Below are 259,472 nucleotides of genomic sequence, written 5' to 3' on the forward strand. Positions count from 1 at the left end.
TGGTGCTTTCAGCAGGAACCGCTTTTCGCGAAGTGTTAGCTGGTGGATGTGCCCCACACCAATCTCGATTGAGAGAGGGAAAGTATTTTATTTCTTTGAGGAAAGGGATATTGAGACGAAATTTCCTTTCATGATTAGTGACATAACTGAAAACGCGCTACTTTTAAAATGGGGCAAAGTACGTACAATGCAAACGTCGTGTTCTCATTTAGCATTTCATCATTTTCTAAATCATATAATTTTTTTTAAAAAAAAGTCGCCTGTTGAAGAAGAATTATATGCATAAAAATGTTAAAAAGAAATAATTGATTGATAGATTTAGTTTATTTTACTTGGCTCTCTGCCATTTTTGGCTAATTGGGAAGATGAGAATGAGCGATAATATGATGACATTGACGAAGGGACACTCACGAAGAACACCTATGCCCAGGTGGGAATTCGAACCTGAGGCCCTTGTCGTAGCACGCTGTTATAACCAATCTGCCGCGGAGGTTAGCATTAAAAAGATATAAACGCTAAGTGACGATCAAGTGAACCAACCATTTCTGTAATGCGAGAAACATTTACAATACTGTTATTGAAGTAGCAAATAATTTTTACGAGCAGCTTTAATCTAACAAATGTAAGATGGCTAGGGCCTGACGGAACGGCTTTTTCATTGGGTGACGCGTGGCCAGAACATCGAGTCCCATCGTCACTGTTTTCTGACCTTCGAGACAGAAGCGCCTTTATTCTCAGATATCTAATCCAGACTAGATTATAGTAGAATCTGAACCAATGCCTCCAGGAGGAATCGAACCTTCTACTTCTTGATTATAAGGCGAGAGCGTTAATCACTACATTATCCTTTACAATCACTATCCCGACTTAAGTAGACGAGATTCAGGAAATATGTTATATTTTATTTTCTAGGGGCTATATTTTAACATACTACTGTTAAAAAAAATCACATCTTCCCTTCCCCCCAAACCCTGCTCCGTCCTGTGCCTACCCTTCCAGAGACAGCACGCTTCGCCACTGACCTGGATTATTGTTCTAAACCTAGAATAATTTGAACTTCGCAGGCATCCGGCACCCTGTGTTTGGCAAAGTGCTCTAAACGCGCGTCTTTGAGAAACAGATAAATTTATTTATTTTATTTATTTATTGCAATTTCCAGTACAGCAGAAGCCATTTTAAACCGGAAAGACACAACAGTAAAACAGTACCCTAGTGTTAAAAAGAACACACGAAACAAGATAAAATAAAATAAACAAAATATGAACATAAATATAAACATAAACAAGCCAAGACAGTACCAAAGTAAACAGATTACTTTCACAATGCATTACTTATGTACAATTTTTTCTAAGTTGGTGATAAAAGACGAACATGAACTGAAAATATCTACTTGGTTTGAGATGATATTGAATTGGTTCGGTAGCCTATGGAATAATGAACGTTGTATGAGTGATAGTCTGGGAGTTGCAGTGTGGAAAGTCTCCTTGCTCCGTGTTTTATGTCTGGGCACTCTGAGGGAGAGTTCGTGGAGTGGGATGCTACATCTTAGGATTCCATTAATGATCTTATGTAGTAATTTCATATCTGCAACGTATCTACGTGATTCTGAAGTATTTATGTTTACATTTACAAGCAGATCTCTCTTAGGTAGGTGTCTCAGGGCCGACACTCTATATCGAACGATGGAGAGGAAAAAGCTGAGAACACGCTCGATCTTGGAGGTGTGAGAAGGTGCAGCCATGTTCTAAATAGGTGAACAGTATTCTAGAATGGGGGACACAAAAGTTTTGAAGTAAATGGAAAGTGCTTTAGGGTTATGGATTTCGGTGAATCTGTAAAGTAAGCCTAGCATTCGCATTGCCTTTTTTGTGATGGTTGATATGTGATTATCGAAAGTTAGTTTAGAATCTATTAGGATACCTAGATCTCGGTGCTGTGCTTCTTTTGCTAGAGGGATGTTGGTGAGTGTATAATTACCTCCAGGAATGTTTTGCTTCAATGAAATTGTTATGTAAGAGCATTTCGAAGAGTTTATGGACAGTTTCCATCCCTTACACCATTCAGAAAATTTGTTTATGTCATTTTGGAGAAGTCGCATGTCTGATGGCTGTTTTATTTCTCTCATAATCTTGCAATCATCGGCGAACATTAGAATTGTGCTTGAGATGGGGTAATTAAAGAAAGAGGTCTGTGAGATCATCCAGATATAATACAAATTACAGAGGGCCAAGAACGCTTCCTTGCGGCACACCAGATATAACAGGAAGCCAGTTAGAATTAGTTCCGGGAAGTATAACACGTTGTTGTCTATTACTTAGATAGTCTTTCAAAAGAAGATACTTTGAGGAAAGATATTTTATATCTCATTTGTACTTCTCTAGCGGGCTTGTTCCAAACAAGAGAAAGTATGTCGACTAAAGGACAAGGTTTTACAATCACATCCCGGTCCATCCTATTGTTTTAATCTTTTCTTTATACTTCCCGATTAGGAAATGAATATTTTATGAAAGAAAATCGGTAGAAAGTTGAAGGTCACAAATAAAACATACGGTCCGCCGTTCCCAATCGTCGAATTTTCTCCAACTTTTTCAAGCACACTATGCAGTGTAATTGATTTGACGGGCGAAATTCTCAATGTTGCTTAACTGTAGTAAATAATGGATAACTCAAGTTCCACAACTCTAAAATAGCTGCATAAATTGAACTTTAAACTAGTACATAATTAGTTGCATTTAGCATAATTTAAGAGTTGAAGCAACAAATTCTTCTTACACACGACAACAGGCAGGGAGGACCCCACGAAAGTCGAACCACAGATATACGTATATACATAATATCTGTGGTCGAACCAGCTTGGTTCACTCAAAAGTTCGAGGTTGTTATCGAAACAAGTGGCGCGGTGTGTGAATTTTTCCAAGCTAACTAGTCCCATACTCAGGATCTTTTTATTCCTTTAGTGGGGGAAGATTCGAAATACTGGTGGAGTATTAGATGCGACAACGACGCTATGGTAGTATTGCAGCTGGACACACAATTTCAGAGTTGGGAAAAAATTAAAACTCCCCATAGATAAACAACTCCCAACCAGACAAACAAGCAGCAACGCAATCACTTACAGACCAAGGCTGTCACACAGAGTACAGTTTGATGCTTTTTGTTTACACTCAATTCTCAGAAGTATTAGAATAGTACTGTATTCCGCAAATTGTCATATTTTCAAATTCCCTTTAATTTTCTTTTACCAGTATCATTGAACAGCCACGATAATTCTGTATTTAGAAAATAATATATTTATAAATTAAATGATGTAGGCCTACGTATTAGCAATGATTCTTGTACTGAATTTAAATCGGGTATCGGGACGTCTGTTAGCCTCCCATCAATTATTAAAAAATTAAAAAGACCAAATATTGCAGACTGTAGACTTCTTGAGCTTGCCTATCTCCACAAACAACCCATTCGTGTACGCAAGAGATAAATCTAAATTCTTTCATAATCTGAAAAATGGTCAATGTTATATTTTCGTATGTATTTTTAGGATCGCATGTAAATATTTTATTGTTGGAGGGGCATGGCCCCCTTGGGTACAGGGTTGCAGCTAACATTCTAAATGCAGTGGACAGTACAAGTGATACGTGTGCCTGTTTAATTGAACACATTTCAAAGTTATTTCTTTGTTCTCTCTTTTGGTCTGTGGATCATAACTTCCTACACCTAAGAAAAGCCACAAGTCGCCCCTGCAGTTGTTCAAAGTGACGTCCCCTGCCTTGATACAGGCATGACAGCGTCGCAATAAGCTCTGTCGCATCCGCTCTAATATCCTAGGAGTCGTTCGGACCAGATCACAGGCTGCAAGGATTCTTGCCAGGAGTTCCTCTACATTACTCACAGGTGTCTCGTAGACAACACTTTTGACATGACCCTAAAAAAAAATCATGTGGGGTCAGATCAGGTAAACGGGCAGGCCAACAACAGGTCCACCTCTCCCTATTCACCGCTGTGGGAAGGTCTGCGTTTGAATATCACGAGCACCAGCTATGAAGTGGGCTGGGGACCCATCATGCTGAAACCACATGCGTTGACGAACGAGAAGTGGGACATGTTCCAATAACTCGGGGAGGATGTCTCTAAGAAACACAGTATACACTGGTCCAGTTAATCGCGGCGTTAAAAGATACGGACTGACTCCAGGGCATGCGTGGTGGATTCTTTCCCCTTTATTTTATGGTTCCCCTCCGCGTTGTGCGTCGTTGCCTGCCCTTCGAAGGTTCTGGCTTGTAACTTTTTACTGGGGCATTTCCGGACCAGGGTTACCTATCTCATTTTGTTGCGTTTCTTCCCTTCCATCATCCTTGTAAGTCTGTAACACGGTCAAAGAAACATCCTGTATATATAAAAAAGAAAAGTGGTTGGCACAGTGCGCTAGGACGCCAGGGTCCACGGTTCGAATCTCGATTCGGACATGGATGGTTGTGCTGTCTGTCTTGAAAGAAATTATGTAGAGAATTTATTAAAAAGTGATATGAGGGAAAGAAAGTGACGGAGGAAGCTGTCACTTAGAGGTTTTCCTTAAAAAATATTTTAAAAAATAAAAAAAATAAAATAAAAAGTGGTTAGCACATCGCGCTAGGACGCCAGGGGTCCCGGGTTCGAATCTCGGCCTAGGCATGGATATTTGTGAGTATTCCATTCATCACTTTCATCATATCATCACTGATCCCCATCTTCGCAATTAACCGAAAGTTATACAAAAGCGAAGTAAAATAAAGCAAATCAATCAATCAATCAATTCGACCTCAGGTTAAGAACAGCTGCTCTAGTGGGTCATCAATTTCGATTTGGGAAGGGGTAGAAATTTTTCCAGTGTATAAGAGCATTGGGAGCAAAATATCCCTACTTATAAAGCTCCGAAACCGATGTCCATTTCATAACCCACGCACTAGATCATTACTTGAAGACATGCCAAGAAATTAATGTATAATTCATTGTCGTTCTTCTTATGTGAACAATCAGTCGAAGAGAGTTGGTGCATTCCTAATTACTAATTGAGAAACTCAACTGTACGAAATTATTCTGCCCGATACATTTTTTAACATGGTGGGAAATCCTGCAAAACAACATGGTTGTTTGTTCCCTAGTCTATTATCCCTTGCATGACGAAAAGCTCTGCTCAAGGCCTGTTTGTGAGGTCTTAGTAATCTTGAAACCTTTTGGAAGTTAAGTTATAATCATATTTTATTATGGAGAGCTGGTGTCCACAAGCAATTCTGTCTATATTTCTTCTCCAGAAACATGTTATATACTGTGACGGGCCTTGTAATGTTAGCAGGTCAGTACGTAAAGTCCATGAACACAAATGTTCTTGCAAGTGCTGGATTCAGTTTCAGTTTTATTTTGTATTTTCCTACTTTAAGCCACTTTCCTGCATCTTAAGTATATTTTGAAGGCGTAGATAAATTACAATTAGATAAATCTGATAATAGGACAACACGGCCGTGTACATAGATTTAGAATGAGAGTGGTGTTATTTCTAGTAGTTAATGTTATTATTATTATTTTCATTGCTGATATTATTATAATCAGGGTACATTGGTAAAGGTAGGTAAAGTTCCCCGTGCATATAGCACCGTGCCATGAAGGCACGTTTAGGGGTTGTGGGGCACACCCATTCTTGATGTAGGCCATTTTGGAGGTGATGTGATCAGCACCACGCTCCGGCCGCCTTTACCCTCAGGGTTGCCCCCAGCTATCCATTCATTTGAGACTGGGTGGGCTCCAGAGCCGCTTGATGAGGGGACAACAAGGCCGGGACAATTCCGACCTTAGATCACCCATTCGAGAATCGAACTCGGGTCTCCCGCTTGGCAGTCAGACGCCCTACCGACTAGACCACCGCGTCAAAGATTATTATTATTATTATTATTATTATTGATATTAAAATCAGGTTACATTGGAGCAATTTATATTTATTTCAAAAACATTTTAACGTAAACATTGGCTTGATACGTACAGATTATTTCTATTGTCTACGACAATACTATTTTTATTCAATATTATGTTACAGTTAGACTTCTTTTTATTTGTAGGCAATCGAATTTTATTTTTAATTGTATGGCTAATTATTACAGATATACTGACATACATGTTTGCATTTAATCAGTTCCCTGCTAATTTATTATAAATACTTGAAATTCATACGAAAATAAATCCTGACATACACAATATTTAATCATGAAGCACCCATTGCATAAATTATGAATACATTTTGAAGAAACTGGAGAATTTTACGCTAAATATAGAATTTTATCGCATGAATTTAAATTTAGAACTAACAAGTATTACAAATGAAATCTACGAACATTCTACAGAAAATATCGGAGCGAACAATTTAAGGGCTCGAGTGTAAAACATGTTAAGTGACATTTTGGTAATTTTGAGTTACAAAGTAAAATGTGCCATCCTTCAATTTTCGAGTATAATTGCCATGTCATACAATTTGCATTGGACTCAGTAAAGCCTTGTGAAATTATTAAACACAACATGAAAATAGAAATATCTACAGTATAGCTTCTAATAACCTTTTTTCTTAATGAACTCAGAAATGACCGAAATGTCAGTTACCATGTTTTACACCCGAGCCCTTCAATTGATCGATTGATTTAGTTTATTTTACTTCGCTTTTCTTCCACTTTTGGCTAATCGCGAAGATGAGCATGCATGGTGCTAAGATGAGATGGGTGAAGGCAGAATCACAAACATATAGGGAAGACACAGCACGAGCTCCACAGAGGATTATATTGGCTGTGAGTCCAGACGCCAGAGCATTACTAGTCTGCAAAATGCAGTCCAGAGTTTACTACGTGGAAGGAAAGTTGATATTTTGGTGTCTTCGGAAAGAGTCACCTCGTACTCCCCAGGGAGCGGACAATGATAAATCGCTGGAAAAGAGTATAACATTTTCAAAATCATTTAAAAAATCATAGCGATCAGTTCTGCGGTCTTACTCTTTTTTAATAATTATTTAATAATATATAATTAATGCAAAATGTTTACTAACCCTATGGGAGAAATGTGGACCCTTAAACCTTACCCTTCCTCAGTATACGGCTGGGGCTGATACAAAGGAACATGTATTACATCGTCGGAATCGAACCCTGAACGATCACGACCCGACTACTTAAAATGCTCGGTCATAAGAGCAGACAATGTTGTTTCTGCATCTGCATTTCTCATTTATTTTTTTTAATGTACCTGTCTGTAACTGCATGCTCTACTTCTCATTTGTACAGCGTCGAAGAATTGGAGGCTGCTGGGTTGCTAATTACCACTCATCCAAGGCTCCCAATGTCTGACGAATTCCTTCCCAACGATTATAACAAATTAGAAGCTCCGAGCGTAAATGGTAAGTAAGGTGCTATACGATTGTGAATTTAAATTTTCGTTAAAAACAATTACGAGTTCTCTTTTTTAAAAAAAGCTTAATACGTTCAAATTTTTAAAGAAAATGAACGCCCTAATCATGTATATGTGCACTAGCGTACGCAGGATTTTATCAAGGGAGGGGTTATTTCTAAAACTTTCTCCAAATTCACATTACCATTGTTTTATTATACTTTAATTAAATAATAATACTCATAATTAATTAATAATACTTATAATTAATTAATTAGCTGAATTACTACTAATAATACTAAATACCACTACTACTACTAAGTAGTAGAGATCTACATAAATATGGTATTTATGAAAGCAATAGAACGAAATTACTTTCTAGTCATTCAATTTTTAATAAATTCTGGGACCATGTTTTTATTTCTTAGTTACGAAATAATTGTATGGTCAACGAGGTGAGACATTTTAAGTGTGAAGAAAATACATAAAAACAAGCAAATATATTAAAATGAATTGAAATAATCAAAGTATGGAACTCATCCAACAAGCTGTGGTGGTCTGGTCGGTAGAGCATCTGACAACCACGCGGGAGATCCGGGTTCGATAATCGATTCCCGGAATTGGTTGGAATTTTTCCTGCTTCTTCCTCGCATAAATGTCCCTGATAATTCACATCTGGATTGTCTAGCTGTTCTTACCAACAAAACATTTTACAATAGTTAAGCTTATTGTCGTTTGAATAATTGTCTAGTCAACAAGGTGAGACATTCAAACGTGCTGCGGTAAACAATGGGAAGGCGTACTGGTGACTGTATTCTTATCCGCCTAGCCTTTGTCTATACATTAGCCGCTTACAACGAACCAAGAACTTTCTTTAGTTAATTCTCATTGTTCACACAAAAAATACATGTTCATTGAACACTGGCGTACGTAGAGGGGTGGCTGATGGGGTTACAGCCCCTAACGAAATTTTGAGAAAATCAAATTTCAAATAAAAATACGTTAATAAACTTTAAAAAATCAAAATGCGTAAATGCTAAATCTCTTTTAAAGTGAGTCCCGATTACCTTTTTGTCTTTGAATATAATTTTAATCAACTGAAAAGCTCCAAAAATACGAAATATTTTATTATCCATCCTGCCATCCAAAACGAAGTCTCGAACTATCCACATTTACTGTTCAAGCCCCTCCCGAAAAAAAATCCTGTGTACGCCAGTGTATTGAACATTGTTGCAACTGAGATACAAAACAACTTTTCTCTCTTTTAAATCATAGTTGCCCTCATATTTTATTTTCACGAATTCGTATACTTTTCTATAGTAGCCAGCCCTCATTTTGCCATTTTTTCCTGTCTTTGACGTTATATTTTTTTTAGGAATACAGAGCCAAATGGGGAGTTATAAGGAAAGCTTTACTTCTGTTTTACATTTATGTTCTTCAGAAAATTGTTCACAAAATAGTTATTAATTATTATTTTTTTTCCTTGGTAGTCTTCCTTTGTACGTATATTGCCCCTAGCAATAATGTTGATTCTGATAATTCTAGTACATTCAGTCATTCATCGTTCTCTACTTTAATAGGCAGATTTTTCACTGCAACCTCCTCGCTTTCCGATCTTGCGGTTCATGTCAGCATAGGATCCACTTAATACTTCTTCTTCCCGAGACCTTTTCCCAGTTAACCATTCCTTCCAGTGAGGCTTTCACCAGGCATTCCTTTTTAGTTAGTGTTCTTGATCACTTCTAGCATTGCTCTTCTTTCACCAACTATTTCCAACACAGTTTTATTTCTTACCTTGTCTGTCCATTTCACACGCTCCATTCTTCATATTCCAAAGTCACATTTCTAAAACTTCTAGTTGCTTTTTCTAATTTCTTCGTAGTGTCCGGGTTTCTGCCGTATACAACTTCATTACTCATTAGTCTATTTCTTATATGTTTGTTAAAAGGTCCACAAAACACACTTCTATTTCAAATTTATTTTGCTATTGCTATTCTCACTTTGATTTCCAGACTACACGTAATAATAATTTTAATTTAACCACAGTGTCTGACTTATATAAGTAACGTGTGAATTTCCTGCGAGCGTTGTCTTCCACAGAATTAGAATTAGAATTAGAAATTCTTTATTCATGGGTGAAGTTCAGCCTGTGGCTGCTCTACCACTTCGGTAGGGCAATTGGGCCCTTCCGCCAGACCTGTAATTCTAATTTTGCCTTTCAGGTGCCCCAGCCGTTTTGGAAATAGGAATCTCTTTCATGGCTGTATCAGAAGTTAGAGAAGAGAAAATGGTAAGTAGTCTAGTGAGAGCATTGGTAGGAATGTTCGCCACAGCAAGGTATTGGTTGTTCTAGTAACGCCTTCTTCTATATCTTCTAGGACATAAGCGTAATTTTTTACCTCACGCTTGGATGGTTCGACTGTAGAATCCAATACAACAGAGCGGAACCTTACCTGTTTTATCCAAATTCCGAGGCCAAACTACTCTGGAAACCTGACGTAAGTAAAGTTGATTATGGTTTTCATGTTGTGATTGATTGATTGAATTGCTTTATTTTACTTCGCTTCTTGTGATGGCTAATTGCGAAGATGGAGATGAGTGATGATATGAAGAAATTGATGAATGGACACTCACAAACATCCATGCCCAGGCCGGGATTCGAACCCGGGACCCCTGGCGTCGTAGCACAATGTTCTAACCACTCCGCTACGGGGCGTTTGCATGTCGTGGCAGCAGTGCATACTAACTTGACTCATTCTTCCTGATGTTGCTCAATGCTTGCCTTTAGGAGTACTTAGCGACTGTCACCTACCGAAAATATTCCCCCACCCTTCTGTCTCTCCACATGATTATTATTTTCTTTCTGTAATTAATCTCTATCCCCTCCAATTCACAAATTTCTAGTTCACAAACGGAAGGAAAATACTTGACGTATCCAAAACCACACTTAGAGATTTATCATGCTCTCTTCACTTTCAGATCCACTTTCGGAATGTGAAGCACTGGGAGTTGTACGAACACATTGACGATGGCTTCCTTTATGTTCTCACAAGGGACAAGTACTTCTTTGTTGTTGACAGGTAATGCACTAAATGTTTATCTAGATATAAATAGCTTCCTCTGTTTCAGTGGAGCAATCAGGTGTCTTTCTTGGGGAGGCTTCATGGGTAGTCAAGTCAGTCCTATGGTTTGATCTTCTCCTGCCTTTGACGTTCCTTTAAGACAATCCTAGATTAAAGGAAGGTTATGCCCCCCCAACATCAAGCCCTGCCTTCTTGGACACGCAACTGAACTATACATTGTACAGTGCGTTCAGTTTGGCTCGGGGCCGAGAGAGCGCGTGATCTCAGAGGCGAAGCATGGCGCTGATCTGTAACGTCCCGCTTATTTTTACGCACATATTTTCAGTATGTAGACAATTATATTTATATTGCATAACGAGTATTAACCTGTGTTATATAAGAGTTGTTCCAACTGCATTCACACATCTCTGGCATCTTTTGATGAAATTTTGATTGACATGTATAATTCTTGTAAGTTCTGTTTCTCTTAATCTCAGTACAACTTGCCTAACTGTTTCTCTACCTTGAGCTGCAACGCCAGGGAATTTCTGTGAAAAATTGCTCACAAACATCTGGAAATGATTCTGTTTTTTACTTTAACTATGCAATAGCAGTGACAAATTGCTACTGCAAGATGAATCAAATACTCATGGACGTCCAGAAAGGGGGGAAAGGGGGGCCATATTCTGCCGGAAAATGAGAGTGTACCAAATATTACACATTTCACACACATGTGTTTTTCAGTCACAGTTATGTATGTTAATTATTGCAAGGGCGTTGAAGGATGATGATAACTTTTAACTGAAGCATTTTTTTAGGAGACAATACACGTATGGAAGGGGGGAATGTGCCTCATTGTCCCTCCCCCATAAAATACGCTTGCACCTCCCTGGAAAAATATCCTGCGGACGTCCATGCGAACACTTGAGTAGCTGAACAGAAAAGTAATTTACATACTAACTGAGATACCTTGAACGCTGTTGTAATATTACGCTTGTAGAACAATAATCTGTTTCTTTTCAGATATCTCGCGACTCCAAACTGTAATTTTGACTTCCAGAATTACCCCTTTGATGAACAAGAGTGTCAAGTGGAAATTGAAAGCAGTAAGTTTTCTCCAAAGCAGCATTTTCCTGTCCAGCATCCATCTTTCTTAATGTATGGTGTCCAGGATTAAACGTGGAGACAAACACACACACAGTTGGTAGATGTACTTTGTGACTCAGTTGTAGGAAGAATTTTGCAGTTAGCGGTGTGGGTAACTTCTCTTTTTGAAGTTTGTACTTCCGACAATTTACAATTACCCAGAAAATAATTTCGAACTTTTAAAATATTTTTCATAATGTTCTTCTAAGTTTTGATTTTGTTCAAGAGGTTTTTAGAATCGATACATTTTTAGAACGGATAAAGTTTGAAACTTTGTTTTGGGGCCGAGTCTGCTGCCACGCGCGTGTCACCAGTGAGAATAAGGGTCAAATTTGCTCCTGCCACGTAATTCGTCTGCTAAGAGAATGTTACAAATCTTAAGAACAGATGAAGACGAAAAAAATACAAGTTTAGGACTAGTGGGAATGAATGTACAGGTAATTTAGAACCTTTTTTTTTTTTTGGAAAGCATTTAGCGATATTATTTTAATGCTAACAGAACCTAACCTAACTACGAGAGCATTTAGGTTTATTATTAGAAGAATGCTAAGGAACCTAATCTTAAAACATTTTTGTGTAAGTAATCGCTAAAACTTCACAGTATGTGTTACAGACGTAACACATGATGAAATGACGATAAAACAAAGACAGAGTCTGCTGGCACACGCATGTCTCCTTTGAGGTTACAGCAGAAAAGAACGTGGCTGCAGACACTACCTTGTTTTGGACTCATTTGAACTGAAAAAAAAAATAGAGAAGTCAAAATATTGATTTTGATGAAGTGATACAAGATGTGGACTGCATAACTTGAGCAGCATCATAACAAATGCAAATACTTAAACATCTTTAGAATAGTACATGTTTGTAATTGACAATACATATCAATATATTCGTATGTTTATGTTGGAGTCATGGGCGTCGGGAGAGGGGGTCGAACTTTCCGTAACCCCCCCCCCCCCTTTGAAATTGATATAGTTTGTTTCAGGTTATAAAAGATCAGAAAGTTTGTTATTTTTATGGTTAATAAAAGTTCAATTAGTTAGTAAAAACCTGATTCGATCGAAAAAATTGGAACACAGGAACAAGGCTATGTTTTAATAGTCTACTGATTAAAACAAAGAATAAATACTTCCACAGTTTTAAAAATTCCACATATTAGAGTTTTTATTAAAAAAAAAGGTCATACAATGAAAACTTTCTCCTAACTTTTAAACATTTTCCTTGAACGAGAAGTGTAAAAGTTAATAACAAAGTAGAATTACTGTGCATTTCAGTACACTAACTGTATGAAATATAAAAATACAATGAAAAACAGATGTGCTGAAAATTCATACGTCTGGTGGATTGAAATGAAAAGTCTCTTCAAGGATATAATAATAATAATAGTTTTTTTTATTTGATCTTGTAGTTGTTATTGTATAATATTCATGAACACGATAATAATAATTTTTATTGTTTCTATTCAAGTTTTGTCAATGGCTAAACCCCCTCTTCCCTTTACAAAAATTTCTGGCGACGCTCATGGTTCGCGTAGAGTGAGTAGTTGGCGCAAGCAGATGTGAAAATCCGTCAAGTAAGCGAAACTTTCTCCTTGCGTTTTGCTCTGATAAGTTTTAGTCATATGCGTTGCTAATCAGTTGTTTTGGCAATAAGCCCTTGTTTTCCGTTCTCGTTTTTCAGTGATTCAAGATACTACCAAAGTGACTTTCCAGGACATGGGTGTGCAGTTCGACCCCAGCGCAATGAGGCTTCCGCAGTATGATATAGAGGATGTCGTAGGGATTGACTGCTCGGTGTACTGGGAACTTGGAGTGGTTGCAGGTACTACTCTTCCTTCTCCCTTACCTATATATACACAGTATGTTGTCTACTCGTTGAAAGTTCCGAAATTCAATCCAAAGATTAGTGAACATCGCGACTTTAAGAAAATTAATCTTGCTGTTCTAAACAACGATGCTATAAGAATCCCCTGGAATATGATTAACAACGTCAAGCTCGACAAACATTCCCACACACACACACACACACACGTTCGGCATATTATCATCAAATGTGTCGATTTTACTTTCCTCAGACAAGCTATTAATCTTATCAACTGTTTATCATGCGTGTTGGGAGATGGTGACAGAGTTTTAACAGATATTTTTAGCTTTTTGTGAAGAGCGCACCTTTTACATCATTTCTGAGGAAATTTTAGTCTCTCCTTACCGTTCTAACTTGTTACATACGTTCTGTCCAGGTCTCTTTAGAACTTTGCACTTTTAACCTCTCCCAATGGGCTCTTTACACCCCTCTTTTAACTTCAAGGTAAGGGTTTTATGTAGGATTTTTTACTCGTATACTTTGAAGGGTTCAAAATGACCATATGTGCCGACGCACCCAATAATTTTAACGCATTCACACACACACACACACACATACACAATATATACAGGGTCTCATTTTAATGGCGCCCACGGACCACAGAAACGTATAGAGAACATCAAGACAAACAACTTTTCTCAGTAACATTTTTCTCGTTGGTGCGTAGTTTCGGCGTTCAAAAAGGACCGGTTTGCCGCCTGAATGCTGGCAACCACACACAACATTTGGTTGCATCTGAACGTCATTTCCTGTCGTGAAGCGATGCGTTGCAGGGTTGCCAGGAACACACTATATTCTGTGAAAATTGACATAGCTACAATCAGCCAAATTATGTACCGTAAAACAAGGCGAGAAAACACGTTCGGTAAATTTCTCGTATCGGACAAACAGCTGAAATTTCCTTCTTCTTTTCATTTCAATGAAATTGAATGAACGATGCGAGAAAACACTTCCCCGAACTTCCACAACTATAAAGAAACTGCATTCGGTAAGTAATTTCTCCTGTAAATTTGACGAAATCCGTTTGTCCGATACGAGAAATTTACCACACGTTCTGTAACCCAACAGGAAAATGGTAGGAAAAAAAGGAATTCAAATGGAAGTGGCAATATCGAATTTTCTCTCAGCTTAAGTATCACATATTTGCAAATCTCGTTGCCAAGTTGGATCTACAATTTAGTCTATCCACTTCGTCCTTTTGATACTCGTTGTCTGTGACACACTGAACAGTTGACAAAATAGACACGAAAGAACTCAAAATTCCAAAGGTAAGTAACACGTAATGTAATTGTATATTCATGGCATTATGTGGCAAAGGGCAAAAATGGTTGAAAATAAAGTGATATAAGTAGTAGTAAATTAAGCTCTCCGTCCGACGACTGTGTTTATCTACGTACCGGATACACATGTAATAGTTTGCAACACTGCTGTGAATATGTAGTATATTTCCTGATGATTGATTATGTTGTAACAACCTAACAACCCGCGGTTGTGAGTGTTTTAGCCATAATGTAACGTGAACCTCGGATACTTCCGCTATCAGCACCACAATACCTCAACGCATGTATCAGGACAAATGGATTTCAACTTTGCAACGAGATTTGCAATATTTGACATCTAGCTGGGTATAAATAGCCACAAGTAGCCATAAAGATGTAAACTTTAAGTCCAATATAATTTATTGTTGATGATGCTTATATTTGACATGTAGGCTGAGACAAAATCCGATATTGCCACTTCATTTTAGATACGTTGTTTCTCTACCATATTTCGTACCGTTGGTTCACTTCCCCCTTCCCCCGGGATGACTGCTGGTTTTCTGGCTGGTAGGCTGTGCTTCCCTAGATGTTCGGTTTACTGGACGCGTTCCTATCTTCGTTTTACAGCTCCTAATGTGGTTGGTAGTCTGTCATTTCCCCCAAAAATTTGCGTGTTCCTAGCAACACTGCCGTGCACTGTTTCGCCGTAGGAACTGACGTCACAGATGCAATCAAATGTTGTGTGTGGTTGCCAGCATTCAGGCGGCAAAAAGGTTTTTTTTTTTAACGACGGTAGCGCCGAAAGTACGCACCGACGAGAAAAATGTTACTGAGAAAAGTTGCTTGTTTTGATGCCCTCTGTACGTTTCTGTGGTCCGTGGGCGCCATTGAAATGACACCTTGTGTGTGTGTGTATATATATAGCCTATATAAACTTTCAAACACAAATTATGATTGTCAGTCATTTGTTCACACACACAGACACATCTTCAACACGGCCTAACACCTGCTATATTTTCCACAACATCCCTTAATTCTTCACAAAGACCTAGTTAATGATCATTTTGGCACTGAACTTACCTTTACACCCCTTAGACAGGCCGCACCATCCCCCGATGGCAAGTTCTGTACAAATCTCCTGATGATTTTCCTCATTTACAGGTAACTTCTCTTGCTTGGGCTTTAATGTAAAGCTTCGCCGCCGCTTTGAGTTCTACATGTGGCAGGCCTTCGTCCCAACTATCCTTCTGGTGCTCATCTCATGGGTGTCCATCTTCATAGACCCAAAGGACATCTCCGGAAGGGCCACGTTGGTGATTACAACTCTCCTCACCCTTGAGACCATGTTCACTTCCATCCAGAGCTCTCTTCCGCCAGTCTCCTACCTCAAGGCCATCGACATATGGATGTTCACCTGCATGGTAAGTTTCCAACAGACTTTCGAAAGTTATTAGCTCGTTTTTCAAGAGAGTCTTACAAACAACACAACCTTTTTGGGCAACACAAGACCAACACTCTCCAATAACAACGTACAATTAACAACCTGTTATTTATGACCATATGAAACAAAAATTAGGTTTCTTAAACCTTAACTAATTAATATTAATGTGGCTGTTTAGGCGATGATGCAGTAAAGATGGGGATTAGTGATGATATGTTGAAATTGATGAAGGGAGACTCACAAAGAACATCCATGCCCAGTCCGGGATTTGAACCCGGAACCCCTGCCGACGTAGCACGCTGTGCTGTACACTCTGGCACGGAGGTTGATCCAATAGATCCAGTAGAAAATGACCTGGGAGTCAGGTGGACATATTTTCGGGTGAGCAGTCATAAATACAATACAAATATGTATATTCCGGCATAAAGAACATTTATTTATCTACTTTATCTTGTTGGCTGGGTGGGCGAAGGGGTTGATTGTTCGACTGAGGGGGAAATCACTACCGCAATTCTCAACAACAAATATTACAGGATCTGACTTGAAATAACCTGGGATACGGCCAAAAAGTTTATTTTATTATTATTTTTTTTTCTTTGCACGAAAAACAAGTTGGTGTTAGGTGCACAAGAGACGCAAGGATCAACGCAATGACCATAAACAGAATTTTTCCAACATTATACACAGATATATCTGAGACAACGCTCTTCATTTATTGCAGATGTTCGTATTTCTCACCATTGTTGAGATCATGCTCTCCACCCTTCTCGATCTTGGTTATTTCACCAAATGGGCTCCATGGTGGAAAAATGTTCTCGAGAAGTTCCAAGAAGAATTCCATGTAAGTATTTGATTATATATGTTTTATATAATCTCTTCTACTAGTCCCCCGAAGGAAATTTTAATTAGGAAGTTAATGACAAAGCTAACTGAGTAAGAAAGGCTCTACTTCCGTCTGACAAAAGATGATTGGGTACGTAAGCAGTGATTTAGGGATGGGCGTTAATGTCACAATTAAAAAGTAAAGATCGAGACGAGACCGAAAACAAGACAGGCATCTATATAATCGAGACAAGCTAGAGATTTACTCTCCGATACTTCCGGCTCGAGCATCATGCGTGTTAATAAGTAGCTGTTTAAATTGTTTTAAGATCTTTGGTGAGAAATTTCAAGAAAATGTCGGAAGGAGTTGAACAGGTAACCTATTTCAAAGTTAGTACTGTATAATAAATAAACAAACATGGTAATGTAGAAATATAATAAATGTTAAATCATTTAATTTGTTGTTGAAAATAGTAAAAAAAAATGTTCTCCTATTAGTAGTGGTATTGACTGTATTATAAACCCGAGAAAGTATGAACCCCCCTCAAGCAGATTTACCTACACTTAAAACAAGCTCAACATGAGCATATGAGCTTTTTGTTCTAGTGTGGAACCCCCTCTAATCCAAGAGTTTTGTAAAAAATGCCCTCGGGAATTTCTCAGAAAGTATGAACCCCCTCAGATTGATGTGCCTACACTTATAAAAGGCACTTCTGTGAGATTGTTGTCCATAAACTTGTCAATTTTTTGGCTACACCAGAAATTAAGCCAAAAAGCTACATACACACACACACACATATTTACTTCCAGTTTAAGTTTAATTGGACCCCAGCTTCAATTTGTTTATCTAAAATATTAAAATATTATATGCAGAGACCCTCTAGAATTGCTCTGTGACCCTCTCATTTCTTACATCATAAACATATGATTTTTCCCCTATGAGAATAACACTACATATGGTGTCATCAGGTAATGCCTCATGGAATTCACAGATAATTTTAATGTTTGTCCTGTCATTCACCACAACTTGTTTCCTTTTTGAAGTGTTAATTACAAACATGGGTCTCTGTGCTTTGAATTCATCTGGTGTGTAATACATGTCAGTATTGCCTGTAGTGACCCTCTTGAAAGCCGAAAATGCCTCATATAATTTGAGGAAATCATCCTTGGACATGTCTAAATTGTAATTTTCTCTAGGAAAGACCTCATTTCTGCCATTTTTAAGATATATGTTCTTGATGTTGCAGTTATCAAATTTACTTGAATTTTTTTCCTGATTATTGTGCCTTCCAGTCTGAAACAACACCACTACAAAATCAGGCATGTCGTATTGTATGCTGGAGAATGAATTTGTAGCATCAAACTCATAATATGTACCAGATGCGGGCTTCTGTACACATTGATATGTATAAAATTGCAGAGGAACCTGTGGATTTTTTATTATATCAGCTTTGTATTTAAGAGCATAACTGGCTTCATACTCAACAACAGGGATTCTTAACTCCATAGTCTGAATAATGCATTTGCCTGCATCTGGTAGGGTATTAGGCAGAGCTTCTCCTGTAGGGTTTATTGTACTGTACCTCATCAAAGCATTATTATCATTGGCAGCTCTTCTAAATGTGATTCTTAACCCACCCTTCCACATAATATCTTTGTAATCTGAGAAGAATCCTGGCAATAGGCGCATAGGGAACAGCACTGTGTGGTTCTTAGATAATATCTTATCACCAGCCTCAAATCCACCGATTTTGTAGTAAGAAGCCTCGGTTTTGGATAATTTTAATGTGGCCAAAGCTGTGGAGGTAATGCCGGGATAATCCACTCTGTTTATGACAACGCCATGCTTTCTGACCTCAATTTCAGAGAATAGATGTGGCACAAAATTATCTACAAGTCTTATATTTGAATTTGCCGGATAATCTGTTCCATCGAGCTTTACAACATCAAACTTGATGTATAGATCTGCTCTGTGGGGGTGTATAAAGCCATCCCCTACATCAAGATCAACCTCAATCTCTGTGTTGGGTTGATTTAAATTTGCAAATGTCCTCCTGTTTGGGGGGAATGATTGTAGCTCATAACTCTCAATATTTTCCATTTTCTTCTTGTATGTATTTTTATTTAAATATTAATCTCTATGATAGCAGTTGTTGTGGCTCCAGCAAAATCAACTAATTCCTCTTTTTCATTAGTGACCATCAATTCAATATAATCTATTCTATTATGGCACACAGGAAAATATAATGTTGGGGATGGATTGTAGATGATTGGCTCCATGAATTCTGAATTAGGTTTGAATGTTGCAATGATGCCTGTTTGTTTGTGAGTGCCTATGCTATTTGATTTGGTGATCATACCCTCAGCCACATTACAGTGAATATTTAGAGTCTCTATGGCTAAGAATTTGGGTATATTCATAGCAGTGTGTTTGATGCCTGCTTCAAGTTTTGTGTTGTTCTCAAATCCTAACAGCTCTCCTATAGTACCCAGATCCACTGTTTCTGTAGCAGATACAATTTCTACTCTGTGAGTGACAGAATTTTGACTTAACACTATACCTCTGGGTAATTGAGCATTTAGAGTAGATAGATTATACTGTCCTGGAGTAATAACAATTTTTTCATCCCCAACTGCAATTGTGTTGTTGTGGTGTGTAATATTGGGGATTAGGTACATGCCATAAAATGCTCTGAGAGCTATTGTTTTGGGATACACTATGTCATCATGCAATTTAAGTTTCAATATTGAATTTTGGCTGGTGAGATGGAATACCCCCATGATGTTTCAGATACCACAAGGCCTTTTGAAAATTTTCAATTGATGGTTTATTTATTTGAGACATATATCTAAGAACAGATAAACACAAATGTCCGCAATTAACATCTTTGAAGTTTTGAACACGGGCATTATTGTAATAAAGATTGGGTGAATTTAGATATTTTACTAAATTTTCAGGTGGAACACCTCCAAATGAATCAAACACAAATGCCTCATTTTTTAAATATTTAAGATAACAAATCCAGTGAGTGCCCTGATTTTTGTACTCATCCAAATTAACAATGCCACACTCTTTGTTGAGTGGTTGCTCCGGCAAAGAATCAGACATGTACACACCTCTAAAATGTTTGATGCCCAGTGGCTTGATTAAAGCTTCAATATCTTGGTTTGTAAGCGGCTCTTGTTTTTTTTAAACTTATTCATGGCTCTCTTAACACCTTTGCCCTGTTTCTCAATGGCCAGATTATGGCGCCTCTGCTCATCTAATTCTGCCCTATTTTTCTTGGCATCTATTACTGTTTTTGCTATGGCGGCTGATCCCCCAGCCAAGCTCCCAACAGCCCCGAGAGCAGCTAAGATGGCAGGGATGGTAAATATGAATCCCCCCACATGTGATTTTTTTCTTGATTGCTGTAATTTTTTTAATTGGGGGGTACTAAGCAACAATTTCATACCATGCCCCTTGGCAATACAAGAATTTTTTTTCTTGCGCTGCTTTTTGGTTAAAAGACTATCAATAGTTTTAAGAGATTTGAGACCTGCATAAGGTATCTGATACATAACACCCTTGGCCTTCATTGTAGGTTTATTATATACATATTCACAACCCCCACCCCAGTTTTTGTTTGGTGCTCATAGCTATGGTGGTTCCCAATGCTGCTATTTTTTCACTCAAAGAAGCATCTTTGCTTACAAATCTGCCAAATGCAGCCTCTTCTAATTTCTTGTCTGCAACATGTATTTTGTCAAGATCAGAATGTGTGTTGTATGCTATGTCATGGTCTCTGCAAGCAGCATCTAAAGGATTAACACCAGGATCACCTCTGTTTAATCTATGGTCCAATTTTGTACCTGGACCACAATACTGATAACCTGGAATGTGTAGTTCAAATGGCAGCTTGTTTATAATGTCATTAACAAGGCCCCGACCCTCAGAAATATTCCAAAATTTAGGTGGTAGAGTATTAATAATTTTTATGAGATATCCAATCCCCTTAGTGTCATTTACTATAAAATTAGACAATTTTGTGCTTATCATGTCCATAATTCCAACTTTTTCATTGTAAAAATTGTGGTTGCCAGCATTTTCCTCCCCAGCTATCACCAATAACCTATCTACAAGTTTCCTGACATCATCAACCCACACAAATTCTTTAGGCAGGGTGTTGTATTGTTTGATCCCACTGCCTGTCTTAATTTGTGACCATATGGGCTTGATTAAATTATTGTATTTTGCTCCACTGCTCGACTTGACTCTTTTTTGTGTGGGATCATTGTTCTGGTATAGAGCATCTGATTTTATTAATATTTCTTTGTAATCCTCATAATCTTGATCTGTATAGCTGCCAGGTCTTTTCCTAGTCATCAATTCCCACAATCCAGGTGTTCCAGGATACTTAACAAAAGCACCTTTTTCTCCGAGACGAGATTCTGAATATACAATTATATCATCTCCCATAAATGTCACTCTGAAATTGCCAATTCTATGTATGATGCTACCATCACGCTCTGTGTCAGCATATAAGCCAAACACCTCATCTTTGTTGTCTTTAGGTGTGGTTAAATATTTTTGAGCAAGAAGACCCAATTCAATAGGATCCTGAGTAGCTTCAATTCTTCTAGGAGCAATAGGACTAGGTGTATGAATACTGGAAAGTGGGGTGAATGGATAATCTAATATGTTCCTTGCAGCTACAGGTACAAGCTCTGTGATCAAGTTTTGATTTTGTTCTGTAACAGTTTTGATATTTTTACCTAAATTATTAATAGCATCAATTACAGGCTGTTCTTTTTGTTTGTGTTTTTCATAAATTCCACGGTTCTCTGATTTCCATCCCTTAAATCTTTTTACAAGATAATCTCTTAATTTAAGATCATCAATAATTGGCCTTTTCATGGTTATTTATATACGTTTCAACGTCTAGAAAATTGTTGATTTTATTTCTGTATTTGCCACTATTGGGTGTTCTTGTCATATCAATTGTGACAAACCCATAACTGTCCTGGTTCCAGCACCTGCTGCAAAATTTAGAAAAATCATTGTAGCTCAGGTCCCCACCTACATATTCATCATGTATATGTTTGAGGTTGGTATGGTCTTGATGAAACACACATATAAAATTGCTGTTGTCTCGGATCAGTTGCTTCGGTATTTTTGAAAAAGTCTGTGCCAGGTAGAAGCAATCAATGTTTTTGTGCCGGCCCTGTGTAAAGAAATTTGTAACCTTGTTTTGATTATCCAGTATAATGTCATCAAACACAACAACAGAATTATCGAGACATTCATGAAGTGGCTTAACATCTGGTTCAAAAGTGGCTATATCCAATCCATCATATAGCTTCATCAGCTGCTGATATTTTAATTGTTCCAAGCTCTTAGAGAAGATATACAAGTGCCTGTTTTTCCAGTCTAACAAGTTGGGTGCCAATAAAAAATTATCAACCATTAGTGTAGTTTTACCACAAGCAGATGGCCCAACAATAAGACATCTAATATTATCAGGTAGCAATTTGCCATTTCTCTTATTCTGTTGTTCAGGTTCTGGCAGCCTTTTTATAACATCCCAGGTGTTCATGTTATCACTTTGTTTGCATCGATCCAGCTGTTTTCCGGATGACCCAGCCATTTGACAAATAACTTGTTGCCTTTTCTGCGGATGATTTTTTCTATGAGATATGTGTCAGGCTGTTTAGTTTTGCTGAGCTCTTGTTCATAGAACCTGCCTTTGAGAATTTCTCCTCGGTGGTCTTTTATTATATATGTGTTAAGGGTCCCAGGTTTAACTTGAACCACTGTAAATAATTCTGTGCTCCAGTTTCTTGTAAAGCCTCTCTTGAATAAGTGCTTATATTTGCTTATTCTTACTTGATCACCCACCTTGTATTTGGCTTTTCTTGATGTTGGCTGATATTTAGGATAATAAACAGTGCTGATCAATTTTTGCTCATCAGATGAAGTTACTTCAGAGGGTTTCATGTTGATTGTGGAATGGACCGAGTTGTTATATTTATGTAGAAGTTCTGGAAGAATATTAATCCATTTATAATTACCTTGAAGTGTGAATTGTTTATACATAAGATTTTTTAAGGTTCTGTTGAATCTCTCTACAATTGAGGCTTTGAGATCACTGTAACTTGAATAATGTTGTATTGCCCGGCTTTTAATAAATTGTTGAAACACTAAATTATAAAATTCTTTGCCATTATCTGTTTGCAAATAGCGCGGGGATCTTCCACTCTGATTGATGATTGTCCTAAAAGCTTCTGTAACACATTTTCCAGTCTTGGATTTGAGTGGCACAGCCCAGGCAAATTTTGAAAATGTGTCTATCACAGTAAGTAGATACTTGTAGCCCTTGTTGATTTTGTCTAAGTTTTTCAACTGGCCACTTGCCATTTCAATCAAGTCGCTCTGCCATAAATCATCTATGCCTTTTGTGACTACTGGCAGTCTCTTAAAATTATGTCTGGCCTGTCTGTGTAATTCATCAACAATAATTTTTCTAGACATAATATGTAAACAAGAATATTGCAACTATGGGGTGTTCGGCAGCTGATACTGCAGGATTTTCTAAATATAATTTGTCTCCAATATGTATTTTAAATTCCAAAGTGCCATCATCTTCGGTATAGGCTGTTTCTAATGTATTGGGGTCTGTAAAATCCTCTAATTCTACACTGGTGACTTTCACTTTGTTATCAGCATTTGTTATTGATAATGTAGGGTAGTGGTGTGCCTGTGGCTGATGCCAATATTTGATCTTGATTGGTCTCAATGTGCCCCCAACAAAAAACTGGTAATAAAATTGTGCAGGGGACAGCATATATATTTTGCCACCTGGTGTAAATGGAGAATCATATTCTCTGTTGGGGATGCTGTTCAATTCAAGAATTACTGTGTGCTTAGGATTCTCGATTATGCCTGTTATTTCTTTTTCTGCTGTAAGCAATCTGCTTGTTACAGATTCAAGGTGCTCATTAATAGTTCTAACAACATCATCATGGCCTGGCTTAATTTTTATGTCCACAGCAAGTTTCTTGTATTGTTGCACAATTTCTTGGAGCTGGGTGGCAAAAACAGACAGAGCATTTGCTTGATTGGATTCCATGGTCCCTAGCTGTTGCTTGATATTAGCTACAATTTGTTGCAAATTTTCAACAATTGCCAATTTTGAATTTTGAGCAGTAAGATCATGGACCTGTCTTCTGATATCCTCAAACAGGGCATGCAGTTCATTAATATGTTGATTTGTTGGAAGAGTAGCCACTGTCTGTGTGAGATGTTTGATCTCTGCCTGGATATTCTTGATATCTTCTGATTTCAATATCCTATTCACTGCTCTCTTAATATTTTTAAGTTCCTGTGATGTAGGCAGATTTGACACAGTATTTTGTAAAAATTCAAGTGCCAATTTCACATTGTTTAATTCAGAAGCATCAGCCACATTTTGCATAGCATTTTGGAGCAGGGCTATATCTGCCTGAGAGGGTGTGGACTGTTGTAAAATTTCAAGTTTTGTTTGGATATCATCAATCAAGTGATGAAAATGAGATAATTCAGATTCAGTGTTGAGGTTTTCAAGCTTTGTGATTTGTTGCTGGACACTAACAAGGGTATCTACAATACCGGGCAGGTGAGATTCTAGTACATTTGCCAAATCACTTTGCACTGCTGCTATTGTACCTTCAAGATGAGTTATGGAACTTTGAATTTTTCCAAAATCTTCATATGTTTCAAGTTGCAGCTTAATATTTGCTACACTCCGAGTTATTGCATTCAAAGCATCAGAAGATGGCAAATTGTTCATAAAATTTTCAAGTGTCTCAATTTTTTCTTTAACCTCGGCTATGGCATTGTTCAGAGGGTCCAGATTAGGTATCTGGAGTGACTGAATCTGTTCCTTTAGAGTGGAAATCACTAGATCAAAATCTTCTTGTGATTTAATGCTTTTGACAATTGTTTGGAGCTGTGTCTGGATATTATTTATCTGCTCTTCCAATTGTTGTTTCAATTGCTCAGAGTTGGTGGCCTGGGTCTTAAATTTGGCTTGAAGAGCTGCTACAGCCTCTTCTAAACTTTGAAAATTATCCAATGTGGCCAAATCAGTATATTTCTGAAGCAGCAATTTGAGTTCAGAATCAATTTTAAGAAGAGGGTCCATGCATTGTGATTGCAAATTTGTAATTTCTAATTGAAGACTGGCATTGAGTGTGGTTTGTAAAGCTTGTAAATCACTTCTTAATTTCTTGACTCTGACATCAAGCATCAGAATCTCATCACTGTGATCTTCATGTCTTGTATGGCCAAATATATCATTAGGCATTTTTGTTTTATTGGTTATTTATTATAGAGTATCTGATTCTTAATTCTATAAAAAAGGGTATAAGCTTATCATATGATCCCGGGACCTCAATATATAAGCAGTCACCAGCAGAAACAGTATAAACAGTGCCAGAAACCATGTTTGAGTGCTTAATTCTGTAAATATTTCTCCCTACTGAAATTTTAACATCACCCTCAGGGGTTGTAATAAATTGCAATTGCCCACCTACAGGTAATTGGTAATGATTTAAATTATTGTTAAATATGTACAATGTTTTGCCTGTTTCATCATCAATATCTGTAAGTATGCTGTTCAGATGAATAATTAACAAGCCACTTAGTTTAGACAGCATATCAGGAGAGGCTTGTGGTGTTGGCAGGTCCATAATACCTTGTTTTTTAAACCCAAATAAGTTCATAGGCATGTTTATTTATTCCAAATCATGCTCTGTAATTGGGCATTGATTCCCATTTTTCAAATCACAATGACCCCATGGTAAAGTATGTATGCTACATGATAAAATGCATCTCTTATCATCATGTGGGTCCAGAGCCACTTTTCTTACAATATTGCTAGTCAGCAAGTGATCCACACTCTGAATTCTGGATTCTGATGTTTTGGTTGTGCTACATGATTTGAGGCAATTTTTATAATCTTCAAATTGGAGCTCTTTTTCCACAGTTACTTTGCCAATGCCCTTGGCCTTTTTGACAACAGCACTACATGTTTTAAAACTATACATCTTGGCACTTAACCCAGCAAATTCCACAATAACATCACCAAGTGTCTCATCTTTTAACTTGCCAGGCACTTTTTTGTTGTGGTGGTGTTGAATCTTTGTATGTTCACTGGTGTCAAAATATTTAAACAATTCAGGCTGGGTCATATCTTGATAAACATCTTCTGTTTTAATATCAAGAATAAAACTATCCGTGTCCATGTACATCAATTTTACACGATCCTTATAAAAAGGTTTCAACACATCATAATAGAGCTTTAACATATGTAATTTGGCCAATTCCAATATCACAGCCCCTACATAAATAGGTTTATCAAACTTGATCTTTGTTTTTTTCATGTTGAAAAGTGCCATGTGCTCATCATAAGTTCTTCTGTAATTGAAATTAGGCTTTGCAACCAATTTTTTGCTCAGACTGGGGTCAGTAATTATTTTAACATCGGTATGTTTTCTGACATTTTCAATTGTTTTGCCATATACAGAATTGACCATCAATTTAAACAAGCCCTTATCAAATTGGCTCTTTGCAGATGTTCGAAGCTCCGTGTTTGTATTAATATATGGTTTCAACCATTCTGAGTGCCTGAACCTTAAGACTTTTCGAACTTTGGTTACTTGAACACCATGTTTCATCAGGAACTGGAGGTTTTTGTAATATATGCCATAGCACTGTTTTGGCTCCAGTGTCATCATGAGCTTCTTCTGTTTAGAGCCAGGTGAGCACTGAACCTCAGGAATTGGGGGCAGATCAGAAAATTTGTTGTGCAAATCATCAGGAAATGTCAGATCAACCTCTAAGAAAAGGCCATAATTACTGTCATCAAAATTCTTAAAACCTTCAATATTGAAATCTTCGAGCCATTCAAGCCCTGCATATGGCAGTTTTTGCATCATGGCAGAACCATAGAGGCTGTTTGCATCCACATACACTATATAATTTGATGGCAATTCTGGATCATAATCAGGCATATATTTGTTATTTGCTCTGGCATATCTCTGAGAACATTGCACCATCCCTCCTCTTATACATTGCTCCATAAACAAGTACATATCGTGATCTTGGATCAGATCCAATTGCTTTTTAGTATTTAAAAACATTGCAGCCCATGCTAGGCCTGGGGCACTGTAAAAATACACTGGGTCCAGTCCATAATTTTGCATAGAAGATTTTCTGAATGCCTGAAGTATATCAGCTAAGAGTGTGACATCAAGTTTTAAATAAGCCATGTGATAATCACCAAATGTCTGGCATTTTAAATTGTTCCACATCAACTGGGCATGGTGATAATCTTCATCAGTGATTCCAGATCCTCTGATTTTGCTGTAAAACTCTTCTTGTGGTGGCAGAGAACACTCATCAAATTTAGAAAAATCTGTAACATAGTCATATGGATATACACCCTTCCGCCTAATTAATTTCAGGTCCTGATTTGGAAACAATGCACATGTGATTTTGAATTGATCATCAGATAATTGAGTGGCCAGTGTAGCCAGGCTAGCAGATAAAATTCTGTAAGAATCAAGAAATCTTATGTGAATAGGAACACCATTAACTTTAATTATCTTGCTAATAGATATATATTTCTCATCATTTTCAGCTAAAATATTTAAATTCTGCTTCTCAAACCCCTCGTACCTGATCAGATGATGGAAATCATAATTGGATGCTCCATGGCAAAATATGGGGACAAATTTTGGTCTCTTGATCTTAATATTACAGCTATTACACAGGGCCATTAAGAATTTACCATCTGTATGAGAATGGTGTTTCACCTTGATATTTGTATCTGAAAATTCAGAATCACATACCGGGCATTTTTCTGCATTGTTGAAATCTTCAATCTGTTTCTCTGTTAAAGGCAACATGGGCTTTGATTTTAATAAGATGTTAGATGCTATGTCACGGCACTCATTTTCTATTCTATGTGCATATATTTTGATGGCATCTGGTCCCATGTATGAATCTTCTTTACTAACAACACCATCCTGTACAATCGCATAACAAAAGCTGGAAGGTTCATGTAGCTGGTATGGTGTAATTGAAGATTCTTCAGGATCTGGATTGCAGAATGCAAGAGGCTTGAGGTTTGATTCAAAATCACAGACAATATATGTTGGGTGTTCCAACAAGGCTTCAAACTTTTTGAATTTGCAATTTTCACTTGGATTGGGCATCACCATATGAACAGGTTTATGGTTCCCACAGTATTTCAGATGCTCAATTAACTTGTTTTTTGCAATTTCTGCACTCTCTTCCCGAACCCCATTCACCATTTTTTGACCATAAAATACAGTTAAACATCTTCTGCACAACTTGAATATTGTATTGGATTTGTCTAATTGTGTTCTGACTAAGGCTTCAAGATTATGTATCAGACTGTAATGATATGTGCCATCCCCTTCAATTAAGAGCAGATCAATCGGAACAGCAGAATCATCATCAAATGTACTGATTCTGAGAGGTTCTATCAAGCAATTGCCAGTGGAACAAATAAATACATTAATAGATAATTGTTTGCCATTGATATCCCTGGCCCTTTTTTCAAATTTATCAATATTCTGAACAGACATTGGATATTCTAAACCCTTCATTGCATCGTCAAAAAGATGTTCATGTTGTTTGTAATAAGTTATTCTCTCAGGATGTCTTGAAACTAGAAACAAAGCAGCTAATATACACCACAAAAAGCATTTCTGGTCGGTATTTTCTATATTGACCACGGCTCTTCTGTTTTTAATATTATCAGGTAATGGCAGATATGTAGATCCTTGTAATGGGCTGAATTCAGAAATATTAACATAGAGCCTGTGTGGAGAGCCGCATAGGCTCCATCCAGACTCTTTTGCCGCAAATTCAGAGTGTTTAATATTCAATTGATCTATCAACCTGCTTATTATTGTGTCTGAATTTGCATTTGAATATACCGGTACAGTTTCTGTTATGTGGGGCTGTGTAAATTTTGTGCCGTTTGGTTTCTTATATTGAGTATACAATTTGAGGGACAGCTTATAAGAGCCATTTTGTGCATTTAGAATTGCCTGCAGATCAGGATTTATACTGTTCAAAACATTCTCAATGCCACATCTTGGCTCTGATACAAACCGATAATCCCTAAGTTGGGCATTAAAACTGCTATGGATGGGTGCATGGCGTGGCTGCTTTGCAGGTCCAGCATTAAGAGGTGCTTCGTGCTTTCTTTTCAGACCAGATGTGGATGGTTGTGGGGGCAATGTTGATGACTGTGCAGAGCAAGTATCTTTATGTTTATATGTGAAATATTCCATGTTATATTTTCTATTGCATTTGGGGCAAATTTTTGTGGGAGTTCTGTATTTGTCCGGATTACAAATCTTTTGGTGCTTAGCCCAATTGGGGCTGGATATATTCTTATTGCATTGGTTACAATATTTTTGACTTGGCATTTTTGTTGTTGTTTATTATATACAATTTCCTGGGATTCAATTCAAAACTCTATGCTGGATAAAATATATCAGTTGGGTTCAGCACTATACTGTCTGTGTGTGTATGTGTATATGTGTGTATACACTTAATATTTTTGGCTTTGGTATTTATATACAATTTCTTGGGAATCAAATCAAAACTCTATGCTGGATAAAAAATATCAGTTGGGTTCAGTACAGACAAAAAAACTGCATAGCTTTATGTCAATTAGTTCTTGAGTTTTGTATTTAGGAACCACTTTGGCCCCCCTGCCAAAAATTTGGCTTTTATTGTATCAGTGTATATTGTTTCTATGATCAAAATTCTATGCTTAATAAAAAATATCAGATGGGTTCAGTGCAGACAAAAAAACTGCATAGCTCTATGTCAATTAGTTCTTGAGATATTGTATTTAGGAACCACTTTGACCCCCCTGCCAAAAATTGGCTTTTATTGTATCAGTGTATATTGTCTCTATGACCTTACTTGGGTTATTCCGCCAAATTATATGCTTCAAGTCTCCTATACTTTGGTGGAGCCTGTTCAGGTTCTATCCCCCGCGATGTGGGTTCCACTGCCGATCCAGCAATGGTGAAGAATCTGCACTGTGCCCTGGCTTATATAGTCTTTTTGGACCAATCAATACCTTGCTTGCTTTAGCTAATTAGAAAACACCACATTAGCACATTATGTCATAACCATTTAATCAATTAATATTGCACAACATGATGCAATAGAAGTGTGCCGGGAAGTAAATATGTATGGATGTGGGTGGGTGTGGGTATGTAGGTGTGGGTGGGGGTGGGTGTGGGTGGGTGTGGGTGTGTGGGGGTAGGGGTGGGGGTGGGTGGGGGTGGGGGTGGGTAGGGGTGGGGGTGGGTGGGGGTGGTGCATCTTGGCTTAGTTTTAAGTGCTGTGTTCAAAATAAAAATATAATGGCTGGTAGCTATATCCAAGCCCTATTATAATTTTTGTTTCTCTATTCTGTCACTAATTTTGATCCTAGGATAATTATATTTATGGGGGTGATTCTGCATAGCTGGAGTATTTTCTCCTGTGCGTACCTCCCATTTTTCTGCTAGGTGTACATGCAATCAACACGCAGCGCCATGCCCCCGGGACTCTCAGGAACTAATCCATCAAGGCAATAAAACTGCAGGAGCTGCTAATAAGAATTGCTGGAAGTCAATATATTGATCCGATGCTCACAGCGATCCGATGCTCATAGCTCCATGCGGGAATTTGAGGAATTAATGTATTGACCCGATGCTCACAGCTCCAGCGGGAATTTGAGGAACTAATGTATTGAACCGATGCTGATAGCTCCATGCGGGAATCTGAGGAACTGCTCCTCCAAGTATTGATCTGGCAATAAAACTGCTAATAAGACTGCAGGAGCTGCTAATAGAATTGCTGAAGGCAATAGAACAAAATCAATATATTGATTTCCAGAAGCTTGAGAACTGGGTCAGTTGAGAATCAATATATTGATTCTCAGGCCGGTTGAGAACTGCCCGGCTTGGATTAATATGAGCCGAAGCTAAGTTTTTCCCATATGCATGACAACTGCTTGGCCCCCTGAGCAACATACTCAAATTTTGGAAAAAATCAATAATTTTGTTTCTCTGATATCTTCGGAACCATGAACCCTAGAGACATGGGGTTTGTTGCTTTGGCCTGGGCATAGCAAGATGCAACTTTTTGATCTCTATAAATTTTTCAAAATATCTTGTTGTTCTCTAGATCTTGAATAACTTGCCTATTTTTCAAGATAGAAGCATGGGGGTTGCATATTTGAAATCTAGAGGCTGTTTAGAAGTTTTGTTAAAAAATCGATAATTTCTTTAAATTTGAGATTTTTCAGAAACTATCAATACTGGAGACTTGAAATTTTGTAGACATATTCTAGGCATAATTCTCTATATTTTATGTCTCTATAATTTTCCTGTTATATGCAATATTTAAGCTGCAAATCTCTGATTTATGTCTGTTCTATAAATAGAATTTTCTGAAAAGTGCAATATTAACAAAATTGTTAATATCTTCGGAACCATGAATGCTAGAGACATGGGGCTTGGTGATTTCTCATGGGCATTTCAAGATGCAACTTTTGATCTCTATAATTTTTCAAAAATCTCTTGCCATTCTCTAGATCTTGAATAACTTGCCTATTTTTCTTGAATAACTCGCCTATATCATACAATATCATGAAGAGCATATTTTTAACAAGTTTATGGACAACAATCTCACAGAAGTGCCTTTTATAAGTGTAGGCACATCAATCTGAGGGGGTTCATACTTTCTGAGAAATTCCCGAGGGCATTTTTTACAAAACTCTTGGATTAGAGGGGGTTCCACACTAGAACAAAAAGCTCATATGCTCATGTTGAGCTTGTTTTAAGTGTAGGTAAATCTGCTTGAGGGGGGTTCATACTTTCTCGGGTTTATAATACAGTCAATACCACTACTCCTATTCACTTCACCAAATAAGATAACATGGTTGTGAATTATAAGATTGGTGATGATTTTGTATTGTTGAATGTATGTAAACTAGTTATCCTCCGAAAAACAAAATTGTCTACTACACACTGTCTCGAGAATCTTTGGAGCCTGGCCACACATAACTGCATAGAAGGAAGAAGCCGTGGGCGTAGCAAAGCAGTGCGAGCTGCTGCAAACGGCTGGTAGCTGTGGCCGCGTTTTTCACCTCCATGCACTCATTTCTCCTTCCACCCGTTCATTGTTCGAGTCCTCTCGAGTCACTACTTGCGCAGAAGACTTGTTTTCATTCATTTGCTCCAGAGATTCCCGGGAAGAGTGTAGTACAGTCGGATTATAACCAATCCATTTGCCTTCAGTGGGTTCGTTACAACCCAGAATTGTCCGTGACTGTACAAAGTACCTGCTTTATTATTCAAACTTTGCTTGTATGCCTGGGCGACTGGATACTAAGGTAAACCTCAAACCTTCTTTTGCCTTTAAAAATATGATGTTTCTTCCTACAGTTTCGGAAGGTGAACTGGAAGATCTTCAAAGTGAAGGCAGCAGGAACGTCCAAGCGATCAACAGGATCCAAAGCTGCTGCCTCGAAGAAGATTACCTTCACAACGTTAGGCACCGTCACCCACCTGCTGGGAAGAAATCAGCAATATGAAGAATCAGAGAATTTCGTGGACTCGAAGATCAGAAAGTTAAATGCAGTTGACAGGAAAGCGATAATAATTTTTCCATTAGGATTTGCTCTGTTCAATGTGTGGTATTGGTCAAAATACATTCTGCTCGTACGTTTCCACGAGAAATTATGAAACCATGCGAAATGTATGAAACGATGAAACGACAATGTCGCAATATGCAGATATTAAAAGCCTGAACAAGAACAATATCTAGGTAAGGGTATTTATCAAGCCCCATGGCAACGCTTGAAATGGAAGACGTCAGCTCGGGGGATGTTTGGTCGAGCTTTGGGGTTAGCTGTGGTTAAACACGGTGACAATGAGACAGCTGGGGAGATGTTTTGTGAAAACTTTGATAACTATGGAGATACCATTCCCTCCGACTTCGAGCACTGGCCTATGGAAAATCGAATGTGGAAGTCATTGGCACCATCTACCGGCTTGGACGACAACTTCAAATCAAAAACAACATGGATAGACTTTTGGGATTAGTCTGCGGCCGACATGAAACTCTTAAAGTGATTTACTAACTTTCATCAAATTACATTGTAGAGTCTATTATTTGTGTTACGTTATGTGCTTATTTTGTAAAATGTTGAAACAAAAATTTTCATATTACCCAGTTTAACATCGATAAAATAGTTTCTATTTCATGTTATGTAAGTAATAGCTAGGGACCTTGATTTTTCGAAAACGCGATAACACCGAAAAATGCTAATTGTTGCAAAAAAAAGTGTTTATGTATGGACAGTGGCATGTTCTAAACACATTTTTCATGCATTCGAAATTGCGAAACAACGCGAATTCGGCATAAAATGCGAATGATGGCCTTTTAAATGAATTTCAACACATTTTGCACTTAAAAAACAAAAAAAAAATATAGCTACATGTACCCACAGGTAAATTGATTTGTCATCTTCTATTGGAACGTTTTCCGTCGACGAGCAAAGTCTGGGGGTTGTGGCGGGTGGTTGACAGTGCACCAACCATCACACGCGAGCCGTAACATCGGGATTTGTTGAGCGAGAAATAAAGGAAAATAATTTCCTCAAAAATGGTTTCGAACGTATGAAACTGTCACGAACAGGCGCAAGAAATTAAAATACTAGTTTAAAAGTGTAATTTTGGGTATATTTGGAAGAAAGCTGTGCTAAAATAAAAATGCGATTTGGTGGGGGGGGGACCGAACAATAGGAAAAATAACACCGAAAAATCGATGTCCCTAGTAATTGCCAGAATTTCTAAAATTTATCTGAAGCCAGAATCTGTAAAAGAGTTCATTACTTACGAAGAAGAAAGCAACTGACATCAGGAAATGTGCATTTGTGTTCTAAATTCAAGAGTTCAGTTGTCTGACGCTTTTTCTATCTGCATAGTGCAAGACTAGTGCATAGATTTCGTATTCATTTCATGGATAAATTCACCTTTTACAAACGTTACGTCATCAAGAAGAAAACAACCCATCTGCCGAACATCTGTATGTCTAATAAACTTGTGATGAACGAACAGTTCCTGTATTAACAAATATATTTATATATTTAACAAGATACTGTATTCGATATGCATTTATTTTTGCTAAGAGAAGATATAAAATCTGACATGTGACACCACCCCCTCCCCCTAATCACCGTCACTGTGAGAGAATAAAACCAAGAACGAAAAACTCAAAGAAAAAGTATTTACGGCCCAATAACGGGACCCAAAGTTAAATGTTCAAGATTTTATCGGTAATATTGTTTTCTTGATTGATTTGATATTTAGCATCGCTTTCCTGCCACTTTTGGCTAATCGTGACGATGAGGATGAGTGATGATTATGAAATTGAAGAAGGAACACGAAAAACGTCCATAGACCCAGGCTGAAATTCGAACCCGGGACCCCTGGCGTCTTAGCAAGCTGTGCTAACCACTTAGTATAGGTAGACTATACTATTGTTTTCTGTGCAGAAGACTACAGAACATGAATGCGTTAAGAACAATATAAAATGGATAGGAATATTGATATTCAAGGGGTCATCTCGTGCTTGTGTCATAATTTGATGAGCACGAAACTGCCTTTTCAATGTAAACAAATGCGTTATTGATGAGGTTCCACACAATTGTCGTATTACGTATTCATTTTCTTTCTTCGTGATTAACTGGGTGTGGTTATAAATGGATCACCAACTAAACGATTTGCAATTGGTACAATTAATTTTCTGCATTTTGAATTGTCATTTATTTTGTTAATATTTCTAGTCAGGGTAAGTCTTAGATGTACGAGGGATGGCCAATGCACACAAGGTACGTTTTCCTAGAACTGTCGGTTGCGCACCGTGCCTAATGGCCTTGGCACATCTGTTGTTTCAGTTGCATGTGTTTTTTGTCATACCTGGCTGCGTCTTTTTCACCGAAAGCAACGCAATGGCCATTTCGTTTGCGAGATGTGTCAAGGCCATTCGTAGAGGAAAGGAAAAAGAGGGAACTCCAAAAAATTGTACCTCCAACTCAGTGCCATAGTCCGGCAATTAAGTCGGCTACATACACTGGTGTGCATCGATTTGTAAACTTCAGGGTGAACTTTACTCTGTCACTATATCCACCAGTGGTGTATCCTGCAAATTTTACCTGTTTTACCGCAACAATTCTTATTTATTGCCAGTGGCGTGCCCGAGGGAGGTTGGTGGGGGTTATTATACCCCCCTTTTTGGTTCAGTATTAAAAAAAGAACGCCAAAGGCAAGAAAATATGGTAAAATGAGAACTGACTACTTAAAAATGTACACATAACCCCTCCCTTTCGAAAACCCTGGGCACGCCACTGTTTATTGGATATATTTATTACACACCCATCTCATCTAGATGAATTAGATATAACAGGCTTGCAAGTAAATCAAGAGTAGACCGACAAGTTCAAAAATTTCCGGCAATTTTGTATTTTTATAAAATTTCCCTTTTCACCGACAATTGGACCTGGATTTCTCTTCATGTAAGCAACACTGTCTCTGCCCAGTGCAGGAAGAAAGTGTTGTTTGCTGCATGTTTTCAAATGGCCAATCGTCCATTTTCTCATCCTCCCTACAAACAACCAACCTGGTCAAGAGCTTGCGTTGGAAAACGATCAGTGGTGTTCATAACACAGTCTTTCTTTAAATAATTTACATAAATTCGGGATTTAAAACTTGTTTTAATAGTTTGCATAATATATAATGAGCGATTTCCCATACATTAAAGCTAACTGTACAAAAAATATATGAGAAAAGTTGGTTTACTGCCACTAAATGCAGTGACATGGATAATATGCCACTGATATCCACGGTTTTGGACTCTTCTCAAGGTAACACTGTAGTAACTTACATTACAAATAATTCACACATCATAGTTGTTCTGGTGTTGCAAAAGTGCTCTACTCAAGGCTGCCCAGAGGTTTTTCTCTCAGAAGGGGGGCAGGGGTGATGATATCCCCAGTTAAGAAAATTTTCATAAAACATAATCACTAGGATAAACTGCATGGGCATCCCCATCCCACTGCATTTTCTCCATGTTCATGCATACAAGAATATATCCACCCTTCCCCAAGCTGTTTTTTTTTCAGCCAGTTCAGGGGAAGCAAGTGCGCCCTTGCACCTTGTAGGTGCCCTTGGCTATACTCTTTCCAATTTCGTCTTTGTCATGCGAATTGACAAGTGTCCTTCTGCAAAAATCTTCACACAATTGGCGAGAAATGAGGACAATGGTGTTGATAGATTTCTCATTGTAGGTATGTCAAGAACCATAGAGTATATACTAGGGATGGCCAGATCCGGATCCTGGCGGATCCGAAATCCGGATCCGGTTGGTTCCGGATCCTAAAATTTTTCGGATCCGGATCCGCGGATCCGGAATTTTCAGATCCGGATCCAGAACTTTCGGATCCGGATCCGCGAATCCGGAATTTTCAGATCCGGATCCGGATCAGGTACTTCCGGATCCGGATCCGGTACTTTTGGATCCGGATCCGGAATTTTCGGATCCGGATCCGTTTTGCCATCCCACATGCGCTTCTTTGGAAAGTAAGAATGTGCTTATAACATATTGTTACCTGCTAATATATATGAATGGCTTATTGCAGAAAGGGACCTGAGTCACATTTTTATCTCCACTGTGTCTAGCAGCATACTGCAGGGAGGTGCATCGAGGGTTGCAAAATTAACTATTCATTATGTTGAATATTTGAGCCAACAACGGCACATTTCTTTCTTACACTATTAATATTATACGATTTTTCATTGTTTTTCTCAGAATTGTGCAAAAGTGACTCAGGTCCCTTTCTGCAATAAGCCATTCATATATAGTGTGTGTGCGCGCGTGCGCGATTTGTAATTAATTAATACACTTACTAGGGAGGTCTAAGTCTCCCCCTCCGATTTCCATGAAACTTGGCAGGTGTATAGAGGCCTCCCCCCTCAAATGTCAAGATGAGGAGAAATTGAAGTGGGGATCTGACCCCGAAACCACGTAAATATGGCATAGGAAGAAACAGGGGGCATAGGGCCTCTCTATACATCTGTCAAATTTCATGGGAATCGGAGGGGGACACAGGGGTCAGATGATTCCCACGTCAATTTGTCCTCATCTTGACATTTGAGGCGGGTTTTACCCCCTAAAACAGTCTTTTAGCTGAAACAAAAAAACACGTATTTCTTCCTTTGGGCCCCTCTATACACCTGCCAAGTTTCATGAAAATCGGAGGGGGACACAGGGGTCAGATCCTTAGTTCAATTTGTCCTCATCTTGAAATTTGAGGGGATTTTGCCCCCTGAAACAGTTTTTAGCTGAAACAAAAAAAAAAACACGTAATTCTTCCTTCGGGCCCCTCTATACACCTGCCACGTTTCATGGAAATCGGAGGGGAACACAGGGGTCAGATCCCCACTTCAATTTGTCCTCATCTTGACATTTGAGAGGAGGTTGCCCCTAGAACAATTTTTTTGCCGAAACAAAAAAACACGTATTTCTTCATTTGGGCCCGTTTATACACACACCTGCCAAGTTTCATGGAAATCTGAGGGGGACACAGGGGTCAGATCCCCACTTCAATTTGTCCTCATCTTGACAATTCAGTGGGTTTCGCCCTGTAAAACCGTTTTTTAGCTGAAACAAAAAAGAAACACATATTTCTTCCTTTGGGCCCCACTATACACCTGCCAAGTTTCATGGAAATCGGAGGGGGACACATAAATCAAATGCCCACTTAAATTTGTCCCCATATTGACATTTGAGGGGGGTTGCCCCCTAAAACAGTTTTTTAGCCGAAACAAAAAAAAACAAAACACGTATTTCTTCATTTGGGCCCGTTTATACACACACCTACCAAGTATCATGGAAATCGGAGGGGGACACAGGGGTCAGATCCTCACTTCAATTTGTCCTCATCTTGACATTTGAGGGGGTTTTGCCCCCTAAAACCGTTTTTTAGCTGGAACAAAAAAACACGTATTTCTTCCATTGGGCCCCACTATACACCTGTCAAGTTTTATGGAAATGGGAGGGACACAGGGGTCAGATCCTCACTTCAATTTGTCCTCATCTTGACATTTGAGGGGGTTTTGTCCCCTAAAACAGTTTTTTAGATGAAAAAAAAGAACACGTATTTCTTCCTTTGGGCCCCTCTATACACCTGCCAAGTTTCATGAAAATCGGAGGGGAACACAGGGGTCAGATCCTTACTTCAATTTGTCCTCATCTTGACATTTGAGGGAATTTTGCCCCCTAAAACAGTTTTTAACTGAAACAAAAAAACACGTAATTCTTCCTTCGGGCCCCTCTATACACCTGCCACGTTTCATGGAAATCGGAGGGGAACACAGGGGTCAGATCCCCACTTCAATTTGTCCTCATCTTGACATTTGAGAGGAGGTTACCCCCTAGAACAAATTTTTTGCCGAAACAAAAAAACACGTATTTCTTCATTTGGGCCCGTTTATACACACACCTGCAAAGTATCATGGAAATCGGAGGGGGACACAGGGTCAGATCCTCACTTCAATTTATCCTCATCTTTACATTTGAGGGGGTTTTGCCCCCTAAACCCGTTTTTTAGCTCAAACAAAAAAAACCACCTAATTCTTCCTTTGGGCCCCACTATACTGCCAAGTTTCCTTACACTTGGTAATTATTTAACACTGCATATATTATAATGTTTTATTTTAATTTGTAAAACTGTAACTGTAGAACAATGTATAATTTTTGTATAACATTTCTATCTTGTTATATGTGTTAAAGGTTTCATCCTGGAATGGAATGTCTCACATTTATGTGTGTTTTCATTTCCAATACATTCGAATGAATACATATTCGTTTCAATGGCATTTACAAAATCACCTCGGACATTTGTGCACGAGTGTGTTAGCCGATGCGTAGCAAAGTATTTTAGGAACAACACTTGAAAAAAATTCTTGTAGGACTAACGAAAAATTTATTTGTAATCGAAGATCATAATACCTTTTAAGGTGTGGTAATATTATAATGGGATTGAGATACGAAACTCTCGGATCCGGATCCGGATTTTCGGATCCGGATCCAGATACGAAACTTTTGGACCCGGATCCGGATCCGGAACTCTCGGATCAGGATCCGGATCTCTCGGATCAGGATCCGGATCCAGATCCAGAACTTTCGGATCCGGATCCAGATCCGAAACTTTCAGACCCGGATCCAGTTCCGTGGATCCGGAACTCTCGGATCCGGATCCAGATCCGGAATTTTTGGATCCGGATCCGAATGGATCCGGATCCGTTTGGCCATCCCTAGTATATACTATTCTATGGTACTCTATACAATTGCATTGGTTGAAACTGTACCATCTTAATCGCAGTGACGTGCGGTGACGTCGACACTTGGGGTAGCAATGAGTGGCGTGCCCAACGGGTCTTAATCCCCCCCTCCTTTTAGGGCGCAGTATTCCTAAAAGAAGATCGTCAAATACAGGAAAAATTGCAAGGTTAGGAATGACTAAAAAAAATTGTACACATAACTTCCACCCACTTTCGAAAATCAAAAACCATTTGATTTGACTACTGAGCCAGAGATGCCGGGTTTGAATCTCGGCTTGGCAATGGGTGATCTTTGTGTGTGTGCCCCTTCATCAATTTTATCGTATCGTCTTCGCGATTAGCCAAATATGGCGGAAAGCGAAGTAAAATAAACCAAATCAAACAATCAATCAATGAATGATTTGATTTGATTCGCTTTTTTGATACATTTGGTTAATCGCGAAGATGATACGACAAAATTAATGAAGGGACAAACACAAAGAACACCCATGTCCAGGTAGGGGTTCGAACCCGGAACTCCTGGTGTTGTAGCGCGCTGCGGTAACCACTCCCCCACTGTTGGTTGATTTGACGTTTTAAGTCCATTTTATACACAGAAAGGCTAATCGGAACTAGACCTATAGTTTAATGTGGGATCCGAACCACTATATACCTCCATCGGGTACAGATCCGGGACCACTTTCACTCCCCCACGGAGGTCGGCCGACAACAAACATGTGAGGAAGGCGCTAACCATTCGGATACGTGGGTATCGGTAAAGCAAACTGCATTTTTCCTGAGTAGTAATTTTTAATTGAATTTTTGAATTATCATCTTTATATATGATTAACGTTTTTTCAAAAATTTTGCATTGCTTGATTTCCCTATCTCACGATCTCGTTACTGAAGGATCCGGACTCGAGCCCTGGCCTTTGCATGAGTGTTTCTTTGCAACCACTCTTCACCCGTTTAATTTATTCAATGTTCATTGTCATGGTAGAAATTAGGTAAAGTGATGGAAGAGAGAAGAAAATACAAATAATTTCCTCCCAGTGCATCTGCAGGGCACTGTGAAATCAGGAGCCTAGAATTCTCTGTTTATGATTGTCCCTCACGACTTTCCAAGCTCTTAGCTACTTATTCCGATCAAATCTATACAGCTAGAAAAAGCAATGGGTAACAAAACACACCTTTAAACAAACCTTTTTTCTACTTTCTTCAATGATATTCATTTGGCTTTTTGAGTTCTGGGATACATTTTTCATTTCTAATTTTTTCATTATTCACTGCAGGCAGAGTACAACACATAAGGACAAGAATGCTGGCTCGTCACGAATTCGGGCCTGAATTATTCTTTGTGATTGTGAGGTCCGTTCATCATATCATCACTCATCCTCATTTTCGCGATAACCAAATGTGGCAGAAAAGCGAAGTAAAATAAAATAAACCAAACCAAAGACAAGAATTAGAACGCGCGTTCACTTGCCCAAATAAATACATCCGTATTTATGATTGTTTAGCTTATCCATTTTTTTTATTGGAGGCCAAGAGATGAGTATATTGAAATAAAACACTACTAAAACGAGAGCATTATATATTCCATATTTTAAAAAAAAAAGCATAAAATTTTTATCTGCATATAAGACGTTCCAATTGCATAAATAATAAAAGTACATCCCATATTATACATACATATTGTACAACGTGTAAAAAGTAGTGTAAATACAGAGATCATAAGTACTGCAGAAAAATTTCCCCTTAGTTCTTTAGAGGATTTACAAAGGAAGCGAAGGGAATCCAATCCCCTATCTGTCCTATAGGAGATAGACTGAGGGACCTGAAAGCACGGGCTTTCAACCATTGGAGTGGGGGCGAGGGGGCAAGGGAGGTAGAGGCAGAAATCTTCCCTTTCCCTTCGAAAACCCGTTTCTACCTGGAACTGTGAGGCGGAGAAAGAGCGAGCTAGGCCGCTGAATGCACCAAGGAACAAGAAGCGCATGAAAAAAAGTGTTGCATATGAACTGTGGCTTCAACAAAACAATAAATATTGTGATTTGAAAATAATTAGAGATTTGAGACTGATTGATCTATCTCTGCTAGACTAGCAGTGCACGTCACTGCTTAATCGATTGAAAATGTACTGACAAAGCATTTTTACAAACTGACACAGGTATGTAATTATGTAACTAGTATTGGAAATGTTTTCAGTGACGTTCTGTGTCAAATCTTACTTATTGAAACCTCACATGTCCCAATCTACACAATAAAAAAAAATATTCCTGAGAACTTGGAGCGATGTGGTTCTATTGGTTCTCTTCCAGACAAAATTTCCCATATACGAGGGTCACTATTTATATTTTGAGCCTAACAATGAAAAAACAGGAATTTGGCATTGAAACCTGCTTTATTGTTTTTCGAAGTATTCTCCTTTATGGTCAATACACTTTTGCATTCGTTCAAACCATTTGTCAAAGCAGTTTTTCCAATCTTCTTGAGACACCTCCATAATATGGTTTTTGAACGCATCAACGGCGTCTTCCGCCGACGAAAATCGTTGTCCACGCAATTTATTCTTGACATTCGGGAACAAGAAGAAGTCATTGGGTGCCAAATCAGGACTGTACGGCGGATGACCCATCAATTCGATTTTTTTGACTGTTCATAAAGTCGGTTGTTAGACGAGATGTGTGACAGCTGGCTGGCATTGTCTTGATGAAGAATGATCAGACGGCGTTTGTTTGTTTTCCGTATTTTACCGAAGACCTTTGGCAAACAAATTGTTGTGTACCATTCAGAGTTGACCATTCTACGTTCCTCTAAAGGCACAGTTGCCACATGACTAGTTTTCCCGAAAAAACAGGCGACCATTTGTTTCGATGTGCTTCGAGCGCGAACAACTTTTGTTGGATTGGGTTCATCTTGAAACACCCATACAGTCGACTGCTGTTTACGTTCCGGCTCATATGCATATATCCATGATTCGTCACCTGTTACAATCTTATATACGTCTTTTGAAGCACCACGATTGTATTTATTGAGCATTTGTTTGCACCAATTGACGCGAGCATCTTTTTGAGTTTTTGTCAAATTGTGTGGGATCCAACGAGAACATACCTTTCTCACAGCTAAATGATCATGTAATATTTTATATATGCTGATGGAACTAATGCCTATGGTTGCCTCAATCTCACAGTATGTCACATGACGATCTAGCAGTATTATTAGGTTTTGCACAGCATCAATGTTTTCTTGAACAACAACTGATTTTGGACGACCTTCGCGAATCTCGTCGGTGAGAATGGCGGCCACGAATAAATTCGTTATACCAGCGTTTCACAGTGGCAAAGGATGGGGCTTCATCGCCAAATGTGGAAGTAAGTTGATCGATGCACTCTTGTCTTGATAATCCACGTTGAAAATCGTAAGAAATCATCGCACAAAAATGTTCACAAGTTAATTCCATTTTATTGTTGTCGCGCAATCTCCAAGGCAACATAAACAACACAAATCAAGCTATTGACAAAACATTTGAAGTATGTTATGGTCAATGCCAGACGATTCCGTGCAAACGTCAAATCGCGCCTAACTTCAATCAGTGTGGCCAAGGCTCAAAATATAAATAGTGACCCTCGTAATTCAAGCTTTCCAGGTAATACATGTCTGCAAGAATCAACATCCATTGAACAAATACGAAAAGTGATTAACCCATATATGTTTAGCATCATATATGTAGGATGCTAATTGGTTTATTTTAATTCATCAACTTTACAGAATTTCATGTCCGTACATGTTTATACCTGTACATAATACACTGTTCTATCGTGTCATTCAGTTGAATCTATGCACTTGTGGAGAATGGACGTCTTTTTTATTTAACGAAATTGAAGAAATTGCGCAATCATGCTTGTTGCTGCTGGAGCCAGAAAAAAGTAAGTAAATAAAATATTTAAAAGTTACTTAAAATATTACTTTTTGAAATTTATACAGTTAAAGATACATAGATTATTATCATATTTATTAATAACAATATAATATGAACAAGACTATAAAATTGGGAAGAAACCTTGGTGTCCTATATGTAGGATGCCAGGCATATACACAGACAAAATGTAGCAAATATATTGCCCATTTATAATCATTTCAAAGCATTTTGACAAGAATACTGTTCATGTCTGTGGTACTTTTACTGATAAGTAAACTACTGAACTTGTTATTTACAAAACAAATAAAAATATTATGTACAAATCAGGGTTTTCGCTCCCTAGAAATAGCAAAAAAATAATCTTTTGCTTTCATACTGACCTTGGACGAAGTAAGTTCCCTACTAGAGGATGAGGATGATGAGATACCAGGAACTAGTATCTGTGTAACCATTTTACCTCCGGTGACATCACCGATGAAGACAGCGGAGAAGAGGATTACGTCGTGGTAAATAATCTTCCCGGTTCTCAGCTACGAGCGTAAGCGGAACTTGATTTGCGAGCTGAATCCGACGATTCCTCTACTGAGAAAGGGTCATCAGAAATCTCAAAGAGCGCCAGTAGAAAACGGGCACCACCATCAAAAAAACAGAAGAAGCCTCCAATAGTTTGGAAGAAAGCTGACGTGGCTGTTCCAGAAGTAGAATGGGGACATCATAACGTGCCTCACTACAGTCTGAACAGCCCTCTTGAACTTTTCCTGTTATTCATCGATGAAAATCTGATTAAGCTAATGGCTAGATAAACGAACAGATATTCTGACTTGAAATAAAATGTTTCACAGGCATTCTCCTTTTGAGCAGCTACGTCCAAGGTCCTTGCCAAAGAATGTATTGGGAACGAAGTAAAGATGCACACAATTAACTTGTTACCGATTCTATGACGAGAGAGTTCATCATGAGCCATTTTCATCTGGTTGAAACAACAACATTGACAAGACTGACAAGTTCGCTAAGGTCCGCCCTCTAATGGACGCTTTGAATGAGAAGTTTCAGGAGTATGCGCTGGTAGAAGAGAACCGCAGTGTTGACGAAGCTACGGTACCATACTTTGGAAGACATGGCTGCAAGCAGTTCATTCGAGGGAAGTACATCAGATATGGGCACAAGCTTTGGGTTGGAGCTTTGAAGCTAGGATATGTCGTATGAATGGAATCTTATCAGGGAGCGTCGACTCCACTGAAACCAGAATATAAAAACCTTGGGCTTGAAGCATCTGTGCCTGATCTCCCTTATCATTTATTCATCGAAAATTTCTTTACTTCGATTCCTCTTCTTATGGCACTGTCAGAAAGGAACCTGCGAGTTACTGGTAAAGTGAGAGAGAATAGAACTGAAAAATGCCCCAACACTTTATCAAAAGACATGATGAAGAAACCCTGTAGAAGTCATAACTACCGACTGGCTGAAGACAAGAATTTCATTGTGGTGAACTGAACCGATGACAAGGTACCAATACTGCAGTGTAATGCTATTGGAGTTGCTATTGGCAACTCTACAAGTTGTCGGGTGGAAACCTTGACCACCTTTCTTTTCGGAGACGAGTTGCCAGAGCGATTCTGGAAGGAAATATCAGTGCCCGTCGTACGTCGAAAGGAAGACCGAGAAGAGAATGGAGACCTGAGATGCGACCGACTGGACCATTACGTCGCTCCGCGGGAGAAGCAGACGTGGTGCCGACTGTGTCACACAAAGACAACAACCAGGTGCATCAAATGCGACGTAGGCTTACATGTTAAATGTTTTCTTACCTACCACACAAGATAAGTCGTAACATAAAAGAAATAAAAAAAATGCAAGGTAATATTGCATATAGCAATTTTGTGGTAGTGTATATGCCTGGCATCCTATATGTAGGACGGTCCAAATTTCGGGTAAGCCATGGTCCATTTTAATTTTTTCATGGTGTGAAAAATAAGTAATAAAAAAAGGTTGTTTTACATCCACAAATTTTTTAGGCATATCTGGGTTAAATCCAGGCAGCCTGTAATGAAGCGCATTCTTTGATGGCTTGCGTAATTATCTGTCAGTGCAAGAATCCTCTTCTGCTGATTCCTCAGTCACATGGGCAATGCTGTTGCTGTCTGCTACTGCTCCTGCAGACAGCTATGTATGTTCTGGTCAACCTTCTGCCAGCCAAAACCTGTAAAATGTGTTTTGTTGCTCTCTTTTCTTGACATAAGGCAGGAAAGTGGGATGAGGTAACGGATAAAAAGCATCGTGTTATCAAGCCCACCATTGTGCATGGCATTCCTCGTACCACCTCTACCATCAAGATGATGTCATTATAACTCGGCTTCGGACTGGACACAAACATCTCACCCATGGTCATTTGATGCAATGGCTGAACCCTCCCATGTGTCCCGTGTGTGATGTTATTTTAAGTGTTCAATATATTTTTATTGAATGTGCCATTTTTACTTTCCTGAGACAAACTTTTAACCTTCATCCATGTTGGGAGATGATGGCAGTGTTCTAACAAATGTTTTTATGTTTTTGATGAAGTTTTTAGTGTGTCCTTACCTTTATAATGTGTTGTGTATGTCCTGTGCAGGTCCCTTTACAACCTTGGACTTTTAACTTTTCCCAAGGGGCTCTTAACACACATTTTCTAACTTTCAGGTAAGGATTTTTGATAAGAGGGTTTTCCTCCTATGGGTTGAAGTGTGCAAAATGGTCGCACACAAAAACATATTCATTCAAAATAAGCATGGTACTGCAATAATTATTTCAGTTCAAGAATAAACGAATCTAAAGTGAAAAAATCACCTGTGCAGTAAAAAGAGAGACATATTGATAAAAATTATATTTCAGGCTCTGTATGTTTACAGGTTGTCAGTATATATAAAATAACGTACAACAAACTGTACTTATCTCCAAACCAAAAAAAAAAAAAAAGTCTCAACATTTAAAATCTATTTGCACTATGCACATTTCACTTTATATACAAAGTGATGTAACACTTAAAAGCTCTGAAAAATACTGATTCAACTAAAAAGAATGTTTCTTTTAACAATATCACTGATTTGTAGATAATACTACACTTCAGAGGAATTCACACTTGTGTGTAAGACAAAATTTTACATTCTTTATTTTTATTCTCAAGAAAAAACCCTTGCCTATTAAATAACAGTGGTCCATCATGATAGGCACACTAACACACATACATATTCTTTAAGGCCATTATATTTATTTTAAACTTTCCCAATAAGATTTGTATAAACTTCCAGGTGACACAAAAGAGAAACAAAGTCACCTGCTGGCAGCAACTGGTAATACGTATTATTCATCCCCAAGTTTTACGAACAGTTGGTTACAGTTTTAAATAAGATGAGAACAAAATACTTCACTTTCCATGCATCAGTTGCATATTTTATATTATAAATAGGATACACTGGGGTAGAATATGAAGCTGTAATAACAATATGTGCCTAGTCTATAAAACAAAGCTGCGTCACGAAGCTTTATTTTTATGCTTCCTAGTGAAAGGGAAGTGTAGTTTTCGCTTCTTTTTCTTCTCTTCTTCTATAGTGGAGTTCGAATCCGTTGAGTATGTTTCTTCATCAAGAGATGGAGCCAGCTCCATTGATTTTCTCACTGCTGAGGTGGTGCCTGCACTCCTTAACATGAGACAATTTTCTGATTGGGTCTTTTGTGGAACAACCTTAAATTAACAAATACATAATTAGCACAGGAAAGAAAAATCTGAGAAGCTGTTGGAAAAATGGAAAATCGATAGTAAATACACATCAAGCAGTACCATTAACATTACTTGGGTTGGTCGGATAAGAATGACTCTCTCCTCATTTGAACATGAAGATCCCATGGCAGAAACTTTAGGTTTTTAGGCATGCTGGGCATATTCTCCCCCTATCTCAATACATTGAGGCAAACTGTTTGGAAGTGCCGGACAGAACAAGTATTTCGGAATGGTATGACACCAGGTGTGCACAGCCTCCTGTAAGGTGAATTTCTGGCCACATATTGGCTCTTTCATGCTGTCAAACAAGGCATAATCAGAGTGCAAGGTCCAGCGAATATGGAGGATGTTTGATGATGATATAGCTGAGTTCCTGTAGTTACTCTATTATGTGAAGATGCATGGAGCCTGATGTCAAAAAAGATGTGTTCATCCATTTCACTGGCTATCTCTGCTTAATTCTCTGACAAAGACGATGGAGCTGGTCACAGTAGTTGTCAGTGCTGATCTTTTCTCCATGTGAGAACCATTCCAGCAGCAGAATTTAAATTCCAGCTGTTTCTCACATGTGAAACCTGGTTTGATTTTTGAAAGCATGCACTAAATGAAACACAGCTGCTTGGCTAGGATCGTCATTTCCACACACTGACCATATTAAATTCACAATCACTGATGTTGTTACACAATCTTTCCACAAAAATGAGGTCACCAGTTAAGTGAACCATAGTTGATTTTCTCCTAGCAAGAACACGTTCCATTGACATGGTCAATCTCATTCTTTTCCGACCGACCTAATTATAAACTTTCTATTTTTTTTTTTTTTTTTAATATTTCACACAAAAGACAATAAAGATCATAAAACTTGCTTATTTTATTTCACTTACAAAATACTAAAAATGCTGACAACATTTAAGGAAAGGTTCCTGATATTACATACACATCATATCTCCATTACAAGGAATTTCAGAACATTCTCCATGTACCTACCCGTGGGAGCTAGACAATAAGGGATCTTTGTCATCTCAGTGCATCTCAAAAGTTCATTTTATGTAATTCTCTGTGTTGTTGCATACATTATGTAAACTATCCAGAAAGATAAAATATCTACAATATACCTTCAAATTTTCCAGTGCCTTCTTCTTGTATGAAATATTAAGTACAAAATGAAATTATGGCTCATGACTAATTTATACAATCTTTTTTTAAAAATTACATTTAGATAAGGAATATTTAAAAATTAATAAATATTCATGGAACAAACACACTGTAAAATTCACTTCTTCGGAAAAAAAATTCCATGTTACTTGGTGAAATTTATTTTAATTACAATTATATTGATTTTGATGGCACATTAACAAGTGTTTGTTTGCAAATAGTCACAGAGTGATAGGCGATGAATACATTTTTGCAAATTAATATGGAATTGTTATTGTTTCTTTTTCTACAAAGTGAACGATCAAACAATGCAGAATATTAACAACATGTGCACTTTTTCCTTTCCAGTGCAGGCTGAAAACTGGTGTTATAGATGTTTATGGTTCATGACAATTCATATTTGCAGAGGTGCGAATTACTCACTTTAGTAAACAATAAGTATTTCACAAAATATAAAAAACCGTTTACTTACGTTATGTGAGTATGTTCCATTTGTAAAAGCAATGTTTCGGGGGTCTACTACTCACATAATGTAAGTAAACGTTTTTTTATATTTTATGAAATACTTATTGTTTCTGAACAATTCAGGCTGATGCATGTTCTTAGGGAGAATTCACACCGACAGGCGACACATGTTGCTTGAAGATTTCACCAATCTAATGTAGGCTTGTGTGGCATGTCACAAACGACAACACGTGTTGCCTGTTGCTTGTCTCTTCAGTGTGAATTCTTCCTTACAGAAACTACCTAACACAAGAGGATTCATACATGGAGTATATAGGAACCCAGAGTGGATTTTTTAAAATAACAGTTTCTTCCCATGCATGTTGATTTAGTCTGCACATAGATGAACCCATATCAAGACCTATGTTACAGTTCTTGAATGCAGGATTTAATTTTTTCTACAGTTCTCCTTTAGGTTTCACCAGTGCAAGTTTGGGTGGATTAAATAACCTCGATAAAGGCATGAATGAAATAAAGAAAATACAGTGAAAACTGTGCATGATAAACTAATGCTCACCAAACATCTGCATCTATATAAAAAATCACACATCTTTTTGTGGTAGTATCATAAGTGCAATCAGTGTGCAATAATCATAAAAAAAGCATGTGTACAATTCTACAGGGCAGGTTGAGCTTTTATTTCATGTGATTATGAAAAAAAAAAGAAGAGGAGTGTGGAAAGCATTCTATCTTGGACATTTCTGCAAGGCTTGCTACAAGTGTAGGGCTAGAAAAAATGCAATATGGAGGAATGGATTTTACGGGGGTGGAGAATTTGTCTTACCTGCAATGACCTAGCTTCAAAGACTCTGTGCGCCTGAAAAGAGGACTTTGTAAATATACAAAAAGAAATAGCACCAACTAGTAACTCTAACTAGCATTAACATGAATTCAGAGCCCAATACATATTCTTTTCACAAGAAGTATGCTGAGTGCCACATGACTTCAGCACCTCACTCTGAACTACACCCTGATGAGTGTAATTTCAAGCTTAGCCTAAACAAAGGCTGTAACCTTGATTGTAGGTAGTAGATGATGAGTAGATTGGTATGTGGGCATGTTTTCTACATGTAATTGGTAGAAGTTGGTCAGGTATCGTATTAAAAGTGTTTGTGTTGCAATGTGAATGAATGATCATTGATAGGATGATCCTGGTATATAAAGACAAGAATCTTGAGTTTTTGAAATTACGTTTGTAGTCATTACACTATCTCAGTGCAAAGAGAACTTGCAACCAACTATTCTTGCTGTTTTAGTAAGGTAGGTAAAGTTCCCTGTGTATATTACACTATGCCATGAAGGTAGAACCCCACACATTCTCGATCTCCGGCATTTTTTGGGAGGTGATGTAATAAGGACCATGCTCCAGCTGCCTTTACCCCCCCCCCCCCCCGTACCTATTTATTTGAGCCTGGTTGAACCTCAGAGCCACTTTATGCAGTGAGAAAATATGTGTAAAGTACTCGTATATATATAAAAAAAGTAACTCCAACCTTCGATTGCCCACCATGGCTCAATTTGTTTTTCTACTAACATTAACTTGATACATGGGTGAGCTTCCGCTTCAGTGATCATGGTTCTTGAGTGAAAGCAATCCTACTAAAAACTACTTATTTGTGTTATCTGACCACTAATTACCCTTTCCTGGGGTGTCACCTCCATTTGTGTATTTTACAATAAACTGACAAGGGGACTCTCGATAGCATTGTTCCTAACACTACTGCCTTGTATTCAAGGGGTTCTGGGTTCAATTTCTGTTGATGCAAACTGCACAACAAATTGGATCCCACTTTGAGCTGCAGCTTCAGTTCCAATTAGCTTTCTTAGCAGAAACTGGATGGTTTAAAAGAAACTTTAGTCTCTGAAGAACAAATGATTTTGTCATTGATGCAACATTTTGTAACCATTCTTTCTAATGATTACATTTTAATGCTTTCCAGCAGGCTTCCATCTACTTATCAGATAATCACATCATTACATCGATGTACACTTACTGCTTGCTACTTTTTCCTGCTCATTATTAATACTGAAGCCAATACTCTGATTCCTTCCAATACTAGCATATTTCGTCAATTTATAACAACACTGGCTTGGAGGCTCATCTCATGAACGCATATATGCACACCGCAGCAATTTTTACCACCATCTGAGGCATTCCATGTGAAATCAACAAGTGAAGAGGCACCTTTCAACCTCACATATTTTGATTCATTTGAAACTTGGCATACTGAAAGGGCCACTTGAGGTAGGAAAATATGTAAAGTTGCAGATTCATATCTTTGGTATTTTAGACATTACAGTGTTGCAAACTGTGCGAGGTTGAGAATTTTTTCCAATATTTTGTGAACTTTAAATTGCAATATTTCGGCAATCAGGGGACCTATAGAGGTGATTCAGATGGTGTTGGAAAGGTCATGAAGGGCTCTTTCACACGAGATATTGCATATCTAGGTCAGGGTAAAAAAAAACAATTGAAGGTGGTGTAAAGAAAACTTTGGTAGCCATTTTCTCAAAAACTGGTATTTTAATTTTTTTCAAAAAAGTATATGTCATACATACACTATTACTTAATAACTGTACAAAATTTGAAAATGGGATGCCAATGGGAGCCAGAGTTATGTTAGATTTCGGGTAGTGTAGAGTAGGTTAGGTAATGCATGATAACATAATTTGATAAGACAAAGTACTAATATTCAAAAGTAAAAGTCTAACAGAAATGAAATACAATATTGTTTGAATTAACGTACATGAACCTAATGTTTAAATTTGCAATTTTTAAAAATACAGGGTGATTTAAAAGTTCCGGTCCCATAGGTAACTCCTGTTATTAGTGCACATAGCAAAAAATGGAAAGAGGGGGAAAGTTGTTGGAAATAGGCGAGTTTCAATCTAAAATGCTTGAATTTTCAACGTATCGTGCACCGTTTAGGCTGTACATTGGTACGAGCCTCATTTGTAGCCGAAAATGCCACATGTCTGACTACCATGCTCAAGGTCCCGGGTTCGATCCCCGGACGGTTCAAATCCGGGAACTTTTCTAACGTTGGAAGCGGCCCCGGCGCCCACCCAGTGTCGAATAACATGGGTACCTGGGGGAAACCCTGGGGGGTAAAGGCAGTCAGGGGCGTGATGCTGATCACATCACCCCCACTCCTGACCGGATCAAGAAAGTGTGGGGCATTACCCCCACATCCCCTATACACCTTCATGGCGTGGTGCTAAGCACAGGGGAACACTTTACCTTTTTTTTTTTTTTTACGTTTATTCAAACAACATTGTATTTCATTTCTGTTAAACTTTTACTTTTGAATATTAGGACATTGTCTATCAAATTATGTTATCATGCATTACCTAACCTTCTCTACACTACCCTAAATCTAACATAACTCCGGATCCCATTGGCATCCCATTTTGAAATTTTGTAGTTATTAAGTAATAGTGTATGTATGACATAATTTTTGAAAAAACTTAAAAGACCCTTTTTGAGGAAATGGCTACCAAAGTTTTCTTTACATCAACTTCAATTGTTTTTTTTTACCCTGGCCTGGATATGCAATATCTCGTGTGAAAGAGCCCTTCATGACCTTTCCAATGCCATCTGAATCACTTCTATAGGTTCCCTGGTTGCCAAAATATTGCAATTTAAAGTTAACAAGATGTTGGAAAAAATTGTCAACCTCGCATAGTTTGCAACACTGTAATGTCTAAAATACCAAAGATATGGATCTGCAACTTTACATATTTTCCTATCTCAGTTGGCCCTTCCAGAATGCCAAATTTCAAATCAATCAAAAATTGTAAGGTTGAGGACCTTGTTGATTTCACATGGAATGACCCATCTCTTAAATACGGGCAATATATACTTTGCAATCAATGCAAGCTAGAAAAAGTTACAGAATCATAGAAGTTTATGTGTACAACAGCAGAATGATGGCTGTGGGAGAAGCCTTAGGTAATTCAGAAGCTTAGATAATGAAGTACTGCGAAAACTTATTGAAGTCTTTGGTTCAAGTGACAGTCATGGTTTTAATTCACAATTTATCACATGCTATTATTTCTGATTTTTTGTTCTTTTTCTACATCAACTTCCTTCCACGTTGCTTCTAATTGTCACTAATTAATATTTTTGTAAGAGAAGGATATGATTATTTCTATTTTCCAACTTTTCATGAACCTTTTAAAGTTTCTTTGTTTGTTAAACGTCTCATCTATTCATACTCTTTATCCTTTCTTTTTCCACATTACTCATTCCAACTGGTGCTTCCTTCCTTACGCCAGTTAACCTAACACAAAGCACACTAGCACAGTCAATTTTACTAACATAACGAACCACCGCTGAACAAAGAAACTAAAATACATATCTAAATAATCATTTAAAAACAAATACAGACACAATAAAATCACAAACAATACGTATCAAACTTACCTCACTTTCTTTTGGTGCATAGTTTGTATCTTGACTATAGGAACGAACCATTGAACCACGGTGATGGGTTGCTGTAGGTGATGGAACTATGTGATCATCTTCTGACTTAGTTGGACTGCAACACAAATAAATCTCTTATCAATACATATACTGATTTAAAAGCAAATTAATTAACCCATATTATTAATATATAGGATGTCTATAAAGGTTGTTTACAACTTCTCAATTTAAAAACATGATGGTTAATTGACACACAGGAACCTAATGTATTTTGTGATGCAATAAAAGTTTTCATTGTGTTCACTCCACTTCGACATGTTCATAGCATCTAATTGTTTTCTCAACTCTGTCTGTACTCAACTTCAGATTGACAGTGTGCCCCAATTACCTGACCATCTAGGTTCTCTGACACTACATCCCTGGACATTTTTTGTGAGGTATGTTATAGACCACATGTACCTAACTTGTAAGAATGATAAAAATAATCAATGCCATTGTCACAGTTGAAGGGGGTATGCTACTAGGGTAGTAAGGTAAACGATGTAGAGATGACAGCACCATAATCAAAATCGATGCACGGTCGATAAGTTTGATCCTTCAAACGAGCCCTTGCAGAGTTTCAGCCCAGTGCATTGTGAGGTTATTGTTTGATCACGCGAAGTAGGTGAACGTGCAAGGATTTTAAAAAATGACGGGCAAAAAGGAGATTCGTGGTGTAATAAAATTTTATTTTTTAAAGGGGAAAACAGCAAACCAAATAAAAAACAAAGTTAGATCATGACCTTGGCGAGTCTTCCCCCTTCATTTGAAGACTGTACATATGTGGGTTGCTGACTCTAAACGTGGCCAAATGAGCATCGAAGATGAACTGTGCAGCAGATGCCCAAGTGATGTGACAACTTTGGGTATGGTGACTAAGTTCCATGAAATGGTTTTGAGTGACCGAAGATTGAAGACCAGGGAGATAGCAGACATGGTAGGGATCTCAACCAAACAAGTTTTTAATATTTTACATGAAGATTTAGGCATGCAAAAACTTTGTGCATGATTGGTTCCGCATTTGCTGACGTTAGATCAAAAGCGTATTCAAATGGACATTTTGTCTGCGTGTTTTTGCAGAGTTTCATGACCGTTGAAGAAACGTGGGTCCACCACTACATGCCAAAGTCGAAAGAACAGTCAAAGCCACAGGCACAGTGGAACCTGCTCCAAAGAAGGTGAAAACAGTAGCGTCTGGCGGAAAAGTTATGTCATCGGCTTTCTGGGATTCACAGGATGTGATCTTAATTGACTATTTGGAAAAAGGAAGGACAATTACCGGTGAGTACTATGAAAGTTTGCTGCAAAGATTGAGCGAAGAAATCAAGAAAACCTGACTGCACCATGCCAAGAAAAATCCTCCACCACCAGGACAATGCACCTGTTCACACATCAATGGTTTCTATGGCTAAAATCCATGAACTTAAGTTCGAATAGTTGGATCATCCCGATCTACCTCCCTCTGACTTCAATTTGTTCCCTAACCTCAAAGGATGGCTCGGAGGACAATAATTTTCTGATAACGATATGCTGTGAACCAGTGGCATGCGGTGCTAAATCAGGCAGGGGAACAGGTGACCTGCACTTGCCCCCCCCCCCCCTTTCTCCCATACCTGTCGTAATATAATGCAGTAGACCAAGTAAAATTCAACCCTTACTGAAATGAACTAAATAAATATACGATACATATGTTACAACTTGTCAGAAGTGACATACATGAAGCATGTTAAAATTATGACAATAACATTGTTAAAGCAAATATGATATAATGTAAAGAAAACATTAAAAACAAAATTGTTGATGCACAACAAAGAAAAAAAATAATGAAAGCAATTTATGAGTGATCAGAGGAAATAAATGTTTGGTCGAAACCTGTTTCATCTCTCTATTTGTAGATTACTTTGGCATTTTTTTGTAGAGTTGAGTATTCTTGTAGGGGAGACCGGGGTAATTAGAACAGGAAACAGCCTGTAGAAGTTCCACTGTAAATTACTCAGAAAGTTACTGATGGATTTTTTAAAAATTTCTACCATTTAAAAGGACATCTTTTGTATATTTTTGAAAAAAATAATGACCATACCTGCATTGCAAATACTCATCCAAAAAAAAAAAATTGTTATGACACCATAAAATTGTTCCAATTACCCCATTTGGGGTTAATGGAACATAAGTTAGAAATTTCAACTGAATAGCTTTAGATTGCTGTTGGGGTAATAAGAACATCATATATAAATGTCTCATTTATCCTGCAAATTTGAACACAATAGCTCTACTTCTTCTGGAGTTATCAATGCTTGTTTAAATAAAATCCCAAGTTAACGTCTTTTTTCATAAAGTTCAATTTCCCAGCTGTGAAGCAAACATGTGTGAATGAAAATCAGTGTTCTATGATTTATTTGAAAGGTTATAGGCCATTCTACAATGTAGTAAAGAAAAAACTTCTAATAGTTACATGTACAATCTAGTATATCAATTAGAAAAAGTACAAAAAAGCATCTTTTTTGGAGAAAAACTTACACCAATTTGTAACAAGTAGTGCTAATACTTATGAAAACACTTAAGATAACTTACATTAACAGGTTTAACTGTCGTGAAAAACTAATATATCCAGAAATGAAGCTTATCAGTCTCAAAAATCAATTATATATGAAACCATAAAATATAGGCTACATGACAAAAGCTACACCAAAGAACACTTGACCCATATTAACATTTGTCAGTTTGGCACCAGTAGATCTACTGATTTGAATGTTTGATTTCTTTTTTGAAAGCTTCATACTTGCTCTTAATGATGTCATACAATGGAAGGGTAAATGGACCGATTCCATTTAACTACAAAGGTCCGTAAAATATAAACTTCCTATCAATTTCCTCAACATCAGGTCTTCGTGGCCAATCGAACTTGCCAGTTTCTTTTTCCTCCAGAAACTTGATTGTTGCTTTAGACTGGCCATTAGAGATTTTAATAATTCTACCAACATACCACTTTCGTTCGTAATATACAGCGTAGTACTTTTCCAGTTTGAATAGGCCTACATCGTCATCCTCTGATTCTATTTTACTATGTATATCACAATATACTTATCTAATGATTACAATTACCATTTTTTGAATGTTGATACAAAATACCAAGTATGACATCATATTATACATTGACCAATTTTAAAGAGTTGACCTTTGTATATAAACCTTGATGCCAATGCAAATGTACACAATTTCAATAAATTTAATTATAAATTTGAATGTATCATATCTTTCTTGTCTGAAAGAACACATATGATTGAAGATATTTGTTTTTCATATTGCCAGTCAAAAATAACTGTTATGACTAAATTATTATAAATATTGCACAAATGTGGAACTTTGAACTTAGCCTAACCATTTTCAAATGTTGTTATGACAATGTATTATTTTTATTGTCATATTCATGGTATTTCAAGATGATGTTCTTATTACCCCATGACTGTTCTAATTACCCCAAGCAAAATCAAGCAAATTACGCAATGTTCTAATAACCCCTTTGCAGAAATTTTTGGGGTAATAAGAACTTCGCTTATAAAAACCAGGCAAATTGCCCATAGACAACCAAACTCACATGGAAAGATGTGTGCCGTTATGTTTTATGATAGGGGTGAAGAAAATTTTGCAAGGGTTCTTTCATTCACATCCAGTATATGCAGAAGCAGAGAAGCACCAAGCATGCATCACATCATTTTTTGCAGGTGTATAATAAAAGTCAAATAAAACTTACTTTTGTGTAGTTATTCCAATAACAAATTTTCTGCATGTAGGTTTAGTGTAGGTACATAGGTATGAAATGTTATTACACCAGTCTTTTCGTTTTAAATTATTCTACATTAACATGTTCCAATAACCCCATGTTCTAATTACCCCGGTCTCCCCTAATTCAAACATCAATGAAATAATTACATTCAGATGGCAGAGTTTTTTCATGACGTCCGCTAGATTTATAGAAATTGTGACAAAACCCGAACTGTTCCAAACTCCCTTCTCAGGAACAAACAAGGACAATAATAATTTGCCGCTGGAAGAGTATCCAGTTAATCATTTTACAGAGTTGTAGTAACTTGTTTGAAAATGCCTTGTGTATGATTTCGTTTTAGTCTTTAATCCAGTTAGGATAGGTATTGGTTTGCTGTCTTTTCTGTAAAGTTCAATGAACTAAAAGCCTTCGTCTTCAGCCGGTCGATCATACAACATTCGCAACCCTACGCTCGCAACATTCGCTTTCTTGTCCTGCCGCTGCATGCGTCTTGGCTTGGGGCTGGTGGGAACAGGTGGACGCGAGCTGTTCCCTCGGAAGCTATTTCGCAGCGTTTAGCCAAGGCATTTAGCAGATGCTTAGACTGTAGAAGATTTTTCAAGTTCGTTATGAATGACACGCAATTTTGCAATGAAATTAGGAAAATATGGACTTACTAGACTCAAAACTATCAATACGACACAATTAAACTTTAGCACATAGCAAAAATTCGAAGGAAAAGGAATTCGCTATGTCTCTCACAGGGAACAGCTAGAGAGTTCAGCTTCCGTGGTGAGGATTGTTTACCTTCGCGCGTGGTCGGAAATACTCGGCATCAGGCCGTAGAGGGTGGAACGACAAGGGTAGGTGAAGTAAACAAATGCCCAGTCACTGTGAAAGTTTTTCTTCGGCGTTACTTTTGGAAATGTTGATTTCGGGAGAAAGAAGTGTTCTTATTATGTTAATATAGACAATTTAAATAGCTTCAATGGGCGATAAGTAGGAGGGAACAGCCTGTTCCCTCTGTTCCATGGAGGGAACGCCACTGCTGTGAACAGCTATTTTGCAGACCAGGCGAAATGATTTTATAAAAAACAGTAATGGTTTTGGAACATCGTTGGACAAAATGTGTCGAGCTCAATGGAGACTATGTTGAAAAATAAATACAAGTTGATGAAATTTATTACCATTTTCTTATTCATTTACCTTACTTCTCAAACCACCCACATATGTCTATTATGGACAGAGTTGAAATAATGATTAGATGCATAAGTCACCAAAGTTTCTCATATCACTGAAATAATAAAAGTTAGTGTATCACATAAAGCACAGTATGTAACTGAGTTTAAGTTTTTGTTTTAAGTCCACTTTATGCACAGGAAGGCTCATCGTGATGGACCTACAGTTTAAAGTGGGAATCGAACTGCTATGTGACTCCACCAGGTGTTGAACCTGGGACCCTTGATTACAAGGAAACGACACTACCACTATGCCATCAGAGAGGCCCACAGTATGCCTTTATAGGTCAACTAAAAGTCATGTTATTAAATTGTGAAACTTCTATTAGATACCCTATATATTCTCACCCATTCAGCACAAATTAGAAAATAATCAGAAATACACTATGTGATCAAAAGTATCCGGACACACCGCGAAACGTGTGTTTATCATAGAGGGCGACACAGTACTGCCATCTACCGCATGGAACACATAGTCAGCGAACTCAGTAGTCTGCAGACAGTGTGAGACAGCAGTATGGGGTGGTCTGAGGAACTCACAGACTTTCAACGTGGTCAGTTGGAGATGTGCCACTTGTGTAGGAAGTCTGTGTGTGAGATTTCCACCCTTCTAAACATCCCTCTGTCCACTTTCCAATGTTATAGTGAAGGGATATGTACAACCCAAAAGCGTGCAGGCCAACCTCCCATGTTCACCTCCAGAGACCATCGAGTGTTGAAGAGGGTCGTACAGCATTATCGTCAATCATCCATCGCCACCATCACACAGGAATTCCGAACTGCATCAGGATCTACTCCAAGCACCATTACTGTTTGGCGCAAGGTGCGGCAACTTGGTTTCCATGGCCGAAAAGCTGCCCATAAGTCAAACATCACACAGACAAATGCCAAACGCTGCCTCGTGTGGTGCAAGGAGCGTCGAAACTGGACCATAGAACAGTGGAAAACCGTTATGTGGAGTGATGAATCGCAGTACACAATGTGGCGATCCGATGGTAGGGTGTGGGTGTGGCGAATGCCTGGTGAACGACATCTATCAGCCTTTATAGTGCCGACAGTGAAATTCGAAGGTGGTAGGGTTACAGTGTGGTCATGTTTCTCCTGGAGGGGGCTTGGCCCCCTTGTTGCTTTACATGGCAATGTCACGGCACAAGCTTACGTTGACATTTTAACAGCTTTCATGCTGCCTACCGTCGAAGACCAGTTCGGGGGTGACCATTGTGTCTTTCAACACCACCGAGCACCCGTCCATACTGCAGGGCTTGTGGGGGAGTGGTTTGACGACAACAACGTCCCACTAATGGACTAGCCTGCGCAGAGTCCTGATTTGAATCCCATAGAACATCTCTCTGATGTTTTGGAATGCCGACTTCGTGCTAGACTACACCGATCCACATCAATACCTCTTCTCATTTTGGCGCTCTGCGAGGAATGGGCTGCCATTCCTCAGGAAACCTTCCGGCACCTGATTGAAAGTATGCCTGTGAGAGTGAACGCTGTCATCAAGGCTGAGGGTGGGCCAACACCGTATTGTTTGCCAGTGTTCCCGATGGAGGGTTGCCCAAACTTGTACTTTATTTTCAGGTGGGTGTCCGGATACTTCTGACCACATAGTGTACACATAGTGTATCTCATGCGCTAAAAGTGCAAGAGAAACTTTCAATGTTTTGATTGACATCTGTATCATTTTTGTCTTGAATCTAACAGAATGTTGGAATGTTTGTTTGTTTTAATTTTTGTTTTAAGTGAGATCTAAACTAATGTGCAATGTGTTTCTGCCAGATATTGAACCTGGGATGCCTTGATTACAAGGTGACAACATTACCACTATGCCATTCAGGGAAGCCCAGAATGCTGGAATATTTATGATATTCAATTTGTTCTAGTGGACAAGCATGGAAATGATTTTACCAACACAAAGTATAGCACACAACATATAAATGTTAAAGTATTTGTGAGGCTAATGTGACAAAGGACAGAAACCTAAATGATACGAAATACATGTCTTAGGTGGAGAATTTTCCCAAGAAGGCTTCTTGGTTTTATTTTAGTCTGGAAAAACTTTTCTATCTTGATCAAACCCTTACGAAGTTTAGATAAAAAACATGTACTTGCAAATTTGTCTTTTCTCTCTTTGATGAATATGTGCAGTTTCAAGCATTAAACTACAAAAGACACGTAATAAATAATTGTAACAAAACTACAACTTTCCTGCAGCATTTGAACTCCAGAAATTTCAAATATTTATGCCTAACAGCTTTTGTTACAGTTCTATCATATGGTAAGTTTAATAAGCGAGATCAAGAGTCCAGCATTCAATGCAACCTGAAAGATACATGCACATGTTGCCTGAGCAGACTAGATTTGGCAACGTTCAATGGCAGGTTTAGCTACTTGCAAAATTTACCATTATCTTCTTACCTTCTGTATATCTGTCAAGGAATGCTGCAGTTGCATTTTACTTCCATTTACGTTCCCGGATTTTACATTTTCCCACATTATACATTCAATCTTCATGGTCTAAATAAAGCAACATACTATAAAAATTTTCCGTAAGTGTTTTTTTACCACTTTGGTCCCCTGGAAAATGTAAAACAAAGGTTCCATTGTATCTGGATATCTTTATGTTTTTACTATCAAGCAATCTAATTATACCAGAATCACATGGTATTAGAGATCTGTTTACTATTTTCCCAATTCCCCATTAATTCGCTAACCCACTCCAAATCAAGTTTATACCTCTACATAAAGATCTAAACATGTAACTTACCTATCACCACCAACAACAAAATGAACTCCACTTCCCACATTACTGGCATCTGTAGGAAAGCTGTCAGTCTCTTCTCTGCCCACCTCACTGCTTCCTGATGATTCCCCATCCTTCCAGTGTTCAGACCCATTGGCCTCTGTTGTGCTTGGAATCACTGCAAACCACATAGCACTGAGCAACATCTAACAAATGTACAACCTACAAGCTAAAGTTTTGTTTGACATTGTCTTTTAAATGCATAAAACCACTGAAACACTCACTGAAAAACTAAATTAAAAACACCACACACTTTGGCTAATTATTCCATCTTTTGTGGATACCGCCAACGCATTAATGAAGGAAGTGAATGCATTGACGGATTGACTTGGTTTATTTTATTTCGCTTTTCTGCCACTTTTGACTAACTGTGAGGATGAGGGATGATATGATGAAACTGATGAAAGAACACTCACAAAGAACACCCATCCCCAAGCTGGAATTTGAACCCAGGACTCCTGGCATCATAGTGCGCTGTGCTAACAACTCCACCATGGATGTTGATCGGAAGGGACTAGACTCAGACTTTATGGTATCATCAATGTGGCCAAAATTAAGATTATTCCTTTTCCCTCTAACTACTTTTTACCACTTTAATGAATGGTGGAAAAGTTACTGGTCATGGTGTATACTATTACAGGTCAACCAACATGAGAAGAGCCCCAGCAAACTTGCAAACTAAAGAGGACAGTTCCATTTGTTTTATCCTCTCGCTTCCCCTTTGCTTGTGCCCGAGTGCCCCATGTTGCCATGTGCATATTTTCCTCTCTTCCTTCGTTGTCAAAAACTTAAACAACATTCAATATCACGCCTCTACTTTCGCCGTGTACATTTTTCCCTTCACGTTGATACAAACACTTGGCACGACTAAAGCTGCTGATATGTTTAACAATGCCATACATTTTCATAACACAAGGGCAGGATTACATGTAAACGGCCGATTCCATTACTTCTGCTATCTCCACTTGCTAAATAATAACCCATGGCACAACAGCCCATAAGGGCCAGGGCCTACCTACTGACTGCTGGCCTCACTCCCACATGTCTCAGCAAAAGTGGGCGAACATCCAACCAGTTACGGGGTGACGTGTGGTCAGTACAACAAACCCCCAGTCGTTGTTGTAGATTTTGCTACTCATTCCTAGCTCCGCAACTTCCTCATGATTGTGGGTGGCCACCGGTCCCGTACACTGGCTGAAATTTCAGGAGAAAAGTTGTTATGCTTGCCTCCAGGAGACTCGAACCTGCACACGTCCCATAGCCCGAGCCAAAAGCCTGACACCTTAGACAGCATGACCTGGGTGTGGGACACCTCTGCTTGCTTGCTGTTAAAAATTCGACATCATAGGGATTTTGTTACCTTGGTTAAGCTGGTCATAATTTTTGCTCTGAGGATTCTGGTCATTAATCACTGAACTGAACATAGATGTGATGTACTGTAAGTACACACACACACTTTAATTGCACCTAGATGTATTTGCTCGTGTATAGGACCCGTGCATGTATAAACTACATCCTTTTTTTTTTTAAGATAAGTACCATTAGAAAAACAAAAAGTAGCTCTCTTGGAATTTCACTCAAAAGTGAAAGCAGAAACAGAAATATTGAGAAATACAGCAATGTTGCAAATTCCTCAGCCTGCACCTGCCAACATAAGATTCCTCAGCCTGTACCTGCCAAGATAAGAGTATGGGAGTGGCTATAATTTCTTTCATTAATAATTACTTGAATTATGGTCATTGATTGATTGACTGATTTGGTTTATTTTGCTTCGCTTTTCTACTACTTTTGGCCAATTGCAAAACTGAGGATGAGTGATGATATGATGATTTTGATGAAGGGACACTCACATGGAATACCCATTGGTTACACTGGTAGTTTTACAAAGTGTGTTGAATTAATTAAAAATGAATTGTTTAAAAATTCAGAGGTACAACTCAACCATGATGAGAAACACCTAGGTAAATTCTGAAACTAAAGCGAATAGTCATTTGTTTTCTCTTCTCGTTTGTGCCGAGTGCCCCATTTTGCCATATTTATAACTTTCCCCCCTTCCTTCATTGTGAAAAAATTCAACAATGTTAAATCTTATGTCTCTGACTTCGCTATGTAGTTTCCCCTTCATGGCGATACAAACACTTGGCATGGAATAAAGATGATGACGATGTGTTGAAGAATGTTGCACATGTTGGCAACACAAGGGCAGGATTACAAGGCAAACAGCTGATCCCATTGCCCATGATCCCTTTACTCGCTTGTGGCTGAAAATTCTATGACAGTGCCAGGATTTTCTCCTTTTGGTCACGCTATATGCTACATTCTGTCAACTTCCTGGAACACTTCAAATTAAATAAACATTGTCTTGGAAACTTACTCCATCTCCCCTTTTGTTGTACAGCGATAAGTAAGCATATATTATTTTCATTATATTCAAAACGTACTACCATGAATTCAACACATGCCCAGAAAACAAAAATACAAATATCATGGATGATTTTTTTAAAAAAAACCTCTATATATATGATTTTCGATCAAATTTTGATGATATTTACATTTTTGTTTGCATTCGTTGATTAAATCTCTGTATGTCCCTTTTGATATACCATACCAATTAAAATTGATGATGAACTGATGGAAAAGTACAGGATAACAAACACAAAGTAAACTAATTTCTTACCTGAAATTTAACCCCATGACACTTGACATTTTAAAATTACTGGACTTTCCATGTGTGCAAATAATATTAATTATTATGGAATCTGCACGGACAACTACCCTCAAATTCACATCTGTTCAATACATACTGAATTGTAAATTTTCATTGGATTATCGTTATGGTGTTATGTTGCATAGAATCAAAGAAAAAAGGCATGAGAACCAAGATCTGATCCAAAGTAAAGACAAACCATGTTTCTAGGCAATACACTTAACTAGAATGTACAACAAAAATGATACAATAAAATACATAAAATGCATTTCAAATATTGTATACTGAACACAAACAATCGATGAGTACACACACACACACACAGGTCTCCTTTGGTGCCAATTCAACATGCCAACAGAGAAAGCATATAAGGAAACTCCTTGTAGACAATTTAGAGGTAGAATAAGAACATAGCAATCATCTCCTCCTCCTCACAACTCTTTGTAACTCCCCTCTCCTCACCATAAGGGAGATTTCACAGGGTAGTGATAAACAACACATTGCCTGTCATCAGTGACATGTCCCTTGAAAACAAATGTAATCATTCACATGGGGCGAAACAGTACATGTTGCTTGTAACTAGGATATCACTTTCACTGGGCAAGGTGGCCACTCTAGAACCATGATAAAATTCAAGTACAATTCCCAGATTTGAAGGCGAACTTTTTAAAAATTCAAGGGTACAAGCAGATGTTTTCTCTATTAAAAATTAACCTTACGTACCACATCTCACCACCCACACACATACACACCAAATACACTAACAATATAAAGGGCCTGTGTGATTCCAATGTATCCAAAAATTCTAGTTCAATTCATTTAAACGGCATATATACATATAGATATATATTTAAAATATTCAATTTTAGTCACGGAGTTTTGCCATTTCACACACTCAGATTTGAAATACATCTACAAACACAAGTCACAAATGTTAGGGACATGATAATCTACAAAAAGTTGTTCATTGTATAAGAATTTCAAACTCAAATTTACCTATTCAACTTCAAGATATCATAACTTGCAAATAATCTTCCATCTGTCAAATGGATTGTTCTGCAAAGAACACTAACAAAGTAAACATATTCCGAGTATTCTGTTTTGTTTTCCACAGAGCTTTCTTTTCCTTCCTCGATAAAAATAAAAGCTAAACTGTGAAATTCTTGCCTTAGAGCATTTATAAATATGTAAAAATTCACTGGGATTTGGATTACTAAAAGTTACAATTTTGCACAAAGGAATTCCCAGTGAGTAGTCACCCTGCTGGGCCATTTTTTCTGGAGCATGCACTATGTTGTCTCAGTCTCTTTGTCATGCAGGCTTAGTGAATATTTTTTCCCCCAGATTCTAGGAGAAAAGTGGCTACTCAGGTGTGTGCAGTTCCAGGTGAGGTGCTGTGGCATGCGGTGATATCTTGGGTTAGGCATGCAACTATGGTTCCGGTGATACTTTCAATAATGTAGTGGTTATTCCGGTTTTCCTTTATGTGACTGATCCATTTAAAGATCCCTACGATTGGATTGAGTTGGTGTTTTAAGTCCACTTTATGCACAGTAAGGCTAATTGGGACTGAAGCTACAGTTTAAAGTGGGATCCGAACCACTATGAGCCTCCACCGGGTTATCTCCTTTTGAAATTGTAGACAGTGGCCTGTTACAATGTACACTTTAAATTAAGAATGACCCACTGAAATATGGAAATATATTTGTGTTTTCTTGTCTCACTTCTAAAATTTTATCTTCAGAAAGTATTTGTATTCAAGAGAAAATGTGGTTTTATTTCGTGGAAAATTTCCGTCATCTGCCTGTGCTCCAGCCAAACACAAATACACAATTGTCTCCTATCATTGTAAAAATTAAACTCCAGGGTGTAACAGCCCTCTAAGGGTCAGGGCCTCCCAAGAGGGTTTTTTATTGAGTGATGAGTTGTCAGCGCATCGAGTCCCATTGCTGCTGTTTTCTGGCTTTTGGCTTAATGGCAAAAATTTGGGGGGGGGGGCACCGGGAATCAAACCCAGGACCAGTTGCCCCAAAAGCAAGAGCACAAACCATTTGGCTACGCAGGAGCTCTCTATCATTGTAATATTTCACTAATCTAGTCAGATTCATTATCTTATTTTACAACTGTAAAAAGTGGTGTGGTTTATATTTACCAACTGTATTTTTACTAAGCATTGACAGATGTAGCATAATATTTGAAAATAACAGAAAGGAAAATACAAATACAAGTCACAGTTCTCCCTTGATATACCCTACTGCATACTCAATGCCCTTGTCGCTGAAACTAAACACCCTTCATGAATACAGGAGTTGTATTTCTTACCCATAAAGGTACACACAGTTAGGATGATGGAAGCAGTTTTGTCGTCTCTTTCCAGCTGTTCCTTACCATATGTTAAAACTTAGCAGATAAAACATGGAAAAAACACATGTAATTCAATGATGGTACAGGTACGTGATGAGGAAACTGCATTTCTCTCCTGAGTTGGACCATGATAACAAAACAAGAAAAGTGGAAACATTCTAAGGGAAGGAGAATCATGACTTCAAATTTTCAGAACAATTTATCCTTTCATAGAACATGAAGGAAGCAACATATGCATGAAAAAAAATGTATGGTGTTTGCTCTTCCTAAGTGAAGTGTCGCTTGTCAGTTGGTTGAGTCTCCCCCCCCCCCCCCTACCTATCACTTCCATGTGAAATCTCCCTAAAACGTAGAGATATGTATTCAATTGTACAGAGCTAGTATAAATAAACCTACAAATCATAGATCACATGACTATTTACAAGGCTGTCGTTTACACTGAATGTGAATATTTTTTCTGTTCAATGTCACAAAATGTCACCACCTGTGGTGCATAGTTTTTTGTGATATTTGCCAAACTTAGCTAAGATGGATGATTCTTGGGAAATAAATAAAATCAGCCTGTTGCTTGTTCTCATGATGTACTACTCACATTAATATTTTCTCACAACAATGGCAAAGAAATATGTGAAAGTGCTTAATATTCCAAAATACAATGTGAAAATAATACAATTAAATTATCCAGATATATTGAATATGACAAACTCAAAGTCACACAAATATATTGGTTCATTGCTTAATGAAACAGTGGACCTATCCATGTGTTTGTTCCTAACAATAAACGAACAATAATTAGTATTCCCTTCATGCCACAGAACTTACAAATAAAAAGGAGCAGAACTGTCTCACATCACTACATAATCACATGCAGAGAAAAAACTACCCAAGAAAGCACCAAACTAGTATAACAAACACAACTATCAGAAAGGAAACTTGTGATCCAGAAATGAGCAACATAATGTGTTAGTTCCAGAAGACACATGAAGACCCTACATTCCCTTCACCACAAGTATCACAGCTTACCCCTTTCCATGGGTGTGGAATGGTGCACACATAGCATTCAAAATTATCTCAATCCACAGGCCAGCAGCCACCATGCAACCTGGGAACAAATTGCTCACAAAAAACAAATAAAAAGGAATTGGTAATATCATGCTGAAAGTCAAAATAAATCAACATGGGTTCAATGATTACATTAGAATACAGGCATACAATATTTCTATTAGTAGTAGTGACTAACTGTATGTGAAAAACTGTATCAGAAGTTACTACATCAAAAACTTTCTATAAAAAGGTATGATAAATGCTAATGGAAATCAGAAGGCTAATTGTAAATAAATCTGGCCAATATTAATGGAAAAAAGAGTTAAGTTCCTGTGTTTCACAAACACAAAAATATGAACTCTTCGTCATAAAAGCATACAATTGAATTCAGACAAATTTTATAGATTCCAATGTATCACCTACTGCATAGCAAAAATAAAAAAAAAAATGGAAGTGGATTTGAATGTTGATAGCTCAGATGATTCAATGTAGGCACAGAATACACAAAACCCAGGTTTAGATTTGGGCCCTGGTTGTCACACTTTTCACGACAAAAATTGAGCACCAAATATAATCCCTACTTCCCTATTGGCATTATCTGGGGTTGAACTGTAGAAAATTTGAAATGAATACGATTTTGTACTTAAAGGAATGCTACACTGGATGGATAACATTTACTGTCAAATTGACATGGTCCATCTGATAATGTTACAAACATGAGAATAGACAAAAGTATTAATATCATGTCTATAGAAAGAATGGAAGACAACAACTTGTGTAGACTAACTGAATTTCTCAATGAATCATCATAAGCACACTGTAGACTGTTCAAACATCGCTGTGAACGAAGGGAAATTCAGTTTATAGTAACAATCAACAACAGCTGTGTGTCCTTTTGCAATGCTGAAACCTTCGAAATTAAAGGTTGTCCCTCCCACATTAGAATTTTTTCTGAAAACTTAGCAGTGGTTGGTAAGTATCAAGAAGGCATGTGTATACATTAGACTTACATTAATTGATTATTATTATTTTGAAAATGAGGTTATGTTTCCAGAATATGTGCTGTAAATGTAAAGAAGACATTTCAAGGATTAGAGATATGTATAAAATGTATGTATTTGTCTACATGACAACACGAGCAGTGAAACATAAGCCAAGGCCCAGTCATTATAAAGACTTACCTATCAGTTCAGTAACATGCCCTCACCATTCATATTTAGTTACACAAGATTCAGTCCAATTTAAATCCACAGGATGCTAGTTGAAAAAGTATTTCAGGTGCATCATGCAAATCACTGTGGCATCTTGCATCCTTATTGGTTGCTTTATTTGTTACTTACCTTACTGGAAGGCAGAAATAACTTCAACCTCAGTGACTCATGTGACCTCAACTCAAAATGTCCTTCCTCGATTTGTAGGTTCTCATTAGCACACAATTTCTCAGTTAAAATAATCAAACATACAAATACCTCGAAATTTGAACATCATTGCATCCTTCATATTACTATGTACAGCTTGCACATGTACATTATTAACAATTACTTATTTTAAAAATTGCAAGCATTTAAAAAACATACCTTGACAATATTTCAGCAGAACTTTTACGAGTCGTAACGATCAGAATATAAGCTACCATAAGCATAACATGTCCAATTTCTCCTCTGACTCTTAAATAGGTTGGCCAAAGGCTTATGTACAACCACTGTTGAAATATTTCACTCTATGAACCACAGGTACTACTTTCTTCTTTTGTATTGAGGCCGTAGGCGATTTCCAATTGCTATATTTTCTTCACTACTGACCTCAGTTGTTTACATGTTAACATACACACATAAAAAATCATTTAATCTTACGCTGCACCTTCAATGAAATTTGTTCCTGCAGCAAGTCACCAATTTTTGTTTATCATCTAAATCCTATATCCTCTGCTGTCACGCCATTGAATTTCTTTGATGCTTGTTGCCAGCAACTTCTTGGTTGCATGTAATATGACTGCTAGACCCTCTGTGAAAGGAGGCCAATGACCCGAAGGTCAGACTTTGGTAGCCCTTCAAGGATTACAAAAAATGTTGCCTAAATGCTGTTTTGAGTTTTTGATTTAAGACCACTTCATGCACAGAAAGGCTAATTGGGACTGGAACTACAGATTAAAGTGGGATGCAAACCACTGTGTGCCTCTACCGGGTATCGAACCCAGACCTCAATGTTCTTGAGCTCTGCATCTTTCAACAACGAAGTTCATGATCGAAGTTACAGGAGATGTGTGATGCGAGAATAACAAGTTTGCATTTGAAACCATTGACCAGCAATGGTATTATAGCTCTCTTGGCAACATGCTGACAACAAGCAAACAAGAAACTGACAGTCTGCTGCTGGCACTAGAGTCCATGGAAGTTTCATATTTTTCTAAGAACATCACAGGCTGTAACAGTTACAAATTTGAATAACTGCACCTGATAGGTGTTAAATTAATGTATTATTTATACATATCCAAGAAAAATATCCTACTGATTCTGATCATTGACAGACAGTCAGAAATCTGAGATATATTCAAAATAAGTCACATTATTTGTAACAAAAAACTGGTTGTAATTCCTATCTAAAATAATGATGCTGTGAAAAAAATATTGAACAGCAAGTACAACTCATTGCTGGGAATAAGTACAATATTTCACAGTCATATGGGCTGCGTATTGGTTGCTGCCAGTGAATTGCTAGTGAATGATTGCCATGATGGCCATCATGTATGTAGCAGCGAATTGCTCTGGATAGAGGAAGGAAAGTAGTCATGGACACTTATGGGTTGTAACAACTTCATGGACTTCCATGGACCCAGAAGTGTCTGAAACTGTACAAGTGCACAAAAGGTTGCAGAGGGTTGTAATGCACAAGAATGCTTTCAAGAACTGCATGATGGGTGCAAACACACAGAAACATATCACTTTGGAGAATGCAAGGTGTCACAGTTCTGCCTCTCATAAGAATCTTGTTCTCCCCAAAGAATCAGTGTGAGAAAAACATCACACACCACATTCGAGATTATTCATGCTGTAGGGTGGTTACCACAGTGTTAAGTGTGCATAATATCTGAATCGATATTCAATTGTTTGTAAAGTTGTTAATGATAAAATTGGGAGTTCAGCCATCTTAGAAATGGTTATTATAAGTTTAGTATTAAATCGTTATTTTGTATCCTCGTTTCTATCTTTATACTGTGAAGTACCTACGTGTGCGAATCAATTAACCTCTACGTGTGAATACACAACAGAGATTTATCAGGGTGGCTACAAACAAGCAGAAATAAAATTCCCTGACTTTTCCAGGTTTTCCAGGACAAAATTTACATTTTTCCCTGACAATTACAAACTAAACTAAATCGATGTTTTTGCAAATAGAAATAATAAACTCACACAGATTAACGTATGGTTTTGTTAAGTACCAATGTTATCTTCTATGAAATTGACTTAATTTCTATGATTTGAATTCAAACTGCAATATAGTGAATTTGGAAAATTATTACAATTCACAAGCTAGGGAACGATTACGGAATGTTTCATATGCAGTAAGTTTAAAATAAAATACTTGATTATTTTTATAAAGTTACGATTAAATGAGATAAGAGTGAAGAGTGATTGATTAAGAAATACAATTTGTAATTTATCAGTCTCCTTATACATTCTCGGTATTATATGTTGATATTTCCGCTGAGGTTTGGAACCCTCTGCTTGCAAGAACCATGAGAGGAAACTCATTTTTCAATGCATAAAGCTACTTCTCTCTTCTCTGTAAAGCAAACAACTTAACTCTTGCATATAAGTGAAACAATTGAATTATACAAAAGAAAGTCTCATATTTCCTTACATTATCAATGGGATTTCTGCTTGAGTACAGTATATCCAACTGAAGTACTGTGAAACTGACAACATGCAGACATACCATTATTGCTGACGAAAAGGGTATGTAGGTATTAGAAATTTAACGCAAGGATTTTATAGAATTGCACTGTATAGGTATCTGATTTAGCTAACCACACATTAAAACAGGAACACTCTAATAATAAAAGCTTCTGAAAGTTCATATACGAGGGGAATCCTGAAAAAAGCTCCAATGGTGCCTATACGCAGCACTAGTGGTCGGAGAGCGACACACACACATGCAGACAGGAAGAAGTGGCATGCAACTGTAATCTGGTACAGTTGTAATGCAGCAGTTTTAGGACAGTTCTAGGTTAAAGATTGCAGCTCTCATACAGTCTCCCACTGACTGCGATGTAGATGTAGCCTACATTGCACGCTCAGAATTTGGCGCAGAGCCACCAGCAATCGTGTGAGGTGTGCAGACCGGACGTCGTGAGTGATAGTATGGTCAGACGATGGTGCAGACAATTCACGGAAGGCCAATCGAATTTGAACAACCAAATACAGCTGAGTACACACGGGGGCCCTTTGCATCACTTCAGGTGAGAGATCTTGGACCACTCCCTGTACAGCCCTGGTCTTGAATGTACAGACTTTCATCTCTTTGTTTAACTGAAGAGGTTTCTGGCAGGGTAAGGATTTGACAGCTACACTGCGGTAGAGACAGTTCCAGTCTTTGCTGTCAGACACATATACCATGGGCATACAAAATTTAGTGCCATGCTACGATAAATGCCAGAACAATGGTGGTGATTATGCCGAAAATTAGGTTAGGACTCACTGTTACGAATGCAATAAATTACAACTGATATTCTTGTTATATTTATGCCTAATCGGGAGGGACCTTGATATATATTTTTTTTAAATTGGTTTATTTTCTACTAAACGGTGTTATTTTTCCCAAAATTCACATTTTCATTTTAGCGAATTTTCTGGCAAATATCTGAAATTATACCTTCATGGTGTTTTTAAACTACTATTTCAAATTGTAACTCACATGACTTATGCCTCTTCGTGAGAGTTTCATATCTAGAAAGTTATTTTGGAAAAGTTATTTTCCATACCTTTTTTTTTTAATTTTAAGGTAAGGATTTTAGATAATGGAATTCTCCCCGTATATACTGAAGGGTGTATAATGACCATAAGTGGCGACGCACCCAAAAAATTAAAATCAATCAATCTCACGTGACAGATACCGATATATTATGGCACCAAAAATTGGCATTATCTTTGAATAGGTGTTACTTTTTCAAAATTCACGTTTTTGTTTTAGAACATTTATCTGCCAAATATACCGAAACGTAATACTCCATTGTGGTTTTAAATTATTATTTTAAATTGTAGGTCACATGGTCTACGTATTTTGGTGAGAGAGTGATATGTTGGAACAGATTTTTGGGGAAGTAAAAGTAAAGTGCTCCTCTGCACTTTTCCATGAAGGTGTATAGTAGGGGTGTGGAGTTAGAGCTCCACACCTTCTTGATCACGGCTGAAGGTAGGGGTGATGTGATCAGCACCACGCTCCTGGCTACCTTTATCCCTCCAAGTTTCCTCAAGGTACCAGCTTCATATGATGCTGGATGGGCGCCGGAACAGTTTGAATAGGTGGAAAACATCCCGGTTCTCCCCCACAGGGGATCGACCCCGGGTCTCTCGCATAGTAGTCAGATGCCCTAATGACCAAGCTCCATTATTACTCGCTCGAAATGCCGATGTGCGCACTTACTTTGGTAATTCAAAACATATCTCGTGTGACAAATACGAAGATGTGGCTCCTGTGTGACGGTAGATACGCACTCGATCTCCTGTTAGAACCCTGCCACTTTGCTCTGTGATGCAAATGGTTTTGATAGAAGTTGAAAAAATCGTGGGAAATACATGATTTAATGTGGCTGTCGGAATTATTCCTCTATAGTTTACTCTTGAGTAAAATGTTGGAAAACTTGCATGTTCTTTGTGCACAAACATGGCCTAGAAAAGACAAGAATGTTGGATTTCATGGAATTTTTCGTTGTTTTAGGACATTTCTTTTTAAAAAAAATCGCTAAAAATGCCAATAATTCGCATTTTATGCCAAATTCGTATTATTTAGATATTTCGAACGGGGCGAAAAATTACCATTTTTCACGGCTTTGGCGTTTGCGAAAAATCAATGTCCCTACTAATTGGAAATTACTTTTTCGCCACCCCTCGTAAAAATCAGTAGATGGAAAGTGAAAATTTAGCAGGGCTGGAAGAGAAAAGTCAATTCTTGAAGAAAGTTATTTGCTTTTATGATTGAATGATTTGAGTAAATATGATATTAAAATATTTACATATTTATTATTAGTATTTTATTTCATAATATTGGACATTAACCTTACTCAGTGAGAGATTAATGACCATCTCTCATGAGTTTAAACAGACAGGACAGAGTGGCATCAATTTCATTGCAATACTAGTGTTGCAGTAAATTTGAGGTTGGGAGCATGCACTTGCCAATTTTTATAACGTTCAACAATGCAGATTTATGTTTCACTTTTTCGTGGCTATTCAATATATATCCCATTTGGTTGGATTCTTTTTGTTACCTAACAATAGTGCAATGTCTTTGTAAACATATGTTAACTTGTGCGAAACCAGTAATACGTCAGGATGATGAAAGAAAACCTTCGTAAGCACTGCTACATTACATAACGTGAAGTGAGCCAGAAGAGTAACAAAATTCGAGCAGCATATTTGAAGTCTAAAGCTGTTCTTGTTTATGCATGCGATTTTTGTTGGATGTTGCAGTCCATGCAATTTCTGTCGCATGTTGTAGTGAGGTACTTTGTCGGGTGGCGATATTCGACAAAAATCGTATGTATCAATGGAACCTATTTGTTTCCATGTTCCTTCAGTTTGCCCAACAAAATGCCTTACTACGACGTCCGACAATTATCGGATGGCCCCACCCGCTCGTATCCCCTCCATCTGTTTACAAGTCCCCTTACTACTCCCATACGGTCTGACACAGGTCTGGAGCAAGCCTGGGAAATTCATATTGATGACCAACCTCCCCCCTCTCCGCAACATATCCATGCCACATTTCCGAACAGAGTTTCACACTTTGGCTCATTATTCAACTTGTATGGCACCCAGGAACATGAAACATGTTTCATTCTCTTTGGAAACGTCCATTCTTTGAAGAGAATACTAAGGTTTGCGCCTTCTCCCCAAAATAGCGGGAGAAGAGGGGGCAAACTCCAGATTTTTGTGGGTTTTTTCATTGAAATACGGGGGTCCCCCCAAGCCCCTCTTCCTTGGTCCGGCATCCTGAATTGTACACGGTTGCATGCTCTGATGTTCTAGCTGCAAAACAAAACTTATCCGAAGTAGATTGCTCTCATAGTACCAGAGTTATAACAATTTTCCTCCAAAATGGAAATTACTATTTTTCGTAAAAATCACATTTTGGCTTATTATTCAACTTGTATGGCACCCAAGAACATGAAACATGTTTCATTCTCTTGATAAATATCCATTCTTTGAAGAGAATACTAAAGTTCGCGGCTTGTCTCCAAAATAGTGGGAGAAGAGGGGCAAACTCCAGATTATTATGTTTTTTTCCCATTGAAATTCGGGGGTTGTACCCCCAAACCCCCCTTCCTCGGTCCGGCGTTCTGAATTGTACCCGGTTGCATGCTATGATGTTTTAGCTGAAAAACAAAACTGATCCGAAGTAGATTGCTCCCATAGTGCCAGAGTTATAACAATTTTCCTCCAAAAATGCAAATTACCTATTTTTCGTAAAAATCACATTTTGGCTTATTATTCAACTTGTATGGCACCCAAGAACATGAAACATGTTTCATTCTCTTGATAAATATCCATTCTTTGAAGAGAAAACTAAAGTTCGCGGCTTCTCTCCAAAATAGTGGGAGAAGAGGGGCAAACTCCAGATTATTATGTTTTTTTCCCATTGAAATTCGAGGTTCGCGCCCCCCAAACCCCCTTTCTCGGTTCGGCGTTCTGGATTATACACATGCGCTGATGTTTTAGCTGCAAAACAAAAGTTATCCGAAGTAGATTGCTCCCATAGTGCCAGAGTTACAACAATTTTCCTACAAAGAGTGTTCGTATTTAAAATTCCCGCCAAGAAGCCAGGACGAGAGAAATTTCTCTCTCTCTCTCTCTCTCCTCCTGCCATCACTGGTTTCTGGCACCGTGGTTGTGTTGCGCATAAAAGGGGCCTAAAAGCTGGGGCCGAATCTTACAAACGAGATTTCCTGTTCCCATGCAGAGTTCCATAACGATACCTTTAAATAAATAAATAAATATAAAATTTTAAAAAAGTCAATCAAGACTAAATTCCCTGACATTTCCCAGACTTTTTTTGACACCTCAAATTCCCTGACTTTTCCCGGTTTTCCAGGTTTTCCAGGTCTGTCGCCACCCTGTTTATACATGGCGACGAGGCAAGTTACAGCACACTTATAAAGAAACTAATAGTACTAAACCTTATAGCAAGTACAAGGCTAACACTGTACAGGCTGTTGAACCTGTTTCTTCGGATGATATGGACAGTGAGGGGTTAGATGTAAATGAATTAAGGGTTGGAATGATTACTATGGAAGTAAATGGAGAAAGTAAATTTATGCAAGAAAGATCGATTGCGTATAGTTTGTCCCACTGTAATGAAAGTTCAGTTTCGTCTACTACATTTAAAGAAGTAAAGCGTTATCTAATTAAACATTTTGCTATTTTTGGGCTACCAAAGTGTATTGTGGTAGATAATGGTCTTCCATTCTCATCGTCAGAATTTAAAACATTCTGTGATGAACGTCACGTCAATTTGTACCATTCTCCTGCGTACCATCCTGAAAGCAATGGTCAGGTCAAGCGCTACGTGCAGACAGTGAAAACAAAGCTAGACTGTGCTGTGCGGGAGCAATTGAGTAAGAATATGCATATCAACGTTGAAGAATTGTTGCAGAGAGTATTGGTAGCTTTGAGAAGAGAATATAACACATCAAGTGACAAAACGCCACAGCAAATGATATTTTCTTACATTCTCAGTAATAAATTTGATGCCCAAATGGAAGAAATAATAGATCAAAACTGTGAAAGGGATAACGCAGAAGCAGATGAAAAGGTGAACCAAAGAGGCAATTTTGTATGGGTTATGTTACCATTTAAGGACAAGAGAAATGCTATGTGTTACCATTTAAGGAAAAGAGGAATGCTATGAGGTATGTCAAGGGAAAAATCATGGCACGGAAAAGCAAAGTTACATGGCTGGTGAATGTTGAAGGTAGAAACCGGGTCGTGAAGATCAGTTAAAATGGATGCAAGACAAGAAAGATAGATATCATTTTGGAAGTCAGGATGAGGAGGAGGATAATAATGAACGAATTCATGGACCAGATACAGGTCAAGACGGCTGATCAGTTTTCTGCGATGAAGACTTATTCATTACAGGAAAAAGTGGAAGTAATGGTAGTGGTTCTGTGGTGCCGAAAGCTTCTACGCCAAATGACAAACCATCTACATCGTACTTTGATGATTCCTGCAGCCCACATCAGCGACAACAGCAGCATCGGTGTAGGAGGTCCTCTCGACAGAGAAAACCACCTGATAGACTGAAATATAACTAAGTCAAATAAGAAAGAGGGGGAATGTTAAGTGTGCATAATATCTGAATCGATATTCCATTGTTTGTAAAGTTGTTAATGATAAAATTGGGAGTTCAGCCATCTTAGAAATGGTTATTGTAAGTTTAGTATTAAATCGTTATTTTGTATCCTCGTTTTTATCTTTATACTGTGAAGTACCTACGTGTGCGAATCAATTAACCTCTGCGTGTGAATACACGACACACAGGACATCAACATAGATGGCAGCACCAATGCTCTAGGATGCCTCCGATAAGCGTGGTAGAATGTTGTGACATACTGGGAGAATATATTGAAGAAAAACAGTGTTTTTGGTTTTGGCAATGAAGTCAAAGTGAAAACTGAAGACACGTTGCCACTAATTTTTATCCAACCTTTGTGATTGTACCTATCAATGGAATGGATGACCTGCCACCATCCACCAGAGTACTTCAGATGATGTTCTTTACTTTGTACATTTTTGTATCTGCTTCAATCTGTTCTACAGTTGCAAATCATCAGTTTTTAGAAGATGCACAGTAATATACACATTCTTTGAGTATGCAAAACACTGTTATGGGCCGTCTTATGTGCTTTTCATTTTGGTACTAATTACGGAATGTGATATATGCATGGTGCATTGTTTTCTATACCAGAGCAGCCTAGCAAAAGCATGTTGTAAGTCAGGCTTTTCATACATTTACCAGATACACAAGGCTTGATCTTCTTATCTTATTGCACTCACATCAAGCACAGTAGACTAGATAAACCTGTATCTGGTTGGGCTGGTAGATACTTTCCGCTTTCAGGATTTATGTCAATTCAGTTGGCTGTTACAACACAAATTGTTCTTCATATATATATCTTTGTTTTTATGTAAATTATTTTATGTTGTTTTTCTACCTCCTGGCTTAATCGCAATGAGGATGAAAGCTGAATTGATAACATAGATAATGTGGCACACATAACGGTACATGCATGCTTCATCCAGAGTTTAAACCTTGGATCTCGGCTTCATAGTCTATTACACTGACCATTCTGCCACTGTTCTTCATACATCAAAACAGTACTTAGCTATCCTAGTATTTTCAATGATTTTATGCGGAAAGAAGAAATTAATCCTTAACCAATACATACAAAAACAAAAGGCTTATCAAGATACCTACATCACCATAACCTCAAGACAGAAAATGTGCACTTGCTAATACCAATATGGGACCCTTTCCCAAAACTATTAAAACTGGTAAGCACAGCTGCACGTGGTGCAAGGCAACAGCAGTAGCACTTTTCCTAGAAGTGACATATTTAGCAATTTCGTCAGAGGATGAATATGACCATAAGGGTTCTAACTTACCTTCATACTGGTCAGTGTTACATTTTAGCATAGTCATGTATGTCTTACAGTATTTTTTTTTCCTTTGGGGGGGGGGGGCTCAACACTAGTTTCAAAACATTGATTGATTGATTTGTTTTATTTTACTTCACTTTTGTGCCACTTTTGGCTAATTGCGAAGATGGGGATGAGTGATGATATGATGAAATTCATGAATGGACATTCACAAACATCCATGCCCAGGCCAAGATTCGAACCTGGGACCCCCGCCATCATAGCGCTATGTGCTAACCACTCTGCCACGGGGGCCAGCTAGTTTCAAAACATAACAAAAACCATTTGGAAAAAGTTTAATCAACATTAATAGGGGAAATACTTCAAAATTTGAGTCTCAAATATGGAGAGTATACAAGGTCTGTTCATTAAAGAAACCAAACTTTTGAAATAGCTTGCTACTCTGCTTAGTGGCACTGCATGGTGAGAAGCTCTAGGAATGGCACGTCATTTGCCGCATCTCTCTACATCGTTTCATTTTCAATCTGCAAACACAGTGTGTGGTCGTGATTCATGCATGCCCACATGAAATTTTGTTTCAAATTCGGTAAGGTGTTTTAAGAAACTCTGAAACTGTTGCAAGAAGCACTATGGGGATGAATGTATGAGCCAGACACAATGTTATGAATGGTACAACTTTTTCAAATCATGCAACTTCCCTTTCAGATGATGCAAAACCTGGGCAGCCATCAACATCATGTGAGAACATGCACATGGCAAATGTGCATTTGATTGTTCTGAAATACCATTGCTTGATTGTCCGTAAAATAAGATGTGGTGCCACCTGATTGCAACATAAAATAACAGATGTGGTGTCATCTGATTGTAACGGAAACGGTCAACATGCATCATACCACTGCAAATGTTGTTCCACAGTTGCTGACAGATGAACAAAAGAAAAAGCATGTTGAGATCAGTGAAGATCTTTTGATTTGTTTGGTTTGATTTGGTGTTTTAAGTCCACTTTATGCACAGTAAGGCTAATCGGGACTGGACCTACAGTTTAAGGTGGGATCCGAACCACTATGTGCCTCCACCGGGTATCGAACCCGAGACCCCTTGATTACAAGGCAACGACGCTACCACTGCGCCATCGGGGAGGCCCGAAGATCTTTTGAATCGAGCAAATTGATGTACCCCACCCCACCTATTTGTCTAATTTTGGCACCTTTCAGACTACTTGTTTCCAAGGCTAAGAACCACACTCAAAGGTGCCCATTTCCAGATGATAGAACAAATTAAAGTAAATTCATTACGGGACTTAAACAGGATGTCTATCAAAGTAACAAAATCCAATATTCTTTGATGATTTCTTGACCTTTATTTATTTGACCCCTAATTAGGTAAAGTTGGAACTTAGATTAAGAAAATAAATATTCACTTAATTAAAAACCCCTACCAAAGGGCCAGTTAAGATGCAAACTGAAATTCTATTTAACAAGTGAATTAAACTTGATTTATCTATTAATGCATTCTGGACTGCATTTGGCAGACTAGCAAAGCTCTGGCATCTGGACTCTCAGCCACACTGTGGACACTGTAATTGGGCATGTGCCTGTGTGTTCAAAATAAATAAATAAATAATCTTATGTGGGGCTTGTGTTGTCATCCCTATATATTTGTTGGTTGGTTGATTTGGTATTTTAAGTCCACTTTATGCACAGTAAGGCTAATCGAGACTGGACCTACAGTTTAAAGTGGGATCCAAACCACTATGTGACTCCACCGGGTATCTAACCCGGGACCCCTTGATTACAAGGCGACCCTATATATTTGTGATTGCCCCTTCATCCATCTTATCTTACCACCATTCATCCTCATCTTCACAATTAGCCAAAAGGGGCAGAAAAGTGACAAACTAAACTAAATCAATCAATCAGTCATTGTGATAGCAAGTACTCTTGACCACAAGTATAATTTCTTGACTTTTTATTCACTTCTGGAGCTACTTGTTGATTTATTTACTTTTTCTGGACTTTCCTGACTGGTACAACCCCTGTTAAAAGACTATTCCACAGAAGGTGCATCAGAATGCATTCGAGCAGTGAAAAACACAATGACAGCAGTGTATTCACTTTGAAGGGAATAAATCTTATCAAGTCGTATGAGAAATTAATAGATTTTCAAAAACTGGTTTCTTTTTGGGCAGACCTTATATAACATACATTATCATCATTTTAATAAAATAATTTGCCTCTCCAAATGTATATTACTGTGCAGAATAACTTTACCTACACAACAGAAAGTTCTTGATGATTAAATGTTCCTACGAATGTTTTAAATTCTTCATGTAATTTTGATATTATTATATTATATGCCTCTGTATTTCGTTGATTGTTTGGTGTAGAAATTAATGGAATAAATTATATTAAGTTAATTTCTAAGCCAGTTACTTGTATGCCTCTGGGGGAGCAAACTGACAATCCACACTTTTAAATATCTACGTAGCAAAAGTAGATTTTGTGACCAAATGACACTATTTCATATTCTAACTTCTATATGAATTTATGAAGATTATGAAGCAAAATTCTGGTAGAATACGTTGGAACGGAATATTTATATATATAAATTAACATTTACTCCACATCAAATTAATTGTTTGCAATATTATATTGGCAGGACCCAGTAAGAGTATCAATACTGGTTTGAAGTTATATTAGCTCAGTTCCAGCATCAATTGTTGAGTTGGTGTTTTTAAGTCCACTTTATGCACAGTAAGGCTAATTGGGACTGGACCTACAGTTTAAAGTGGGATTCAAACCACTATTTGCCTCCACTAGGTATCGAACCTGGGACTCCTTGATTACATGGTGATGATGCTACCACTGCTCTATCGGGTGTTGTCAATTGTTCTCTGCGGTTTAGAACTCAACATCCACTCAACAATACCACATAATCCTAGCAAATCAAATATAACCTTTTACTGTAACTCATCGTGTCTGTCTACTGAATTACAATTACTGGATAGATTTGCAGAAACAAAGAATATATAGTGCATAAATCTCATCAGAGAAATATGTTTCAGAAAAAAAAAATGTTCACATTTCCTTAGATGACTCACTTATTAATCATACATGAGCTAACAGCTGAAGACCATAGAGCTAAAATTTCCACACCCGAAACAAAGAAAGAAAGGCATTATATATGAGCTTTTGATCTGATTTTATTTGATTTACTTTACTTCAGTTTCTGTGCCACTTTTGGCTAATTTGCGAAGATGGGGATGAGTGATGATATGATGAAATTGAAGAACGGACATTCACAAACATCCATGCCCAGGCTGGGATTCGAACTCGGGACCCCTGGCACCGTATTGCAAAGTGCTAACCACTCTGCCGCAGGGGCTGGTATTATATAGGAGCTGAACAAACATCTAATATGTGGACATCTTCTCTTAGTCAGACAGGTGGCCAATATACTAGGTATCCATAAAACTCAAAAATAATATCCTACACATTGTGCACTTTTACACAGATTACAAATTCAAAATTGGAGGATTCAATCACAGAATCTTAAATATGAATTCTGCATGTGCTGAATGCCCCAAATTGAGGAGACCAGCACCCAACAAAACAAAGCTCGGATGGGTTGGAAATATGCCTGTTAAAAAAGCTAATTATATATTCAGCACTAGCACGAAAATGCAAATTTTCAAATTAAAACCCTGCCACTAAAAATAAAACACTGTGGTAAACTAGTATTGATATGTATCAAAATACTAAAGCAGAAAGACAAAAATAACAATGAATTATAAAAACTGTTTATTAGTACACCTGTACTCATACAACAAAAATGTACAATGAAGCAATATTCTTTCTTTAAAAAAATGAAATCATAAAACTAAAATTTGTGTGAAAAATCCATTCTAACTTAAAAACCAACCAAGCCATAAATATAAAAATTATAACAAATCCAAGAAATTAATCAAAAGTTTCTTATACAAATATAATACTTTGTCCATGAAGAATGTAACTATTAAAAAAGAATGGCTTGATTTTTTTTTCTTTTCATGCCTTTATGCTCTAGTACAGAAAAACTTCAAAATCAGAGTATTGCAGAAACTAAACCATGAGCAAGCATAATTTTTTATAAAGTAATTTTAGCAAATTTTATTTTCAAACTACAAAAACAATCTTTGAAGCAAGCATTGCACAAATGCACACACACACACACACACATGCATGCAATTTTTCATACACAAGCTAAAGAAATGTGCACAAATATAACCATACGAAACAAAGCAGTTCATACACACATGCTATATAATCTAGAAATTGGCACCACCAACAACAATAACAGAAGATTATTAAAATAGTGTTCCCTTATCTGACAAATATTTAGATTTACTGTTAGTAACAAACAGAAGCTCCCCATATCTTCAAAAATATCACTAGCAACAAACATTGCAGTAACCTACTACTGGGATGAGGAACAGGCTTTGAAATGTTTTGGAATGTGGAAAATACCACCAACATTGTTATATTTATTAAAATCCTCCATACGTTCATATATCCAACATACTCTTTTCATTTTAGAAAAGATAAATCAACCATGCATCCTCCCTTGCGTGCCACAGAAAACAACCAAGGTGTTTATAATCTGCAAAGCCGGTTGCATTTCTATATTCATGGCAGTCTACCAATGTCTGCTGGAAGAATGTAATGACTCTAAACATTTTCATTCTGTATGTTAGATCCTCATCTGCAACAGTGATCCAGGTGATTTTCGTAATGGAACTTACATTTTATGTTCCTGTATTTTAAATTTTTCGCTGAAGTTCCACTGTACTTGTAACATGCAAGTAATACGAATATGCCCCAGAAATCTTCAAGATATATCTTGCGATGTGTGTTGTTATAGTATAAAACTACATTCTTCAATCTGAGGCAGTAGTTTTGATGGTGTTCTTAACTTAAGATACTCTAATCTTATAAAACAAAAAGAAACAACAAACCTGTAAATGTAGATCCTAACTTCTCTGGGGTGTTGTTTAGTCTAAATTCTCTCATTAACATTTTTAAATTCATATTCATGCAAAGAACCCATTGCTTACACTATTACTGATATTGTACCCAAATAATGCTTTTAAGCCTGAATTTTGTTTAGTTTCTTTCGTTTTAGTCAACTTTATCGGGACTAGACCTACAATTTTAACGTGGGATCAGAACCACTATGTTCCTCCACTGGGTACCGAATCTGGGACCCTTGATTGCAACTCTTATGCCATGAGGGAGGTTCTGGTAGCTAGAATATTCCTATCAATAAACGAAGTCATGAATGTGTTCGTGGGTTGTGTGGAACCTGTACGTGAGTATAGTTCTCAATCCCACCTAAGTTAATGTACTCCCTACTTGGCTTTCAGAACATTCAAAGTGGAAGCAGCTTGGTGAGGATTCCTATTTAAATGAACATGAGTCAAGACTAAATTGGCCAATGCTACAAAACTAATTCCTCTCATCCCAATAGATATTTGATATTCCATTACGATGTGTGAGAGATCATCACCCGTGGCTAGAATAAATACCCTCTAATCCTAAAAACCCAAGCTTCTTAAATCTAAAAATAAAATACTGACTATAATTGGTAACGTTAATTACACCTATCATAAATATTTATAAAAATAATACTTCTTAACTCTTGAAATATATCCATTCATTTAACCCAACTTCACAAGTTGACTATATCCGTGTTGTATCATCACTAGCAGTAATGTGATGCTATATTTATACAATTTATTACTCTTTGGATTACTGTACCTAACAACCATTATTTGATCGTGGTTGCTGAATATGGTGACGTAGTTTGTGTAACATCATTTAAAAAACTCTTCAGAACACAAGTCGTCATTCTAACTGAATACACTAACGGAAAAAAAAATAAGATTACACTAATGGAAAAAAAAAGAATTTTAGCAGGAGATGGCAAATAAAATCTAGATGTTTTATCTAGGTTATCTTCATATTTGCCATATCTAGATATCCATCATCCGGAGCATCAGTCTTCCCAAACAAAATGAAATGGAGCATGGTCCTTGTTGTCAAGTATAGCCTGCCAATACAATTAAAATATAAACATATGTGCTGTCAGAATACCAGAAAAACATATTGCTTACTTCGAATATACTGTTCATACCCCTTACATTGTGGAAGCCCAAACCTAAAGAACATGGATGAATAAATATATATGTGTATATATAACTGTGTTTGATTTTGATGACCTGACCACTCATCACCCAATGAAAAGCCACTTGGCAGGTCTTGGTCCTCAAAGAGCTGTTGTGCTGAAGAGTTTATGAATCTTATTTTTTATTGGAAATAGTCTCAACTTATTCTGCATTTATAGTTATTGCAGATCAATAAGGAACAATGCAAACTATAACCTCTGATTTGTTAGAAAATGAAAAGCTACCGAGAGGATAATCACAGTAACTGGTGAATTATGGCTCATGTAACTGCAAAAATTCTCTTAAAACACCATATTCCCTGGGTGTCCCATGACAGTGACATGGAAATACATGCAACCTTGAACCATGGCATCTACTATTTTCAACAGTCTCCCTTAACGTGTGGGGAAATGTTGTTGTAAAATGACCCAAAGTTGAGATATCTCACGAAAGTGTGACAATTTTTAATATAACACAGAAACTGATAAGAATTATTATTATTGTGTGTTCTATCCTCTATGATGTGGAATACATTTCATATTCCCTAGTTCTGAATCTAATCCATTGTTTCTTGTCCACAGAAGACACTCTGAGTTTTAGTAAACACTTTTCATATATTTGCATAATTTTACAGAGAAACAAGAAAAATACGATGAAATCTAACAACCTTGACAGCTATGAGCAAAAACAAATCATTATTGAAAGGAGCATTTACAGTATTGCTACAAACACAATACAAAGAATCAACATGCAACCCTCCAAGCCTCTGCCATAAATGTGCACACCTATTATTCCCATCTTGAAAAAAAAGGGAACACAAAGAATCCTTGTCTTGCAGGGGACAGCAACACATTCTTATCCCTAACAATCCCTGAATATCAAATTCTAGCTTTCTCGCCATGAAAATGGAAATTACATGCATATGGTATGTAAAATCACCATACATTAATTCGGGGGGGGGGGGGGTGGTCAGGAACCCCTCTGCCATCCTCTTTCCAGATGCTCATATCAAGAAACTATTTATGCTGTAACCCATACAGATATTCTTGTGTGTGTCAATAAGTAAGTTAGTGGCAAACATTTGCACAAACACATAACAGGCACACACAAATTTCACTTGTATCGCACCATTAAAATGTTAGAGAAAAGCTTCTTGTAAGTTACCAAATAATATTTGTTAATAACAGGCAAACATATAAAAAGTAGAGCTGAGCTGAAATTGCAAAATGTATCAGTTGGATATTTATTTGCTGATTCTACGTGATACTTTACCACACTTAAAAGTACGAGTTTCACAATTTTTAGAGACAAAAATGTGCATGTGTCCTCTGGAAGGCTTTGTCTAAGAGAGATTTGGACTGAAACGACACATGACACATGCTGCTTGGGAACAAACCAATCAGCAGCAATATTTCACCCCATAACGGTATGACAGGCCACACAAGTACCCATTTGACTGGTGAAATCCTTACGTGACATGTGTCGCCTGTCACTTGTCACTTCAGTGTGAATTCTCCTTAAGACATGGTAAAGTAGCCATATGCTTAAAAGTGACACAAAATCCAGAGGGTATATCGATTGAAGCCCAGCGTTCTCAGTCTAAATATTCTGGAAACTCTGCAACATGTATAATTTTCATAATTTTTTTCAAGAACGATGTGGGGTGAAATTAATTTTGTGAGTAAATGATTATCTCACGTGAAAATATGAGTACTTTAAATCAGAACTCTGGTACATTCTATGATACAGTTTCAATAATTTTTTTTTTTTAAATATTCTGAACAAATTTGAATAGTTAAAATACTGGTATCAAAGGGAATCTGGCATGACATTGGTTCAAAATGGTATCAGCTCAACCCTAATAAAAAGGCAAGGGGTGTAAAGCAAACAGATACAAATCTGCATTATGCTGATTTCTTCTTTTGAAAACAAATATTTATATACACAAGCATCAAATCCTCTCATTGATGCAAATAAAACAAAATGCTTCTAATTTTTCTCTCCTTACTAGTGTGTGTTTCGTGGATGCAAATTCAACGCTATAGGGCAACAACATGAAAGTGATAACACCCCTGCATGTTAGGTGATGTACAAACACAGTAACCAAACTTTGTATGAGTTATTTCTAGTGTGTTAGTGGCATTCGTTGAAGAAGAGAGAAGATTTTAATAACGCTGGATACTTTACAAGGAGACTGTAACTGATATTTTTTTTTTATCTCTAGCCATTTATCCCTACAATGGAACAAGGCAGAAGCACTAAACGGATAGCAGTTCATGACGAACATTATCTAGGCATTAAAGCTGAAAAATCTTACTTGAATCCAATAGGACTGAACAGAAACTGACATATGTGAGCTGGCACCTGCATTATCAGGTAATTTTGGCTTGAATTTAATCAACATTCACACTTTTCTCGGGTCTGCAGATCAGACAGGGTGGCTAAATAATGAACAAAATTAAAAAAGTGTTTGAATTTCCTAGGAAAGTGCACAATTTTCATTAATTCTGTACCAATACTGTGGGGCAAAAGTAGATTTCATGTTTATTGTATAATGTTCTCATTAGTAAAAAAACAAAAAGGGTGGGATTGCACCATGCCATGAAGGCACACATTCCAGATATCAATAATAGTGGAGATAATGTAATCAACACCAAACTCCTGCTGCCTTTACACCCAAAGAAGCCATTAAGAGCCTGGATAGGTTCCATTACCACTTTATCCACTAACACTGTTGGAAAAATTCGCACCGGAGATCATTCCAACTGGGTCTTCCACATGACAGTCAGACAGAATTCTTATAGCTATTGTGAACATTTTAAATTAATATAACGATCCAATGTTGGTATTAGCAAAATTCAGAGTATTAACTATTTTTTATAATTAAGTATTGTTTCCAGGTCAAATGGTGTAGCTTCAGCTTAAAACGGCTCAGTATGGCCATGACTAAATATTGAATCAGCCAAAATCATAGCCAATCATATATTAGATAACGGATGGTCCATTTCCACAACTAGGTGTGAAACTGGTCTCCGTTATTTTTTTCCAAATCTTTTTGCACATGATGTCTGGGAATATAGCATGCAGCTTGCAATTTAACTGGTGTATGTATCTACACAGACTGGGATATAGATTTCTATTAATGTGGAAGTATGCTACATGAGAAGACATTGGTACTTCTTTGAATTTGCACACGGCAATGGGAACATTTACAAAAAGTACACACACGATAAAAAAATTCTGAGGTCATAACCACCTAATTATTATAAACGAAGATCCACCACTCTGCTTTAGTGCTGGATGGATGATCCCGAACTCAGTTGTTCTATAGGGTGCAAATGTACATTTACCATGAACCCATAAAATGTTTATTGTCAGAGGAATCCAAGTACTTTCAACACTAAGCACTTTCGGAATGTATCTCTACGACATTTCTTCTACTTTTCATCTGCACTTACCTTCCAATTAAGCTACATAACGTATGCATATACATTTGATAAACTACAAAAAGAAAACAAGCATGATTATCTGAAAGAGAATTGTGGCCTGTTACCCTCTATCGATGCTCTAAACAAATGAGCTTCATCTGTCCGTCTCTGCAACCTTTGAAACAGAATATCAGGATCTGTGATTCGGACACCTAATTGAGATGCAATTTCCTACATGAATTTTATTCAGTGGTTTCAATTATTCTGGGTTCTCAATTGATTCTGATGTGTAGTGTTTTTCGTCAGTACTAACTATTTGGTTAAAAAAATACACAGATGGCTGAAGAATGTCTGAAATTCTATGAGGAAGTCCTTAAAGATAGCGAGGCATTCTTGGACAAAAGTGCCTGGAAGGAAAGGAAAAAACTTCTTGAAACCAGTAAAGAGGCTAGTTATTCAATAAATGAGAACAAAAAGAAGAAGCACGAGTTGCTTTTAGGTGAAATTCAGGGGTTGAAGGAGCAGCTCCTTCTGTCCCAGACAAGAGACTACGAAAGCAAGTTGATCACAGTGAAAAAAGAGTTGAAAAGAAGCTAGAAACTTTTGGAAAATCAAAACAGGAACAGAATGAGAAGGGAAAGAGAGAAAAGGAATTGGCAAATAAAGTAGCTAAGATGTAAAAGGAGATTCAAGCATCACTGGAAAAGACAACCATCACTACTTCTAATACGTAGACACTGTAAAATTTACAGTAATATTCTAATTGTGTTGAGCCAATATCATCTTAAACACGTAACTGATGCCACTTCTTAATCACTGCATCATTAAATCACTCATAGAAGTCATACCTGCTGGACTAGATTACAACTTGAGCAGCGTATTATTCAAATAATATTCACAAATTGACTTACGCACTATCCAGAGTATTTTCTACAGAATTTCCAAAAATAGCAGTGATTCAATTCAAACTGATTCTTGTGATCCCAACACTGTTATTAACTGATACCCATTAGGAATCTGTATCAGCTCGGTCTAAATTAGAAGTTTTATAATGTACATACATAAAGAGTAAAAATTGCACTGTAAATTATGTACTGTAATGAATCATCAAAGCCAACAATAAACAAACACCTAAAAGTATGAGTTTCCTCAGAATTAGGATGAGTAGAGAGACAAATGTGCATGTATGTGTATGTGTCAGCTGGAAGACTTTGTCCAAGACATAAGGAAGTAACCATATGCCTAAAAGTGACAAAATACACAGGGTATCTATATTGTGGAAGATGTGTTGAAACCCACAGTCGGCTTCATAGACGAGTTCGAATTTTCTTCACAAACTCTTTGAGGAAATTGGTCTAAACTTGAGAGACTAATTGAACCTCATTTCCACACCTAATCCTCATAGCATCCAGTCTTTAAATCAGGCCAGTTCAGGATATTTGGAATTCAATGGCATGTTGCAGAAGAATAGGATGTTCATAGCCCACGTGTCTAGAAAGAATGATGATTAACAAAGGCACTTATCGGATTTTAATCTTTCATATCCAGGGTAGGGACGGTCACAAAGTCTGGATGATATATATATCCATATTTCAAATTATCCCATACAGATTTTGGATGCAATTATCGGCATAATACAGATATATGAATAATCCAGATATTCAGATATTCTGGATAACCAGATTGCTATTTGCTTTTCACGTTCACTAAGTTATTTTGGTAAGAATAGTTTCTGCAATTAAGGAAAATAATTACCAAATAAAGGTGCAAGAATATTCTTGCAAAAATTACTTGCACTGAAAAATAAACAAAAGTGAAAAACCCACATAAACTAACTTTCCTGTTTGCATGCTTCGATGTAAAATCCTATGATTGCTCCCTCGGACACACAAACCACGCTGATCTGTCCAGTCCCTCTGGCATACTGAGAGAGGAAGAGGTGTGGGGGAGGGGTGACAAGATGGTTGTCAGGTCAAGTGATGAAGAACGTATGTTCCTTCATCATTTTTTCCTCCACGTCACCAGTAACCAAACTAAGGTTACATTTTCAATGGTACACTAAAATCATTTACCTTATTTACTTTTCTTTTTGGTACAATGGAAAACTTTGTTCATTTATACTGAACTGAGTGATGCAGGGATATGGTTTAAAAAAAAAGTAAACTGAGAATTCATATAGTAGGCATGCGCAGGAAGGGGGGGGGGGGGGGGCAATTGGACGTTCTCAGATTTTTTTCCACTAAGGGTCAAACACGATATTTTTCCATGGGGCATATTACCCCGATAATAGTGCTGCCCCTCAAAAAACATCACTTGAATTTGAAATTATCGCATTCCTGCACCCACCCACTACATAATAATGTAAATTACTATGACTGAAATCAAATTATATGTGTGAAATATATACTTTTAGGTTGATATTAGTTTTCGAAGGGGGAGGTGTGGTCATCCTTGTCTCCCCTCCTTCAAGATGTTCCATGCCTCTACATTATTATACTTTCACCTAGAAATTTAGTGTAGAGGAATCTTATCGCTGTTATTAAACGATATTATAGGAGAAAATGATATTTTCAAGCCCATGAAAGTTCAAAGCAACTAAGGGAGCACAGAGGGGCAATTGCCCCCTCGACTTCAAATTTTATACAAATAAAAATACAGTTCGTAAAATTTTCTTGCTCACAATGTCTGCTCTTCTTACAGTCTTGTCAACTTCATAGCTTCATAGCCATAGCTAGGGGGGCGGCAGGAGTTGTCCCTGGGTGCCAAACAATCTGAATGAGAACAATTGTAAAAGAGAATGCCATGACCACCCGTGGAAATTTTTGCGGCCTATGAAATTAATTATGTTTTCTATTTGCAAAAATTTGGGTCGAAAAATTTTCTTGTTTGCTTTGCTTGAAATTTGTTTTCTGTAATGCATTGTAAATTACCAGAGATGATAAAGCACAACTGAGTGCTTCAGACAGTAGCTGTTATGACAGTTTGGAGGAAAAGGAGCGTGCACATTTCAGATACCATTTATATCATTTTTCCTGTTGGTTTGTTATGGGGTTTTTCTTCCCCGATTGAACTTTCAAAACTTTTGCCCCCCCCCCCCTAATCAGAGGGTCTGCACATGCTTATGATAGTAGACATATGGGCATGAGAAATAAAGAATATGCAGTGTGTTCATAAAATGTATAAACTATCCATATTATCCAAATATTCAGATATCTCGATGAATTGGGTAATTCGGATATCTGGAATATTTGCATATCAGAAAATCCAATACCTGGATATTTGAAATCTGAAAAGAAAACTAACCGATATTGAGATAAAATTTTATCTGCATTTGGCTATCCCTAAACCAGAGGTAGCAATGGTGCTGAACCCCTGGACTTGGCAAACATTCTCACAGAAGAAACCTTTCGATGAGAATTTGATATTTCTCAATTGTGTGGGAATATGTTTACCTATAAAATGGTGGCTTGCTTTTAAAAAAAAAAATAAGAGAATAAAAAGTTACCAACTGTGCATGTATTGTAACTTCAACTTGGAAACAACGACATACAATCTCCAGTCCCATTTCAAACACCAAAATCTGTGAAACATATCGCTCTTACTCAAAAACAAACATCTTAACTTACTTCCACCCATTTCTCTCTCAAAATATCAAGAGATCTAAAATGGTTTACAACACAGAGCCATGGCAAAGTCTAACTTCAAGCAGAATAAGATGAAACATTAATAATAACGTGTTATGCAGAAATTAAAGATAAATAACTACAGTGCTACTACAAAAATATCATGCACAACCCCACAAATACTTACAGTGCCAAAACAAACATGGATGTAGACATATTATTGACATGCCTCTTGAGTAAAGAAACAAACAAGGTGTGCATGCATAAAAGGCAATTCCATTATAGGAGACTAAAATAAAAGTGTGTGCAATGAAGGAAAGAAAACTATAATTCACAATTTAAAATGGTACACAGCTGCCTCACTCTCTCTAATGGTAACATTTTTGTAGGTAAATAAAAACAAGACTAGATATTTCTACTTAAGCAACCAGAATCCGAAAACTCTGATGTGCACAGACACAAAATACAACAAAATACAGCTACATAACTGAAACTAGATCAAGTACAGTAGCCGTCACAATACTGCATCCTACAGTTGAGGGAGAAGCAACCACGATACCAAAATAAAATCTCAAAAATTTGTTTTCAACAATACAAGCTTATTAATTATCTACGGCACTAGTGCAATGCTCTTCTTGCACAAATATTTACATCTAAAAATTTACTACTCATCAATTCATACTATGTTAAGTAAAAATTGATTATGTAGTTTGTGTAAGATGGAAAGCAATTGTTAAATCTTCACAAACCACTTCTGGTGTTATAGATGTTATCATTATGCTATCATGTTACTATTGGGCATGCATCCATTATTATTTTTCATTAAACGTTTGCACAATAATACTGCAAACACTATTGGTTTCAATGCACATCCTTATAGAGATGGCTATATAATGTTCTGTCTCTTTATCATGTACTTTTTTTTATATTCTTGATAGGTTGACATTTGGAATGGCGCTTGTTGTTAAATCTGGTTCGATTGTAAGTCACTACAACACAACAATCCTAGAATGGTTGAACACGGTAGCATGACTACAATTAATCCAAGTGTTCTTGCGAGCTCTCCTCTAGAGCAGTCTTACCTGTTGACGGGGTGTACAACGACGAGGTATCATCGTCCAAATCATCTTGGCTGCCACTCAGTCGACCTGGCAAAAAAAATGAATCAATACAAACTACGAAATTTGGGTACAAATTTTTCTGCAGTTGGAATTTAATGTAAACAGAATTGTTTTCAATATTTATACATACAGCAAGAACCTTGGATTTTCATTTTTTTTCATGGACAATGCACCTAAACATCTCTGCCTCAAATAAGATATATATTGTAATTTATCCTCTTTAACATACTGCAATAGATTATTTCCATCATTAGTAAGTATTTTACTCCAGTAGATTAATGTGCTACAGCATTCTTCATTTACTGAAACATGGTGCATTCTCATTTTACATTTCTTGCTTAATAACTTTTTGAAAAGAAGGTTCTCAACAAGTGTACAACTACAGATTTGCCATTTTTGTTTTCGATGTGTACCAATGTGCTCTAATTCATGAGCTTAGTGATGTGTGACCATAGAAACAAGTCAATTAGCGCAACATTGCACATTCTCTCAGACAGTATCACATAAGGGAGCTTTCAGACTAAAGTAACAAGTGACACTTGTCACTTTGAAACAAACCTTCCGAAATAAATGCAACCTTTCGTACTGGAGTGACAAGGAAAGCTACACATGTTGCTTGTTGTATCTGTGTCTCGCAGAGATCCATTATATATCTATAAATAGCTGGTAATTCAGTGCAAAAATTCTGACATTTTGTTATTATTTTTATGGATATGTGTGTCCTAGTTTTGTAAAATAAATGTCTAAATATAGTTTCTATTTCACAACAAAATTAATTCCCCAGGAGACTGTGCACATTCCTTACCTGGAGCCCAAAGCATGACGGCTTAGACAGCAAGGCCACAGTGTGGGACATTGGCACTTTATAGGTATTGACAAAAATTTCCTGTCGGTCTGTCCCTATTTATTATTTTAAAAGCATTGTTTGGCCTGAGAAAATGTTCATGTGTGTGCATTTAAAGATAATTTCTCTCAACTTTTCATTTTCATGGCCTACTATCATAAACCTAGTACGGACACATGCTTATAATACCATCAGGTAGAATCTCACTAGTAGTGTGTATTAATAAGTAGACATAGGAAAACTCACTTCCTCGTACACTGGTTCCTCTGCCATTGCTTCCTCTATAAAGTAAACCTTCTAGGAATTGCAGTCCGTTGTTGTTTATTATGTTAAACCCACACAGCAGCTCTATTTGCTTCCACCTATGCACACGTTCTTGAAGCTCCTGAGTAACCTCGTTTAGGGATGTCCTGGAAATAGCAAAGTAGGTACAATAAGTACTTTTTGCTGAGTGTGCAAAAACATCCCATGACACTTTATCAGAGCCTAAATATCCTATGTGTTAAGTTTGACGGAGAGTTAGAAGAACAGTTTGGTTTCAGGAAGGAAAAAGGTACAGGAGATGCAACTGAATTATTGCGGACAATTGGCAGAAGATAACTACAGAAAGGAAGAGACATAGTTATAGTATTTGTGGATATGGAGAAAGCATTTGATAGGGTGACTTGGATGAAGCTACAGAGATACTGAAAATGTAAGAGTTAATTTTAAAAAAAGCTGGAATGTTACATATAAATCCATGCATTATGGAATGCTGTAGGCTACTCAACTAAAATTCACCAACAAATAGGTGTCAACTGTTTACTCACATCAGAAAAAAAGAAGATCGAAGACAAATTTTGAACCAGACTTTATACTCTTAGCTATGAATGAATGGGCAAGTTGCACGTCTTACAGGAGTATCTTTTTAGATTTGATGCAAAAAAAAAAAGCTTTAGAAAGCCCCACAAATTATACAAATTTAACTAAAAGTTTGCAATATCCAAGTCTAACAAGCAACTACAACTAATGCAACCTTACCTTGCTTCTACAATACTTTTGTCAACATCATCAATAGATTTTCCGTGGGTTGAAACAAATGCACCTACTAGGCTGGATCTTTTCTTCCTTAGTTTCTCACACTGTTTAATTAAAGAAAAAATAGAAACAATAAAATTTTCACTGTTTTTAGAAAAGTGCTAATATTTTTAGTTAAATCAGCAAATTATTTTATCTCCAAATATCATCAAAAATGTATATCATAAAAGAATTTTAAAAATTCTAAAGGTTAATTTAACATATAAATTGAGAAATCTAATATCCTTGTCACTATAGCAATATCACAAATTACGGTTGAGATGATACCTACACTGACAGATCAGTATCATCAAGTATTGATCTGAATTTAAGCAATTTATTTTGCAGTTCATTTCATATCCTTCTGTTACAAAAAAAGAAAAGAAGAAAAGAAAACTAACATCACAGCATGCTACTTTACCCTTTGTGTTTTTCCATCATGTCAAGGATGGATGTGGCTAACAATTAGCAACTGTCACTTACTTAAAAATAAAAATAATTATGTTAATTTAATTCGTTATTCATATTTTCATACTTATTACTATTTTAGCTTATATTACCAGAAAAATATTATATCGGTTTTGTTTGTACTTCAACTGATTTATGGTTTGCAGTTTTACACTTACGGTCATTGAAATTGATGCCTGTATATTGTCTAAAACCCATACACATAACAACAGTATTATCATATTTGAATATCACGAAAACTAAAATACAGGAGAAATGTGTGTTAATTATACTTACAGCCTCACGTGCTTGTTGGAGCTGCTTCTCGGCCGACGACTTCTTCTTTATGTAGCCCTTGTTCTCAATCTCATGAGTAAGTTGGAGCCAATGCTGCAGTCCAAAGGGTGGTGCCCAGCACCTATCCTCCAATTCTCCTTCTGCACGTCTCAATTCTTCTCGCAACATCTACACAAAGCACAACCATATGAATATGTACAGGTCAACAGAAAAGGCATATTTTGATAATATTTACAGTTAGGGCTGAGCCGATACTGATGGTGTTGGTATTAGAAAGTAACAGCTGGAATTTATTTACCGATACTTTTCTGGTATCGTGGTCTTTCACGGGATGCGCAAAAATACTGTGCTACACTTTCCCAGAGCCTAATTATCCTGGAAATTAAGCAAAATTAGAAGTCTTCTTTTACTTTGTACCAGTTATTTTTACACAAAATTGGATTTCACAATCGCATAATATGTATTTTAATATTCTGATGTAATTTTTGTTTCTTTCAGTGTAAACAAACTTGACAAATTTATGCATATAATTGGAGTGGAATACTTGCAAACTAATGTTAATCAATATTTTGAACAACATTTAATTAATACAATTTTCAAGCATCAGTATTGGTATATGTGAAAATCACTAAGAGTATCGGCCGTGGTATGGGCATCAGTTTGAAGTCCTACAAGCTCATCAAGTAGTTAACAATATTGATAAATTTCAACATATGTTTTCTATTCAAAAGTATATCATAGCAGTCTACGACAGTTTGGCTTCAAAATATTCATAATTTCGCAGGATAATCAATTTATCACAAAATAAATTTTCTCCCATAATTTTGTTGCAAGAGAAATAAAATTATCCATTTTGGATAATACTCAGGATACTTTGACTCCATGAGACACTAGAACTGTGGAAAGTATCGGCTAGTATCAGTGATTAATTCCAACCAATAATTCCTGATACTAATATACCAGTGCTATCAGATGATGCTGATATATTAGATTGGTACAACCAAAGATATACGAGGGCTGGGGCATAAGTCATGGCAACTATATTTTTTCTCAAAGTTAAACGGTGGTACCATAATATGATTGTATGTCCCGGGGAACATGGCACCCATAAAATGTGGACACATCACTAGATGGCAGTATGATGAACAGTTGTCGTACAGAGGGCAGTGGTAATTCTTTGTTGAGTCAACCACCGTTCTATGGCGTGAACAGCATTTGTGTATAAAAATATCCTCTTCGGGACAGAAATGCCATTGAATGCCACAGGGAGCGGGGAGACTGAGGGAATAGCATCCTACCGTAGTATGTGCCTCTTTTGTTCTTGTAATGCTACTGTATACTTTCAGACTTGTAAACATATGTAGCACGATGCTACCTTCAATTATGTTTTGCTTTCTTCCTTATCCTACACCTGGTATACATGATCTGCATTGTTCACACATTCCACATCCCAATACACAGCCAGCCCCATACTATTTGTATATTTGAGTTTTTCGTGGAGGTCCTGCATTCTCGACAAAAAAAAAAATAGTTGCCATGACTTATGCACTAACACATCCGCAATATATTGCCTTCAAATATACATTTACACAGTAGCTTCGCAACAGCTACTCTTCCAAAATGTAGCTTCGCTACAGCTACATTTACTAAAAAGTAGCTCGATACGCTACTCCTGTTCGCTACTCGCTACTTCGCTACTTTTTTTCGCTACTTCTGCATAAAAAAATTAAAAACAACCACATGGATATTCAAAAGAAGCCCCTAGTATGATAGTTGTACTTACTGGAAAATAGATTCTGTTATTTATTATCATGATTCCCGTCATTCGATAATTTTGATAGCAGTGTTACTTCAGTTACTTATTTTACTATAATGTTAGAGAATAACGTACCTATTCAAGATGCATATCAATTCTAATTTGATATATGAATATTGCAATTAGGGTGTTACCCAAATTAATGAATACAACTATACACAAATAAAATTTGGTAGGATTACGTATCTATATTCACATATCAACATATTTTTCTTGAAAACAAATATTTCATTATTTAATAGACTGATATGAAGGGAGCATTCTGAACATTCATTGGGGTGTAAACTGGGGTGTACACTATGCTTTATAACATATTGAAAGGTAATCTATGCTTTATAATGATAATTTTTCTTATTAAATATCCCTGCTGCTCTCATGGAATATTAATGAAAATGGGGTCTTACACGTGTGCATGTTGTTCTCATTGTCATATCAAAAATATTTATGTGGCTGACTACTTATTATCATATGTATCGAAATTAACTATAACGTGTTGTGCAAAATGGGAATAAGATAAAAATGTGATATTTGTCAATTATATCTACTTAGCACTTAAATGGAATGTTAGTTGGGGGGGGGGGGATTTCCCCAAACCTTGGGGATAGCTGGTGTATGGTTCTTATGGTAGGTTATAGATGTGAAACAGGTGGAGCGATGATTTACGTAAGTTTTCATGTTTGGATTGCTTCCCTGAAGACACAGTGGAAATTGTGTCGCCTTGTAATCCAATGGCCCCAGGTTTGATCCAGTCTCGATCAGCTTATCTATGCATAAAGTGGACTCAAAATAAATACTAGGAAAGACTCCTAGTTGGGAGGATGGGATCCTCCTGCTCCTCCACTCCCCACACTGCTCATCGTCATTCTTCATTCTTCCTCATTCTCACAATTAGCCGAAAGTGGCAGAAAGTGACTATAGATAAGATAATAACTAAATAAACCATTAATCCTCATTGCCATGATTAGCAAAAGTTAAGAGAAAAGCGACGCAAAAGTAGGAAAAATACATAAATTTGAAAACTATGTATATTAACTAAAGAAAATTGTCGTTTCTGCAAAAAATTCAATAACTCGTATGTAGTCTTTACAACATGATAAAATGTATTGAGGAAACTGACACTGGCGTGTAAACCCGAGTGTTCTAAACATATTGTAATTTTAAAATTTGTGAACAAATATTATCACGAAAATAAATGTAATTCCAGAAAGTGTATGTCTATCGTTCTTGTAACAATAATTTCTTGCTGCTGACATCATATATACTGACAATGATCAATGCTATTAACGTACTGAGCCATTGATTGTTGGCACTAATGCTTTGTCAGTGTACTGGAAAATGGATCGCTCGTTTTTGCACTGCAAGTTGTGTTTTACATAGTAATTATTGATATTTTGCTGTCTCTTACACCATGGATATCCACAGGATTTGTTCCGGGTGTGACATAAACGAGGCATTTTTTCCAGCAGTGCAGCAAGAGACACATGTCTCTACCCAAAATAGTGACGCAACTCAAAAAAACGTAGCTGTTAGCCTGAATAAAGCCCCTATCACACGGAACTGGATTTCTAGTTCGAATGCCCTAGTTGGCGATGAACTGACTTTCTAGGTAGAAATTATGGCCGCCTGGCTGATTGCTTGACTGGTTTTGAGGAATAGGACATGTTCTAATTGCTACTAACTTCTTCGACTAGATTCTGTGGAACAGCCAATCAGAGCAAAGTTTGGCCATGTGAAGATAATCTGTGAGTTTGCAAAGTAGCCTTTTTTTGTCTGTGGTTTCCGAGTGCATACAGCACGAAAGGCATGTTTACAATTGAAAAAGCTAAAATATTCTTCCATACGTGTATAGTAAACGTTGTAAAGTATGTATTTTATCAGCGCCATTTTTCTCTACCTAAAACCATTTAATACGAAGTGATATTCCTCTCGGTTGAATAGTTATCGTATTTTAAAAATGTGAAGTGATACGTTGTTTACTTCTCGCGTGGCCGCCATTATGGAAATGAAAGACTATCGACAAGTACGGTATAACAAGTACCGTGTGAGGCGAAAACTAGCAAATGGGTAGCCAGTCCAGCGTCAACTAGAGTGTTCCTACTAGAAATCCAGTTCCGTGTGATAGGAGCTTAAATTTATATATGTCTATTAGTTATCTGGATATAAGAAATATTCAGATATTAATGAATTACGCAAATATCTATAATGCGCGATATTGAGATATTTATAATCTAGATTATACATATTTCCATGTAAAAGGCTGTCTTTATTAACCTCCTGCAAAAGTTAGTGTTATTGTCAATTTTTTTTACGCTATTGCCACATTCAAAATTTACCTCAAAATGCAGAGAAATAATGTAGCTGTAGCGAAATTTTCGCTACAACTACAGAAATTTTGTAGCTTCGCTACCGCTACAACTACACTTTTCAAAATGTACCGTCGCTACAGCTACAGCTACAAATTTTGTAGCTAGCTACAGTAGCGACGCTACAAGTAGCGCGCTACTTCCGATCACTGCATTTACAAATATAAAAGTTCTAACTTTTTGCCACCCTAATGTTCAAACTTACACAAGAAAGTGACACCATGTTATATGTGGTGTTCCCCTCACTAATGTACTGCAGGTAACTTATAAATATATTATCTTTGTGATTTTAGTTACATGGTTATATGAATAAATTTAACCACTTTCCAAACCATTCCCGCAAGTTGCATCTCTCTAATAAGAAGGCGTAAATCTTATTACCAACATTGTGTAGTTACAAGTAGAGCTGATCCAACACTGATGGCAATGTATCAATGTTTGAGTTGCTGTTTTAAGTCCACTTTATGCACAGTAAGGCTAATCGGGACAGGACCTACAGTTTAAAGTGGGATCCGAACCACTTGTGCCTCCACCGGGTATCGAACCCGGGACCCCTTGATTACAAGGTGACGATGCTACCACTGCACCATCGGGGAGGCCGGCAATGTATCAGTATCAACTAATACCAGTGGTGTCGATATCAGAATGTATCAGTTAGAATTCATTCACTGATAGCATTTCCAGAGTTTGAGTATTTTGAAAGGTTCACAAAAATGTAATGCAACAATTTTACAGTTTGCATTGTTTTATGTGAAAAACTGGATTTGGTGATCAAATAACAGTCATTTTAATATTCTCATGTAACTCTTGAATTTTAAAGCAATTCTTGTAAATTGATGCACATAATTGGAGTGGGATACTAACATATTAATGTTAATCACTATCATGTGCAATCAGTGAGTATCAGCAAAAGTATCGGCTTAGCCCTGCTTAAAAGTAAATATAAAAACTAGGTAAACTTTGTATTTGCATATATGCAGCACAATCTATTCCGGCACAGGACTTTAAACTCCTAACTTTTATACTGCCCTAGTTATGTCACTAGCTAAATCATCAGCAGAAGGTGGAAATATTTTTTTTGAAAGTAGTGGTTAAGTAGTATTATACTATTGTATGAAATTGATTGAAATTTTATCTTATCACAATTTAAGTGTGTGCATTTGAATAAACGATTGTGAAGTCTGTACGTGTGAAGGATATTTCAAACAAATTCTGGTAAAAAAGTTAATGACACTTTGGCAGAAGACAAACACTTATGCTCAGATAGACTGGACCTACTGTTTAAAGTGCAATTCGAACCACTGCACACTGTGCCTCCACCAGAAGTTGAATACCGAACTCCTTCATTACAGCAGTGTTAGCCACCATGCTATTAGAAGAACCCACTTTGACAAAGAGAAATGAAAAAAATAATTGCAAGCCTTAGCATACTACTTCCAAGAATTTCAGACAATTTTCCAAAATAATAATTTAAGACAATTCTTCACTGCTGCCATGATAAAGTGACTATGTGTTCATGTGCTTGACAGAATTCTCACTAGTTGTGGCAGTGTTTGCGGGAACAGAACATGCATGCATGAAACAAAAATCTTCTTACAGGGGAAAATGCAACAATACTCTACAAAAATTAATGAGCACAGGGGAAGGTACTATAAATGAACTGAGATATTCCAAGACATAAGGAAAATATTCAAATATCACTAAAAGTATTAAACACTTAGTTCCCTGAAATGCTGATAATTTATGAAGCCTGATGAGCCACAGATTTGTGGCTTTTAAGCCACTTTTGCTTCATAATATTCAATGCTCTATCACTTCAAAAAATAATAATGAACTATTGTAAGAAATAACAGCATAACACACACAAAAAAATTCAAAACAGACCACAAGCTTACCTCAATCCTATACAATGGGTGCATGCACAAGAACAAAAGTAAACATTAATGTTCCTTCTAATTCAAGTACCATTGTTACAGGTGAAAATTTAAATACAGTGAACTAGGCTTATTTTCCACTTATGAAATAAGCATCACTAGGGGGCATGCATGGGTATATGACTATCATGCAACATTCACATTCGCAGCTGTCAACTGAAGTTTTAAAAATGTCCATATTTTCTGTGGCTCAATGGCTTATTTAGGAGTGTGCTGAAAACTCTATGCCAGGATAGTTGATCAAATTCAATTCAAATAGTTCACGGTGAAATACATTAAATAAAGTCAATAGTATGCTACATGGAATAACAAAAAGAATGTCAATACCAGGGTGGCCACTCTGTAACCATGATAAAATTCAAGTATAGTTCCCAGTTTTCAAGATGAACTTTTCCACAATTCAAGGGTACAAGCAGATGTTTTCTCCATTTCAACCTTATTTATTATTGCCCCACCCATGTAAAATCAGGGAATGTAAAATCGGGGTTTCACTGTACTAATGTACGAATTTTTTTTAATTGTACAAGAATTTTAAACTCAAAATTACCTAATTAACTTCAAGATATCTTATCTTGCAATAATCTTCCATTTGTCAGATAGATTGTTCTGCAAAGGACACTAAAAAAGTAAATGGACTGGGAGAATTTGTTTTATTTTCCATGCATCTTTATTTTCATTCCTCAATAAAAATAAAAGCTAAACTGTAAAAAAATTGCCTCAGGACATTTATAAATATGTATAAATTCAATGGGATATGGATTAATGAAGTTGCAATTTTTCATGTCTCATTCTACAGAGAAAAATTCACGTAGAATTCCCGGAGCCAATAATTCACGCATAATTCCCAGAATTCAAGGAATTCCCGGTGAGTAGCCACCCTGAATACAAATATAAACTTTAAAGGAAATCAACATATGTCTAGGATGATAAAAAACCTGATACTTTACTTTTACACAATATATCAAACACACCATGAAACTAATTAGTCTATTTGCACACTGATGCCTAAGTACATTTCTTCTTGTATGTGTATTGCTTACATTGTACAATTCTTCTTCTAGTTTACAGTTGTTATAAGCATTTACACATGTTTAAAAAAAACAGTACATGTTTGGGAGGATAATATTTCTTGTCATATTAAAAACAACAGAGATAAAGAAACAACATATATATAGGGAGGTTATTTCAGTCGTTTACCGAGAGTGTCAGCTGCTCGGCTGCCCTTCATGCAACAGGTCCCGGCAAATTGCATCCCGATCCCGACTTCGGGAAATGACTTCCTGACTTTTCGAGATCCCGAGCAGTCGGGAAATACCGAATGGTCACTTTAAAAAGTCGTTAATTCTTGACGTTTTCTGCATTGTAAGTTTCTGGAACTTATCGGAAATTGTAAGTTTTTATTTTAGAAATGCAAAAACAATCACTTAAAGTGAAAATGACTTGTAGAATTCGAGATTTCCAGAGCTTCGGGAAATTTCGAACATTTCCCATCCCGAAAATGTTGGGAAATTGCAAATTTTTCCCCTCCCGAATGTCGGGATTTAAAAAATTTCCATCCCTTTCCCGTCCCGAGCCAAAAAATTCTGTCCCGCACACCCCTATTATTCATTAAGGCAAGAATTTACAATACCGGACCATTCTGTAATTTCTATGCTATGTCTTATACTGGTGGTATAAGGTGGCCACGGTGGCTCAGTCGGTAACGCATCTGACTACCATGCGCAAGGTCCCGGGTTCGATCCCCGGCCGGTTCAAATCCGGGAACTTTTCTAACGGTGGAAGCGGCCCCGGCGCCCACCCAGCGTCAAATAACATGGGTACCTGGGGGAAACCCTGGGGGGTAAAGGAGGTCAGGGGCGTGATGTTGATCACATCACCCCCACTTACGACCGGATCAAGAAAGTGTGGGGCGTTACCCCCACACCCCCTATACGCCTCCATGGCGTGGTGCTATGCACAGGGGAACACTTTACTTTACTTTTTTTTTATGTCTTATACTCATGAAATAATTAGTCGTGATGATTTATCTCAAGTTAACATGTTGGGGTGAGGTGAAAAAATTGTTCATTAACGTGTAGAAGTTGTAAAATAAGCTTTTCAATTCTTGCAATGGTTCTCCGTTTAAAAAGTATGGTTGCCATATTTGTTGATATGAACAATTGACGTTCACAATTAGTTACGCTGTCTACAGCATTGCCACACTGTTAATTTCATACTTGGAGAGCATGGATCGTGTAAGAATGTCAGAAGAGAACTGTAAAAAAGTTGTTAATGTTGTACAGATTTTTAGGTGGAGTGTGCAGGAAGATTGCCGTGGGATAATTAATCAACTTATGGATTTCGGTATATTGCGCAAAGAAGGTGCTTACATGTAACAGTGACAATCACGATGTAGAAGAACATGTGGAATGTGGACTGATTTGATTACAGGTAAGTTTGGCAACAGTGCATCGATCGTAAAATTGCAGGATACGAAAATGGAGTCTTCGATGATGAACGTTTGCCGTTAAAGTGCTATGAAAATAAGATTTTTTTATTGGTTCGTAATCACAATTAGCGCAAAACCATTCACGGATAGCTTCACTGACCATTCTCGGTAAGGTTAGGTTAAGTTAGTTAGGTTAGGCAAGGCAAACATACTTAAAATTTGGGGTTGAAAAACCATGCACGGGTAGCCCCACAAACCATTGATGGATAGCCCCACGAACCATTCACGGTAAGGTTAGGTTAGGTTAGGATATTCAAACATAGTTAAAATTTGGGGTCGTAGTAATATCAGGAATGTATATTTTGTTTTTTAAGTAATGGAAACACAAAATCTTCAGGTAAATAATGAGCAATCCTGCCGATCGTGGACCACTCAATTTCACTTATTTTGCAATTTCTACAGGTGACCCCCAAATTTTAACTTCAAATTCGTGATTAGGAGGCCTCAGTTAGTGAGTATGCGAAATATTACAAAAATCGGGGAGGGGTCCTGTATTGTAAATTCGCTCCTTCATTAATTGTGGAAGCACCTAGCAGAAAGATTTGGTAAGTAAATGTGTATATTTCATCTTTTTTTTACATGCTCATACGGTGTTGTTTTTTTTAGTCGCTTTACTTGGCGTAGGGACATTTGGTCAGTTGTAAGGAGAGATTTTGACTACGTCTGTAGGGACATTGCCGGAAAATGGTAGCACCACTGTCGGCTACCAGATGTAGTGAGTCTACACTCATGTTCACTTCTGTTTGCGTTTATCAGTACGCGTGTTGCTTATACTGTGTTATTGAGTTGATGTGCTATTCAGTGCTAGTGATTTATTGTGTGTTAATTGTTATTCATTCATTAGTTATTCCGCTAAACAAATATAGTCTTGAACAAAGAGTTTTTATGTACGATAATTACGTGAAAACGAACTCTTGCAGAAAAGTGGTCAGGCAATAACGAGACAGGATCTCTTGAACCTAACAAACGTGTTGTATTGCTGTTGAAGGAGGTCATTTTCAACATCTCCTATAACACAGGAGGTTAGTGATCATCATTATTATTACTTTTAAATATCATTTTATGCTTTCGGTTTGCTTTATGCGCCGGGATGCTGTCTTCCCTTTCTGTCAACTGATGATAAAGAAGCGATGTCTAATCTCAGATTAGATGTCAGAAATAAGGTACCAGAAATATTTGTATTTGGGAGGATACCTTTTCCAGCATCCTTGCGACAAGGTACGTGCTTATTTCAATTGTAATTGTAACTATAATTGTGAAAAGTGGAAACATTACAAAACAAGCTGTTTCTGTCCTTGTCTTCGTCAAGAAACTGCATGAAACTGCCACTCGTGCTTTGAGATGTAGAGCAACATGTATTAAATTGACTTTGTTGCATCAAAGAGTTTTGTTTTGATTTGTAATTAAAAACTGTCAGGTACCTGTAATAGAAAAACTAGTAAATATGACAGGAAGTTAATCTAATCTTAGATTTCACAATATATAATTGCATTTTGGTGACCCACTGCATATAGTTGAAGTATGCTAGAGAAAACAGGTCAAAATTTGTTACTCCTTTTCTTCAGGATGCATTTCTATCTACTAACAGATACGGTCTTAGTATACTATTTCACAAAGCAAAAATGTAAGTATCTCTATACAGTCAACTCTCGATTCTAAGACCCTGGGACCGTGAAAAATTTGAAGAAATAAATAAATAAAAAATAAAAATTGAAAAATTCAAGGAAATCGGAAGAAAAATACGTTTCTTGAACTCATTTTATTCACTGTTTTGCAATTCCCTTCACGAGCGCTCTGCGGGTCTCAAGTGGGCCTGATCTAAAAATAGACACCACCACACCACACTTGAGTGATATCCAATAGCACTTGACCTCTGTCATCCTCTCCCCCAAGTGCAGCGACAGTCGCTACTTACGCGCCAGGCTTGTTTTGCCATTGTGATTTTGCTTGCTCTTGGATACGCTACCCTCTCTTTGTGCTTGTGCTATTACATCTTGGATTTGTGCATTGTGTTTTGGATTTCGATTTTGGATTTCTTTTGGTTTTGATTACGGCTTTTTTGACGACTTACGCTTTATTATATTTCGATTTGTTTGTATTTTTGGATTTGATTTTGTGAACGATTTTTGACGACCCATGCTATTTATTACGGATTTGTGATTTCGGCAAAATGAGTGGAAAGAGAACATTCTTGATGCTTATAAAGAAGTACGAGATCATCCAGGAAGTGGATGAAAAGAAAATGACAAAGACAGAGATTGCGCGGCAGCATGGTATTCCGAAGTCAACACTTTTCACGATTCTCAAAATGAGAGATGAAATCGTGAACGCAGTGCAGAAGGAAGGCCACAATGTTAAATCCAAAAATTTAAAAGGCACGGTGCATGCAAACCTGGAAAAGGCTATGCTGGAGTGGTTTGGCCAGCATAGAGCTCAAAACGTACCTATTAATGGGCAAATGATGCAGAAGAACGCCGACGACTTTGCCATGAAGTTGGGGATAGATAACTTTAAATGTTCAAGTTGGTGGCTAGAGCGTTTCAAAGTGCGTCCCGGAATATCCAGCCACAAAGTCTTCGGGAAAGTGCATCGGTCGATCCGAAATCGGTGAGTGAGTGGCTGCCGTTGGTACAAAACATCCTCGACCGCTATCCGCTTCAAGATGTGTACAATGCTGACAAGCTGGGGATATTCTACAACCTGATGCCAGATCGCACTCTTGCCATGAAAGGGGATAAGTGCAAGGGTGCGAAGAGGAGTAAAGAGCGTTTCACCGTCCTTCTGTGCTGCAACATGGACGGCAGAGATAAAATGAAGCCCCTCGTGATCGGAAAGTTCAAGAAACCCCGAGGTTTCAAGGGCAACATCCTGCCTTGTGATTATGACTTTAATAAGAAGGCATGGATGACCTCGGGGGTGTTTACGAGGTGGCTTCGACTCGAGGATGGGTGCGGCAAACAGGAAAGTCGTGCTCTTCGTCGACAATTGCCCTGCACATCCTTCTCTCGACAATCTCCGGAACATCGAGCTGGTTTTCCTACCCAAGAACACCACCAGCATGCTTCAGCCTCTGGACCAGGTGATAATCCAAAAAGTGAAGGTGAAGTACCGTGAGATGCTTGTGCAAGGTATGGTGTGGAAACTTGACATGGGCCAGGAAGTCAAGAAGTGGGACGTGTTCAGGGCCATTGGAGGAATCGTTGCCAGTTGGAGGGCTGTGAGGCCTGAAGTTATTACAAACTGTTTCTGACACGCCCACTTCGTCCCACCAGCCGAAGAAGAACCTGCAGTCGGTGTGCCTTCCGCTGCCGCCAAAGACTCAGACAGCCTGCCGCCAGTGGATGCAGAGTTCCAGTCTGCCCAACCTGCGCAACGAAGAAACTTGGCAGAGTTTGGCTCCAGGCTGCACGTACGAGCAGTACATAACAGCAGACAATGACATTGCTGTCTGAGGCACCCTCGATTATGCTGATATAGTCGGAGGGCAGCAAGAATCTAGAGATGAAGAGGGGGGGGGGAAGACATTGAAGAAAAGCCTGAAGATGTCCCCACCATCAAAGACATTCTCAAAGTGAGGGATGTGTATGCAAGCATACTGAAACACAGGGGCACCAGTGAAAATATGTGGTCCCACTTTTACAAAGTGAAAGACTTTGCAGAACAATCTAAGAAGAAACAGACATCAATAATGGACTTCTTCAGAAAGTAGTGGGGAGGGGGAATCGGTGTGTGGGGGATGGATCAGTGAATTTGATCAAGGACAAACTGACAATTGATGAAAATAAGCCTGAATATTGCCAACGGTGAGTAAACTTATTGATGTTTTGTGTTTATAAAATTTCGTGTTTTTTGTCCGTTTCACTATCTAGCAATAATTAATGTATTGTTTTGTTAATGCAACTTTTGACATGGTAAACATATATGTACATATAAGTAGGAAGAATTATGCATCCATGGCCTCCATTAAAGGTATCATCTCACCATTCGCTTGGACTGACTTATTGGACGATTATTTTGCTTTTGATTTTCGTCGCAACTGCAATAATTGCAGACTCCAAGTTCGCTCACTTAGTGAAAATGTTTGAAAAAGGTAAAATTTGATACACAGGGACAAAGAGTACTACATATATACCGTATTTATGCGTATACAGTATAAGGCACGCACTGGTTTTTATTCTAGTTCTGCATCTGAAACATTGCTCGTGTGTTCATTGACAGCATGGGAATGCGTAAAGCAGTGCTCGATCCACCCTTCTTTTTCACCCTTCTGCAGCTTGCTTCAAAAATTAGCACTTTACTGATAAGACTTCTCTTCTTCAACATGTGCAGCGATGTACTTTAAAACTCGTTCAACTACCTGTTTCCCCCTCCCTTCCTTTCCAACCAGACTGCTACTGGTTTTTTTTGTAAACGTTTTCGTGTTCTATTTTCCTTCTCATGACATGCATCCTGTGCATAACAGGTTGTATAACTATGCAGGATAAATGGTGTTACAGTCTCCTAAGAATCTTCATATCCGTTTGAGCTCCGTTGAAGCTAAAAATTGGTACAAATTCCAATAACACCCCTTCGAAATAACAACCCTTTTTCCGGGAACCGTGAAAGGTCGTTGTATCGAGAGTTGACTGTATTTACACAGAACCATTATTCAAAACCATTCTAATTAAGACAACTTTTCATGGAATTTATGATGCCCATGATGAAGGCGTACCTCAACTTCTGCTTTCAGCTGAGTCACTTCCAGATCTGAGTACGAGGTGTGAAGCTCCGGATTGTCACTGCCATGCTCCTGAAGCTGCCGTTCCAGATTCTGCTTTTCAGACACTACACTTTGCTGGGCTTCTTTGGCATCTTCCAGTTCTTTCTGCAATTAGAATGAGACATCACTGTAAAGTGTAAATACTAGGAATGGGACCGATTAATCAGTATGGGCTTATCGGTAAAATTAACGATAATTTTAAATATCAGATATATCTATAAATATCTTACAATTTAGTGCAATAGTGTTACAATTTTTATGGATTGTATATAATTTCCATTAGGTACTTTTCTTTTAATATGCAGATTCTTTTGGATTGCAAAAGCTTGGTTCGTTTGAAAACATACATTTATTAAGAAGGTCAATGAACCATGTGGAATTTTATATCGGATCGGTAGAATATCGGTTATTAGTATAGATAAACTTTATATCGGTACTATATCAGTATCGGCCAAAATTTCGTATCGGCCCATCCCTAGTAAACATGCTGTAGCACAATCTCTTACATTACGTCGGGTCACTTAGCAACTCAAAATTAAAATTGGTTAATTCCTGGAAAGTTGAAACGTTTATTGTTTCAGCTGACACACCAAGTAATGGATGTCTTTTTTAAATTGAATACAAGATAATGTCTACTTACTTATGTAGTGTAAGTCGCAGTCAAATTATTCTAAAAATACCCAAACAAATAAGAGGTTTTGTATTTGTTTACGAGATAATGTTTCTCCTAATTTTCTACATCTTTCTCAAGTCTAATACATTCTAAAAAACTGGAGAAGAGATTTTCTTGAGAAGTTTTGCAAAGGCTTCAGAGCTTCTCAGAGTTAGCTCCTCTATCATCTTCCAGGGTTGAAGTCCAAAAAATTGCTTTTAGATCATGAAAGCCTGGGACACAGCACAGACAACAATTTAAGAGTATTTTTACCTGTATCATCCCTGGCCCACAAAACAAGCACAGCACACACTCACAATTGAAATTCTTCAATTTCGCCGGCATGGTCAAGGTAAAACAAGAAGATAAAAAGGTAAGAAAAGTCCTGGAGAGAGAAACACTCTGGCTGGCTACAGATGCCTTCTGGGATGTATATGTCGAGAAGAAATTATGTCAAATGTTGCATGAAATGTAGTCAGGATTATCTATTGGATTTTCTTCTGGATTTTGTATGAATATTGCAGTTGGAAGACAGCCAAGAATAATCAAGTTTTTGAATTTTTTCTTGGCACAGTCCTGGGTGCCTTCATTTACCACTTTCTAATTTTCCCTTAGTCCCCAACAGAAAGTGTGTGTAATATTTTTGGAGGACAGAACATCCTAGCAAACTAGAGCAATGTTTCATATTTTAAGAAAGTGTGAGCATTTTATTATTTCATAATATCAGAATGTACCTCTACATAGTAAATACATTACACTTTCTCAATTTTCCAACAAACGGCAATCAAAATATTTAATAAGTTATTAGTTCCTACGGAAATGAGTAACTTCTGCTTCGGAAGCAAGGGTTCTATAATCTTTTATGCTTTGGTCATCTTGGTGCCAAGCTAGCCAAGAGCTGGACTCACAATCTTACCACCGAAGGTACCTGGTTCAAATCCTCAAATTCTTTATGAGTATCCCTTCATCAGTTAAACTTCGCCATATGGAAATTAACTTCTAGACTGATTCTGAGGACTTTGTATCAGAGGAATGAAATCCCCATAGAACTGATAAAAAAAAGGGTCATTCAGCACACACAAGGACTTGGTCGAGAGCCTCATTAGGCCAGTAGCACACCAACGACAAGTCATTTTGTTTGTTAGCTAAAATCTGATAACAGATTTCGTCTACGTACTTAATAGGTCTAGGTCTTTCTTTTATAATTTGGGAAGCAGGCAACAATGCATTATAAGTATAACAGAATCAATGTATGTAGAATTGATGTATCAGTTTATATGTTGTGAATTGAATATATTTCTAGCAAATATTGGTTAGAAAATAGTATATGAACCATTTAATGTAAGATTCAATGTCTACATTTAATTGCTGGCTTTAAGTTGCCCTCTTGGCTGAATTGAATGGATGCATGCATGCACAGGTCGTTTTGTCACAAGCTGTTCCCTGCGAGACCAAATTTCCCATACCTGTGCTGTCTTGTAGCAAACCATCACAACATAACTAGGTAAAAATTTTCGTCCAGTATGTGGCTGCCCATGAGCCTGATGTTAAACCTTCCCTAAGTTGGTTTGCAACAAAAATGATGTGTTGTGTCCAATCCGGTGTGCAGCTGGCCTTAACCTGCAATAATGTTGTTTCTACGACATACTACACAGAAGAGAGAGGCTGGCATTTGAGTGTCTTCTAAGAAGGATATAATTATGGATTTTGGGTCCATTGAGTGGTAACAAATAAAAATTACCTGTAAACCTTGTAGAGCTTGCTCTGCTTTGTGCAGGCTTTCCATATCTTTCATCATCCTCTGAAGATGCTGACGGGAACTTTTATTCTGGCTGTACGCATACCAGCAGCCGAGGAGGGCACCAGCAAGCAAGGTTACCAGAATAGCATCCTTCAAATGATGCCTTGATTCTAAAAACAAACAAATACACTATTAGATTTGATAAAACAAATTCAGTTTTGAACAGAGCCGTCATCAAAAAGCATTTTCACTCTACAAAATTATTCGAATTTCCATTACAACCATAAATGGTGATCTGTGCTCAGATCAGACACATGACTACAAATTTTCCTTACATGGTATGTTTTAGTTTTCCTTGTATGTACATATTGCTTGCATTCTATAGTGGAGCCCAAGTTAAAGAGTTCAGTAGGGGCCCTTATGGGCTTTTACTTTTGTTGCCACCACCCCCAAATAACAGTGTTTCTGTCAGAAACGAAAATGCTTAACATTCGAAGAGTAAAAAATAAATATGCAATAAGCAGAGGGATTGCAAGGTTTTGAAATTCCACACCTTCTTTTACAAGTCAGACCATCGAATAAAGATGTATTCTTTACTTGTGCTTACGTGATTTGGGGAGCTAAAAATAACAGCCCTCCGAATGTTGCCACTTGCTGCAAACACGTGTTGGCCTGTTGGGAAGGGGGAGGGGGGAATGTCCAGGCAAAAGTTCCTCAATAGACTTCCGTCCTTTCGTCCCGTGGGGTCAAGAGGTTTATTGTGTGCGCGCTTTCTCGTTTTGGGTAGTCCTTCAAGGAGTTCATTATTAGCTCTATTATTATTGTACGTACAACAGCAAAATGGAAAGTGGAAGTGTTATTAAGCGAAAAAGTGGCTAGTGTCTTAAAAGTAAAGAGAGACAAATTGTAGTAAATATTTTTGATTATTTAAAGCAGAAAAATCCTGGCAAAAGTGTTAGTTGGATTGTGAGTGAAACCGCTGAAGCGACTGGAATTTCATGTAAAACTGTTTACAAAATTCGCAGCGAAGCGGTTCAAGGAATTCTTACAACACCAAACAAAAGGAGACAGAGGAGAAACACGCCAAATAACACCAGGTATGTAAAATACAACGACTTTGTTCGAAGTGCTGTGCGGCGGAAAGTCCACGAGTTCTTTTTCAAAAATCGTCCTCCAACCCTTCAATCAGTAAATGCTGACCCTTCGTTGCCAAATTTTAAGAGAACAACATTTCATCGTTTGTTGAAAGAACTTGATTTTGTGTATGAAAAAAGGGGAAGCAAAGCAATGCTCATTGAAAGGGAAGATGTTGTGTCTATGCATCACAAATATCTGAGTCAAATTAGAAAATTTAGGGCCGAAAACAGGTACATTGTATACACGGACGAGTCATGGGTTAATGCTGGTGCAACTGTGCAAAAAGAGTGGAGGGACAAGACAATAAAGACTGCACAACAAGTCTTTCTTTGCGGCCTTTGTAGTGGTTTGAGAGCACCTACAGGTCGGGGGGCGAGATTTGCTTTGGTGCATGCCGGTAATGAACACGGTTTTGTTCCAAATGCGAAACTCGTTTTTGTGTGCCGGAAAAACATCGCCGACGAACATGATGAAATGGACGGCGAAAAGTATATTCGGGACCAGATATTTCCAAATCTCCCTCCACGGTCAGTCATCGTTCTGGACAATGCATCGTACCACAGCCGTAAGAAAGAACAGCTGCCCACCAAATCATGGAGGAAGGATGACATGCGAAAATGGCTGCAGACGCACAACATCACTTATGAAGATGAGATGCTTAAAAGAGATCTGATGGACATCATAAATATTCACCGGTGCAAGTACGATATGTACAAAATAGACGAAATGGCAAAAGATCTTGGCCACACAATTCTTCGGTTACCCCCCTATCACTGCGAGTTGAACCCCATAGAACTTATTTGGGCCCAGGTCAAACACTACGTGAGCTCAAGAAACAGCACATTTAAAATAAAAGACATGGAGCGACTGATTTGTGAAGGTTTCGATGAAGTGACAAGTGAACTGTGGGAAAAGTGTGTGGAGCATGTATGAAGAATTGAAAGTGAAATGTGGGATGCAGATGAACTTCAGGATGACATCGAACCCATAATTATACAACTAAACGAGGATTCTTCGGATGAAGAGATGACCGCCAGTGACAATTCCTCAGGCAGTGGTGACCCAATGGACAGCGTTGCGCCTTTGGAATAAGAATTTAGTAGCATTGTAAGTACATACATCATTATTATTATTTTGCTATTCCCTATTATTCTCTCCTTTTTATTAAAGGGAGGTTTCTTTGTTTTACTGATGTGTCGTCGAATTTGCGCTCTTGTATTATGGCCGTATTTAGAGCGGGGTTTCTAGGGTTCAACCCCCCCCCCCCCCCTGAAACTTCTGACATGTTGGATTAATGGAACTTCAGAAACCAAAATCTGTAACAAATTTTCATATTTTTTTCGAAGCATCACAAAAATACAAGGAGACAATGTTGAAACGATCGGGCTAGAATGTTCATACATTTGGAATTCTGAAAGTTGAGTGAAACAGGAAGGAATATAGACTGAAGATTCCCTTATGATTGTCCCAAAATTCCCTTTCCAGCTTTTAAATTCCCCGTCCGATAAAGTCGAAAAGAAATCCCCCTTGACAGGAGTTCAGACCTAGGATCTCCAGTTTTGTAGCGCATTACGTTCGCGATTGAGGTTACAATCCATGCACCAGGCTAAGTTTTTAAAAAGAATAACTGGTTCCACACTTTTCAAAATTCCAAAAATTTAATTTTAAAGTCAAACAACAAACTTTGACTAAAATTTCCATCTAACTTTTAAAGCTTTTCTCTTGAAGGTATCTAAAGTTTAATGACGAAGTATAATAATTGTGCATTTCAGTACACACTGTATGAAACGTAAAAAAAAACAAAAAGAAACTTGTGCTGGATATTCACTCATTTGCTGTATTGAGTAAGCCCCCTCAAGGATATAACAATAATATAATAATTATTATTATTAGTATTACTATGGAATAAAATTGTTTTATTATTATGAAATTATAATAATTATTGTACAATTATTGTTATTATTTCTATTATTCAAATTTCTGGCGATGCACATGGGAACAATTATGAATGAACCCCCCCCCCCCCCCCGAAAATTTTTCCTGCCTACGGCCGTGTCTTGTATTATACAGTAACCGTGGACCCAAGCCCGTACACAGGATTTTTTAGGGGGGGGGGGTAATTGAAAAAATGTGGAAGACGTTTTTTAAATTTGGTTTATTGGTTTATTATAATTAGGGCTCGGATATAAATAACCAAAAAAAGACCTAAAAATATCAAAAAAAGGACCTAAAAACGGAAAAAAGGACGTAAAAATGTGATCCAAATTAATTAATAACTCCAGTTTTAACCTCCCCATCCCCATCCTCTGCGCGGCACATTGAGATCTTTGCAGGCGCGTGCTGTCTGGTCGTATACACCGTGCTGAAAGCTTCAAAACAAGATAAAGTTGCCACTTACAGCGCGACCTTTCATACACGATACGGTTGAAGATCTTGTACCGTACCTGCTTCAGTCGTCCAAAAATGTTTTTCTCTCGTTTCAGGGATGGTTCAAATATATTTATTTCTCTCTTTTTTAATTTCTTTACTACAGAAAGGATGTTTAAGAGGTGATGAACTGATGATGATTCGAATTGAGAATGGGCAGTAAAAACGTAGTTGAAAGAACGTGAAGTTGCAAAAAAAAGCCGTTAATATCTAAAAAAAAAAAAAAAAAGCTAAAAAAGGACCAGTAAGCCATAAAACGCCAAAAAACGCAAAAAAGGACAAATAAAACCTGCCTTTTTCTGGCCTACAATGACCCAAAATGAACATATATTATGTTGGGCCTCGTCTTCGGACATTAGGAAGAAAAAAAGGATTTTTCCTCAACTTCCGAGCCTTAATTATAATATACATACAGTATTTATTATGTTACATACATAAGTAAATTACTAAACATTATGCATAAAGGAATTAATTTGTTACTTTTATATATTTCAAATATTTAAAATGTTGAAAAGTAGCAAACTAACTGGTTAAAATGCCAGATTGCAAAATGTAGTTGAAATGCTTTTATTACGTTTAAGTTCTGCTTTCTATTAACATAATCAATTAATATTCCATTCGTATATTTATCTTGCATTCTTGTTTTACTTTTATTGCTTACAGTGGTGGCGATTATGGGGTCTGGGGGTCATTGCCCCCACGCTATGGATAAAGTAAACTGTATTCCGCAAATTAGAGATATTTTAAAATTTCCTTTAATACTCATTTACCAGTATAATTCTATGTTTAGAAAATAATATATTTATAAATTAAATTATACGTATTAGCAAAGATTCTTGTAATCTTCGAGGGGGGCTATGGCTCCCATGCACCCCCTTGAGTATGGGCCTGCGTGCACCATTAACTTTTGTGTTGTCATGTACTACAGCAGACGCTCAACGTGCAAAGGAACAGTCTTCAGCTACGCCCCATGCGGCAACGCTGTCGTCATAAGCCCCATACTGAACTCTTAAGTTGGGCTCACCAATAGAATTATTTCTCTTGTAGTCTACGGTTATTACAAGCATAAAAACACAGTTTTTCGTTGTGATGTTTCAGGAGAACACACACTCCCTTCATCGGACATTTATTTTTAGTTTGACTAAAGATACAGTTATAACAATGGTTAAGATTTTTTAAATAAAAAAGTGAATCTGTTATACAATGGATGTTGTCAATGTTACATTGTTGTAATATAGCACTTTAACTGTGAAAAACAAGCAGTCTGTTTTATCTTTATTTCAGATAAAAATTTTGATCACATTATTTTCTGTTTAAAAAAATAATAATTATGAATCCCAAATATCATCAGGCAATTCAAAATCATCATTGCTTTCACAGAGTTTCTTGATGTTTTCTGTTACATTAAATTTTAAAGATGGTGGCTTACTCCACTTATGAAAAAGATAACTCCATAGTGGGTCTACGTTACAATTTTCATTATTTAATTTATTCCAGTGTTCTGCAATGAACGAAGCTTCCCAGATATTCATATCTATGTTTCCCGTCACTCTTTTTTTATAACCCTTCTCTTTTGAATCAAATGCTTCTCTTCGATGATGTGAGCTGACAAACCTGTTCTTGGATTTATATTTATAATGTCTAAATCATGTTCATGCCATCTTATTGCCAGTTTCCTTGCTGTTTGTCCTACATAATCCTTTGAACATGAACAACTTATATTATATATTCCTGTGGTTTCTACATCTGGTAGGGATTTTCTCATTTTGTATTCATTAAATGTACATTCCAAACTTCTTGATGATCTAAAAACAATTTTGAAATTAAATCTTCTACAAAATTTTGCAATTTTATGGGAGAATCCCTTGTGGAATGGAATGCAAACAAATTTCTTTTTAACAGATTTCTCATCTTTGTCCCTATTTCTCTTTTCTTTTAGTTTTCTTGTTTCTTGTGACTTGTTTTTTGATTTGGTTTATTCTGTTAGTGTGAAAGCCATTTTCTTTTACTTCCTTACTTACTTAGTCGCGTCCTCTTCTACCTGCCGGTGTCGAGGGGTTACAGAGAGTTCTCCAGACGTTTCTGTCCATCGCCTTTTCCTGTGCCTCTTTCCATCTTATGCTTCGTTTCTCCAAAATCTCTTTGACGCTCATATTCCATGTCTTTCTTGGTCTTCCTTTTGGTCTTGTTCCTTGTGGACGTGCTTCCCATATCTGCTTTGGCAGTCTCGTCTCGCTCATTCTGCTCAAATGGCCGAACCATCTGAGTCGATTACGTTCAACTGTTTCTTGTAGTGGCTGAGCATTTAAAGATTGCCGAATGGTTTGATTCCTTATCCGATCTTTCCTGGTTTTCCCACTTATTCTTCGAAGGTACCTCATTTCCATTGTTTGTACATTTTGCAGGTGTTTTCCAGTCATTGTCCAATTTTCACTGCTATATGTAAGTGTTGGTATATAAATTGTTTTATATACAGTGAATTTTGTTTGGGTAGATATTTCTTTTTTGCCTATAAATCCTCGGTTTATCATTTGATATAGCTTTCCTGTCTTCATGATTCTATCTCTTATTTCTTCCTCTTCTTTTCCTTGACTGTTTATAATTACTCCAAGATACTTGAAATTTGTCACTTGTTCTAAAGGTTTGTTATTCAGTTTTAACTTATGGTTTGTCTTTTCTCTGCTAATTATCATTGTTTTAGTTTTCTCCGTATTTATTTCCATATTCTTTTTCTTTAATTCTTCATTAAGAATATTTAGGTTATATTGTAAACTAGCCTGTGTATTTGCTATTAGTATAATATCATCAGCGTATATGAGCTCTGTTAGTTTAATTGATTTCATATTCCAGTATCCTACATGAAATTGTTTCATTTTTATATGGCATTCCTTTATTACTTCATCTAATAGGATTATAAATAGATATGGTGATAGTATATCTCCCTGTTTAACTCCTGTTGTTATTTCAAATTCCTCTGACTGGTGGTTTCTCGTCCTCACGTAGCATCTGCATCCTTTGTACCAACTTTGGATTGCTTTTATTAGGTTTTTATCCACTCCTTTCTTCTCTAAAGATTTCCATATCTCATTCCAAGGAACTCTATCAAAAGCCTTTTGTAGATCCATAAAACATACATGTGCCTTTTTATTGTATTCTATTGTCTTGTCTGTTATTTGTTTGAGGGTGAAAATATGGTCTTGTACACTTCTTGCTGGTCTAAAGCCTGCTTGACTTTCTTCCAATTGCTCTTCGACATATTTTCTGAGTCTGTTCTCCAGGATTCTTGAATATATCTTCCCTGGCACACTGAGCAATGAGATTCCCCGATGGTTTCTGCATTCTCTATTATCCCCTTGCCATTTTCTTTTGCTATATTAAAAAGCCTTTCTTCTTCATTTTTGATATCCTTAATATTAGAACATAAGTCTTTGTGCTCTCAGGAAAAAAAAATATTTTTTTTGCTATACGAAAATGTTCTGAATTGGTATGGATGTATTTTTCCCCTGCTAGTTTTTTTTTCTATGGACTGATGCTTGAATTGTTGTGTCAGTTGTCTTAATTTTCAGATCAAGAAAATAAATTACATTGTTATTCATGGGTTCACAAGTGAAAATTATGCAAGGATGTGATTCATTTAACAATTTAAATAAGTACATGATGATGTTCTCATTTTTAGCAATAATTAGCACATCATCTACATATTTGATGTAGAATATGATATCTGCACCTATCTGATTGAGATTCTGTCTGATGAAGGGAGCGTGTGTTCTCCTGAAACGTCACAACAAAAAAACTGTGTTTTTCACATATTCAATAATGTAATGCACCCAGGAACATGAAATGACTTTCATTTGGTTGAGAAAGGAATATTCTTTGAAAATAAGGCTAAAGTTTACCTCTCCTTCCCAAAATAGCGGGGAAAGAGGGGCAAACTCCCCATTTGTATGACTTTTTCATTGAAAGTTGGGGGCCGCAGCCCACCCAACATGACATTTCAAAAGTTTTATCTGAACATCTGTCAGCGTTTACAACCTCACATACAAGTAAGGTGCTAAAAGCACATGAACTTTTTAATAAGCCGGACAACTTCACCAATATTTTCTATGGGTCACATGTGAGCCATTGGCCGAGTATAGGTTAAGGAAGAAAGCAAGCCATGTCGGTAGCAGGTGAAAATAACCGTAACAAATGTTTTCAGTGTGGCTAAAAACCCTGTCTGAACTACAGTTATGATTTTACATATTAATAAGAACTCTTATTACACATATAGTTATATTAACACAAAGAGATGTAGTACACTTTGTGCTGAGAGAAATTTATAGGAATTGAATCTACAGTTTAAAGTGGGACCTGAAACACTGTGCAATGCACCTAAGGTGACCAGACGTCCTCTTTTATCCGGACATGTTTTTTCTTTTTAGGTGTCTGTCCGGCATCTGGACGGATGTTTTAGAAATCACTAAATGTCCTCCTTGTTTGGAAAGAGTATAGAATTGACCATAGCAAACGTTCTGCATAGAGAATGCTTCCACACACAACGATCATCATTTAAGGCACATCACTTGGGGTGTGTTAAGTATTCGAGCAATGCTCACCTAGCATGTGGGACCTGAACACTACCACTTCCCCGACTGAGTCATTAGTAGGGGGCAGATTTATAGGCATTAAAACCTCTGAAATAGGCAGTCAAGTAGACACCAAAATGATGAAAACAGGCACCAAAAACCTCTGAAATAGGCAGTCAAATAGGCACCAAAATGATGAACATAGGCACTTAAAAGGGCACCATAAACTTAAAAGGGCACCATAAACTATGAAAAGGCACCCTAAAATTAAAAAAAAAGACATTAAAATAGGCACTGAATGTGAACTTATTTCAATTTTTTTCTTACAATGCACAGTTACACTGTATTAGCACTTCAGTTTATACATAAAAGTGCGCTAATGGTTAACAAACTATTAATGCTCTTTTGTTGAAATTCACATTTGTGGGAATGTAATTAATTCTCACAAAAAGAGCTTGTGCTAACAACTGTGTAAATTTGAACAAATAATGAAAAAACAATTTGCACCATTGTAACAAAGAAAAATAATACCTAAAACAATGTTCCAATTGGGATCCTCAAATCTGGCGAATACCAGATTTCAGTCAGTACAACATCAACAAATCATGGAGTTTTGGACTATTAACCACTGTTAATTTTTACAAAAAAAATATTTTTTTTTTTTTACCTACGTTTCGGAGTCTGAATCTGCCTCCGTCTTCAGGGTACCGTGTAGTCTGTTATTTTACATAAATGGTTGCCTAGGAGGAATTGTTCAAAGTGACCTAGGCTCCACCATGTCTGCAGTTACAAGGACCTCTATATACGAAAAAAGTGCCAAGTAGATTATGAGTGGCCCAGGCTCCACTATGTCAAATGACCACGTCGAGGTCACGACTGACCACGTGAAGGTCACGACCAAGGCTTCGTGTGGCACCCTTAGGTTTCCACCTTGATCTCCGGGGACTGGATCGCCCCGGATTGCATGATGACGTGAAGCGGGGTTGGTGTGCAATATGTATGAATAGTCTATAGAGAATATACGTGAGATCTTATGTGTGTGGAGAGATAGTGTCTGAATTGTGAACTCTGGCCCCGTTGTTGTTAGTGATTTTTGCAGTTTGTGTTTTTTCTGTTTCTTTAGTGTTTCTGCTGTGTTCTGTGGGTGAATGTATGACATGTGGATGCGTTGGTGTAGTGCTGCCATCTATTGTTTTTTTGAAAAAGTTTCTGACTAATGGTGTCCATATTGGTCTGATCTCTAGGCTGGGTTGGCTGATCGGTTCTGTTCTTGTTGTCATATGCGATGCTTCCTTGAATTTTCTGCTGTAGCCATTTTCTTCTCTGTTTATTATCTGTGTTTTATCCCATTGTATTATATGACTGTTTTCCCAGGCGTGGGTCGCTAGTTTGGATCTTTCAAAGTATCCCAGCCTAAGGTTTGTTTTGTGTTCCCCCACCCTCGCTTCAAGTGTTCTGCATGTTTCGCCAATGTATTCCCTCCCGCATTCACATGGGATGCTGTAGATTACGTTTTTCATTTTTATATCGGGTGTGTGGGGTCTTGTGTGGACCAGGTTGGATCGGAGTGTGTTCTTGGAGTGGAATGTAGTTCTGATGTTATATTTCTTGGTTATTTTTTGGATTCTTTCTGATATTCCTTTTATGTATGGTGTATGGATCGTGGCCAGTGGTTTATCTTTTGGAAGTGGTTTTGTTGTTTCTTCTGTCCATATTATGGGGTTTATTATTTTGTGTGGATAGTTATTGGTTCTGAGATCTTTGTAGAGTGATTTCTTTTCATTGGTAAGATCCTGTTCGGTCTTACATATGGTTTTAGCTCGGTGCACGAGTGTTTTTACTATGCCGGTTTTTATGGACTTGGGGTGGTTGGAGAGGAAGTTAAGATATTGTCCTGTATGGGTAGGTTTTCTGTACACTTTTGTGGAAAGGGTGTGATCTTGCCTTGTAACTAGTACATCTAGAAGGTATAGTTCTGTTTTTTTCCACTTCCATGGTGAATTGGATTGTGGGTCTTAGGCTGTTTAGGTGTTGCAGAAAGATGGGCAACGTGTGTTCCCCATGTGGCCAGACCACAAAAGTGTCGTCTACATACCTGAACCAGGTGGACGGTTTGAGGTGGTGTGTGGTTAAAGCTATTTCTTCGAAATGTTCCATATAGATATTGCTGACTATAGGAGATAGAGGAGATCCCATGGCCATGCCTTCTTTCTGTTGGTAGAATATGTGGTCTATTTGGAAGTATGTAGTGGTCAAGCAGAGGTTGAGCATTTCCATTATTTGTTCGGGTTTTAGATTTCCTAGTGTGGTGTTATGTTCTAGGAGTTTCTCCTGTATGATTTGCAATGTTTCATTTATTGGTACGTTAGTGAACAGGCTAACTATGTCAAAACTGACCAGAATTTCTTGTCCAGTGAGTTGTATCCCTTGGATACGTTGAATGAAATGTTCTGTGTTTTTTATGTGTGTTGTTGTGTTTCCTGCGAGGGGGGTAACTGCTGGTAGTATAAATTTTGCCAGTTTGAAGCATGGTGAGTCCCTAGTGCTAACGATAGGACGGAGTGGTGTGTCTGCTTTGTGAATTTTTGGTAGTCCATACATGTGAGGAGGTTTGCTGTAATATGGATTGATTTTCTTTCTTATGTTTTCAGGTATGTCTTTCTTCATTTTTCTTATAGTTGCTTGTACCTTTCTTTCTATTGTTGGAGTAGGGTCCTTTTTTAGTTGGGTGTAGCTATCATTGTTAACTAACTGTTTGAGTTTTTCTTGGTATGCTGTTGTGTCAAGTACAACTGTGCAGTTGCCTTTGTCTGCTGGGAGTATAGTAATCTCTCTATTCTTTTTGAGGTTTGTGATGGCAGTTATCTCCTGTTGAGTGATGTTATTGTGTGAGAGCTGGGGTGGTTTTTCGATGGCTTTTCTGATCTCCCATCTGAGTTCCTCAGCTTGTTCAGGCTGCATTTTTGTAGTGGCATTTTCTACTGAGGCAATTATGTCTAGTACGGGAGATTTCTTGGGTGGGAGAGCGAAATTGAGGCCTTTGCTTAGTACCCTTTCCTCTTCTTGCGACAATGTGTAGTTTGAAAGGTTCCGAACAGTGGTTTTGTGCGGGGGGGTTTCTTGTGTCTGTCTGGTTAGTAGTTGGAATTTTCTATCATGCGTTTCCTTTTGTCTGTGAATAACTTTCTGTTGTGTATTCTGGACTGCATATATACATCTTGCACACCAACCCCGCTTCACGTCATCATGCAATCCGGGGCGATCCAGTCCCCGGAGATCAAGGTGGAAACCTAAGGGTGCCACACGAAGCCTTGGTCGTGACCTTCACGTGGTCAGTCGTGACCTCGACGTGGTCATTTGACATAGTGGAGCCTGGGCCACTCATAATCTACTTGGCACTTTTTTCGTATATAGAGGTCCTTGTAACTGCAGACATGGTGGAGCCTAGGTCACTTTGAACAATTCCTCCTAGGCAACCATTTATGTAAAATAACAGACTACACGGTACCCTGAAGACGGAGGCAGATTCAGACTCCGAAACGTAGGTAAAAAAAAAAATATATTTTTTTTGTAAAAATTAACAGTGGTTAATAGTCCAAAACTCCATGATGAATAAATCACCACTGATTAGCTACAAAGAAGAAAAACATCAACAAAGCCTTAACATCTTTCAATAAAGGGAAAGCCAAAGGCACATAAAAAAAGCTGGAGTATGCAAAAATTGCAGAATAGACATTTTTGACACCATTAAGCAAAATAGGCACTAACCCTCAAAATAAGCATTTATAGGCACTATAAAAATGTGTTTTCGGACTAGAAACACCATGAAACTAACCTTAAACATTAAGATCTATGTTTTACTACAAAGGCATAAAAAAGGCAAATAGGCAAAAATCCCTAGTCAGTCTATGCAGTTCCTTTTCGACTGATTGATTTGGTTTATTTTACTTCATTTTTCTGCCACTTTCGGCTAATCATGAAGATGGGTATGAGTGATAAGATGATTTTGACGAAGGGACACTCAGAAAGAACACCCATGTCCAGGCCGGGATTCGAATCTGAGATCGCTGGCATTGTGGCACCGTTCAATTTATACTAGGGATGGGACCGATTAATCGGTAGTCTATCGGTATCGGCTGATATAGGCATATCGGTTTATCAGTAAAATTGTCGATTATTTTACCGATCCAATATATATCGATAAATATCTTATAATTTAGTGAAAAATTCTGCCATTTTCTTGTAATTTTTATGGATAATCTCGATGCCCTACTTTCTAAAAAAGTAATTGTCTAAATATTCAACTTCTTTTGCACTGTTGTCACCTCAAAACACACTTTTATTAAGGAGATCAATGAACATTTCAGGTTCTTCAAGCACAATTTCTAACTTTATATCGGATCGGTAGAATATCGGTTATCGGTAAATTTTAAATCAGTACTTTATCGGTATCGGCCAAAATTTCATATCAGCCCATCCCTAATTTATACATACGCGATACAGAAATGCGTAGTGAGAATTTTGATTGTTAAGTAATATTTACTTTCATGAAATAATGAAGCAATAGTGTAAATTCAACAATGATCTTCCAAGAAAATATCCAGCTGTAAAGGATGGAAGAAACAAATATAGGGTAAAGTGTACGGTGGCTGTCATTTCTCCCTGCTGTTGAAAGTGCTAGGAATGTTTGTGGCATTAAAATCATATTTCTCTACCCAATCTAAATTACCTAAAATTTTAATTTGTTTTTTTGGAAATAAATTAACGCGAATCTTACTTGTTACATTTGCATTCACTTGTGGGGATATTTCATTCTTAATATCCAAGAATTAGAAAAGGAGTAATATTCTGTGCTTCAAATTACAAATTGTAGATATTCTTTGTTGTTTGTTAACCCTTATCCGAGCAAGCTATTTTTGTAACATGTCTGGGCAAGCAGTGATTGTTTTCAATGGATCTTGCCCTTCTAATGCGAGATTTTTTTGTTTCATTGCTGTGGAATCAAGCGAGTAATTTTTGCAGAATAGTATATGAAACATGTTACGCCGGAAGGTAGTGTGAGGAAATTGTTTAATTTGCTCACATATTTTTCATTTTTTTCTATTTTAGCATTAATAATATTTTTATGTGATATTTTATTAAGTACTTTATTTTTTATTAAACATTTGTTAATACATATTCAAGTAGACTTCTTTACATATCAATTGCACACTGTGTCCGACAGACACTGCTTGCCAGTTTACGTAAGTAAAATCGAAAATATTTTTTACGCCTGACCTTCTTTATCAAACAGTCAAATATTGTGAAATGAGAAAAAGATAGGAACAAAAAAGTCAAAAAATATCATGTTCGCAGGAAGTATCGTTTGGAGTATGTGACAAAATATATAAGCAACAGTGTCTGACAGACACTGCTTGCTCGGTTAAGGGTTAAATAACAGATTAGGAGATTGCTTTCTTTGCTTAAAGGTAAGAGGAAGTTATTGAAAGAGATCACCTGAAAAGTATCTGTTAGCAAAATGTTAACAAGATTTTTTTATATTGATTAAATTAGGAGTAATGGCAAACATATTGCCATTTTTGCAGAATCCTCTTTTTTCATGACTTTGTTCTCCCTTTTTGCCATGCTCTGTCCTTTTTTTAGAATGTATATGTCTGTTCACCCTAAATGCATCTCTACGGCATATTGAATTCAGAACTCCTTGATTACAAGGCAACATAGTTAGTGATAACAGCATGAAGTAAATATCAATCATGTGCAACATAAAAATGAATTTAACAACTAGAATTTTAAATTTAGCTTTCACATTGCAAAAAATGTAACTTTTTAGGTTGTAAAAGCAATTATTATACACTACAGTGGAACCTCGTTTTTATGTTTTTCAGGATACCAAGCTGAAAAAACTTAAAATGCAGGAAAATGTAATATCGAAGAAAATTTTATAAAATTTTGCTATGTTGGGACCATCAAGATTGAATGTATAATGCGGGAAAATGTAAAATATGGGAACATAAAATCAGGGTTTTACTGTATTTTGTAATATAGAAAAATTAAAATTAATGCACAAATCAGAAAGAGAAAATTACCATGACTAATGAAACTGCTACTGAACAGTGTGTAATTCAAAACATTAACATTTACCTTTTGGAGGTCCAAAAAGCACTACATCCATTGCTTTCAGGGTAATCTTCTGTTTATGAATGGGGTCTCTAATTCCTAGGGTATTACTTAAGTACTGCATGTTATTCACAGCAAGCCTGTAAAGACAAAAATTCAGGTGAGGTAGGTTTTCACACATTCTCAATTTTGGTTATACCAGTCTCTCCAGCCATGAGGGAAAAAAACTTCTCCCCACTTCCCAAAAGAACTACAACCTCATCTATATCAATCCTCAACCAACTGTGGATATGTTTCCATCTTGTTAACTACACAAATATCCAAAGCTCCATCACATAATCCCCTGCACCTCACCAAAATCACACACACCCTACATTCTCACCTCCCCATTTTTCACAGACATTTTCTTGCACAAACTCAAGAGTTGGTTTCAACTATGTCTATTCAAATATATATATGTTATGTTCTCTAATGATAATTCATTCTCATTAATTAACACAAAGATTAAGAAAAGCAGCATCAAATTAGGAAAACAGAATGAATTTATTGGTAATTATACCGTGTGTCCATTTCGATCTTCAGCCGAGAGATCGGGAGAAGCGTGGCGGGCGGCACTGACGGAGATGCCGACATTTGCGGCCTGTAATGCCCGCTTATTTGTATGGACATATGCAGACATTTATATAAATATTGCAAAATGAGCACTAACCTGTGTTATAAGAGTATGGTTTTAATTTTAGTAGCTTAGTGACTGTATGTGCCGATGATTTTGACACGCCCACCTCTTGTGAAACACGGCGTAGAGGTTTGTTTGGAGAACGTTCTAACGCTGCACCAATATCATCGAGTTTTGCTTCGGTTAGAATCCGTCTGTGTGGAGTTGAAACGCATGGGAATTTCTGTACAAATTACCTACACACGTCTCGACACGAGTTTGTTTTCACGTAGGTACGTGTCATACATAAAAAAATCTTTGTTCTAACGTGAATCTTGCAGCTGGCATTCCAATTGTCTCACTGACACGTCACACATACACACTACAATAACACAAACAAGTAACTGCAAGTAACCAAGAATAACACTCTTGCGCACAGTACGAAATTAACACGCTCTTGGTTTACATTGCTCGCCACTATATTTACAACTCTGTCTTCATCAAGTCACGAAGGAACAAAAAACTCGAGCTCGGAGATTTCGAATTGGAAGGAAGCTCACGAACACTATTGACTTTTAACGGTTTCTTCTACAGCGTAATCTTGATACAGTGTTGCACATTCAAAACCTCCAAATGATCCCCATCGGCACAAAACTCTTTCAAGGATATAAACTTAAGCAGGACGTTACTGGTCAAAACTATGATTAAAATGTTTTACTATCTGTGGCTCTTAACATCGTTTCTAAAGCGTATTTTTTTTTGTGTATATAAGAGCAGAACTTGGATGAATTACAGAAGAACTTTTGCATGTTATAACACAGGTTAGTGATCGTTTTGCAATATTTATATAAATGTCTGCATATGTCTATAAAAATAAGCGGGCATTACAGGCCGCAAATGTCGGCATCTCCGTCAGCGCCGCCCGCCATGCTTCTCCCGATCTCTCGGCTGCAGATCGAAATGAACGCACGGTACTATCTACTAATTAGAGGGTACAATCAATGATCAAATAACAATTATAAAATATTTATTGTTACCTATAGTGTGATATAAAGTTTATTGATATTGAAGATTAGGCACACACAGGATGTACGATGTAGAAATTTTCAGCGAAAAATGCAGGCTCGACCAGGACTCAAACCCGGGTCTCTGACATACCTCATGCCATTGATCTACCACTGAACTACAAAACCAGCCTGGCCTCACCTGATTTTTCGCTATCGCTGTTTTACCTGCGTGGAATCTTCTCTGTCAGTGCTACCAGTACATCTCCTGTGTGTGCCTAATCTTCAATAATTAACATCTCTATGCTGGGAGGAACCAGGCAACGTCGAAGTCTACTGTGTTTTAAAGGCAACAGTTCCCTTTGCAGTAGCACTGGCAGAGACGATTCCACGCAGGTAAAACAGTGAGAGCGAAAAAACAGGTGAGGAGAGCAATGGCATGGTATGCCAGAGACCCAGGTTCGGGTCCTGGTCGAGCCTGCATTTTTCACTGAAAATTTTTATTGATATTGTATAGATCTAAGAAATTATAATTTTAAAAATGGAACCTCATTGTTTGATTTACCCCTTTAATTAATGCACAATTCTAACTTAGTTCCTTAGAAAAGGAGGGCTGCATATTAGAAGTTTACTTTAGAAGATTAGGGCACATAAATTGAAAATTTTATATTCATAAAAACAATCAGAAAATTACAGAATTGTGCACTTAATAAAAGGCTGTGTAGAGAAATTTCAGTTCTGCAATTTCAATAAGCAATATGCATTTACTAATCAAAACAAATGCAGTGCCCATTAGTCTATATTATCGCTATAAATTATCTTATGTAAGTTATATTTGCTATTGCATATGTAAAAAAAAAAAAAATTCTCCAACAAAATTCAAAGTTACAATATTGTTACAAACCTTGGCAATGCAGCACCAACCACATTATGTTTGATAAATATAGGAATGTATTGAGGTAATTCCACAGAAGAACCCAGCCATTCAGCTGTTTGTTCTGCTGTCCAGTTATGCACCTGTAATGAGTAGATACATGCAAAATAGAGACATAAAAAAAGTAATCCATAAGCTGTCAGCCATCCACTAGAATCAACAAGAAGTGAGGAATGAAAAAGTATTGCTTCTTAACATGTTTTGCCATCCAAAGGAATGCAAACAGGATATCAGCACTGCAACAATTTTGTATGTGTGCATAACACATTTTGCAAACAAAAGATTGACGAAAAACACATTCCATAACATGAAAACACGGAAGCCTAATGATGACTACCATCAAATAATTTCATAAATTTACTATTACTACAATTTAAACTAATTTCATACATACTTCTGTAAGAAACCATTCAACATAGCTTCAAAAATTCAAACCAATCATTCACATATAGACAAAGCCTCCATATTTAAGTAAAGTAAAAAAATGTAAAGTGCTCCCCTGTGATTTGCACCATGCCATGAAGGCATATAGGGGGTGTGGAATTAGGGCCCCACCCACACTTTCTTGATCTTGGCCAAAGATGGGGGTGATGTGATCAGCACCACACCCTTGGGTGCCTTTAACCTTCAGAGTTTCCCCCAGGTACCCACTTTATACAACACTGGGTGGGCATCAGACCCAAGGCTCTCGCATGGTAGTCTAAAATAACATAGACAATCAGGATGGTGCAGAGGTAGTGTCATCACCTTGTAATAAAGTGGTCCTGGGTTCGATACCTGGTGGAGGCACATAGTGGTTTGGATCCCACTTTAAACTGTAGGTTCAGTCCTGGTTATCCTTTCTGTGCATAAAGTGGACTTAAAACAACAATTCAATCAATCAATCAACATAAACAATCACATCCATCATTCCCATACAAACAATGAATAAAACTACCATCTCATAACCATACTCACCCACACATTATATACATATTTAAGATCAAAAGTGTAGGATGGCCAAATCACAATATCCATCACCTACATTTCTTGGCCATCCCAAAGTACATATTAACTAACTAACTAACTCTCTAGCCTTCTTAAACCTGAAGGCTTATGGCTGCAGCAACACAGACCTTCCATCTGTCCATATCCTGAGCAAGATCTAGATTTTTGACAGAAGCATAAAACATGACAGCACACACTGAACTGTTTACTTTAGAAGTTTCCAATAAGGTAAGTATATTTCTAACTTATCTTTGTGACAAATTTAAATGCACAAAGGGAAATAAACTTCAGGATGTCTGAAAAGTCACGCAAATGAGACTTTGAGCATATGTAACTTTTGTACAAAAAGCAACACAGAGACATGAACCTTGCACTGGTTATTAACTTTAATTTTTTAATGCATTTTATACATTATGGACAATTTATGAGGTTAATTATGACATATTCATAAAAATGCATGTTTTTATTTTTTTAAATTACGAGGTGTAGTGGCAACATTGGTCTGGCTATGTTATTCAATCAATGCCCAGATGAAAGCAGTGGGATATGTTACACAGACCTCTTCACCAAGGGCACTGACGATGGGAAAATAACATAGGCAATCACATCCATCATAAAGTAAAGTGAAGTGCTCCCCTGCACAACGCCATGAAGGCGTATAGGGGGTGTGGGGTTAGGGCCCAACACTTTCTTAATCTCGGCCGAGCTGGGGGTGATGTGATCAGCACCATGCCCCTGGCCACCTTTACCCCCCAGTTTCCTCCAGGTACCCACTTTATATGATGCTGGGTGGGTGCCAGAGCCGCTTTCATACACATAAAAACAATTGAATAAAACTACAATCCCATAACCATTTTCACACACACATTATTTCCTTATTGTTCATGTTTGTAATATTCTACTTTTTATAATTGTGTGTTTATTATAACAAATTACCTCTGAACGGATCCAGACTTCCCATAATTCTCGGACTGTAATATGTTTGTCATCATTTCGATGAAAAGCTTTCTGCCTCCTTTCATAGCCCTGTTCATATTTAAGCTCCTCTCTCAGAAACTGTAATGAAAAAGAAACATGTGTTATATTTCAATACACTGAGTTTTCTGTTGACTAATTGCTGCACATGTATCTGCTTGGTAAATTTCCTGTTCTGAAAAATTACTTTTTGTCTAAATGTTCATCCAACTTACCAAAGTATTTCAAAACAAACCTTTTCTTCTTTTTTTTCTAATACTCTTACACAGTTTCATCACACAACAAACAAAAACTCATCAACCGCACCACCATCTTGCAAAATAAAATAACAGATCAACCGCATCCAAAGAACTTAGACACTCATAATTACAATACCAGACAAAAAGTAACTTTCACATTTCCAAAGTGCAGCTAACTGCATACCAAAAAGGAAAATTTTACACATGTATCAAGTGATACAACTTCAGGGTGACACTCTAGGACCATGATAAAATTCAAGTATAATTCCCGGTTTTCAAGTCGAACTTTCCAAAAATTCAAGCAGATGTATTCTCTATTTCAACCTTACGTATTACCGCCTCTCAACATCCACACACAAATATCTTCATAATATAAAGGGTCTATGTGATTTCAACATCCAAAAATTATAGTTCAATTAAACGGTATACATAATATTATTAAAATATTTAATTTAAGGTGCTGAGTTTCTATTTACAATCAGAGGCGGAAACACGAATTTTTGTCTGAGTTGGCGGGGACAAACTGCCAGGATAAACGTGGCTAATACTAATTAGCCAAACGTGGCACAAGAAGCGAAGTAAAATAAAAAATAAAAATAATAATAATAGTTACAATAATAATGTTATTATAACATTATTAATATTATTAATTTGTTTTATTTTACTTCGATTCTTGTGCCACGTTTGGCTAATTTGTGAAGATGGGGATGAGTGATATGATGAAATTGATGAATGGACAGTCACAAACACCCATGCCCAAGCTGAAATTCGAACCTGCCGGGACCAACATTGTTGTTGTTGTTATTATTATTAATAGTAGTAGTAGTAGTAGTAGTAGTACCAAAGATGTTATTATCCTCGTAAATTATGAAAAAAAGGGACTAGAAGTTGGTACTAAAGCATTTGTGTTCGAACAAACTATTTCAATTATTTGTTTCAACACATTGCACAGTAGTTTGGATCCCACTTTAAACTGCTGGTCCAGTCCCGATTAGCCTCTCTGTGTATAAAGTGGATTTAAAACCACAAATCATTCAATCAATTTTACAACACTTTTTCATTTAGATAGTTCGGCGCCCAGGGCCAACTCTTGCCCCCTAGCTATGGTTATAAACTTGATAAGACTAAGGAAAGCAGCAATTGCGAGCGAAGCGAGCAAGAAAATTTTACGAAAATAATTTTTATTTCCATAAAATGTGGATTTAAAAAGTTGTAATTTTTCACGTCTACGGAGAAAAATTCAAGTAAAATTCATGCATAATTCCCGGAGCGAATAATTCACGCATAATTCCCTGAATTCAAGGAATTACCGGTAAGTAGCCACCCTGAATTTGTTACCAAATAGTTACAAAAATATTGAGAGAAAGCACGATGTTTAAAAGTAAAGTGAAAAAATTATTGTTGGAGTGTGTAAGGGGTGATCCTTCCACGTAGTACAACCAATTGTCAACCTCACTTCCACTGCACTGGACTGTATTTTTCACAAGAACGAGGCTCTGGAGTTTGGCCCAATGGCCAGTATAATTCTGTGTGTTGTCCTGTTTATTGTCCTTATGTGCGCTGATTGCCCCTTTACAGCCTCAGCTTTTAATCAAAGTCAGAATGTTTTTAATATTTTAGTTGTACGACATTACAGTTATGCTATTTTAGTTATGGTAAGAGGCTGGACCCTGTATAACGTGACGGGTGCAAAATAGCTTAGTGCTGATGCACCCAAAATCTTAAATTCAAATTAAAAAATTATTGTTGGAATCTACATTATATTAAATTGAATAATTTTATAAAATAAATTTAGATTGCTATATTGGGCATGGTGTAATCAGCATCATGCTTCAGCTATCTTTACTTCCCCAGGTACCCACTGATTAGAGGCTGGGTGAGTCCCTGAGCAGCTTTAGGCAGGGACATATTTGTAAAAATTCCCCCCTGAGAATACCTATCCTTGGATTTGAAGCTGGGTTTCAGGATAATAAAATTACTAAAACCGAAACATATTAAAAATATCTATTACTGCCATGTGATTTGTATTTCTGGTGACATAACATTAAAGATAGGAACCAAACAAAAAAACTGAAGTTATATTTGCAACTTGCATTTACCCATTTTGAACACTGTTACAATGTTTCATTTTCATCACACTTTTCATACTGTTAGAAAGGATTTATATTTTCATTTTTTCCCCTAATGGTATTGCACTTGCACAAATTTCTTCTTGTATCAAAAGAACGAATAAAAAACTACGAACCTCGTCAGATTCTGAGAGATCGACATTTCCATTTGCATCATCGTCAAGCTGATGATGTAGGGCACGGATTGCTTCCAAGCCAGCTTTGTCACTTGAAGCTATTGATAAGCAGGCTGCATCATCTGCACAGGCATCCACTGAGAATGAAAAGATTCCTTGTTACAGTTTTAAGTAAGACAAGACATTTTTTTAATGATGCCAAAAACAAGCAATAGAATCAAAAGTATTCTTGGGCAGGTGCATCCTTCAGTCTGAAATCAACCACATGCACCCTTACCGAATATGGTTCATAATAGCACAAAGCTGCTTCCCATGTCATAGAATACACACTTTACTGAACTTTTCTGCACAACATGAGATGATCCTGTAACACAAATCATGCCCCAAACATGTTTAAAAAGAAATTGTGTTTAATTGACCTAGCACTTCACATTTCAGTCAAGTTGGAAATGCGAGAAAAATCATGGTAGCAATCTACACAGCCCTGGTCCAAAAATGAAACAGGTCATTCCAAGAATTCAAGCAAATTTGCCCCCTATCTCCTTCTCCTCAGGAAATAGAAATGGCAACTTAAATGTAGCAAAAAGCACTACAGAATTTAAGGGGGCATGTTGAAATATCTTCTTTGTCAGTACACCGGATTTGTAGTTAAAAGCTAGGGTTGAGCTAACGCCAATGTATCGGTATTGGAAAGTATCAGTTGGATTTTATTTACTGATACTCGCCAATACTTTTCCGACATTTTGATTGTTCACAGGTTATGCAAAAATGTCGTGCAACACTTTCGCCGTGTTCAATTATCCTGGAAGTTATGAAAAATTCAGTATCCATCGTATTTACACCAATATTGTGTCAAAAACTGTATTTTAATTACATAACGGTTATTGTAACATTTGGATGCAATTTTTTAATATTATAACCTTTAGCCACCTGATGGTCGAATTTCGACCGCCACATGTGAACCCCTTAATGCCAGATGGTCGATATTTCGACCAGCAGCACACGGCAGAAATTAACGTGCAATTTCTCAAGAACTACACATGATATTTCAGTTCTCTCTCTTTATCTTTAGTACACATACGAAGGTATGACATACTTGAAGTACAAAACAATACATCCATTGTTACTAGTCTTATCAAACGAAGTTTGAAAAAGTATTTTGTTTCCCCGTTTTACCACCATATTATTATGGGATAAATTTCTAAAAGTGGCTCTAACTTGTAAACTACTGCATTCTTTTGAAAAATATAAATTCTACAAGCAAGAATGAGTAAAAAAAAGCAACATTTCAAGCAATGTCCGAAAATTAAGGATTCATGGGTGATGCGGTGGCAAAGGCCGTATTGACGAAATTTGCCCCAACCACATGTTAGCACAAGGCAGCTGTTAATGCATGATTTCTTGAACTGTATTTCAGTTCATTCTTTTTTGATAATTTCTTTACATATAAAGGTATTATATAATTTAATTACAAAACAATACATCCATTGTTACTATTATTATCAAGCGCCGTTTGAAAAAGCCATTTTTTCCCTTTTGGTACAATGGGATAAATTGAAGATAAAAGGCTTTAACTGTTGCATCTTTTTGAACTATTTAAATTCTAAATGTAAGAATGAGTAAACTACACCTTTGGAAATTAAGGGTCCAGGAGGGAAGTGGGGGCAAATGTTCAAAGTTCTAAATTTTCCATAATTACGCAAAATTTCTGAACTCCACAATTTCTGTTCTTTTATCCAAGTTGCAGCACGTGCATTACATATCCTCATAGAGTGGTCTTTTCTCGTGCTTCTCTCGAAATTTGCTCAATCCAGCGTCCATAGGGCCGATTCTACCTAGTCTTACCATAAATACTGTCCCAAAGTTGTAAGTAAATAGACCCAAAATTGTGAGAGATATTGTAATATCAGAATAACATGAGGTGCATGGATGCATTATGAACCAAAATCACAAATAATTATTCGAAATGGCCACCTTTAGCACTGACACACTTCTGAAGTCTTCGTGGCCACTCATCAATGGAATTACGCAACACATCAAGTGGAAACTCCGCAGCTGCCTTCTGAAGAGACCGCTTTAAACTGTCAATATTGGGATGTCTCTTCTTGCAAGCCATCTTCTGAAGCTTGGACCACAATTTGTAGTCCAAAGGGTTTAAGTCTGGACTGGCAGAGGGCCAATCTGACGTGGAAATGAAGTCAGGAACATTTGCCTCCAACCACTGCTGGGTGGTGCGTGCTTTGTGTGCTGGGGCTGAGTCCTGCTGGAAGCTCCAGTTCTCTCCATGGAAGATGATGTCGGTAAGATTCTTGCATAGTTTCTCAAGCACTGTCTGCTGGTACACTTTGGCTGATGTTTTTACCCCTTGTTCACAGAAATGGAGCATGCCCTCGTAGCAAATGTTCCAGACTTCATTTCCACTTCAGATTGGCCTTCTGCAAGTCCGGACCTATACCCTTTGTACTACAAATTGTGGTCCAAGCTTCAGGAGATGGCTTGGAAGAAGAGACATCCCAATATTGAAAGTTTAAAGTGGTCGGTCTCTTCTGAAGGCAGTTGCTCATTTTCCAGTCGATGTGTTGCGTAATTCAATTGATGCGTGGCCACGAAGACTTCAGAAGTGTGTCAGTGCTAAAGGTGGCCATTTCGAATAATTATTTGTGATTTTGGTTCATAATGCATCCATGCACCTCATGTTATTCTGATATTACAATATCTCTCACCATTTTGTGTCTATTTACTTACAACTTTGGGACAGTATTTATGGTAAGACTAGGTAGAAGCGAAATTCCAGACATTGTCCCGAAGATAGCAACACTGCCGCTTTACATAAGGTTATTATTTTTTTACACAAGAAGGGTCAGTCTGATTTCAATGAAACTTTGCACGGTTGTAGGAATGTACCACCAATACATACTACATTTTTTCATTCACTTCGGTCTATTGAGGGGGCTACAGGGGTACTCTGCAGCAAGTATGAAAAGTGTGCGCTTGAAAATGCGCTGGTGTGAACGAGAATACAGGCACGCGAGGGTTCCAGCGCTAAAGGCTAAAGGAAAAAACTGGTAAATTGAAGCTTATAATTGAAATAGAATACTCATCCACCATTATAAATCAACATTTTGAACAACTTTTAATTGTTGAAATTATCAAACATCAGTATTGGTATCAGTAGGAATCAATAAGAATATCAGTATAGGTATTGGTTCAAAGTTGCATCAGCTCAGCCTTAAAATTACAAGTACAAGTACATTGTAACATTTAGCCCAACCATCAGCAAAAAGAAACTTCGCCTGAAGACAAGTGAAAAGTAGATGCAGAATATATAGTACGTAGGTAAAAAGATAGACAATAGATAATATCTAAATAAGTTGGAATTATTCAGCTCTATTCTTTATTTGTATTAAGGGAATGGGCACTGCTACTAAAAAAAAAAAAAACAGGCTGGACAAGAGAGTTTGAATTTCTCTCCATGTTGCAAGTGGAAGCAGTTCTTTAAGTTTATTATTATTAAGCTAGATATGATGTTTGAAAAATATGATAAATAAGTGTGTATTTCTTATGGGAAATCAACTTCAAGTTACGGCTAATCAAATGGGAGTTTCGACTTTTCCTACGACCAAGAAATTGTTTAACATGTCCTTTCTACATCCATGTTCTTTTCTACGCCATAAGATGTTTGATATTCCCAAGAAAAAATAAAATACTGCTCCCGTAAGACCAATGCATTTCTCCTTGCCTCCATGGCCGTAGGCAGGAAAAATTTTCGGGGGGGTTCATTCATAATTGTTCCCATGGGCGTCGCCAGAAATTTGAATAATATAAATAATGACAATAATTATACAATAATAATTAAAGTTTCATAATAATAAGACAATTTTATTCCAAAATAATAATAATTATTATTATTATTATGAGTGAATATCCAGCATAAAGGATTTTTTTTTGTTTTTTTTACGTTTCATACAGTGTGTACTGAAATGCCCAATTATTATACTTTGTTATTAAATTTTAAGAAACCTTCAAGAAAAAGCTCTAAAATTTAAATGGAAATTTTAGTCATAAAGTTTTTGTTGTTTGACCTTAAAACTTAATTTTTGGAATTTTGAAAAGTGTGGAACCATTTATTCTCTTTAAAAACTTAGCCTGGTGCATGGATTGTAACCTCAATCGTGAACATAATGTGCTACGAAACTGAAGATCGTAGGTTTGAACTCCTATGAACGGGGATTTTTGACTTTATCGGACAGGGAATTTAAAAGTTGGAAATGGAATATTAGGACAATCATAATGGAATATTTAGTCTATTTTCCTTGTGACGCAGGAACAACACTGGAAAGAGAACAGCAGAAGTGAAAATGGAGGGGTCGCGGGTAGGCTGCGATTCCGAGAATAAATCCTGTTTCACTCAACTTTCAGAATTCCAAATGTATGAACATTCTAGCTCGCTCGTTTCAACATTGTCTCCTTGTATTTTTGTAATGCTTCAAAAAAAAATTGAAGAGTTACAGATTTTGGTTTCTGAACTTCCATTAATCCAACATGTCAGATGTTTCGGGGGGGGTTTGAACCCTAGAAACCCCCCCTCTAAATACGGCCATGCTTGCCTCCTACGCCATCCTGGCAGTGTTGCCAAACCTGATGTGCATAAAAGAACTAAAATTCATCTAAAATGGAGCTAAAGTTGACTTTCAAGGACCAAGATTTACGAAGGCTGGATAAATTGCCTTCTAGGGTAATTTTACGTGTCAAAGTGGGGCGAGGCACTGCTATTACCGTTAACTTTAAAGTGATGGCAATTTATTCTGTGTTTACTGTCTAGATGTGGCGGCATCACCCATCTCAATAATACACCGGTCGTGTGAAATTGAAAATAAAGGATTCCCAGATAACAATATTGTGTCATGTTCACATCAACCACAGCGCTATAAAAAAAATGGCTGGAGATGGAAGAGGGAGTGTGACGATTCAGCCAATATAACAATATCACGTCACGTGCAAAATGTATACCCATGGCAAAAGTTGGTCTCTGTGGGCAAGAGCCAGTGATAGCATCATAGTGTTGTAGAGGGGGGGGGGGGCAGCCGCCCCAGTTTACAGCCAAACAAGTGCAAGAAAGAGCCAGATCTGGCTCCAAAAGAGCTAAGTTGGCCAGAATGCTCTGCAGTTGATGCGGAGGAAGGACCTCGCAAAAACCCTTCCTACATGCCCTTAAAATACTCACATAACTATTTCTGTATGTATAGAGGGCAAAATTGAAACATATACATATATTAAGACCACAGTTCACTACTTAAAACTAAACTCCGTGGCACAACAGGCCTCTAAGGACCAGGGCCTGCCAGAGCGGCTTTTCATTGGGTGACGTGTTGTCAACGCATTGGATCCAATTGCCACTGTATTCTGGCTTTCATGGCAGGAGCCCGCTACTTCTTCCTTCTTTCCAAGTAGTTTCCCAATTGTCCTCACGATACTGGGCCAACACCGAAATTTTGGGGGTACCCACCAGGAATCGAACCCAGGATCGAAGGTGAGAGCACTAATCACTTGGCTACGTGGGAGCCCCGTTCACTACTTAAGCAGCTCTCAATTGTCTTAACCATTAGAAGAATGGGTCCATGCAGGTTCCTGAAACTACGATCACTCACATCAAATGTATGGATGCTGAACATCTGGCCAGCTTGTCACCTGAGCACAATGTTACTCACAATCTCACCTCATTCCAGCTTGGGCACAGTCCATTGACTTTTTGCCTTCATTTAATTGCCAGAGTGCACCAGCACTAAACTACAATATTAAATATCTGGCAGCCTGGAACCAAAAGTGCGTAATGGCAAAAAAAAAAAAAAAAAATACCAACATGATTCTAAACTTTTGTAAGCTGATTGTCTTCATCTAAAGTGCCAGTTGTGTAAATGCTTCTTGGTGAGGAAGGACGATGAATTGTGAAGTCAGCATGGTGAATAAATGAAAAGCTTCCAAACCATGACCTAAAATATCTTGCAAGGACATTTAAAGTCTGAAGCTTAGCATTTCCTTTCAGGGACAAATTACCATGCACACTTTCTTTGTGGAGAAAGTAACTGACTTTCCAGTGCTGAGTGCTGTAAACAGGTGAATTAATCATTCATAAAGGAAAAACAATCACATGGCCACTTGAATTTGCTGTGCAGAATCCAAGTCAACTTTCTGCACTGCTTCAGAACAATAGTAAATAAAAGTGAGAAATATATATAAATATTTGTATGGCTAAGGAGGGTGGAGTGACATTATGTATTTTTTCTTCTGCAATTTGAATGAAAATGGGGAAAACACGTCATGAGTAGAAGAATGTGATATCTTTCCTCAGACAGAGTAAATGTATAAAGTTCAACTGCAAGCACTTATACACAAAACACTCCTTATCAATATGTCTCTTTCTTTCTAGATTCATTTGAAGGTGTTCTCAATTGTGTAACTGATTTCTGTTTTCTTATCAGTTTGCATACTTGTTACCAAGCATTGTTTTTGCACATACGTGAATGATGTGATGGTATGCTCCTCTTCAGATAGCCCACATCTGTGGCAGAGTGGTTAGCACAGCATGCTACGATGCTAGGGGTCCTAGCTTCAAATCCCAGCCTGGGCATAGATGTTCTTTAAGAGTCCATTCACCTCCCACATCATCACAATTAGCCAATAGTGGAAGAAAAGCCTAATTCAATCAATAAAATACTGTTCAGGTAAAGTGTCACATACTTCAACTGCCCATCCTTATAAAATGTGCCACTTTATGTGAACAGGAGTGCACATATTCCATCTACAATTTGAGTTCTAAAAATACAAATGTGATGATTTAGGTTTTGGCCTGGCAAACCAAAGCATAATTTAATCTATAAACAGAATTATATTTACAGTCAACTGTTCTATCGTGACCATGACACTAAAATGTATAATGTATGGAAAAGAAACCTGGGGTTTCACTGTGTGATTGATTGATTGATTTGGTGTTTTAAATCCACTTTATGCACAATAAGGCTAATAGGGACTGGACCTAAAGTTTGAAGTTTTAACCCTTGATTACAAGGCGACGATGCTACCACTGTGCTATCAGGGAGGCATGTTTCACTGTGTGGATATTTATGTTGGGTATACAAGTAGAGTTGGAAGTGGTCGGAAAAAAAAGCTATTTTGAAAAAAACAACAGAATATTTTCTTTTTTACGTGATTTTTTCCCCAAAGTGTTTCAAATTAATGGAAATACATTACTTAGGTGCATTTTTTCTTGTTCCACAGCTTTTATTTCTCTCTCTACTGTAAAAAAACACTCATATCTAAATTTAAAGGACAACTTTAAACATGGAATTTATAACTAGACACAAGCAGTAGTTACAAAAATGCTGGCTTGTTTGAATGGATGGTTTTTCTTCAAGTGTTAACTTCATATTTCAGTAGGCTTATTAAATATATCTAAGTAGTATATAAACAGTCACATACCAAGAGTACTTTTATTTAATTTTGTAAATAGAATGTAATGTATAATATCATTTTCAATGTTTGAATTTGGCATATGAACATACACAGAGCAAAAAACGAAGATGAAGAAGAAGAAGGAAAGAAAATATTGCTACATCTTTTAACACATTTATCAAATGTACCCTCAATGATACAGTATTTTCTTTAACTATATCTAACATAGAAAATCTAGTATCAAAACCCTTTAAATTTGTATTTAACATTTGCATTTGGCTATAAAGTGCATCATGTATAATTTGATTTCTATGGCAGGTAAATCTGGTCACGGGGCAAGTCTTGATGTATTTTGGCCACCTAGTGTGGTTGTCAACAGTTGTGAGACCACAGCACGGTGAATTCATTTTTTAAAAGTTGATGCCAAGCTAAAAAAAATTACCACTTTCTAATTTTTAAAACTTTATACAATATGCACCCTTGAAATTAAATAAATAAATAAATTATGGCATATGCCTAGGCTTGTTGACAAATATAAAATCGGATTTAAAATAGTTGGTAACCAATCTGATGAACCCACGTGACCTGGTACTGGGCCACACCATGGCAGTTGAGAAATACTGTCCTAGTGCATGGTGACAGACAAACAAATAGATTGGCTACAATTGCAAAAATAATTCATTAAAAAAATCTGGCTTTCTCTCAGTAATATTTTGTTAGTTTTAAGTTCACTTTATGCTCAGATATGCAAATTGGGATTGGGCCTAGAGCTCAGAATGGGAGTTGAGCCACTGTGTCTCCATTGGGGATTGAACCTGGAACCCCTTGATTACAAGGTGACGACATTATTTTATGCCATAAATTTATGCTCATTCTTTTATATATATCCAGCCATTTTCCAACAACAGTACTCACAATTATAAGTTACTTTGGGATCTAAATCTCCATTGTAGTAGCATAATGATTATAAGTATTAAATGTGGTATATACACATGTGCTTCTGCATACATACAGGGTGGTCCATATTGATGGGACACATTTTATTTTGTTTTTCAGACAGCATGCATATTCTAACACTTTTCACATGCATGGTAATTGGAAGCCTCAATTTAGGAGTTTATATTAATTCAATTTTCATTTAATTGTTCTAATGAATTATGGTGCAGTGGACTCCTGTTGAAATTGCTTGATGTGGAAGCTTCATCATTACAGCACAAAGGCGGTTCAGAAAACATTTCAAGAAGTGATAAACACCATCTCAGAAGGTAATCCTGCATGCTGTGAAAAATATCCATGAGACAACTAATGCCGACAAGAAATCTTCACCTGGGCAATATCGAATATCTTGTAGTGTAGAGAACATTTAACGCCTATCGAAAGTCGAGCAATATTCCGAACATAGCAGTTACTGCTGAGCGCTACAACGTCATGTTAATCATGTTTTTCGTTCTCCAAATGAGGCAGCTCAGTCTTACACAAATGGGGATGCAACAAGATGGTGTCACTAGTCATTTACAGTTAATACCAATGAGAACCCTTCGAGACCATTTCTCCAGTCACCTCATTTCCAGATTCAGCAATATGAGTTGGCCATCCAGATCACCAGATGTAGCCCCACAGGACTACTTCCTGTAGGGTTACCTAAAGGAAATGATGTACACCACAAGACCCGAAACAACTGCTGAACTCATGGGAATCACCTGGTGGAAGATAGAGGCCATTCAGGCCGATTTGCTGAGCCACAGTATGACTTCGAGAGCCCAAGTATGTTCTCCTCAGGGTGATGCGCATTTACGGGATGTTATATTCAAACATTGAACAGTGCTGTAAACTCCTCTATCCTGGTTATGTATTACACATAGCGTATAATAAATGTGCTCGCTCCAGCCCCAAGTTGTTTCATTATGATTTCATCATGCTACAAATGCAATTCTTACATGGTTCGATTTCGATTTACTTCTGTTAACACATACTGCGAAGTTTTAGTGATTACTTAAGATTTTGTTCAACATATGTTTTCATGGTTAGGTTAGGCAGGTCAAGTTTGGTTCTCTTAGGCAAGCCACACCAGATATGACACGATGAGTTACTTTGCTTCGGACAAAACAAAACAAATATGTATTATTGTTAGCAGTGTTCTTTTCTGGAAAGAAAGTTTTTGGTACTCTACAAATTGATTTGTTGTTGTTATTTGTTATTGAGTTTATCATAAGAACTGCTCTAAATGATCATGCATACATGTGATTTGTATTATTATTGCATCCAAAGTAAATGTATAAACACAAGATCTATCACATCTGTCATTTCAGGAAATTAGGTTCTCATTTGCATCTTAAAGAAATAGCACTCACTGCAATATATTATTTTTCTCTAAGTTTCTGGTACGTCCACCAACAGGGGACAAATTTTGTACAAGCACTTTCATTTATCCCTTTCATCTATTCTTTACAAGGATTAATGTAACAAAGAATGGACTTTTTATGGTGCATTAAATACATAAAATGGATGTCCAATTCGCAGAAGGAACAGAGTCTTGCCAGAATGTACAATTTATGGTATGTTTTGTACAAGATGATAATAATAAGCCTATTTTTTTCTCGTAACATAATTGTAATGTAATTCAAATCCTGTGCCACTTCATTCCAGAGCACATCAATTTTGTCCATATTATGGTGCTCAGTTGATGAATAATCATACAGCGGGTGTCTCGCTTGCACAAGAACGATTAGCTTCTCCATCATGCTCTATTTTTAACCTTGATCACACTGTCAAACTTAAATTTATATGTGCTGTTAAACGATACAGTAATGAGTCATATGCAGGTGGTGCGCTGAGAAGAAAGGATTCGTACATGTACACAGCATTTTGTCGCATTGTGCTTCTGGGAGACCAAATTCCCGGGACCTTCAGTGTTTTGCTGCAAACTGTTGCAACATGACTTGAGTCAAATGTTTCATCCGATGCGCGGCAGCTTATAAGACCTAAACGTTAATGTTCCCCAAGTCGGTTTGCAACAAAAATGACTTGTCGCATCGGATCCGGTGTGCAGCTGGCCTTAGCATTAAAATAAAGGCCCTAAATGCATTCTACTAAGGTTCTGATTTACTTCTACGTTCATTCCCACTAGTCTACGATACTTACAGTTGCTTGTCAATGGAAAATACAATGTCCGTGAGAAGCGCGCATGCTTGCGTAAGGTAATTTTTAAGTTGTTTTATAACTTCTTTCGAAATCCAAACAGTGCTCATTACTTTAAGGAAGGTTCAAATTCCGTGTGACAATGATTGCCAAAATTCTACGATAATTAGTCTTCCTGCTAGGAGAATTTGAAAAAAAATCATAAAACAATCAAAACTGTTACCCTCGTTCCATTACTAGAAATGTGTCCCATCGATATGGACCACCCTGTATTATGAATAGTAAAGATTTAAATTGTCCTCAAATATGTGAGCATTTAATATTAACATTCGCTTAATTTTTTGTGACATCAACGTCGCAAACATGTGAAAGTTAATTTTATGCTCAGACAGTCTAATCAGGATTGAGCCTACAGTTTTAAAATGGAAGTTGAATCTTTATGCAATATGTCTCCATGTCTCCACTGAGGATCAAACCTGGTGCCCATTGATTACAAGACAGGTGTTACCACTATGCCATTGGATAGGCACATACATAAACTCATGTGTGGTAAAAACAAATTAGTAACTACAGGGTATCCAGAAAGTCACTCAACTGAGATTTTGATTGTACGTAACAAAAAAAACATCCATTCAAAAAAGATAGCTTTTTGCAACTCTATATACAAGTGAACATTAGTTATTGCATTTACCACTTTATAATATAATGCATGGTTTAGGAAGGACAGGGTATCAAAATGAAGGCAAGATCATGATTTTGTAATCATGACAACTAGCAGCCAATTTAGAGGTTTTAAGCTGAAATTCATATGTCAACTCATAGTAAAAGAAAGTCCCTGTCCCTATCAGCATGGATGTCAGCAGGAATTTCTTCAGGGAAGGCCAATCAAGGTATTTTTTTCCGGAGCGGGGGCAAACTAGGCTCGTTTTTCCCCTTAATATGTTGTCTCCTCAAAAAAACATTGCTATTCTTTGAAATTCCTTACAATAATTACAATATATAACTATGACGAGGGCTCGAAAAATCCCAGTCGCCATGGCGACAGAAAATTTCCCCCTGGTGACTGTGATGTTTTGCTGTAATATTGCTGTACTTTCATTAGCCATTGATATTTTTTCCCTGGCGGCTGATTTTCAGAGCTGGAGATTGGCTCCGAAGAAGATTCTTCGAGCACTGATTATGATTGAAATGAAATTATATGTATGAAATATATAATTTCTGTTTGACTTTCATTTTCCAATCTTCCGAAAGGTCCGTGCCTATCATTAACAAGGATGGACCTGCCATGCTGACGCTCTGACAGTCATAAAATCATTTCATAAATATTTGATAGCAGCTATTAAAGAAATAGCCTCACACACCATGGATGCCCGCAGAGGGGGATCCTGGGGCCACTTGCCTACCTCTGAGATATCAGAAAAAATCTTCACATTATTTAAATTTTGGAATTGTAACGTGAAAACATGGACGAGGGGTGTCATGAATGCATATGCAATTCATCCTAGTTCTAGAGGTGCTTTGTGAGATATCAGACCACCTTACTCCCAGCTTAAACACTGCTGCCCCCTGGAGAAAAAATACTGTGGGCAGCCTTGTCACACACAAAAGTAGCTGAAGGCGAAAGCAAAGGATTGCTTTATGTTCAGAGATATTGACCCATTTTAAGTTGATTGTTATAGTTAACAAGACTTTATAGTCATCACAGATTGACCTGCTATCGGCAATGAATAACCTGCTTTCGGCTGACACATGGTACGATTGATGGACTTGGTGTTTTAAGTCTACTTTGTGCACAGTAAGGCTAATTGGGACTGGACCTACAGTTGAAAGTGGGATCCGAACCCCTAAGTGTCTCCACCGGGTATCGAAACTGGGACCCCTGGATTACATGGTAATGATGCTACAACTGCGCCATTGTGGAAGCCCAACACATGGCATGAAACCAGATCCACAAACACTGTCGAAATATGTAATGACTTGGATATAGAAATTCCTTGTCAAAAGAAAAAATTGTCTCACCGACTAGATGATAAGCAACAAAATTTAATTCCAGTTTAAATCAAAAGAGGAAGAATTCAAAAGTACAAACACTGCTCCTTCGTTGACTGTAACAGGAAACTGTAAATGTGGTAAATGTAGTAAGCAGGCTAATCTAATGAAAATGATCTCAGGCATATTTCTCCTCAGTTCATTGTGCCCGAGATTTAGATGCGAAAGTCGTCTCAGCTCCAAATTGACTTCCATGGGAAGTTGCTCAAGTGGTTGAGTGATTCTGATACAAATTCAACTGCAACACACACAATTTTTTTAAAAGTGCTGAAGATGTTTTGTGTTTTTGCTGTAACAAATTGTTGGTGCAAAAGAGTGTTCTCTAAGATGCTGCATGTAAAAACTAAATTGTGAGCAGGTGTGTGTCAATAACATACGAGGGCCACTATTTATATTTTGAGTCTTGGCAACACTGATTGAAGTTAGGCGCGATTTGACGTTTGCACGGAATCGTCTGGCATTATTGACCATAACGTACTTCAAATGTTTTGTCAATAGCATCATTTGTGTTGTTATGTTGTCTTGGAGATGGCGCGACAACAATAAAATGGAATTAACTCGTGAACATTTTCGTGCGATGATTATTTACGATTTTCGACGTGGATTATCAAGACAAGAGTGCATCGATCAACTTACTTCCACATTTGGCGATGAAGCCCCATCCTTTGCCACTGTGAAACGCTGGTATAACGAATTTAATCGTGGCCGCCATTTGCTCACCGACGAGATTCGCGAAGGTCATCCAAAATCAGTTGTTGTTCAAGAAAACATTGATGCTGTGCAACACCTAATACTGCAAGATTGTCATGTGACATACTGTGAGATTGAGGCAACCATAGGCATTAGTTCCACCAGCATATATAAAATATTACATGATCATTTAGCTGTGAGAAAGGTATGTTCTCATTGGATCCCACAAAATTTGACAAAAACTCAAAAAGACACTCACGTCGATTGGTGCAAACAAATGCTCAATAAATACAATCGTGGTGATTCAAAAGACGTATATAACATTGTAACAGGTGACGAATCATGGATATATGCATATGAGGCAGAACGTAAACAGCAGTTGACTGTATGGGTGTTTCAAGATGAACCCAATACAACAAAAGCTGTTCGCGCTCGAAGCACATCGAAACAAATGGTCGCCTGTTTTTTCGGGAAAACTGGTCATGTGGCAACTGTGCCTTTAGAGGAACGTAGAACGGTCAACTCTGAATGGTACACAACAATTTGTTTGCCAGAGGTCTTCGGTCAAATACGGAAAACAAACAAACGCCGTCGGATCATTCTTCATCAAGACAATGCCAGCTGTCACACATCTCGTCTAACAACCGACTTTATGAACAGTCAAAAAATCGAATTGATGGGTCATCCGCCCGCTGTACAGTCCTGATTTGGCACCCAATGACTTCTTCTTGTTCCCGAATGTCAAGAATAAATTGCGTGGACAACGATTTTCGTCGGCGGAAGATGCCGTTGATGCGTTCAAAAACCATATTATGGAGGTGTCTCAAGAAGATTGGAAAAACTGCTTTGACAAATGGTACAAACGAATGCAAAAGTGTATTGACCATAAAGGAGAATACTTCGAAAAACAATAAAGCAGTTTTCAATGCCAAATTCCTGTTTTTTTCATTGTTAGGCTCAAAATATAAATAGTGACCCTTGTAGTAGAGGTGTATTTCTCATGTGTTTGTGTGTGTGTCTCTCTAGATATATATTCACGCTTTCCAGACGTGACCCCCTGCATTTTAACAACAGATTCGTGATTAGAAGGCCAAATTTAGTTAGTATACCAAATATTAACGAAATTGGAGATATTCTCTATATTCTGCCCCCTTAGTCAGAGGGTCTGTGCATGCCTATGTGTCAACCAGATACTTGGATTCCACATCATTTCCAGTATTCTACAAAATTTCATATAAAACTTGCAAAAAAATCATTAAACATTTGGAACCGTTACCAGTGGAAACTTCGCTATCATGTTTTCAGTTTCAGAACTGATGTGCTACTCTCGTTTCATTTTATAAACTTTATCGGAATGATTTAAGTTGACCGGACCCCTCTCAGATTTTCTACATATTTGACATACTTACTAATTGAGACCTGCTAATGACGAATCTGAAGTTAAAATATGTCAGAAACTTCTAGAAATTGCAAAATAATTGTGAACCATTGACGCTAGCCCCACGAACCATTGACATGTGGTTAGGTTAGGCAAACAGTTAAAATTTGGTGTCGTCGTAGTATCAGGATCTAGAAATTGCAAAATAATTGCAAACCATTGACGCAAGCCCCACGAACCAATGGCGCTAGCCCCACAAACCATTGATGTGTGGTTAGGTTAGTTTCGGTTAGGTTAGGCAAACATAGTTAAAATTTGGTGTCATGATATTTCCTTGTGAAACCAAAAATTTCGCAAAAATCAACAGTTACCATTCTGAAAACTAACGCCTCATTTTCGCTTAATTTGCAATCTCTAAACGTTTCCGACAACTTTTATCTTCAAATTCGTGATTAGGCCTCAATTAGTGAGTATGCCAAATATGAAGAAAATCGGAGAGGGGTCCGGTCATCTTAAGTCGTTCCACTTTATCAAAATGAAAATCAACCTATGCAGTTCAACTTTCAGTTCTAGCAAAAATTCTGTTTATGGAAAAGTGCAACTGTAGACTTAGCATACAGGGCACAGCTTTATGGCATGGGAATAACATCAAACCAAATTCTTTAGATGCTGTGACTGTCTACACAGTGATGGAAAAATGGAATGAAAAGCCACGATACTCCACCCCATGGAGACAGCACTCATGGTTAGGGCAAATATTCAGAGCATATCAAATAAGCACCACAGAACAGGCATGTAGTCTCTGTGACCTTGATGTGAGCAATTATTACAAGTTTAACCCTAATAATACCTACTGACATCTTTCCTCCATCAGATATATTCCAGACACTATTACACGCAGATCTCATATATTTTGTACTCTTGCAGCCCTGTTATTAACCTAAAACTCTCCAACTTCAAGGTCACTTATATTTTGTTGAATTTTGTTGTTGCTGTCAATGTGTGGATTTGTTTCACTATCACTTTACATTAAAAGCAACAGATGTTGTTACACTGGACTCGAATATTAGGCCAGGCAAGAGATTTATCTTCACATTCTGTAGTAGGTCAAAAATACTCGAAGTGCTGATAAACCATAAAACTGCTGCTTGACAACATTTGCACCTTTAAATGCTTTATTAAGTATCTTGCATTTTTCGGTCAACAAAGACTTACACAATGTTAATTAATTTTCATGAGAAAACAATAAGTTTTGAGTAGTGGAAATAAAATGATAAAAATAAAACTTACCATTCTCTGCTTGGTTATGATCTCTGGTTGATAGAGTTTCCGGAGTTTTGCCTTGAATACGTTCACTTGGTTGAAACGTTTTCGTGGCTGTTTCTCCTTGCACCACCTGCACGATTTTTCCTTTACCATTACTTTCGTCCAATCCATTGCAATGTCTAGTTTTACCGAAGAATATGCATAAAAACAAAAATAATTCGACCTTAACAATATTCATTGTTTTCATAGTTGTTCTATACAATACAATTGCTCGGCATTCACGTATCAATCACAAAATATTGTAATATGCCTGATAAACGAACTTCGTAATACACACCTACGTATTTCATTTCATCTTACATAAAAATTGCACCCATTAAAAAACATTTGCTAACAGCTCACCGGAAATACGGCAAAGGTGCATTATTTACAAACTATGTGGATACGTATGCAGCAGCAACGAGTGCAGGTACATACTCACTAGCGCTATGACGGTTGATTTGCGATCAACGAGACCAACCACGAAGCAAACGGAACCACATATGCACCTGTATCAAGAACTTCCACACCAATCCACGACAGCATCACATACAATATTTTGCTTACAATTTGCTGATAGGATATATAAAACAACATTTTCTCTAGTTAAACTTTCATTAACCTAAATCATAAACCATGAACACGGCAATGGGAAAGATTGCGGCGTGTCCACGGAGGGGTAGGGGCCGTGTAAGGAGTATAATTTAAATGTAAAGAGGTGCTCAACAAAACAAGCAAATAATGATGTAATTGTAACATACGTATCATATGTATATGGAAGTGCCATTATTTAATTTCTCGGTATCCACGTTAATACATTTTTTCAGCTTGCATTGAAATTCTATGATCTTACTTATTCGCGTAATCCTTATTCACCCTATGGTATAATAACAAGGAAATCGCTCCAAATACATAAGAAAGTAATATACTTTGCCATCTATGTCTATCTAATAAAAAATGTCAACTATTCTGTTCTATTTGACCTAAGCCGATTCTATCAACGCTAGTGATTTTTACCTAATTTATTTAATTTACCGTTATTAACTTTAAGTTCTGGAACTTAAAGTGGTTGAGTCAAGTTATAGTGACTTATTTTAATAATATTGTATTAAAGGATGACCAGGATCAAAAGGTAAAAAAGTAGTGAACTGTGGCCCAAACCTTTTGCTGTGGCCCTTTGGCGGTCAATACCCCCATGTAACATCTTACTTGAATAACTTTGGAGGTTGTGCGATGAAAACAGTGGCAGTAGGATAATTGTGATGGTGTTGTATAATATAAATTCGTTGTAACAGCGTGTATTTTGGCAAAACTTTTATTTTTATAACTAAAACCTGATGTGCGAACGTGTCTTGTTTAACAATGGTACAAGAAAAAAGGAATATTCAGTTATGTTTTATTTACTAATCATTCGTCAAATAATAACCACCAGCAGCTAACGCCATTTGCACCGAGATAGAGGAGATGGTTTGTACAAATATATATTTTTAATTTGTCGCTTTTAATGTAATGTATGCTTTAAGACATTATAGATACATGTAAGAAACCTACCAAATGGTTATGCTGTGCCTCTTTTAAAATATGAGAAAGTACATTGCGAAAAAAGTCGACTGAATGCACACAAGGAAAAAGCACCATCTTTTTTTTACGCTGTAGGTAGATTAATATCTGATGCACTTGTTTAGAATTTTGTAATACTAGCAATTTGTAATTTGAAGACTATCTGTTTACATATTCGATGTTTTGTTGCTATTGTTCACAGTATGACAGATGTCGGCAATAAATCTGTAAAACGAAAACTTGTAATGCATAATAATCGGGTTGGCATTCCATAGGTACTACAGAGGATCCAATTAGAGTTGTCAATCAAAGGTTGAACATGATATGTCATTTGTAAAGAATGACTGCGAATTATAGAATTTTCTATAACTTGTATAATGGTGTATTCAATAAGAACAATGTCATAAATTTGGAACGAAAGTACATCATATTATTTGCCTACATACTTACGGTACTATATGCATGAATGATTTTAGTGAATCAAACATGGATTTGGGTTATGATGTTTGACTTAATGTAATAGTTTGCCAACGATAGTGTATTTTTCTTGTATGTGTTTTTCTGTTGGCTATCCACTAATTTGTTGTTAGATTTAGGTAGTGAGTAAGGTACAGTTGGGAGCTGAGAAGACTGCAAGGCTGAGGAATGCGAAACTGACCTGCCTGTTGTCGCCGTGTGCAGCCAGCTCGTCTTCCCTTCAGGGTGGCAGCGACATAAATAAAAAAGGCATGGTACGAAAACGCATTGCAAATGAATGGAACATATTACATAGTAACAAGTGAAAGCAATTCTAATAATGGAGTAAAACTTCACAAATCAAAGCAATCTGCTTCCAACGTGACTAAGAAAGTAAGGGTGTGTGCGTGCTTTTTGTGTATTTCCTAGCGTCTTGTTAATGATTCTCTCCTGGACATGGAACAATTAATTTTAACTTATGCAGGGTAGTACATTTTCTCCCTCGTTTGTATTTACAAACTTTCAACTGCAACTTTCGGATTATGGAACATGAAGTTGTAATGTCTCGGCCCCATTGATTTATCCACCAACTACGCCCTAACACCCATGGTGGGGGGGCAAGAGGGGGCCACGGCCCCCCTGGAAAATGAATGTGTACATAAAAATTATATAATTCACACATAATTTCATTTCAATCACAGTAATTTATGTTAATTATTATAAATTCGTTGAAGAAACATGATAATTTCAGACTGAAAGAGTGTTTTTTGAGGGGGCATCACTATTTTAGATGAAAATATGTGTCCTTTGCCCCTCCCTGGAAAGAATCCTGCGGACGTCCATGCTAACACCCCACACAATTTTTATAAAAGGACAAATTTATGGTCATTTTGGCTCTAAGTATACCTTTTCACACACATAAACACAAACTTACATCCCTCAAATAAAAAAAAAAACTGAATAAACTTTTGCTCAACCCCCGAGTCGGCTTTCCCTCTTTTCGTTGCATGTTAATTCTATTGATAGTTAACCTTCAGCGACCCAGTTTACTAGATATAGTCTGCTCTATACATATACATTTACTTATACACACACGCCAGAACATTCATTCGATTTTTAAAACAAATTTATTTCCGAAAACACGGAAGAAGTGTGAATTCCTATGCCGTTGCTGGTCTTTGAGATGTCCCGTGGCTGACATCATCCGTGGAGGTTCAAGAATGGTTCCGAACTTTTCCGAACGCCAGACTGCACCTCACACTGTAAGTCCCGATTCCATTATCAGATTCTCACCCTTCTCACCCTTTCCTACAGGGATTTCTGCATGTCTGGCAACACTGAAAAATTGAACACCAAGTCGAAGCTTCCCTCCCCACACTACCTCCCCGTTCACCCCCGAACCTCACCCCGCACTGGCAGTCTTCTCAGCTCTCAACTGTACCCTTGACCCTCTGAACCTCCTGGAGAAAGTGGAATATGTTGCATGATTTATGAAGATTTAGTTGTTTATGAACGTTTTGAGTTGATTTTTGCTCGCGGAAATCAGCCCAAGTTCCTTTTGTTTTATTGCGATTTCAACATGCTACGAATGCAATTTTTACATGGTTTTATTTCAATGTACGTCTGTTAACACATACTGCGGAGTTTTAGCGATTACTTAAGGTTTTTGTTCAATATATGCTTTCGTGGTTAGGGTAGGCAAGTTAGGTTTGGTTCCCTTAGCATTAAAATAAAGTCTCTAAATGCATTCTACTAAGGTTCTGATTTACTTCTACATTCATTCCCACGCTTTTACGATATTTACTGTCGCTTGTCGACTGAGAATATCGTGTCCATGAGAAGTGTGTAATGTAATTTTTAAGTTGTTTTTTTTTTTTTTTTTTTACATAAATAACTTTTTCCTGGGTCCAAACAGTGCTCATTACTTTAAGGAAGGTTGAAATTTTGTGTGACAATGATTTCCATAATTCTAGGATAATTAGTCTTTGTGCTAGGAGAAATCATAAAACAATCTGAACCGTTACCGGGACCATTCTTACTTAAGGCCCTACTTAATCCTCTTTTCACAAATGAAGTATAAACAATTCCAGACAATCTCATAAAGTAAGCCCTCTTTATGCTAAGATATACTAATTGGGACTGGACATACAGTTTAAAGTTAATCTGAGCCACTGTAATGAGCCCAGCACCCCTTGAATACAAGGTGACAGTGTTACCAACATGCAATCAAGGATGCCTTAATTTCAGACAATCATTTAATGTCTTTCATTTTCTCTAGTTAAACTTTCATTAACCTAAATCATAAACCATGAACACGGCAATGGGAAAGATTGCGGCGTGTCCATGGAGGGGTAGGGGCCGTGTAAGGAGTATAATTTAAATGTAAAGAGGTGCTCAACAAAACAAGCAAATAATGATGTAATTGTAACATATGATATGTATCGTCACGATATTTTGGCGATATATAGCGTGGCCACAATATGTATCATCAACCCTTTTAGGGGGTGGGGGGTGGTAAATTTGAAATTTCAAATGGAACACCCCCATTCGTTTTACATATTTGGATTCCGTGTTTAAAAATAAGAATTTTTGTTTGAAAAAATTTGTAAAAAGATTGCAAACTTCGAACATTTATAAACATTTGGTAGTTTCAGATTCATTTTGTTCCCTTTATATAATAGCAGTTTTGGTTTCCGTTGAGAACGTTGCATAATGGAATTTTATTCAAAAATGTGTGCAAAGAACTCGGCAAAAGAAAATTGTTTCCAATTTATGTTATTGTGTAAAAATAAACTGGGGCTTGCCCCAAGTTGATAGCTTCCTGGAGATGAGGCCTCCTCGAGAAAGGTTTCTTAAAGCCGCTGGCCGTAAGAGTAGACAAGAGTTATTACCAGAACGACGAATTCCAGGCCACTAATCAACAAATTTGCAAACTTTGTGAAATAATATTGTGACAATGGAAAGAACATTTTTCAAAATTTATTTTGGTTGTAATGGAAAATGATCACAAGACTACTATGATTTTGCAACATTACCATTAATTTTTGTACAATATATTTACATACTAATTATTGCGTTTCCATTTTTTTTCTCGCCTGCTAACGTATGTACAAAGTACAGATCTTACAATGTCGTTTTTTTTCATCCGAATGTGACGAACCAAACTTATTATTACATGAAGTACTATTCTGTTTTTGATGGGAAATGCAACATGCAAAAGAGAACGATACATATCGCCGGCACAATATATATCGCCAGCACGATATGTATCGTGGAGACGATATAACGCCAATATCACGATACAGAAAAAATATATCGTAATTTCCGATATCGTCCATCCCTAGGACTCACAAATGAAGGTCTCTGCATATAGGACATACAATACAACACTTGCATGTATAGTGCTTTTCACAGTCAAAGTCGCCCGTGGAGCGACATCTGGCATGCGGGGCAGTGAGAGCACGTCTGGTATGGATGAAGTGTAGTGTTGATTCCTCCATATTTACTACTTCTACATCATAAATAAAGTAGTCAGTGTACAGTACATACTAAATACTATGTAATGCCTTACTGAAATATAGTTTGATCTATCTGTTGGGCTGAGTACTTGTTTAAAGAGTTCCATAATTTCCATTAAATAATATGTCAAATGACAGTGGCTGTGTTGAATTTCTGTCTCAAATTCCAATTGTTTAATTCCGAATTAATTATGGTACACAGGCATTTTTTACATGATTCAATTTCTATTTATATCAACACATACTTCAGTGTCTTAGTGATTACTTACTGCCTATTGTTTGGAGAATGATTTTTCCTTTCCATACATTCCGATATGATTCTTTGCCTGTTACCAGTCATTCATTTACTGTTGTCTTGAACATGGACTGTTACTGCCATCTACTTCAAGTGTGTGGGGTCCGAAGAGGTAGTGTGTTGGTAAATGCTTTTGTTGTTAGGCAGACCAGGTTTAATAATGTTCCTAAATGCTTCCAACACCTGACCAAGTAACATCTGGTCTTGTGGATGAAACTCCCCCGCTGAGCCTCACATGAAAATCTGCTAAAACTCCATGTCTAAGACATGGAAACTAGGACAGCAGCTCGCTGCAAATTGTAGATGCTACTTTTCAAATCATATTTGCAGTAAATAATACTTAGCGAAGCTTCTAACTGTGCTAATTAGTTTCTCCAAGCTTTGAGCTTACTTCTACAATAATTTCCAGTATTCTAAATCACTTACTAGTGCTCCTATCAAAAATGCGAAAAATCGTCAACACTCAAGAGCCATTGCTGAATTTCTTGCTACAAACAGTAAAAAGTTTGAGGTCCAGTACAGCACATTAGGTTTGGCCTGAACTCTGGCAGAAAATGTTTGTCGTCTGCGGAAGACGTCACGTGACTCATAGGAGGAGTGTTGCAATATACGGAAGTTACAATTCTACTAGACAAAATTATATGTTGTCTCAATAAAAAAATTGCTTACGAATCTAAAGTAGCACGCTGTCCTTCACGATCGTGAAATACGTCAATTGTTCTAAGAATAAAACATTTGTCAAATTCGTCCACATCACTTTTAAATTTGTTTCTACTGCGTGGTTTCTTAAGCCAAGCGTCAGGTTAACCTTGCAGCAGGTTTTATGTATCAATCCGCGCGAGAACTGAGCTCAGAATCTTCCGTGCCAGTCTTGCTTCAACCGCCGAGCTGCTTACATCGCAGACACTGAGAAAATCCACAGTATTGCCAACCGCACAACACATCAAAACCCGCATGCATGTCAAGCGGAATATATTTGTGTTTCTTTTTGTCTCCTGAAACATAACATTTTAGAAGTACTTTCGGCGCATAAATTATTTAAAAAAATGTGTCATTACTTAATATAAATGCGAAATATCTTCGAAACATGAGAGTATTTTTCCCAGGGGGCATACAAGTCACATTTCCCCCAAAAGAGTGTAGTTCCCTAATAACATTGCTTAAATTTGAATTTATTGTGTTATTGCAATAATTAACACATATTATTGTGGCTAAAATGAAATGATGTGTGTGAAATACATAATTTTTGGTTGACTTTCATTTTCCAGGGAGGGAACGGCCCCCTTGCCCCCCCCTTCCGGACGCCCTGTGTGTATATTTCGAGCACGCAAAAATAAAAATAAACAAAGATATAAGTAAACAACGACAGGCCCTCTTGAATTTAATGACAAATTATTGTTTTTGGTTTATAAAAAAATACGTTTATGAAAACCTTTGTTACTGTAAGACACACGCACTTCAAGTTATACCAGCAAAAAAAAAAAGTATGATTTGTTATTGTGGATATATACAATCAGGTGCATTGTCTGCTGCTATTATTCTGGTTACAATTTATGAATCACTTCACTAAACCAGGATTCAAATCTTGGTCTGTCCATTTCTTGCTAATCACCCATCCCTTTCCTTGCACGGAACAGTAAATATATGCACCTTCAACAAAGACGTCATTGCCGTCAGTGGGTGAAACAATAAGCCTCCCCCTTCCCCTCTCCCTTTCTCCTCGGTTTCTTCAGCCCTGGCGGTGGTTTTGCATGGTGATATATATATATATAAAAAAAATCAATATAACGCCCACGCCCCTCCCAGAGTTAAAGCACGTCTGGTCCAAATAATAAACATGTTTCTTCTCACGGGGATATCTTTTAATACCGGGGATATCTTTTAATACCGGGGACATTCTTTTGTAGTCAAACAACAAACAATCGTTTCCTCTTCCTAAACTCAAACCACAAATCATTCAACACCCGGGATACAGTTTGTGCGCCCATTGACGGCAAATCACCTCACGCCCTGTTTTACTTTGATCTTGTTTCCGTAAGGAGGATTATGCATTTTAAACAATTTGCTTGATTTGAAGAGCTTTTCCCTTCGGATGAAGCCCACAATAACACTCGCTGAACAGGAGACCTTGCTTGATGCAGCCATTCTTGCCGCTGTATAGCACGATTATTAATCACAATAAACATAGGGTTAAAATAGTGGGATGTGCAACACTGGTATCACGGATTCCACGTGCTCTGCAACGTATTCAGTCTTGCTCGACTCGCACTTGGGCTTCAGGGATTCCTCAGCTCAATACAAACTCCAGTTGGCGAATCTGCGGATCCAAGTTCGTCTGCACAGTGATTGCAACCGATCAAGTCCACACCTGCTAATGGATGTATTATTTTGTCTGTATTTTACAAATTAAATAACTGTTTTCTTGCAAGTATGCAGTTGTGTCGGAATAGAACCCGTCTCAGTGGAACTATATTCTTGCGCGCACGTTTGGATCTACATATGCGAAAACCTGCTGCAAGGTTAACCTGATGCTTGGCTTAGGCGTTACTAATCCCTTCCCAGTTACTTTGTAACGATCATTTTCATTTCAAGGTACTTACTGACATGTCAGTAGATGCGGAAACACGCTTTTGCACTTGTTTCACGTTCAACGCAAGACCACTGTTAGCTTCTTTCTTTAAAAACTTATGTGCGTTAAGATAATTTCTCAACTCTGACTGTCAATCACTTTGCTTTCTCCAATATGCATTCCAGTTTTCACCTCAGCTTCCATTGAATAAAACACCGTAAGCAACAGAGATCAACAATCAGCTTACTCGTGGTAACACGATCTGCCCCCCCTCCCCCGAGAGGGAGGATGCCTCTTTTGCGGAGGGGCTTAATTAATGGGGATTTCACCAACAAAATGAATCATCTGTCATTCTTTTCCTTGAACTATCACCTTCTCAAACTGTCGAAAAAAATGTATATATATAAATGCAATAAGTACCGAACACACCTACCAACAACTAAGTTCTGAAGTCAGATTATGGATATAGGTAATTGTTAAGGCAGTTAGCAACTCTGCTCTCAGTGGAACTCTCGCATCGTCGTGCTGACGGCAGGCTTCTGTGCAGCTCAAGGCCAGAGCTCAAGCTAATCCGAATGGCCTGTATATAGCTGCATTTCCTTGGATTTTTTTTTTACTTAACTTTTGGAATTTCAATATATATGTATATTTTATGTACCTAAGATGATGCTCATGTGTTACAGAATATTTGAGTTTGAAAGAAATTTTTGGAACATGTAATGCATTATGTTTGATATGTGAATATACTTATTGATACAACCATGGAAAATAAACGAATGGGGAAACTAAGTGCATGGAACCTTGATTTTAAGCTCTTCAGGGGATAAGGATAATAACTGAAAATGTAAAAGCCTGGAAAATAAAATTGGTATTCCACTATGTCATTTAGAAGAAAAACTATATCTTATTGCTTGTGAAGAAAATAACATGTTTATCAAAAATTCCATTGTTGAAACAGTTTATCAACATCATCAGCAGTCATCAACGAGCATTTTGAAGGACTTCAGGCTTAATATTCTAGTAACAACAACAGTCCTTTATTTCCACATTGAAACTTAACTCATAAGATGAAACAGTTTGGCTAGCACGGTTCTTTGAAAACTGAACAGTATTCCACACTTTTTTGGCAGTGCATGGATAAACACGAAATAGTCAGTACAATAAGATAGGCATCTTGCATTCAAATCCAGGGTAGGGAATTCTTTGCAGTTGTGATGAAGTTAGCAAAGTATAAAATCGATTGACCAAAGAAATTTAACACAATTCACATTACCATTGAGGACAGTTTTGTACTTACTACAAGTAAGTAGTACGGCCCACGTGTTTTTTCCTTATAAGTTCAGCCTAATCCTGACTTTTTATGTACCCTTCTTAAGTCAATCATTTAAAACTATTTTTTAATATTTGTATTCCTGGTCTCCCAAAGAAGAGTCCAGAAACAGTTCCAAAATATTGGACAGTAACAGTTGGGCTGAAAAGTTTGTAGGCTGACTCATAGATGGCGTTACTAGAATTAAATCCATGTGATTTTTACTTAGTACTAACCTTCAAAAGATACGTGTATAAATTTCACAGCTGCTGGATAATTAGTTCGTGATATATAGCATTGTGAGTGAAGCAGCTATTGTTATTGTAAAAAAAAAGTATAAAAAAGAATTTCGTGTGTTAATAAAGCATTGCTTTTTGGCGGAATAAAATACTGTTGAAGCCAAGGCTTGGCTTGATAAACATTATTCGGACTCTGCACCAGGAAAATCAACCGTTGAGAAGTGGTTTGCTAAATTTAAACTAAGCGAAATGAGCATCGAAGACGATGCACGCAGTGGACGCCCCAAAGAGGCTGTTACCGACGAAAACATCAAAAAAGTCCACAAAATAATTTTAAATGATCGTACAGTGAAGTTGATCGAGATAGCTAAGATTATTACATAGCGTTGTTGGAGCGTTTAAAGGATGAAATCACGAAAAAACGGCCCCATTTGAAGAAGAAAAAAGTGCTGTTTCATCAAAACAATGCACCGTGTCACAAATCAATGAAAACGATGGCAAAATTATATGAATTAGACTATGAATTGCTTCCCCATCCACCATATTCTCCAGATCTGGCCCCCAGTGACTTTTTCCTGTTTGCAGACCTTAAAAGAATGCTCGCTGGAAAGAAATTTAGCACTGATGAAGAGGTAATCGCCGAAACTGAGGCCTATTTTGAGGCTAAAGAGAAATCGTACTATAAAAATGGCATCGAAAAATTGTATGACCGCTATAATCGTTGTATCGCCCTCAAAGGCAACTATATTGAATAATAAAATCGAATTTTGTCAAAAAAATATTTTTTACTATGTTAGCCTACGAACTTTTCAGCCCAACTGTTACACTGTGGAGTGAATCACATGTAGGTACATTTTTTTTCCACATTTATATTTAAAACAAATGAAATTACCCATCAACCAATAATCTGAAAGTAGCAAATATTTCTGTATATTAAATAGTCAAGATATTTTATATTTTCTTGTAATTTGACACACACAGATGTTCTACAATGTAAGCAAGGATGTACTCTCCACTGTGTTAGGACCAGAATTTCATAGTCACAAAAAAATTGGTGATGTGGTACATTCTGCTAAACCATCAAAATAACTGTGACCAGGGCCGGATTAAGGTGGGTGCTATTGATGCAGCATTAGGCCCATTCCTGAAAGAGGCCCTGATGAAAACAGACAAGAATTTTCCGAAAGCGGAACAGTTTTCTTTTGCTATATTAACCTGAAAATAAATCTTAGAATGAAATTTGGAGCCCCAATTTCGGATGCCTAGACACAGGTAGTAAAATTTTCACCTTGAAACTTAGTTGTATACAAAAAAAAATTGACGGTATGTACCATCAGGCCCAATTTCGACTTAATCCGGCCCTGGAGACATTTAAGCTATAGACTACAAAACCATGAAATATCAGAAAGTCAAATTCAATGCTTTAAAAAATGAACCGAATGTGAATTTAGACTGTAGAAAAACATAACTATTGATGAGCAACAGGGACTGTGAATTTCACAGGAGAAGCAGCATTAGCATGAGGCCTTGAAACGAATACTAGGCCTATATGTCATTAAGTATTTGGCAGAGCATGATCTTGCATTACGGGGCCTGGGGCATAAAATATTCGAGGGACATACTATATATATTTCAATTTTTCTTCCTGAGTCTGAAGTACAGGTGTCCTACAAAATCATAATGTACACACTACATTTTCATTTAGTTTTCATTCTGATGTATGTCGGTACCAGGTGGAGGCACATGGCACAGTCGTTCGGATCCCACTTTAAACTGTAGGTTCAGTACCGATTAGCCTCTCTGGGCATAAAGTAGACTTACAACAACAAATCAATCAATCTGACGTTCATTATATTTAATTGCAAAAACGGGAATGTTTAATATATTGTTACTTTAACTAAAAAGTAGCAATATTTAATCATATCCAATAACGTAATTGTTTTCATTGAATTTTGAAACTGTAGTGAATTTGCATTGCTTCCATAAAATAATATTTTCATATCATATTTCATTCTATAAGTAAGCAAACAATAGCCTATATGTTAAGTATTTTTGATACAAATATTTGTAACACTATCTTTATGTCGTGGCCACTTTGTTTATGATTTCAGTAATTTTGGATATATTTAAGTATGTCAAAATAATACACACATGCAGGCTATATCAGATTAGTTACTTAATTGGAAGCACCAGCATCCTATAAATTCGTTAAAAAAATGCACACAAGTTGCCACCCCTGTCATGACCCCCTTTCCGTATGTAGTGCGTTTTCTGGCAGAAAAAAATCATATCAACAACATGGATAAATTTACAGTACATGCCTGCGAATAAGAAAAAAATTCTGGGGCTTGTATTGCTAAAATTAGGTCTCAATCAGCAAGTCATTAAGAAAAGCTGGTTGCCAAATTTTAAATTTTTATGGTGCTAAACGGCGATACTTCGAACGAGCGCGTGCTTAACAATAGGTAATAATTGCACAATTCTAATAACCAGGTTGGCATTAGAGAATAATTTTACAAGAAACTGATGTTATAAAAAACAAGAAAAACATTAAAATAGAATATAATCACAGTATGTAAGTACATCAGGCCCAATTTCGTCTTAATCCGTCCCTGACTGTGACTTGCATTTGCAACCACAAATTCCAAAAAAAAATGCTCTGCATATATAGTTATGACATGCATCTTCCACAGTTTCCATTAAATAGTATCTTTATACCATTTGTTGCTCATTATTTGTATTGATATGGAAGGACTATGATTCCTGTAAGATTTTTTGAACTGTTTTTAAATTGGTAATAGCTGTGTGTACTGGGAATGTTGGCTTACAAATTTATTACTCTTGTTTCTTTCAGCATGCTGAAACCAAACTAGTCAGCATGGTGTGTAATTGACAGTGTTTGTTGAGGGTGTGAATGCACGATGAACATGCTGAAGGTATGTACATTACCATCTTTGTAAACTTTGTTACAATTTTTTATAATGTTTCTGATTTGTGTGTGTGTGTGTTTTGTGTGATAAATGTTTCCTTCTATTTTTTATTCATCTCTTCTTTTGGCTCCTTTTTTTCTTTTTTCATATATATATAAATATATATAATGGATAAAAGCAAGGAGGGCCAAAAGGGCTAAGTAAAAATCAAAGAAGGTAAAAGGAAACACTCACCAGACAGTAGAAAAATTCAAAATTTTTGCTAACTTCGTAGCATCATCGGTGTGTGTGTGTGTATATATATATATATATACAACATGCCATCACCTGATTTAGCATAACCAAAAATGTCACCAACTTTTGTCTTTAAGTTGGTGACATTTTTGGTTATGCTAAATCAGGTGATGGCATGTTGTGAGATGTTACACTTTACAATAACTTTTTTGTTTATTTGTCATTTGTAGGACCATTTTAATATGAATGTTGCTGAGGCTAAAGTGGATTGCTCCATTTTTTTTATTATCCATTCTCCATGCAAATTGAGAATTGAGGCAAGATAAGCCAACCGTGCCACTAAATTACATGAATAATTTGGGGCATAGGTTATGATTACTTATTCATGGTGATGACTTAATTGTGAGAAGGACAAATTATAATTTCTGCTCTTTGTACAATTTAATTAACCATATAGCATATTGTTAAGGTCGGAACTATACTAGCACTAAGATTTCTGAAACCTCAGAAAATATGCAAACCACAGATATCTCGGTGACTTAAACTAGCAACACTAGCACCACTGCTTCCACCCAGGGTTTCGGATTTGGTTCCTTGATCTATAACTAGGAGATTTCTACTTTTAGCAAACATAACCTACCTCCCTCTCTCTCCCACATATATAAATATATATATAAACAGTAAAAATCTTGTGCAGCAAGTATAAATAAACAACAGTGTTATTTATGTTGGAGACAATCTGTAGGAATTGCTTTTGAAAAAGCCACAGAAAATAAGTGGAGACATTACATATTGCTGTATAGACAGTTCTAGAACTCATTCAGTCTCTCATTGGTGAGTACGTGGTGCAACCAGAGAATGGTGCTGATCAAACCACCTCCGCTATGGCCGAGATCGGGAATGTGTAAATCCCAAGTTTAAATCATAACTTTGTTTTGTAGCCATTCCAATAGTTATTTTAGGCCTCCAGCATAGCCAAATGGTTAGAGTTCTTGCCGTTAGTGTGAGCAGTCCTGGGTTTGATTCCTTATGTCAACCTTCGAAATTCCAGTGTCAACCTAGCATCGTGAGGACAACTGGGGAACTTCTTGAAGAGAAGTTGCAGGCTTGATCTCCTATACCAGAGGACAGTGGTTATTGAACTTGATGCACAAACCACCCATCATCCGATAACAGATCTACTTGGTAGGCCCTACCCCTCTGAGTGCTGTTGCACCATGCAGCAATTACTTGGGCTTTTTGTTGTGCTTCCCTGCAAATTTGGTTCATCCAGCATCCGTAGGGTTCACGCTATAGGCGATTTTCTGAGGGGGTTTTTCTGTAAGGTGGCAACGCTGCTTTTCTTGTACAGCCTATTTTCAGTTCATCTTTGCATGGTTGTAAGGATGTACCAATTCAACATAATACATTTTTTCATTCACTTTGGTCTATTGTGGTAGCCACAAGTGCATTCCACTTACTTTTTTTTTTTTTTTTTTAAATTTCAAGTGCCTCCTTCTTAACTATCATTATTGGGAGGTACAATGTAGAGATTTCACCTCCGCTAAAAGTCCTGTCATTCTGATAATAGAAAAATACTGTAAACAATTTCATCTCTACGAGAATTAGTTCTCAGCTATAATTTTTTTGTACTTCGTTGCAAGTTTGTAATGCACGTGCCTGGAAGGTACTCATTCGTGGAGACTATATGTGGGAGAGACTTCGGTCTGCTAAAACTTAATCGTTATTTTGGTCTTGAATTTCGTTGCAGAGAACCTCTGAATTGTTTGTTACTGTTTGTGTTTTTAAGTGTCCACTCTGTTTGTGCTTCTCATCTACCTCCCCTCTCTTCCAGCATGGAAACAGTGCAGAGTGTTGAAAGAAACTCTGGAAACCATAGCAACACAGAAAAGAGAAAACACAACTCGTCTGATGGTCGTTTCTCTACTGCAAGTTTGGGACCCAGCCTTGGTGGTAAGAATTCAGCCACAGAGATGCCTTCAGCTGTTACTGATCAACAGCTCTCTTCCATACAGTGCGAAGAAGGAGAAAGTGCCACGCCTATTAGCCATAAGAATTCCACCTTTCAACTTAGATCCAGTACTCGGGCATGCAAGAAATTGAAACTTGATGTTTCATCTCCAGTTGCCACTCCTTCAGTGCAGCCTGACAAAAAAGGTACAAAGTAGAAACATTAAGTACTTCTAAGTGAGAATTTGCACCGAGGTGACAAGTGACACATGACACTTGGGAATGAGCCAATCAGCAACAACGTTTCACACTGTAGTGGCATGGCAGGCTGCACAAGTCTTCGTTCGATTGATGATGTCGCTTCGGTGTAAATTCTCCCTAAGATTCTGTTTGTGTGAATTATATTAAATAATCAGGTCTGACTTGATTTGCTAATGGATGTGAATCATTAAGTAACACCTAATAGGTATTTAAAGTAAAGTGCTCCCCTGGGCTTTGCACCATGCCATGAAGATGTATAGGGGGTGTGGGGTTAAGGTCCCACACTTTCTTGATCATGGCTGAGCTGGGGGTGATGTGATCAGCACCACACCCCTGGCTGCCTTTACCCCCCAGAGTTTCCTCCAGGTACCCACTTTATAGGATGCTGGGTGGGTGCCGGAGCCACTTGAACAGGTTGAAAAAGTCCCGGTTCTCCCCCACTGGGAATCGAACCCGGGTCTCTCACATGGTAGTCAGACGCCCTAATGACTGAGCTACCGCAGACTCACCTAATAGGTATTATAATGAGTAAACAGCTGGTAGCCTACTGTTGTATATTTTTTAGTAATAGCATTTCTTACATATATTTAGTGATAAATGATTAAAATAATTAATTTTTTCAGTGTAATTATTAATGGTATCTGCACTATGCTTTTTGAGGCAATAATACGTGTCTCCTCAGTTTCACGAAGCCAGTATTTAATTGAAATTAGGGATGGGACAGATAAATCGGTATACTGTTGGTATCTTCACATATAGGCATGTTGCCTACTTCTGTGGCAGAGTGGTTAGCACAGCATGCTGCATCACCAGTGTTCCCAGGTTCGAATCCTAGCCTGGGTGTGTGTGTTGTGTGTAATGTTATTTCTCAATATCATCACTCATCTTCGTCTTTGTGATTAGCCAAAAGTGGCAATATAGTGAAGTACAATAAACCAAATCAATTAGTATAGGCATATCGGTTTATCTGAAAAATGACCATTAATTTTACAAATATGATACATGTATAAAATAGTCTGCAATTCTGAACACAATTATTCCATTTTGTAATTACTTTTATCAGTGTTAAAAGTGAAAATTTCTTGGTAGGGGCATGCCTGGCTGAGTTTTGATATACGAGGGAGGGATGCTGGTTTCGATCAGCACAGAGGCAATGCTGTAGATGGGGGAAATGAATGAATGGAGTAAGCTTACTGTGTAGTTTTGTCCAAGAGCTTCACCAAAATTTTTTAATCTTCTCCATTTTTCAGAAACTAGTAAAGAAGAAGAGAAAGCTGAAGACAAGAAAGAAACTGACGTGAAGAAGAGGCGCAGAGGTTGGGAATTGTGGTCAGTGGAAGACAAGAACACATTTTTTGAAGCTCTCAATGAGTACGGGAAGGACTTTGATTCGATACAAAGCTACTTTGCCCACAAGATGAAGAAGAAAGGGTTGCCAGATACTGTGATTAAAAACAAGGATCAAGTGAGGCATTTTTATTACAGGACGTGGCACAAGATATCAAAGTATTTGAACTTTTCCAATGGTAAATACAGGAAGTGTTTAGTAATATTTTAACGTTGAGCAGTGGTTGAAACTAGTCCTTAACACCTAGGTGCTATTTGGCTCCTAACATATTAACACCTACTCGGCAAGGTTGAAAACTGAGTCACCAAAGTACTTGAATTTTAAAAATAATTTTTGACTAGGTAGTGATACAAATATTATAAAATATAAAATTAAAAGCTTTTGAAGTTCATTAAAAAACCCTAATGACTTTGGCACAAAAACTTCTTCCACATTCCCCTCATTTGAAGTTTATACAAATTAGTCTTTTAGTCTGCAATACAGGGTGTCTACAAATGATTGGACCAGTTTTATGATGTTATTGTACACGTATCATGCAGTAACTTTACAGTTTTGCAAGGAAACTTGAGAAGTTTTGTGACATATTACAAGTGTTCCATATGTTCTCCTTTGTGTTTCTACAAACATCAACTATAATCAAGTGTGATGCAGCATGTCAATATGTTCAACAACACCATGAGGGTTTTCCATTCCCCAGATTCGCACATTGTGCCTGTTCACTTAAGACAAATGTCGCTTCATCACTGAACACAAGTTTATCACAAATATCATCATGGTTTTAGTGATTGCATCAACTGCAAGCCGTGTGGCTTCTGCTTCAGCCTTTTCCGTAAGATCTTCCATATGGTCGCTTGTGGAATATCAAATTCCTTGCTTGCTCTCCGTGTTGACTGTTTGGGGCTATGCACGAAACTGGCCCGCACACACTCAACGGTTTCTTCAGGTACTGGAGGACAACCCATTGATTTTCCCTTACAGAGGCATCCTATAGCTGTGAGTTTGTACTGGGTGGATCTTTACTGAACTTCGTTCTAAATCGTCATTGGACCATTTTTACTGAGCGACTTTCATGAAATTCAAGCACAGCATATGCTTTCTAGCTGTTTGTTGCCATCTTAACTACTACTACTACACTCTAGTGGCAGGAATCGGAAACGTACAACATTTGCAATAGGAAACAAACGTTTATGAGACACTTGTCCTCTAACATCACATTCAAACAAATTACATCTAATACTATAATTAAAAAATATTTGAAACCACTTCAATCATTTGTAGACACCCTGTATAATTGTGATACAGCTTCATGATACAATAGTTTAAAACTGTTAATGTATCTTTGGTTCTCCTTTAGTATACTCAGAACAAGATGAAAAAAAGTGCTTCTCCCACTGAAGAGGAGGAAGTATTACTTTTAATAAATGAATAAGATAAAATACTATCAGCGAGAGATTACTAGTCTAGTAATTTTGGTCTCGTGTTGTGCACATTTATTTTAATATAAATGTAGAAGATATCTACATATAAATAATGCAGAAATCTTGTTCTTTTTCACACTTCTGTCTAAAACCTAATTCCAAGATGTAGTGTGTGTTAAAGTCGGATGCAAATTATGTAGCTGTGTTTTGTATGTGCAACCTATTATGTATTTTTCTTACAACAGAAGTGAAGAAAGCTACAAGGGAACTGTATGGACTGATCAACTATGGCGAACTGAGGAAGAAAATTGGTGGTTTGTTAAGCGAAAAAAGCAGTGTGAAACTGAACGAGCTCATTTACAAAGGTACAACACAAATTAAAATCCGAGGGAAGACCCACCGAATCAAGACACCTATGTGCCGTGCCTTGAGAAAGCTGAATCAAGTCCAAGGTAAGATATTTACATTATTACTTGTACAATATTAGATATCAGATAGGTATATTTATAAGCGTTGACCTGATATCACTTTGAACCAATACCCATAACAATACGAATACTCTTACAGATTCCCACCAATACCGTTGTTCGAAAATTGTAACAATTAAAAGTGTTCAAATTATTGATTAAGATTAGTGTGTAAATATTCATTCTACTCTCAATAAATGCATTTAATTTACAATATTTTTTACTTTAAAATATTCAAGAATTATATCAGAATATTAAATTACATGTTATGTAATCACAAAATTTACACAAGATGAAAAGAAATTTCAAGTTTTTCATAATTTCCAGGATAATTAGACTCCACGAAAGTGTTGCACTGCATTTGTGTGGAGCCCGTGGAACACACAATGCTCGAAAAGTATCAACTGATACATTGGCTTCAGTATTGGCTCAGCCATAATTTAAAAGTATTATTTTATGTTAGTAGGTGAATATTTCACTCCAATCATAAGCAACAATTTATTAGAGTATATTCTAAAATATTTAAAAATTACCTCTGAATAGAAAAATACCTGTTATCGCAACATAGTTTTTTCACATAACATTGGTACTAAATCAGTGGAAACTTCAAATTGCATACCTTCCAGGATTATTAGACTCTGCGAAACTGTCTAGCAGTATTCTTGAGGGCCCCGGAAATTATCAAAATGCTGGAGAAGTAAATAAAATACAACCGATACCACTGGTATAGGCCAATACTGATCCCTTGGCATCGGTATAGGCTCAGCCTTTATATTTACTTACAGTAGCAAAAATGTGTTAGTGTTTTGACACAATTCAGCAAGATTCATTTCAATATATTGAATCCTATTTTAAACATAGACCCAGTCTTTAATATATTTTTGGGAAAAGTTCCAGTTGTTTTCTTTCAACTACAGTAACCCCCTCACTTACGTAATACGCAACGTACATAAATTCGCAGTTACGTAATAACTCAAATATTACAACTACTAGCATAAATGAACTTGTTTTCAGCTTTTGCATCTTTGCAATGGATGTCAGTTTGTTTTTATATGTTTTTATGCTATTTTATATATTTTTCATACTTTTATAGTTTATATCTGAGTAAATATTGCTGCATGATGTTTCATTTTTAAAATAATAATGTGCAAATAATATACATACAGTGTTAGTCAAAAGTATCGGGACAGAACAGTAATAACGAGATGCGTGGACGGAGGAAAATCACATGTTGCAATATTGGTGTGGAAACTGCAATGAATGGGGGTGTGGCCATTATGGCAGCCATCTTGGATTCTGCCATATTGGATATCACACAATATTTTCAAATTGAAAGGGGGTATGTATGACACATCAATTTAGGCTAGAATTGTCCCACAAACGACAATCCGAACTCATTTTGGACCGATCGCCATTTGTGGAAGAGAGAGGATGTGCTACGTTTGACTGCAAAAAATGAGATTTGTCTGAAAGAATTGTCTACTGTATTCCTGTGGGTAACTGTACACTGCAAATTACAGAGATCACGAGCAAGAAAACATGACATTGACTTGCAGAATGCCTCAAAGCATGTGCTCACACTGCTTCCAGTCGACTGTCTGACAATATGCCAACCTATCGTAAAAACTGCAAAGTGCACATTGTAGCATATCCCAAGAAAGTCCTATTGTTTCGTCCACAATGCGATTCTGTAGGTTATTCAGGGAGTGTGGTTTGTTATGATACACTTTGTCCTTCATGTGCCCCCATAAAGTAATCCAGGCGTGATTGATCGGGAGATCGGTTTTCCTCAGTTCCCCCAGGCAAATGCCAGGATGGTACCTTACTCCGAGGCCGTGACTTCTACTTCTCTTCGTTTCTTCCTGTCCTGCCTCTAGTCCTTTTCCCGGTTTGTTTTGATAATTTGTTGAAAATAACATATCGCAAATTACCGAATTAAGGAATGCCAGTCCTTCCTTACAAAAGAGTAACATACTCTTTTGTAGCTAACAATCCTATTCGACGAATTAAGATCATCAGGTACGTATTTGTTTTACTTTCCCTTCCACGGACAGCAATAACAGTGTTCGTCTGGATATGGACTCTACCTGTACACATCCCTTGTAGATTGTAGTCAACTTCCTCGAAGGTCAGTTGCATTTGTTATCGCCCTTGCGAACGTTCTGCATGTCGCTCATGTTGGTGAGTGATGTGCCAACGGAAGGAGATTTGTGTCCGTGTCAGTGGTCAAAATGGAGCTCAGTGAACGAGAACGTATTACGTTATTAATGATGCATGGCTATGGTATCGCAAGCGACCGTATACCGAGGTGCGACAGTTATTTAATGCTACATTCCCTGAACATAACCCAATTTCGAAGTCAACCGTCAAAAGAACCATTTGACGTTTTGCGGCAAGTGGAAGTGTTAAAGACTGTGTGCGATCTGGAAGGTCGCAATTGTGTAGCAACGAGGCAGTTTTTTTGGATGTGTTAAAATCTTTTGTGAAAAATCCGCATACATCGACAACCAGCGTTGCCAACACGTTGGACATATCCCATAGTTCAGTGCAACGAATTTTAGTGAGCAGCAAGTTTAAACACTACAAAGTGAGTTTAGTTCACGAACTAACAGAAGATGACTTTGATCGCCATTTTGAATTTTGCGAAGTAATGATGCGAAATATCGATAACGATAGTATTCACCTCAATGACATTGTATTCTCTGATGAAGTGACATTTATGTTAAACGGGCAGGTGTATGAACCGACATAACTGTCACTATTGGAGCAATGAAAACCCACATTGGATGATGGAACATCATACACAGTATCCACATAAACTGAATGCTTGTGTAGGAATGATGGGAGGCATCATTCTTGGCCCTTTCTTCATTGATGGCAATCTGACAGTTGAGAAGTATTTGACAATGCTTCGTGAACAGATTGTCCCTGTCATCCAAGTGTCCACACATGACTTTAATCGTGTTTGGTTCCAACAGGAGGGAGCACCACCACACTATGGACGGGATGTTCGACAATACTTCGATGAAAGCTTTCCACAACGATGCAGTGGATGACGAGGTATGATCGAATGGCCTGTAAGATCTCCCGATTTATCACCCCTGGATTACTTTCTATGGGGGCACATGAAGGACAAAGTGTATTGCACCAAATCACACTCCCTGAATGATATACGGAATCGCATTGTGGACGAAACAAGGGGACTTTCTCGGGATATGCTACAACGTGCACTTTGCAGTTTTTACGATCGGTCGGCATACTGTCAGACAGTCGATGAGAAGCAGTGTAAGCACTTGCTTTGAGGCAATCTGTAAGTCAATGTCATGTTTTCTTGTTCATGCTCTCTGTAATTTGCAGTGTACAGTTACCCACAAGAATACAGTAAACAATTCTTTCAGACAAATCTCATTTTATGCAGTCAAACATAGCACACCCTATCTCCTCTACGAATGGTGTTTGGTCCAAAATGAGTTCGGATTGTCGTTTGTGGGACGATTCTAGCCCAAATTGATGTGTCATACATACCCCTTTCCATTTGAAAATATTGTGTGATATCCAATATGGCGGAATCCATAATGGCCACACCCCCATTAATTGCAGTTTCCACACCAATACCCACTTGCAACATGTGATTGTCCTCCGTCCACACGTCTATTTCAGACAAATCTCATTTTATGCAGTCAAACGTATCACACCCTATCTCTTCCACGAATGGCGATAGGTCCAAAATGAGTTCGGATTGTCGTTTGTGGGACGATTCTAGCCTAAATTGATGTGTTATAGATACCCCTTTCCATTTAAAAATATTGTGTGCTATCCAATATGGCTGCCATGATGGCCACGCCCCCATTCAATGCAGTTTCCGCACCAATACCCACTTGCAACATGTGATTATATAACATATAATAATAATTAATATTGTAGTTTCTTACGAAGTTACACTTAAGCAATTTATAAATTCGACTTATATAAAATTCAAGTTACGTAAAGGTTTACGGAATGCATTACTTACGTAACTCGGGCGGGTTATTGTACTTAATATTGATGGCATACTGATTCATTATCATAGAGTATGGCATCTGGAATGGAGGTTTATTTCTGTTTATTCCCTGCAGGGTTGCTCTCTGGCCCACTCACATTCATCTTATTTCATTCCAATAAGATTTACTATTTGCTGGCATGATGCACTAAAGAATGAAAATGAATGCATTACTATTAAATAGTGTGAGAAGGTAAGGATATGATTTGTAAGTAGTATACATGTTAACGAACCTCTGTAGAAAATTTGAAGCTGGTCAAGTGTTGGATGATTGACTAAGTAGCAGACAATTTTTGCCTCCACGCTGCTGCAGTCTAGCTCAAGATGGAGTTTGTTCAGGAGGAGCAGTGTACATGATTGAAATTTTCTGTGTGTGAAGAAAGCTGGCACAAGAAACTTAGCAATTGTTGCAGAAAGCTTACAGGGAAGATACTTTGCCACAATCAACCTTATTTCTCTGGTTCAAAGACAAGGAAAGTAGGCAATTGGGGTGCTCCAGAAACAGACATGAACAATGGTTCATAGAATGCTGGGTAACTGTTGATTTTACTCAGGGATTTATATTGATTCAGTCCTAAGGACCATTTAATTTGAATAGGTGATATTTTTTTGTATCATGTGCATTCAGGCATTGTTCAGTCCTTTGTAATGTACAAGTGGAATATTCTCTTACAGATACCCAGGAAGACTTAAGGCTACCATCACGTGTCCTTGTAGAGTTGCGGCCGATGCATAATGAAGCTTGGGCAGCTGTTCAGTCAACAGCCCAGAATCCGAGAGTCCGGACGTACTTGCCTCTCCAACGTCGCCTGTCGTCACTTCTAACGTATCTGCAGAACCGTTGGCGTCCGCATGAAGTGAAATATGTATCCTTAAATGAAAAGTAGCACATTTAACTTCGTGTTCTGCAGCAGTGTAGCAGAGACTCGGTGTTTAATTCCCAATGGTGACACAATAATAATAGTTGAAATTACTATTGATTCCACTTTATGCACAGATAGGCATTCATAAATAGCCCCACGAACCATTCACGGATAGCCCCACGAACCATTCACGGATAGCCCCACAAACGATTCACGAATAGCCCCACGGATAGCCCCACGAACCATTCATGAATAGCCCCACGAACCATTCCAATTCCTTCAAAATTCCATGGTGAATTACAAATTGTACAGGATCTTCAACGCCGTGCAATTTCAACACGCATCCTGTGCACGTCATGTTGTCGCAAGTTTGTAATGACAAATGATGAACAGTAACGCATGTTTAGTTACGTTCTACAACTGTTACACAGTTACAAAACTGCGTATTTGGAAACACTGACCGGTTGTGACGTTATGAAACGCTCGCAAATATTTGGTTCACGTAGTAGACGGACAGCAAGGGAACAGCTTTCGTTCATCGGAGTGAAATTAATGTCGATATGTCTAAAATTGAGATTATTTGCGTGGAAAAACCGAAATGCCACCTTCAAGAATCCTTAGGAATGCAGAATACGTAAGTATCAATGTGAAAAATAAGGGAAATAGAGACGTTTGGTGGTTACTGAAATTTTACCAAAATTTTAACAATACTCATAATTACATACTTAGTTGATGGTCTAGAACATTTCAAATGTGTATGTAAAGTTAAGTTCATGTGGCACAATTCAGAGTAAACTTTACAAGAGAAGCAAAATAATACATTAGACCCTCTAAAGCAAAATTATTTTGGGGGCTTTGCCCCCACATCGTTAACATTGCAGGGGATGCCCCCCCCCCAAGCCCCATGGAGTCGGCACCTATGGCTGGAACTAAAGTTAAAATGGGATATGAACCACTATGCACTTCCGCCTGGTATCAGACTGAGGACCCCTTGATTACAATGCAATGATGTTGCACTATGCCATCTGAGACACTCTGATGTGAATTCATTTTAGTGCTTTGGATTTCACTTTAATCTGTAGTTCCATCTGATCATAAAGACAAGAAAGTGTAAGAAACACTTCTGCTTGGACATTTTTATTCATTACATAAAAAAATTAAACTATTTTTATATGTATTGTAGGGATGGGCCAATATGAAATTGTGGCCGATACCGATAAAGTAATGATATAAAATTTACCAATACCGATCCGATATCCTTAATAAATGTGTGTTTCGAGATAACTGCAGTGCAAGAGAAGTTGCATATTTAGATATTTACTTTTTTAAAAATAGGGCATGGTGATTATCCATAAATTATATTATAACAACCAAATTATAACAAGATCATAGAATTTTGCACTAAACTATAAGATATTTATAGATATATTGGATCGGTAATGTAATTGTAAATTCACCAATACACTGATATGACTATATTGGCCGATATTGATAGAGTACCAATTAATCTGTCTCATCCCTAATATATTGGAAAATTTTTGGGTTAATTGGAATTGGTACATTCTTGTAACAAAGTAGTACAAATACCAAGGGGAGTCAAAAGTTTCTGTACCATGTTCATACCTTCATATTCCGTTGGAATATATGATCGTTCTCCACTGTTCCATCAGTGAATTAATCATTGGTGATAACAGATGACTGACTTTGATGCAAAAACTACATGAAGTCACTTGTCACAACCTTCCCTCAAAGGAATTGAACTGTCTGCCACTTAACAGGCTATAGGCATAGTTTGGTAGGATTTCAAGGTTTACCTAATTCCTAAACTTTTTGACCCTTCTCGGGTTGCAGCACAGGGCATTGTCAAATTGCAGGAGGGTGTTCTTTCAGTTCACTATTGCTGATTAATTTGAACAATTTCAAGTAATTTAAGATCTTGTTTCCCATTTTTTTATCCTATTTTCCAAACGTTTCTTTCCTTAACCTTGGACACAGCGTGACAGACTGATAGCCTCAAGCCCATTTCATTGTGATCAAAAGAAGCAGCCAGAACCAAAACTTCGGGTCATACCAAAGACTGGAGCCAACGTTTGTCTTCCAACAATAAACATTAGTGAATATTTAACGGGTTCTAGTTTGTGTTTAAAAACTTACCAGGAACGGACATTGAATCCTGGCTTGAAAAATTCAATCAGAGCAAAGTACAAAGGTAAAAACTGTATCAAAAGGAACCGAAGGCAAAAAAGTGAGAGTGAACCTAAGGAGAGTGAAGTTAAAGTGAGTACAAGGAGTGAATTGGAGGAGAACTGCAGGAAATTTGAAGACAGTGGTGAAGAGAGGATCGATGATTATAGTACAACTATGGAAAGACTGAATTGTTCAATTGATTGTGCGAGTGATTTGGACATCAACGCGGCAGCTGTTGAAAGCATACTTTCACTTCAACAAACTTTGGACAGCGTAACTAACACTGTAGACAAGATCTCTGAGTGTAGGACCAAAGATATCATTGTGAACCATGTGTTGAATCCAAAAACAGAAACTAGTTCGGGAGGTGAAGAAAAACCTAGTGAAACCAAATGTGTGGAAGAAATACCAAAAAAAGAACATCCTAGTACAAGTGAAGCCACGAAGTGCAAAGTGAAAACTAATGATTCTTGTAGTTCGGAAGTGGATAACTGTGATGAAAATGAACAGAAGATCTCTGAAGAAAAGATTTCCCAAATACGTGAAGGTTGGACTGTAGAAAATGCTGTCACCATTACAATAGGTGAACTTTATTTAATGGTAATGGAATTTCTTTATATTTTTCATTCATGTTGTTTTATATTATTGTTGGGATTGTTTCATCAACTTCAAAACAAGTTGAATATAGATCAGAAAATGTGTTGTTGGATCCAAAACACAAGGTTGGGTTGTAGTATATAAACAGGGCAGTATATTGCAAGTAACAGAATAGTATATTTAAACATAGGAAAAGATATTCCATTTTCTCATCACAGACTGCAATCAATTTGTCTTGAATATGATCAGCATGTAGGTGATCACAATGTTGAATGCATTACTCCAAGTGCCAAAGGAAAGCCTGCATCATATGAATTAGCATGACCAAGGGAATTTCTTGCACGGCTTCTCGGTCCTTAAGGTCAGCCAGTGTTGGAGGCCATGTAATGAACACTTAACTCCTCTGGTACCCCACAAGAAGATGTCAAAATGGACAAATCTGGCGACTGTGCTTGCCAGTTGTCTCCACATCTCGAAATCAATCGGCTGCAAAACAACCATTGAATGGCAGGTGGTAGGAGCTGTTGCCCCTGTTGTAACCATTGTTGGCCAGCTCTGGAAGGTGAAATGCATTCCCATGTTCATTAGCAATAGCTACAGTGGAACCTTAATTTTACGTTTTACAGGGAACCAAGCTGAAGAAACTTAAAATACGGGGAAAATATAAAATCAAGAATTTTTTTGAAACCTTTTGCTTTGTTGGAACCATCAACCTTGAATGTATAATGGAAATGTAAAGTCGGGGTTCCACAGTAATTGCATTGACAGTATGGCCAATATGAGAATCAAATCAAATTATTCATTCTGTGATGATTGATTGAGTTGGTGTTTTAAGTTCACTTTGTGCACAGTAAGGCTAATCGGGACGACCTACAGTTTAAAGTGGGATCCAAACCACTAGGCTATATGCCTCCACCGGGAATCAAACCTGGGACCCCTTGATTACAAGGCGACGACGCTACTAGTGCGCCATCGGGGAGGCATTCATTTACTTATGTTTGCATAGTGTATTTAAATGTTTTCTTCTATTACAGAATACTGCCCTTTTTATATCCTACTATTCATTTTTCCCCACGTTTCTACAAGAGACACAACCAAGAAAAAGGCAATTTCCTATCTATGCTGTGCATAAAAAGGGCTACCTAAAGTATTAAACAAATCTTCCTCATTGCAAATAACATGGTCTTTGAGATTAAGAAAATATCTCAAGTCAAGTACGAGTAATAATTGGTTTTAAAATTTCAAAACATTAAATATCATGATAACTTGTTCAGATTGTTTCTATGGAGCCACCTCGTAAATATACTCCGAGAAATTGTTGTCAGATACATTATTATACTCAATTTTTACAAGCATTTTTTTTAAATTTGTTTTTTTGTTTTATTTTCTAATATAAATAAGTTAACAGAGTACTTTTAATTTAGTGAGATTTGTAATTTTATGTTATGACCATACATATATTTTATTTTACAGAATCCTGACTTTATATTCCTAGATTTACATTTACAAATTTTTAATTTCTATGGTGTCAGGCCCTTGAAACGTGTTCATTTGAGAACAAGTCAGAACCATTGTCAGTAATATTCAGAGAACTATCTTCTCTTAATTGTAGTTTGGTAGTGAAGGGAAGATCCAATTGGAATACAAGTGGGACTTTTGTGCTAGCCAGCAACAGGCATGTCCTAAAGAAGAGGAGACCCTACCTGTGGAACCTGATTCTACATTCAGCTCAAAGGAAAGCAGTGACAACACTTTAAGTAGAGTGAATGAGGTGGAACTGAAAACTAAAATTAACTCCATTGCGGCAGTTCTTCAGAAACTTGCATCGTTGGCAAAAATGAATCTGAAGAAACTAAAGGTAAGGTATCTATCTGAAAACTGCTTTTGTGTTTTACTGATTAATTATTTATGGACTTTAGGCCAGTTAGTTAGGGTTTTTTTATTTACTTTTAGCTACGCTATTGGACAAAGACATACGTAGTGAGAACAAAAGTATCATCACTTTTAATCAGCCTGAATGTTTCTCTATGGAAAAAAATTTGTTTCTGCCTTGTTTTCCTTTTTCATGCAACTGATTCATTTCAAAGATCTGCTGCCTTCATTATCATAGGTAATCACATCTGGGACTGAGGTAGTGTCATGTGACTGCATTGTTTACATTTGGCTTCATAACTTTGTAATTAGTCATTTGACCTACTGACTGGTTTGGTTTATTTTACTTCACTTTTCTGCCACTTTTGGCCAATTGCAAAGGTGAGGATGAGTGGTGATATGATGAAATTGATGAAAAGGCACTTACAAAGAACACCCATGCCCAGGTCGGTATTTAAACCTGGGACCCCTGACATTGTAGTGCACTGTGAATAATCACTCTGCCATTGAGGTCTGCAACTAATCATGCAAGAATACAAAGACCAATGTCGAAACAATACATTTTTGTCCAGTGTTATCGTACCATTTAGCTTACCATAACTTTCTACAAGGGCTGCTGGAAAAGTTTCTGCAATCAATATGAAATAAGATGTGAAATTTTAAAAATGGCTTTATTGTTTTTCAAATATTGACCCTTAAGATCGATACACTTTTGCATACGCTCAAACCAAATTTGAAAGCATTTTTTCCACTGAAGCTGATACCTCAGAAACCGCTGTTCGGAATGCGTCAACAGCTGCTTCATGCGACACAAATAGCTCACCACACATCTTATGTTTCATGTGTGGGAACAAGAAGAAGTCGTTAGGTGATAAATCAGGTGAGTACGGACAGTGAGTCATTAATTCGACATTTTTCTTCTTTTGCTCTACAGCCCTTCGTGGGCTCTGGCATCCCAAACAATCTTCCTCCACCTCGTTCTATCTTGAGCTACATTTTTCCAATTACGTATATTCATCCTTCTCAAATCTTCCTCAACCACATCGATCCATCTTCCCCTCGGTCTTCCTTTTGGCCTTGTTCCCCACAATTTCTGATTAAATCCCAGGCGTGGTAACCTATCCTCTTCCATTCTCATCAGATGTCCTGCCCATCTTAAGCGTTGAGATTTTATATATCTCACCACATGTTCATATTGAATCAATCCTTCTAACTCCATATTATTCCTAATTCTATAGGATCCATCTTCATTCCTAACAGGGCCAAAGATCTTACGTAATATCTTCCTTTCAAAACACATTACCTTGCTTTCTGCTTTAGATGTAAGTTTCCAAGATTCTGCACCATATGCTATAACTGGTCTAATAAGTGTCCTATACAGTCTTAATTTTGTGTTCCTATAGAGTTTTTTTGACTTAAATAATTCTATATGTGCATAATACTGTCTATTTCCAGCCTGTATCCTTTGGTTAACAATCTCTTCTTCTTCTATGTTGTTATGTAGAAGAGCTCCAAGGTAAGTAAAAGTGGGTACTCCCTCAAAGTGATATGTACCTACATTCAAAGCCAGAGAGTTTCGTCTGGCTGGCGATCTGGACATTCTCATATATCTTGTTTTAGTTTCATTAATTAATACTCCTATTTCTCTGGATTTACTATCCATCTTTAAAAAAGTGCTTTTAAGATCTGCAAGTGTCCTTGATATTATCACAATATCGTCAGCATAAGCAAGTATCTGTGTTGTTTTGTAGAATATACTCCCCCTTTTTTGCAGTGGACTGATAATATCATGTAGTACAATAATGAAAATTAGGGTGGACAGAGCATCCCCTTGTCTCACTCCTGTTTCTATGTTAATGATTGGTGAGACTTCTCCCTGCACCATAACTCCCGCTGTTGTATTTTCCAATGTTACCTTTATCAATCTTATTAATTTATCTGGAAATCCTACTTTCTTGAATACTTTCATGATCCCAGCTCTGTGTAAGCTATCAAATGCTCGTTGATAGTCTATAAATAAGAAGTGTAGATCTATATTTTGCTCATAGAATTTTTCCATAATTTGAGATATGGTGAAGATGTGATCTATGGTAGATCTATTTGGACGGAATCCACATTGATATTCCCCTAGGATTTCTTCTGCCTGCTTAGATGCTCTCATATATAGGATATTGGAAAATATTTTGTATCCAATATTTAATAGTGTTACTCCCCTGTAGTTGCCACAATTCCTTTTATCACCCTTTTTATGGATGGGGAAGATAACTCCATATTTCCAACTACATGGTATTTTCTCTTGATCCCATATCATGCAAACTAGCTCATGAACTTTCTTCCAAAGTGTTTCTCCACCCTTTTTAAATATCTCCGCAGGGAGCAAATCTTCTCCAGGTGCTTTATTATTATTTAATTTTAATATTGCACACTTTACTTCTTCAAACGATGGTCTTTGTACCTCACATTCTGTAACTTGGGTTTGGTCTTCATCTGCATTATCTGTTATATTAAATTTAGATTTATAGAGCTCCTGAAAATATTCTGACCATCTTTCCAGACATTTGGCTTGATCCGTAATAAGCTTCCCATTTTTGTCTTTACATAGGTTTAACCTTGGTTGATATCCAGTACTAAGATTTCTAACAGCTTTGTACATTTGTCTTATATTACCCTCTGTCTGATGTTCCTCTATTTTCCTTACTCGCTCCTCCATCCAATATGTCTTTTTCCTCCTACAGATTTTAGTCGCTTCCTTCCTAGCATCTTTATATGCATTCATCGATGCTCTTGTTTCTCTTTGAATCATCTTTTTCCGTAGCTCATTTTTCTTCCCTATTAGTACTCTACACTCTTCATCATACCAATCTTTTCTGTTAGATCTCTTCCTTTGCCCTAATATCTCTTCTGATGTTTCAGTCAGTTTTTTCTTCATATCATTCCATATTTCCTCAATGCTATTATTTTCATTCTCATCACTTAATTGTTGGTGTATTTGTTCCTGAAAAGCTCTCTTATCGCTGTCTTTCTTTAACTTTTCTATATCCCAACCAGTTCTCCTTTTTCCCTTGATTTTGCCTATATTAGACAATCGTTGCCGCAATATAGATTTGACTAGGAAGTGATCACTGTCACAATTGGCCCCTCTGCGTGTTTTAACGTCTATAACAGATGTGGCATATCTGCTATTCACCAGAACATGATCTATCTGGTTTGTGTATGTTCCGCCGGGAGCTCTCCAGGTGCCTTTATGAATATCTTTCCTGGGGAATTGGGTACTTTTTGCAAGCATTTTATTTTGTATACAGTATTGTATTAATCTCCAACCATTCTCACTGGTGACTGAGTGTAAAGAATTCTTTCCTGCCACTTCTTTGACTTCATATTCTCTTCCAATTTTTGCATTGAAGTCACCCATGACAAGAAGTATATCATGTCTACTTGTACTTTCATTTAATTTAACAAGTCCAACTCGTCATAGAATTTTTCCTTGTCCAGTTCTTCTGCATCCTCGTTAGGTGCGTAAGCAGAGATGATGGAGATGTTATAGAACTTGCCTTTAAGTCTAATTTTACACAGTCTGTCATTTACTGGTATAAATTCCATTAGTGATTTCCTAGCTTCTCTACTTATTATAAAGCCTGTACCCCTGTGTCCTCTGGTTTCAGCACCACTGTACAAAACTGTACAGTTTCCCTTGTCTATCTGACCACTCCCAGGCCATCTTATTTCTTGCAGTGCCAGAACATGCAACTTATATTTTATAAATTCATCAACAATTTCTGGCAGCTTCCCAGCTTGTAGCATTGTTTGCACATTCCATGTCCCCATCCTGAGATCATTTACCTTAACTCGTAGCCGTGTTCGTCTTCTGGTTTCCTTCCATATCCGAGGCTCATTGTTGGGTCTCTGAACAGCGGATATTTTCCGAGGATTGGGTCGTCAGCCCAATGCCTCAACCCCCAACCTGGAGGACCAGGATTTGTATTGGGTTTACTCCCTTAGAGAGATTGGCTTCACCACGCCTTATAGAGCTCTCTCTACCCATGGTTTTCTTTCATGGTTTTCCTTCCCTTAGCCTTTGAGTTAATCCCTACCCGCAAGGCAGCGGGGGCAGCACCTATTTAATGGCGGTGCTTACTCGCCATGTCACCAGGCCGTTATCAAGCATTGTGGTATTTACTGAGTGTAGTCTTGCCAAGAACTACACTCCCACACTCTGATAACCTGGTCGCCTCGGTTCGGGGGGACTCCGGTCTAACCGTCATGGTCCCTAATCTGCATATCTGCAGACCGTTCCGCTATCCACCACCCTGCGGACCCGCCCAGTAGCTGAGGCTCGCCCTGGGTAATTCGACATTTTTACTGGACAAAAAATTAACAGTTTGGTGTGCTGAGTGGAAACTGGCGTTGTCGTGGTGAAGAATAATGCGACGATTTGGGTTTGTTTTATGCAATTCATTGATGACTTCTGGCAAACAAATTGTTGTATACCACTCAGCATTTACCATCCTTCGATCATCTGAAGCTATTGTTGCCACATGTCTGGTATAAAATCATTTGCTTGGCAGCACTCCTCGAACGAACAACTTTTGTTGGTTTCGGCTCACTTTGAAACACCCAAACAGTGGATTGCTGTTTAGTTTCAGGTTCGTATGAATAGATCCAAGTTCCGTGTCCTGTAACGATGTAGTACACCAAATTTGACTTGCCTCGGTTGAATTTTTTGAGCATTTCTTTATACCAATTTACACGAGCCTGTTTTTGAGCTTTGGTCAAGTTGCATGGGATCCAACGGCTTGAAAGTTTCTGTACGTTCAGATGACCATGCAAAATCGTATGTATTGCTTTCATGTCAATGTTCAAGGATGCCTGAATCTCACGGTATGTCACATGCCGATCTCTCTCAATCATTTCATGCACAGCATCAACATTACTGGCAACTACAAGACGTGGATGGATGATCTTCACGAAATTCATCACTGAGAAATGTGCGACCATGCTGGAATTCGGAAAACCAATTGTACACAGTCCTATTGGATGGTGCTTCATCCCCAAAAGTCAAATGAAGTCACTCGATTCATTGTTTCGGTGTTAAACTACATCTGAAATCATAAAAAAACCATTTCCTGAAAGTGTTCACGAGAAATTTCCATTTCTCACACGAAACTACTACTTCAAACTGCTGTAAAAAATAAACAAATAAGCTTAAACAAACAATCAAAGATAATTTAAACATAAAAACGGTCTATTCTTCCGATTTTTATAATAGCGGAACACTAGCGCCACTGTTGGTGGTAGTTTGCAGAAATTTTTCTAGCAGCCCTCGTAAATGTAAAATAACATAGCATGTAATGTTTGTAAGATTGAATACGCTTTGTGTGTGCAATAAGTATTTGATTTCAGTTATTTACTTCCATATTTAATCCTTATTTAGATGTCCTGTCCTTGTGGCCATGTGTGTTCCGGCTCTACTAAGACATCAGTATCTCGACCTAGAGTGGCAGCTACGAAAATTAATAAATCAAGTGTTACTACTGACAGTTCTGAGGTAAGGATTGTTTGTTGTTATGTAAGTTTTGAAAGTGTAAACCTGTAGCTTGAGGAAAGAATAGTGTATATGCCACTGTGGCTTATTTCATTATCAAATTCTGGAACTAGTTTCTTCATGCTATTCATATGCTTTATTTGTTTCCAAAACATGTAAAAATTACCAAACACCTTTCAAAAACAAAGGTATCCAACATGCATAATTTACACAGTGCAATTGCTTCTACCATAAATCTTATGAAAAATTACTTATCTACACAGCATGTTTTGCCACTTTTTTTGTCTCAATTTCAAAATTATTCATTCACCATTGTCTGTGTAGCCACATAGGTTAAGGTAAAAAAAAAAAAGTAAATTTCCCAGGCATAAGGCGTGGTGCCATGAAGGCACATTTAGGGGATGTGGGGGTAGGGTCCCACACATTCTAGATTTGGGCCATTTTGGAGGTGACGTGATCAGCACCATGCTCCAGCTGCCTTTACCCCCCCCCCCTCAGGTTGTACTCCGGTACCCATTGATTTGAGGGTGGGTGAGCCTCAGAGCCACTTTGTGCAGGGACAAGGCTGGAAAAATTCTGACCTTATATCACCCACCCCGGAAATCGAACCCAGGTGTGTCACATGGCAGCCAGGTGCCCTATCAACTAGACCACTAGATTTTTTTTTATTAAAACATGCCACATACGTTACAAAATTTTAATAAAAAGCATTTGAGTACCTTACTGTGGTATAGCTCATGGTGAATCTAACATTTTGACCAAATCACCATTGGTGTTATTAATGAAAAGCAAATTAAAAATGTAGAGGTTATAATGAAGAGTAAACCAGGCAGTGTTATGTTTCAAGTAACTGTAAGAAATAAATTGACTATTTGAATATAATTATCTGCGAGAGTATTGGTTCAGGTGATAGCTCTAGTCATTTTTAAATAAGGTATATGCTGTGGAATTAGTTCTGTGACTTGAAAAACATCAGACGTTCATTGGTGTATGCACACATGCATGAGGAAGGGGGGAGGCATCTGTGAGAGAGAGAGAGAGAGAGGGGGTGAGGGTGTAGGTGTTGAAGGTATGTTATATTCTTGTATACTGCAAGACAACGATATTACCAGGTGCCCATCTTTATGTTCATTCACTTTTACACAATCTGAGGATAAGAAATTTACTAGTAAGCAGAGAAAAGTCCCATCGCTGCAGTTGCTAGAACAATGGAAAAGTTTCGAGTTGTGGTTGAGCCTGCACTTTTCACTTAAAATTTTGATGTAGTACATCTCCTGTGTGACAAATTATAAAGTATAAAGAAGCAATTTATAAATTGCACAATTTGATTTGACTTTTGTTATGTTACGTTGCTTTTTTTTTTGCCACTATTGGCTGAGAATGAGTGGCTGTGATTCGAACATGGGACCCCTGGCATCATAGTGCACAGTGCTAGAGGTCGGCAAATATCTATACTAGCATTAGTGCAATTCCTTTCCTTATAAACATGGATCATGTAAGAAAAAAATAAAGGAAAAGACTCTTGGACCTGGTAATATTTATGCCTATCAGTGTACTTTGTTACCTTTATTCCATCACAATGTTAATTTCTGTATCATTATATTAAAGTTATGAGTAATTATCTTGTATCTTACAGAAACATGAAACTGATCTTGCAAAGGAGAAAGTTGAAGAGAAAGAAGTGAAAACTGTAAACAAGATTACAATTCCAAACCCTGTACTGAGGCCTGTCAACACAACACTTCCAGTACTGCATGATGGTGTATTCAGGAGGCCACTGCTTGCACCCTCGCAGAGGAAAACTCTAGTGAAACCAGGTGCCGAGGAAGCTTTCAAAGCTCAGTTGGATGTAAGTAGACTTTTCAAATGTTTTACTTTGCTTGACTCAAGAAACTAATGTATGCCTTGTGCTGGAAAATACATTATTACAGTATTCACTGTCTCTTTTCTAAGCATTATAATGGGTAATATTTCACAAACTTCTTGTCTGCATTGTCTGACCCAGTGGATTTGGAAGGAATGAAATGCTTTGTGGGTTACATGGTTTGTTAAAAGAGATAGATGTAGGGCTTTTCGCTAAAGCTTCACCACGTCAGAGTTAATTGGGATTGACAGAGTAATCAACTTAAAATTATCACCCAGAAGTCAACCTCACTTCCAGGGTTTGCAACGATACTTCACACTGAATATATATTGTACGCGAAGGATGAGCAGACTTCAACACAATTTTAAAATTAAATTGCAAGTCCTCAGGGCTCAACTGGTGTTCATAATGTTATTATACTTACATTGCAAGAATTAAACAACACAACTCAACTTCCAATATATTATTTCACTTTATAACATTTGATATAAACTCATTTTCGATTTCTGACACAAGACATTTTAAGTCAATCTTCTTACATATAACAAAAACGAATCAAAATCAATCAACAACTTAAAACAAATATCGACATTGATACAGCATTCTTAATCTCAATAGTTCCCTGTTAATTTTATAAATATGTACGCAATAGAAATAGAGTAAATCTTAGTTATTTGTGAATGTAGAAGACAGTCACAGGTTTAATGGGTGACCTTGCATGTAGTACACCCAAACGTCAACCTCACTTCCACGTACTACACCCTGGACTGCATTTTGCAGACTAACAAGGCTCTGGCGACTGGCACAATGGCGAGTATAATTTTGTGTGTTGTCCTGTTTTTTGTCCTTGTGTGTGCTGAGTGCCCCTTTACAGCCTCAGCTTTTAACGAAAGTGAGAATGTTTTAATATTTTAGTAACACGACACTGCAATTATGCTATTTTAGTTATGGTAAGGGGCTGGACCCCGTATAATGTGACGGGTGCAAAATAGCCTAAGTTCTGATGCACCCAAAATTTAAATTCAAATTCAAAAATTCAACCTCACTTCCACATAGTACATCCCAGTAGCTGCAATATTGTAGGCCAACGGAGCTCTGGGGTCTGGACTTACTGTCAACATACTCCTCTCTAGGGCTGTGTTTTGTCCTTATATGTGCTGAGCACTCCTTTACAGCCTCAGCTTTTAACCTAGGTAAGGAGATTTTAATCCACAGACACACGTTGATTTTAGCTTTGGTTAGTGCTTGACTGCATATAATGTGATGGGTGCAATAATCTACGTGCTGGTGCACCCCCTTTCCCCATCCTGTGTTCGGCGCCTCTCTACATATGACACAATACACTACCCTGAAAATTGGCACAGAACAAGTCTGAAACATTGATGATATAAAAAACCAGATACAGTAGTTAAAAGTCCAAACAATTCATCATGAATCAACCACAACTGATCAGTTACAAAAAAACTGTTTTATACATCCAGAGTTCTCACTGACGTGGAAGAGTCCGGAAATTTTGCACAAACATTCTTGGAAACTCTGGCAATATCGTACTATTTACTACTTACTTACTTAGTCGATCCTCTTCTACCTTGCGGTGTTGAGGTTTCCCAGAGGGTCTTCCATCGGATTCTGTCTCGGGCCAGCTCCTTTGCTCTCCTCCACTCTCCTCCTCTAGCCTCTACAGCCACCTTCACATCTTCTTCCCATGTTCTTCTGAGTTTCCTGCGTGGTCTTGCTCCTTGCATCTTAGCATTCAAAGCTTGTTTAGCTATTCTGGAGTCTTCCATTCTTTGTATGTGCCCAAACCATCGTAACTGGTTGTGTTTGATTCTCTCAAGCACTGGTGATACGCCCAGGCTAGCTCTAATGGTCTGATTCCTAATTTTGTCTCTTCTTGTTTTCCCTTCTATTTTACGGAGAAATCTCATTTCTGAAGCCTGTATTTTACTCCTATGTTTATTTGTCAATGTCCAGGTTTCACTACCATAAAGTAATGTAGGTAAATATATCACTTTATACACACTGATTTTCGTAGTTTTGGTCACTAATGGATTATTTAGGAAATTTCTCTTTAGCGCATTAAAGAGTCTCCCTGAGGCTTGGGATCGAGCTATAATTTCACCATCTATTCTGCCATCTTGTTGCACTATAACCCCGAGGTATTTAAAATCTGTAGTCTGTTCTAATGTTGTTCCATTATTCAAAGCAATCTGATGTATATTTGGCTGTCGTGCCATCATCATGGTCTGAGTCTTTTTATCATTTATCTTCATGCCCCTCTTTTTTAACTCTTTTTCCCAAATTCTCACGTTCTTTTGTAAATTTCTTTCGGAATCTCCCTATATTAGTATGTCATCGGCGAAGGCACAATGGTTTATATACAGTGTGTCCGTAAAGTCATGGTGCACTTTTTACCGGTCACAGGAAAGCAACAAAACAAGATAGAAATGTGAAATCTTCACCAAATAAAAGAAAAACTCTCCAAGTTTCCGTACTATGATGCGCAAGCGTGTGCGCACACAGGTGATGACGCAACACCACGAACTGCGCAGCAGCGGATCAGCCCTCGCCCACACCAGTCTAGATGTGGACTGTACAGAGGCGCTTCGTTGTACACGCAACGATATTCACGTTGCACTTTGCTCACGGATTCGAACTTCGCAAGTCACAGAACACACTGGACTTTCCTCTGTACTGTCCACATCTCGACTGGTGTGGGCGAGGGCTGATCCGCCGCTGTGCAGTTCGTGGTGTTGCGTCATCACCTGTGTGCGCACACGCTTGCGCATCATAGTACGGAAACTTGGAGAGTTTTCCTTTTATTTGGTAAAGATTTCACATTTCTATCTTGTTTTGTTGCTTTCCTGTGACCGGTAAAAAGTGCACCATGACTTTACGGACACACTGTATATTGGTTTTAAAAACTTATACCCCAGCTTGAATTTCTGTACCTTCCCATTGCATGATTTAATAACATCATCCATTAAGGTAATAAAGAGGAGTGGGCTAAGGATACATCCTTGTTTAAGTCCTACTATAGTCTCAAACTCTTGAGACTCTGCATTGCAGGTGCGGACATAATTTCTACATTTCTTATACAGACTCTGTGTTGCTGTAATTAATTGATTGCTAACATTTCTTTGTTTTAGTATTTTCCATATTTCATCCCTCGGAATGTTGTCGAAGGCTTTCTCTAGATCTATGAAAGCCATATGTGCCTCTTTTCCATATCTCATCAGTTTTTCACTGATCTGTCTGATGGTAAATATGAGGTCTTGTGTGCTTCTTCCTGGTCGGAATCCGCACTGTGCTTCATCCAGCTGTGGCTCTACCACTTGCCTTATTCTATCTTCTAGTATCCTCACATATACTTTCCCCGGCACACTCAATAACGATATCCCACGATGGTCTTTGCAGTCTCTGTTGTCTCCTTTTTTGAATATTGGCACAATGACACTACCCTCCCATTCAGCTGGTATCTTCTTTGCTTTCCAAATGAGATTAATAATCTTAAGTAGTATGTCTTGACCACTTTTGCCCATGAATTTAAGCATCTCAGGTGCTATCTGGTCATGTCCTGCAGCTTTGCCTAGTTTCATTTTCTTTAGTGCTCTTTTTAGCTCCTCCATAGTTATTTCTTCTTCAGTTTCTCCCTCCTCTTGGTGTTGCTGTTTTTCTTCCTCAGTCTGATCTTTCTCCTTTTCTCCAATTTCCATATTTCCTCCAAGCAATTCTTGGAAATATTCTTTCCACCTCTCCATAATGTCATTTTCACTTCGGAGGAGGTTACCACTTTTGTCTTTTATGAACTTAAGAGGACATTGCTTCTCTGTTTGCATCGATTTTAATACTTTGTAGAACAGCTTTTGGTTATTTTGTAGGTTTTCTTCCATTGCTTCTCCAAATTTTTCCCATGACTGTTGTTTTGCATCTTTCACTATATTCTTCACTACTAATCTTTGATATTTATAAGCTTCATAGTCACTTAAATGTTTTGTGAGTAGGTATTTTTTCCACCGTTGCTTCTTTTCCTTTACCATTTCTTTTATCTCTTCCGTCCACCATGCTGTTCTTCTCTGTTGCTTTCCGCTGGACTTTCCGCAGATTTCGGCCGCCGCTCCTAAGATTGCCTCTTTATATAAACTCCATATTTCTTCCAGTTTATCTTCTCTCATAGTGGGCCATTCCAATGTTTCCACCCTTTGTTTCACTGCCTCTTCCACTGCAATATCGTATCAATCCATAAGATTATATTTTATTTAAAGCCTCTCTGATGCTTCATGTTGACCAGGGCATTCACTTGTTTATCTCAGTTGTCTCAACCTCTGTGGTATGTAAATAATGCACAGTGTTGTGCTTTGCAAACTTCCTGATGTATTCAGGATATAGGAAGTTCCATCAGCCTATGGAGTCAGCTGTTTGCAATAGAGGTAGTAAAAATCACGATTCAGCATGGAGGAAGGTCTCCATGGGGGGGGGGGATATAGAGGTGAGGCAAACTGAGAAGGGACTGACTTTGGTTTTGGATTGAGGAGAGAGAGGAGCTTAGAGAAAGGAGTTGAGGAAAAGTGAGGAGAGTCCTGGTCAACCTACAAGGAAGCCTAGAGAGGACTTAGTTTATTTTATTTTTCGAAATTATCATCATTCTTCAGATAGACAGGTAATTATCCTAATCCAGCCATGATTCAGGTTGAAAGGTTCATAAAACCCAATGAGTGACCATTGTATTTTCTAATTGTTAAGCTGTTTAGTTTTAGTTGTGCCTTTCGCACTGCCAAGCGTTTAACTTGTCACGAGTGCTCTCATCATTGAGGATGAAGGATGAATAAGTTACATCACCCATTCATTAATTGTGGAAGTGACTGGTTCTGATCCCCATCATTCTGTAGAATGGTATGGTATTAGATATGTTTGTTGTGTTTGCAGTGAGTATGGATCTTTCAAATGTTTGTAAACCCTAATTTGGTACAACATGTGTTTGTAATTAAATAGAAATATGTATTAAAAAATATGGTGTTTCTTGTAAATGTAGTTATTTCTTCATATTCATATTTAAAAAAATATATGCTGTAAACAGATTTATATAGTAGAACCACTAACAAAAGAACCTGTGCTGAACCGTGTGTCCTGAGCATCATTTTCGAGCATGGAGAGGGTGGTAAGAATGGAGCATGGTCCCCTGTGGCCCAAGTTGAATTGATGTAGGGGAAGATGCATGAAAGCTTCTGGCCGAAGGCTCTTTTATTTGTAGTCCCTTTGCAGTAAGTTAAAACACCAATAAATGCTCGTGAAATTTATTTGAATACCTAAAAATGCCAGACATTTTGACAGGAGGGGAACTCTGATATTGGAGCAGTCTACTATGGGTTATAACTATTTGTGAAGTTTATGTTGGTAGAAAGTTGATAATGCCACATCATTTTATTTTTTATTTTTCTTGTAGAAGTTCAAGCCAAGGTATTGCAATAGAAGAGGAAGATCTGGTCGTAAAAATGTTGTAGTGCAACGTGTTCTTCCTTTACTACCAAAGTCGCCAAATGGACATGCCATGGTCACGTTAAAAGTTATTCCACAGACTAGTCAGTTGTCGGGAGGCTTTATACCAATGACAACACCCCTGTGTACTTCAGCACCTGTCCTTACAATTGCCCCAAGTCCAAGTGCAATTCAGCCTGCACCCTCCGTGCCTTTACAGCAAAACACTAAGAACATGGCGCTGCCACAGTGTGCTCCTGCGATTCCACAAAATGTTCAGCCTAAAGCTGACAATAGTCTGCAGGAACAAAACCAAAGTTGCCTTTCGCAAGTGGAAACAGACACCGTGCAAGTTTCAGAATGCAGTCATCCGCAAGCAAAGAATGAACGTGAGGGAATTTCCAGAACAGTCGCCGATGTTCCTCTTTCTGTGCCGTCATCCCCTCCGAACATCTCATCGTTGTTTGAAATGTCGCTGCCAATGGGTGAGCTAGCTCTCAACGAGGGAAGCGAGAGTCAACAGGCATTGCTGGATGTCTCCTTGCAGGATTCAAATGCTAACTTTGTTGGTAAGTACCAATATGCAGTGGGACCAAATGGCATTATAGTTGGCCCAGATTCTGACGTTGTCAAAGATTATGAATTGTTAGAGGCTTGCATATTTCATTTTTGACAAAAACACGAAATGGGAAATAACACATTGTAATGTTAATTTTTTCATGTTTCTGAAAGATGTGAGGTGCATTGTCACGAAATAATGGGAGATGAACTGCAAAATGCAAAATAGACTCTTAAACACAAAATTTAGTTTATTTACTGACCCGACACTTTCTGAAATTTGAATTATCCTGAGAGTTATGCAATTCCTGGAAGATTGATTAATTCTGCTGTAAATATTTGAGAAGAAAAAATTGACCCCTTTATACAGGAATAAACTTAATATTCTTGTAACAACATAAATCTGCTATTAGAAGGGATATCTTTATTGTGTGTAATAGGTGAAGTTTTTAAATCAAATTTAGGATCGTATTCACATTTTTAAAACCAAAACTTCATTTTATATGCCGGTTTTTTACTGCTATAACAGCCAAATTTTATTTTATTTACCGCTTTTGAACCCGAAACTGACTTTTTTGTACCGAGATTTTGCTTTTTTTTATTTACCAAAAATATGTTTCTCTACGGATTGTTAAAAGAATTGTAAAAATGAATTATTGGAATGCAAAATACTTTTTATGAAGGGATGTGACGAAGCTGAAAATTTACCGATGCCGATGTACTCATCGATAATATTTTGAACTGATACCGATGCCGATATTTAACCGATTCCGATACATAAGATTATTCAACACAAATGGGATGTTATTTTCAGCACTACGAAAATAAATTTGTTATGTACATTTCATTGCATATCATATGTATATACATATATATTCTCAGGAGATGCAAATGTACATTTGCATCTTAAAAAAGTGGTTATGTGATTTAGTATACAATAAAGGTAGATACTTAAAGGTACTTACCTTAGTGAGTATTGATTTTAACGAAAACTACGTTCCAGGATTCCACTAGTTTGGTAACCTGATGAAGGGATCAGTGGAATCCTGGAACGTAGTTTTCGTTAAAATCAATACTCACTAAGGTAAGTACCTTTAAGTATCTACCTTTATTGTATACTAACTTATTCAACGTGAGTAAGTCGCACGAGCACTAAAATTTGAATGGTTATGTGAACCTTTAAGAACATAGATTCTCAAGAGATTTAACATGAGTACACAAGCAGTTCTTTGAAATGCAAAATGAATTCCTGTTCTTAATGTTGTAAATTTAATGCTGGCAGATTCAACTTCAGAAACACAACTTTTGGAAGCACTTCTGGAAGTAACCTACTTCTTCTCTTATCACAAATCTGTCCAGTAACACTGAATACTGATGCAGCATGTATTTTCTCACCCTGCACTGATCCATGCCCAAGTATTTTCTCGCCACTTGCTTCAGGTTTGGATACTCATTTTCGAATTTCCAATACAACAGCGGATCCTGGTTATGTGGAAAAGTTGGTTCAACAATGTTCTGTTTTATTTCTAATTTTTAGGTAGGTTGATCCTCTGAATGAGAGTTTGCAATAATTTAATTACAGAAACTCTACATTGATGAAGAATAATAACCTAATTTTCAATAAATCTTACTAAATTAAAATATAAAACTTATTAGAAGGTAAAACTTTAGTATTATTATCTGTACCGGTTTAAATATCTGATTTTTGCCGATGCCGATATGTCAATTTCTGCCGATTTTCATACATCTGTAATCGGCTTCGGCACATCCCTATTTTTATGTATCAAATGAGAAGGAAATAGGAAACTCTCACCAGATACGGAATAGTTTAAATTTTCACAGCCGCATTTTCATTTGTAGATAAAAGATGGTGGAAATGGAAGTGAGTGAGTGGCCTGCCAACTTGCCAGGTCTAGAACAGTGGCACAACCACAGGGCCCCCCACCAAACCTTCAAGGGAAGTCAATTCTAGGGGGAGCAAACATTGACGGCCAAGGGCACCTGTAGGGGGGGCACAAAGGAGCAATTACCCTTTTCGATTTAAAATTTTATGCAAATAAGCATAAATTTCATAAAATTTTCTTGCTCACTTTTCTCGCAATACCTGCTTTTCTCAGTTTCGTCAAGTTCAGAGCCATAGCTACAGGGCAGCGGGAGTTGGCCATGGGCACTGAATGATCTAAATGTAAACAAGTTGTGAGAGAGAGATTGCCTTGGCACCCTGTGATATTATTTGCACCCTGTTAGGGGCAAATAGGGGAGGTCAAGGGGACAAATATTGACGAACAAGGGCACCCGCAGGGGGAGAAGGTATTGCCCCCTTCGATTTAAAATTTTATGCAAATAAAAATACATTTCGTAAAGTTTTCTTGTTCGCTTCGCTCGCAATGCCTGCGTTTCTCAGTCTTGTCAAGTTCAGAGCCGTAGGTAGGGGCCGGTGGACACCGAATGATCTAAATGAAAACAAAGTTGTGAAAGAGAGAATGCTATGGTGTCCAGTGAAATTTTTGGCACCCTATTAAATCAATATTGCTTTCAAGTTGTCATCATCCATCTTTTACCCCCCCCCCCCCACTCTGACACGTCTTTCCGCAAGCGATGGGAAAGGGTCTATATAGCAGGCATGCATGCCACTATACCCCCCGGACTCAACCTAGCCAACCAGTAACCCTTTCCTCTCCTCCCCGAAACTACCCACCCGCCTTGCAGTAAACACTGGTAAAAGTACTTTTGTTTCCTATTGACTATTTCTGGCAACACTGACCGTAGAGACGCTACAGTCAGTATTTTGTGCCGCTACTCTATGTGACACCGATTTATCTTTCCTCTCTGTTGAAAATGCGACATATGTTGCAAAATATCGAACTATTTCTCTTCGTGTGGTAAGTGTTTACTTTCTCCTTCATCATAAATGCCATTATTAAAGTTTTTGTTGCTATTATTAGAATGTTCATCCTGGTACTTGCCCCCCCCCCCCCCCCCCCCGACAAGAATTCATGGTTGTGCCTCTGGCTACAATGGAGATACCTAAAAACGAGGTTCTCTCACCATGGAAAGGGGGGGAGAGAGAGAGAGAGTGTGTGCGTGTGCGCAAGAGAGAGAGTGAGGGCTCATTGCAAGGAGAGAGTGGAGGGGTGTGAACGTAGTTTAGTTGGGAAAGTTTCTGACTGGCCTTAGGCCAGGCGGAGTGGTGATACTTATGGCTGATATATAGGCCCTCTCCCATCTTTTCCATACTGAATGTTGGTGGATTGGGATGGATGATCACTACCTGGAAGCAGTCATTGAAATGGTAGTGTGACTGTTGTGTGTTGCACGCACACACACAAAGAGACAGAGAACCTGACTGCACAAGCAACATGCAAATTGGAATGAACATCTAGAAAGAATTGCAAACTTTTGTACTAGAGTGACATAGTAAACTGCATGTTCCCTGTCACTCAAGCTTGAGCCGTTTTCTCATTTGCATTAAGCTGTCATGTTGATCTGTTGGTTGTGCATATACAGTGAATGCTTTTTTTACAGACTGAAGAGGCCCAGTGTCATTTGTCATTTCAGTCTCAAAGAATATCTTCAGGCAATTCCTGCAGATAGCTGTGTGTGTACCAGTCTAGAAAAGTCAGGGAATTTACTTTTTCTGCTCAGAGAAATTTACTGTTTTGCCAGAAAGATTGATATTTCTCGACGAGTACACTTACATTTGTTAAAACACTAAAATAGCACACAAACAGCACGATGGAAAACACTTAGGAGTTCTTCCAAGCTTTCAACTCCTTCACAGAGTCCAAAGCTTGGAGGAACTAAGTGTTTTTCATCGTGCTGTTTGTGTGTTATTTTAGTGTTAACAAATGTTGTTGGCACATGACGTAAGAAGTTTTCTACAGTCAGAGTACACTTAAAGTATTTTTTTTTTTTAATAGGAAAAAGGACAAGCAAGAAAATGTAGAATTGTTTCTGGACAATCTATACATCAGTTTGATGTATTGAGTATTAACAGTAGTTACAGTAAAATTGTATATTAAATTATATATATTAAATACTCTAGGAAAAGGCCATGTTTTGAACTATTTTCATGTAGAAATCTATTACACTAACTGGCTCTTGGAATTTCAAACTTTCACAATGCAAATTTTGCATTGTGTTTTGTCAAAAAGTGTGGCCACGGTGGCTCAGTCAGTAACACATCTGACTACTATGCTAAAGGTCCCGGGTTCGATCCCTGGCTGGTTCAAATGCGGGAACTTTTCTAACGGAAGCAGCCGCGGCACCCACCCAGCGTCTAATGACATGGGTACTTGGGGGTTAAAGGCGGTCAGGGGTGTGATGCTGATCACATCAACCACACTCACGACCGGATCAAGAAAGTGTGGGGCGTTACCCCCACACCGCCTATACGCCTTCATGGCATGGTGCTAAGCACAGGGGAGCACTTTACCTTTTTTTTTACTCTTACTATATTTTACCATAATTATGTATTATTTATACTATACTTGTTATGATTTTTAGTTTTTTAAAAAAAACTTTGTTATTCATAAGTCAGTATGTGCCTAGTATTACATAAAAGCTCATTTTCCAACAGTCAGTTTCTATTCGGTTTCCCTATTACATGTGAAATGAATATTTTAAAAACTTGGTTCAGTGGGAGTTTAAATATTAACAATTTTATGATAAAAAATAAATCAAAAACTAAACACTGAAGGTTTTAGATCAGATATAGTGCCCTTCTTACACATGTGTTTAAGTACATAGATTGCCTTAATGGCTTTAATCTTAAAAATTTTTGTTCTTTATCTGGAAAAGTCAGGGAATTGTGCTTTTACAAAGTTGTAGGCACAACGAGATAAGTTAATCTAAACTTTTAAGAAAATGTTAATGTTGTCATTAATCTGGAAATTCAAACAAAAAGTTCAATATTTATACTGCCATATTATTTTTTTTCAGACTTGTTGGCCAACGAAGCAGCTAACCAAGCTGTGTCAGGTAGCTGTGGTCTGCAAACTCCTGTACGTGTACCTAGTCCGGAAATACCTAGTGGCCTTAATACACCAGTACGTGTCGTTAGCCCTGAGCTCACAAGTGGCACTCCATCGTGTCAGTCTCGTATGCTGAAGGATCCTGATAATCAGTGGCTGAATTCGGAGGTATGTGTAGTTGTTGCATGTGGGAAAATTTTCAGTTTGCTTGCGCACCTTTTTAGCTATAAACCCCGTCTAGTTGGCTGCACTTTTTGACTTGCTTTGACTCTCTTTGCACCGAAGCATCTAGTTGGTTGCACGGTGCAACACCCGAGTCGTCTAGTTCATTGATTTGGAGTCAAGTAGTGTATTTGGTGTCTGCACTACCTTCCGGACCTGTGTATGTTTGGTGTATGGTCACGGGGTGCGTGCTAACTAATCAAATGACCGTTTAAAGCAGCAGACAGGCATTTGTTGAATATTCTGAACTTGAACACCGCTTCCCATGTAGTTGGTTGAACGTCATTTCCTTGCACCATGCTGACACTGGATACACCTGCACTGCACTGAGTGTCAAAAAGTGCAGCCAACTAGATGGGGCTATTGTGTGGTAAGTAGTTTACTTTTTAGAAAAAGGTTCATTGGATGATTGGATGTAGACTGAGTTGGGGAGCAAGACAACAAGTAACATGTTACTTTTTTCAGGACTTCATTACTTTGTGTTACTTTGAGTTACCTTGATAAATTCTGGACTAGGATTCATTTTCCATAACAACAGACGCTTTGTTGTGTTGTTTAAACTTGTACAGGATTCGATTTGTTGTTTTAAGTTCACTTTATGCACAGTAAGGCAAATCGGGACGACCTACAGTTTAAAGTAGGATCCGAACCACTAGGTGCCTCCACCGGGAATAGAACCCGGGAGGACCCCTTGATTACAAGGCGACGATGCTACCACTGCGCCATCGGGGAGTTCCGTAAACTTGTACAGGGATGGGCACTTCTGGATTGTAACAATCCAATTAACTTTCAATGGAATCATAACTACCAAGAAGTGTCCATGACTGTACATGTAAAACTACACTGGAAAACATGCACTACACAAAAAGCAAGTAATACTTGTGTAAACAGTTAAATACCCTTTTTATATGATAAAGTAATTGTAACATGTTACTTGTGGAAGAAACGAAGTATTGCTTGGCAAATGAGTATTTGTACTAATGTCTTTATGGTGCAACATATGTTCCACATGCAATAGAAAGAACACTCAACTTCTAAATGTGTAGTGGCTACTTTTGGCATGCAATTTGAAGTTAATTACTACAGCGGAACCTCCAATATATGTTTTTCAGGAGGCTGTGGCTAAAGAAATTATAAACTTGGAGAATGTACAGTCACTGACACTTCTGGGTTGGAACGATTCCACTGAGTCAATGGGATTATTACAACCCAGAAGTGTCCGTGACTGTACATATAACCTGGGAGAATTATATAGCATTTTGCTTTGTTGGGTCCAGAAAAGTGAAATGTATAAAGCAGGAAAATGTAAATTACATTCCGAGAATGAATATTCAAAACTTGAACAGAGATAAAAACTCCTGTATCTTGGTTGTTTATTACACATAATACTTAATAAATGTGCTACTTCTGGTCCTAGATAATTGCAAGGCTCCGGTGCCCACCCAGCATCATATAAAGTGGGTACCTGGAGGAAACTCTGGGGGGTAATGGCAGCCAGGGGCATGGTGCTGATCACATCACTCCCACCTTCGGCCGTGATCAAGAAAGTGTGGGGCCCTAACTCCACACCCCCTATACACCTTCATGGCATGGTGAAAAGCACAGGGGAGCACTTTACCTTTACCCATCATTATGGGACATCCTGTGTATATATATGAAAGCTATTTATTTCACTTTGAGTAAGGAGCCAATTTGAGTTTGTAATTTTTCCAATTGCAGGTAGCTGACTTTTCCTTGAGCAGCTTTCTAGGCCATTTGGAATCACCATTGAAGTCTTCTGTCGGCACAACTAATGGACCAAATGCAGAGGATACAAGAATGTCTTCTGATGTAAGTTGTTATTACTTTGTACTTACTTAACGTGTGAAAATGTTCTCATATTTCAACTAACATTAGCTAAAATTTTAAAATTCAGGAAAATGTTTAACCTGGGAAATTTTTCTAGCAATTTGCTGTGGGACCAGGAAGGTGAAATGTATAGTGGGAAAATGTAATATCCGGAAACATAAAATCACCGTTCCACCACAAGCATCCGCTGTTAAAGCTGAACAACACTTCATGAAAAAAAAGTTGTTTTATTAAATATAATTTATTTCTTATACATTTTATAATAATTAATTTCTGTGTTTGTAAATGCTGCAAAATGTACCGAAAATATCCAATTTATAATATGTGAATATATTTCATATATCATTTTAAAATTCTGTAGTGTCGTAAGCTAGTTTGAAATATATGCTTTTGAAGTATGGTACTGGTAACCTGCGACAAAGTGGAACATTTTGCGTGGTTTATGAAGATAGCGCTTCATAGGAAAATCTGCTAATTTTTTTATCGCAGAGAGACGTCATAACCAAGTGGTTAGTGATTTTATGTTGTATCATTTGTGATGCCATGACTTCATTGCCAACTCCAGATGATGTGAACTGCATAATAATAATATATCTTATTGAGCAAGCAAGGTTCAGCTTCTGGCTGCTCTACCATGTAACCCTTGTCAGTTATGAGTTACTTGTAAAATGATGTTTTGTTTAAATGTTGTGTATAAATTGTAACTACTCTTGAATGTTATGGTACAGTAAAGACTGGGAAATGTATTGGAAAAGAAGTTACATGTGATTATGCTGTTTCAGTGTATATAATATAAGAATCATATTAGTTTAGGATTATCATGAGTATCAGTTGTTGAAAGTAGGTCACACTGATGTGACGTCAGCGACCCAGCTGTGGCTTGTTATGTTATGGTGTTGTGGTTATTGACAGGTGAAGCTAGGAAGCATGAATGTGTCAGATTGTTCAACTAATTTTTCAAATCTCCAAATTTAGTGTTGGGTTTGATGCTCATAGTACTTTTATGTTATTCTTCGAGGCTTCGTAAAGTGTGTGCCACTTCATTTCACCTCTCACAGCCATTTAACAGGAAGTGCATATGTTCAAGGCATGTATGCAATTTCCTTACAATGATTCTCTAGCATATGTGATTGATTTATTTGGCAACAAGTGTGGTGCAATGTAAAGTTATTGGTAGAGGCATGCATATTTTGTTTTTGACGAAATGTGAAATAACACATTGTAATGTTAGTTTTTCATGTTTCTAAAAGGTGTGAGATGCATTTTCCTACCCTGTTTTGTCACGAAATAATGCAAAATGAACTGCAAAATGCGAATTAGACCCTTAAACATGAAATTAAGAGTTTATTTATCAACGCGACACTTTCTGGTCAGAATTATCCTGTGAGTTATGCAATTCACGGAAAATTGATTAATTCTGCTGTAAATATTTGACAAGCAAAAATGGATCCCTTGTACACGAATATGTAAACATAATATTCTGGTAAATACATGAATCTGCTATTACGAGGGTCACTATTTATATTTTGAGCCTAACAATGAAAAAACAGGAATTTGGCATTGAAAACTGCTTTATTGTTTTTCGAAGTATTCTCCTTTATGGTCAATACACTTTTGCATTCGTTCGAACCATTTGTCAAAGCAGTTTTTCCAATCTTCTTGAGACACCTCCATAATGTGGTTTTTGAACGCATCAACGGCATCTTCCGCCGACGAAAATCGTTGTCCACGCAATTTATTCTTGACATTTGGGAACAAGAAGAAGTCATTGGGTGCCAAATCAGGACTGAACGGCGGATGACCCATCAATTCGATTTTTTGACTGTTCATAAAGTCGGTTGTTAGACGAGATGTGTGACAGCTGGCATTGTCTTGATGAAGAATGATCCGACGGCGTTTGTTTGTTTTCCGTATTTGACCGAAGACCTCTGGCAAACAAATTGTTGTGTACCATTCAGAGTTGACCGTTCTACGTTCCTCTAAAGGCACAGTTGCCACATGACCAGTTTTCCCGAAAAAACAGGCGACCATTTGTTTCGATGTGCTTCGAGCACGAACAACTTTTGTTGGATTGGGTTCATCTTGAAACACCCATACAGTCAACTGCTGTTTACGTTCCGGCTCATATGCATATATCCATGATTCGTCACCTGTTACAATCTTATATACGTCTTTTGAAGCACCACGATTGTATTTATTGAGCATTTGTTTGCACCAATCAACGCGAGCGTCTTTTTGAGTTTTTGTCAAATTGTGTGGGATCCAACGAGAACATACCTTTCTCACAGCTAAATGATCATGTAATATTTTATATACAGTATGTAACATTCTTATTCGTACACACAGATTTTCAAAGAAAATGCTTTAATATCTGAAAGGAAATACACTCTTTTGAAATTGTTTCTTTACAATTCAATAACTACTATCATTAGGAACATAAAATCTTACCCAAATTCTGTATAACCAATGACAATAATAAATTAAATGAAACTGAAAGAGAAACATGCCATTTTTTGTACAACTTTTCTATTCGTACACTTAATACTATAAAAGAAAATAGTATATTCAGAGCAAATTGACTGACAGATCTAATACTTTGATGGGTATCCTTTGGCTTTAATTACTGCTTGACACCTGTTCTTCATAGAATTAACCAGTTTCAGACATGTTTCAGAGCTTACTTTATTCCACTTGGCTTGCAAAACAGTTTTCAACTCTTGTTTGGACTTGACGCCTGCTTTATGCACTCGGCTCTTCAAAATTGCCCATAAATGCGCAATGGGATATAAGTCTGGACATTGAGCTGGTGTTTGTAGCAGTTTGGGCACATTCCATATTACCCAATTCATGTTAACTCGTGCCTTATGCTTACTGTCATTGTCTTGTTGGAACCTGTAGATAGGCGGCATGTCCATTTTTTGGGCACTCTTCTTTACATTGTTCTTCAATATGTCCAAATAGACATATGCATCCATGATACCATCAATAAACTGGATGGTATACCAACACCTTTGGATGACATACAGCCCCAAATCATTAATGACCCACCACCGTGTTTAACTGTTGGAACTGTGTTAATGTGATCATTGTCTTTATTTGATTTTCTCCAGACCCTATTTATCCCATCTGACCCGTATATATTAATCTTGGACTCGTCTGACCATATAACACTATCCCAAAATTCCTGGTCCTTGTGGATGTGCTCTTTCGTGGTATTCTGCCATTATATCCATGCTTCCGCAAGGCACGTCGGACAGTTTGATCGGACATCATCTTTCCAGCAACATTTTTTACTAACGGTCGTAACTGAGGAACACTTAGTCGAGGTTTTCTCGCACTATTTTTAAAATAAAGCGTTGATCACGTTTATTCAAACGTCTCTCTTTTGGTTTTCTCGGCACATTCTGTGTTGAACCTTCCTCTATAAATTTGTTTACTATGTATTGAACTGTGGAGTGTGATTTATTGACTGTCTGTCCAATTTTTCTTAACGAATAACCTATAAGGGTCAAATTTATGATAACATCCTTCAGATCGGAACTAAGTTCCTTCACATTGCCCATTTCGAACACGCTGATAGATAGACGATAGGCCTACAACGATACCTACGCCAGCATCCCGCTTGATGAGGAGCGCGCCTGCATGTTCAAACTTGTTATGAAGTTGCAAACTGTACGAATAACAATGTTGCATGAAACAGCGTGTTTTTCTCTTTTCACACAAATTATATGCTCTGTTTATACACTTTGAACATACATTTTTATTGACATTTGTTGGTGAAACCTTCATTAACATTAATTTCTAGGTACGTATGAAAATGATTATATTTACTAGTAGATATGACATTTTTCCCTCGGAAATTCTGTGTGTACGAATAACAATGTTACATACTGTATGCTGGTGGAACTAATGCCTATGGTTGCCTCAATCTCACAGTATGTCACATGACGATCTTGCAGTATTAGGATTTGCACAGCATCAATGTTTTCTTGAACAACAACTGATTTTGGACGACCTTCGTGAATCTCGTCGGTGAGCGAATGGCGGCCACGATTAAATTTGTTATACCAGCGTTTCACAGTGGCAAAGGATGGGGCTTCATCGCCAAATGTGGAAGTAAGTTGATCGATGCACTCTTGTCTTGATAATCCACGTCGAAAATCGTAAAACATCATCGTACGAAAATGTTCACGAGTTAATTCCATTTTATTGTTGTCGCGCCATCTCCAAGGCAACATAAACAACACAAATGAAGCTATTGACAAAACATTTGAAGTACGTTATGGTCAATAATGCCAGACGATTCCGTGCAAACGTCAAATCGCACCTAACTTCAATCAGTGTTGCCAAGGCTCAAAATATAAATAGTGACCCTCGTAGAAGTAATATGTTTATTTTGTGTAATAAGTGCAGTTTTTAAACTAAATTCAGGATTCTATTCACAATTTTAAAACTAAAATGTTATATTCTGCTTTTTCATCGCTATAACAGTGAAATTTTATTTTATTTACCGCTTTTAAACCCAAAATTAACTCTGTTTTTGTACTGAAATTTTCTTTTTTATTTACCAAAAATATGGGCCTCTACTTGTTGGTAATTTTATCTTGTTAGGCATGTTGGGTTTGATGTTGAACCTACTACAGTGGAACCTCGATTTTACGTTTTTCAGGGGACCAAGCTGAAAAAAACTTAAAATGCAGGAAAATGTAAAATTGGGGTTCCATTGTATCTGGTGTTGTTGTTAGGTTTGATGTTCATAGTAATTTTATGTTATTCTTCAAATTTACGTGTTTGTGTGCATGTAGAAGGAAATTTGCACTAAAAGAGTGGTCCAAGATACAATGAATTGGATGTACACTGGTTGCACTTTGGGCTAAATATCGTCTATTTGTAGTTTCTGCATCTTGAAATAAATTTCAGGCTTTGTAAAACATTGAAATCTATAGATTAAATTTTAAAAAGTAAAAATGTTCGAAGGTGTTCAGTTGGTCACAGGCACCTGAAGTAGGAGAGATGTATTTAAAATTATCATATTAATGCTACTTTCATAAACATTAAGTTTTTCAAGCAATTATAAGAATTTTGGGCAATCTCTTCATGGCTCTTATATGCAGGTGGTAAAACAAGTTCTGGTCTTCTGATCAATTGTATTTTAAGAGCAATAAACTCAGTTTTCTTTTATTTTTATTTATTACTGTTGTTATAAGATGTTAATGTAGAAGATTCTGGAATAGAAGGAAGCCAAAATGTCAGCCATAATAAGCCACAGAAGTAGTTATTTAATCATTTCAAACCTGTGGTTATGCAAACCTTTAAGAAATTAGTTATTTAGCATTAGCAAAATGCATTACGTATGGTTTGGTAAATGTGGTTTTCTAAAATCCATACATTACCGAATGGTGAAATTGCGACAGAAACACCCAGCAGATGTTAATGCTTTTTCTTTTCATCTTGTAGGTTGATGCCCAGTTACAATGCCTGATGAGTGAAAATAGTGTGGACTACATGGCAAAATTTGCTGATCTCGCTGCTCAAATAGCATCTGATACACAAACCAAAAAGTGACACATCACATACTAAGCTAGCTGTGTACTTTAATATAAATAAGTTTTTCTTCTACTTGCGATTTTCTAGAACGTTGGAGCGTTTCCAAGGATTCTCAAGTCAAGAGAAGAGTGTAGCAGTTGTGATGATTTCTTTCATGGGGCCTCTTTGTTTTATCCCTTTTTTAACCTATGGTATTGAAATTTTAATTTCTGACTAACCTATTGTCCGTATTTCAAAGTGAATACTCATTTTTAAAAAGTCAAGGTGACTTGAGCCTTTCTGATCAAGAAAAATCATAAGTAGTACAGTCATGTGCACTTATACCGGGTGTCCGAGAATTTTTTGTATGAAAACAAAAATTAACTGTATCCGCTATATGCCACATAGACATGAAAAATGGTACCAAAATGTTCGGAAACTATTCAAGTTTCATTGGCAATGGGAAAGAAATCAATAAATCTCCACGTGAGCAGCCTTTGTAGCACGGAGTACATCTAGTCGAAATTCAACTTCTCGCCATGCTTTAGCCAACATCACAGGAGGGATTGATGTGATGACTTATGTTATCCGTTGTCGCAGAGCTGCAAGATCGGATACAAGAGTTCTGTAAACATAACCCCATAGAAAAAATCTAAAGGCGTTATGTCTGGAGATCGTGCAGGCCACGCTGTCGGTCCATCTCGACCAATCCATTTTCCAAAAAATGTCTGATCAAGGTAGGAACGAACCTCCAGACTCCAATGTGGCGGTGCACCGTCTTGTTGAAAGATAACATCTGGGTGGTATTCTAGCAATTGAGGAACAGCAAACAATTGCAACATGTTGAGATACACTCCAGATGTTACGGTGTCCTCACAGAAAAAGAATGGTTCGATTACTCTGTCATGCAGCAGTGTGCACCAAATATTCACCTTCGGGCTTTCCATGGTCGACTCCCTCACCTCATGAGGGAGCTCTTTACCCCAGATACGCACGTTGTGTCTTATTCACTAAACCACTGACATGAAAGACCGCCTCGTCTGAAAAAGCAACATGTTCCAGATAGCCATTATCAGTGTCAATGCGTGATAACATTTTCACTGCAAAGTTATACTGACGTTTGCCGTCATTGGTCAACAAAGCCTGCAGGATTTGCACTTTGTATGCACGAAACAGTAAACATTTGTGTAACACATCATGAACAGAACATTTTGGCATCTGCAATTCACGTGAGGCCGTACGCACGGATTTCTTCGGACTGCGCACAAAATACACTGTGACATCTTCCACCCTTTCATCTGAGGTTGATGGTCGGCCACTTCTTGATGCGTCAGCAACAGATCCTGTGGGCTTGAATTTGTCATACCACGACTTAATGCTCCTACCATCGGGCGGCACCTTTCCGTACGATGTTTGAAACTGTCTGTGCACTGTTTTTTGTGACCTGCTCTCGTGAGGCACACTCAGCGTTTTTCCTGATTTGTGTACATTTAAGGTTTGCTGGACACTGGCACTTCTACACTACTGAAACATTACAGAAACCTGAAACAAAAAAACTTGAATAGTTTCCGAATATTTTAGTACCATTTTTTCATGTCTATGTTGCATATAGCAGATGCAGTTAATTTTTGTTTTCATACAAAGACTTCTCGGACACCCTGTACATTGTAACGATCCTGTTAACTTCCAATAGATCCTTATAATGCAGAAGTTCAAATGACTGTAAAAAACTTATTTATATAGAAATGAATCAGTGATTATGTAAACATTTAAAAGATATATTAGCTTTGTATGTGTGTGTATATATATATATTATATATATTATTCTTTTTGTAAATAGTTTTGTAATAAATGATTTATTTTTATTAAGTCTGTGATACCTGTACAATTAGAAACAGTATAGAGTTTATTGTACATAGACACAAATGCACCAATGAGATTACAAAACATCATAATAAAATGTGTACATGTAAACAGCTTTGGTTTTCAGTGTTATTTTGTATTATTGTATTATAATAAAAGAATTATTTTATGGTGTATTTTGCCCTTTTATGAGAGATGTGAAGCATGTGCAGATAGAAGACTGCAATATCTAAGTAGTTCACTCCTTACTAGAGTACTGCATGGGACCACTTTCGTTGAGTCTTCCACCCTTGAACGTATACAATGGAATATCATTTTAATGTGACAGTAATCGTAGATACATATACAGGGTGTCCAGGCTAGAGGTGTACAAAATTACACACAAAAAAAAAATTAGCACCTGTAAAGTTTACTAACTTTCTTTCAGAAAGTTTTTATGTATGCTGGTACACCTCAAAATCTGTAGCTCAGCAGATATCCAAACGATACTCAAGCTTGTGCCAAGTGTTGACCAGCATTTGAGGAGTTATTAGTGTAACCACTTCAACGATACCCTGTCTCAAATCACCCAAATCGTGAACTTTCCTCTTGTACACAACATCTTTAATGATTTCAACCCAGCCAACCATAACACGCAGTGCACTTTATGCTGTGGCATCCACATCGTGACTGCCAAAGTTAGCAGCCTGTCTTATTGAGAGCTGTTCTTGTACCATTTCTGTGCATTCGTGGCGCAACAGCACTATTAATCGCACTGACTACTGAAATTTTGGATTGATGGTCTATCGACTGAGCACCATTATGAGACAATATAAGTAGTAGTTTTTGTATTATCAGCAGTTATTATTGCATACCTCTAGCCTGGACACCCTGTTCGTAAAATATCCACTTGGTAGTTTCAGCCCACAATCATTGATTTTCATTTTCATATATCACTGTGTATAGATGGGTTTCATGTGACGTCAGTTTGCGCACAGCTGCCATGTTTGCAGCCAGTTTTATTTGTCATTTGCAAGGAAATATCAACCACATAGCGTTAGTTACATCTGCACAAACTGCACGTTAGTTTTAAATCAATGTCTGTGTTAGTATCTTCCGCCCACTTGCTTGCATTCCATATGCTTACAAGAACTTGCCACAATTCAACAGTTCATGACGTAGGTGAAACACACCTATTGATAAGGTAGACTAACCTACATTTTTACATGGAGATGATGACTAAGTTCACTTAAGTTTCAATTTCACTGCAGGTTTCCTTTCACGATCCATATTCGTGGGCCCACTACCACATTACAATTATTCGTGTTCTGCTGGACTTAGTGTGTACAACTTGTTTTGCCTATTTGATCATTATTTGCTTAAGTGAAGCATCTCTAAATTTCATATGCTATCTAGCATTGTCCACGTGAACTATTTGGTGCTCAAGTTAAATCCTCTCACTGCAACACACTACTCTTTAACCTTATCCTAGCATGATTGTGGGTTGCCCCGAGTTTAAAGGTGGTCTTGTTCATTGGAAGCTGCTCTAGTCAAACTTCATGTTAGTGGTTCTAGTGATGTTACAAGCAAAGGGCCATCACAGATTTGAAAAAGAAATGTATATATCTACAATAAAGTGAAATTTAAAAAATAATGTTCAATGAAAGAAAAACTTTTGAAGTGAATAAATTGTTACCTTGTAAGATAAAGAATTTACACTGCCATGAGCTGTGTCCAGTAGTTTACCAATTATCTTGAGTAAAAATGTCATAATACAAAATGTTATACTCACACTTAAGAAATTCTCCCATGTGTGATGGACTAAACTTGCTGCCAAAAGATCCAGGTTCAAGTCCTAAGCTGGCCGTGGTCTTGTGATGAATGTCTCATCATCAATTGCATCTAATCATCCTTATTGCAATTAGACAAAAAAAAATTTAGAAAATCTATGCAAAATAACGAATACTGAAGAAACAAATCGAACTGACAAAATAAATTAGTACCATTTTCCAACACACATTATGAGTTTGTCTTGTGGGAAAAAATTATTATTTGCTTATTATGTATTTATTATAGGGATGGGACCGATGAATCAGTACTCTATCGGTATCGGCCGATATAGGCATATCGGTTTATCGGTAAAATTACCGATTATTTTACCGATCCGATATATCGATAAATATCTTATAATGTAGTGCAAAATTCTAACATTTTGTTGTAATTTTTATGGATAATCTCCATGCCCTTCTTTCTAAAAAAGTAAATGTCTACATATTCAACTTCTTTTGCACTGCAGTCACCTTGAAACACGCATTTATTAAGGAGATCAATGATCATTTCAGGTTCTTCAAGGACCATTTCTAATTTTATATCAGATCAGTAGAATATATATATAGAATTGGTGGCCGCGGTGGCTCAGTCGGTAACGTGTGTGACTGCCATGCTAAAGGTCCCGGGTTCGTTCCCTGGCCGGTTCAAATCAGGGAACTTTTCTAACGATGGAAGCGGCCCCGGTGCCCACCCAGCATCGAATAACATGGGTACCTGGGGGAAACCCTGGGGGGTAAAGGTGGTCAGGGGCATGATGCTGATCACATCACCCCCACTCACGACCGGATCAAGAAAGTGTGGGGCGTTACCCCCACACCCCCTATACACCTTCATGGCATGGTGCTAAGCACAGGGGAACACTTTAATTTTTTTTTATCAGTAGAATATCGGTATCGGTAAATTTTATATCAATACTTTATCGGTATCGGCCCATCCCTAATTTATTATAATACCACATTTTTCATTCCCCAAACATAAATGAAGAAAAACTAAGAATACACCTTGGCTTCAGGACAAAATTAAACGTTTTATGTAACAGGGTGTAGAAAAATTGAATATGTATCTAATTATCATTTATTATATGAATTTAAATGTTACAATCTCAACTTCAATAATAACCACATACACCAAGAAAATACAATACACTTAATTTAAAAATAATGATATGTACTTTATGGTAATTCTATTATCTGTAACATTATATGACAATATTTCTTAAATCTAACCACATGGTTAACAATAATTGCATAGCTACAATTTGACAGGTAAATATCACATAATAAGACTAGTTATTGTCATTTGTTACAGAGGTAACAGATCCTTTAATATACAAAAATAGAATCCATTTATTTCTATTATTTCTGCTGACAATTCAGTTGTAATCTAACTCTCTCCAAATGGCCACTTCCTATTGTTACAGCTTTGTTAAAAGAAAGAAAAAAAAGTATAAATTCATAACAACTCTACATGTGTATTTTTTTTAATCTGAACTACAAAATGAAACATTAAAGTTTTAATAAGTACTAGTAGGGGTACCAAATTTTCAAATATTTGTCTTGTACCAACTTCTTTGTTAGAAATATCTACTTGTTTTTTTTAAATTTAATTATTTCTGAAAACCTATCCAGTCGAAGTTCTTGTGAAAAATTGTGCCTCCCTGCAATTTAGTGCTTGCAAAATTAGTTAGCCAAATTTTATCATATTTGTATGAACTCTTTCAGAAAGTTAACGATCTCAGTTTTAACCTTTACAGTTCCAATCGGTCATGTGCTGACCGACGGCATTTTTGGCCACAATCCTGGTCGATCATACTTTGACCGATGGAACAGAACCTTTATCGTCGCCTTGCAACCCTGTTCATTTTCTATGCTCATGACTCAAAGTGCGTGGAACTTGAAACCAAGAGTCGATATGCATTGACAGCAACTCTTCAACTCCATAATGACGGCAGCAGCAGCTGGCGATTCAGAGGATGAAAAACGTCTCCCAGAGACATGGCAGCGGGCAGTGTGGAGCCTACAATCTCACAGTTTTGTTTCTTTTTTCTTTGGATGGCAAAAGGCATTAGGAACAAAATAAATATTGAATTATAATGTAAACATGTGGTTGCAAATAGGACATAGAATTTGTTCCTGTCCCATGTCTCAACAGAGAGGGGGGAGAGGCAAAAAAATTTTCCACGCCGTGAAAAGCAGAGTTTTTTATCTCCAATAAACCTCTAAAAACATCATCTTTTTTTTTTAGGGCCTCCCCGATGGCATTGTAGTATCGTTGTTGCCTTGTAATCAAGGGGTCCCAAGTTCTAAGCACAAGTGGTTCGATTTCCACTTTAAACTGTAGGTCCAGTCCCGATTAGCCTTACTGTGCATAAAGTGGACTTAAAACAAAAAATCAATCAATCAAACATCATCTTTCTAAACTCTTGTTTTTGCTTCAGCTCCGTGGCTGAGTGCAAGTGGTCGACTTTCAATCTCCAGTTCTGGTTTTAAAGTCCTAGTCTGAGCATGGGTATTCTTTGCAAGTGATCATTCATCAGTGTCATCTAAGCATCACTCATCCTCGTCATATTTAGCCAAAAGTGGTAGAAAAGCAGCGTAACATATAAAAAAATATGAGTACTTGTTCTTTTTTGCTGGGGTAAAGAAAAACAAAAAATCAAAGATGGCAGTAGATACGGAGAGAGAAACATTTTTCAGGAAAGATGCTCAAAACTAACAAAATGGTCCAGTAATAACTCGTAGGTGATTTGACATGGAAATCAAAGAAGAAAATAGTAATGGACAATTTGCCTAACATTTGCATGTCCTGTTTTACTGCTTTAGTTAAAGCTTCAAGAAGGGTAACTAATTTAAACAAAATAGGCTGTTATGAAACTGGTCATTTAAGAGATTACCTTTTTTGCTTTCTTACAAATATAAATAATATTAACAGTTCAGAGAAACCATGTAGTACTCGTAAATATTACAGCTTTTCACTTATAAGTGAAATGTATTAAACACAACAATGCACTTTATATACACTCATAAAACTAATTACAGTATGAATATCATGTCATTTGTGTAATTACTCGTACTATATAATGCATTGATATTTGATAGTACTCTCAGAAATAACCCTTAACTATTATACCTTACATATTCACTTTTGTGAAACTCTAATTTGTAAATATTTATCTCGAAAAGGACACTGAGGGTTCCCTGATGCAGGCATGTGTTGCTAAGGCACAACTTAAGTATGATGATAAAAAAAATGGATGGATTGTTCTATTTGCATTCCTTGTGACTAAAATGCAAATTTGTGTCTAGTTGTTCCATCATTGATGAGCCAACTTCATTGGATCATATTTGAAAGTACATAGTATGAACAGAAAGTAAGTTCCGTTTGCAATTTGTGCCGCAGCAGTGCTGTGATCGTGAGAGTGTGCATGCGCGAGGAGTTGTTTGACCCATTGTCAAGGCACAGACTACAGATGGGCTTCGCAATGGGTTATGAAAGAAAATCAAGATGCCTGCCATTTTTGAAGTGCAGTCTGTGATTCGATATTTGAATGTGTCGGCAGGTGAAATCCACCGTCAGATTGGTGAGGTGTATGGGAAACGGATCATGAATGCCTCAATTGTTTTGCTTTTCCAGATCTGTACATCAGAAAATGTAACATGCAACTTGAAAGTTCGGTTTCTTTCTGGACAAACCTCATATATTTAACTAACCATTGATTCAACGGCCTAACAAGAAAAATAAATTTACTTGACAAGGTCATACAACTGTTCATTCATCAATAGCATTTAACATGTCATTACTTTTCTTAGAATAGAGAACATTTTCAGTTTCTATTATACACTAAACATGTAAGAACTAGCTCATCATTAATTGTGGAAACAGTATTTGTTTCACTGAAACTGAGCAGCAATAATTAATTTAATCTTATAGAAACATGGAAAACAAATAATCATGATTGCATGCAACAGAAACATGTGTAGCTATGAACATTTGGTGGTGACATTTATTTTTCAAAAAAGCAATCTGACATGTTTATACATAATCTCTCTTATAATTCAAACAATTTTTGTGTTTGTAAGAAGTCTCAATCATATAGAGAGTGTGATGGAGTAATTTTCTTTATGTTTTCAAATTCAGACACTTTTGACAAACTTCATGCTTTATTGGATGCTTATATGCAGTGTTATTTTGTTATTAACGTGTTCTACAATTTATTGAATTGGTTCAGCGTAAGACACTTACGAGGTAAGAGCCAATTATTTTCCTCAGTCTGAATACTGAATTAATTTCTTCAATATTCTGGGCTAAGCTAGCTACATTCTAACAAAACAATGAGAATGAATGACCAACAATAATGAAAAAGATGAAGACACGATTACAATATCCAAATCTACCCTCAGATTTGAAGACAGCAACCCTACCTTCTTCAGAAAGAAATAAAGTGTTACAAAATTCATTACAGAGATCATTTCCCCCTCTGACTAGTCCAGTTAGTACCCTTTAAAAAATTACTCTTCACTGCACGAGCTAACAAGATTTTAATACTAGCAAAAGTATATTTTCAGCCCTTTTCAAGTTCGGATGGGTTGATCAGGATTGCTCTTGTAGTTTAAAAATTGCATTCAAATCACTGCGCTTGCCCTAGGGTTGTGGATTACCAAGCGACAGCATCATCACCACCACTGACCAAGTCCTTTTACAGGAGCAAGAGCGCATTTTGTTCAACTCTACTATTTGCAACCAATTTTTGGAAAAGTTGCATCTACTGTTCTACAGTTCTTTTTTGTGTCTGTGCATGTAAACAACATTTATTCACCCTTAAATAAGAATAAATACTGATAAATGTGTTTTACAAAAACGCTGCACGGCGACGTAGCTGCCGTTGTTTTTGTAAAATGCCTTCACGGCAAAAGTGCGTTGTTCACGGTTCCACGATGCCATTTCGACTGAACACCGATATCAGTGTCAATGGCAAAGGTTTGTTGTCCAGATGGCACCACTCCCGTTTTTTGATTCCTTACGTAACTTGCTATTTCCAGGGTTGCCAAATTGGCCGTTTCACTGCTGCACCTGTTACTTTTACTACAAAAATTACAATATTGTTAAATGCCCATTACCAGTCCTATGCATTCTTGATGGAAGCAAATTCTTTTGCTCGTTTGGTCAAGTCCAGTTTTCGAGACCGATGGCTTTCGATGCTTAACAGCACCAGTCTGCTCAATCTCACTCTTGCCATTATGCATTCCAAGTAATTTTTGATCAATTTTAGCTTTGAAAACGACTTATCAGTTGATGAAAACGTCACAGGTAGGGTCAAATACAGCATAAAAGCAGTACATACGTCAGAAATGCTACTAACCAGAATTTTGTTTTCTATCAAGAAGAATTCTACAACTTCTCTGATGTTTGACATGTTTCTTCTTTTGATTTCAGTTGGCACTACATTCCGAAACAAATGATTTATATAGCTATAGTGCAAGATATATCTTCATATTTCTTCCAGAAAATAATAGCCGATTCTTTTTCACGTTTGGTAGAAATTGTAAGTCGGAGCGGTGAGCAGTGAAAGTCACCTTTGGCAGTGCATTTTCTTGCTTATCTACTCCTCGGCGAGGTAAACTATTCAGCTAATGAAGGTTTTCTTCTAATCTGGTAATCCACTTTCTACTTTTGTAGTCAATAACATTTTCTGTTTGCAGTTGTAGAGGCATAAAAATATAATATGTTTGGTTGAAAATATATTTTAAAGCCGGAAGGAAAACTTTTGTGAAGTATCAGTTTTTCTTAATTTATCATTCTTACTGCACCCCCGAAGCTCGTGCGCGGTCCAGGGATGATATTTACACCACTGCCTACAGTTTAAAGTGGGATCCGAATCACCCTGCCATATTTGGTGGACGAGTGACTTGAGGAAGAATGTCGTAGAACAGATACTGCTGCTAAAATTAAAGGTGAAAGGAGAAAAAGAAAAGTATGGGCTCAAAAGTGTTTTGAAAGAAGAAATGGCAATCAAGATTTACTCAACATGCTTTTCAATTACCCTAGTATTCTGGTGTGTATTAATACTTGAGATTTGCAGGATTCATTCATTCAAAAAAAATATTGTTAAACTATATTTGTCAAACATTTAATTCTATATAATAACATTTTCATTATTGGGCAATCACGTCTATTGTGTAAAAAAACTCATTGCTATGGAGAAATTCCTAAATTAACTGTTTCTTACTACACTTCGATTTTGCCATAGCAACAAACTAAAATAAAATGCAGAAGCAAGCAAGCTTAAATTAAAAAACAGTCTAGTCACCAGAACAGCCTGGCTGCCAGTCTAGTAACATCATTTCTAGCCAGGTAGCCAATCCAGTGCCAACAAGAGCATTCCAGTAGGAAATCTAGCTCCAAGTGATTTAGCCATAAGAAATATCCACGGAAGAAGCGGAACAAATTTTGGGGCTGGTTAATTTTTTTTCACTTTTTTCACATTTCCTACATGAGTGCATTACAAGCTTTCGCTTCAATTTCCATGAAATTTCAGAACAAATGCTTCGCCAAACTTAAACCAGATATTGGTTGATTATTTAGTACAAACAGTGAAGATTCAAACGATGATGTTGCCCCTTAGTGGACACCACTTAAAGTATAAAACTCATTTAATGTGTTTTAATTAATTTTGTGTGAGGAAAGGTGATTTCCAAGATTTGTTTGATTTTCACATCATCTAAGGTAAGAATTACATTAGTTACAGTCAATAATTGCAAAATTTATTCAGCTCGTGTTCAATAAAACTCATATTTTTCTCAAACTAATTATGCCATTACTTCAATGGTTGTTGGGTTAGATGGCCATGTTGTCTAGCCTGCCTTAAAAAAAGGAGCTTCTTTACAAGTAAAACAGACAAATAAAAACACCAAAAAAAAGTTTTCAGTCTCGCCATCTCTGATACTTTAAACCTTACAAAGCCCATTTAAACCCACAATACCATGAAAAACATAAGTGCCCTCACCATACAAATGTCACTAGAACACTAATTCTTCACAAAGAAAACATTTTTTAAGAAAAACATGGATGAATAAACCCTGCTCCAAATTAACATTAACCTTATAGCTTGTACTTTTCTCTTATTCTATATTTCAAAGCCAGCAACACCATGCTACAAGTGGCATAAGTATACGTACAAAATGTATGCCCGTCTTTTGTAAAAAAGAAACAAAAACTATACTTTTCCTAAATCTTCAATGTGTTACATTTTCCCATCTAGGAGTCATCTAAATTTAAAGAACTGCAGGGAAGAAATGATAGAAAAATATTAATGCCATGCACAGTACACAAACAAAAAATAATTTTCTACAAATCCAAATGTCTCATTTCAGCCTTATATTCTATATACTTAGCAATAGATGAAGATTACTGGAAGTACAAGAGATTAAATATTTAATATAATTTAAGAAGTTGGAAGATATATTAGTATGTTGCATATTTACTTTCTAAATGTTGGTATACATTTTTAAAGTACAATAATCAAATGGGAAATGGTAAAATATCACCCTGCAGGCAAAACATCACTTGCTGCTACTGCTTGATGAACTTCTGCTCTTTGCCCTCTGCTGGAAATACTTCTTATCGTGGATTACAAACTTGTCTTCAATCTTTGGTAGAGACCCCACAGTAGACTTAGCTGAGTGTATCTTGTTCAGAAGGATCTGAAATCAATATGACAATAGTGTAAGGTAAAAATCATGGCTTGACAGTGGCAGCTCATGGTCTGGCTCTATGGGTGTGAACTTTAGTATCGCGTCCAGAAGTGTTATACCACCCCCCTCAAATACTCGCACCTGTTTTTGCATACATAATGATGCTTAATATATTGTGTGAAAGTGTCGGCCCCCCTATCCCTCATTTCTATCCGGCCCTCTGGATTACTTCCTACTTTCATCCCTCAATCTCTCCTTTCACCTCACCCTGGGTGCCAAGCGAGCAGATTATATTTGCGCCGGAATTACAAAAAGGGGGGGTTTCACATAACAATTTATATTTGTATGTCCCTGGTTCGTTTACACATGTACAGCAAGTGAATATACAACTGGTTAAATGGACAGTACCGTAGTTCTTGAAATTATAACATTCTCGTAGGATATATTGGTTTATTATACGTAGTTATATATATACATATTTTACATTGCTTTTCCATGAGTGTCTTGCATAGACCAAAATTACCAAATCTCTAAATCAATATAATTGCGCACCTATGGCATAACCATCGGCACTTCCCTTACCACCGAGTTAGCATAACTATCTCGGTGGGCCTATCCTCAGCTTAAATGATATTCCGTTACAAATGCGTTTCCTTACGCCTTCACTCCTTCTTTTGGGCATCAATTAATCAAATACGGAAATATCCACATAATCAAAGCTTTTTCTAAAAGGGGACTTGGGACAGCAACAGGGGCTGGCATAACCAGATGCTACATTATTATATCGAGTTTAGCCACCATAAGTGGACTAAACTTGAGGAGACGTTCCTCTTTCGTCGATCAATGGGGAAACACTGTTTTTTTGCTAAAGCCCACTGGCCTTTTTTATAGCCGGGGTAAACGTCCGTGGACGTGGACCCCGTAGCGTTGGAAAATTCCACTGCCAACGGTCTTTGTAAGACAGCTAGCTCCCCCAACCGGGGAGATAAAAAACAGGGGAATCTAACATCCAGCAAAGCACAATCCAATAATATACACTTACATGCAATAATAACATAAAAGTACACTCATGGAAACATATTACTTAACCCTACACCTTGTAGCTGGCCAGCAATTAATTATTACAATATACCAAAACCAGTAATGGTCAATCCGACCGTTAAATTGGAAATCCAAGTTTGGATCACCTTTCACTGAAAAAGAGGCTATGACAGAGTTATATTTCAAAATTTTTTAACAATGATTTTTAAAAATGTCAAATATTTCTGAAATTATCCAGCCAATCACGAGAAGAGCGATGTTATTGTGCAATATGTAATTCAGCATCGATAATCTGACAAAATCACTCAAAAGTTTGCGCTGAAACAGGTACGAGCTCTTGACAGCGCTAAACAATTTTGCAACTCGGTAACAGAAACACACAATGTAAAACAGCTGACTGATTGATGTACGCTCCCTCCGCGTGGGTTGATAATTCGGCTACCACGTCACAGAGACCATTTATTTTGGCCAAGATGCACTAAGCAAAGGCAATACCAGGCATGTTTAAAACACCCATCTTGCTTTCAGTTGCCTCCCTCCCCTTCACCCATTTCTTCCCCTTCATGCTCGGGACAGAATCGGAGGGACAATATACCATCGAAATTTCCCTTTTCTAAAAAAAATCCCTCAATTTGCAATGATGTATGGGTTGCCTCGACTCTGTCACACGATCTCTAATGGAATGGGTTTGCAACACTACATTGCTAGCTCACCGATCGCTGTGTTCGCCACTTTCCTAAATGATGCAACCTCCCCTTACACGATGCTCAAGCCAAAAGACCCAATCAGCATCCTCTGCGCGACTACTGCAACAGCGTCATAGGGAGCGAAACTAACATTACACTTAAGCCAAGCCCGTAGCGGAGCTCGGTCTACGCGGTCACTGATTGCAGGCTTGTCCACCACCTCTCTTGGTGAAGCAGCGTGGGAACACTTGATGTTTCGAAGGAGACAGAGTTCAATGAATAAGTATAATAATAATGTTTTGCATTACAGATCTATTTGGGTGTTCACGTGCGAATGTGTGAATATGCAGAAGCCGCTACTGTGGCTGGGGTCTTTAATTTGATATCAAAGATCATTGTGAGTGCAGACTTAGGATTTATATGGAGTAAATTGTAGTAAAATATGAAAATTATTTGAACCAGAGTTGAATTTGTGGCAGTAAATTACAGTGGAACCCAGATTTTATATTTTTCAGGGGACCAGGCTGAAAAAACTTAAAATGCAGGAAATTGTAAAATCAAGGAAAATTCTATAACATTTTCCCATGTTGGGACATTCACAATTGAATGTATAATGTGGGATAATGCAAAATCCAGGAACGTAAAACTGAGGTTCCACTGTACAAGATGTTTCTACAAATTTTCTGGTAAGCAGAGTTAAAAGTGGGGGGAGATGCTATTCTCCCCCCAGATAAGAAAAAAAATCATACAGCATCCCCCTCCCATTGCCTCACTGTTGATCCATGCAAGCAACCCCCTCCCATCAACACACACATACCCAAACTTGACCATACTCCCCACAGTTAGGAATTTACACTTCGAGTCCTGTTGGTAAGAATCTAAGCCTTTTTTGTCACTCAAGATTGTTTTGTAGGAGGAGAAGCTATGCTCCACTTCACATGAGGTGACAGGAGCACGTTTGTATCCAGCTACATTCCCTACCTGAATGTTTCCTGAAATGATTGTGGGTTTACCTTCTAGTACATCTCTTACTTAGGGGGAAATCCCTACAAATACTATCCTGGATATGTGTGACCACAATGAACCCCCAGTCTTTGTTGTATGTTTTCTATTACCAGGTTATGCTACTCATTAGTAGTTCCCCAATTCCCTCATGATGATGGGTGACCACTGGCCCTATACACAGGCTAAAATCTCAGGAAATGTTGGTACGCTTTCCCTGGAAGACACAAACTTGCATGCATCCTGTAGTAAGTAATCACTAAAACTCTGCAGTTTGTGTTAACAGATGTAAATCAAAGTGGAACCATGTAAAAATTGGGTAACACTTTACTATACCTGAGACAGATTTCTTCAAATTTACAGGAGAAAGTACTTACGCAAATCTTTTTCTGTAGCGTTGTTGATGTTCGGGAATGTAATTTTGATTCATTTTAATGCGAATGCATGTGGTTTTGTACGAAAATCTATTTCCGACGTGCTATTGCTGCTGCCGCCATTTGCTTCCTGCATGAGAGCACAATACGCTCTCGTATTGTCCGTATATGTTAAACTGAACGAAAGGAGTGCTAATGGAACCAAACCTAACAGGCCTAACCTAACCTAACCTAGTAGGCATACCTCGTCCCCGTGATGGTTTGTGGGGCTATCGTGAATTTTTGGGCTAACGTCAATGGTTTTTCTGGCTCAAGGAACGATCAACGGTAAGCTATCGCCATTTTGTGTGTGGAAATAAACAAGAACAGTAAGTACTCATAAATGTAAGAAATATACATTACTTTCCTAACAAATTCAATTATTTCACCTAAATAAGTGTTCCGGAATGCAGAATAGTACGTTAGCAATGTAAAAAAGTGCGAAAGAAATGATTCCCAGGTGTTTCAGGTATAGTAAAGTAGTACCAGAAAGTGCATATGTAGGTAGCATGATGAAATCGCAATAAAACAAAAGGAACTTGGGTCATAATCTCACCAATAAGCTACCTAGAAATGCTTGGAGACTACATGACAAAACGTTCTAAAAAATAATTCTATGCATGTACTAATAAATAAGGTGACTGTAAAATCTTAATTAAAATTTGAAAAATTACCATGTTTTCTCGTTCTATTTTCCTCTGTCTCTGCTTCCGATTTATCGCCGAGCTTGCAATCAACGCTCTGGTAGGTGCTGGAGTTGGAGTAGCTCGAGATTTCTGCTGAGCAATGATTTTGTTCAGAAGTATTTGATTTTCTCTATCTATCCTCCTTGCTTCTTCTCTCAACAATGCCATGTTCTTTCTTCCTCTTTTCTCTTTGGTCGTAACGCTGGATTGCCTTGCAGAATACTGAGATCCATTCTCCAGTTCATTTATAGCCTCAATCAAAAGCTTCATGTCTGGTAGTTTATCATCTGGTGTTACACGTTTCTCATCTTCATCCACACCATTAGGTACATTTGCCTTTTCTTTACTGTTGTATTGTAAGGCACTTTCTTTGGTATCTTTGAACATTTGGTCTCTGTTGTTTCTTCCAAACACAAGGCTTTCATATGAAGAAGATATAGGAGTAACATCAGTCATATCACTATCACTCTCAGATCCTTCACCATAATCCCCAGCTTCATTTAGTGCCAAAACTGACATAAGTTTTCTGTGATTTGTTTCTGATAATTTCTTTCCACAAACACTCTCTTCCCTAAAAGCAATACAGTTCTTCAATTCTTTGTACTTTTTAGTGTCAGTGTATTTTGGTAGTTTGGTAGATTGTTTGATAGTGCACTTGTCCGTTGGCGAATTAAACTGGGAAGCACGACTTGATTTAACATTACCATGCAGGCATTTCGAAGATTTTGCAGGCACATCAATTAATGTAGCCCGGCCATTTGACACTGTTGATTTGAATTTTTTCCCCACAGTTTCACTGGACACGCAATCAACTTTCTCAAGTATAACATAGTTTCTTGTTTCCTGTATATGCTCTACATTTGTCGTACTTTCATCGTGTAGATTAGACACTGGAGCATGATGAACTTCCACTGTTAACAATTCTCTTCCTACATTTTTAATACTTTTTCCTGACTTACTTGGCTTTTCGTTTTCCTCCTCTTGATTCACATAAGGCTCTTCAATTTTAGGAAATGAAACATTGGTATCATTTCCTTTACCACCAGAATCAAAGAAATCAAAATCAACATCGCCGTGTATTTCCATGTCATACGAATTGCTTTCCAAGTATTTCCTGGACATGATTCTGCCTTTCTCTAACTTTCACCCTCACAACGCTTGGGCATCAATAAACAGGGTATCGGATAACGGAATACACAAACAAAATCCCACTTCTCTGAGACACAGCACAGCACATCATAATTCTAAAAACAGCTTATCGAAAAATAAGTTCTCTGTTTTCAAGCTATCGCGTTATTGATCTTATAAATTTAGTAAACACGCAGAAAAAAATTCCTCCAACAGTGTTACTACCAACATGCTGCGGGCGGTTTCCATGGTAACGCTTGTGACCTTGAAGGTATCATGCAGTATTGCCAGGGTAAAGTTGATGTAGTGATGTGCGGAATTTCGAAATGTACCAGGATTTGAAATAAACAAAAAAGTGCCGGGAATTTCTTGCAAATGGCAAATTTTATTCCAGAAGTGTAAAACCAATCACTACAAGGATAAATAGTGTCTAGATTTCGAGATTTTCTGGGTGTCCTGAACATTTTCTGTCCAAAAATTGACCATGTGAAAATCGGTAGGTTTTAGAGTTTTCCCATCCAGACCATTTCCGTCGCAATGAAAGGATAATCAGGAAATCTACGTATTTACACTAATACAATAGTCCAAAGCAGATATAAATAGACGGTGTTAAAGGCGGAGCTACTGCGGAGCATGCGCACTCGTCTGGTCCCCCTCGAACATCCGGTTACGCTTACGACTATGGTCGTTGATATGAAAGGGCAAAATGGAGATTCTTTTACAAGAAAATAGGGTGTCAGCTGCGTAATATATGGTTTCACAGTTCAATCGGGAACAAATTTATTGAGTCACGTATCACTTCGTAGGTTTGCGAAGGACGTAGAGAGATGAAACCTGTTGATACAAGCAGAACGAGAAAGATTGGTACCCGGAAAGGATTTTTACGACTTGCATTTTGTTACAAGCATGTTGATCGTTTATCTGCGTATTGTGTTGTGGTGAAAAGCACACCTCTTAGTGAGGTTTCAAACCGAAGCGACAAGCGACAGCAGTGGTTCGTACCGAAGTGACAAGCGACACAAATCCATTTAGTCTATAAATAAGCATTTACCGGTCAGGGGAAATCAAGTCTTAGGGGGCACAATACACGCCATTGGGAATCTGAGCGACACGTGTAGCCTACTTGTCGTGTCGCTTCTGTTCGAAAAATGTCATGATCACTGAGGATTCACTTCATTTTAAGTGGAACGGAGATTGCACACCGAAGCGACAAGCAACAGCCCTTTTACTCTAAAGGAAACAATTCACCTTGCATACGAGTACAGCAGAGCGAGGCGACACGATGTACAGTACTGAGAAAACAACAGTCTAGTCCAAGCGACACGTGCATTTTCTCGTGGTGAATTGGTTCGAAAGGAAGCTTTCAGTCTGCAGCGATACGTCTCTCTTGGAAACCAACATTAAAAAATAAACAACACCTTCCGAACCACAAATTGCAGGTGTCGCTTGTCGCTCGGAATGGGCCGTTTTATCAATACCGTGCATTGTATTGCCCCGACACGTTATTTAGCATGCGTGACTGGTGAATGGTTTGCTTAAGATCGAATGCTTCTGTGCGAAATCCCGATATCGCTTGTCGCTTCAGTCTGAAAACTCCCTTGTTGCTTGAAGTAAATTCGTGCAAGTGAAAGTGGCATGCAATATCATATGTTTTCCCTAAATCCCTCAGGCGGAAAGGCGACATTGAAAGCACATATATTTACTAGCATTTGTTATGTGTCTCTACTTCTGCAGATTTGTTGGCAAAGATTCACTTAAGCATACTTTATAATATAATATCACTAGTTTTATAGAATTATCTTTCCCTCACTTTTCCATTTACAAAATAATTGAATATATCTAAACGTTCGTCGTTCGTGTACATTAGATACTTGTATGGTACGTAGTGAGCTATATATCTGGCGACCACAAAGACACGTCATATTTTAATAATCTGCTCTGCAGTTGATCATCCGACGAATTCTAGACGTTCACTCCTTCATAGTAGAACTTTAACAAGTACCTTTCTTAACTATTGTCTCCAGGGACGGCGACAGGGGTGGGCACGGGTGGGCAAGCGCCCACCCAAAAATTCCTGTGCCCACCCGATTGCCCACCCAATCCAGTTCACTAAGTACATACGTATATACTTAGAGATATGTGAATTTTGCAATGAATTCTGGTGTTCATTACATGTATATTTTACTAATGAATATTATCTATACTAGAAGTGTTCACATATCATCATCCCATAAAAAGCTGATTTAACTTTGTCATTAGAAAGCAAAAGGAATTACTAGAGATCTTGAAACAAGAAAAGTGTGACCAATTGAATACTTCTATGATTAGAAGCAGCTAGTGGGCTTAGGAGGCGCAAAATTATGCAGGGTATGGTCAAAATGAGATCAGGGTTTAGGGTGAGCTTGAGGGCTGCCACTCCGGGCCTTCACTGGGGAAAAACCTGCTTTGGAAAGTACCACACAATGAAAAAATTAGGTACTTCGGATGTGATGAAAAATGTAGAAATACGTAGAACTAACTACCTCGTGTAGCTTGGGGAAAAGTTATAACTGAAACTGTGGAGGGGGATTAGGCTGGGAGTCTTGGTGTTGTAAGCTCCGGGTAATCACATATAACTCCCGGCCTGCGTATGATTAAAATAATCTCTAGATAAACAAATAACAACCTCAGTGTTGCTTTCTCCAGCAACACAATAAATTATTTCGACTTTTTAATTAGGTCTACATTGAAATTCCAATTTTTTTTTTCTTTATTTCATTACATTTTTATATTTGTATTTTACATAGCTGTCATTTTCAAATATGTACATGGTATACCAAATAACAACATTGTATGCGTTCTACTAATAAATACTAATAAGAAGCAATTACAATAGCCACTACAATACCAAAGTATATTAATTTTGATGTTACAGTTATGTGGGTTTGGAAAAAGCAACAGAATTATTGAATTGATAATTATTGATTGATATTTAGAAATCCTAGTTCCACACATACATTTTGCTTATCAGTTACGTAATCATGAATTTTTCTTGTGATTAACTTACGTAGAATTAAAAGAAGAAGGGTTTGGAAGGAAAGCTTTCTTTTAAGGGCGTCAGAGAACAAATCAATCACGATGAGAATGGGTTAAACTTTTGAAGCATCAGAGGTTCAACCGAAAAGGTCAACAGAATCTGTAGATGCAGATGACGTAAAGAAAAAAGGTGTCACGAAGTATCCATTAGAAAATTTTGTTTGCTTGTTTTTAAATCCACTTTTATGCTCAGATAGGCTAATCGGGACTGAACCTACAGTTTAAAGTGGAGTTCGAATCAGTGTGCATTGTGCTTCTACCAGGGGAGGGGGCAGTAGAAGCCAGAACCTCTTGATTATAAGGCGACAACGTTATGCCATTGGAAAAAAATATATACAGAAAGAACTCACGGGGAACGTGTTATATTATCACCATAAGAGATACGTTTATTTAAGAGGGTGTATTGCCAGAAACAAATATTTGAGACTTTCGGAAAACAAAGTTATTGTTCACGAAGTTAGCTGCCTTAATCCAAGAATGAAACACTGTGAAATTGAAACTACCACCTAAACTTTCGAAGGAGTATGGACTAATGAAACTCCACTTTTGGAAGAGTAAGTTGTTGCTGATTCAACTGATTTGTTCTATGTGAAGTCACTTTACTGCTATTTTGTCTAATGGCAACGATGAGGTTCAATGGTGATTAGGTGACAGTGACGGGGGGGGGGGGGGGACAAATACACGCAGACACTGAAAATACAATCCCCACAAATTATTATTTTGACTTTGCTTCCAGGCGCCAGAGACTCGTTCGCCTACAAGATTAAAGTTTCCAGGGTAAACTGCGCAGGATAGAGGTTGACATTTGAGCGCTTTCGGAAAGATCACGCCATACAACTCAAGTCGTCTGTGAAAAAGAGATGAATTACCGGGTATGGGGATCAAATTCGATTAATTCGGTGTCAAAAATCACATTCTACAAAATGTAAACTATTTGTTACCTCAGTGCATGTGTTCATCTAACCATCAGAAAACGAATTACAACTTAGCTAATAGATTTTTGAATGTTACTTGATTATTACTTTTGGGCGATATTTTGTCAAAATAGCCTATCATAGCCTGGGGACACTTTATGCCGAAAGAACAAAGAATTGTTTTTCCGTGTATGTGTGTGTGTTTACATACCCAATAAGACATTAATTTTAATTCAAATATCCAGTGGCGGCGAATTGGAGGAGCGTAAGGGGAGTTCCCTCCGTCACATTTTCCCACTTGTTGCACCCGCACTATGGCCTCTTAATGCTAAGACTTTTCTACCAAAGAAGTAAACTGTCCTTGCCCCCAAGTTTTGGTACCCGATAGCCGTTACTGCAAACATTCAGATACATTTGTCAGTTGTAAAAACCATGTAAGTCAAGAAAAGTGATCATTAACTTCCAAGTTTCATATGATCAGGAACATGCATTTAGATTACGAAAAAGTAATTTAATCCTTCACTTTTGTCTACCATCACAATTTCTATCACTGTCGCCTAATATATAAAGTGGAGTAGGTATGTGCCTTGTATTTTTGCACTTGAAGAACAAATTCACGAAACCAATTCACATTTTTTTCATTACATTGACATGAAGGAAAGAATGTGATTAGAATATATCGTAGCGTTCCACTTCCTTGAAATAATTGTGGCCATCGGAGACAAAGAAGTGGAACAAGATGAGAGAATAGATTAGAAAAGAAAGAGGGAAGACACCAAACACACACACATACATATGATGTGTGTGTGTGCATGGCAGTTAAGAGAAACAGTTGAAGAATGGAACGAGAGAAAGTGAAAGGGAGAAAGAGGTAACAAGCTGAGAAAGAAAGATATAAGAAGGCATTAGGGAGTAAAACAGAAAAGATGAAAAGGAAAGGGAAAAGAAGTGAAGGGAAATCGGGAGTGAAAGAGAGAAGGGGATACATATGCAGGTATGTCGTACATATATGTGTCTTACATGCATATATATATATATATATATATATATATATATATATATATATATATATATATATGGCCTTACATTTATACCTGCCCACCCTAATCTATAAATATACAGCTTCTGCCCACCCGGTCGAAAATTTCTGGCGCCGCCCCTAATTGTCTCACAACAGATGAAAACAAGCGCTCATTTCTTACTTCGTATGCAGGCGAATCTGCACTGGCAACAACGGAGACTGGCCTAAACCGGAAGTTCCGGGAGGACCGGGCAAGACCTCACCAATGTTTATGTTTACATTGTTAACACGGTCTATACAATAACACATTTGAATTCACTTTAGAAATAACTATTGAGATTGACACAAGTGCGCATGTGCGAGCTGGACGAGTCCAGTGACAAAATAGTTGGAATTAGAACCACAACACTTATTATTCGTCTTCTTCTAATTCGTAGCGCAGAAAGTAGTCATGCGCATGTGCTATCGCAACGTCATAACAATGACGTCAGACTTGAACTTAAATGTGGATCTTGAAATAGGGCTACAGCAGAGAAAGCATTCGCAATTTCATCGCCTTTATCACTTTGACGTCATTAACTGTAGCCATTCGTTTTTCCTTTTTCAGCAAAATTTTGTTTTAAAATGCACGCGAAAGTCACGATAGTCCGGTTTCGTGCGACAAAGTAATCGTTCTTAGCGCTGTGGTAACTACGTGACTAGTAGCAGGTTCCATAAAAGCAGGGCAAAGAATGGGAGTTTTGTTTATCGTCCCACAGAAGACAGAGGCGTTGGATATACCCACAAAAATTTATTTGTGACAATTAAAAAAAATACACCATAAAAAAATGAGTGCGCGTTTCTGTATGGCAAAAACAAGGTTGCGAGGCAACTGGTGTGCTTATACGTAAAAATTCAATGTAGAAACTTGCCTTGCATCAGTTGTACAGTAATGTTCAATATTTATTTTATGTAGAACTATTACAAGTAAATAATATGTATATAACATTATATCACATACTGAAATACGATATATTTTGCCTTATTCAATAGCCCCCTCATCTTATTACCCGAGCCAGGCCGTATCATGGGGTGCCTCATTCCAGGTAGATGCCCTGAAGATGAATTTCTCAGTATGTTACAACTTATTGTACACGATGCTTAATCCTGCTAATGAATTAAAATAAATTACCACTATACACTATTTACAATACGTAGATATTTGTAGAATTTCGGCGGGGCTTCAGCCTCCTTCCCGAGCCCTCTCCCTGGCTACGTGCCTGACTCGAGCATGTCTCGTTCTCGGTCTCGTGTCCTTTTGTAAATGGCATTCTCGATATATTTGCAAGAAAATAAAAATATAGGATTTTTTAAAAATTCTGGCCGTGTAAATATTTTGGAAAATACCTGCCTGCTGGTGATGTTGATTTGTGTGGTTGGTCTTTGTCTTGAATCACAGCCGAATCGCCGAATAAAGCTTAACATTTGTACGCTGGGGACAGTGGCGTCCAAGGATTTTCGAAAGGGAGGGGTTACGTACACTTTTTCTGGTAGTCAGCTCTGATTTTGCCATCTTTTCTTACCTCTGACGTTTTTTTTTATATAGGAATACTGGGTCAAAGGGGGAGTTAAACCCCCACCACCCCTATTGAGCACGTCACTGACTGGGGATACCCATCCTCATAGGTGTGACTTGGTGGGGGCAGGAGGGAATTTCACCCCATATTTGAATGGGACTTTTGTTAACCTGAGGAGCAAAGTAACGATCTTGCAAATGTAACAGTTATTTGTCAAAATAATCCTGCATGATTATTTCTAGGGCTTGAAAACTTTTTGATTCTGCCTCCCCCCTCCCTAAAATTAAGCTCTAAGTTCGATTCGGACACCCAAAATTAATTCCCAAGTGCCCATCCCCCTCTTCCCCCCTTCCCTTGTAGTACATCCCCACTTTTAATGTTAAATTCTTTAAACAAATTATTTAGGAAGACGAAACGCTATGAAGATATATAAATCAGTAATTATTTACAACATATTCATTGTACGTGCACATTATTCTAACGCTGAAATATTATGTTACACATGATTGACGTTAGCATATGGCTCTATAAAGTTATAACAACAAATTTGTTCATAATTTCCTTATTTTGCACAACTTAAATGTCTGACTCACAGAATGGGGAAAAAAGCATGTAGAAGATGAGGGGAATTCCAAATCTTAATTCCTGCATCCGCCCTCTGATTGCTAATAATATACTACACTCATGCTCATAAATTAAGGATAATAGAGGTTTTGGTGCCCCACGATACAGCACTGAAACAAACTAGTTCTGGTAGCACAAACACATGTTGAAAACACAAGAAAGACATCCACATACCCTGTCTAACCCTGTTTATTGCAGAAAACGTGAGAAAAACCAAAGAGCGCACATATGATACAAACCAAGGGAGATGGTAAATTGTTGTTCCACAGTTCTTTGAGCATGTGCACAGCTTTCAGTATGGAATGTGATGCCCATGCACATTGACACATGCAGTACAACGACTTGGCATACTCTGGAGGAGGTTGTCGAGCAGCTGTTGCGGTATGGTCTCCCCATTCTTGCACCACTGCCTGTCGGAGCTCCTGAAGAGTCCGAGGAGGTGGAAGACGTGTCGCGACACGTCGGCCTAGAGAATCCCAAGCATGTTCGATTGGGTTGAAGTCGGGAGAATAGTCAGGCCACTGCATTCGTATGATGTCTTTTGTTTGAAGGTACTCCTCCACAATAGCAGCTCGGTGTGGCCTGGCATTGTCATCCATCAGGAGGAACGTAGGACCGACTGCACCTATGAAAAGACTAACGTAATCTTCCAGAATAACATCCCGGTACACCTGACCTGTTACCGTACCTCTGTCGAAGATATGCAAGGGTGTACGTGAACCCAGGATAATGCCACCCCACACCATGACACCACCACCTCCATACTGGTCCCTTTCGGCGATGTTACCGGGTCGGTATCTGGTTCCTGGTTCACGCCAGATGGTTACACGACGAGAATCATTGTTGAGACTATACCTGGACTCTTCAGTGAAGAGTACCTGAGACCATTCTTCCATTGTCCATATCCTGGGTTCTCGACACCAGTTGTTACGGGCTACTCTGTGACCATTTGACAGTGGAATCCAAATTGCAGACCTCCGGGCGAATAAGCTGTGCCGGTTGAGTCGTCTGTACACAGTGTGTCTGGAAACAACTGTTCCAGTGGCAGCTGCAAGGTCTCGAGCAAGGGCCCCGGCAGTACTGCGTTTGTGTCTCCAGGCACTTACAGTCAGATACCTGTCTTCTCGTGGTGTTGTACACTGTGGACGTCCACTGCTGTAGAGCCGAGACACGTTTCCAGTCTGTTGGAATCGTTGCCATAATCGTGAGATGACACTTTGTGGCACATGGAGCACTTGTGACACAACCTGCTGTCTTTGGCCCGCCTCTAGCCGCCCAAGTATCCTTCCCCTCATTACATCATCAATATGTGTTCGTTGAGCCATTTCACACACACACTCACCGTTAGCACAACCGAACACAACTGCACACTTCCTATAGGCACTGTACTCTGGTCAGCAGTTTCGCTCCTGTGAGTCATTGGTCTGCTTACAGCGCCACCACACACTGGATGGACGTCATAGTCAACACAGGTTCTTTGGTACAGTACCCGGACATCATTTCAAGCTGCAACGTGCACATCAAATATTTCTTTGTACAAGATTCAGCATTATCCTTAATTTATGAGCATGAGTGTATATGGAGCCGCGATGGTATAGTTGGTAGGGCGTCTGACTGCCAGGCGGGAGACCTGCAGAGGTCGAAATTTTCCGGCCTTCTCCCTGCATAAAGCAGCTCTGGGACTCACCCAGCCTCAAATAAATGGATACCTGGGGGTAAAAGCGGCCGCAACGTGAAACTGATCACACCACCTCCAAAATGACCGAGATCAAGAATGTATGGGATCCTACACTCACCAGAGGCGCAACCACGACTTTTTTTGTCTAAGGAGGACAAGTACCAGGATAAACCTACCAATAATAATAATAATAATAATAATTTTAATAATAATAATGCTAATAATAATAATAATATAATAATAACATTATTATTATTATTATTATTATTATTATTATTATTGATTTGCTTTATTTTACTACGCTTATTGCGCCACTTTTAGCTAATTTACGAAGATGGAAATGAGTGATGATATGATGAAATTGATGAATGGACACACACAAACATCCATGCCCAAGCCGGGATTCGAACCCGGGACCAACATTATTATTATTAGTAGTAGTAGTAGTAGTATATAAGACGTTATTGCCCTTGTAAATTATGAAAAAGGGGGTACAAGTTGATGCCAAAGCATTTGTGTTCGAACAAACTATTTGAATTATTTTTACAACACGTTCAATTTCACATTAATAATGGAAAATAAGCACACCAACTATTTTTGAAAGACAGAAAATGCTTGATAAATTCATTTTAAACATAATTATTTTTTACATTAACATGTATAACTTTCATGCACTATATATGTTTCACATTATGCAACATGGAGCGACGTGGTCACTAAATTGTGTACGTATTCAAAGTTTCGTTAATACATGTATATACAACATATATTATTTAAATACATGACACAACCAATTCATCCATCTCACTAAACCAACAGCAAGATTACATAAATTGCCTCTCAAATGTGCACGCTCCCTTTCCTCAAAAACATTGTTCATGCATTTAAAACAAAATCAATTAAAACAAATCTTATTTCTCTGTCTGGTAATTAATTTGCAATGCATTACAGAGAACAAATATACATATTGCGAGCGAAGCGAGCAAGAACATTTTTGGATCCAATTTGTTTGCAGGCTGAAATCAATTTAATAGGGCGCAAATATAATTTCACGGGACGCCAATGCATTCTCTCTTTTACAACTTTTGTGCCTCCTCGATGGTGTAGTGGTAACATCGTCGCCTTGTTATCAAGGGGTCCCGGGTTCGATACCCGGTTGAGGTACTCTATGTGATCAAAAATATCCGGACACTCACTGGAATTAGGGCGAGTAGTTCGAAGCATCCTCCATCGGATGCACTGGCAATCAATACCGTGTGGGGCCACCCTTGGCCTTGATGACAGCCTCCACTCTCGCAGGTATATTGGCAATCAGGTGGCGAAAGGTATCTTGGGGAACGGCGGCCCATTCTTCGCGGAGTGCCGAGATGAGAAAAGCAGTGGATGTTGGTCGGCATGGTCTGGCACGAAGTCGGCGTTCCAAAACATCCCAGAGATGTTCAATGGGATTCAAATCGGGGCTTTGCGCAGGCCAGGCCATAAGTGGGACGTTGTTCTCTTGAAACTACTGTCCCACACGACCCGCAGTGTGGACGGGCGCATTGTCGTGTTGAAACACGCAATCATCATCAGCGAACTGTTCTTCGATGGTAGGCAGCATGAACGTTTGTAAAATGTCAACGTAATGATGTGCCGTGACAGTACCGTGCAAAGAAACGAGGGGACCAAGCCCCTTCCAGGAAAAACATGCCCACACTGTCACCCCACCTCCACCGAATTTCACTGTCGGCACAACACAGGATGCTAAATGTCGTTCATGAGGCATTCGCCACACCCACACATGACCATCGGATCGCCACATGGTATAACGCGATTCGTCACTCCACATCACGGATTTCCACTGTTCTAACGACCAGTTGCGCCTCTCCTTACACCATGCGAGGCGGCGCTTCGCGTTTCGTTGGGTGATGTGGGGCTTATGGGCAGCCGCTCGTCCATGGTAACCGAGTCGTCGTACCTCACGTCGCACAGTCATGCTGCTAGGATTACATCCTGCCCTGGTTTGGAATTCCTGTGTGATTGTGGCTATCGCCGATTTCCGGTTCTCTCGTACTACCCTATTCAACACTCAGCGGTCTCTGTCTGTCAACATGGGCGCTCGGCCAGAACGTTTTGCGGTTGTACACGTCCCATTACGTTTCCACTTTACTATCACATCGGCGACAGTGGACTTCGGGATGTTTAGGAGGGTGGATATCTCGCGCACTGACTTGTTACTCCTGTGGCACCCAATCACTTCACCACGTTCGAAGTCTGTAAGTTCCTTCGACCGACCCATTCTGCTGTCTCGTGCACTATGCTGCCTGTAGTGGTCCCTTGCTTGCCTCACCTCGCTGTAGATGGCACCACAGATTCGCCTACTATGCACAACACACATTTTGCCTGGTGTCCGGATATTTTTGATCACATAGAGTATATGGCACAGTGGTTCGGATCCCACTTTAAACTGTAGGTCCATTTCCGATTAGCCTATCTGTGCGAAAAGTGGACTTAAAACTACAAATCAATCAATCAATTTTACAACATATTTTCATTTAGATCGTTTGGCGCCCAGGGCCGACTCCCGCCGCCCCATGGTTACGGTTCTGAAGTTGATAAGAGTAAGATCGAGCGGAGCGAGGAAGAAAATTTTACGAAAATAATTTTTATTTGCATAAAATTTTAAGTTGTGGGCGGTAATTGCCCCCTGCAGTCACACTTTGCCGTCAATGTTTGCCCCCTTGCCCACCCCTCCTCCTAGAACTCATTTCCGTTCCTAAATGGCAATATGCAAGAGGACCTTTACCTATCTTAAAAATATATAGTGTGTACAGTGGTGGAATGAATTACTTCCCCATGAGGCTTTAATAGGAGCAAGTAATGTAGGAGGGTAGGCAAGACACATTGCACCCTTCGATGATCGGGTGATATTGCCGGTCTTAACACCCTAAAACGTCTTCCACGCGAAGGTCAGTATGACAGGAAGGCAAAGATGATCACGTGACTATTGGTTATGCGCAGTGTTGCGCTTCTCCACGTCCCCAGTTCTTGATCCACATTTGCAGAAAAGGTAGAGCTGCATGCAATATATGAAAATAGGTTGTTTTTAACTACACGCTAATTATGATTTTCTCAATAGCAAGTGTATCAGACGTGCCGATTTAGTCATTTGCCCCCTCTCAAATCAGGTTTCTTAAAGCTGCTAGAACAGGACTAAAATTAGACGCGTCTAAAATGTATTATATTTGAAAGATGTTTGCAAAATAGATACCAATTTAATACTTTGAAAATGTGTCAGATTTGATTATTACGTCACATCTGAGTGTGGCCGTGGCAAATGTCTACTACAAAAGTGGGATTTCATAACAGAAAAATTAACCCACTCCTTTTATTTCGTAGCCGGTTTCATCTTGAAACTGAAATTAAGAATATTGGTTAACAATGTCAATGGCGACTAATGAAAAAAATTGAATGATTGTGTTAGATCCAATTCTTCAATACCTTTGCACAACTTTTTTTGTAAGCTTAAATTTTGTTGTAAGTCTGATACGCCGAAACAATCTTGGTCTACACTATCCATGAGACGTTAACTAGTTGTGGGTTATCACTAGGGCCCGGGACTTTATGTCCTATAAAACTGTAAAATATGTATGTAATTATGTCATATAAATTGGAAAATATGTCATGAAAAATTACAAATATGTCAGAAAAATGCAGAAATATTCCCAGTAAAGCCAAAAATATGCACAACAGTACTCTCGAATTTCTCCCATACCCGATAGAGTAGATTGATTGATTGATTTGATGTTTTAAGTCCACTTTATGCACAGATGGACCTATCTGAACTGGATACAGTTCAAATTAGGATTCGAACCAGTATGTGCCTTCACCTGGTATCATACCCGGAACCCCTTGATTACAAGGCAAGAACATTACCACTACGCCATCAGGGAGGCTCACACAATATTTTTGAAGCGTATATACATTTTAATAGGTTGTTTAACGTTGCTACATCTCTATGGCTTATATTTTACAATGAAACAACACATACATGTCTTAGCCAGTATTCGAACCCAGCGTCAGGTTTCACAGTATATGCGCTTCTGATCCATGTTTATGGTTTCCTCTCCGCAATACAAATACTAGCCGCTTCCCATAGCTTCCCTTTCAATAGCCTTACAATGTTTGCATATCATATCACCCAAAATTGATTCATTCGTTTTGAACACAATCCCCGATGGCGCAGTGGGAGCGTCGTCGCCTTGTAATCAAGGGGTCCAGTCCAGGGTTCGATACCCGGTGGAGGCACATAGTGGTTCGGATCCCACTTTAAACTGTAGGTCCAGTCCTGATTAGCCTAACTGGGCATAAAGTGAACTTAAACACCAAATCAATCAACCAACACAATCCCGTTGTTGTCCATATTATCGAATCCAGAACCTTCGTCGTGAATAACATAAGCAGGAAGACAATGTGAAATAACCGAATAGAAACAGAACCTAAAACCTACAACGGATATACAAGGGTCGTTCAAGGTTGACCGGGATTTTCGTACGTAAAAAATCGATGAATAGCCGGATCATGATGAAATGTGCGGGTGACGTAATGTATTCCTTCGCGAGTAACTAGCGCCCGGCATGACGTATTTCGCGCATGCGCAGCAGTTGCAGCGAACATGGCGGCAAGCAGTTTGTCTGTGGCTGTGGAGCAGCGGTGTGTAATCAAATTTCTCGTGAAGGAGAAAGTGAAACCAGCTGAGATTTTCAGACGATTGCAAGCACAGTATGGTGAACAAACGATGTCGCGGACAAGAGTGTACGAATGGTGTGAGCAGTTTCGCGAAGGACGGGAGCTGGTGACAAATGAAGCGCATGGACACATTCGCCCGACTGCAGTCACACCAGTGAATATCGCACGTGTTGAGCAAATGATTCTTGAGAACCGGCGAGTAACAGTGCGGGATATTGCTGCCGAGGTGAATATCAGTGTCGGGAGTGTTGAGACAATCATTCACGACCACTTACGCTTCCGCAAAATCTGTGCAAGGTGGGTTCCCCGCCAGCTGACATTCGATCAGAAGTGGACACGCAGGACGGTCTGTGAACAGCTTCTGAATCGGTTTCGAGCAGAAGGTGATGAATTGTTGCAATCCATCATCACGTGTGATGAAACATGGTTGCACAATTCAACCCCAGAGACCAAAAGACGCAGCATGGAGTGGCGGCATAAAGGTTCCCCGCCCCCCAAGGAAAGCAAAACGCAGCCGTCCGCTGGAAAGATCATGGCAAGTGTCTTCTGGGACATGAAGGGCGTTATCCATGTGGATTTTCTGGACAAAGGGAGCACGATTAATGCCCAGTATTACTCCACATTGTTGAGTGGTGCTGTACGAAAGTCCATTCGCAAGAAAAGACCTGGGATGTTGTCTGGAAATGTCATTCTTCTCCATGACAATGCCAGCCCTCACACGGGCAATGTGACAACATCAACTCTGGCCGACATGCGCTGGGAAGTTCTGCCCCATCCCCCCTACAGTTCGGATTTAGCCCCCAGTGATTATCATTTGTTTGCACACCTTAAAGACCATCTGGGAGGGTAGAAATTCACGACAGACGAAGCACTGCGGAGCGATGTCCTCCAGTGGCTACGACAACAACCAAGTTCTTTCTACGCCAAAGGAATTCGGGAGTTGCCAGAACGATGGCAACGGTGCATCGGCGCGCACAGAGAATACTTTGAAAAACTGACATAGTTTGGTGTTTCTTCTGCTACCTATTTCCTCTGCAGAAATTAAAGTCCCGGTCAACCTTGAACGACCCTTGTAGATTGGATTATGTCGACGATACAGCACGCGTTCTGAAATGAAGAAGAATACGAAAGTTGAAGGACCTCGATACACACACACACTTTTCCTCCCCTCAATGGGAAGATATCCTTCTCGCAGGCCTTTACGTAGGAGTGTCCTGAAGGAACTTCAAGGCCACGACGCGAAAGTGTTCTACATGCAATGACAGGACCATAACATACGTCTAGTTTGATATAAAAGCTGTGTTCCTTCTTATTCCGTACGTCGTTGATAACAGGAACACGTGACCGACCTCGTCTGCTCTGCTTGCCACCCTTTAGTTCAGTGACCTTCGCCCGTAGTTAGCAAGAGTGAATGGCTCACCAGATACCTGTTGCCTGTGAGCCTATGCAACAATAGATATTTCGTTAGTAGCTGTAAGTATTGCTTCACCTGCAGTTATATCAGTTAACGTTCGAATAGTTTCCCAATGGTTATGTTAGTGATTAACCTGTAAATTAGTTCTCGAGAATGAGCTTTCTATCTATTTGAACGGGGGGGATTTTTATACAAAAAAAGAAAACGAAAATGTAGATGTTGAAATAAATTATGGTAGAGATCGAGTGAATAACATTTTGTCACGGGACCTCCTCGATGGTCTATTGATAATGTCGTCGACTTGTAATCAAGCGATCCCGGGTTTGATACACGAGGTGGAGGCACGTAGTGGTTCGTATCCCACTTTAAACTGAAGGTCCAGTCCCGATTAGCTTATCTGTGCACAAAACAAGAAAGTAAAAAAGGAAATTGTCACAGCGTAAGAAAATTTCATGTTCAACCACATACGAAACAAAAAAGAATAATTTATTCTAGATTGGAGTTCGCAACTGTAGCATCTAACCAACACAATTATGAATCGCAACAAATTTTTTCTGATCCATTTTAATTATACATGTATGATAAAATAACAGAAGTAAAGGAAAGAGAAAGCCAAGCGAATCATGGATCCCTTCTCCAGAATTTCAAATCTCGTTACAGAAGGTTCTGGAATGGAGTTCCGGGCAGGCATGACTTTCCTCCTCTTGCCCTTTTATCTTCTTTATTTCATCATAAATTGTGGTTATAGTTTAGTTACAGGCAGTGGCGTCTCGTGGCCTCAAATTTGGCCGGGGCTTATTTTTTAAAGAATTTAAAATATAATGACAATTCACATAAATTACAAAAAATGGGTATTTTTTTCTTCTAGACTACAAAACTGGACTTACTTTTTTGAAAGAATTTAAAATGTAATGACAAATTACATGAATTACAAAACTGGACTTACTTTTTTGAAAGAATTTAAAATGTAATGACAAATTACATGAATTACAAAAAAACTGGTATTTATCTTCTTCTAAACTACAAAACTGGACTTATTTTTTTAAAATATAATGACAATTCACATGATTACAAAAGAAGCAGGTATTGTTGTGAAACATACCTTTCTACGAACGTTGACTCCTGTTCTTCTGCTCAGCAAATTTTGTTATTACTTTTTCGTTGAAGCCCTCTATGTTTGAAAGGTATTCTTTCTCTATTGTAAGCAAGTGCCAAGGCATTTGGTCTGTCTTGTCCCATTGCATTTCTTAAGCAGGTTTTAATACGCTTCAATTTGCTGCAACATCGTTCAGATTCAGCTGTTGCCACTGGAGATATTAAAACTATGTTTGTCATTTTTACTGTTTCTGAAAAGGTACCCTCTAAATAATTTTAAATAAAAAATGAATGCAATCTACTGATAGAGTTTAGGTTTTTCAACTCTTCACTACAATAGAGAACACGAAGTTCTCTCTTTAGTTTTCCCTCTTCTATGAAGGGATAAAAAATCTGGGAAGATGCCTCTGTTTAAAGATTGTTCTCTTTCATTATGTCCTCGTAGAGCAAGTTCATGTCGACCACAGAATTTTAAGCAATCGATAATTCTATTTAATATATCCCTATTTTTCCGGACAAATTCATTGTGTCTTGTAATTGACAGCCTATGTCCTTCATCAATTTAGTTCGAACATCAACCCTGCCAAACTCACTCAAACATAGCGAATGAAAGTCACCACAACACTACAGAACAACACGCGAGATCGAACGCGACGCGAAGGAACTAGCCCCAAATCAGCACTCAAATCCATTGGACTCTCCCCTTCTCTCTCTGCTAGCATGTGACCTTCACTGTAGCGTAGGTGGGTGTAGGCCACGCCTTCCTTTGCGACGAGCCCCAGAAAACTATAATTGACATCAATGCCGCTAGGAGCGCTGTCGTATCCATTGCAGCAGACGACGAATTTACGTGGGTAAAAATCGCCTTTTAAAAGACTGTGTGATAGTTATGCGTTATGGTGATGGAAAATTACGTCAATACGTCCGTTTTTCTTTAGGGGCTAAGCCCAGGAAGCCCCAAGGGACGAGACGCCACTGGTTACAGGAGAAGAATAATTACAATAATGCCAATACAAAGCCAATAAGAAACAGAATAACTCGATTAGGGAGGTGTCAAGAAGAAACGAGACTTGACAGTCTTTCGATCTCTCGGTTTCTCGAATTGAAAATTGCTCTCCCGTTCTCGGTCTCGACTAGTTAAATATAGAAATAAGAAACTTGTATGAAGATACATATATTTCGTATATTCTGGTTTTGTGGGAGATTTTATGAGAGATGAAATAAGTACTCTTCGATCATGTTTATTTTCATTATTCTTGTTACGTAACATCACTTTTCTTCTCCGTTCGCTGATCGCGACGATAAGGACGAGTGACCATTACATGAAATTGATGACGAAATACTCAAACACCCGTGACAAGGACAGTCCTCAAACCCGGGAACTTTGGTGACGAGATCGAATGTCGAACACTTAACGAACTTGTCCACTGAGCCTGCTTAATGATGTTTGTGTCAGGCAATTCGTAATAACTGTCAATATCGCAAATTCATTATCATTTGTTTCATAATTTATCCTATTGTTGTGATTAACCTAAAGTCAAAGAATTAGTTGAAAGGCAAAAATTCAAGATTGAATGTCTCTGATGTCACTTCTTGCCGAATTATATGACGCAATGGAATGATATGAATAGGCCTATGTTAATAATATAATATGCCTGGTCATTCCATTGATTGATCCCAATTGAGCACACAAAATATGGTATAATGTCCACTTCTAGCAGACCTCCATGCTGGAGTGGTTAGCACAGCGCGCTACGACGGCATGGGCTCCTGGTTCGAAGCTCGGCTTGGGAATGGGTGTCCTTCGTGAGTGTCCTTTCATCACTCATCTTCATCGTCGCGATTTGCCAAAATTAAAGAAAAGCGACACTAAATAACAAACATCCAACCAAATCAAACATCTCCACCACTTTATTATTGCATCTTACCTCATTTTACAGCATCTCAATTGTTTTCCGATTCGAAAACAATTGGAATGTTGTTTGGTGAGGTTGATTGTGTATTGTTTCGTTGTTTGCATGTTTTAATTAACTTCGCATTAATTAGCATTAGACAAACCGTGGCAGAGGGAAGCGAGAGCACAAAGGAAGGGAAAAGACACGGGAGACACCGCGGCTCTCTTTAAAGGTAACATCCGTAAATGCAACTGACGTGACTGCAGAATATTATGAATAATATTTGTTTCGCTTTTTTCTTTTATTTCTGTTTCACCTTTTCTTCTACCACTCGCGTTAATCGTGTCGGTGAGGAAGAATTATAAACTCGTGAAATGGACGATGGGACAAAAAGAAATCTATGCCTCTCCCACGGTTCGAACCTGTGATCAAAAAATTTTGTCTTATCTTAAAATTTACGGCCAAATATGGTTTGTCAAATTTGCAATTTTCGCTCGTCTCTTTCTCAAGGCGTTCCATTGACTCTCTGATGGCGTAGTGGTAACGTCTTCGACATGTAATCAAAGGCTTCCGAATTCAATACCATGCTGGTATATGGTATATGAGGAACATATGGTTCTGATCCCACTTTAATCTGTAGGTCCAGTGCATATATTAGAGTCATTGTCAAGAAAATTCACTGAAATGATGGTTTACAGTGAGTTCTCATCACAGACCACATGCCACATGCTAATTAAAAATTGAATTATTTAAACTTTTCAGATGCCTCACTGGATGATATTAAATACTATTTTCCTCGAAGGGTGTATGGGAAGTCCTTTAATCGTTCCGCCGCGATTAACCCACAGATAGAAAAATTACGTTAAATAACCAAAAATCAATCTCCATTTTTGCTCGAAGATAAATAGAAGTGGTTGATAAACTGTGTAAAATATGTTTTAAATCGTTTATTATTTAGTATCAAGGCTTAGTTACTTTTGTTTCCCCCAAAATTCCTATGGCGCATCGCGTCATGATATCCTATTTTGAACACCCCTGAAGCTTAGTAAGTGTTCTTTTCTTTCATTGAAGCAAAAATAATCGAGGGGGTCCGGGCTCACCGACTACCCTGCTTAGTTACGCCCATGGGCTGTAGTGAGAACTTTCCCTGCCTGCCCTTGTAGAAAAAATAAGAACTGATAAGGCCATTCCAGAGGACATTCCTTGGTCCTCTTCCTGGCTGGAGGGAACGAACAGATATTTCTGGATCATTGTGCAAGACAGATGATTGACAGGAAGGCTTACCTCAGACACCAAAGGTGTTTGATCCCCAATTTGACAAGGCTTTTCCAGACGTTACGTTACTTTGGCCTCAATAGAATTCTGTGTGCAGCACGGAGTTCTTTCACAGAAACCCTTCATGTGGTTGGTGTTCATATTTAGTATAGTCAACAATAATAATAATAATGTCAAATTCAAATACAATTTCAAATGCGTGGTCTAACTGGTCTAACTGTTAAAACAATAGCTCCAACTAAATTAGCTGTACCGAGTTTTCAGCTACAAGCTACAGCTATATATTTTTTTATTTTAATGTATGGCAGCTACAGTAAATGTAGCTACAGTAGGCCGCTACATGTAGCGGACTGTTTCCGCACAAGTGCATCAACGTCTTCAGTGCGCTACACACTATACTATAACAGAGAGCGTGGCAAAACTTTACCCATGTAAGTACTAGCTTTAATCGCTGGGCGAGCGTGTTAAGTGGTAGACTTTCGATCTCGCTGCCGAAGTTCCCAGGTTCAAATTCTGGTCTGGACCATAGGTGTTCTTTATGAGTGACCCTTCATCAATTTAACCCAGGCGCAGATCCATCGGGATCGATGGTGTGAGGTGAGTAGTTGCATCCAGGAAAATTACCAGGTGTGACAGACACCACATACATGTTATTTTTGGTTGACTGTACGTAAATCTAATATTTACACGATACGACCGATCCCAGGCATTGATTGCACAAATTTTCGCGAGAAATTGTATTAAACGAATGTTTTTACACGTAGAAACTTCAGTCGGCGGTCTCGTTCTCCCTCAACTTTAGCTGCAAATTGCTGACTCTGTCCCATTTGTATTTAAGTTGGTGGCGATATTCATGAAAAGACCAATAGATTTTCTGGCTTCTGTGAGAAATTTCCAGCGACTAATGTGGGGATTTCACATAATATTATCCCAGTTTTATATAATCATCTGCATATGTGTCTCTAGCTACCTTAGTGGCTATGTACAGTCACCGGCAATAAAAATGGGACTCGTAGATCCTGAAACACTGGCTTTCTTGCTTTTCGTTATGTGTGTTGCCGACTTTAATAGCAACTTTTCAATTGGAAGTTCCGCTATCGTGATCAAGCAAAGGAAAAGTAATCGGCTGAGACACTGGCTGCTAAAAGACGTTCTGGAAGGAATGGTGAACGAGGAAAAGATCCGCGGAAGAGAAGCATATCAGAAGATGGATATTATAATAGAATAGAGGATATTATTGATTTATTTGGTTTCGCTTCTCTTGTTTGTTACGTCGCTTTCGTGCCATTTTGGTTATGAGGATGAGTGCTGAGATGATGAAATTGATGAAGGGACGGTCTGGCCAGTGACGGATTAAGGTGGATGCTATTGATGCTGCAGCATTAGGCCCATTCCTGACATAGGCCCAGATTAAAACAGACGAGAATTTTCCGAATGCTGAACAGTTTTGCTTTGCTATATTAACCTGAAAATAAATCTTAGAATGAAATTTGGAGCCCCAATTTCGGACGCCTAGACACAGCGTTTCTTGTTATACAGTTACTATTATTCAGTAACATCAGGCACAATTTCGTCTTATCCGGCCCTGGGTGTGGCCCCTGCCTGGCCACGGGCCTGGGCTCCCCTCCCCCTGTATGCAATATCAGTCATAACTTATAAGCCAATTATTATTATCAAATGTCTTCTTCTTCCTTTACAAATTCTTTATTGTTCTTTATAAAGCAACTTTTCCTTGCCATTGCATATGCTGTGTAACCCTCTGAATCTGAACATGTTTTTCTTTTTCGCTCTCGCTCTCGCACACACACATTCTCTCTCTCTCGATCTTTTGTTCTGGCGATAAGCCACAGAAACTCTGTACCATCACCTCCTTTTGATAGCACAGATTAAAACTAACAATAATTTACATTATTGATTGAATGAGTTTGAGTTTTAAGTTAATTTTATGCACAGACAAGCTAATCTGGACTGGACCTACAGTTTAAAAGTATCACCAGTATTACTTGATTACAAGGCAACGACGTTATCGCCATACCTTCGGGAGGCCTTAATTTATATTATTGATTTATTTATTGATATGCTCCATTTTACTTCGCTTTTGTGCCACTTTGGCTAATTGCAAAGATGGGGATGAGTGATGATATGATGAAATTGTTGAATGGACACTCACAAACATCCATGCCCAGTCCAGGATTCAAACCCGGGACCCCTGGCGTTGTAGCGTGATGTGCTAACCATTCCGCCACTGGGGTCGGCTAATTTAGATTTAGGCAAATATGTAAAAAAACATGCTACACTATTTCTCTTCGGATTAACTTGTCATCATTACCGTTTTTTAAACCATTAGGCACTAACTTGCAGACTGCCGGAAGCTTGTCCTAGAGAGAGAAAAAAGGACAGTGTAGTATGTGTGTGGTGAAACCGGCAGCCTTACCCCCGAAATATGTTACCCCTCAGTAAAAATATTACAGATTTACCCCGGATACGGCCATCATAGGATATAATTACTCTTTAAAACTCTGATTATTTATTATGATCCCATCGTGATCGGGGATTTAAAAATCTCCGACAAGATTATCCCTCATAAATACGTTACAATTAAGTGGTTTTGTTGCAAAAGAATAAAAAATATCCTATGACAAGTTAACCCTCTACGGATTTCTAGTGAATGGGTTTAAAAATGTTCAAGAACAAGTTTATCCCTTGAAAGTTGATTGATTTGGTTTCTTTTACTTCGCCTCTCTGCGCCTTTGGGCCACTCGGGAAGACGTGGACGAGTAATGATTAGATAAAATTGATGAAGGGACATTCACAAAGAACACAAATGACCAGCCCGGGATTCAAACCCAGGTCCCTGGCGTCATAGCACGTTGTGCCAACTACTTCGCCGCTAAGGGGATCGTCCATGGGCGTCCGGAAGGGGGGGGGGCAAGAGGTGGTCGTGGTGCCCCCTGGAAATTGGAAGTCAACCAAAAATTATATATTTCACACATATAATTTCATTTCAGCCAGTGTTAATTATTGCACCAACATGGTAAATTCAAATTTAAGCAATGGTTTTTGAGGGAACAACACTATTATTGGGGAAAATGTGCCTTGTTTGGTCCCCCTGAAAAAATACCTTCCTTGCTCCTCCCTGGAAAAAATCTTGCGGACGTCCATGGGGTCGTCCCATGTTATTTTGTCTTAAGTCCATGTTATGCTCAGATATAGCCTATTCGGGACTGGACATACAGTTTGTAGGACAAGTTTATACCCACTCTCCGTCAAAAGGGCTTTTCCTCCATTAAATTATATGAACCATCTCTAGGTAAAGTCTTCGCGATTTTTTCTTTCAGTTTCTCCAGACAATTGCTGCTACGGAACCTTTAACAAAGGCCATAGAACTCGCCTCCACTTCCTTGTTCCTTCTGTCTTATACATTCACTCATCTCCCGGTTGGGGTAATTCGATTGAATATACAAATTAGCTACCTAAATTAATATACCACACACACACAACTGAATGGACCACATTTGAGCAAAATTGTTAAATTCAACTCAATTGAGAAATTCTAGTAAAATCTAAGCCTTCACTATTTTCGACCAAGTTCAAAAGTAATGTTACACGCAAATAAAAGGATGGTATACTTAATTTTAGAAACTTATGGAGATAAATTTAGCGTCCAAGATGTAGGCTAATATGCTACTTCAAATGACGACTCCTATTTCATTAGAAAGATAATCTTGTGTGCAAGTGTAATAATTTATTAAATACGAACATTTGCAAAATTTGCAGTGGACGGACAGTACATATGTCAGTACTGTACAATGCTATACTGTTTCCGGAAATTTTGCTGTAAGTTGATTTTACAGAAATTAATTTACAATTACATCTCCATTCAGTTCATTTTTGATCTATCTGTGCTAAACTAGTTCTACGTAGATGTAGGAAGATATTTACGTGTTCTGAAAGTCACCTTGTCTCTTCGCCTGCACGACTGTTAGGCTGCGTGAAATATTACCTGTTCGCTTTGACAAAGACGAAGAACGAGAGGTGTGGCTACACGTACGTCAGGTAACTAGTAATCCAGTAACTTCTTGTTGGCACTTAGCATCCAAGTTTGGCAAGATTGCTACTTATTGTCTGTCTTGCAAGATATACGTCACTATTCTAATCATTGTTCTTCACCAAACTTTCACTTCAACCTCCACTCTATATCGCAATTAATACCAATGTGTAAGAGATGTTGTTTAGAGCACTCAGTTAAATGAGTATGTGATATCGTAAACAATGGCCGTATTTAGAGGGGGGGTTTCTAGGGTTCAAACCCCCTCCGAAACTTCCGACATGTTGGATTCATGGAAGTTCAGAAACCAAAATCTGTAACAAATTTTCATTTTTTTTTCTTCGATGCATCACAAAAATACAAGGAGACAATGTTGAAGCGATCGAGCTAGAATTTTCATAAATTTGGAATTCTGAAACTTGAGTAAAACAGGATTTATTCTCAGAATCGTAGCCAACCCGCGACACCTACATTATCACTTCTGCTGTCATCTTTCCAGTGTTGTTCCTGCGTCACAAGGAATATAGACTGAAGATTCCCTTATGATTGTCCCAAAATTCCCTTTTCAGCTTTTAAGTTCCCTGTCGAAAATCCCCCTAGATAGGAGTTCAAACCTAAGATCTCCAGTTTCGTAGCGCATTACGTTCGCGATTGAGGTTACAATCCATGCACCAGGCTAAGTTTTTAAAAGGAATAACTGGTTCCACACTTTTCAAAATTCCGAACATTTAATTTAAAGTGAAACAGCAAAAACTTTATATCTAAAATTTCCATCTAACTTTTAAAGCTCTTTCTTGAAGGTACGTGGCCGCGGTGGCTCAGTCGGTAACGCGTCTGACTACCATGCTAAAGGTCCCGGGTTCGATCCCCGGCCGGTTCAAATCCGGGAACTTTTCTAACGTTGGAAGTGGCTCCGGCGCCCACCCAGCGTCAAATAACATGGGTACCTGGGGGAAACCCTGGGGGGTAAAGGCGGTCAGGGGCGTGGTGCTGATCACATCACCCCCACTCACGACCGGATCAAGAAAGTGTGGGGCGTTACCCCCACACCCCTATAGTATAATAATTGTGCATTTCAGTACACTGTATGAAAAAAAAATTGAAAAGAAAATGAAAGAAAAACGTGCTGGATATTCACTCATCTTCTGGATTGAGTAAGCCCCCCTCAAGGATATAACAATAATATAATAATAATTATTAGTAGTATTATTAATATGGAATAAAATTGTTTCATTATTATGAAATTTTAATTATTAGTACCATTATTGTTATTATTTATATTATTTCTGGTGATGCCCATGGGAACAATTATGAATGAACCCTCCCCGAAAATTTTTCCTGCCTACGGCCATGTCGTAAACAGGAGCTTGAAATGCTTTAGATTGCCTCGGTGCCTTCAGTGATCGCGATCTTGTCACCAAATGTTCCACATTTGAATTTTGGCCTGGGCATAAGCGTTCCTGTGTTCGTGTCACGAGTTCACGACGTGGCTAAAGAAGCAGGAAAGAGACGTAAAGCAAATAAATATTTACCCCTCTTTCGCACGAGGCAACCGATCGGCGCAATTGCGGCCATATGCTGCTGGCACTGTCAAAGAGAAAGATAATAGTAGGGGAAATTGCCCATTGATATTTTAATTCTTTCCGTTCTGTGTCGGAGTGCAATTCTGTTGATGCGAAGCATAATTTGTCCCCTGCTTATTGATGTTTTAATTTCAATTTATGATCATCATATTGTGAGAAATAGACTGAATGATGGCTATGGACAATTCACCTACTGTTACTTTTGATGTCACAGCCATACACCCAGGGACTCTACACCAGTGCCACAGCCATGTTGTACCTCACTAAAACTACGCATAATGTCCTCATAAAGTAGTTAAATTAAAAGTGTATGTAAAACATACAGAGGTCCATAAAAAGCCGTGTTTCGTTTCGCCCTGAACCACGGCCTTCTCTGTGGCAACTTGTAGCTTGCATATTTTGTAATTCTATGCAGGGAGAACATTGAGAAATAGACCAAGACTAGTTGCCGTGGGTTGAGACTCGTTTTAAAAACCCGAAGGTATGGAATAACCTTACTTAACCGGCTTGGCAATACTGAATTCAGGTCACAACAAGAATGGATGTGGGAGTCCGGGACTTAAGTCTTCAACACAATTGAGCAACACAGCGTCACTAATGAAAATTTACACAGATATTTATAGTTTATCCAAGCACCTGAGGCAAAGTTTTCTTGCTTCAAACAAATAATTAATGGAGATTTAGTCCTTAAATGCATGAGAGAATAATTCACGGAATCCAATACCTTTCAATATAGCGTACAAGCTAAAATACAAAGTTACACCTCTAATTAATTTAAGAGTTTCCAATGTGCTATTTATTAGTCACTTTGAACTACTTCTCAGAGGAGGAGAATACAGAAAACTTCAATGAATTTATTCACAAGCAGAGGAACTATTGAGACCATGGAGAAGTTAATAGACGTAGAACTGCCACACACGCAGTAAACACATTGCAAAACTGCTACAACTCTTTCCAAAAAAAATGTGAAATGACTATCTCTCATTCATTGGAAAAGGGGATAAAAATATTTGATGGTCTGGTTTATAATATACATTTTCAAATATGAATTACGAACGTGACAAAAGAAGTGGCAAAGTGTAGGTCCATGGACTGCATTGGAGCCAGTGGAAAATTGTGACCAGCTTTATTACGCAAATATACATAAATTGTTTGTAATCGTAACTATACTGCCAGTTTCAACTGCAACACACGAGAGAATGTTTTCAATATTAAAGAGGCTAAAATCATGGTTTCTAAATTCAACGGGAAATACTCGACTAACGGGCCTTCCTTAATTATACAGTCACTGGCAATAAAAAAGACATCTAGATCCTGAAATACTCGCTTCCCTTCTAAGCGTTGTGTGTGTTGCCTAACTCTACGGCAATAAGTGGATTTTACAGATAGTAGTAACTTCCAGGGGCGCCGACTTGTCAAAATTATTGGGGGGGGGGGCCTCTGATCACTGAAATAAATTAATGAATGACTCACTCTCCCCCTTTTTTTAAGTTTTGGCCTCGGTGTTCGGAATCTCGTAAAAGCCCATGAATTCCTCAAAAATATCAAAATTTTCATTCACAGTTCGAATGCAGAATGTCAATTGTTCACATTCCAGACTTCTAATATCTGCTACCACGGAGCGCAAAACTGATCTCCCTAATATATCAACGATCTCGTTCTGAATGTCATGTGAGAGCCATTTGTAGCCCGAACGTCCCTTCCACTCCCCTAGTTCATGCACATCGTCTTTTGAAACTCTTTAGTAAAAATGTTAAGAACAATACTTATAATTATATACTTACAAGGGAGGTTATCTAAGTGTCCCCCTCCACTTCCATGAAACTTGGCAGGTGTATAGAGGGGCCAAAGGAAGAAATACGTGTTTTTTTGTTTCAGTTAAAAAACAGTTTGAGGAGGTAAACTCCCCCTCAAATGTCAAGATGAGGAGAAATTGAAGTGGGGATCTGACCCCGAAACCAAGTAAATCTGGCATAGGAAGAACACGCACATATAATTGGAACACACACAGCACAGAACTGTAGGATTGTCGGTACCAAACGCAGTGCAATTGTAGAGAGATGCTGAATTCATAGACACCGTTGTTCCCGGATAGGCATGGGCATAACAATAGACGGAGCAGAGGAGGGTAACGGAGCGTGGTTAGCCGAAACAAAAAAACACGTATTTTTTCCTTTTGGCTCCTCTATACACCTGCCAAGTTTCATGGACATCGGAGGGCGACACAGGGATCAGATCCCCACTTCAATTTGTCCTCATCTTGATATTTGAGGGGTCATTCGCCCCCAAAACCCGTTTCTTAGCCGAAACAAAAAACACGTATTTCTTCCTTTGGGCCCCTCTATACACCTGCCAAGTTTCATTGAAATCGGAGTGGGACACGGGGGTCAGATCCCCACTTCAATTCGTCCTCATCTTGACATTTGAGGGAGGGTTTTGCCCCCTAAACCCGTTTTTTAGCTGAAGCAAAAAGACACGTATTTCTTCCTTTTGGCCCCTCTATAAACCTGCCAAGTTTCATGTAAATCGGAGGGGAACACAGGGATCATATCCCCACTTCAATTTGTCCTCATCTTGATATTTGAAGGGGGTTTGCCCCCTAAAGCAGTTTCTTTGCCGAAACAAAAAGAAAAAAGTATTTCTTCCTTTGGACCCCTCCATACACCTGCCAAGTTTCATGGAAATCGGAGGGGGACACTTAGATAACCTCCATCATGTGTTTTGCTGTCTCTGGTCATAGCCCGCCCCCAAAGTTGATGGTTTAGAGGTCTCAGCCCCCAGCGTTGATGGTCTAGAACATTTCAAATGTGTATTTAAAGTTAAATTCATGTGGCACAATTCAGTGTAAACTTTGCAAGAGAAGCAAAGTAATACATTACATCCTGTTAAGCAAATTATTTGGGGGCTCTGCCCCCACATCGTTAACATTGGGGGGGGCTCGAGCCCCCCCCAATCCCCATGGAGTCGGCGCCTATGGTAACTTCTACTAACCCCGTAGAGTTAGGCAACACACACAACACCTTGCAGCCTAGCGAGTCTTTCAGGATCTAGGCGTTCCATCTTTATTGCCGGTGACTGTACCTAAGAATATTGAAACAATACCGATGATGTCAGTTTTCATTTTGTAGCAAGGAGGAAAATACTAATTCTTATTGAAAGAGGAGGTGGAAGTAAATTTTTAAAAAGTACTTTTCTATTCATATTATGTAAAGAAGGTAAAAGTTCGGAAATAGACCTAATAGAAGTGTGGCCGTTCATGTGGTGGCAGATTGGATTTTGATACCCTGATCATAACAAAATTTGATTCCCCCCCCCTACTGTGGCCTATATACGAATACGCCCATGCATATAACACATAGCTGTTCACAAAGAATTATAGTCATAACAACATGACCTCACCCAGGGCCAGATTAAGACGAAATTGGGCCTGATGCTTGAAATCTTCGGTGAACAATAAACACAACGACGTTATAGTTACGTCACAGCGCAAAGAATAATAGTAAATGTATAATAAGTAATGCTGTGTCTAGGCATCCGAAATTGGGGCTCCAAATTTCATTCTAAGATTTATTTTCAGGTTAATATAGAAAGAGAAAAATGTTCAGCTTTCGGAAAATACTCGTCTGTTTTCATCTGGGCCTATTTCAGGAATGGGTCTAATGCCGGATCTATGAACCGCGAAACACCGCAGTTCGGGGTGGGGGTGGGGGAGCCGGGGATGAGCAAGTCTTTAGGGGGCTCTTGCTATGCCCTCAAATATGTGTATGTAAAATGATAAACGTAGTAATTTGTCATGCACCGCACAACAAAGAAGTAAAAAGACCATCGAAATATTGTAAGGTGAAAGGATTGGCTAAGATACAGTAGTAATTTTCGGTTTACAATTTTCGTTTAATGCTCAATACCACTAACTGAACATGAATATATTTCTAATCGCAAGTGTTTCTTCCCTAGATCTGTGGTGTGAAACTAGATGTTCTACTGTACGTACATATGAGTTAAGAGGTAAGAAGTCCAACACGGCAGGGCAAGGGACGAAAAACCTGTGGATGGAACGAAATTACTACTTACTACTGAGGGTCCCCTCAAACCTGATTTGCTTAACTACTGCATACCCAATCAAACGCTTGATGAACCGATAGCAAAAGCAGACCAATTACAGAAATGTTATGAAACAGGTATTGGTCCACCATTACCAGTTGAATTGTTGTCTCTTTAAACAGCTCTCAAAAGTGATTTATAAAATAGTTTCATCTGCACATGATTTTACAAAACCTCTGTGTGAAAAGTACAATACAATTCTACCTAGCTCTCCAGAGGTGTGCTGACATCCGTGGCGAAGTAGCACAGCGAGCTACGATGGGGGTACCGGGTTCGAATCAGGACATGCGCATGTTTGTTCTATGTGAGTGTTTCTTCCTTAATTTCATCCTATCATCATCCTCATCGTCGCGATTAGATAAAAATAGAAGAAAACCGACACTAACAAAATCAAATGAATTTTTTTCAAAGGTAGCTGTGTGTGTGTGTATTGTATATATATACAATACACACATATAATATATCATAATAATCCTTTGCAACAGCCCTAAAGGGCCTTGGCTTACCTACCGACTGCCGGTCTCCCTCCCACGCTTTCCTTCGTCACCTCTAAGCGTGGAGATCTGCAACCAGTATTGAAATAGTCGGGGGGTCGGCCCGACGTATCCCCAGCCGTTATAGTAGGTTTCCGGGACCGGAACATGGCCGTAGGCAGGAAAAAAATTCGGGGGGGGGTTCATTCATAATTGTTCCCATGGGCGTCGCCAGAAATTTGAATAATAGAAATAATAACAATAATTGTACAATAATAATTAAAATTTCATAATAATAAAACAATTTTATTCCATAATAATAATACTAATAATTATTATTATTATATTATTGTTATATCCTTGAGGGGGCTTACTCAATCCAGCAGATGAGTGAATATCCAGCACAAGTTTCTTTTTGGTTTCTTTATGTTTCATACAGTGTGTACTGAAATGCACAATTATTATACTTCGTCATTAAACTTTAGATACCTTCAAGAGAAAAGCTTTAAAAGTTAGATGGAAATTTTAGATTTAAATTTAGATGTTGTTTGACTTTAAAATTAAATTTTTGGAATTTTGAAAAGTGTGAACCAGTTATTCTTTTTAAAAATTTAGCCTGGTGCATGAATTGTAACCTCAATCGCGAACGTAATGCGCTACAAAACTGGAGATCCTAGGTTTGAACTCCTATCAAGGGGGATTTTCGACTTTATCGGACGGGGAATTTAAAAGCTGGAAAGGGAAATTTGGGACAATCATAAGGAAATTTTCAGTCTATATTCCTTGTGACGCAGGAGCAACACTGGAAAGATGACAGCAGAAGTGATAATGGAGGGGTCGCGGGTGGGTTACGATGTTTGACTCAAGTTTCAGAATTCCAAATGTATGAGAAATCTAGCTCGATCGTTTCAACATTGTCTCCTGTATTTTTGTGATGCTTCGAAAAAAAAATTGAAAATTTGTTACAGATTTTGGTTTCTGAACTTCCATTAATCCAACATGTCAGAAGTTTCGGGGGGGGTTTGAACCCTAGAAACCCCCCTCTAAATACGGCCATGGACCGGAATATATATATATATATATATATATATATATATATATATATATATATATATAGTTTGTGTGTGTGTGTATTGAAGAAACTGAATAACAGCAAAACTTTGACTTGGCCGTTCACAAGTACGTGTATTTTTCATTTCTTTCCGTTTCCGCCACTATTAAACACTATGTGGTTTCCTGACTTAAAGGTTTCCTGCCCTTTCCACCTTGTTTCTTGAACTGCCATAAATAATATGGGACAGGTTTCATTGTAGATAGGAATATGAAGGACGCAGTACTCAATTTCACACCTCTAAACGAGAAAATATGCACCATGAGGATCAAAGAAAGAATGTTTAACATCACCATAATCTGTATTTATGCACCAACTGAAGAAACTGATGATGAGATCAAATACGAGTCTTATGATAAATTGGAGTATGTTTATAATACAGCACCACAACATGCTGTAAAACTATTAATAGGAGATGTAAATGCGAAAATAGGAAAAGATGAAATTTTCAGAAAAATAATTGGCAAAGAAAGCTTACACGGTGATAGTAACGATAATGGTCTGGTCATAATAGGCTTTGCTGTGAGCAAAAGAATGGTAGTTAAAAGTACTGAGCTCAGGTGCCAATCCCCCCAAGGCCAATGGCGCATTCCATATGTTTTAATGGTTCAAATTTTCGAAATAACGGAAAGCTAGCAATCTCAAGTGTCATAATTATATAAATATGTATTTGAACAGTGTTTGTGGTTGGAGAACAAGATTTTAATAACGTACAATTTGAGTTAACACAAAGTCTTACACACCGTAAGATCGAAAATTACAGAACCCTAGCTAGAAATTCCTAAGGCCGGGACGAGAATATAATAAGGTGCCTCCTTCAAAAACTCACCCCCTCTGATTGAGGTAATTATACAATTTTTTTAGTAATCCATAGCAATAATTACATGGATTTCATCTTTAAGTGCAAATTTCACTTGCTAAAGCAAATTACCCTGCAACAATAAGTTAGAAATGGAAACTTGACAGTATTTATTTTCCTGTTTTATCGAATAATGTGCAAGGCGTAGTACACAGTTAGTACAACTATTGCAGAATAGTCTACAGGGAATCAGTAATACAATAATATTGCTAATAGAACGATATCATCAAAATGACTCACCTGCTTTAAATCAAGCAGTATACCGACACTAAACATTATATTTTAAGAAATGATATTATTATTAAATATTGAGAATATTGTTTGTCTTGTAATGCAGCTACAGTATAATTCTTCACAATCGTCTCAAACATGCGTGCCATACACGCATGTTTGCAAAGCAAAATTGCGAGCGAAGCGATCAAGAAAATTTTTATATCCATTTCTTTGCAGGCTTGCAAGAATATTAATTTAATGGGACGTCAATACTTTCATAGGATCCCTCGATATTTACTCTTTTCCCATGTTCGGCGCCGAAACGTGCGCATACCATATCGCTAAAAAGCCTATAGTTCCCAAATGTAATGTTCGAACCATAAAGAAATCCCTTGACAATCTAAGATATTACACTTTATTAAGAGCTCCATATCTCCTCCCCTCAAATTTAATATTCAATCCTCCAACGAAAATTTTGGACTTACTGTTTATTGAGGAGTACCTAGATATTACCCCCTCCAAAAGAAAAAAATCTCCGTCCCCAAACCACATTTTCCGCTACAATCTCAGAAGTAATATTAATACACAAGAGTTGGATATTCCCCCAAATGCAATGCTCAGCCCCCCTAACTAAAATTCCAAGGATAATCTAAGATTTAACACTGATATTCAATAGTCGGATATTGTCCCCGCTCCCCCTTCCTTAATAATAATATTACCCGTTACAATTTCCTTGGCAGTCTAGAATTTGCTATTTATGTAACAGCAATGAATAGTTAATAACGTAATTCAACTTGTGCCAAATGCTGTACTGTTTCACATCACAAAAAATCGCCCCCCCTCCCCCCCCCCCCAAAACGTTGCTTGGACATAATGCGAGTCCACAAACGCACTTGTGGGCATCGCTACCTCTAAATACTTCATTTTCTTTATCTAATGGACTAAATGTGGTGTACGTAAGGTGTAAACGTCTTTACATTTATTTTGGAAAAATATATAAATGTTGAATTTAATATTACACTAGCTGATTACCCGGCATTGCCTGTGTGTTTAATAAATTCTAAATATAGCATAAAATGTAACTAATTTTATTTACAGGTATTTAAAAGCATAAGTACAGTATAAAAAATATAAAGTAATATCTTTTACAAATTCACTATAATATAAATTTAAGAACAATTTATGAACAACATTTTTAGATCCACCACCAAGAGCAAGAATAAATAAATTGAACGGCATTGGGAGTGTAACCATTCATCTTAGCGACCCCGAAAACTATGGATTTCACACCAATATCGGTCGTTTTATATGTCACCACCACCCCTAGGGTTGCCAGAGGTGTCTTGGAGTTGAACGGCATTGGGAATGTTCCTATTTATCTTATCGACTCCGAAAACTATGGATTCCATACTAATGTCTGTCGTTTTACATGTCACCCCCTTCTCACCCCCCTAGGTGTGCCAGGGGTGTCTTGGAGTTGAACGACATTGCAAGTGTCATTATTCATCTTAGCGATCCCGAAAACTATGGATTCCAAACTAATATAGGTCGTTTTCGATTATTTTTACATGTCACCCCCTTCCCACCCCACCCCTACGGGTGCCAGGGGTGTCTTACCCCCCAGTATTTCATTCCAGATTGTAAGTAATTTGTGTACCAAGTTTGGTCATCGTGAATGTCACCAATTAGCTTAGCGACTCCAAAAACTATGGATTCGACGCTAATCTTGGTCATTTTTGACATTTTAATTTTCACCCCCTCTCAACCCCCATCCCGATAGGTGATGAACTTGAAGTGAAACGGTATTAGGATGGTCACTATTCATCTGAGTGTCATTATGCATCTGAACAACCCGAAAACTATGGATTCCACACTAATATCGGTCGTTTTACATGTCACCCCCTTCTCACCTCTAGGTGTGCCAGGGGTGTCTTGGAGTTGAACGACATTGGAAGTGTTATTATTCATCTTAGCGACCCCGAAAACTATGGATACAACACAAATATCGGTCGTTTTACAATGTCACCCCCTTCCAACCCTCACCCCTAAGGGTGCCAGGGATGTCTTGGAGTTGAACAACATTGGGAGTGTCCCTATTAATCTTATCGACCCCGAAAACTATGGATTCCACAATAATATAGGTCGTTTTTGATTATTTTTACATGACACCCCCTTCCCACCCCCACACCTACGGTTGCCAGGGGTGTCTTATCCCACCCAGTATTTCATTCCAGATTGTAAGTAATTGTGTAACAAGTTTGGTCATCGTGAATGTCACCAATTAGCTTAGCGACTCCAAGAACTATGGATTCGACGTTAATCTTGGTGATTTTTTACATTTTAATTTTCACCTCCTCTCAACCCCCATCCCGATAGGTGATGAACTTGAAGTGGAACGGTATTAGGATGGTCACTATTCATCTGAGAGTCAATATTCATCTGAACAACCCGAAAACTATGGATTCCACACTAATATCGGTCGTTTAAAATATTTTTACATGACTCCCTCCCACCCCCAACCTTAGGGGTGTCTTACCATCACAGCATTTCTTTCGAGATTTGCAAGTGATACGTGTTCCAAGTTTGGTTGAAATCGCTGAAGGCGTTCGAGAGTTATGCCGGAACAAACATATATACTTACACAAATACATACATCCATTTTTATACCAAATGCCCAAATGAAAAGGAGACTACGGTTATATCTAAAGAATATCATATTACAGAATATTTCCATTACATAATATGTGAAGTACAGTTAATGTGTAACATGATACCTACACATAATTGCCATTGAAATTGCTGCACTGATCCCAGTGCGTAGAAAGGGAGTGGATGGCTTCAGTGTACAAACTCCTGGGTTGCTTACGGATCCAGTTTTCCACGGTGTTCTTCACTTCCTTGTCACAGGTGAATAGTTGACCTTTCAGAGATTGTTTGAAGGGGCTGAAGATATGGGAGTCACATAGGCAAATATCGGGGCTGTGTGAGGACTTCCCACTGAAATGTTCTCAGCAGGTCGAGGGTCCTCTTGGATACATGTGGCCTAGCGTTGTCCTCGAGCAGCACTATCCTATTCGAGCGCTTACCTCTGCGCTTGTTTTTGATGGCATGTTTAAGCCTCAACAACGTGTTGCAGTACCGTTCAGAGTTTCGCTCCGTTCCAGCCAGTTGATGAGTAGAGGTCCTTCATTCCAAATTGGGTTACAGCTCTCTGCGCTGATCTGGAGAAATCCATAATTCACCCGTCTACGCAAAACAACTCTCGCCAACTGAGGAAACAGCAGGCGAAGCCGTTGGCTACAACTGCAAACTGGGACAGACACCGCACCATCTTTCGGCAAACATATTTACCCAGTGGCGTACGCAAGGGGGGGTTACCGGGTTTAACCCCCCCCCCCTTGAGCTTTTGAAATATTATGGAAAATGTTGTAGAAAAAAAATTAAAAATGGCTAATTTATCACAGTCAAAGATCTGCCAAAGTAATAATACTAATAATTTGAATTATTATTCCCATACAGCATGAAGAAAAACACAACATTCCAAACACAATCTAAGCGGACACAAAGTTCAATTTTGCAATTTTTTTGCAAAGTCGCGCAGTGACTCTCGCGAGAATTGTAAAAATTCCTTGCTTCGTCGCAGTGTGCCGACCTTATTGCAAACGTTCTTCCCGGTACTGATTTCACATCCCCTTGTGAACTCTCAAGTTATGCTGAGTCTACATCGACATCATTAAATAATGTTGAAGAAGTGCTTTGTGGATCACCTAGAAGTGATAAATGTGTTGGAATGTCTATAAACTTACTTTTCAACGAAAACACAGACTCAGTGGAATTTAGCAACACGTATTCTCGCGCTTCATCATCATCCTGGGGAGTTCCATAAATGTAAATTTCCCCGTGCATATAGCACCGTGCCATGAAGGCACACGTAGTGGTGTGGTGGGCCCCAAAACATTTTCTCGATGTCGAACTATTTTGCAGGTGATGTGATCAGCACCATACTCCGGCAGCCTTCATCCCTCATGGTTGCTCTCAGGTACCCATTGCTATGAAGCTGGGTGTGGAGACAAGGCTGGATAAATTCCAACCAATTCCGGGAATCGAACCCGGATATCCCTCGAAGTTGTCAGACTAGACCAGCGTGGCTCCTTGAATGAGTTTCATATTTCGATTATTTCAATAAATCCAATATATTTGCTTCTTTTTATGGACAAATAACCGTTGTCTAGACAATTATTTTGTAACAAAGGAACAAAATAAATGTAATTTTGTTCTATTTCTTTCATAAATAGCAGCTGCATTAGTAGTAATTAAATTAATTATAATAATTATTAATTAATTATTATTAATTAATTAATTAAAGTATAATAAAACAATGGTAATGTGAATTTGTAGAAAGTTTTCGAAATAACACCCCCCTTGATGAAATCCTGCGTACGCTACTGTATTTACCTTCTTCGATTAGATACAATGCCGCTACAGCAAAGGCCTCCTTTTCATTTGGACATACCATATATATATATATAGATTATGGAAAAAAATCCCCCAAAAAATTTCGATGGCGCACTCTGCGCCATAATCCCCCCCTGTGGGTACCCCTGACTCAGCTGCAAAGAAAAAACATAAGAAGGAAACATGGATTTCACGAGAAGGAACCATAAGAAACCAAATACACCACGTGGTAATAGATGATAGACAATCTTCAGATGTAATAGATGTCAGTAGCTGCAGAGGTGCAGACTGTGGATCTGACCACTTTTTAGTAAGAATTAAATACAGACAAAAAAATTTGCTTGTTATTGAAATAGCAAAGGAATAAAACAAGAAAAATATGATACAACAAAGGTAATAAAAGATTAAATATATAAAGCAAGATTTAAAGAAGAGATTGGAAGAAAAGGACGAGGAATGGCATAATTCTGATGTACAACAAAAATGGAAAGCAATAAGAGACATCATTCAACATACGGCAGAAAAAGTACTGGGTAAGAAGAAATCAAAAAGAATAGAAGAATGGTGGGATGAGGAATGTGATAAAGCCATAAGAGAAAGAATTGAAGCAAGGATGAAAATGATAAACAGAATTACAAGAGGAAATAGAGAAATGTTTAAAGAGAAGAGTGGCAGATAAATTATGCAGAAGAAAGAAAAGAGAGTATTAAAAGCAAACAAATAGCAGAGATACAAGAGACATGGAAAACAAGGGAAAGGAGAGAGTATTTCTGGAAACTGAAAGAAGAAAATAATGAATTTCAACCCAGGGTTGCCTTCAAGATAAGTAAGGCAATCTGATAAGAAACAAGGAAGGCATACTAAATAGATGGTCAGAGTATTTTAGTTGTTACGTGCCTGAACGGCCGAACCCAATGATAAACACAGGGAGAAACAGTTGGCGGAAACAACAATAGATGGCAGCGCGACGGAATGGCGGAAAGTAAATTTACTAATGAAATAAGAGGAGCCAGAAAGTGATTGAAATTAGACAAAATAAATGAAAGATAATTAGTGAAGATTAAATCATTGTAAATATAGAATAAGAAACATAAAGTAAGAGGAAATATAATGATTAACATAATCCTCATGAACTGTACATAGGGGATTAAAGAAGTCAAGATGGCGATTCAAATTAGTGTCTTTTCTCTCTGGCGTGAAGGAAACGTCTCCTTAGATATTTGGTTGTTCCCCTTGGTGGCGCTATATCAATATTTGTCGCCCCAAAGCACTGCGGTTGCGCTATTTGACCTTAGTCGCACTGGACCAAAGGTAGCGCTGTTATATTAGCGATCCTTGGTTGTCCTCTGGTTGTTATATTGGTGGGGCCATATCAAGATTTGTCGCCCCAAAACAAATTGAATCTTGATATGTGTATTTGGGCTTCATGCCAAAGAAAAGAAGTTAATCTTTCCACGGAAAAATAGAAGAAGGAGAAAAGCCTTCTATAGGAGAATAGAAGAAGTAGTTGATCCTTCTACAGAAGAATAGAAGAAGTAGTTAAGCCTTCTATCGGAGAATAGAAGAAGTAGTTGATCCTTCTACAGAAGAATAGAAGAACTAGTTAAGTCTTCTATATTAGAATAGAAGAAGTAGTTGATCCTTCTCGGGAAGAATAGGAGAAGAGTTAATCCGTCTATAGAAATAGAAGGTGAAGTCAATCCTTCTATAGAAGAAATAGAAGAAGAAGCTAATCCTTCTTTAGAAGTGGAAGAAGAAGTAAATCTTTCTAAAGAAGAAGAAAAATAGAAGAAGTAGTTAATCTCTCCTAGAAGAAAGACGAAGTTGATCCGTCTATAAAAGTGGAAGAAGAAGTTAACCTTCCCAAAGAAAGAAGAAGTTAATCTTTCTAAAGAAGAAGAAAAATAGAGGAAGTAGTTAATCTCTCCTAGAAGAAAGACGAAGTTGATCCGTCTATAAAAGTGGAAGAAGAAGTTAACCTTCCCAAAGAAGAAGAAGTCAACCTTCCCAAAGAAGAAGCAGTGGCGACTCGTGGCTTTTCTTAGGTGTAGGATCAACAGACCAAAGGAGAGAACAAAGAAAAGACTTTGAAAATGTGTTCAATTAAACAGGCACACGTATCGCTTGTACTGTCCACTGCATTTAGAATGTTAGCTGCAACCCTGTACCCAAGGGGTGCCATGCCCGTTCAACAATAAAATATTTACATGCGATCCTAAAAATACATACGAAAATATAACATTGACAATTTTTCAGATTATGAAAGAATTTCGATTTTTCTCTTGCGTGAACGAATGGGTTGTTTGTGGAGATAGGCAAGCTCCAGAAGTCTGCAGTCTGCAATATTTGGTCGTTTTAATTTTTTAACAATTGATGGGAGACTAACAGACGTCCCGATACCCGATTTAAATTCAGTACAATAATCATTGCTAATACGTAGGCCTACATCATTTAATTTATAAATATATTATTTTCTAAATATAGAATTATCGTGGCTGTTCAATGATACTGGTAAAAGAAAATTAAAGGAAATTTGAAAATTTGACAATTTGCGGAATACAGTACTATTCTAATACTTCCGAGAATTGAGTGTAAACAAAAAGCATCAAACTGTACTCTGTGTGACAGCCTTGGTCTGTAAGTGATTGCGTTGCTGCTTGTTTGTCTGGTTGGGAGTTGTTTATCTATGGGGAGTTTTAATTTTTTCCCAACTCTGAAATTGTGTGTCCAGCTGCAATACTACCATAGCGTCGTTGTCGCATCTAATATTCCACCAGTATTTCGAATCTTCCCACACTAAAATAATAAAAAGATCCTGAGTATGGGACTAGTTAGCTTGGAAAAATTCACACACCGCGCCAATTGTTTCGATAACAACCTCGAACGTTTGAGTGAACCAAGCTGGTTCGACCACAGATATTATGTATATACGTCTATCTGTGGTTCGACGTTCGTGGGGTCCTCCCTGCCCATGGGCGTCCGGAAGGGGGGGCAAGGGAGGGCCGTGGCCCCCCTGGAAACCGAAAGTCAACAAAAAAATACATATTTCACACATATAATTTAATTTCAGCCATAATAATGTGTGTTAATTATTGCACGAACATGATCAATTCAAATTTAAGCAATGTTTTTTGAGGGATGAACACTATTATTGGGGAAAATATGCCATGTTGCCCCCCCCCTGGAAAAAATACCTTCCTTGCCCCTCCCTGGAAAAAATCCTGCGGACGTCCATGTCCCTGCCTGTTGTCGTGTGTATTGGGGACAGCGTTGCCAACCTCCTGATAAGAAGAATTGCTGCTTCAACTCTTAAATTATGCTAAATGCAACTAATTATGTAGTTTCAAGTTCAATTTATGCAGCTATTTTGGAGTTGTGGAACTTGGTACAGAGTCTGAAGAAGACCTTGCTAGAAGGTTGAAACGTTACGTTTAGTTTATGTTTTATAGTAAAATAAATTACTGCCTTGGTCAGCATATTGAGTTTTTCATATGGAAACAAGGTTTAATGGTGTTGTAATTTAATTATATTACGTATACCGTTTAATTGAATTATAATTTTTAGATGCTGGAATCACATAGACCCTTTATATTATGAAGATATTTGTGTGTGGATGTTGAGAGGCGGCAATACGTAAGGTTGAAATAGAGAATACATCTGCTTGAATTTTTGGAAAGTTCGCCTTGAAAACCAGGAATTATGCTTGAATTTTATCATGGTCCTAGAATAGCCACCCTGATATTGTACAACATGTAAAAGGTTGTGTAAATACAGAGAACATAAGGACTGTAGAAAATTTTACCCTGAGCTGAGTTCTTTAGAGGATTTACAAAAAAAAATCTATGAGATACCAATCCCCTATCTGTTCTATAGGAGATAGACTGCGGAACCTGAAAGCCTGGGCTTTCAACCATTGCAGCGGGGGGCGAGGGGTCAAGGGAGGTAGCGGTAGAAATCTTCCTTTTTCCTTTGGGGTGGCCGTTTCTACCTGGAAACTGGTCAGGCGGAGGAAGAGCGAGCTAGGGTATCCAGCCAGCTTTGCCCGCGGATCACACCGATAGATGAGATGAGCGTGGAAAAGAATGTGCTGCATATGAACTGTGGCTTTAACAAGACAATAAATATTGTGATTTGAATATAATTCGAGATGTGAGATTGATTGATCTATCTCTGCTAGTCTAGCTACTCCTCAGTGCACGTCACTGAGTAAAGTAAAGATTGAAAGAGAATTTTCAAGAGAATTCGAAATTCAGCCCCTTCCCAATGAAAACCTACAATACGGTCTGATAACGAGGTTTTTTTTTTTTAAAAAAAAAAAGTCTATAGTTATATTGCATATCCCGTTCCACATTAGAAACAGAAAACTTGTAAAGTTTGAATTAAAAATAAATTGCTCGAAATAATATTTTAACTATTGAATTCAATGTCTGCCTTTAGGGCTGGCTCATAAAAGTGTTATGTTTTAAGTGCCCATATAAAACAACCCATCTATATTAATATGAATCAACCAGTGGTGGCCACTTTTGCCCCCGCTTTGTGCTAAACCTTATCTACCAAGGGGAAAGTAAAGTGTCTTTGTCTCCCCCAGTTTTGGCACCTTGTTGCTCCAGTTTTGAAACCCAATCGCCGCCACTAGAATAATCTCTTATTAATAAATAAATAAAAAGTGAGATGCATTCTTAGTTCAAGATGATTCTTGGTGCTTACAAAAGTGTGAATATGTTCCTTCCGATAAAATATTACAAGAAGAAAGGTAATAGTAATAATAATAAAATAAGCGACAAGAAAAATAAGTAAAGTGTTCCCCTGTGCTT

At 37.9% G+C, this 259,472-nt stretch overlaps 4 protein-coding genes across 5 annotated transcripts; 2 read left to right on the plus strand and 2 right to left on the minus strand.

Annotated features, from left to right (window-relative positions):
- The first annotated feature begins 7,344 nt into the window (after positions 1-7,344).
- On the plus strand, positions 7,345-32,795 carry LOC145984939 (gamma-aminobutyric acid receptor subunit beta-like). Its single transcript, XM_083118361.1, has 8 exons — positions 7,345-7,402; positions 9,615-9,682; positions 10,372-10,472; positions 11,478-11,560; positions 13,281-13,421; positions 15,884-16,143; positions 16,885-17,004; positions 32,496-32,795. The coding sequence occupies exons 1-8, from the start codon at positions 7,345-7,347 to the stop codon at positions 32,793-32,795; spliced, it is 1,131 nt and encodes a 376-aa protein (XP_082974487.1).
- A 13,415-nt stretch (positions 32,796-46,210) lies between these two features.
- Stim (stromal interaction molecule) lies at positions 46,211-148,522 on the minus strand. 2 transcript variants are annotated; one of them, XM_083136004.1, is made up of 15 exons: positions 148,087-148,522; positions 132,093-132,229; positions 129,570-129,689; positions 127,617-127,729; positions 125,078-125,193; positions 110,808-110,977; positions 108,367-108,519; positions 95,055-95,222; positions 94,275-94,375; positions 93,501-93,664; positions 92,372-92,437; positions 61,009-61,162; positions 53,199-53,313; positions 49,557-49,589; positions 46,211-47,077 (listed from the first exon to the last, which is right to left on the minus strand). In XM_083136004.1, exons 1-15 carry the CDS (start codon positions 148,307-148,309, stop codon positions 46,868-46,870), a joined length of 2,043 nt encoding a protein of 680 aa, XP_082992130.1. In that variant the 5' UTR covers positions 148,310-148,522; the 3' UTR covers positions 46,211-46,867. The 2 variants fall into 2 exon arrangements, with proteins under 2 accessions (XP_082992130.1, XP_082992139.1); XM_083136013.1 differs by lacking the exon at positions 49,557-49,589.
- An 802-nt stretch (positions 148,523-149,324) lies between these two features.
- Positions 149,325-204,168, plus strand: crm (cramped chromatin regulator). The gene is made up of 14 exons (XM_083136027.1): positions 149,325-149,568; positions 160,902-160,983; positions 163,046-163,368; positions 164,673-164,948; positions 166,434-166,640; positions 171,370-171,560; positions 173,553-174,344; positions 175,954-176,199; positions 181,645-181,758; positions 183,392-183,604; positions 189,063-189,663; positions 194,594-194,793; positions 196,567-196,677; positions 202,153-204,168. The coding sequence occupies exons 3-14, from the start codon at positions 163,047-163,049 to the stop codon at positions 202,258-202,260; spliced, it is 3,381 nt and encodes a 1,126-aa protein (XP_082992153.1). The 5' UTR covers positions 149,325-149,568; positions 160,902-160,983; position 163,046; the 3' UTR covers positions 202,261-204,168.
- A 9,182-nt stretch (positions 204,169-213,350) lies between these two features.
- On the minus strand, positions 213,351-218,782 carry LOC145999071 (uncharacterized). Its single transcript, XM_083136041.1, has 2 exons — positions 217,401-218,782; positions 213,351-213,593 (listed from the first exon to the last, which is right to left on the minus strand). Exons 1-2 carry the CDS (start codon positions 218,532-218,534, stop codon positions 213,453-213,455), a joined length of 1,275 nt encoding a protein of 424 aa, XP_082992167.1. The 5' UTR covers positions 218,535-218,782; the 3' UTR covers positions 213,351-213,452.
- Between the last annotated feature and the right edge of the window lie 40,690 nt (positions 218,783-259,472).

This window comes from Lepisma saccharinum, chromosome 1 (genome assembly GCF_977018435.1).
Source record: "Lepisma saccharinum chromosome 1, izLepSacc3.1, whole genome shotgun sequence".
NCBI classification, from domain to species: domain Eukaryota; kingdom Metazoa; phylum Arthropoda; class Insecta; order Zygentoma; family Lepismatidae; genus Lepisma; species Lepisma saccharinum.

Coding starts and splice junctions, on each gene's coding strand:
- LOC145984939 (XM_083118361.1), top strand. CDS start 7,345: ATGTCTGACGAATTCCTTCCCAACGATTATAACAAATTAGAAGCTCCG. Junction 7,403..9,614: donor AGAAGCTCCGAGCGTAAATG/GTAAGTAAGGTG, acceptor TTTGCCTTTCAG/GTGCCCCAGCCGTTTTGGAA. Junction 16,144..16,884: donor TATGGATGTTCACCTGCATG/GTAAGTTTCCAA, acceptor CATTTATTGCAG/ATGTTCGTATTTCTCACCAT.
- Stim (XM_083136004.1), bottom strand. CDS start 148,309: ATGAAAACAATGAATATTGTTAAGGTCGAATTATTTTTGTTTTTATGC. Junction 132,230..148,086: donor TCATAACCAAGCAGAGAATG/GTAAGTTTTATT, acceptor TTTCATTCTCAG/TGGATGCCTGTGCAGATGAT. Junction 127,730..129,569: donor AAGTCTGGATCCGTTCAGAG/GTAATTTGTTAT, acceptor TACTCATTACAG/GTGCATAACTGGACAGCAGA.
- crm (XM_083136027.1), top strand. CDS start 163,047: ATGGAAACAGTGCAGAGTGTTGAAAGAAACTCTGGAAACCATAGCAAC. Junction 174,345..175,953: donor TAGGTGAACTTTATTTAATG/GTAATGGAATTT, acceptor TCTTAATTGTAG/TTTGGTAGTGAAGGGAAGAT. Junction 183,605..189,062: donor CTTTCAAAGCTCAGTTGGAT/GTAAGTAGACTT, acceptor TTTTTCTTGTAG/AAGTTCAAGCCAAGGTATTG.
- LOC145999071 (XM_083136041.1), bottom strand. CDS start 218,534: ATGTCCAGGAAATACTTGGAAAGCAATTCGTATGACATGGAAATACAC. Junction 213,594..217,400: donor AAATAGAACGAGAAAACATG/GTAATTTTTCAA, acceptor TATTGATTTCAG/ATCCTTCTGAACAAGATACA.